Below are 212006 nucleotides of genomic sequence, written 5' to 3'. Positions count from 1 at the left end.
GATGGTGTTCTTTTTTTTTTTTTTTTTTTTTGCTATTACATTTTTTAAAAAGATTGACCATAAAGCTTCCTGAAATCTTTTTGGAAGATCACTGACTCCTTACACATAGCCACTGACCCTGGGCAAGTAATTTCTCAAGCAGGTTTTATATTCATCTTCCTTCAGAAGAGTAGATCCCTTCAGCCAAGAAGTTAACGTCCAGAGAATATAGGCATCACAAAAGGATTTATACAACCACTTAGAATTTTAAGACTTCTTAAAATATAGCTTTTTTTAGTTACATTTTACATAATATTTGAAGGGTACAGTTCAGTAACCTTTAGTATAGTACAGTTGTGCGATCATCGTCACAACCCAATTTTAGAACATTCCCATCACCCCCAAAAGAAATCTCATGTCCATTTGCAGTCACTCCCCATTCTCACCCCCAGCCTTAGGTAACCACTAAATGATTTCTTGTTTCTATAGATTTTCCCATTCTGGACATTTCATATAAATAGAGTTTTATAATATGTGGTATTTTATATTTGTCTTCTTTCACTTAGCCTATGTTTCTGAGATTGATCCATGTTGTAGCAGGTGTCAATACATCATTCCTTGTTATTACTGAGACTGTTCAGACTGCCACACGCTTTATTTATCCATTTACTAGTTGATTGGGTTGTGCCCACTTTTTGGTTATTATAAATAATGCTTCTCTGAACATTCCCATAGAAGTCTTCGTACAAAAATGTTTTCATTTCTCTTGGGATTAGATTTGCTGAGTCATATGGTAAATCTATGTTCAACATTTTCAGAAACTTCCAAACTGTTTTCCAAAGTGGTGCACCATCTTATACCCTCCGACTCTCAATGTGTGAGGGTTCCAGCTTCTCCATAATGCTTTTTTTTTTTTTTTTTTTTGATAACGTCCATTCTAGTTAATGTGAAGAGGTATCCTGTTTTGATTTGCATTTCCCTAATGATAGTGAACATCTTTTCACGTGCTTGTTGGATATCTTCTTTGGTAAAACATCTATTCAAATCATTTTAAATTTGGGTTATTCATCATATTATTGGTTTGTAATAATTGTTTGATATGTTCCAGATATAGGTCCTTATGGGACATATGATTTGCAGATTTTTCCCCCCCAGTCTGTGGCTTGTCTTTTCATTTTGTTTTAACAATGTCTTTTGAAAAAGTACTATTTAAAAAAATTTTTTTGAAGTCCAGTTTATCAACTTGGTCTTTGTTACTTGTGCTCTCGATATCATATCTAAGAAACCATTGCCTGACCCAAGGTCACAAAGATTTACATCTGCGTTTTTTTCTAAGAGTTTTAGAGTTTTAGCACTTACATTAGGTCTGTCTTTAGTTAATTTTTGTGTGTGATACCACGTAAGGGTCCACATTCATTCTTCTGCATGTGAATATTTATTTGGCCCAATATCATTTGTTGAAAAGGCTGTTTTTTTGGCATCCTTGTTGAAAATCAGTTGACCGTAAATGAAAAGGTTTATTTCTGGACTTCCAGTTATATTCAGTTAATCTCTATGTTTATCTTATGCCACACCATCTTACGCCATACTGTCTTGGTTACTATAACGTTGTGTTTAGTTTTAAAAATGGGAAGTGTGCATCCTCCAATTTTGTTCTTCTTTTTCAGAATCATTTTGGCTGTTGGGATAATTTGCATTTCCATATGAATTTTAGGATCATTTTGTTAATTTCTACATAAAAGCAAAACAAAACTACCTGTGATTTGGATTGGGATTACATAGAACTGTAGAACAACTTGAGGAGTATTGTTTTCTTAATGTTAAGTCTTTCAGTCTTAACACAGGATATATCTCCATTTATTTAGGTATTTCTTCAGCACTGCTTTGTGGTTTTTGTCGTATACCTCTTGAACTTGTTAAGTTTCTAAGTATTCTTTTTATTGCTACTATGGGTGAAAATAATAATTTCATTTCCAGATTGTTCATTGCCCCCCCATACACACACACACACACACACACACACACACACACACACACACACAGAGAGCGGATATATACACACACACACACACACACAATTGATTTTTATGTTTATCTCTCATCCTATGCTGAATTCAGTTTATAGTTCTATTGTTTTTGTAGGCTGCATAGGATTTTCTACAAATAAAATAGTTTTCCATGAATAAAAACAGTTTTACTTCTTCCTTTACACTCTAGGTACCTTTCATTTCTTTTTCTTGCTTAATTGCACTGGCTAGACCTTCCAGTACAGTGTTGAATAGTGGTGATGAGAATGGACATCCTTGTCCTATTTTTGACATTTTTATCTTAGCTGGAAATTACTCCTTCTTTCACCATTAAGTATGGTGTTACAGGTTTTTCATTAATGCCCTTTTTCCATTGGAGGAAGTTCTCTTTTATTTCTGGTTTGTGGAGAGAGTTCTTGTCATGAATGGGTGTTTTATTTTGTCAGATGCTGTTTATTGAGATGATTGTATGGTTTTGTACTTTATTGTAATATGGTATATTACATTAATTGATTTGGGGGTGTTAAATCAATCTTATATTCCTGGGATAAGTCCTAGTTGATCACTGGGTGTGTTCCTTTTTATGTGTTGCTGCATTCGTTTGCAGTTATTTTGTTGAGGACCTTTGCTTCCATGTTACATGAAGGATATTGCTCTTGTAGTTTTATTTCTTTTGATGTCATTTTCAGGATAATGCTGGCCTCATAGAGTGAGTTTGGAAATTTCCCTCTTCTCTGTTTTCTCAGAGATTGTGAAGGATTGTGTGTGTGTGTGTGTATTTTTAACCAAATTGCTTTTCATGTTTGATAGAATTCAGTAGTGAAACCAGCTAGGCATGAGTGAGTTCTCTTTTTGGGAATATTTTAAGTTACTAATCCAGTCTTTTTGCTTCTTGCAGGTCTATTTGGACTTCATTTCCGTGTGTGCGTGTGTGCAGCTTTTTAAAAAAATTATTTAAATGGGTTTTTGGGGAGCAGGTGGTGTTTGGTTACATGAATAAGTTCTTTAGTGGTGATTTCTGAGATTTTGGTACACCCATCACCCGAGCAGTGTACACTGTACCCAATGTGTACTATTTTATCCCTCACCGCCCTCCCACCCTTTCCCCTGAGTCTCCAAAGTTCACTGTATCATTCTTATGCCTTTGCGTCCTCATAGCTTAGCTCCCACTTAAGACTGAGAACACAACAATGTTTGGTTTTCCACTCCTGAGTTACTTCACTTAGAATAATGGGCTCCAGTTCCATCCAGGTTGCTGCAAATGCCGTTATTTCATTCCTTTTTGTGACTGAGTAGTATCCATACACATACATGCATACATACATACACACTACATTTTCTTTATCCACACATTGACTAATGGGCATTTGGGCTGGTTCCATATTTTTGCATTTGTGAATTGTGCTGCTATAAGCTTTTCCTCTGGGTAGATACCCAGGAGTGGGACTCCTGGATCCAATGGTAGATCTACTTTTAGTTCTTTAAGAAATCTCCACACTGTTTTCCATAGTGGTTGTTCTAGTTTACATTCCCACCAACAGTGTAAAGATGTTACCTTTTCACCACCTCCACACCAACATCTATATTTTTTTTATTTTTTTATTGCCATTCTTGCAGGAGTAAGGTGGTATCTCACTGTGATTTTGATTTGCATTTCTCTGATCATTAGTGATGTGGAGCATTTTTATGTAGGTTTTTTGGCCATTTGTGTATCTTCTTTTAAGAATTGTCTATTCATGTCCTTAGCCCACTTTTTGATGGGATTTGTTTTTTTTTTTTTTTTTCTTGCTGATTTGTTTGAGTTCCTTGTAGATTCTGGATTAGTCCTTTGTCGGATATATAGATTGCAAAGATTTTTTCCCACTCTGTGAGTTGTCTGTTTACTCTGCTGATTATTTCTTTTGCTGTGTAGAAGCTTTTTAGTTTGATTAAGTCCCATCTGTTTACCTTTGTTTCTGTTGTATTTGCTTTTGTGTTCTTAGTCATAAAGTTATTTGTCTTAGCTGATGTCCCAAAGGGTTTTTCCAATGTTACTGTCTAGAATTTTTATGGTTTCAGGTCTTAGATTTAAATCTCTGATCCACCTTGAGTTGATCTTTGTATAAGGTGAGAGATGAGGATTCAGTCTCATTCTTCTACATGTGCCTTGCCAATTATCCCAGCAGGATTTGTTGAATAGGGTATCCTTTCCCCACTTTATATTTCTGTTTGCTTTGTCAAAGATCAGTTGACTGTAACTAAGTATTTGGCTTTATTTCTGGATTCTCTATATTCTGTTTCATTGGTCTGTATGCTTGCTTTCATACCAGTAGTACCATAATGTTTGGGTGGCTATGGCCTTACGTTTTAAAGTCAGGGAATGTAATGCCTCCAGATTTGTTCTTACTCTCGCTTTGGCTATACAGACTCTTTCTTGGTTCCATATGAATTTTAGGATTTTTTTTTTCTAGTTCTGTGAAGAATGATGGTGGTATTTTGATGTGAATTGCATTGAATTTGTAGATTGCTTTTGGTAGTATAGTTATTTTCACAATATTGATTCTGCCTATCCATGAGCCGGGGATTTGTTTCCAGTTGTTTGTGCCATCTGCGATTGCTTTCAGCAGTGTCTTGTACTTTTCCTTTTAGAGGTCTTTCACCTCCTTGGTTCAGTGGGTATTTTTGTTTGTTTTTGTTTTTGTTTTTTGCAGCTATTGTAAAGAGGTTGAGTTCTTGATTTGATTCTCAGCTTGGTCACTGTTGGTGTATGGTAGGGCTACTGATTTGCGTACAATTAATTTTGTATCCAGAAACTTTGCTGAATTCATTTACCAGTTCTAGGAGCTTTTTGGAGGAGTCTTTGGGGTTTTCTAAGTATACCTTCATCATCAGCAAACAGCAGTAGTTTGACTTCCTCTTTACCAACTTGGATGCCCTTTATATCTTTCTCTTTTCTGATTGCTCTGGCTAGAACTTCAGTACTGTATTGAACAGAAGTGGTGAAAGTGGGCATCCTTGTCTTGTTCCAGTTCTCAGGGGGAATGCCTTCAGCTTTTCTCCCTTCAGTATAATGTTGGCTGTGGGTTTGTCATAGGTGGTTTTTATTACCTCAAGGTACGTCCCTTCTGTGCCAGTTTTGCTGAGAGTTTTAATCATAAAGGGATGGTGCATTTTGTCACTTTTTCTATTGAGATGATCATGTGGTTTTTGTTTTTAATTCTGTTTATGTGGTGTATCACATTTATTGGCTTGTGGGTGTTAAACCATCCCTGCTTTCTTGCATGAAACCCACTTGATCATGGTGGATTATATTTTTAATAAAGATTCATGTTGAATTCAGTTAGCTTGTTTTTTGTTAAACATGTTTGCATCTATGTTCATCAGGGATATATTGGTGTCTAGTTTTTTTTTTTTTTTTTTCTTATGTCCTTTCCTGCTGTTGGTATTAGGGTGATAATGGCTTCATAGAATGATTTAGGGAGGATTCCCTCTTTTTCTATCTTTTGGAATAGTGTCGATAGGATTGGTACCAATTCTTTTTTGAATGTCTGAAAGAATTCAGCTGTGTATCTGTCTGGTGCTGGACTTTTTTTGTATTGACAATTCTTTTATTACTATTTCAGTCTCACTGCTTGTTATTAGTCTGTTCAGAGTTTCTGTTTCTCCTGATTTAATCTAGGAGAGTTGTAGATTTCCAGGAATTTATCCGTCTCTAGATTTTTCTAGTTTATGTGTGTAAAGGTGTTCATAGTAGCCTTGAATGATCTTTTGTATTTCTGTGGTATCAGTTGTAATTGTAAGGGTAAACTGAGGCTGGAGCCGAACCGGGAATGAAGACACAAGGCAAATGGCAGTGAGAATAGCCTTTATTAGGACTCACAGGCGAGGTTCCTCGGTCCAAAGGTGTGGGCCGAGGAAGTCGCGCTGAGGGAGAAGGGGAGGGGCTTTTTATAGCCCGAGAGGTAGGGAAGCTGGTTGTGCAAACAGGGCCTGGGGGGTCTTGAAACTACTAGGGCAGGAGTTGAGTAAGGGTCATGAGGAAGGGGTCTTTGGAAACTGTTAACCGAAACTGCTGTTTACAAACTCGTGGAATGCAGGTGAGCTGCAGGTCATGGGGGAGTGTGGTTGCCCAGCCGGAATCTCTGACGTATGCAAGTCTGCGGGTGTGTACAAGGGTGAAGGGAGTCTTTAACAAAAGGTCTGCTATGCCGGGTAACGCCGCCATGTTGGGTCTAGATTCCTGCCTAACAGTAATATCTCCCATTTCATTTCTAATTGAGCTTATTTGGATCTTCTCTTTTCCTATTTTCCTTAGTTTTGCAATTGGTCTATCAATTTTATTTGCCTTTTCAAAAACCAGCTTTTTATTTCATTTATCTTTTGTATTTTTTTGTTTGTGTCAATTTGGTTTACTTTTGCTCTGATCTTGGTCATTTCTTTTCTTCTACTGTGTTTGGGTTTGGTTTGTTCTTGTTTCTCCAGCTCCTTGAGGTCTGACCTTAGCTTTTCTGTTTGTGCTCTTTCAGACTTCTTGATGTAGGTATTTAATGCTATGAACTTTCCTCTTAGCACCACCTTTTCGGTTTTGATAGGTTGTGTCGCTATTATTGTTCAGTTCAGAGAATTTTTAAATTTCTATCTCGATTTCATTGTTGACCCAGTGATCATTCAGGAGCAGGTTGTTTAATTTCAATGTATTTGCATGTTTTTGAGGGTTCCTTTTTGAGTTCATTTCCAATTTTATTCCACTGTGGTCTGAGAGAGTACTTGCTATAATTTTGATTTTCTTAAATTCTTTGAGACTTGTTTTATGGCCTATCATGTAGTCTGTCTTGGAGAATGTTCCATGTGCTGATTGAATAGAGCAGTTGTTGGGTATCTAGAATATTCTGTAAATAACTGTGAAGTCCATTTGTACTAGGGTACAGTTTAAGTCCATTGTTTGTTGACTTTCTGTCTTGATGACCTGTCTAGTACTATCAGTGGGGTATTGAAGTTCCCTCTAGTATTGTGTTGCTGTCTATTTTTTAGGTCTAGTAGGTAATTGTTTTATAAATTTGGGAGCTCGAGTGTTAGGTGCATATATATTTAGAATTGTGATATTTTCCTGTTGGTTTAGTCCTTTTATCATTATATAATGTCTCTCTTTGTCCTTTTTTGTCCCTTTTTTTTTTTTTCTTTTTTAAGACAGAGTTTCACTCTTGTTGCCCAGGCTGGAGTGCAGTGGTGTGATCTCAGCTCACCACAACCTCTGCCTCCCAGGTTCAGGCTATTCTCCTGCCTCAGCCTCCTGTCTCTTTGTCTTTTTTAACTGCTGTTGCTTTAAAGTTTGTTTTGTCTGATATAAGAATAGCTACTCCTACTTGCTTTTGGTGTCCATTTGCATGGAATGTCTTTTTTCACCCCTTTACCTTAAGTTTGTATGAGTCTTTATGTGTGAGGTGGGTCTCTTGAAGACAGCAGAACCTTGGTTGGTGAATTTTTAGCCATTCTGCCATTATGTATCTTTTTTTTTTTTTTTTCTTTGTTTTTTGTTTGTTTGTTTGTTTTTTATTATACTTTAAGTTCTAGGGTACATGTGCATAACGTGCAGGTTTGTTACATATGTATACTTATGCCATGTTGGTGTGCTGCACCCATCAACTCGTCAGCACCCATCAATTCATCATTTATATCTTGTATAACTCCCCAATGCAAGCCCTCCCTCCTCCCCCCTCCCCCCTCCCCATGATAGGCCCCAGTGCGTGATGTTCCCCTTCCCGAGTCCAAGTGATCTCATTGTTCATTTCCCACCTATGAGTGAGAACATGCGGTGTTTGGTTTTCTCTTCTTGTGATAGTTTGCTAAGAATGATGGTTTCCAGCTGCATCCATGTCCCTACAAAGGACGCAAACTCATCCTTTTTTATGGCTGCATAGTATTCCATGGTGTATATGTGCCACATTTTCTTAATCCAGTCTGTCACAGATGGACATTTGGGTTGATTCCAAGTCTTTGCTATTGTGAATAGTGCCGCAATAAACATACGTGTACATGTGTCTTTGTAGTAGAATAATTTATAATCCTTTGGGTATATACCTAGTAGTGGGATGGCTGGGTCATATGGTACATCTAGTTCTAGATCCTTGAGGAATTGCCATACTGTTTTCCATAATGGTTGAACTAGTTTACAATCCCACCAACAGTGTAAAAGTGTTCCTATTTCTCCACATCCTCTCCAACACCTGTTGTTTCCTGACTTCTTAATGATTGTCATTCTAACTGGTGTGAGATGGTATCTCATTGTGGTTTTGATTTGCATTTCTCTGATGGCGAGTGATGATGAGCATTTTTTCATGTGTCTGTTGGCTGTATGAATATCTTCTTTTGAGAAATGTCTGTTCATATCCTTTGCCCACTTTTTGATGGGGTTGTTTGTTTTTTTCTCGTATATTTGTTTGAGTTCTTTGTAGATTCTGGATATTAGCCCTTTGTCAGATGAGTAGGTTGCAAAAATTTTCTCCCATTCTGTAGGTTGCCTGTTCACTCTGATGGTAGTTTCTTTTGCTGTGCAAAAGCTCTTTAGTTTAATTAGATCCCATTTGTCAATTCTTGCTTTTGCTGCCGTTGCTTTTGGTGTTTTAGACATGAAGTCCTTGCCCATGCCTATGTCCTGAATGGTACTACCTAGATTTTCTTCTAGGGTTTTTATGGTATTAGGTCTAACGTTTAAGTCTCTAATCCATCTTGAATTAATCTTCGTATAAGGGGTAAGGAAAGGATCCAGTTTCAGCTTTCTACTTATGGCTAGCCAATTTTCCCAGCACCATTTATTAAATAGGGAATCCTTTCCCCATTTCTTGTTTCTCTCAGGTTTGTCAAAGATCAGATGGCTGTAGATGTGTGGTATTATTTCTGAGGACTCTGTTCTGTTCCATTGATCTATATCTCTGTTTTGGTACCAGTACCATGCTGTTTTGGTGACTGTAGCCTTGTAGTATAGTTTGAAGTCAGGTAGCGTGACGCCTCCAGCTTTGTCCTTTTGACTTAGGATTGTCTTGGCAATGCGGGCCCTTTTTTGGTTCCATATGAACTTTAAAGCAGTTTTTTCCAATTCTGTGAAGAAACTCATTGGTAGCTTGATGGGGATGGCATTGAATCTATAAATAACCTTGGGGAGTATGGCCATTTTCACGATATTGATTCTTCCTATCCATGAGCATGGTATGTTCTTCCATTTGTTTGTGTCCTCTTTGATTTCACTGAGCAGTGGTTTGTAGTTCTCCTTGAAGAGGTCCTTTACATCCCTTGTAAGCTGGATTCCTAGGTATTTTATTCTCTTTGAAGCAATTGTGAATGGAAGTTCATTCCTGATTTGGCTCTCTGCTTGTCTGTTACTGGTGTATAAGAATGCTTGTGATTTTTGCACATTAATTTTGTATCCTGAGACTTTGCTGAAGTTGCTTATCAGCTTAAGGAGATTTTGGGCTGAGACGATGGGGTTTTCTAAATATACAATCATGTCATCTGCAAACAGGGACAATTTGACTTCTTCTTTTCCTAACTGGATATCCTTGATTTCTTTCTCTTGCCTGATTGCCCTAGCCAGAACTTCCAACACTATGTTGAATAGGAGTGGTGAGAGAGGGCATCCCTGTCTTGTGCCAGTTTTCAAAGGGAATTTTTCCAGTTTTTGCCCATTCAGTATGATATTAGCTGTGGGTTTGTCATAAATAGCTCTTATTATTTTGAGGTACGTTCCATCAATACCGAATTTATTGAGCGTTTTTAGCATGAAGGGCTGTTGAATTTTGTCAAAAGCCTTTTCTGCATCTATTGAGACAATCATGTGGTTCTTGTCTTTGGTTCTGTTTATATGCTGGATTACGTTTATTGATTTGCGAACGTTGAACCAGCCTTGCATCCCAGGGATGAAGGCCACTTGATCATGGTGGATAAGCTTTTTGATGTGCTGCTGAATCCGGTTTGCCAGTATTTTATTGAGGATTTTTGCATCAATGTTCATCAGGGATATTGGTCTAAAATTCTCTTTTTTTGATGTGTCTCTGCCAGGCTTTGGTATCAGGATGATGTTGGCCTCATAAAATGAGTTAGGGAGGATTCCCTCTTTTTCTATTGATTGGAATAGTTTCAGAAGGAATGGTACCAGCTCCTCCTTATACCTCTGGTAGAATTCAGCTGTGAATCCATCTGGTCCTGGACTTTTTTTGGTGGGTAGGCTATTAATTGTTGCCTCAATTTCAGAGCCTGCTATTGGTCTATTCAGGGATTCAACTTCTTCCTGCTTTATTAGCCTTGGGAGAGTGTAAGTGTCCAGGAATTTATCCATTTCTTCTAGATTTTCTAGTTGATTTGCGTAGAGGCGTTTATAGTATTCTCTGATGGTAGTTTGTATTTCTGTGGGGTCAGTGGTGATATCCCCTTTATCATTTTTTATTGCATCTATTTGATTCCTCTCTCTTTTCTTCTTTATTAGCCTTGCTAGCGGTCTGTCAATTTTGTTGATCTTTTCAAAAAACCAACTCCTGGATTCATTGATTTTTTTGGAGGGTTTTTTGTGTCTCTATCTCCTTCAGTTCGGCTCTGATCTTAGTTATTTCTTGCCTTCTGCTAGCTTTTGAATGTGTTTGCTCTTGCCTCTCTAGTTCTTTTAATTGTGATGTTAGAGTGTCAATTTTAGATCTTTCCTGCTTTCTCTTGTGGGCATTTAGTGCTATAAATTTCCCTCTACACACTGCTTTAAATGTGTCCCAGAGATTCTGGTATGTTGTATCTTTGTTCTCATTGGTTTCAAAGAACATCTTTATTTCCGCTTTCATTTCGTTATGTACCCAGTAGTCATTCAGGAGCAGGTTGTTCAGTTTCCATGTAGTTGATTGGTTTTGATTGAGTTTCTTCGTCCTGAGTTCTAGTTTGATTGCACTGTGGTCTGAGAGACAGTTTGTTATAATTTCTGTTCTTGTACATTTGCTGAGGAGTGCTTTACTTCCAATTATGTGGTCAATTTTGGAATAAGTGCGATGTGGTGCTGAGAAGAATGTATATTCTGTTGATTTGGGGTGGAGAGTTCTATAGATGTCTATTAGGTCCGCTTGGTGCAGAGATGAGTTCAATTCCTGGATATCCTTGTTAACTTTCTGTCTCGTTGATCTGTCTAATGTTGACAGCGGAGTGTTGAAGTCTCCCATTATTATTGTATGGGAGTCTAAGTCTCTTTGTAAGTCTCTAAGGACTTGCTTTATGAATCTGGGTGCTCCTGTATTGGGTGCATATATATTTAGGAGAGTTAGCTCTTCCTGTTGAATTGATCCCTTTACCATTATGTAATGGCCTTCTTTGTCTCTTTTGATCTTTGATGGTTTAAAGTCTGTTTTATCAGAGACAAGGATTGCAACCCCTGCTTTTTTTTGTTCTCCATTTGCTTGGTAGATCTTCCTCCATCCCTTTATTTTGAGCCTATGTATGTCTCTGCATGTGAGATGGGTCTCCTGAATACAGCAGACTGATGGGTCTTGACTCTTTATCCAGTTTGCCAGTCTGTGTCTTTTAATTGGAGCATTTAGTCCATGAACATTTAAGGTTAATATTGTTATGTGTGAACTTGATCCTGCCATTATGATATTAACTGGTTATTTTGCTCGTTAGTCGATGCAGTTTCTTCCTAGCCTCGATGGTCTTTACATTTTGGCATGTTTTTGTGATGGCTGGTACCGGTTGTTCCTTTCCATGTTTAGGGCTTCCTTCAGGGTCTCTTGTAAGGCAGGCCTGGTGGTGACAAAATCTCTAAGCATTTGCTTATCTGTAAAGGATTTTATTTCTCCTTCACTTATGAAACTTAGTTTGGCTGGATATGAAATTCTGGGTTTAAAATTCTTTTCTTTAAGAACGTTGAATATTGGCCCCCACTCTCTTCTGGCTTGTAGAGTTTCTGCCGAGAGATCTGCTGTTAGTCTGATGGGCTTCCCTTTGTGGGTAACCCGACCTTTCTCTCTGGCTGCCCTTAAGATTTTTTCTTTCATTTCAACTTTGGTGAATCTGGCAATGATGTGTCTTGGAGTTGCTCTTCTGGAGGAGTATCTTTGTGGCGTTCTCTGTATTTCCTGAATTTGAATGTTGTCCTGCCCTACTAGGTTGGGGAAGTTCTCCTGGATGATATCCTGAAGAGTGTTTTCCAACTTGGTTCCATTTTCCCCCTCACTTTCAGGCACCCCAATCAGACGTAGATTTGGTCTTTTTACGTAATCCCATACTTCTTGCAGGCTTTGCTCATTTCTTTTTCTTCTTTTTTCTTTTGGTTTCTCTTCTCGCTTCATTTCATTCATTTGATCTTCAATCGCTGATACTCTTTCTTCCAGTTGATCGAGTCGGTTACTGAAGCTTGTGCATTTGTCACGTATTTCTCGTGTCATGGTTTTCATCTCTGTCATTTCATTTATGATCTTCTCTGCATTAATTAGTCTAGCTGTCAATTCTTCCACTCTTTTTTCAAGATTTTTAGTTTCTTTGCGCTGGGTACGTAATTCCTCCTTTAGCTCTGAGAAGTTTGATGGACTGAAGCCTTCTTCTCTCCTCTCGTCCAAGTCATTCTCTGACCAGCTTTGATCCGTTGCTGGCGATGGGCTGCGCTCCTTCGCAGGGGGAGATGCGCTCTTATTTTTTGAATTTCCAGCTTTTCTGCCCTGCTTCTTCCCCATCTTTGTGGTTTTATCTGTCTCTGGTCTTTGATGGTGGTGACGTACTGATGGGGTTTTGGTATAGGTGTCCTTCCTGTTTGATAGTTTTCCTTCTGACAGTCAGAAGGACTGTCTGTTGGTCTGTTGGAGATTGCTTGAGGTCCACTTCAGACCCTGTTTGCCTGGGTATCAGCAGCAGAGGTTGCCGAAGATAGAATATTGCTGAACAGCGAGTATACCTGTCTGATTCTTCCTTTGGAAGTTTCCTCTCAGGGGTGTACTCCACCCTGTGAGGTGTGGGGTGTCAGACTGCCCCTAGTGGGGGATTTCTCCCAGCTAGGCTACTCAGGGGTCAGAGACACACCTGAGCAGGCAGTCTGTCCGTTCTCAGATCTCAACCTCCGTGTTGGGAGATCCACGGCTCTCCCCAAAGCTGTCAGACAGAGTCGTTCGCGTCTGCACCGGCTCCCACTACTTCCCCTGTTGGTCTTCAGCTGTGCGCTGTCCCCAGAGGTGGAGACTACAGAGACAGGCAGGCTTCCTTGAGCTGCTGTGAGCTCCACCCAGTTCGAGCTTCCCAGCGGCTTTGTTTACCTACTTAAGCCTCAGCAATGGCGGGCGCCCCTCCCCCAGCCTCACTGCTGCCTTGCGGATAGATCGTGGCAGACTGCTGTGTTAGCAGTGAGGGAGGCTTCATGGGCGTGGGACCCTCCCGGCCAGGATTGGGATATATTCTCCTGGTGTGCCTGTATGCTTACAGCGCAGTATTGGGGTGGGAGTTACCCGATTTTCCAGGTGTTGTGTGTCTCAGTTCCCCTGGCTAGGAAAACGGATCCCCTTCCCCCTTGCGCTTCCAGGTGAGGCGATGCCTCGCCCTGCTTCAGCTCTCGCTGGTCAGGCTGCAGCAGCTGACCAGCACCGATTGTCCGGCACTCCCTAGTGAGATGACCCCAGTACCTCAGTTGAAAATGCAGAAATCACCGGTCTTCTGTGTCGCTCGCGCTGGGAGTTGGAGACTGGAGCTGTTCCTATTCGGCCATCTTGCTCCGCCCCCCCATTATGTATCTTTTACTGGAGCATTTAGGCCATTTACATTCAATGTTAATATTGACCTTAGAGGTACTATTCTATTCATTGTGCTAGTTGCTGCCTGAATACCTTTTTTTTTTCCCCATTGTTTTATAGGTCCTGTGAGATTCCTGCTTTAAAGAGGTTCTGTTTTGATGTGGTTCCAGGATTTGTTGCAAGATTTAGAGCTATTTTTAGCAGTTCCTGTAGTACTGGCTTGGTAGTGGTGAATTCTCTCAGCATTTGTTTGTCTGAAAAAGACTGTATCTTTCCTTCATACATGATGCTTAGTTTTGCTGGATACAAAATTCTTGGCTGATAATTGTTTTGTTTAAGGAGGCTAAAGATAATACCCCAGTCCCATCTAGCTTGTAGGGTTTCTGCTGAGAAATCTGTTAATCTCATAGGTTTTGCTTTATAGGTTACCTGATGCTTTTGCCTCACAGCTCTTAAGAGTCTTTCCTTCATCTCAACATTAAACGGACGACTATGTTCCTAGGCAATGATCTTCTTGTGATAAATTTCCCAGGTGTTCTCTGAGCTTCTTTATTTGGATGTCTGGATCTGTAGCAAGGCTCAGGAAGTTTTCCTTGATTATTCCCTCAAATATGTTTTTCAAACTTTTAGATTTCTTCTTTAGGAACACCAGTTATTCTTAGGTTTGATCATTTAACATAATCCCAAACTTCTTGGAGGCTTTGGGCTTTGTTCATTGTTTTTAATTTTTTGTTTCTTTGTCTTTGTCAGACTGGGTGAATTGGAAAGCCTTGTCTTCAAGCTCTGATATTCTTCCTTCTGCTTGTTCAGTTCTATTGTTGATACTTTCCAGTGCATTTTGCAATTCTCTAAATGTGTCCTTCATTTCCAGAAGTTGTGATTGTTTTTTATTTAGGCTATTTCACTGGAGATTTTTCCATTCATATCCTGTATCATTTTATTTCTTTAAGTTGGACTTCACCTTTCTCTGGTTCCTCCTTGATTTAATAGTTGACTTTCTGAAATTTTTTTCTGGCAATTCAGAGATTTTATCTTGATTTGGATTCATTGCTAGTGAGCTTGTGTGATCTTTTGAGGGTGTTAAAGAACCTTGTTTTGTCATATTACCAGAATTGGTTTTCTAGTTCCTTCTCAATTGAATAGACTATGTCAGAGGGAAGATCTAGTACTCAAGAGCTGCTGTTCAGATTCCTTTGTCCCACGGGGTGCTCCGTTGATGCAGTGGTCTCCCCTTTCCCTGAGGAATGGGGCTTCCTGAGGGCTGAACTGTAGTGATTGTTATTTCTCTTCTGGATCTAGCCATCCAGTGGAGCTCCCGGGCTCTGGGCTGGTCCTGGGGAGTGTCTGCAAAGAGTCTTGTGATGTAATCTGTCTTCATGTCTCAGCCATGGATACCAGCACCTGCTCTAGTGGAGGCAGCAGGGAGATGAAGTGGACTCTGTGAGGGTCCTTGGTTTTATTTTTGTTAAGTGAGCTGGTTTTATGTTCGTTGGCCTCCAGCCAGGAGGTGGTGCTTTCAAAAGCGTGTCAGCTGTGGTGGTATGGGGCTGATGAGGCAGTGGGCAGGGCCTTAGAGCTCCCAAGACATTATGTTCTTTGTTTTCAGCTACCAGGGCAGGTAGAGAAAGATCATCAGATGGAGGCAGGGTTAAGCGAGTCTGAGCTCAGCCTCTCCTTGGGCAGGACTTGGTGTGGCTGCTATGGGGGACGGGGGTGTGGTTTCCAGGCCAATGAAGTTATGTTCCGGGGGGATTGTGGCTGCCTCTGCTGTGTCACACAGGTCACCCAGGAAGCGAGGGAAAGCCGGCAGTCACAGGCCTCACCCAGCTCCCAAAAGGGTGGTCTCATTCCCACCATGTCCCCAACAGAAGCAGGGAGTTTACTTCCAGGCAGCCAGTGAACCGGCCGAGAACTTGCCCCAGGCTACAAGGCTCCCCACGAAGAAAGCTAGCACTCACAGTTCCGCCGCCGCCCACAGAGCCTGCAGTGGCAATCCGGTCTCCTTCAGAGGGTCTGTGGATTCTCTTCGCTTTCCTGGTACGTGTAGTTCTTGGAGCAAAAGTTGATGATGTGGGTCTCCACACACTGCTCTGTCCATCCGAGTGGGAGCTGCACGTTAGTCCTGCCTCGCATCTGCCCTTTGCCCTCTCCAGACTCTCTCCTCTAGTTAGTTTCAGTAATTTAAGTCTGTAGGAATTTGTCCATTTTAGCTGAGTTGTCTGATTTGCTGACATACAGTTGTTCATGGTATTCCCTAATAATACTTTTAATTTTTCTAAGGCTGGTAGTGATGTCGGCTTTTATTTGTGTTTTCTCTTTTTCTTGGCTAATATTCAATTTTGTTAGCCTTTTCAAAGAATCAACTTCTGATTTCATTAGTACTCTCTTGTTTTGCTGGTTTCCCTTTTTTTTTTCCATACTCATCTTTATTCTTTCCTTCCTTCTGCATGCTTTGGGTTTAATTTATTCATCTTTTTAAAAGTTTCTTGAGACAGAATGTGGTCAAGACAAAAATGATGGTAAAAATAATCTTTCAGACCATTTTTTAAAATAGTTTGTAAATAGAGCTTATATCTGAAACACATTCTAAAGGTGGGTTCTCAATATGAAAAAAAAAAGTAATAATATAAAATCAAGGAGTAGCTTTTTTCCCCCCTTCTACATATCAGCCTCAGTCTGCTGGGATTATATTCCTTAGCACAGGGTTGGCGGCCCTTTCCAGGAAAGGGCCAGAGAGTGAATATTTTTGGTCTTGTGGTCCATACAGTCTTGGTCACAACAACTCAGCTCTGCTGTTGTGGCACAAAAGCAGCCATAGATCATGTGCAGGTGAATAGAAGTGGCTGTGCCCAGCAAAACTTTATTTACAAAGCAAGCTGCAGGCCAGGGTGGGCTGTAGCCAGAATCAGCCAACCCCTGCTCTAGAACACTAAACAAAATTAAGAAACAGTATATTCTTCTTAGTCTAGCAGAGTTTATATAAAAGAGTATCCTCTTTCAGAAGCAGTCCCCTCTGGGAGCTGGATGTATAATGCTACCTTGTTTTCTGTACTGCAGTAAAAAGGTGGAATATACTCTGCTCAGGTGTGGTGGCTGTGAGATAACAAGACTGGTTTCCTGGGCTTATACAGGATACTGAAGGCAGCTCTAAAGCAGGACTTTCAAAGGCATGTTGTGTTGTGACACCAGAAATGAGGTGTCATCTCCCAGGGCACAGCAGCCATTAAGATCCATGGACATTCCTTTATGTTTACAGACTCTGTTTAGGTTTTAAAAGCTTTCACAAAAGTCCAAAATGGCCAAGAGGAGTTTCAGCTTGCTGTTGAAGACTGTATTTCTACCTATGGCAGTATGAGTCTGTCCTTTGAAGCTTGCTCTTTTTTTTTCTGTTAAAAGGAAGATCAGCATATTTTCCCGGAAGGGATCAGTTTGTTATTGTCCATGTGCTGAAGCAGGTAACTTGTTAGTGTGGTGTCTGAGGTCATTGCGAGTCACTGATTTAACGTTGTGATGGAAATTCCCATGACATGTACTACTTGAAATGTTTATCATCATCCATCCCTGTAACCTAATAGCCTCGCACATTCCCAGCCTCCCCTGAATTAGCAGAAGGGTCACAGGCTTTCCACTCTGAGGCGAGTCCTCTGGTACCCGGCTCCAGTGTTCTGGCATGTTGTCAAGTCACTTTTTCTCTTCTTGAGACAGCTGTTGTCAGCCATAGGAGCAGTTGTTTTCATATATCATTAGGTGGTTTGTTCTTAGTCTGTTGGAATCATTCCTGTTGCAGAGTGACTTACTGCAGACACGTGCAACTTCGGTGGTTTTCTACCCACCATGCATTCTCATGTCATCTCTCTTCCTCAGAGTCGATGGGGTTCCTTTGTCACACAACTCCAGGATCTACTGTTTCTATTGCATTTTATTTATTCTTTACTCATAATCTTCCTCAATTGCCTCTGCTTCCACTTCAGAGTTAATTACTGTAAAAATTTTTTTTTGTTTTGGGCTGAAATCAGCTTCATCATGTTGCTTATTCATGCTCTCTATACTTGACTATTCCTGTGCGTATTTGAATATTGCTGTCTCCCCTCACTGTAAGTCATTCATCTCTGCTTCCCAAGTTCCTTCTGTAATCGTTTTCTAAAACTGCCTTGGCTTTCCCCGGCCTTGTTTCAGTTTGTCACTACCTTTTTAGAGAATGTCAGAACCGACGCTTACTATAGGTGTTCTGACAGTAGCAAGAGCACTGCATTCTGTGCCATGGATTTATACTAATCTTAATGCAACAAAACAGACATCCCTGCCTTCATGGACTATATAGTCTGTAATCAGGGAGACAGACCTTGAATAGGTAGTTAAATGTGAGACATGCCCCCACTCCAGCCCCACCCCCAGCCCTTTTCTCTCATCCTGGTGAGAGGTGATGGGGGATTGGCCTAGAGAGGGAAGTTCAGGGAAAGGCTCTGAGGAATGCAGTCATAAGGAAGGAGAAAAACAGTGAAGCCTGGGGAGAGGGGCAGGGAGAGCATGGCATCATGGTAAAGCTGGAAGAGGCAGGGGGCAGGGGGACGCACTGGTGCAAAGGGCTAGAATGACCCAGACCAGGCAAGGGAGGTAGCAGGGGTCCACTGCAGGGCTGTCCCACTTTTCCCTAAAGATACTGGGTGAGGCAGTGTAGAGATGTGCGTTTTTCCAAGTTAAAGTTTCAGTCAATTTTATTTCATACAATCCAGTAAGCTGTGCTGTCTAGTGGTATCCACACATACTTTATTAGTTTTATCTTTGTTCAACCCACCAACAAAAATTTGGAAAGATTGCTACACACGACAGAGCGACAGTACCCTAGGTTGACATGACAGCCCATATTATCAGTTCTCTGTTTCACATTGAAAAGTTACCATTCATTCAATCCAAACATCCACCGAATCCACACATTCTCTCAAAGACCAGCATGGTTCTGTCTAATACCTTGCTATAATTCCAAGTCATTCGTTCTCATAACTTATTTGAAAAGGCACATTTGGTCAGTCTGATGTCATTCTTAGGGCATCTTTGCTCTCTCCTAGCCATTGCTACCTGCTTTTATGTACCTAAAAGTCATCCATTTAATGATCTGTTCCTGAATGTGGCTGCAAAGCAGTCTGTAAAACCCACTCACCTTCCCTCCTTAAATTGCCTCCCTCCAGGTCTGTTTCCTCAAAGATCATCCCTTAGTGGTTCACAATAATCATGAACCCTGGGGACAACTGATACGGGCTGAGAGGTAAGAATTCATTGTTTACTTAGAGCAACTCGTTCCCTGAGCTGAACCGTGTGTCTTCCACCCTTGCCCATGGTTCGATATCTTTCCTTGACAGAACAAGCAAAAGAGCGGCTGCTCCGTCTCCTGTGAACATCTGTTGACTGTGGGCAGCCTGGGCCAGGCTTGCTGTTATTTGCCTCAGATGCGAGTAAGGAAGCTCCAGTTGTAGCCTTGGCTCAGCCCAGGCCATGCCCTTGTTACCCGGAAGCTGGCTCTGCAGCGTTGTGACTTAGACACTTTACAAGTCTGAGCCATCCTGTACTAGTTCATCAACTTTCCTTCCTCGTCATCTGCAAAGATCCAGAGAGAATGGCATTCCGAAATTCCATGGATGACTTTTCTGAATTTCCTAGAATGTTTGGCAAAGATCTGGCTAAAACTAGTACTATGGAATAGAAAAGGAAAAGTGACATTTGTATCATTTATTTTGGAAATGCAAAGGAATTATTATGCAGCAATCTTAACTTTGTGGACGTACCACTCACCTCCCTTAAAATTCAACAGAACCAGAGGTGCCAGAAATGTCAAAAATAACTAGTCATTCCAACGTGTAAAACAAGACTGCCTTGTTTAAAAAACAAAAAATTAAAGGTAAAAATTGTATGACTCTTACCCAGTGAAAAGCTTTACTAACACAGCCCTGGGTGCTATTTCCAGATACTGAAAAGATCTAAGTAGGTGCCTAAGAACTGCTTTTTAACCCATTCACAACCTTCATATTAAACTAGGATGCGGCTGCAGGAGCTGAGGAAGCGCTGGGTGGGAACCTGGATGTCCTTTCCCAGAGAACAGCTATTTCACTGGTAACTCTGAAACTTCAAAGTATTGACTGTGCAAAGTACTCAAGTTTCTTTTGGCCTAATTATTCTTAAGAAAGGTGGTTCCTTTTTAGAAAAGGGAAGCAGAAGCTAATTGACATTCCATTACTCAGGACTCTAGTAAGTGCCCCCTTCGTGCAGTCACTATTCACTGAGGTCCCTGCTGGGGGGCAGGGCAGAGCCATGAGCTCAGGAGCCCATCCCTGTGCTCAGAGATGGGACTCCAATGAGGAGACACACTATGTAGGTGCAATTTCTGATTTCTTAGTTTTTGACCAAAATAGCAGTAATTTCAAACAGTTGAATGCCGTGATCGCTACTGTGCCAGTTGGTGACGAATGCTGTGAATGGTATTGAATGTCCTGGACCAAGAGGAACGGCAACATGTCCTTAGTCCTCAGCCTAAGAAGTCCATCAAGTCCTTCTCTCAAGTTGTACGTCTGTTGTTTTCAAAAGCCATTGTGACAGGTCTAAACCCTGGAGTATGTGGTTGATGTTTAAATGTACTTGACATTCTGGAAACACTCAACCTAAGCCCTGGATGCAGGAGGCGGGGACACCGAGGATGTGAATTACAGTGCCTGGATGTGCTAATGCCTAGAGAGGCGTCAGGCCCCGTGCTGGCTTAGGGGATTCTGTGATGACTGCGCCCTGGGCCTTCCTTACGGGCTCCGGGTTTGGAGTGCAGAGGGATTGGCGTTTGTAAAGATTGCTTGCTTACCCTTTGTCTAGCATGCACGTTCAGGATGTAACCTCAGCTTCATTCATACTGGCCAAAAAAAAAATAATTCTCAACATTGTTTTCAATTAAATTCCTGAAGATATTTGTAGGGAAACACCCTTCTGAGATGCAACCAATTTCTTGTCCACACAGCTACCATATCCTTATATAGATGGGGAAAAATCCAGACAAGCGGGAATTTCAGCACCCGGCTTGAAGCCCCTTAATGGTCCCTTGGCAGAGGCAAAGAATGAGCCCAGAGCCTGAAATTCAAGATGCTGGTCTCTTCTGAACACACTGTGGAGCAACGCAGTGCACCTGCAGATGCAGCACTCAGCAGCCTGGAATGCCAGCTCACGTGCCCTCACCTAGAAACGCCTTCTCGACTGAACGGCTGCTCGCTCTCAGCAGCACCTGTCAGCATAGCTCAGTTGCTTCTGCCCCCTGCGCCGAGGTATGACTAGGACCAGAAGAGTCAGAAAGCATGGTGGAGTCAGAAAGCATGGCAGAGCTAGCACACTGTGAGCATGTTGTGCGTGGGCTTGCTTACTATTTCCTTCTCTGTAAACATCACTTAGGAGCTACGTCAATTAAGGCATCATAAGACACAGGTGTGATGGAGGCATTATGAGGAGACTACTCCACAGGACCTTGGAGAGTTGCATTTTGCAGGGGCTTTCCTTGAAGCTCAGGGGGAAGGAAGCAGTGGCCTCCTGGTCAGCTACAGACACAGGCAGGTTAGGGCCTGTCTTGCTTTCATGTTCTTTTAAACACAAATGGCAGGTCACAAATATTCTTCTAAATATTCCTCCGTACCGCCTAGGGCCCCTCAAGAGACATGCAAACCAAAGTATTTGTTTTTATTTTCACTTTAACCTAGTAAGTATGTGAAAAGTCTGGACCATTGCTTTAGAGAAGGCTGGATTAAATCTCTTGTTCTGAGCAGGAGTAGGGACCCTAGAGAACCTTCACTGGATACCTTTCGTCACACTTTGGTCAATAGTTACGAATAAGTTGTAAAGCCTATGCGAAGCCCATTCTGTTTTGCTTGGGGACCAGCCAGCCCACTCCTCCACTCCAGTGGGGTCTTCTTTTTGTCTTTCACATCAACTATTACAAGTTTTGGCTGGACAATTAATGGCATTTACATCACTGTCCCACATATGGATATATTAGAAAAACCCTAATGTTTTAACTTTTTTTTAATCATCAGCTACTTTTACAAGGCTTTGCGTGCATTTGTTTAGGGAATACAGCAGTCAAGAGATACTCCAGTACTATTGTGTGATCATGTGAAAAAAGTTGGTTTTCTCTCTGTCAAAGTCAACAGGGTGGTAGACTAACTCACAGAGTGCCTTACTTCTTCCTCCCGATTAATCATGTTCACTTTACAGTGGCAGAATCAGTCCAGTCCCCCAGGCCTCAAGCTGCATCTTCCGAATGGTTGGTGTCTTTTAATCGAGTCCCCGTGGGCTGCGTTTCCTGGAAGAAGTCCATTAAATTCCCTGCCTCTGTAAGCTGCAGGAGTTGCCTAGGATATGGCCCGTCATGTCTGGGGATGACCCTGCATCGCTCTCCAGATTTCACTCAAGGTTCGTATTTTTCTCTGCCACCTTGAATTACAGAACAGAACAGGCGCTCAGTAGTGTGGTAAGCTTTAAGCCAAAATGAGATGGAAAGGTGGAAAAGACAGGAAGCGTAGCTCTTAGTCCATGGAGCTCTACTTAGGGGACAAAAAGATGGCTTAAGCTCCATGGGTTTTCACCTCGTAGAAAAACTAACACCCTGGGGACCAAAGCAGTTCTTTGGTGAGGAGATGGTGACCTCCGTGTGACCTGAACATGGGGGAAGATACCAGAGGAGGAGTGATGAGCTTCTGTCCAGGAGTACCCGTGGTTGTCTATGTCATTAAGGGTGCAGGGTGGAAGGAAACCAGGTTCCCAGGCCGCATAACAACATTGTTCTTCGTGGACAGGTCAGATGACTGATGAGAAAGAGGTCCAGATCTCTCCCCAGCATGCCACATTCTCTTTCGGCTCTAAGGCAATTCAAAACTTAGCGTTCACTTAGTTATTTCCTAAGAGAATTCTGCCTGCATTCCTCCAGCCTGGCACCCAAGGCCCTAGCAGGCAGCCTGTTTGCTTGCTTGTGCTTTGTGTGATACCAGAGCCAACTCAGAAGAAAATTGAATGTCTGTGGGCCCTTGGATCTACGTTTTCAGAACTTAGATTACCTCTGTGTTGAATGGAAGAATGACAATGAGAAAAATAACACATTTTTGGTACGGCAGGCAAATTTCTGAGCATTTTTGAGAAGTAGCAACACAGAGGCAGCTTTCTTGTCTTTTGTCCTTGGCTTAGTGCTTTAGGATTCTTAAAGTGCCTCTTTTACCCTTGACACACCCCAAGAGGTAGATATCATCACCCCCATTTTACAGATGGGGAAATTAAGTCAGCAAGGAAAAGTGTCACCCAAATCCTACAGCCAGTGAGCTGCAGAGTTCAGGTGAACAGCGTAACTCAGCATCATGGACCCCTCCAAGAGATGGGCCCGATAATCCAGGCACAGGCCCACAAGGGCGTGTTCACACACACACAATGCTATACACCATGCACACCTCCACTTCTCCAAGGGCCCCTCTTGCCTAAGGTCATGTCCTGGGCTTTTGCCCACAGATCTCTGCCCACACAGATGTCTGCACACGGTGCTTCATGTCCCTGTGCGGGATGGGCAGATGTGCTGGGTGCTCCTATCAACCCTGCCTGCAGGGCCACCAGCTAGTTAACTCAGGCCCTGGGCTCTGCAGTAAGTTCTTCGCACAAGTCAGCCAGGATTTGTTTTCTTTTTCACTTTTGCAGATTCAAATTCATTTGTATCAACAATGCATTATTGTCCTGTAAGCAGAGGGAACGTCTCTAGAGCTGTCTCGTAACTCCTTGGCTTATCTAGTTTGGTTGTGCTTGGTAAACACTTAATGACTAAATGAGCAAATAGCCAAAAACATGACTGCGTAGACTAGGCCTTATAATGTTTTGTCAGTTTTTGTATGGAGCAGTTCATTCCTTCTCATGTTACCATGGCAACACAGGCAGTTTTTCTCAGCAACTTGAAGCTGCACACCAGGAGAAAGACGTATCCTGCCTAACTCATGCTCCAAATACCCATCGGTCCAAGTGCCTTTGGTGTTTTGGCCTAAGATGACTTAATAGCTAGTATTTAATTGTTCTGCAAAAATAGCACTGCTTTTAGTTTCTTCTTCTTTTGCATTTTTGGGACCCGTTGGCTGACAGCAGTCTGCAAAGGCCACTGGAGATGCCAGCGGGCAGAACTCTTCCATGGAGTAAAATGGGAGCAGACAGGAGCCCAGAAGAAAGGCAGAAGCCTGGGGGATTTTTGTACGTGGGATGTCGGCTCCGATTTGACTGTGATCAGAGCAGGACCTGGCTCCTTGAGGGCTGCAGACAAGCTCTACATGCTGGGAAGGGGCGAGGCATTTTATAAAGTGAACCTGCCTTTTATTAGGGGTGACTTTGGCTGTCACTGCTGAGAGGAACAGTCGATGCAAACTCATCTCACAAATCGCTACAGAGTGCCCAGGCTGTATGTTCATGACGTTTATGTTCAATTTCAAGATCAGTTTCTTCAGGGAGTTGGGCACATCTTCAAGACTTAGGCTGGGAGACTGCACTGCAGAGACCTAGCGAACCTCTCCCTTGCTGTGTGCCAGGGACACGGTTGGTCTCCACGCACGTGCTTGCCATCTCTGCCCTCACAAATGCTCATGGGCACCTGGACCTGTGTCTCCTGCAAGGAGCTGTGCTAGCCGCCCGCCCCTCTCAACTGCCCACACCTCCGCGGCTGCTGCCTCCTGTGGGCAGGATCTGAAACACCAAAGCCATGGGCAAGGGTAGGATGGAGGGGCAGCGGTCTATGTAAACATACACCACAGATGACCCAGACAAGCACTTTAATTTTTTTTTTTTTTTTTGGAGGCATAATTTAGTCATCTCACCTAAAGCACTTTTCACTTTATCTCTGGCAACCAAGGGTTACAGAAAACTCAGCACCAAAGGATGAAAGGGGAACTTGTCCCCTTCGGTCCCCAGCCCTGCCCTCCCCTGCAGCCTAAAATACCCTTTCCATGATCACAGAACAAAGTTCACACTCACCACACAGCCATTCTCACACACACTCGCACAAAAAGAAAACCAAAGCCCACTAAAGCACATGGGGGAAAAAAGATTACAAAACATCTTCCTCCCCATCCGGCCTTCAGACCAGACTCCCTGGCTGGAGAGGCCGTGACTTCCGCCGTGCCCAGCAGGGCTCACCCAGCCTTTGTCACCATGTCCCACTGAGGAGGATACGCAGAGGCCACCAGTTCCCCAAAGTTCCCTTCGGATGGTGACACCTCCCTGAGTCAGTCATTCTGTTTCTGCTTGCTGTCAGAGTTGCCGTAGGCAGAGCCCTTGTCAATTTCCGTCACACCAATCATCCATCGAACTCCCATGGAGGCTGCAGAGACAAGGAGAACAGATTTAGGAGTAGCCCGAACAGACTACAGGCCCATTTGCCCACAGAGCATGTGAGAAGGCCCGTGGCCACAAATCACAAGCACCAGCTGGGAGCTGGCGGGTTTGAGGTGACATCATCCTCCCAGCTTTACAGTCATCCTTGAGTGTGGACGTCTGTGTGACGTGAAGAAAAAGCAAGGCTGCTCTGGTGGGGGTTTTCCTCCTGGACCCTGAAGGTGAACGATCTGGCAAGCCATGCACAGCTGTCCACGGGGACTCGGAGAAATCCCGGGCTTCCTCTGCTGGCTCCCAGGTAAAGAGGAGTCTCTTGTGAATGAGGGGCAGGAACTTAACAGGGCATGTTCGGCGAAGTTTTATAAAGAACAGACCAGGAGCCTGGAAGATGCAAGAGCTCGAGTACCAAGTGCCCAACGAGTTTCAGCACTGCTTTTGGTACAAGTGTTACAGCAGTGAGAAAACCCCCGCCCTTCCCTCTGATGGCAGGATTTGCCAGCACCAGAGAATGGGCAGGACCCTCGTGGGAGCCCAGTTTCATATAGGAAGCTGGAAAGCAAGGCCCAATGCTCAGAAGTTGCAATTTCAACTACTTCCTCTGGAGAGGGCAGATTTGGTGAGGTCCTTGGGTGCAGGGCCCAAGACTTAATCATTTGATGTGCTCAGCACTGGGCATGGGGCTTGGAAAACAGTCCGTTTATAGTAAATGTTTAAGAATGGATAGACAAATAAGTGAATGAAATCCCCCAAATCATGATGCACAGGGTTACCTAGCATTAGCATCGTGGTCGATTAACTGGGACATGGATGGAAGAGCCTGGGATGGGCGAATCCAGCCCAGCCAGCATGAGGCACGCATCTCCCATGGGTCATTTACAAATGGGAGGACTCCTGCATGGAGTGTGACAGTAGCAGTGAGTGTGGAATTCTTGTAGAGCAGAAAAAAATCAGTAAAACGTGGACCCTGTGGCCTTCGAAGAGGACTAAGACACAAACACAAAGTCCTTCAGGGCAGAATGCAGTCAGGCGCAGGCTCAGGGTGATGGGGCGGGGCAGTCAGCTCCTCAGATGCTCCTGGAGACGTCCTGTGTCCACACTGCACCCTGGGCAGTGCTCAGGCTTCTTTTTTTGGTGCTCGCTACACACCTGGGTGGCCCTGTCTGCAGCCTTCATCCTGAAGGGGCCTTCTCCAAGAGGACACGGGTCTGTGTGTGCCTTGCCGTTGCCTGCTATTGAAGCAGAAGGGCTGAGCTTGCCCCCGCCCTACCAGGGACCCCTGGCCAGCCTGAGCAGCATGGTGGGGGATGGGGCTGCCCCCATGCCTGCCTTAAGGAGATGAGGTGCTTTCTTCTCCATCCTTTTACTTCTTTTCCTTACAAGGTGTGGGTGTTAATATTTTAATTTTTAACATTAAAATGCATCTTAATTTTTCAAAAGCCTAGTAGGGTCTGTTTGAGGCACAGGAGCCAGCTTGTTTACTGCAACCACATGCTCTAGAATTGGTTGGGTCAGTCGGAATGAATGAGATAAGTTTATGTGCTGTGACCTGTTTTGGTGGTTATGGTTGGGTCGGTCGGAATGAATGAGATAGGTTTATGTGCTGTGACCTGTTTTGGTGGTTATGGTTGGGTCGGTCGGAATGAAAGAGATAGGCTTATGTGCTGTGACCTGTTTTGGTGGTTATGGTTGGGTCGGTCAGAATGAAAGAGATAGGTTTATGTGCTGTGACCTGTTTTGGTGGTTATGGTTGGGTCGGTCGGAATGAATGAGATAGGTTTATGTGCTGTGACCTGTTTTGGTGGTTATGGTTGGGTCGGTCGGAATGAAAGAGATAGGCTTATGTGCTGTGACCTGTTTTGGTGGTTATGGTTGGGTCGGTCGGAATGAAAGAGATAGGCTTATGTGCTGTGACCTGTTTTGGTGGTTATGGTTGGGTCGGTCGGAATGAAAGAGATAGGCTTATGTGCTGTGACCTGTTTTGGTGGTTATGGTTGGGTCGGTCGGAATGAAAGAGATAGGTTTATGTGCTGTGACCTGTTTTGGTGGTTATGGCTGGGTCGGTCGGAATGAAAGAGATAGGTTTATGTGCTGTGACCTGTTTTGGTGGTTATGGTTCATTAGGTGAAAAGGCGCGTTGAAGAAACTCCACTGACAGGAATTTACATATGCTTGAGACTGGAAAAAGCATGTGCACCAAATTGTCATTAACGATTATCTGGGAAGCAGGCTCAATGGGAATTTTGTCCTGACACACTTTCAATTTTCTGCGCTTGCATATTGCTTGGGCCTTTTATACTGAGCATACCGCAGCTTTGTGTTTCACAGAAAATAACTGAGACCTGTCCATCTGAAAGAAGCACGCGATCTCTGTGTGCTTGGACAATGTGCCATCTCTCCCAGGCTCTCCAAAGCCTCAGAGAGGATGCCAGGCTTGGGGAGATGGGGCCTTTCACAGGGAAACCCCAAAGTCTTCCTTGGCTCCAGGAAGCATGGGCCTGCTGTTCACAGGGCAGGAAGCAGGCACGACAGGCTGCCCCACCACAGAGGCAAGGAGCAGGGTGCACAGAGGCTTGGTGCCAAGAAGCAGCAGTAGCCCGAGAATCCTGGTCACCTGGGGCCAGCGCAGATCTGTGAAAAGCTCTGTCAGCAAGCGTCTCCACTCAGTGTCATCCACCTGCAGCAAAGGAGAAGCCACAGGCGCCCCCAGGGCTTCGAAGGCAGGGAGCTGCCTATACGTCCCCACTGGCCTCCAGCACAGGGCTTTCTTCAGAAACAGGAAATGATGCCAGCGAGCAGAGCTGTCTGCAGGGGACGGGGAGGGAGCACTCACAGCTGTCGCGGAGTGGAAGTGGCAGCTGCATCACCACCCAAGAGGGAACGTGTGGAATCCAGCCCCTGGTGGGAGGCTGGACCATCCAGGCTGTGGAGTGGGTCCTGGGCCTGGTATTCAAGGGCCTCGTACTCATCCTGAAGTCTAATTTTTCCCTGTGATTTGCAAGCTGAGCCTGCTCCTCATCCATGGCACACCTGCCTACACAGATGGCCTTGGTCCCAGCCCTGATGCCACCTCTCCCAGGGTGGTGCTGTTAGCACCCACCAGCCCCTTGCCCTCCACTCACCCACGAAGAAGACAAGGATGAAGCTGGCCAGCGTCAGGGAAGACCCGCTCCTGATCATGCTGACCAAGAACTGGAAGAAAGGGTAGAGCACCAGCGAGGCCCAAAACAGCCAGTTCACGAGGGTCCAGGGCCGCCGGGGGGGCACCATGGGCGTCTCTGGGAAGGTGCCTGTCCTGTAGTACTCCTCCTGAAAGGCATCCTGGGGGACAGGAAAGAGGACTGGGCTCAGTGGCAGGTCCCTCCCGAGGCCCCGCTTCCAAGGGAATCGCAGAGATACACGGGTGCCACGGGGGCTCGGACAGAACTGGGGTCTGTGGCTCCTTCCAGAAAGCACTTTGTAGGCAGCTGCTGTCTTCTCAATGCTGCATCTGGCCGCCCCTCCCACAGGGGCACTGGGAGTGGCAGGGCCGCTGCAGCTGTCCCTGACTGCAGGGCATGGAGCATGAGGCCTGGCCTCAGGCCAGCCTGGGCTGGGGCTGGGATCCACCCTCTGTGGGTAGGCGCCTTCATCCCTGAGCCAGGCCTGTCTGTCTGATGGGGCAGCAGTGCCTTCCACGACAGGTCGGCTGCTGCCCGAAGCTGCCCACAGGGGACACTCCGTGGAGACCTGGCTCGCAGTCAGGAGGAGCTCGCCACACAGCCCGGTCCGGCACATGCCCATGCCCTGCCTTCCTGGCCTCCACAGCCCGTTCACCTCGGCTCCTGCGGGACAGCCCACCCACACCTACCACCCTGTTGGCCACTGGAGGGCTCTGAGGGCCGTGATTCAAGGCATCATGAATGACGAAAGCTTGAGGGCTGCTGGGTATGGCTCTTGGAGGTGACAGCAAACTCAGGACTGGGTGTCCAGGGTGACTCTTCTAAGTGACTGTCAGACCGTGGAAAAGGTAAACAGGCTCATGTCCTCCCACTAAGCAGATTCTTAGTGGGAACCACGCACTCATCCACGTCCACCCCCAGGGTGTGTGTGTCACGAACAGCTTGCAGAGCAGCTACTCCAGAGCCCTCATGGCGCTCCTTGCGGTCCCTGGGTGAGAACAGGGGACTCACGGCCCCACGTAAATGCACTGCAAAAGAACACGGTGGCCCTTCCCTGGGTGTCTCATGTCACAGAGCTCCCGCTCAGGGACTGGGGCTCAGCCACAAGGAGCTGCTGGATATAAGGGAGGGACCCAGGAACCCAACAGTCAACAGGAGTGCTCAAGCAGCTGGGAGCTGGGCTGAGCCAGGACCTGGGGGGAACAAGGGGCTGTGGCACCAGGATTCCCACTGGCCCATCTAAGGGCAGGTCCTGGCCGTGAGGCGGGGGCCAGGGCAGGAGCCACCTCCAGGCAGCAGAGCTGAGCCAGGCAGCCACAGGGAGTTGCCCGGGTTGTATTGTGGGCGGCTGCCTCAGCTATTGTAAAAGCTGCACATGGCTGATAGCATGCACGCCACACAAAAACAGGTGTGGGTCATGGTGAGGCCCAGTTTGTGTCCCATAAACTAGCCTAGTAACGTCCCAGTTCTCTAAGGAGTCGAATTTTCTGAAAAATGAGCTTCCATATAATTGAAACTTACACTACCTTAAATGCTGAATATTTTCCTTTAACAATTTGAGATAGAAAAGTCTAAAGTATCTCATACTTTTCTTCTTTTCCATTCAGGGTGTACTGAATCATAGGCTCTCTTGGCCTCTCAGAGTCACTTTTCATACTAGTCCACACACTAATTAGGCCATTTTGGAAGGAGAATCCCCAACTCCTTCCCTGGGCAGTTCAGGTGCCTCTGCTCTGCCCTTGGCCCCCTGCAGCCCATTAACAAGCCTGGTCTGAAGTGTCACTTGTTGCATGACTCTGCTCTTGGACATCGGCCAAGGGAAGCCGTGGGGGCTCTCAGGGGAAGTCACATCATCAAGCAGTTGAAGAACAATCGACGTGTGTGCCAAGCACTCCCACCCTCAAGCAGTGAGAGCGATCAGAGGGTGGAGGAGACAAGGAGGTGAGCACCATGACAGTCAGGAGCACGGGCAATGCCCAGAGAGGTGGCATCCGACTCTGCCAGGGTAGGAAGCAGCACTCGCCTGCCCACCAGAATGGGGTGATTTTCTTATCCCAGGTTGGGGCCACAGGGCACCTGATAACTAGACAAGGTGGGTGATATTTTGTGCCTTGTTTAAAAAAAAAAAAACAGCTTTCTTAAGGTGACATTTACATGCCATAGAACTCACCCATTTTTAAAAATTGGCAAATGTGGCTTTTGAAATTATTTTCCTTAACAGTCTTTTTAGTACTTTTTTTATAGTAATATCACAAAGGGGAACTCACCTTTTCTGTCTTGTTTCCAGAAAGACATTTGCTAGGCCAAGATTTTTTTATTTGCACCTCTTGCAAGAAGGAAAAAGCACTCCCTTTTCTAGGAGCTGCAGAACTCAGAACTTCCCATTCACTTTATGGTTTTATTTTTTGAGACAGAGTCTCACTCTGTCGCACAGGCTGGAGTGCAATGGCACAATCTCCTCTCACTGCAACCTCCACCTCCCAGGTTCAAGTGATTCTCCCGCCTCAGCCTCCTGAGCACCTGGTATTACAGGCACCTGCCATCATGCCCAGCTAATTTTTGTAGAGATGGGGTTTTACCATGTTGGCCAGGCTGGTCTTGAACTCCTGACCTCAGGTGATCCTCCCGTCTCAGCCTCCCAAAGTGTTGGGATTATAGGTGTGAGCCACCGCACCCAGCCCGATTCACTTTAAAGTTTTGTCTGTGGTTTAAAACACTAACTCTCACCCCCTCCCCTCACTTATGGCCCCTGACATTGCCGCAAGACCTCCCATAGACTGTCGCGGAGAGAACAGCACGGCCAGCTCTGGCCAGACTCCAGGCTCCGGCAGTAGAATGTCCATGGCCGATCTTGGTCATGGATCCATTTTGTAATAAAATTTGCCCCACAGGGAAAGGACTCATGTTTTTTGTTTCTGTGTGTTACCGTATGGCATACTATAAAGTTGGAACTAGGAAATGTAGTCACTGAACGAAGGAGAGTTGGTTTGTTTCCAGAAAGAAGCATCAGCCCACAAGCTACGAGATCCTATTGAGAGGCGGCGGATCCCCGAACAAACACCCGCTGCAGCCCGCGACAAAGGCACTTGGGAGGAGGCGTGCGGAGGAGACTCCACACAGCACACCCGCTCAGCTTTCCCAGGCACTCAGCTCAGCAAAGAAATTGTGTCTTAGGGCAGAATTAAGGAGAAGAAAGGAGGGAGAAAAGGACAGGGGCAAGAACAGGAAAGAACAAAGAATAGAAGAGAAAGTTGGGGAACAGAAAGGAAGAAGTAGTTCCTCTTAGTCAGCAAGTCTGGGTGGAGAGAGGCTCTGTGAGGAGCACTCGCAAACCTTGACCTCAGCGTGCAGACATCACCCGAGTGCAGGGCCAGGACTTGCAAAGGACTTACCATGGGGGCGAAGCCTTGAGGCTCCCTGCTGCCCTTCTAAGGAGCAGTACCCTTATGGTTTAAATAAAAAAACAATTGGCCGGGGACGGTGGCTCAAGCCTGTAATCCCAGCACTTTGGGAGGCCGAGACGGGCGGATCACGAGGTCAGGAGATCGAGACCATCCTGGCTAACACGGTGAAACCCCGTCTCTACTAAAAAATACAAAAACTAGCCGGGCGAGGTGGCAGCGCCTGTAGTCCCAGCTACTCGGAGGCTGAGGCGGGAGAATGGCGGGAACCCGGGAGGCGGAGCTTGCAGTGAGCTGAGATCCGGCCACTGCACTCCAGCCTGGGTGACAGAGCCACACTCCGTCTCAAAAAAAATAAATAAATAAAAATAAAAAAAATTAAAAAATAAAAAAAACAATTGCCAGTCCTAAAAATGGTTCTTGCCCTTGAAGGTGAGGAGCAGGAGACCACAGTGTTTTCCACGGGCCACCATGCCTGCACCCCGAGCTCTGCACCCACCCAGAGCTGCTTCCGACCTTGGCCTCCACAAGACAGCTCTGAATGTAGCTTTTTTTTCACTTATTTCTCTTTAGAGATAGGGTCTTACTCTGTTGCCCAGGCTGGAGTGCAGTGGCGCAATCATAGCTCACAGTAACCTTGAACTTCTAGGCTCAAGTGATCCTCCCACTTCAGCTTCCCCAGTAGCTGGAACTACAGGTGTGGACCACTAGGCGCAGCTAACTTGTAAACTTTTTTTGTAGACAGGGGTTCTCATTACATTGCCCAGACTGGTCACAAACCTGGGCGACCTCTGGCCACAAGTGATCCTCCAGCCTCAGCCTCCCAAAGTGCTTACTCCCAAAGGGATTACTGGCAAGAGCCACTGTGCCCAGCCTCACCTATTTCTTAATGTGCACCATTAATGGCCAATTTATAGTCCCTTCTGCAAGTGTCAAATTACAACCTGAAGAAGTACTTTTAAGTTAGAAATGAAAAGTTAGAATCTGTTCGCCCCATACAATTAAGAAACCATGATGGCTATTGTGACCTCCCTGGAAAAAAGGGGTTCTGAGGTTGTAGGTTCAGCCTGAGAGCGAGTTCATTTGGGAACTGCTTTTTCCACAGAAGATCACACAAGGTCATGAATGGTTTCTCAAAGCCTTCAAACAATAGGAGTCCCAAATGCTGACAAGCAAGAAATATTGTGCATTTTTCATAAAGCTAAATCAGGTCAACTCAAAGGATGGCCCTGTTTTCAGAGATGATGCCTTTCCCATATTAAATAATTGTGTCACTGGTAGGTGGCGAGTTTCTCTTATGCTTGGAAGGACCAGAATGTTGGCACACCTCTATTGGCTGCCTGCCATCCCCTCCCATTTTGCAGAAACTTTACCTGTCCATGAAATTGAAAAGTCGGAGAACTACTGCCCTAAAATCCCAAGGTCAAAATCAACAGAATTGTCTTTTGACATACACCACACTTCTGACTGAAAGGGTGATCATTAAAATGAAATTCTACTTTGACAAGCTTGGTGGGGCACCCAGATTTGGGGCAAGTAAAGCTTTAGATCTAGGCTCCTAGCAAAATAGGCTGATACAGAAAGGAATTGTCCCTTGACGTCTATTCACCACTCTGCTTGGAGGAACCACGCACCACTTCCCCTTACTGCTCAGCGATCTTCTCGGAAAGGAAAAGGGCCAGCCTCCCAGGTTCGCTCACAGACACATACTGCTTAGAGAACTCGGCGTCGTCCCAGCCCTGCACGGATAGAGAAAGGGCCTGGGCTCCAGCACCTGGCTTTGATCGGTGAGCTGGAAAACTGGGTAAATCACTTCATCCTTCGGACCTTAACTTCCTCATCAGTAGTGTAAGAGCTTTGGAGTAGATGATCATTTTGAGAACCCTTCCAAGTTGAACACTATCATTTAAATGTAAACATAGTTTAGAGGAAAACACCGTAAGAAACTAACAAGGAGATGTGCCTCTTGGTTTACATGATGACCACAGTTCTGCCTGAACACAGGAGAGGAAGGGCCCATTGAGAAAAATCTCCTTTGCCTTGATGGATTTGAGGGCCCACATTTATTGTAGATTTGTTTGTGTGGCTCTTTACAAAAGAGGCTCATTTTCTAAACCTTTTCTTAGCATACTCTTCTTTCTGCTAAAAGTAACATTTTAGGCTGGGTGCGGTGGCTCACACCTGTAATCCCAGCACTTTGGGAGGCCAAGGCGGGCGGATTACAAGGTCAGGAGATCAAGACCATCCTGGTTAACACGGTGAAACCCCGTCTCTACTAAAAATACAAAAAATCAGCTGGGCATGGTGGTGGCGCCTGTAGTCCCAGCTACTCAGAAGGCTGAGGCAGGAGAATGGCGTGAACCCGGGAGGTGGAGCTTGCAGTGAGCCGAGATCGCACCACTGTACTCCAGCCTGGGTGACAAAGCGAGACTCTGTCTCAAAAAAAAAATATATTTGGCTACGTTCTTTATTTCCAAGAGAGGGTCAGCTCCGGACTCATGAATAACCGGCTCTGTGACGTCTCACCCACCGGAGAAAGGCCTGCTGCCACACAGCCGCACGGCGCACCCACAGCTGCAACACGAACGGACCCCCGGCACCCAGTGCACTGACCTTCTCCTGGTAGAGCTTGTGCAGCCAGGCCGAGCACCTGTCATCGTCTTCAGGGATGTCTTCCAGTGGGATCCTCCTGCAAAGGCAGAGAGCAGCTAGCAGGGAGGAGGTGACGCCCGCCCCGCAACATACACTTTCCAGTAACGGTGCTGCCATTTTTTGTTTGTATCTAGGTAGCCTAAATAATGTGGAAGTGAAGAGAGTAATGCAAGTGATAGAAAGAAGGGGCGTTCCACATCCACACTGGAGAAACACAGGCCAAAATGCAATTATGATCCATGAAGGAAAAACCCAGGGTCCAATTCAATGACATAGACAGATGCTGTTAGAACAGGGGACACTTGCCTCATTCCATCTTCCCTCCCAACTCACAAAAAGGCCCCCAAAACCTGATTATTTGCCTCTTGCAAAGAGGACAACACTGCCTCAGTTTCCACATGAGACAATCCAATATACACAGAAGTGATGCATCAGAGACAAGATCCTAGTAATTTCTTCTTAGTCAAGTAACCAACTTACTGGTAATGGCAGATTATCTCCCATCAAATGATTCCTGTGGCCTCTTGGTTAGCCTTGAGGCAGACTTTTTCTGCAAAAGTTTTGACAAGTCAGTGATGTGGATGGTGGTGAATTAAATTATTCCCAGATGCAAGTAGCCAGGGCATCTTCCCCAGGCTCCATGGCTCAGACAGGGGTCCAGAGTCACTGTACACCAGTGATAGCTCAGAGACTTGGGTGGCTGTAGGGACTGGTGCTGGCAAGGGCTTGCTACTCGATCATTTACAAAGAGCCTATACTGAACACGGGGAGGAGTCACTCTGCCATCTTTGCCGTTCCTACTTGTTCTCAGGTTGTTGGCTCTTGTGATTGCAAGGGACGTTCATTTATACTCAATTTTGTCCATGTCAAAGTCTGCATCTAGCTTGATTTCCCAGGTTATTTCACTCCCTTCTATTGCCTAAGAATATCTTAGTAAGAAGATTTTAGAGCTTATCTATCACACTAGAGTCTGTTAAGAGAATAAACGATGGGATTCCATCTTAAAACAGATTATAGTGAGCAACTTCCTTTTCAAGGCAGTATTGTATAGAGGTAAGTTTTTCACATAATTAGAACTTACCCCATAAGCTCCTCCGGAAATATCCTTTCACCTTTTCTGTTCCTGCGCACACTGTACTTCTGTGAATCCTCTACTTCTTTGCTCTTTGATCTACTCTGCTTTGGAAATGAGATCTCTCAAGTCTGCATAATATTTCTTTATTTGGATAGTGGGAATGTAGTGAGTTTTGCCCTTTTCAGCAACTTGACATTACCGCCCTTGATGTTTCAGTGCTTTGTACTGACGTATGTTCAGAAAAATGCCTCCATCATTTTTAATGGGCAGCTACGACAAAAAGATGTGTGTTGAACAGCATCAATGCTAACCTTCCTCTGGGGTCAAGTGTGTCATCTGGCTTCAGTGAGTGAACGTGCCAGTATCATTTTGGTGCTGATTCTCACACGTGCTTTGGAGAGCTGCAGCTACCTGAGAGGTGAAATAATCTTCTACATTGTCTTGGGGTTTTCCCAAATAACTGAGTCCAGCTGACCACTGAGTGGAGCTCCTGCCAGCTGTCAGCGAACACGGGGAATAAAACCTCACTTTACTCCTAGGAGAAGGTCTGAAGGTCTCCTTCAGGCAGGTAGGTGATTCTCCTGCCTTCATATGCCACAGAACTGAGTCACAGGGCAGACTCTCGCCTGCACCATCAGATAAGAAGTCAGTGATGATGTCAATGCTGTCCTATTTTGATGGGAAAGCCAGAGTCATTTTTAGATCAGAAGCTACTTAACTTTGGCCGCCAGTCCACCAAAACATCTCCCAGGAAAGCTGGGACATTTGGTGTGGCCTGGTGGGAATGTAGGGCCCTGGATTTTCATGGGGCTGTTTGTAATGTGGCTTCCATAAGGTCTTGAATCAGAAGGTTATATGCCCCTGGATTAGTTCTCCATTAGTGGGCATTTCAGATTCTCTTGATTAGCATTCAGAGAAGGTGACCCACAGCACAACAAACCAGTCCGGTCCCTGACCCCCGTCACTCTGGGTTTTAATACGTGAATTGCCATTGTGTTTAGTATCTGCTGCACCTTCCAATTCTGTTTCCCACCGAAACAGAGGTGTTCGGCTCATTCTATAGGCAGGGAAGGAGAACTAGTTTGACTAATATGTTCTAGAAGTATCTTCAATAAAATCACTAATAGCCTGGAACATAACACATAAGTAAGACACTACAAAAGACTTCTGCATTTGTGTCTAGACCGCCTTATATAAACACACATCTGTGTGTATTCCATATAGCAGACCCACCGCTCAAGAAAAGTGTCAATAACACATTCTCTTCACACCAACACCAAAATAATTATAAAATATGGCCTTCCATTTGTTCAACCTGAGCTCTCTGAAACGGAAGAGTTGATTACAGAGGATCCAGAAAGAGCTGGGATGGAAGGAGACTTCAGCAAATCATTCTCAACAGTAGGATGTGTCAAGTTCAATGCAAAACAGACTGCAAAGAAGTCAGTGTGACCCAGGGATCCCTGGAAGAAAGTCTCTAGGTCATTTGTGATGTGTTTACTTTGAAACAGGCACTGTCTTTTCTGGAAAGGAAACCGTTCAACTTACCTAACATACAAATCTGCATGGTATTTCTTTCCATTGAGGACTCCCAGCAGTGTTGGATTTTCATTATTTCTGAAATTGAGTGTACAGTCATATACAGCTGAAACTATAAAAAATAAAACAAATACAAAGCAGTATATAGCGTGTGAACCCAATTTTGTGCTGTAGATACACACATTGGAAGACAATAATCAAATGGCTAACTGCTTATCTAGAAATAGAGTGGTCGGATTTCTTTTTTTTTTCTATATGGTCCACATGTTCTACACTGAATATGTATTATCTTTTGTAATCATAAAATCCCACTAGAACTCAGTAATAGAAAACAGGGTCATTGCTGAAGTCAGATCACTTTTTCTATTTATTTATTTTGGAGATGGAGTCTCACTCTGTCACCCAGGCTGGAGTGCAGTGGTGCAATCTCGGCTCACTATAATCTCTGCCTCCTGGGTTCAAACAATTCTCCTGCCTCAGCCTCCCAAGTAGCTGGGGTTACAGGCACCACCACTACGCTCAGCTAATTTTTAGTAGAGACAGGGTTTCACCATGTTGGTCAGACTGGTCTTGAACTCCTGACCTCAAGTGATCCGCCTGCCTCAGCCTCCCAAAGTGCTGGGATCACAGTGAGCCACTGTGCCCAGCTCAGACTGAGCCACTGTGCCTAGCCCAGATCACTTTTAAAGCAGTACTGCAAAGTCAGGTCTAGGGGTGCCACAACGATGACTTGTAACTTTCTAATGTGCCCAGCCTATCATTTCAGTCAAGAAACACCGGAATTTAAACAAGTGTGGATGATAAGAAAAATTATTCCAAAGGAAACTAAGGAAGTGTCTCAGTTACAGCAGCATAACCATTCTGTGAGCATTATTTTCCCCTAGAAAAATAAGATAGCTACAAATTGTCCTAGGATACTGATGAGAAACTCCTTAAGGAATTGGATCATACTCAGTTGAAGCTTCTTGGATCAAAGGATGGAAGAATATAGGAAGGAACGAGTGAGGGAACAGAGGAGATACATGCACAGTGGAAACTGGCCACTTGCTGAAGTGTAAAAGCACCAGACGGTAGGAGCAACAGGTGGGAACCCCGGCGGCTGCCACCTTTTCCCACCGGTGGGATCTTCTCTTGGGCAGCTGGGGCTAGGTCTTGTCCTGGAGAAGGGAGCCTCTGTCACACAGCTGCTGAGATGACAGAGGCCAGGCACTTACTGCAGGGCCCAGCACATGGTTTGTGTTCAATAAAGGATGAGCCAGATACTTCACTGGGAGCTTTACATACGTGCAAATATTAATAAAAGGAGTGGGAGAATGGCAGGAAGGAGGAAAGGCACTTGGTCTGATTGGGAATATGCAGAACCAAGATTCAAAAACAATAAATCACCATCTGTTTTCTTCTACCTGCTGCCTGACCACCGTGCGGGGTCTGCAGGTCCACTGTCTGTGCCACCGGGCAGGGGTCCTCCTGATGGCCTGCAGGAGAGCCTGGGAGCAGCGCCCAGAGTGCCCGAGACCACTCGTCCCCGCCTTGGGGCTGAAGGCGGGACTGTTCTCCTGAGCCCTCCTGAGGAGCAGCTGCCTGGTCAGGGCTGCTGGGAGAGAACCTGGATGCTTATCACATTTCTCAGGCATTTTAAAGCATCAACGGGTATCTGTAGGAACAGCCGTTCAGGCTGTGTGGACCATGACTGTAGTGTCCTAGGGCTTCCCAGTAAGAAGGGGCCACAGAGCTCACACAGTTCGGCGGTTTTGATACCTCCTTTCCTCTGACCCGCTCACACAGGGGCCCACGAAGACAACAGAAGAGGCTGACTCTGGTTAAGCAAAGGTGGGGAGAACCCACGGGTTCCCCAAAGAGCCACCTAAAAATCAGTGACTTGTACAACTATCTCATTTTTCAAAGCAAAACCTCAAAAAAAGCATCTTGAAAGGAGAGCCAGCCTGATTCTAACTGCAAGGTGCGTCGGAAGGAGTGAGAGCAGCGGCTGCCGGCCCCCGCCAGCCAGGAGCAAATCCCAGCTCGCCAGGTACTGGCTGAGTCACACTGCACCCGCTCCTTAACTTCTCTGAGTCCCAATGTCCTTCTCTGTGAACTGAAAGCAAAAAGAAAAAGGAATCTCCCTTCCTGAGTCCTGTGAGGACATCCTACATGTACGGTGCGTACAGGGCCTGGCATGTCAGATGCGCCCGAGACTGGCGGTGGCTATTATTGGAGAGAGCCTTGTTAACTCCGTGATGAACAGGACAGAGCTGGACGGCATTGCGAGGCAAAACCTAGGCAAAGCTCAGTCAGGGAGCCGTGCTGGTCCAACCCAGAGGGGATGGATCAGGATGGGGACACGTAGCCCTGCAAGCTGGGCAACCCCACCAGGGGCAGAAGGTGAGACGTGCAGTGGGAGGCAGAGGGCCCCAAACAACAGCAGCCTTTGATCAAATGTTTATCATAGGCCAGGTGGGATGCTGAGCTCTTTATCCAGCTTTTCTCATTTAATCCTCTTTGCAACCCTAACAGATTTTGCAGAACTCAGAGCAAACTTAGGACCAGAGAGGTAAGGTCACTTGCCCAGAGTCACAGAGGTCAGCAGAGGAAACAGGATTCAGTGAGCCCTCCTGATCAGGGAGCCCCCAGGGTCTTGACACTGCTGGACAGTGCAGAGTGCAGCAGCCTGGGAGGTAGAGCAGGGGTCGAGCAATGGAAGCATCCTTGGCCCTGGGGCCCAGGGTTGGTGTGGGAGCAGGGACTGCAGGGGGCAGGGTAATTCTGACCCTTGGGCTGAGCCCAGAGCAAAAGACACATGTAGGCAGCTGGTGCCCCTCTGTGCCACCGACCTTCTAAGAGGCTGGGCAGAGGGGAAGGAGCCTCGGAGGCGGCTGGCCTGGTGGGCCCTCAGTTCTGCAGGCCCGAATTTGCTGCCGAGACTCCAGAGCCTGCTTTTCTCTCTTCTCTCTGGGAGTAAGAGCTGCTGCCAGGATGTTGTGGGGATTGAAGGTGACACTGTGTGTGGCGTGCACGGCACTGTGCCAATAGAGGTCATCAAGGAACACTGGTGACCAGGAGAAGGGGGATGAGGAAGCAAGGGAAGAATGTGGGGAAGAAGAAACTGGTTAACAGGGCTAAGGGCAGAGCAGGCACACAGAGGGGAGAGGGGGCCAGGGGCACAGCCCGCCTGGCCTGGGTTCCTGCAGCCCAGAAGAAAGCCGGGCTGGCGCTGGCCTGGGTATGCGGGGGTATGTGAAACAGGCAGCAGAGGCCAGCAGAGAGTGCGGCCCGGGGCCTTAAACCACCGCTTCAGCCAGTGGGTCACACCTGGGGACTTTTAGAGGTACCGATTCACCAACACTGTTGCTCCAGAGGTCCTATTCGGGGGCCAGTCAGGGCTGGAGAAACCAAGGGGCCCCGATGCAGCCCCGGGGAGGAATTTGGGGCCCCCCGCCCTTTGCCTCAGAAGGAGGAGAGGAGACAAGAGGATAAGGCTGAGGAAGGCAGCAGCATGGGGCCAAGAGCTGCATTCAGCTGGGCTCTAGCTCCCTCCAGGAAGAAGCCAGCTTCACCTGAAGTGCTTTGCCTGAGAAGGAGCACAGGAAGCTGCCCCCGGGGCCTGCAGCCCAGGGAAAGGGCCAAGGGACTGCGGGGGTGTGGGGAGGCCGGCTGTGCAGAAGGAGACAGAGGGTGTTTCTAACTGGAGACAGAAGGGTCAAAAAGAAGACAAAAGCATGACAAGAGGCCAGAGGCAAGTTGTTGCTATTTCCTTCTTATCAATGGCCATTTAGGGTTCCAGACTCCGAGGTCAGCTGCGATAGACCACAAGGTCAGAGTTCAGCTGATGCCAATGGGTGGGCAAGAAATGACCCTAAACCCAACTGTGCTGTCTTGGGCCTGCAGGCCTGGACCCAGGTTACCCCATGGACCATCCAGGCACCCAGCACATTTGCACAGCAGAGGGCAGTGCTGGCCCGGGCACCCCAGGAAAAGCAGGCACAGGCCCACCCCAGGTGCCAGCCAGGGGTGCAGGGGCCATTTGTCCTTGGTTCCCAGTCCCAGAGACCAGACTTGAGCAGCCACTGCGAGCTCCGAGCCTCAAGTCAGCCGGGAAGTGCTGGCAGGAAGCAAGCTCTGCCCATCCGGAGCTGGGGCTTGTCTTCCTCGCTGCCGTGGGGAGGCCCAGGACCACACACTCTTCCTTACCTACATTTCTCAAGCTCCTCACGGTGATGGCGAAGCCCTTGGTTCGTGGTAACAGGTGGTGCTTGAGGCGGGGGAGCCCCTTGGCCCGGGCCACCTGCATGCTGATCTCATGCTTCTTCTCCGTGAAGCGCGTGCCCTCACAGTGGATCAGGAACTGAAGGAAGGAGGCAGGAGTCACACACAGCCCCACAGTCACACGTGGCCCCGGGGTCACACACAGTCCTGGGGTCACACACAGTCCTGGGATCACACACAACCCCTAGTTCACAGACGGCCCCACAGTCACACACGGCGACACGATCGCACAAGTCCGTTAGGTCACACACAGCCCTGGGGTCACACACAGCCTGGGGTCACACACAGCCCTACGGTCACACACAGCCCTGGGGTCACACACGGCCCTACGGTCACACACAGCCCTACAGTCACACCCAGCCCTGGGGTCATATATATGTGGCCCCATGGTCACACATGGCCCCATGGTCACATATAGCCCTGGGGTCACACACGGCCCCACAGTCACGTGTCCTGTGGAAGTCACACGGGGGTCCCATGGTCACAGTCCTACAGGAGCCCTTGGGACACAGCTGCTCTGGTGCCTACGTACAAAATATTTCTCAGGGTAGTCCCGGAGGTGCTGCAAACTGGTAGCAACTGTCTTGCGATCCTGCTCCCACTTGCGCGAACAGAAGACCATCTCGGTGAAGTACCACATCCAGCCGATAATTGGAACGTAGGCCAGCTCTTTCTTGGCCAGGACCTTGGAGCCCTGAAACAGAGGAGGGAGCCCAGGTGCCCATGAAGGAGACGTCAGAGCCACCTCCTGGGGCTGTTGGAGACTGAAGTAGAAAAAGAGGAGGGGACATTCACACCAGATGCCTCGGGCCAGTCCCAGAACACATGTTGTCGAGGCCATGGACCCTGATGCCCTCCCCACCCTTCAGCTAGAGGTCCAGATTGTGCTCACCCTGCCAGCGTGGGGGCAGGAGGCAAGGGGACCGTGGTTCTCAGCGCGGACGGCAGGAGTCAAGAAGGCAGCAGCAAGCAGTCATGGATATTCAGGGTCCTGACAATGCTCCCACCACCATCCAAAGGGTTTCTAGGTGATCACCACCATGCCCTCACTAAGCCTACTGTGCAGCTGTGTGACACTAATTTATGTACCTCTTTTCTGCGGATCTCATTGAGTTTTGTGATATTACAAAATATAGTAATTCTTGATCGCGGAAAATGTCAAATGCTAGAAAATGTAGCATTCCTGGGCGTGAGGTTACATCCTTCTTGAATAGTTGTTGGCCAAAGATTCATTTGAATCCGATTTTTCCGAGACAGCTCGGCCTACTCTGCTGAGCTCTGCAGTTGAGGCAAACAGGAGTCTCCGCTCATAGAGCAGGCTGCGGAGCCCAGTGGGATCTCCGGGCACAGCTGGTCCAAGCTGGAAGTAAAACCCAGACCAGGAGATGTGCTCGGTGCCCTCCACACCCGCTGCCAGCATGTCCTTGAGGCTGAGACGGGGCAGAAGCACCTGCCAGAGACCTTCTTGAGGCTGACGCAGGTGCATGAGCGAGGCCCCAACAGGTCCCCTCTGGGGATTCTCAGGGCAGTCCTGGGTCCCCAGGGCTTGATGTGGCCCTCCCTAGCCAGGCGTCCACTACATCAGACCCCTACACTGAGGAAGACCAGGGCTTCAGTGGGGTGGACGGGGTAGCGGAGACACAAAAACAGCTTTTTATCTGATGGATGTTTATCTTTTCATCTTAATTTTGGAACTGGCCAAGATGCTCCTTGACCAATGGGTCGATGACTGAGCCCAGGATGTGAGCTGTCAGCGCAGCCTGAAACCTGGGATGCACACAGCGCGGAGAGCCCCGGCTTCAACACAGCCCTCTCTCCTCTACTCCCCATTACACCCATGCCTCTCCACAGCTCCAGCTCAGCACGGGGTCAGTAAGCCGTGTCCCCCAACCTACTGGCAGAACAGAAAAAGGTCTAAACAGCCAGCTGCTACCCTACTTTAAAAAAACAAGACGGCCGGGCGCGGTGGCTCAAGCCTGTAATCCCAGCACTTTGGGAGGCCGAGACGGGCGGATCACGAGGTCAGGAGATCGAGACCATCCTGGCTAACATGATGAAACCCTGTCTCTACTAAAAAAATACAAAAAATTAGCCAGGCGAGGTGGCAGGCGCCTGTAGTCCCAGCTACTCGGGAGGCTGAGGCGGGAGAATGGCATGAACCCGGGAGGCGGAGCTTGCAGTGAGCTGAGATCTGGCCACTGCACTCCAGCCTGGGCGACAGAGCGGGACTCCGTCTCAAAAAAAAAAAAAAAAAAAAAAAAAAAAAAAAACAAGACACTTCTTCCCTCACTTGGAGTAGAAAAGGCAGATACCTTGCAAGTTTAGCATCTCCATTTTCTGATGGAGTTGGTTTTTCACACAAGTCCAACATGCAGATTCTGTCCAAGAGAACTTAGCCATAAAATCGGACTCCGGGACCATCCCCGTGGGTGGGTGAACTCACCGGTACGGGTGTGAGGGCTTACTGTGTGCTGTGCCCATGATATTTTTTTTTTTTTGAGACGGAGTCTCGCTCTGTCGCCCAGGCTGGAGTGCAGTGGCCGGATCTCAGCTCACTGCAAGCTACACCTCCCGGGTCTACGCCATTCTCCTGCCTCAGCCTCCCGAGTAGCTGGGACCACAGGCACCCGCCACCTCGCCCAGCAAGTTTTTTGTATTATTTTTAGTAGAGACGGGGTTTCACTGTGTTCGCCAGGATGGTCTTCATCTCCTGACCTCGTGATCCACCCGTCTCGGCCTCCCAAAATGCTGGGATTACAGGCTTGAGCCACTGCGCCCGGCCCATGATATTTTTTAAAATTAAATTTACCTGAACTCATTCCAAACATGCGACAATCTGATGGAGCTGTGAACGACGATTGGTTCCGCAGCCAGGAGGGGGCCGCAGACTAAAGCAGCAGCTGTTGGCCCTGGGAAGGTGCGTGGTCCCTTGCAGCCAATCATGGCTTCTGCCGGGGAAAAGCACTCTCAGGGGTATTTCCTGTCCACAGTGCTATAGTGGGTCCTAGTGGTTGGCCTCAGACGACCTGCTGCTAAATGGAAACGATAACTTTGACAGTGATGCGGGTATCTAGACCCACAGGTGGTCACCTGGGACGGGAGTCGCTATTTCCATCCCTATTAGATCACCAAAAGCTGTTTAGATGCCCCACAGTAGATGCGTCCCATGGGTTATGGTGTGTACCATATCTTGTACAACACTACAGAGGAGTCAGCAAGCAGCTGCCCTCGGGACAAGCTGGCTCCTCTGCTGCTTCTGTAAGTGACGTCCTGTGGCCACACAGCCTCTTGGTCATGTGCCTCTTGTCTGCAGCTGCCTTCACGCTACACACAGGAGTGTTTTGTGACAGACACGCTATGATCCATAAGGCCTAAACTATTCATTCTCTGGCCCATTCCAGATAACATTTGCCAACCCCTGATTTAGAGCCACTAAAACTTGTTTTCTATGAGTGTGTAATGGCTAGGCAATCGTTTATGGTAAAATACTAAATTTTTAAAAGATCTGGAACAAAGGTGAGTCTACAGCATGATTATAACTTTATGAAAAAAAGTAAAGCAGAGAAAAATAACAGTAGTTGTTGCTGGACAGTCATTTGTAAGTGATTTTGACTTTGTTAGATTTTCCAGTTTTTTATTATAAACATATTTCACAGTACTCCTGTAACAATGTCATTTCTAAGAGGGCGTTGGCATCAGCGTGCTCTCACCATCTGTTTGGGAACATAACTGAGGCACTGGGTCAGACACAGTTCTGGCTTTTTTGTTGTTTTGTTTGTTGGTTTTCTTTTTAGACGGAGTTTTGCTCTTGTCACCCAGGCTGGAGTGCAATGGTACAGTCTTGGCTCACTGCAACCTCAGCCTCCTGGTTTCAAGTGATTCTCCTGTCTCAGCTTCCTGGGTAGCTGGGATTACAGGTGCCTGCCACCACACCTGGCTACTTTTAGTATTTTTTTGTAGAGACGGGGTTTTACCATGTTGGCCAGGCTAGTCTCTAACTCCTGACCTCAGGTGATCCGCCTGCCTCGGCCTCCTACAGTGCTGGGATTACAAGTGTTTTTGATGATCAAAAGGAACAGAAGAGAAATAACTTTCTTTATACTGACTTAATCCATCCTTCAGCCTTAAAATTTTGGATATTATCAATATACCTAGTTTTGATGTTAATTATGTTTGGTAAGAAACATGTTAAAATATTAAGGTAGAAGCTTTTACTTCTTCAAACTGAAGAAATGTCACTCAATACCCTTTCCCTGGCAGGGCTGCATGAAAGAAAAGCTCTGGAATGAGACAGTCCTGTTTCTAACCAGGCTCTACCATGACCCGGCTGTGTGACTGTGCTCAAGACACCCAACCTTCCTGAGCTTCTGTTTCCCCTCTGTGTGATGAGGAAGACAACACATATCCCCTGGTGTCCCTGTAAAGACTGAAGGATATATGGAAACATCTACAAAAGCACAGAGTTCAGACTCTGAACTCTGACATGGGCGTTGACTAACTCGTAGCTATTATATTCATCACAGAGCAAGCAGTGTCTGAACACCTCTTTATTCAACCCATTTTCTAAGCCATGCTGTAGCATCATAGTAACAATAGATTACATTTATTTAAGCACAACTGAATAGTCCCTGTGCACAGAGAGTTGCCCAAGTTAACTCACTTATGACAAACAGACTAGAAACTACTATTAAGACATACAGACAGTTCCCCAGGCAAAAGGTGCAATATGCTCTAACTGTCATGGCTTTCCCAGGCCACTCAGAGGCTTCCATGTGTGATGCCAACAGCTTTCAGAGAGAGTGTACAAGAAAATATACCAATTTCACCAATGCTGGATTTATTTCGGAGGCCAACCTGAAAGGATTTACTGATGAGTTAGATTTATCAACAGATCTGTCTAGACACAAGCATATTTAGACAATCTAAAATTTTCAGATGGAGTAACCCACTATGGAGAGAGACAGTGAAAAGGAGAGTTGTCTTAGGGTAGCTGCTTGGGGCTAATCTACTTGGCCCATCCTGAGGACCCCCACAGCTCGGGGACGCAGCCAGCCCCAGGACCTGGTCTGCAACTCTGGCAAGTGGGCCAGCCCTTGCAGAGACCCTGGGCATTGGGAAGAGCTGATGCAGAGAGGGCCTGAGACCTGGTACTCCGACCCTGACTTTCAGAAGCTCCACAGACTCTGGGGTGAAAACGGATCAGAATGAGGCCATTCTAGTTAAGATTTTCTCCAAAATGGCTATTCACTAAGGCTTCAGATGAAGATTCCAAACCCCGGTGCTGCATGCAGTATGGCTGGGAGCAGCAGGGTGTCCTGCTCCTGTACAGCCTCCACCCCCACTAACACCAGCAAGGAACCCCTCAGGGGCTGAGGCTCTGTGGCCAGCTTTGTTTGCAAACGTCCAGTCATTGCTGAAGGTTTCCCAGTAGGGTTACCAGTTAGTCAAATGAGCCAAGGTCATTTATTTCTACCAAATATATAAAATGAGGTCTCTTAAGCGGAACTTTGAAAACAGGTGAGATGTTCCTTAACAATAAAGCAGGCTAAACAGCCTGCCTTTGAGTCCTTTGACTGTTTTCTTGACTACCAGCTGGAGACACTGTAGCAAATGTTTCAGTTCCCTGGAGCCCCAGACAAGCCATCCAGCCCTATAGCTCCAGAGTCCTCATGAGTCCCACATAGCACAGCCTCCATTCTAATGTATGGTGCATAAGCTCATCGAATTGGAATCTTCAACCCAAGGCTGCTCTGTCTGTGCAAAGGTATTGATTAAGAAGCCCCCTGTGCCAGGCACTCTGCAGGTGCTGAGAACACAATGCTGGTTAGGATTACCTGTGGCCTTGAGGTGCCCAGAGTCTAGAGGGAAGGGAGAAACTTTCAGTTACTGTGTTCCATTTCTGCCACTAAACTCTGCCAGTAAGTTGTTGTACAGACCCCTTCTGACAAGAAGGTATGCGCAAGAGAGGATGGTATGGGCCTGGAATCTCCGAAACCTGTCCCAAGTTATAGCAAAATGCAGAAAAGATTGGAGCTCAAAATAATGAACCAGTTTCTGTGCACGCATGCATGTATGTGTGTATGTTCATCAAAAGGTGAGAGACTCCATTTTTTTTTTTTTTTTTGACATGAAGTTTCACTCTTTTAGCCCAGGCTGGAGTACAATGGTGCGATCTCAGCTCACTACAATCTCTGCCTCCCTCAAGCGATTCTCCTGCCTCAGCCTCCCAAGTGGCTGGGATTATAGGCGGCCACCACCATGCCTGGCTTGGTTAATTTTTTGTATTTTTAGTAGAGCCATGGGGTTTCACCATGTTGGCTAGTCTGCCCTCGAACTCCTGACCTTCAGGTGATCCACCCACCTTGGCCTCCCAAAGTGCTGGGATTACAGGTGTGAGCCACCATACCCAGCCTTTTTTTTTTTTTTTCTGAGATGGAGTCTTGCTCTGTTGCCCAGGCTGGAGTGCAGTGGTGCAATCTCGGCTCACTGCAACCTCCACCTCCTGGGTTCAAGCGATTCTCCCGCCTCAGCCTCGGGAGTAGCTGGGATTACAGGCGCCCACCACCACACCCAGCTAATTTGTTTGTTTGTTTTGTATTTTTAGTAGAGACAAGGTTTCATCATGTTGGCCAGGCTGGTCTCGAACTCCTGACCTCAGGTGATCCACCCACCTTGGCCTCCCAGAGTGCTGGGATTATAGACTCCATTCTTGCCAACTGCGGTAGCACAAGTGTGCCTGGCCTTGCTCACACTGCATTCCTTTCTCTTGCTTTCTGCCTTCTCTGATGCTGAGAGGAAAATGGTGTAGACCTTACACTGCCAGAAAATTCTCAAGAGAGTCTCAAAACAAAACGAACGCTGTTCCAGTTAGTCACAGCCGCAGGGGAAGTGCGCACAGCAAACACGAAATGAAAGCGCTCTCTAAGAATTCACCTCAGGCTGGAATTAGAGACTTATCCTCTATCCACGTGGGGAAGAGTACACGGGGCTCTTGCACTCCTGATTGGCCTCCTCCAGCCAACCTCCCCCCGTTTACCAGGCCCCAAACTATTCTGGGTTTGACAGGCATGCAGATGTGCAGAGAGAAGAGGACCATTCGGAGGACGAACATGGAGGCTTGAACCAGCAGGATACTGATCACTCCTGGCTCTGCTTTGAGGGGCCATGGGCACGGCTGTCAGGACACAAAGATGGGAGAGGAGCTCCCTGCACAAAGCCCTCGTCCACCCTGCCTGGACACAGGTCCTCATGGCCCCTTCCCAGTTTCTCTTCTGAACGGGCAGCCCAGCCCTTGTGGGATGGCATTAGCCCTGCAGATGGGAAGACAGAGCAGAAGCAGTACAGGGGCAGGTGGGAAAACAGGATGTCCCCAGGACAGAACGTAATAGGAGCGATTGGCTTTGCCTAGCACTCTGTAGCCAATAGGTGCTTGCTGAACAGTTGCAGGAAGCACAGGCGGACGGGGCATCAGAGGGCCCTATGCATACAGCAGGTGGGAGTGAGAAAGAGGGGCGGTTCATGGGATGATACTGAGTCGGTGTACAGCAGACAGCACAGGCTGCGACCGTTTACTGAGGCTGCGCACAGAGGAGGAAGAAGCCCCATGCTTTAAGCAACCCTGACTTTATGATTGGTGGAATCAGACTCTGGCTTGTTAAAAGACACTGCCAGAGGATCCTGGTCAACAGAGAAGAAGACCCCGGTGTGTCCATCGTGGGACTGGACTTTTACAGGCGAGCATGCGCTTCCACCTCCAGGATGGTAGTCGGTATGAACCCACGGTGCAGCCATAGTCCCGTGAGCTGCGCACTACTTGCCCTGGCCAGTGCTTCACCTGGCTACCTCAGTCATCACCATTATCAGGTTCCTCATCCATGTGATTCCAGATCCCAGCACACCTGCCAAACCAGTGAATGGTAAGAGGCAGAGGGTGGCATCCCTGCCCACTCCTGCTGCCTGCACAGCTGAGGATGAACTCACATGATGGTGGGAAGCACAGGGCATCTGCCATACACTCAGGTGATGCCAGCGGTGAGGAGGGTGCAAGACCACCCTACAGAGCTGACAAAACCATGGCGGTGTGCGTATCTGCCGAAAACACCCCTCCATATGTGGAAACTTCTAACTTCTCTTCAGCCAAAGGGCACTTGACAAGCGCATGTGTAGGAAGCTGGGGTAAAGGTGAGTGAAACAATGCTGTGCTGCATGAACATGGTCTCCTGGAGAAACCACACACAATCAACACTCGCTGGACACGGATTTTGAAGGTATATCAACTGCTATCGTTGTCATCATCGAAAATCCTTCTGTTTAAAGAGGCAGTACAGGGCTTTATGGGCACCCTCACACACAGGCCCTCTGCCTAGGAGAGATAAAGCCACTCTCCCCCTCTCACCTTTCTCTGTGCAAAGAAATGCAATGCTGCTATTTTTCATTTGTTTTATTTATTGACTTATGTTTATAGAGATGGGGATCTCACTATGCTGCCCAGGCTGGTCTCGAACTTCTGGCTTAAGTCATCCTCCCATCTTGGCCTTCCAAACCACTGGAATTACAGGCATAGGCCACTGTGCCAGGCCAGAAATGCAACATTTCAATCTGTGTTCAGGCCCAGCTGTATTACATGTTTACTAAGAGGGCAAGGGAAGGTCTTAGACCAAACGTCATGTCACCGTGGGGTGGGCAGCCGCCGAGGGGCCCTGTGATCCCGGCCTCCTGGCATCCACGCCCCTGTGCCCCCCACCCCACATCCCTGAGGCATGGGCTGTGCTTACTGATCCACTTCCAACAAACAGTCTGGATAGAAGGGATGGCAGGTCTCTCCCGGGCCCCGGTTACAGAAGCTTCATGGCTGCTGCCCGGGTGCCCACTCACTCTCTCTTGCAAGGCTCACCCTCAGGGGTGCAGCTGCCATGTTCCGGGAAGCCGTGTGTTTTAAAACAAGCCTGTGTGGCGAGGGATAGAGGCCGGACAACAAACCCGTGAGCGCGCTTGGAGGCAGATCACAGACAGGCCCCTCCTGAGAGGCGCTGCCAGGTCCCCTGCTCAGCTGCACCTGGATTCCCGACCACACAGGCAGGGGATCTTTATGACACACTTGTTGTTTTAAGCCGCTGTGTTTTGGGTCTCATCACGCTGCCATGGATAACTAACCCACATGGCTTCTTTAAGCATCTGAAGACAAATATCTCAGTTGGCCTGGCAGATAAATATTGCTAATATAATAATAGCTACCGCTCATGGCCTGCTTGCCAGGGCCTGGCGCTGCCCAGAGACTGAACGATCATGCTCTTATGTAACCAGCCGGGGCCTGCTAAGGGAAAACAATAAGCAAACGGGGACGTAAAGCCTCAGGAACCTGACCTGCGCTTGCACACCACGGTTTGTCAGGCACCTTCGTGACCTGTGCCCCAGCTGACTGCGTGTCACTCTCATCTCCAGGGAGGAAAGGTTCAGCGTGTGACTCCAAGATCAACCAAAGCCTTCAGAGCCCTGGCACATGCCAGGAAGCGCCGGCTCCCAGGAGAACCAGAGCCTCTGGGGACAGGCACTGCAGTGAGCAGTGGCCACATGGGATCTTGACTACATTTAAAAGGTTGAAAGCCTCTTTGTTAAAAAGACAATTCCGTTACTTTCCCCCAAAAGAACAATTTTACATTTTAAAATGCCACTTTCACGAATTTCTGCAAATTTCATTGACTTCAATTTAAACTCATTTCCTCTTGGGCTATGGTAGGTGAGGATGAAATATGCCTGGCCAGGAACCTTCTTCTGTTCCTTTCTTCTTTAAAAAGCAAATTCCACAGACTCCAGAAGGATCTCAACATCATGTATTATTTAAGAAAAAACAGAGAGATGAATGAGGTTTTTCTTTTTTCTTTTTTTTCTGAAGGTCATTGAAGACAAAAGACGCTGCTGAACAATGATTATAACGCAATGCTGTTCCTACCCCTTCCAGGGTGGCAGAGATGACAACCAGCCATCTAACCCACCATCACGTGTCCACCTGGGCCACAGCTCTCCAGTAGCTGGAAAAGGTGTTCCCTGTGATGTGGGGAGGGGGTTCCCTGGGAGGGTACAGGCTGGCAACTCCCATCCGCCCTGGCCAGCGCCTGCCATGTGCCTGCCCCACTCTGTCCTCTCCTGGTGCCTGCTCTGTGTAGCACCTTGCTTTGTGAGAATGTGCACAGCAATGGCACTGGCTGTTTCTGTGGTGTTTGGAGAAGAGAGGACTCAGGGCTTAAGGAAGCATTTTAGCAAGAATCCAGAAACCCCAAGGCCCCCACTGAGCAAGGCTCCCAAACTTCCAGCGAGAACAGAAGAGGCATTGCCCTGGCCCCAGGCTCCCAGACCTGCCTATTTCACCTGTAAGTGGAGCCCCCAAAGACTCTAATCCTAAGCATAGTTTCCACCATCAGTGGCAGGGCGCAGACCCCCTGACACACAGCATTAGTTGTTTGGGTGTTGATAGTAATGAGTGAAGTCCTATAAATACAGTATCACTGACGAAATGAAGGGTGGAAAGGTGTGGTCCCCAGGCTGCAGGTGGGATGGGCGCGCTGTTGACTTGCTTTCCGGCATCAGCGCTTCCACCCTTATGCCCAGAGTTGTAAAGTGATCACGGATTCAGAAGCCTTTGGGAGTAAAACCCTAAATGGTGCTGAGATTCAATTCCCACTCCATGAAAGTCTCTTCCTGTCTCTGGGCTATGTCCCCTCTCTGGGCCTGGGTCCCTCCCTGCATGTGTTGTGGGGCTCACCTTCTCCCTCATCTGTGCCTGTCCCTGTGCCTGCTAGTGCTGGGCATCTGGGTGCTGCTCAGCATCTCTGCGCATGGCCCTGCTCTGCCAGCTCCTGCAACGCCATCCCCAACCCCAGGAAGGTGCGGGTGACTCACCCCCCTCAGAATGAGGTCTTCGCACATCACAAGCCAGGAAGGTGTTAAAAACCTGGTCCTGACTGCAGCTGGCCTCGGTCGTTTTAGGATGGTCAGGGCCCTGTTTCTGGAGCAGGTCTTAGGCCCCAGGGCCCCTACTTTTGTGCCCCCAACATCTTCCAGGGGAAAGAGCAGAAGCTTTGAAAGCAGACGTAGGAGCTATTGTCCTCAGGCCAATCACTCAGCCAAACTGAGGCTCTGGGGATTTATTTATAAAATGTGGATAATAATATCCTAAGAATAAGAAATTACAGAAATAAAGTGAACAGCACATGGAGTGAGCTCGTGGGCGTAACACCACCAAGGGGCAAGCAGCAATTGGAAGGCACCCCCAAGTTCAACAGGCTTTCTGTCGTACCTCAGAGACTCCTGGTCCACGAATTATGAATGTTTCCACATTCTAAGCATGAACACTACCAGAAGGTACTTACAAAGCCTGGAAGATCACCAGCTGCCTCTAAACTACCGTTTGAATTCTAGGAAACGCTGGCATCTCAGAAAGCCTAGCTGTAAAGCTGGTAAGACAGGTGACCTGACAGTCAAGACACACCGGCACCCCATACCCTTCCTCCCGGGCGGGAGAAGAACCCTGCCATTCACCCCTGGGATCCATGACGGGGTTAGGACCATGACATTCTAAGGGGTGATCTCTCGTCAGAGAGAATAAATCCACAGAGCTGTAACTCAGATCTCTGCCCAAGTTCTCAGAGAATGGTAGTTACTAGAATGCTTGCTCTTGTTCCTAGAAATATATTTGCGCGCGCACGCACACGCACACACACACACACACACACACACGTGTACACACAAGCAGATATCAAGTTAGCCCTGGGAGAATAAATAGGAAAACAAAAGGAGAAGCAGTGGCCAGGAGGCTCTCTTCATCTACCTCCAGGAACCAGACCCACTGAACCTTCTAGTCCACTGTGTCCTCCATGGCCTCATAGCCCCTATATCGAATCTTCTATATTCTAAACACCACGATTTTGTCTTCAGGGGATACCAAAAAACAAGATGATTCAGCAGCCCCCTTATCTATCTACAGGGCATTGTTCCCAGGTGCAAAACCTTATCTCCAAGTTCTGGAGCAAACTCTTAGGACCTCTCCTGGCCCCGGACCAATGGACACGGTGATTCCTACTGGAATAGCTGAGAGCCGCAGATGGCTTTGATACAGCTACGTGACACAGGCTCAACCGCTACACGCTGCAGTGTGTTACAGATGACAAAAGCCAACTGAAGAGACCCTGTTCCAAAGGCACGCAAGCTACGTGCAAGAAGTCAAACTAGTCGGGGAAAAAAACAGAATTTCAGAATAATTCTGAATTTTGCAGTTCACTCCCTCACTTAGGGACTCAAAGTTCTTAAGCCTTCAAGGATCAAAATGCAGAGGTGATGTCTGCCTGTTAGCCAAGGAGGCAGCAGAGCATGGAATGAAGAATTATGGATGGGAGTGAAATCCAAATCTAATTACAGTTGTGTGGCTCTGAGCCGAATACTAAGCTCTATATGACTTAGTTTTTAAAAAATGGAGTGTGGCACATCATCTATTCATGTTGCTGTAAGGATTAAATAAATCAATCGCATGTAAAATGGCTGGCAGGTAGCAATTGTCGAGTACCTCCTATGATTGCCCATAAGAAGCTGTTAAGCCTGACTCCAAGCAAGAATAAAAAGCAGTTTATTAGGACCATTTCATCAAGTAGAAACTCTGTTGATTCTTCTGCAAGTTCTGAATGACAAGGAGCAAAAGGACAAGTGGTGGGGCTGAACCACAGAAATGTGTGAAGCAGGGATGAATGTACTTCCGACTTACCCCTAAGAGCCCAAAGCGTTCGGACAGGCTCCAGCCACAGAGAAAGTCAATTTCAAACTTGTGGTTGAGAACCACGATGGCATTTTCCTTCCCATACTTGGGGTAGGCGCGCGGGTCCGTGAAGATGGTGCATTCCGTGCCCGACCACCACTCCAGCAGCATCACCAGCTCTGGAACAAACCACAACAGACAGACGTTTACTACACACAGCCTTGTCCTGGGAGCCCTACTGAAAGCAGGGCTCTGCCCTCCCAGCTAGGGGAGAAAGCAACTTCTAGGGGCAAAGTTCTGGATCACTGCAGCACAGACCTTGGTCCTTGAAAGGGTTCAGAGTGGAAGGAAAAACGAGAAAGACTTCACAGCATTCTCCAGGGAAGAAGAGGAGGATGCCTGGAGAAGGTAAATGACTTACATTCCTTGATTCAGTACCTTGGGGGAAAATAAATCAGAAAGCCAGAATCCGTCAAGAATTCACACCCTTGTGTTTATAGAACTCTGAAAGGCAGCGTGAGATGAGGCACAGAATTCTTAATATCCTGGAAAATCACTAACTGGGAAACTCCATCAAAGAATATTAAATACCCAACTTTCCTCTCCCATTTCTGACACTTGAGGGCAGGGAAAGAATGGAGAACGGTAGATCCAGCCGCAGGAGTCCCACCTGCAGGGCAGAGGGAGTGAGAGTCAGCCCACGACTGGTCTGAAGAGAACCATCAAAATAGTCTTTGTAGGTGCTTGTGAAAAGAAACAGATTCTGTTTTCAGGCAATGACGACCACTTGCAGTTTCTTCTTCAGTGATGCCTCCCATCCCAGGGACCTATTCTCAATCTGGCAGGCTCAGGAAAAGCCTCTATGGTAGAAATTTTCCAGAAAAACAGCTGAATGTGGGTGACGGACTTCGAAATGGGCTCTTACAGTTGATGATGTTCAGTAGGGGGTGGGCGCCTGAGTGCTCTGCGAGGGTTGTGCCTCCCCCGTTTTTTTTTTTTTTTTTTTTTTTTTTTTTGAGACGGGGTCTTGCTCTGTCACCCAGGCTGGAGTGTGGTAGTGTGATCACAGGTCACTGCAGCCTCAACCTCCCAGGCTCAAGTGATCCTCCTACCTCAGCCTCCTGAGTAGCTGGGACTACAGGTGTGCTCCACCAGGCCCAGCTAATTTTGTTTTGTATTTTTTGTAGAGATGCAGTTTTGCCATGCTGCCTACTGGGTAGACTCCTGGGTTTCAAGCAATCCTCCCACCTCAGCCTCCCAAAGTGCTGGGATTACAGGCGTGAGCCACCGTGCTGGGCCATGTGCCCCCCTTTTTTAATCACCAGTTGGTGAAACATACATGCAGCAGAGGACCCATTCCCTCCCCACCCCATCCCTACCCTACAGGCAGGTGCATTTGGCCTTCACTCCAACGGTAAGCCTAGTATCGTAGCTCAAGTGGCTGTCATTGGAAACTTTTCTCCTCCAGGTTGGAGGCTAGAGGCTTGATGGGGAACACTAGAGCCCTCTAGAAGGCATCACAGTTCAGTTTTTATGCAGTGAGCGCTGTGGGACTTCAGACAAATTCACCTCATAACACCACAGCGTCTCAATCTTTGGAATGGGGTTGCCCCAAAGCGTTTTGTGAGCATAAAGCGCATAACACATAGTGTGCTCAGTGTACAGCACATTGTAAGTTCCCAGCAAACTGAAGCTATCAGTCTCCTTAAAAATGAATAAAACTACTCCCCTTCCTTCTCCAGAAGTGAACAATAAAAAGTGTCTACCTATTTATAGGAACTGAGAAAATATCAAGCTCCCATTCAGTTGTTCCACCAGGCCACGGCATTGGTGGAGCCAGAAGCACAAGTCAAGGAATAGTGACGCGTCCTGGGAGTTGGTTGTGGGGGCAGGAGTGGGGAGGGGGGCTAGGGTAACAATATGCAGCCGGGCAGGGCAGCCTGACAAAGGGACGGAGGGACAATTTGTTACCATGGGGTACAAAGATGGCTGTAGTGCTGGGCTGAGTTTTTCTAAGCGCAAGGATGGGAAGGATCAATCTATTCCATTACTGGCCAAGGAGCACAGACAAACGCCAAAGCACAACTCCACAGGGAGTCAGGGAGACAAAGCTGATGCTTCCAAGAGACTCCCATTTCCTGTGTCACAGGCCAAATGCCTCTCTGTGGTTCCTGCCCAAGGCCACTCTCACTGCCCCCTACCCCACTCACATGTTCCCCAGCACCCTCCATAGCCCTACCACAGCTGTAACTACAGCATGAGGCTATCTCCTCTACTACAGAGCACAGGCACCACGAGACAGTAACTGTACCGTTTGGTCCACCCCGACCTTAGCCTCGACTCCAAGACTCAGCAAGTGCCTGGCACACGGATGCTTTCGACAAATGCCACGTGATTACCTAATGTGCGCAAGCACTCTGCGAGGTTCAGGAGATGAGCAAACATTCAGATCAGATCCTGGCCCCCCTCCAGCCTACTGCCCAGGGAAAAGACAGGTACACAACCGCAGAACAACGTGACAGGGAAAGGAGAAAGGCCTGCTAATAGGATGGCTGCTGAATATTGTCCTCATGGATTTGGGAGTCAGACATATCCGGGCTCCGATCCTGGTGGAGCCACTTACTACTCGTGAGACCTCGGGCATGCTTCTCAGTGTCCCCCTTCTCTGTAAAATAGGGACAGGTAAACGCGTTAGAGAGGCTGTGGATATTAAATAACAGCATGGACTCAAGGCACCTAGCACGACATTGGGCATAGTAGGTAATCCATAAATGGACAGCTTTTTAATTACTATTATATGCATGATAATTTTATCACACACAAAGGCTCTGTGACCCCTGAAGGGGACAGGAAGGGTGGGGAAGAGACAGAGGCAGATGGAGAGAAACCCAGAGAAAGAGCATCACAGAGATTTCCGGGTTACCAGAGTAAAGAGTTATGATTTATGATTTCATTCTAAAGGCAATATAAAAACCACTGGAGCACACACACCAACATCCAATTTAAATAGACACACACTAACATCCAATTTGCATTTGAAAAAAAATCACTCTGACTGAAACAGGAACAGACTGGAATAGGGAGGCGAGCTAGGGAGTGACTACATCAGCACAGTGAGACGGGACGGTGCTGGCACCAGGTGGGGGAAGACCAAATTTCCCACTCATCTCAGTGGGCTGTTCACTAGACAACTAAACTCTGAACCTCATTGGATAGAAGAGTTTTATTTCCCTTCTTTCTTTTTTCCTTTCTTTTTTTTTTTGAGCTGGTGTGTCACTCTGTCACCCAGGCTTGAGTGCAGTGGCCCAATCATGCATAGCTCACCGCAGCCTCAACCTCCTGGGCTCAAGCAATCCTTCCACCTTGGCCTCCCAAAGTGCTGGGATTACAGGCATGAGCCACCACGCCTGGCCCCTGTATTTTTTTTTTTTAATCAAATGATTTCACTTTTTTTTTAATTCACAGAAACACATTTATACAGTCACATTGTAAAATGATTCAAACAACCCAGAAGTATGTACAAGAAAATATAAAATTCCTCTAAATAGCTTTGGGATGTGTTGATTAAGCTGGCCTGGACTACATTTCCCAGACCTCCCTTTCTTGTATATTTCTGGTTAGGGGGCATAAGAGACACTCTTGGGAGGTTTGGAAGGTGGAAAGGAAATAGCACCGTTCTGTAGGTCATGCATGTTTTTGCTGATCTGCTGATTCATGTCTTCAGTGCAAAGCAGCAGCTAGGCCTGCTACTTCTCCTCCTTCCCCTGGATCCCCCACCAGCTTCTCTGAATCCCAGGCCAGGTGCTTGTGTTTTGCTCTGTGATGAAGTTCCCAGCTTCTGCAGGACATCCACACCATCAATGCCAGATGCAAAAGAACTCATGCAAGTTTTAGCCCATTCTCATAGCAGCCCCTTCTCGTGCTGAAGAGCCCTACAGGAACTGCTTCCATTTGAGGTGGGATGTCTGTCACTCAAATTAGACGCCTCTTTTTACCATCATGCATCAAATGCCAGGGCTTTCTAACTGCTCAGGGCTCAGGGCATGCAGCATTTCAAGCACGTTCAGCCTGTCCTTCCACTTTCACCATCAGTTCAGTAGCTGCAGATCTTGGAATTCTCTGCCTCGTTCTCTTCGCACAAGATTCTGTCCCTGTACGCTCACTCCATGGAAAGGGCAGTGTCACTTTCTTTCAAAGGACATATTATTTAGAACCTCCAATTTAACTTAGAAAGTTACCAGTGGGCACCTGGGCAATCCATCCTGACCAGGCGCTATCAGCAGGTGCTGCACAGCAGAGAGGACTGTAAGAAAGCAGGACTTTCTGTTGTTTAGTTAAGGGAAAATCACTTGTTGAGAGTTTCAGGTGGCAATCCTGCAACTAGCATTACAATGCCAGGAGCCCTACCTGGGTAAATCTAAGAGAAGCAAAGATAAGGTATTTGCTCTTTGTCTTAGTCCATTTTATGCTGCTGTAACAGAATAGTTGAGACTGGGTAATTTATAAAGAACAGAGATTTATTTCTTATAGTTCTGGAGGCTGGGAAGTCCAAGGTCAAGAGGGCTGCATCTGGCATGGTCCTTCTTGCTGTGTCATCCCATAGGGGAAGGCAGAAGGCAGAAGGGCAAGCAAGCATGTACTCAAGTGAGAGAAATAAGGGAAAGGAACTGAACTCATCCTCTTAGCAGGAACCCACTCTCTGAATAACTGATCCACTCCTGCAATAACGGCATTAACAAGGGCAAAGCCCTCATGACCTAACCACCTCTTAAACGCCCCTCATCTCAACATTGTTTCATTGGGAATTAAGTTTCTGGCTGGGCATGGTGGCTCACTCCTGTAATCCCAGCACTTTGGAAGGCCAAGGTGGGCGGATCACAAGGTCAGAAGATCGAGACCATCTTGGTTAACACAGTGAAACCCCATCTCTATTAAAAAAAAAAAAAAAAAAAAAAAAAATTAGCCAGGCGTGGTGGCAGTCGCCTTTAGTCCCAGCTACTCAGGAGGCTGAGGCAGGAGAATGACGTGAACCCGGGAGGCAGAGCTTGCAGTGAGCCAAGATCACGCCATTGCACTCCAGCCTGGGCGACACAGCAAGACTCTGTCTCAAAAACAAAAAATAAAAAAAATAAAAATAATAAAAAAGTTTCCAACACATGAACTCTGGGGAACACATTCAGAACACAGCAACCCTGAAACATTTACCTTCTTGTCTAGGCATCCAAACTAACACACATTAAAGAACCAGAAAAAGCAACCAAGGCTTTAACTTAATAAGAATTGGAGCCATTTGGTAGTTAATTGAAACATAGTATATCTGGGAATGAAAACAATGCATCAAATCACAATGAAAGCAGGAGAAGAGGAAAGAGGGAAGGGCTTATGACCTCCTACAGAAAAGCCCAGAAACTGTAAATGACATGCACTAAGAGGAACCCTCTGTGGGAGAAGTGCAAGGAGGAAGGACATGGTCAGCAGAGATCCCAGGATCTGGAGATTCTGAGTCTTGCCCTTTAGGGTGAGTGAAATGCATGGCCCAACCACGGACACATCCACTCAGGGCAGTGACCTCCACACCTGCCAAGCACAGGGGGCACCCCATCCAGATCTGAGGTACACACAGACTGTGGGACTCACTGCAGTGTGTAGAGGGCATCCCAAGGTGCACACACTGCAGGGAATCCCAGGGAGCCAGGGCCACCAAGGAAGCCTGTCCCTAGCCAGGACAGCCACCTGGGAAAGGCCAGCTGGACAGAAAGGCCACAGGACAGAAAGGGAAGCCTGCCACCCGCAGACATGCAGCCAGGGCTTCTTCAATATCATATGGCAATTTTTGAAACTTTTGTCATATTTTTATTATTTTTATTATTTTTTATTATTATTATACTTTAAGTTCTAGGGTACATGTGCACAACATGCAGGTTTGTTACATATGTATAGATGTGCCATGTTGGTGTGCTGCACCCATCAACTCATCATTTACATTAGGTGTATCTCCTAACGCTATCCCTCCCCGCTCCCCACTCCCCCTACCCTGACAGGCCCTGATGTGTGATGTTCCCCACCCTGTGTCCAAGTGATCTCATTGTTCAATTCCCACCTATGAGTGAGAACATGAGGTGTTTGGTTTTCTGTCCTTGCGATAGTTTGCTCAGAATGATGGTTTACAGCTTCAGCCACATACCTACAAAGGAGATGAACTCATCCTTTTTCATGGCTGCGTAGTATTCCATGGTGTATATGTGCCACATTTTCTTAATCCAGTCTGTCACTGATGGACATTTGGGTTGGTTCCAAGTCTTTGCTATTGTGAATAGTGCTGCAATAAATATATGTGTGCATGTGTCTTTATAGCAGCATGATTTTTAATCCTTTGGGTATATACCCAGTAATGGGATGGCTGGGTCAAATGGTATTCTAGTTCTAGATCCTTGAGGAATTGCCACACTGTCTTCCACAATGGTTGAACTAGTTTACAGTCCCACCAACAGTGTAAAAGTGTTCCTATTTCTCCACATCCTCTCCAGCACCTGTTGTTTCCTGACTTTTTAATGATCGCCATTCTAAGTGGTGTGAGATGGTATCGCATTGTGGTTTTGATTTGCATTTCTCTGATGGCCAGTGGTGTTGAGCATTTTTTCATGTGTCTGTTGGCTGCATAAATGTTTTCTTTTGAGAAGTGTGTATTCATATCTTTTGCCCACTTTTTGATGTGGTTATTTGATTTTTTTCTTGTATATTTGTCTAAATTCTTTGTAGATTCTGGATATTAGCCCTTTGTCAGATGGGTAGATTGTAAAATTTTTCTCCTATTCTGCAGGTTGCCTGTTTACTCTGATGGTAGTTTCTTTTGCTGTGCAGAAGTTCTTTAGTTTAATTAGATCCCATTTGTCAATTTTGGCTTTTGTTGCCATTGCTTTTGGTGTTTTAGTCATGAAGTCCTTGCCCATGCCTATGTCCTGAATGGTATTGCCTAGGTTTTCTTCTAGGGTTTTTATGGTTTTAAGTCTAACATTTAAGTCTTTAATCCATCTTGAATTAATTTTTGTATAAGGTGTAAGGAAGGGATCCAGTTTCACCTTTCTACATATGGCTAGCCAGTTTTCCCAGCACCATTTATTCAATAGGGAATCCTTTCCCCATTCCTTGTTTTTGTCAGGTTTGTCAAAGATCAGATGATTGTAGATGTGTGGTATTATTTCTGAGGGCTCTGTTCTGTTCCATTGGTCTATATCTCTGTTTTGGTACCAGTACCATGCTGTTTTGGTTACTGTAGCCTTGTAGTATAGTTTGAAGTCAGCCTCCAGCTTTGTTCTTTTGGCTTAGGATTGTCTTGGCAATTTGGGTTCTTTTTTGGTTCCATATGAACTTTAAAGTAGGTTTTTCCAATTCTGTGAAGAAAGTCACTGGTAGCTTGATGAGGATGGCATTTAATCTATAAATTACCTTGGGCAGTATGGCCATTTTCATGGTATTGATGCTTCCTATCCATGAGCATGGTATGTTCTTCCATTTGTTTGTGTCCTCTTTTATTTTGTTGAGCAGAAGTTTGTAGTTCTCCTTGAAGAGGTCCCTTATAAGTTGGATTCCTAGGTATTTCATTCTCTTTGAAGCAATTGCTCACTCATGATTTGGGAGTTCCCTCATGATTTGGCTCTCTGTTTGTCTGTTATTGGTGTAAAGGAATGCTTGTGATTTTCGCACATTGATTTTGTATCCTGAGACTTTGCTGAAGTTGCTTATCAGCTTAAGGAGATTTCGGGCTGAGATGATGGGGTTTTCTAAATATACAATCATGTCATCTGCAAAGAGGGACAATTTGACTTCCTCTTTTCCTAACTGAATACGCTTTATTTCTTTCTCTTGCCTGATTGCCCTGGCCAGAACTTCCAACACTATGTTGAATAGGAGTGGTGAGAGACGGCATCCCTGTCTTGTGCCAGTTTTCAAAGGGAATGCTTCCAGTTTTTGACCATTATGATATTGGCTATGGGTTTGTCAAAAATAAATAACTCTTATTAGTTTGATATACATCCCATCAATACCTAGTTTATTGAGAGTTTTTAGCATGAATGCTGTTGACTTTTGTTGAAGGCCTTTTCTGCATCTATTGAGATAATCATGTGGTTCTTGTCTTTGGTTCTGCTTATATGCTGGATTACGTTTATTGATTTGCACATGTTGAACCAGTCTTGCATCCTACGGATGAAGCCAACTTGATCGTGGTGGATAAGCTTTTTGATTGCTGCTGGATTTGGTTTGCCAGTATTTTATTTAGGATTTTTGCATCGATATTCAAGGATATTGGTCTAAAATTCTCTTTTTTTGTTGTGTCTCTGCCAGGCTTTGGTATCACAGTGATGCTGGCCACATAAAATGAGTTAGGGAGGATTCTCTCTTTTTCTATTTATTGTAATCGTTTCAGAAGGAATGGTACCAGCTCCTCTTTGTACCTCTGGTAGAATTCGGCTGTGAATCTGTCTGGTCCTGGACTTTTTTTGGTTGGTAGACCATTAATTATTGCCTCAATTTCAGAGCCTGTTATTGGTCTATTCAGGGATTCATCTTCTTCCTGGTTTAGTCTTGGGAGGGTGTATGTGTCCAGGAATTTATTCATTTCTTCTAGATTTTCTAGTTTATTTGCATAGAGGTATTTATAGTATTCTCTGATGGTAGTTTGTATTTCTGTGGGATCAGTGGTGATATCCCCTTTATCATTTTTTATTGCGTCTGTTTGATTCTTCTCTCCTTCCTTCTTTATTAGTCTTGCTAGCAGTCTATCAATTTTGTTGATCTTTTCAAAAAAACCAGCTCTTGGATTCACTGATTTTTTGAAGAGCTTTTTGTGTCTCTATCTCCTTCAGTTCTGCTGTGATCTTAGTTATTTCTTGCCTTCTGCTAGCCTTTGAATGTGTTTGCTCTTGCTTCTCTAGTTCTTTTAATTGTGATGCTAGGGTGTCAGTTTTAGATCTTTCCTGCTTTCTCTTGTGGGCATTCAGTGCTATAAATTTCCCTCTACACACTGCTTCAAATGTGTCCAGAGATTCTGGTATGTTGTGTCTTTGTTCTCATTGGTTTCAAAGAATATCTTTATTTCTGTCTTCATTTTGTTATGTACCCAGTAGTCATTCAGGACTGGGTACATGGAAACTGAAAAACCTTCTTTTTACTCTTTTTTTCTCTGAACTTTTCTTCTCACTTCATTTCATTCATTTGATCTTCAATCACTGATACCCTTTCTTCCACTTGATCGAATCGGCTACTGAAGCTTGTGCATACGTCATGTAGTTCTTGTGCCATGGTTTTCAGCTCCATCATGTCATTTAAGGTCTTCTCTATGCTGTTTATTCCAGTCAGCCATTCGTCTAATCTTTTTTCAAGGTTTTTAGCTTCTTTGCGATGGGTTCGAACATCCTCCTTTAGCTCAGAGAAGTTTGTTATTGCCAATCATCTGAAGTCTTCTTCTCTCAACTCGTCAAAGTCATTCTCCGTCCAGTTTTGTTCCATTGCTGGTGAAGAGCTGTGTTCCTTTGGAGGAGAAGAGCTGCTCTGATTTTTAGAATTTTCAGCTTTTCTGCTCTGGTTTCTCCCCATCTTTGTGGTTTTACCTACTTTTGGTCTTTGATGATGGTGATGCAGATGGGGTTTGGTGTGGATGTCCTTTTTGTTAGTTAGTTTTCCTTCTAACAGTCAGGAGCCTCGGCTGCAGGTCTGTTGGAGTCTGCTGGAGGTCCCCTCCAGTCCCTGTTTGCCTGGGTATCACCAGTGCAGGCTGCAGAACAGCAAATGCTGCAGAACAGCAAATGTTGCTGCCTGATCCTTCCTCTGAAAGCTTCGTCTCAGAGGGGACCTGCCTGTAAGAGGTGTCAGATGGCCCCTACTGGGAGGTGTCTTCCAGTTAGGCTACTCAGGGGTCAGGGACCCACTTGAGGAGGCAGTGTGTCAATTCTCAGATCTCAAACTCCGTGCTGGGAGAACCACTACTCTCTTCAAAGCTGTCAGACAGGGACGTTTAAGTCTGCAGAAGTTTCTGCTGCCTTTTGTTCAGCTATGCCCTGCCCCAGAGGTGGAGTCTACAAAGGCAGGCAGGCCTCCTTGAGCTGTGGTGGGCTCCACCCAGTTCCAGCTTCCAGGCTGCTTTGTTTACCTAGTCAAGCCTCAGCAATGGTGGACGCCCCTCCCCCAGCCTCACTGCCACCTTGCAGTTGGATCTCAGACTGCTGTGCTCCCAGTGAGCAAGGCTCAGTGGGTGTGGGACCCTCTGAGCCAGGCACAGGATATAATCTCCTGGTGTGCCGTTTGCTAAGACCGTTGGAAAAGTGCAGTATTAGGGTGGGAGTGTCCCAATTTTCCAGGTACCATCTATTACGGCTTCCCTTGGCTAGGAAAGGGAATTCCCCGGCCCCTTGCACTTCCCAGGTGAGGTGATGCCCCGCCCTGCTTCGGCTCACACTTACATGGGCTGCACCCACTGTCTGACAAGCCCCAGTGAGATGAACCCGGTACCTCAGCTGGAAATGCAGAAATCACTCGTCTTCTGCATCACTCAGGCTGGCATCTGTAGACTGGAGCTGTTCCTATTCGGCCACCTTGCCATGGTTGATCACTTTTGTCATATTTTTAAAATTTCAGTTTGCCAAATTTTGCAGATGTTATTTTGACTGTGCTGCTCCCTGAGGGCTCAGTGAATGCTGTCTCTCTACAAAGCAGTCACACTCAGATTCTGCTCTTCCAGCCACATCTGGCTCCGACCAGTTGCTGCTGCCTGTTCTACAAACCCCACCTGGAAACCTCACAGAGCTGGTGCCCAGTTCCTCAGGGTGATGACTGGAGAGGGTGCAAAGCACAGTAGGTGACCTCTGCGAAGTCCCAAATCATTGCCTGCTATTTAACCACTGCCTGCTATTTAACCGCTGCCTGCTATTTAACCGCTGCCTGCTATTTAACCGCTGCCTGCTATTTAACCATTGCCTGCTATTTAACCACTGCCTGCTATTTAACCACTGCCTGCTATTTAACCATTGCCTGCTACTTCAGGGGCCAACTGAAGAACAAAACTCAGCGGGCCATAAAAAGGTATATTCAGAGGCACAGATTTGGTTTTATTACATTTGCTATTGTGCTGTTCAGCTTAAGAGGTTACTAATAGGAAAAAGAAGCAGATAGACAAAAAGAAAGTGACATTAAGGAAGAGAAGCCCTTGCTGTCCTATCTGTAAATATGGCAGAGGAAAATGATGGCATAATGTTTACTGAGTTCATTTCCAACATGCGTGGGTTGTAGCCCACGCCCCCAGAATTAGGACGTGGGTGGCTGGGAGCCGAATCCAGACACAAGGGCCCAGCACCACTCTCTAAGGTTGCTGAAGACACTAAAAGCCATGATTATACAAAAGACGATTGTGGTGCAGGGGGCTAGAGAAGGGAAATAGGAAGATCAGAGTATACGATCACACCTTGATCTCAGGCAGAGCTGTGGTCAGTTCCTTACCTAGGACATAAAGATTAAAATGCCCACCTCAAAGGTTTGGTGTGAAGAGCAGATGCTAAAATATTTAAAGCACTGAATATATGCCCTGCATCAGCCAGTACATTTTTCTTCTCCTGATTTCTACTACATTTGACCTTTGAACAACACGGGTTCATACTTCATTGGTCCACTTATACATAGATTTTCTTCTGCCTCTGCCACCCCTGAGACAGCAAGACCAACCCCTCTTCCTGGCCTCCTCAGCCTACTCAACATGAAGACAAGGATGAAAACCTCTATGATGATCCACTTCCACTTAGGAATAGTACATACATTTTCTCTTTTTGATGATTTGTTTAATCATGTTTTCTTTTCTCTAGCTTACTTTAGAAGAATACTGGATATAACACATATACAAAATATGTGTTAATCAACTGTTTGTTACTGGTAATAACCATCAGCTGTAGGCTATTAGTCCACTGTAGGCTATCAGTCAACTGTAGGCTATTAGTAGTTAAGTTTTAGGGAGCCAAAAGTTACATGTGGCTATTTGACTCCAAAACAAAATAAATAATTTAAAATCAGAGAAAGACAGGAAAGAAATTATGAAGCATGCCCTGAATCCACTTCTAGGCAGCCCTGAATCTGCTATTCCCAAAGCCCTCCTTGTTCTCAGCCTCTACTCCTCTCTAAGCAGTGGCAAGACCTGGCTGCATTCTGGTCAGGATTCCAGGGGTCCCTATCTCCCTGGAGACTCCAAAAATATTTCAAGCCTCCAGGCAAGCTCTTCCCTGATGCAGGTAGAGAGGGGTCTTAGGCTCCCCTTCCCCACCATTCCCCAAGGCTCTTGCTCCCTCCTTGCTCCACCAGGTGGGCCCAGCTCCTCTCTGGAGCCCATTCCAGAAATGCCATGGAGAATTCTACTAAAACAGGGAGGCAAAGACCCTGTAGGAAAGACCTCACAATCCAAACGCCGCTGATGGAAGCCCTGAGGAGTACAGAGTTCTTTGTTCAAGCCCACGCCAACAGTCAGAACCTCCCACAGCTGCAGGTATGGACGCTGTGTTACACTAGGAAATGGCCTTATGATCATTAGCTCTGTCCAACTTTAACAATTATATAATTACATAGGTGACTGCTATGAAATACAGTATGTATAATTATATATTTATAATAACCTTTTATCATTTAGCTTTTAACTGATAATAATTTAGGTTAAAAATTAAAGCCCTCATCCTTAGAAGCATCCAAAATGCCGAAGCGAAGCTACTCAGTTTCTGGCACCTGAATGTGGTGTCATTCTTCCCTGTAGCGGTGCTGGAGGGCAAGCTCTCTCCCCTGGCATCACAAGGGGGCTGGGAGACAGGACGGTGCCTTCACACTCACAACACCCTCACCTGGAGGTCGGTCGTCAAGTTACAAGGTACCCACCAGACCCTCTCTGTGCCTGATAAATAAAGCCAAAACAGACTTGGTTTTATTATATTTGCTATTGTGCTGTTCAGCTTAAGAGGTTACTAATAGGAAAAAGAAGTAGATACACAAAAAGAAAGGGGAGTTAAGGAAGAGAGGCCTCTGCTGTCCTAGCTGTAAAGATGGAGGAAGAAAATAATGGCACCCTCTCCAGCCATCATCCTGAGGAACCGGGCATCAGCTCTGTGAGAGGTCTAATTTTTATTAATAGAAATTAATAAAAACACAAAGTGAAACTATTAGCACAGAATAAACAGAAAGGCACCACCCAGCTCTAGCCCGAGAGTTCTAGATGCAGGTGTGAAGTGGGTCCCAGTAACGCCGTGAAGGGGAACAGTGCGCAACAGCCCAGTGCTTCTCTTGTGTCCTAGTGCTCAACGCAGTCTGGGATTGCTGAGGGAGACGGGCTGCCTGCTGCTCCATCACCTGCAGGTTCTATTGTGGCGCCAAACAGTCCCTTTGTGCACTAGGCAGCTAGCTCCAAGCTGTGCCACACTTACACTTCCTCCCTTGTCCCCACTCTGTCCCCTCTTCTAAGCCTCCCCATCCCTCCAGGCTCAGTTCACACCCATACTTCCAGGAAACCTCCCCTGGGCGTCAGGCCATGGAGACATGGTGGGGGTGGGGGCGGGCTTCCTAACTGCCCAACACTAAGTGAGCTTGGCTCCTGTGGACATTTGTTGGTATTTTATTTTTAACTTTTTTTTTTTTTTTTGAGACGGAGTCTCGCTCTGTCGCCTAGGCTGGAGTGCAGTGACGCAACCTCGGCTCACTGCAAGCTCTGCCTCCCGGGTTCACGCCATTCTCCTGCCTCAGCCTCCCGAGTAGCTGGGACTACAGGCACCCGCCACCGCGCCCGGCTAATTTTTTTTTGTATTTTTAGTAGAGACGGGGTTTCACCGTATTAGCCAGGATGATCTCAGTCTCCTGACCTTGTGATCTGCCCGCCTTGGCCTCCCAAAGTGCTGGGATTACAGGCGTGAGCCACCACACCGGGCCTATTTTTAACTTTTTAAGACAGTCTCGCTCTGGTGCCCAAGCTGGAGTGCAGTGGCACGATCACGGCTCACTGCAATCTCCGCAACCAGATTTCAGCACTTTCTGTGACACCAACTGGGAGCCCAGCTGTGCCTGCCCCATCCCAGAATCTCCCAAGCATCTACTCTTCCCACTCACATGTCCACACCAACAGATGGCGCTCAGGCTAGAAGCACAGGGTCCAAGAAGGTCAACCTATTGAAAGCCATCAGGATTATATTAGGGGGTGATTTTGCCCCCTAGGGGACAAAATCTGGTTCTTGGAGGGAGTATGGGGTGGACAAAAATCTTACTCTTTTATGTGTAAGGCACAGATATGTCCACAGCACATGAATGATAGTCCTTCTACAGTATTAAAGCATCATGGGAGATGATTAGGGGAAAAAAGTGTCTGAAAAGGCTCCTTAGAGGGGAAATAATGAAGACATTTGAGTAGCACTGCAACCCGTCTTTGAGCCAGACCTGTCTGCTCTGAACAGGCAGCAGGGCAAAGCAGATTCTTGATGACACCAGTGCTCAGCACAGCCCAGCCCCTTGCCCCAGCACGTCGGCCCAGCCTCTCACCCTATCCCCTCACCCCAGCCCTGCATCCCAGCCTCTCACCCTATCCCCCCGCAGCCTCTCACCCTATCCCCTCACCCCAGCCCTGTATCCCAGCCTCTCACCCTATCCCCTCACCCCAGCCCCTTGAGGTGCCCATTTCCATGCCACATGTGCCCCTGGCAGGGTGTGAAGGAACCACCTCGGCCTGGAGTGCTCTCTGGAGCTCACGGGTAAAGGACTGCTGCCACAGGCACTACGTCCAGTTGGGCGCAGCCTGGCTCTTGGAGCCTTCCAAACAGGGCAGGCAGCCAGCGGCTGGTACAATAAGGCCTGAGAGGTGGGCAGTGCTACTCCCTGCCCATGACACAGCCTCCAAAACCCAGGAGAGGGACACTGGGCACTGCTTTTGGGAGAGAGCCCTGACATCTGGAGATTACAGCACATGGACGCAGAGTGGACAACTTCAGGAGTGGATACAGCTTCCCACCCCATGGCGGAATAAAAAGCTCACAGGTGGAGCTTTCAGAAGAGGAAGCGCCAAGGGATGCCACTGGCTCGAGTGAGGATAACAAGAGGCAGGGAGAGGCCTGGCACTTCCCACCCTCAATGCACCTCAATGGGAGAAGAGGATGAGGAAGGGCCTAGAGCTTCCCCCTGCCCCCGCCACCACTGCCACTCTGGTGCCCTGACATTGAGATTTTAAACTCCCTTCCCACAGAGCAGCCCAAGATCATGAAGCCACAACACCATGTGTTTCTGATGACCCAGGCCTGAACCATTCATTTTCTTATCCATCAGGTGCTGATGTGCAGCCTGCTGACACCCAGCGCTGCACAAGAGCTTGGATGTGGCAGGGAAGCAAAACAATCCTAGTGGCCAACCAATAAACACACAGCCAGTCACATCACTATAGAAAGTGCTGTGAGAGGCCAGGTGCAGAGGCTCACAACTGTAATCTCAGCACTTTGGGAGTCCCAGGCAGGCAGAGCACTTGAGGCCAGGAGTTTGAGACCAGCCTGGTCAACATGGTGAAAACCTGTCTCTAATAAAAATACAAAAATTAGCTGGGCATGGTGGCGCATGCCTGTAATCCTAGCTACTCAGGAGGTTGAGGCAGCAGAATCGCTTGAACCCAGGAGGTGGAGGCTGCAGTGAGCTGAGATCCTGCCACTGCACTCCAGCCTGGGTGACAGAGAGAAACACTCTGAGAGAACGGAAGGGAAAGGAAAGGAAGGGAAGGGAGGGAAAGGGAAGGGAAGAGAGGAGAGGAGAAGGGAAGGGGAAGGGAAGGGAACGGAGGGGAAGGGAAGGGAATGAAGGAAAAGGGAAGGGAAGAGAGGAGAGGGGAAGGGAAGGGGAAGGGAAGGGAAGGGAAGGGAAGGGAAGGGAAGGGAAGGGAAGGGGAGGGAAGGGGAAGGGGAGGGAAGGGGAAGGGGAGGGAAGGGAGGGGAAGGGAAGGGAAGGGAAGGGAAGGGAGGGGGAGGGGAGGGGAGGGAAGGGGAGGGGAGGGGAGGGAAAGGGAGGGGAGCGGAGGGGAGGGAAAGGAGGGGAGCGGAGGGGAGGGGAAGGGAGGGGAGGGGAGGGGAAGGGAAGGGAAGGGAAGGGAAGGGAAGGGGAGGGGAAGGGAAGGGAGGGTAAGGGGAGGGGAGGACAGGAGAGGGAAGGGAAGGGAAGGGAGGGGAAGGGAAAGGAAGGGAAGGGAAGGGAGGGGAGGTGAAGGGAAGGGAAGAAGGGAAGGGAAGGGAGGGGAAGGGAGTGGAAGGGAAGGGAGGGGAAGGGAGGGGAAGGAAAGGGAAGGGAAGGGAGGGGAAGGGAAGGGAAGGGAGGGGAAGGAAGGGGAAGGGAGGGAAGGGAAGGGAGGGGAAGGGAGGGAGGAAGGGAAGGGAAGGAAGGAGAAGGGAGGGGAAGGGAGGGGAAGGGAGGGGAAGGGAAAGGAAGGGAGGGAAGGGAGGGGAAGGAAGGAGAAGGGAGGGGAAGGGAAGGGAGGGGAAGGGAGGGGAAGGAAGGGGAAGGGAGGGGAAGGGAAGGGAGGGGAAGTTGAGGGGGAAGGGAAGGGAAGGAAGGAGAAGGGAGGGGGAAGGGAAGGGAAGGGAGGGGAAGGGAAAGGAAGGGAAGGGAAGGGAGGGGAAGGGAAGGGAAGGGAGGATAGGGGAAGGGAAGGGAAAGGAAGGGAAGGGAGGGGAGGGGGGGAGGAGAGGGGAGGGGAGGAGAGGGGAAGGGAAGGGAAGGGACAGGAAGGGAAGGGAGGGGAAGGGAAGGGAGGGGAAGAGAGAGGAGGGAGGGGAAGGGAGGGGAAGGGAGGGGAGGGGAGGGGAGGCTGATCCTTTTGCAGGGTCTAGAAGGCCTCTCAGATGACCTGTATGCGAGGAGAGACCTAAGAGAGAGGGGAGCCAGCCTCGTGGCTCACTGGAGACATGGGAAAGCAGGGTGGGTTTCCACATTCAAGGACAGCAAGGAGGCCCGGAGGGTGGAGCTCAGTGGGCAAGGAGGAAGGGGAGGAGAGGGTGCCAAGGGGCCTCTGAAGGAGGTCTGGCTCTTACTCTTGGTGAGACAGGAAATCAATGGAAGTTTCGCGTGATGGATGACTTGATCCACCTGAAATATGGTCTACTAGAACCTGTGCCACAAAGGGATTGGTTTTGCCCATTGGTGTACATCCAGTGCCTGGAACTGGGGACACATTTCAGAGCATGACTTTGGCTGCTGTGTGGAGAACGAAGTGCAGCAAGATATGGGTGGAAGCCAGGTGTTAAAGCAGGCTACTGCAGTCAGCCCAGGAGGGGTGGTGGACTCAGTGGGCATGGTGGGAATGGTGAGAAAGGATCATATTTAGGAGGATATATGCTACAGGTAGAGCCAGTGGAACTTGTTGTTGGGTTCGACGTGGTGTAAGAGACAGAGGAGGATTCAGGAGTGAGGCTAAGGTTTTTGTCCTGAATAGCTGGGGAAGGACTTGTTGTTAACTGGATTGAGGAGCATAGGAGAGAGGCAGGTGTGTGGAGGGAGACAGAGGGGCAGGTGATGGAGGAGTCTGGCAGTTGGGTTTGAACACATCAGTCATCCTTGGCTTAGTGGTGGGTGCTGGCGACGTTCTGTGCAGCCCTGGCCTCCCCTGGCCCTGCCCCGGACCCCCTGTTCCCACTTGTCATCCTCTGGCCTCTCTGTCCCTGCTTCCTCCCAGGCTCTGTGGTCCAACTCTGTTCCTCTCCTACACCTGGCGGCACGTCTCCTCACAGCCCGTGCTCGGTCAGTCATCAGGGACAGTTTACCTGCCAGGTTTCCACCCATCTGGGCATTTGGCAAGACTAGCAATCTGACTACATCAAGCCTAGGAGCGATGAGAGCTTGGTATCCATAAACACTATCAGCCCTTAGATTTTGTTCTCTGAACACGGTACCTGTGGCATGTATAGTATTCCTGGGACAACTGTCAAAGCATCAAGCACCCATACGTAACTTCTAGTTCACAGGCAGGTCGAGAGGGAGGAGTAGGTTAAACATCCTCACGGTGAGCGCTCACACACCCAGAACACAGGAGGTTCTACCAGGCAGTGCTGGGCTTTTCACAAATTAAGGAAAAAAGAGGTTGGGTGGGGTGGGGTGGGGGTCTGTTCTAAATTAAGAGGAAGTTCAGAGACATAAAAACTAAATGCAAGCTATGGGCCCTATTTAAATCCCCATTTAAATACTCTAAATGCTAAGAAAGAGAGAGAGAAAGAGGAAGACAGCTTGGAAACAATTAGAGAAATCTGAATATAGGTGGTATTACATTATATTAAGAATACAATTAATTTATATTCTTTTGATAATGACATTGTGAATATGTTTTTAAGATGTCTTTTTTTTTTTTTTTTTTTTTTAAGACAGGGTCTCACTCCGTCACTCAGTCTGGCATGCAGTCGTGCAATCTCAGCTCACTGCAGGCTTGACCTCCTGGGCTCAGGTGATTCTCCTGCCTCCGCCTCCCAAAGTAGCTGGAGCTATAGGCCTCCCAAAGTGCTGGAATTCCAGGCCTGAGCCATCACACCTGGCCAAGATGTCTTGATTCTTTATAAAACACATCTCATGACCATGTAGGGTGCTATTTCATGACATACAATGTCTGGAATTCAATTTTTACATTTTCATCAATCAACTCGATACCTGCCAGTAGGATGAAATACTTAAAGTAAGATCTAGATTCTTTGACTTTGGAGAATCCTTATGCTGTTCTCTCCACTCTTACATAGATTTTACATTTTTCATAATAAAAATGTTCAAGAAACAAGTTGCCTCTTCCACAGAAAATATGTCCAGAAAGCAATGACTCATCACAGCAGAGGCATCACCCGAAACCTCTCAGTCCTGGCTTGGGCACCGCTACCTCTTCTCTAGGAGCAGCAGGGAGAGAGGCAACGACAAAAATGGCATAAAACTGTTCACTCCTAAAATGTAGACCAAGGCCATGCCTGGATTTTCTTTTTTTTTAATTTCTGAAAGAGATGAAGATTAAAATACAATCTGAAAATACTTTGCATTTCAATACCACTATATTTGAAGCGATTAAAAGATCTAAAATTCCCGAAGAGTAAAAGGAGTCCCTTTCTGCCCCTCCTTTGCTCACTGCATGGAGTAGTGAGAAATTCCTGAAATCTTCCATCTTCTCCTCACCCCGTTACCAAGGAAAGTCCCACTGCCTACTCTGGGCTAAGGGCAGTCAAGCTACTGAGGCTGGACCTTCGAGCCCCCAGCTACTTGGGAGGCTGACTGGCTATGGGCAGCTCCAACCCCCATGCCTCAGTCTCCTGATGGCTAACCTGGAACACTCATGCTTAAGATGTGTGAATCAGAGCCTGACTAACGTGACGATGAATCACATTTCTCAGCCTGCAAAGCTGGGGATCAGACTCTGGAACGAGGTACAGGCAGTCCATGGGAAACCCTGCCACCTCCCTACTGTCTCCCAGGGCTCCTCTATTTTCAGCCACACGATACATTTCCAAGAATTTCAACTTGGAGCAACTCGTGTTCCTGTGCACACCACCGACGGCCCCTGCAGTCCACCGCTCGCTGCCGTCACTGGTTCCGTCCGCCCACACTTCCCCTGTCCACCACCGCCTGTCCTCCCTTCCACCTCCGGTGCTGCCCTCCTTGCCCCTTGATGACCCTCTACCCGGTCTCTCTGCCTCCAAAGTCACCCACTCCACATGCCAGTCTCATGCCTTGCCGCCACTTCGTCCTGTTAGAAGCCTCTGCTGGCTCCACACCATCAACCAGATGACTGCAGGCTCCCCAGCAAGCCCAACTCCAGGCCACCCTCTCCTTCCTCCACTTTTCCCCACTGCACTTCCTGAGTTCAATCCCAGAGCAACTGCAACGCTGTTCCTGGAACTACCTAGAATTCTCTATACCTACCCCAAGCTCTGGGTTCTTGCTCAAGCTGTTCTCTTTGTCTTGGCCCAAAAGACCCTTCCTTTCTAAAGGATGTCCAGCCTTTTCTGTTTTCCAAGTTACAGTTCAAATAAGACCACCCACTGCCCCCTCACCTCCCTTAGGAGTAATTTCTCTCTCTTCAACTCTCCTAAATCCCCCATGAGGGACACAGCCTCAGACTCTGAAGTCAGACCTGAATTTGAATTCCCATTCCACGATTTACTAATAACATCGGCATATTTCTTAACCTTGCTGGCTTTCAGTTTTATCTGATATCACTCACAGAACTGCTGTGAACATCTAAGAAGAGAAGACGAAAGTCTGCAAAAGAACTGTGAGTGAGGATGACATTGTTGGTCACCCTGTTCTTGGAACCTCTCTCTCCGCCTTCCGTACTTTCTTTCTCACATTCTAGTTACAGGCACGTTTTGTCTTGTTCAGTATTCTTCTACCATAAAGTGTGCTTTTCCCAGCGGGAGGGTCTTGTCTTGTTCATTTCGTGGTTGTTGCTGCCCACAGCATGCAAGGCAGGATTTGCCCAACCATGGGTCTCAGCAAATATTGGAATTCGACCGTATGGGTGACAGCTGGAGTTGTGTAGCTAAGGAAAAATTCACCAGGATCCAAATCACAGCAAAAATCAGTTAAGGACAGTATGGTCCTAAAGCCCACTTAATTTTTTTTTTTTTTTTTTTTTTTTGAGACAGGGAGGGTCTCGCTCTCTCGCTCAGGCTGGATGGGGTGCAGTGGCGCAATCTCAGCTCACTGCAACCTCTACCTTCCGCATTCAAATTCTCCTGCCTCAGCCTCCCAAGTAGCTGGGATTACAGGTGCCCACCACCATGTCCAGCTATTTTTTTTGTATGTTTAGTAGAGACAGGGTTTCACCTGGCTGGTCTCAAACTCCTGACCTCAAGTGATCTGCCCAACTCAGCCTCCCGAAGTACTGGGATTACGGGTGTGAGCCACCGTGCCTGGCCCAACTTCTATTTTGAAAGCACCATTATAAAATAACTAACCTGTTTAGGAATATTTAAAGCAACTTGTAAAATCTACACAAGATAAATACCTGCTCTAAATTTTCATCTAATTAATGTCTTCCCTCACCTTTCCCTTATTGAAGTATAATTTGGCTTATTTTCATTATCCAAATTCATTACCCACAGAGCAGAGAAATACGTATACATTAAAATGCAGTTTTAATATGTATAAATATATATAATAAAATGCTATATATGTACATGCTAATTTTGAAACAGATAAATTAAGATGCTAAAATAGACACAATTACCAAAATAATTTTTACAGGCAGAAATGTGCTAGGGACTCTAAACCAGTAGTTTTTTAAAACACAATTTCTTCACATGATACATTGATTGCCTCCATATCTCAGCCTAGGAGGCCTCGGGATATTTAATTTTGTCTCTTATCTAGTAGAAAACCATATTTTTCAGTAGAGCAGCTTTTAATTATTAAGGATTATGTATAAATTGTGTATTTTTCTATCAGACTTGTGATAAATTAGGTCACCAGATAATTCTGAGATCCTCTCCTTACATCGGTTGTTTCAAGTGAAACTTACTAGTGTTTCCAACAACATAATATTCTGTCCCTATTAAGATGACCAGGTAAAATACAAGGTACCCAGTTATATTTGAATTTCAGACAAATTACACATTATTTTTTAGCATAAGTATGTCCCACGCAATAACTAAACGACATTATGAGGCATGCAGTATCTGGGACACATACTAAAAAATTGTGTTTATATGAAATTTAAATTGAGCTGGGTGTGCTGAATTTTTATTTGTTAAATCTGGTGATTCCAGTCCTTATGAACCCAGCCGTCACCATGGTAACAAGCACGGCCGTGGCTCCGGGAGGGCAGCTTGGGGAAGAACTGAACAGGGCACCTCTGGGTTGAGCAGCCAGCAGCCGTCGAATGGGGATTCCGTAAACATCATTCCCTAGAATCCCGAGAGCCACCTGGCTAGATCGGCATCGCCATCTCATTTCACCAATGGCAAATGGAAGAGAGATGGCTTTCCCAAGGTCATGTCCATTCTGGGAAGCAGAATTCCTGTGCCGGGGGCTGCTGTCCCTGATGCCGAGGGCTCAGTCCTCCTGCTTTGCTGGCCTTGTGCATGTGCAGAACACGTGTTTCTTAGAATCTTAATAATTTTCAATAAATCTGTGCCTCTTTTATATCCCCATCTTTAAAACATCCCTGCGAAATCATTTTGCCAGGGTTTTATCTACCAGGTGAGCTTTATCTAATCAAGCTATGAGGCTGGTGAGTGGGCACGCAATGGTGTTGCTAAACCCAGACTGCCTGGCAGCCCTGGGAAGACCAAGGCCAGGAATTAGGAGGCTTTTCCATCTGCGTACTGTCCTGCCTCCTCCCCATCTGGCTCTTGTGGTGAAGTCTAATGAGTGTGCCAAGACCAGCAGGGTGCCCAGAGGTCACAGCTCAGGTAATGGGTGGGGTCCAGGGAAGGGACACGAACAGGATGGAGGAGCAGGGAAGAGGAGGAAGGCATTGAGGAATTGGGTTGAAGAGAGAACCCACATGTATTGTACACATACCGTAGCCAGGCAGTGAGCGAGGCTCGTCACCTGCGGAACTCACTTACTTAGAACCTTAGTTGCCTGTCCGGACTATCCCTCCTCTGCACAGATTAAGAAGCTGAGGCTCTGAAAGTCTTAGCAACTTGCCTCAGGCCATTGAGAGGGTGCAGACTTACGTCTGTGCTGTGCGCCCGCACAGGGCAGATCCAGGCCAGCTGCGCATCTGTCTCCGGGCCCCTCTTCCACCTGTCTCCACCCGCCCCTTCCTCACCCACCGCCCTCCTAACCGCTCTCTCCTCCACCCGAAAAAGGGCTGAATGCCAACCTGAAATGCAGTTCTTTGAGTATTTGTTTTCATTTTCAAGAAAGCACTGAGTTTTGTGCAGGCCCAGGGTCTGTTGCCTCATCAGTTCTGAAATGCTCCGTTGATTCACATTTTAACACGCTGAAATCAGGGTGTGTCTCAGGATTGATGGCATCCCTTAGTTTAATTGGAGCATTTCTTTTCCTTTCTTAGAGATGCATAATAAATATGCACCTTACGATCAATGACTAGAGTCTATGAAACACAGGAATTAAAACAAAACAGGGTGACCTTAGGAAGCTGATGTCATTTAGATGAGCTGTATCTGAAATGCAGCCATGTATCTCAGAAGTGCCAGGGTCAGGGGAAGGGAGGGATGAATAACGAACACAGGGGATTTTTAGGGCAGTGACACTCTGCTGCAAGACATTGCCATCATGGGCACATGACATTATGCATGGTCAAAATAATGTATCAATATCGATATTGGTTCATCAATTGTCACAAAGGTTCCAGACTAATGGAAATGTTGGTGCTAGGGAAAAGACAGAGAGAGAGAGAGAGAGAGAGAGAGAGAGAGAGAGAATATGGAAACTATCTGTACTTTCTTCACAAATTTTCTGTAAACTTAAAAGTGGTCTTAAAAAATAGCCCATTAATTTTTTTAAAAGGCAGAGTGATTTGATCCTTTTATAGCTCTCTCATTAAAAAAGGTTAAAGAAAATACATAAAATACTATTTTATGTTTCTGATTCTCCCTCTACCTCCCAACTGGTTTTAGCTATCTGTGACCAATCAGTAGAGCGCTCACGGAAAGCTTTACCCAGAAGAAACCAAGAAAAAAAAACAAGAACCGATCCTTAGACCTTAAGATATTGATCAAAGGAGTAGAAAGATTCTCATTCCACCTTAACTTCTGAATATTCCAAATCTCGCTCTCTAATTATGCCAATAGAAAAGAAAGACAAGCAGTATGCCAAGACAGGTCTGAAGGAAAAAGGAACAACTTACATATGATCTAAAATATCCATCTTTAGAATAAAGGCAAGCAGAAATAAATTAATCATTAAAAAGTCAATTCTATGGTTCTTGGGTAGTAATTAGATGTATTTATCCAATAGACTGTAATCTAAGGTTATAACAATAGTCAGACTTTGTTCTTTCTTCCCAACAAATATATCCAGATGTTCAGAAGAAAAACGTTTTTTCCAGTCTGGATTTCCCATGAAGTCAGATTGGTTAGACCCATGCTAATCTTGGTTCACATCTCCCTGGTAACCCTGCATTGGTTTTTTAACTCCTTAAGAACATAACATGGAGAAGGCTAATCATTTGATTCCAAATACAGTAACATTCATTAAGTGCTTACTATGGGCCACACCTAGTGACAAATGTTTTACAAACATTATATATGTAACAAAGCAGTTAGCGTATACTTGACAGACGAGAACACCCAAAATGCAGAATTAACATAAACACCTAGGATCACAAAGCCAGCAGATATCACACCCAGACTCAGCTCAGGCCTGTCTCACTTCACATCCCACACTCTAACCCACTGTGCTGTGCTGCAAATTAGGAATAAGAAGTATGTAAAAGAGTTAAAATGTGGTACTTAGGAACTGAATGAAACCAGGAAAACTATACCATCGCCATACAAATTCAGTTTGAGAGATGTCATTCTGAAAGCTGACTCAGACCAAGGGGGCCAATCCCACCTGCCCCACCATGCCCCCAAAATTAGAATATCATGGGGAACCAAGTATCTGAGACACAAGGAAGGACACTGTCCACTTCCAGCAGCTCTGGAAGTGGGTGAAACTAGAACCAGACAGGACTAAAGATGTATACATATTTTTTCTACCTGTCATAGTCCTGTAGATGTTGATTAATTACATTAAAAGTACAAGGTTAAATTGCAGCTGTTTGACTTTTGTGGACTGACATTTAAAATACCAAAAACAAAGATTGTGTACGATACCAATTACATGAGTTGGGAGGCTGTCTCTACACCAATCCATGATGTAGATGCAGAAGAGAGTTACACATAATATGGACAAAACTAAACTTCAAGGAGGCCAATGTTGCCTCAACAAGCCAAGGCTGGTTTGATTTCCTGACTACAGTATTTTCTAGCTGACAGTCTTGAACAAGTGATTTAACTGTGTTTCTTTCAATGGTGCTTTCAATTCTAAATTCACCTTCCTCTCCTCTGGTAAAGACCAGAGTTGGGCAGTGTGTAGGGAAGTGTAACTGTTCTTGGATTTACAAGGATTGTCCTATTTCGTGCTTTCGGGTTTTTTTTGTTTTTTGTTTTTTGTCTCATGTTTCCAAGGTGCCTTTCTTCTCTCTTCCTTCTCCCCGTCTTTTGCAATAACCATTTTTTCCGTCTACTAGTTTAGAAGTTATCCTTTTTTTTTTTTTGGAGACAGAGACTTGCTCTGTTGCCCAAGCTGGAGTGCAGTGGTACAATCTCAGCTCACTGCAACCTCTGCCTCCCGGGTTTAAGCAATTCTCCTGCCTCAGCCTCCTGGGTAGCTAGGATTACAGGTGCCTGCCACCACACCCAGCTAATTTTTGTATTTTTAGTAGAAACACGGTTCCCCCATGTTGGCTAATCTGGTCGCAAACTCCTGACCTCAGGTGATCTGCCCGACTCAGGATCCCAAAGTGCTGGGATTACAGGTGTGAGCCACTGTGCCCGGCTGCAAGTCATGCATTTTTTAAATATCTCAATTTATCCTTCCTAGTGTCTTTTATGTTATTCTGGCCTAACGTTCTAATATTGTCCTTCTAATTTAACTCCACAAGACTTTCTGATTGTTTATACAGTGTTCATTTATATCTATCCACATATCACCTTTTTTTCTCTTCTTTCATTCTCATATCTCAGGCCATCCATCTGAGAGCTTTTTCCTTTTCCTGAATAATTATCTTTAGCATTTTCTTTAGTGAGGATATGATGGTGAAAAACACAATTACTGTTTATCTGAAAATGTGTTTATTTTGCCATTATTCTTGGAAGTTATTTTTGCTGGATGTAGAGTTCTAGACTTAGAACTTATTTTTCTTTCAGCACACATTAAAGATACGATTGCATCATCTTCTGGCTTCTGCTGCTGCTGGGAAGAAGTTAGACTTAGAGTGTCGCTCTTTGGAAGGTGGTCTGTCTTTTCTCTTCTGGTGACATTTAATGTCTTTTATATTTTGGTGTTCCACAGTTTCACTATGATGCATCTATGTGTGACTGCTTTTTTCTTTTATTTTCCATGGGTTTCATTGGGCTTCTTGAATCTTTGGATTAGTATTATTTGCCAGTTCTAGAAAATTCTGAGCCATTATCTCCTCAAATACTGTCTCTTTCTTCCCCCCATCCCCATTTTCTGGAAAGACATACTTAATCTCTTTCCTATGTTTGTTAAAAAATATTTTTTCATGTCTGTATCCCTGCTGCATTCTGGATATTTCCTTCTGTTGTGTCTTCCAGTTCACTAACAGTCTTTCCAGCTGTGTTTAAGCTGACATTAAACCTATATGGTGAGCTTTTCAATCCAGTAGTTTCTTATTTCTACAGGTTCCTTTGATTCATTTTAAAACCTCCTAGGTTAATTTTTACAGTTTATTGTTTCTGACAGGTGCCACATGCCCAGTCCAAGACTATCTGAAGCTAACATTATGGTTAGAGATTTCTAGAGCATCTGGGTGATTTGAATACACACTGCAAATCTGCAAGCAGGCTGCTCTTTGGTCACCACTTTTCAGAGACTTTTTATTATCTTCAGCTCAACTCAGACCAATACAAACTTCCTTGTTGGCCACTAGACCTGTGGGGTGATCAACCTTCCTTTTGGCTCATCTTTACATTGAGGTTACAGCCTTTCACGGTTCCAGTTTTATGAAGGAAGAATCCCTGTTAGACTCCAAGACAGACTGGGCTTTGACATCTGTGTTGACACTGCTGGAATGCTGACAATCAGATTTGCCTGACTTTGTGTATATCCTCAGCAACGCTGTGGTGCCCTGACTATCTGCACTGTCTTCCCTTAGATTTTGCCTGGTATGTCCTTACTATCTTGACAGCTCTTTGATACTTTTAAGAAGATTTAAAAATATATTTTATCCAATATTTTTAGAAGAAAGGTCAGGCAAAATAACCTAAGCTGCCATATTGTTGAAAATGGAAGTCAATTCTGATGAAGGTAGTTTACTTTTCTAAGCCATAATTTTCCTGTATGTAAAAGAAGGATACATGCAATCATTGTCTACAGCTGTGCTGTCCACTCCATTAGCCACCAGCCACATGAGGCTGCTGAACATGTGAAATGTGACTAGTCCAAACTGAGATATGCTGTAGGCATAAAATACACACTGGGTTTTGAAGATTTCCAACAAAAAAAGAGAATGTCAAATATCTCATTAATTTTTATAATGGATACATTTTGAAATGGTAATATTTTGAACAGATTATGTTAATCAGATATATTATTAAAATTAATTTCACCTATCTCTTAATGTGGCTACCAGAAAATTTAAAATTACATGTGTAGTTCTCATTGTAATTTGAACGCACGACACTAATCTAAAAGATAATGCTTCTTGGCAATGTTATAACAACGCTTTATGAGCCACTCCTGTTTCCTCTGTCAGCCAAACCTGGTCCCCATTCCTTTGCAGAGTAGTGTGTGTGTGTGTGAATGTGTGCATGCATGTGTGTATATGCATGTCTGTATATGTGCGTGTGTGCATGTGTCTATATGTGTATGTGTGCATGTGTGTATGTGCATGTGTATGTATGTGTGTTTGCATGTATATATATATGCATGCATATGTGTATGCATTTGTGTGTACATGTATGTGCATATGTATGTGTATATGTTTGCATGTGCTTGCATGTGCCCTCCACAAGACTGTTTCTTGACAGAGGAAACTTATTTTGTCCATCTTTAAGTTATCAGACTTGGTGCCTGTCACATTACAGGAGTTCCTTAACCACTTGAGAAATTAATGAATAAAATGGTTTCCACTGATGATCTGATACACTTAGCTTTTAAAGAGGAACAACTTCCTTACTTCTAGTTTCCCTTAGAAGGGATCCTTCCCTAGACAAATTCCTGCCTCCCTGCACCTTACTTGCCCCAGGAGATGTTTTGACTACCATCTTCCAAGTCCTTGCTTAATTTCTCAAATTGTTTAGAAATGTAACTGTGAAGAATAGTATTTATTGAGGACTTTCTGGGGATCTTGATATTAAGTAAAAAATTAAATACATTCTTCTTTTCTCCAAAAGAATATAATGCAATTTAATTTAATCACACCAGAAGCATAATTCAGAGCTTGAAGCAAATGTCTCATTTAACCAAAAACCAAGCTGAAGGATAATTCAAGATAAGAAACTGGCTCCTATTTTCAGGGTAAGAGTCCTGCTTTTCCTTTCCAGTGGCAGTCTTCCCAAAATAAGAGAAAAAAAGTAACTATTCAGAGCAGACAAGCACTGCAGGACAACCACTGCGCGGGTTATAAACACCTTTTAAATGAACATTCATTATATGGCGTGCCCTGCAAGGAATGCTCCTACCATTCCAAGATTTAAAGCCACCTAGAAATACAGCAACTTCACGATCATCAGAATGAGAAGTTTGTCCGTAGCCAGTCATCTTTAAAAGCCCAAAGTGTTTCCCAGTGCACACTTCATGTAACAGTTCACTCAGCATGTCCACGATGCCTGTAGTAAAAGCAAACATTGCAGAATTTCATCACGTGGTCAAAGCTGCAGAAGGAGGAAGAGACCTTGCATCAGGCTGTGTCATGCCTCGGTCACCTTTGACTATTCTGAAGAGGACAGAACTCTACGAAGGTCACTCTCTGTCTCTCAGATCCAAAACTACACATGCAGAGAACCTGGAGACACTTAGGGAGGCATGCCATGCCCTCGGGGCTCGTCACACAGGCATGGCTCTATGCTTCTCTCTGGGGCAGGTGTCAGGGCCAGCAGGCAGACTGATTGTCTAGCGGTAGCATTAGGGCAAGTCTTGAATGTGAATGTTCTCAAGGTCTGCTCCAATCCTATCTGTTCCCAAAGCTTCCTGACATTGTTCAGGCTCTCCCCACCGTGTGCAGAGGCAGCTCACACCCGCAAGGCTCTGTGATTCATGTGCTGGATATTCTAGAGCCCTTGAAGGTGCCAGGACTTTTGGACTTGCATAACTTCATGAGGCTTAATGACACCCAATCCCAAGCCAGAAAGATAACCCTGACCTCTTTCTAGGATGATGTGGTTTGCCGTCTGAAGGGCACTGTCTTTCTAGGAGAAAAGAAATAGGACCTAGTAAGTTAAGGCATCAGACACTGAGTGCTGATGCTTTACCAAATAACAGCAATGTTAAGAAAAAGCCAGGAACTGGAGAGACTGGGGGCTGGAGGGAAATCTGCAGAAAAGGTGTCCTGGAAACTATGAAAGTGTTTGAAAAGGAAAAAAGGCGGCAGTCAGGGCAAACCCAACAGATAAGTCGCATCAAATAACACCTAGTACCTGGGTTGGGGATGATTAAGTCAGCGAGGGGTAGGACCATGGTCCTACGCAGGGTCCCTAATAGGTCTGACGCAACGGAGTTAGGGTAAAGACTAGAGTTACGAATCACAGTTCAATCCAATGTGTTAAGAAGCAAGGAGAGGGTTCCGCACGGTGACTCAATGCCTGTAATCTCAGCATTTTGGGAGGCCGAGACAAGCAGATCGCTTGGGGTCAAGAGTTCGAGATCAGCCTGGCCAACATGGTGAAACCCTGTCTTTACCAAAAATATAAAAAATTAGCCGAGTGTGATGGTTTGCACCTGTAGTCCCAGCTACTCGGGAGGCTGAGGCAGGAGAATCTCTTGAACCTGGGAGGTAGAGATTGCAGTGACCCGAGATCGTGCCACTGCACTCCAGCCTGGGCAACAGAGCGAGACTATCTCAAAAAAAAAAAAAAAAAAGAGCAAGGAGAGGAAAAATTAGGGGAAGGAGTGGTCAACTGGATGGTCAAGAAAGTCACGTCAGGTCCTGCTCACTGAGCAAACACTTAGGCACTTACTGGGTGCCCGGAACTGCTTCAGGCACTGGGGAAGTCAGCTGTGAACATGAGGCAAAGTTGCTGTCCTCTTAGAACTCCGTGTCCAATGGAGGAGGTAGTAACAGAAGTTCACAAGAGGTGAGTGCTTCACAGGAAAATGACACCAACAACTTTCCCAAACTTGTTCCATGGAACGGATCCAGGAACACTTTAATTTGCCGATGCTAACAAGTGTTTTAGGAGATGGGTCATTTGGAAAAAAACGAGATAAACCAATGCTTTTCCCTTTGGCCTTCTCTGAACATTTAATGTGCTAATGGACAGTGAGTGCTTTCAAAGAGGGGCCAGGGCATGGAAGCCCAGACCTTGCACTGCTAGGGATGTTAAAGAACTAGCATTCCATAAAACAGTTTGGGAAATGCTGCTCTAAGTGATTATTGATGGAGTAAGTACACCTGCTTAGGTTTATTTCTTAAAATGTTATTCCATGTGGTCACGGTAAATATTTTCGACATCTAAACCTAGTCGGCCCCTCCTCTGGGAAATCTTCCACAGTGATAGCTGCCTCTTCTGACTCCCAAATGTTCCCAATGCACCCAACAGGCTCTCTCTCCTCCTACCTCAGCCCTGTAGGAATGTACTGACCGATGTACGCATTACTCCTGGGGCTGATGTTTTCCTCTCTGAACCACTCTGCCTCCTTGCCAGACATCTTTACATTCCCTGCAGCTCCTAACCTAGAGCCGTCATCTTGCAGGAGCCCCTAGAAGGACTGGACAGGTGGAATGGTGGGAGGCTAGAAGGAGAGCCTGGGAAGGAGACCACTGGTCCAGCCCCAGGGAGGTCACCCACAGAGGGCACCCAGGGGAGTTAAGTGCCTGCCGGAGTTCTGGAAATGAAATGACTTACCTGGACTCTAGAGGAAATGTCCTCATCAATAAATACCCACTGTTGATTGACTGAAATGTGGTCTCGGCCTCACTGTCAATAGCAATGAAAAGCTACACATAGGGTTTACCCAGACAATTCAGGCTGGCAACCTGTTGGTTCTATTTTAATAATTTCTCTTTTTGACACGATGCATTTTCTATTTCTGTTTCTCCCAGCTCTTCTTCAGTCTCTCATATGTCATTCTTCCCACTCTTCTGTTTTATATTCCCGTGACTATTCCATAATAAAGAACACATGTTTATTGTACTAACTAATATGCTTATTGAAGAGTTTTGTGTTTCCTCTTCTCAATATTAAAAGTGGATATGCAAAAGATATTTATATTCTTTCCTAAATAGAATAAAAACCTCTAAATTATACTTCTTGCTTGTACCTAAATATAATCTTCAAGTAATTTTTCATGCTTTGGCAAGTGGCTCTCAGCTGAGAGTGATTTAACAATCCCCTCTCCTCTGGGACATTCGTCAATGTCTGGAGACATTTTTCATTGTCACGATTTGAGAGGGGGATGCTACTAATTAAGGGTAGGAGCCCGAGATGCTGTTAAACATCCTACAATGCACAGAACAGTCCCATGACAAAGAACGATCCAGTCCCAAGTGTTACCACAGCTGAGGTTGAGAAATCTGTCTTATGGCCATGACAGTGAGAAAAATAAACCAGGTGGCAAATACTACCTTTAGGGCAGAATTTAGACACATAATTGCTCAGGCTGGGTTACATCCTGTTCCCACCTTGTGAGACTTTGGACATGCTATTTAACCTGCTGTGCCTCGGTTTCCTCATCTGTCATGGTTGTTATTAGGTTTAAATAAGCTCACATGTAGAAGGAACTTCACGGAGTGCTGGGAACACTACATGCAGTCTGACTGTCTTTTCCTTTATGCTGACGGAGTGCGTGAATGTTAATAGGGAAACTGACCTGGAGCTTACATGTTGTTTCGAGTAAAGACAAAATTACATAGCTTGTTAAGGGGTGAATATCTTGCTTATATTATCCAAGATTCTATATTTTAAACTCCAGAAACTCCTCAAATATATGCCAGAATTACTGCTGATATTGATTCCTTTTCTGAAGCCCTAAGATTTCCTTGTTGAAATTCATGATGCAGTAAGCCTTTGGGACAGATTACGTATATTAATTCTAAAGAACATCTGGATATAACAGAAATGCTTAATAACGCAGGTTTTAAAATGATTCTAGTTTGGTAATTATAGAGGAATTAAAAACACACACACATTAATTGGCCTCAGTCTTTTCTGCATAAATAGCACATTGCAACACTGTGCATCGGACTTGCAGAAACATACAAAAAAGCTTTTCTATAGGACTGCAAACGTTTTCAGCAGGCATTCGTTCACCATCTCAACACATCTTCTTGTCATGCCTACCCCCTCCTACAATTCTTTCAGTATTCAAAGCTCAGGCTAATGAGACCAACTTCAAGGGCTCAAACCACATGGCTGGTGTGATGGTCAGTTTTATGAGTCTACTGGCTAGAGTACAGACCCAGTTATCTAATCAAATACTAGGTGTTGCTGGGAAGGCATTTGGTAGATGTGGTCATACACACACACACACACACACACACACACACACATTGTTTCTTAAGGGAATGACTGATTCTGCTGCCCACACCGGCTCCTTGTTGATGACAATGGCAGACCAAGCTGCCTGGGGTTATGGCTGTGGGCATGTGATATGGTTTGGCTCTGTGTCCCCACCCAAATCTCATACTGTAATCCCCAATGTTGGGGAAGGGGCTGGTGGGAGGTGACTAGACCATGGGGTGGATTTCCCCCTTGCTCTTCTCGTGACAGCAAGTGAGTTATCATGAGATCTGGTTATTTAAAAGTGTGCACTATCTCCCTTTCACTCTCTCCTCCAGCCATGTAAAGATGTGTCTGCTTCCCCTTCGTCTTCCGCCATGACTGCAAGTTTCCTGAGGCCTCCCCAGCCATGCTTCCTGTACTGTGAGTCGATTAAATCCCTTTTCTTCATAAATTACCCAGTCTCAGGTAGTTCTTCACAGCAGTGTGAGAATAGACTAAAGCAGCTTGACATCAATGCTGTGTAAAGACTCTGCCTCCTGCCCCCCGAGAACACCGGCTTGTTCTCTAAAAGGCTCCCAGAGGCACCAACTCCCTCAACACTGCCAGGGCAACGGGGAAGGAGAAAGGGAAAGGAAGGGCACTAAGGAGGGCTTCTAAGGGCCTAACTTTGCATTGCGATGAATGTGGACAGAAGGGGGAAGGAAGAAATGAGGACAGACAGCAAAAGGAAAAACTAGAAATTCTGTGTTCATCCTTCAGCCAGGTCCCCATGAGAAAAACGTCAAATTGTACATGACTTCTATGAGAAAATCACAGCAGAATAATGCTAATGAGTGAACACTTACCTATTTATGACTCATGGAGAAAGCATTCGATAAGTGTTAACTAATATTTCACATTAAGGCCTGTGTGCCAGATACTATAGGAAGGGATGCACAGTAAATGATGGGGTGCGCTGTCTGAATTCAGAGTTTTATCTTAAATCGTATGCCATTTTATCTCCAAATAACCACAGTGCAATCTTAATTATCTATGAGAAGGCCTGCACTGTCTTTGGCTCCTTCTATTTCCACCCAGTATCTAACCAGAGCTGGTCTGGACCAGGGGAAAAACAGTGTGTGTGCTCGGGCATAACCAGAGGCAGCGTAATCTCATTTTTTGATTGCTCAGGATTACTCTGGAGAGAATTATCAGCACCTCTTCTTTTCTTCAATAATCATATTTACTACATTGACGAGGGACACCATAGGTCCCTCCTCTGCTCTTTGTAAAGAATCGGGGACAAACAAGTGACATATTGGAATTCAAATGAGGCTCCATCTGTTCCTGGAGCCATACAGTCCATGTGTTACACTGCCCTCGCAGGATGGCTCTTGTCTCTTGAGAAGGTTATTCTATTTGGCCACAATTTCTGATCCATCCAAACTCATAAACACAGAGACCTTCTATTGCCTCATTTTAGAATGGCAGATCCCAATCACACTTTGCATTTTGGCTGGAGCTAAAACAACACGCTTCAGCCTGGGGTCACTGCAAAGCTGGGCCAGCCTGTGATCCTTTCCATCAGAACAACAGGGAGAACTGCAGCTTCCTGCAAATGCATCATTTTGCTCTCTAGCCTGCCACCACAATTACAGCTCAGCCAAGGAAGTCATCATGAGCCACACAGTGTTGCAAAGGAAACCTTGTCCCATTGATCAACTCAGGTTCCTCTGCAATATTGATCCTCCAGGTCCTTTCTGGAGAAAATGAGCTGGCAGGGGAGTGGGGATTGGAGGCTGTTCAAGAGAGACTTAATTCTGCACATACTCAGATAAGGTGAAGGTTAAGAATCCATTAATGAAAAATGACAATTTTCTCTGGGACTGGATTAATGAGCTCTACAGTCCCAAGAGGGAGGTTAAAGTACCAGAAAAAAAGGAAATTACAGGAACCGATTTATCTTTTTTTTCAGTCTTATTTTTATTCAAAGAGCACTTCAGGTTAAAAATAGAACCTAGAAGTAAGAAAGTCATTTGTAAAAACCAGGAGAAATGATTTTGTTTCTTTAATTAGTTACTTCTGGTTTTCAAGGCTGTCATCCAAATTTCCCCACCATGAACTCTACCTGCGATGTACCAGGAACTCCACTGCAATACAGAGCCTCTGTCTTCTGCAGCAGGGCTTCTCAACTCTAACAAGTTGCATCACTACAATTTGTTACAATGCAGATTCCTAGATCTGAAGGGAGGGGCCTGAGATTCCCCATTTGTAGCAACTCCAAGGTGATGCTGAGGCTGACTTGAAAAGATAGGGGTAGGTAAATTACTGTGGCCCAACTAGGGCCAGGTCCTGCTCTCAGCTCTTTAGATACATTGGCTCTCTTCATTCTCTAACTAGTGCAAGAGGAAGAGGAAGTCCCATTTCACAGACAATTAACTATACTTTGACAACCATTCACCTGTAATTCTTTTCCCATTTCCAATGTTCTTGGATATGCCAATGTTCACATTAGATGTGTGAACTTTGATATGCCAAGTAGGATGCCAGTAAGAAAGATGCTTACTAAATGCCAGGATAAGCTATTTTAGACTTATCAACGTGTTCCTCCTCCAGAAAGTCTACCTGAGCCAGGAACCTGGACAAGGTGGCTGTCATATATACACCCAATACACACTCCTGCATGCCTATATGTCAGGCTGTAGGTACTGGTTATCTATTCCTCATAACCAAAATATGATGGCTCAAAATGACAAAAACACTTATTATCTCCAACAGTTTCTGAAGGTGGAGAATTCAGGACTGACATGGCTGAGCGGTTCTGGCTTGGGGTCTCTTGGAATGTTGCAGTCAAGATGTCAGTTGCGCTTGCCTGAGGCTGGCAAGGTGGTGCTGGCTATTGGCTGTAGATCTCAGTTCCTCTTCTCATGGGCCCATCTGAGGGATGCTTGAATGTCATGGTGGTTGGCTTCCTCTGGGATGACAGAGGACAGAGAAAAAGAGAGAGGAAACCAGGCAGAAGCTATGGCCTCACCTCGAAAGTTACAAAGCACCATTTATGTCACTTAGTTGAAGAGAAGAGAGTCACTAGCCTGCACTTAAGAGTTAGGGAAATGGGGTTTCACTTTTTTCAGGGAAGATTGTCAAAGACATATTTAAAAATTATCATCTACAGCAGACTGTATTTTCCAAAGATGGCTACAACAATATTGTATATCCCCCAGGCTCTTCTAGAACATAAGTCATTCCCCCATCAAGAGGTAAAATGGAATTTCCCCTTTCTTGATCTAAGAGGGCTACTAACTTGCTTGTAACCAGGATAATGTGGCAGAAAAAATGCATGACTCTCAAGGCCATGTCATAATCTTATGACCCGTGAATGGGGACACTGACTTTTGGAGTCCTAAACTACGAGCTAAGAAATGCTACTCCCTTGAAGCTGTCTGCCAGGGGGAAGCCTGGGCTACATGGACAGGCTGCTCCAGTTGACAGCTCCAGTTGAGGTCCCAGCCAACAGCCAACATCAACCCCTGGGTCTGTGAGTAAAGACACCAGCCCTTGATTTCTATCCCCTACTCTGGAGTCTCCCCACTGGGAACCAGGCATCCTGGAGAAGAGCCTAGCTGTTCCCACTGGGCTCTGTTCAGAATCCTGACCCAGTGAATCCACTGGCACAATGAAATGGTTATTTTAAGCCTGTAAGTCATGGGGTCATTTGTTACTCAGCATTTAATAACTGGAATATATCCTGCATTTATCATTGTCTGTTGTAGTCTCTCTCTCCCATTAGGTTGTCAGATTGTAAGTCTTCTAGGGCCTAGGGCTATGTCTTACTCATTGCTATAAAGCCAGCACCCAGCATAATGCTTAGTATGTAACCCGTACTCAACAAGTGTTCACTAAATGAATAATGAATCAATAAAAGTGCTTGGAATTTTGCGGGAGTTTTCTTTTTCTTTTCTTTTTTTTGTGGGGAGGGGAGACTCTTGTCCCTCAGGCTGGAGTGCAATGGCGTGATCTCAGTTCACTGCAGCCTCCACCTCCTGGGTTCAAGCTATTTTCCTGCCTCAGCCTCCCGAGAAGCTGGGATTACAGGCGCCTGCCACCAAGCCCAGCTAATTTTTGTATTTTTGTATTTTTATAGAGACAGGGGTTTCACCATGTTGACCAGGCTGGTCTCAAACTCCTGGCCTCAAGTGATCTGCCCGCCTCAACCTCTCAAAGTGCTGGGATTACAGGCGTGAGCCACAGCGCCCAGCTGGGAGAGTTTTCTTTGTCTAGAATTTATGAGACCCCACTGGTTTGAAGTCCTCCAGCTGAGTTATCACCATCTACCTGTCCAGATCAGTATTACATGTCATGTCTCCACCCCTTGTAGAGTTTTTGTTTGTTGGCTGGTTTTAGTTTCCCCCTGCCCTGTGTTTAACCTTCTAAATTCACATTGAAAGCATTCAATCAGGGACTCTTTATGATGCTACACAAAGACTTGCATACCATTAACATAAATAAACAGTAGTAATAATCATAAAAATGGTTGTGACCTTGAAGCCGAAGACACTCATCATTAATGCTGATTCTAGGTTGTTAAATGTTTAAAAACAATTTCAGACTCTTGAGTTGACTTGACCTTCTCAAGACTAAACACAAACTCAGGAATGTGTGTTTTAAAAAACTTAAATTTTTCTCAGTTGCATTTGGAGAAGATGAATGTATCTAAACTTCTCATTAGTAAATGTACATAAAAGGGATTTGTGTGTTTATTAATAATTTTGTCTTTCTATATAAAGGTAGAGTATAGGTTAAACATGTCTGAAATTTGAGGAGATGATCTCTAAGTTGGTATGAATACATTTTCAATCACTGCATTCTGAAAATGTCTTTCAAACTGAACCACTGCCTTATTATTTTACTGGATTTAACAGTGATGCATGTCTCCAATTTAATACTCACATAACCAATGTTATCACCAGCTCCAACTTTAAAGGTAAATACTTCAGTTACTACTTAGTCCCGCTTCCAAAATTCTCCCTTTCCAGCTATATTTATCCTTCAGCTGAAGACAATTATCTAGAAACAGCACTGGATTCTTATTATCTCATGATGAAGTTTAACTCTCCCAAATTTTACAAATGTTAATTAAATCTTAAAAGGCAAACAAAATATCAGTCAAAATTGATGTACGGTTGTTTGTCATCAGCAGCTGTTAAAAAAAAAAAAGTCCCCCAAATTCACAGAATATGAGTGCTACAGTGCCAAGCAGAGAGGATACAGACCATGACGGGGCTGATCAAAGAGGCAGGAGCTTTTCCCCCAGAAAGAAACACATATATTCAGTGAAGCAAAGCTTTGAATAGTTCTTTATTCCCTTTTGTAATGATTACAGAGTCAGCTATAAGAATAATTTCAACTGTGGTTAAGAAAAAAGAGTCACCTCCAAATTAGAATGATCAGCAATTTTTACAATAAACCGGGTATGAACAACGACATGACGGTGTTGATGAAAAGGCACTGGACAGAAACCAGGAAGGAAGCCGGCCTCAGCCCTCACCACTGGGGACTGGACAGAGGAGTCTGAATGTCGATCTGCGGGCACTTTGTGCTGGAAGGGACGTTTGGGAAGCACAGCAACGCCCGCCAGTTTGCTCAGAGTCAAAACACATCACGATTCTCTGGCACGACTGAACCTAAAATGCGTATCTTCTACCTCTCGTCCACCTGATCTCCCTCCTGGCTGCCCCACTAGACAGTGGGCATGCACATCCCACTGACCAGAGGGCCTTGTGCCAAGCCACTCTCCAGGCATGGTCAAAGAAACTCAAGCAGGGGAGCCAAATGGTGAGAACCAACCCAAAGAGAACATGGGGCAGTTGTAAGGCTCCTTTCTCCTCTATGTCCTGTGCTGGAGGTTAGAGTGTTCCTTTCCTGCACTGCTGCTGAAAAATAACTCAGGCACTACCAAGAATGACCAAGAGGGACACTCAAAGGTCAAAAGCCTGAAAGAGCAGCTCTCCCCAGCCAGAGAGAGCAGAGGCACATTTACAGCACATCTCATGGGGAAACTTAAAATCCACTTACTTGGTTTCTACTCAAGATGTCGCCAATTACCATGGAACATCAACTAGATAAATACCTAGTTTTAAAGCAAGAAGCAATTGCACTTTCGGGTGGGGGGAGGGGGGTAAGCGGTAGACAATTTCCCACTGGAAGATCACAAAATATCAAAACACCAAGTTGAAGGGAAATCAATTCTAAGAAACAGATCAGAAGAAAAAAGCCACAGAAAGGGTTCTTGAAATTACAATAATAATAATAATAACAACAACAACAAACATGCCAACATAAAACCTTTTATTCTTTTTTGATCTTCTTTTCACAGTTGTTTCTTCTAAAACAGGAAATTAAAATAGTTCTTCCAGATTTCCAGTTCTGGGATAAGATTGAGTAGGCACACTTCTTCCTATTGCAAAAAGCACAACTAAAAACCCTGGACACTACATGTAAAACAAACATAAGAGACTCCGAAAGGTGGAGAGAAGAAGGCAGACCAGCTAGGGAACACCTCGGGATCTGAGGAACATCATGGTGGAGAACTCTTTGTACTCGTATGTTTTTTCATGCCAGTGGGATGTAGACAAAAAAAGCTCCAAGAAAAGCCAGCTCTCTCTAGCTAAAGGATCAGGAAAGTGGCAGCCTAGCAAGACCGAAAACCTCTAGACAGTAACTGCCCTACACCAATCGAACTCATGGAAAAACTGTGGCCCTACCCCAACCCCCATCAGCAAAGATTGGGGTGGAGGCTGTAATCTCACATCTTCTACCTGCTGGGTGACTGATGTCAGAGAAGGCTAAGAGGGGAGTTGGAACCTCCATCATCCTCCAGTGATAATGAGACCACCCTTTCCTCAATGTAACAAAGCACTCCTATCCCCTCCCAGCCAGCACAGCGTCCTGGAGGACCTGGTGGGAAATCTGAACTCCCACCTTTGCCCAGCAGTAATGAGATGCCCTTCTCCGATCCAGGTGTCACTGGAGGCAGAGTGGGGAACCTGGACTTCTACTCTTACCTGGCAATAACAAGGTGGCATCCCTTGACCCAGTGACACAATGGCAGAAAAAATCTGTTAAAACAAGTTTAAGTAAGACCCACAGTCTAATAACATAATTCCCCAAATGTCCAAGATACAACTGAAAAATCACTTGACATGCCAAGGACCAGGAAAATCACAACTTGAAAGAAAAAAAGACAATTGACACATGCCAACCCTGGGATGACACAGATATGGAAGACATTTAAGAAGAATTTTCAAACGGCCATCATAAAATTGTTTCAATAAGCCATTATAAAGACACTTGAAACAAATTTAAAAAAAAAATCTTGACAGACAAAAAAAGATTTTCGAAGAAAGAACCAAATGGAAAAAGTAATTGGTCAAAATAAGAAACTCAATGGATGAGCTCAGCAGAAGAGTGAAGGAGACAGAGGAAAGAACCAGTGAACTCACAGGCAGAACAATAGAAATTAGACCATCTGGACAACAGAGAAAATAGGCTGAAAAAAAGTCCTTTCAGTTATCTAATGGAATATTCCACGCAATTCCTGGTTTCCTTGAAAGTATAAAGCTACTGGCTAGGGCCTTTTTCCAATGCAGATAGGAATTTAAGAGTCTTGTGTTTCTACCAAATCTTTGTAGACAGTGTTATCTCTCTTTTGCGAAGAAGTGATTCCAGACAATCCTCTGGAAGTAAAATTGCTAAATGTCTTTAACTGCTTAAAAGTAGTAATGAAATCAGCCATTGAAGATATAAGAGTTCCTCTCACTCCTAACTGCTCTTTTTGTATCCGTCTTCTCTCCAGTGAGTGCCAGTGCCCTGCCTAACACAAAGGCAGGAGCCATGAGAAAACAAAACTCCTGGGTTACGTGATCAGTCTCTAGGCTTTTTTGGGTACCAATTGCCATGCAGTGCACTGAGCCATGCTGTAAAGATGCTATAAAGCTGGGTGAACACATTTAGTAAGAAGATAAAACAAGTATAGTGCAAGGAATGTATGCTTTCAACAAATACTGATCAGTGCCTGCAAGGTACAAAGCACTGCTCTCTACAGTTGGAGCCCTAGACTGAGATCCCTCCAATAGGCTCCACTTCCAATGAAGTAGCGACCTGCGGAGGCAGAGAGAGATGACAGTAAACAACCACCATAAAAAGTAAATGAGTTAGTATGTTAGAAAGTGATATTCCTTTGATAACAGATGGAAAGGTAGAATAGTAGAAGGGAAATGGGGATGGAGTGGAGGTTGAATATGGGGCAAAGAAGATGAATTCACTGAGAACAAGATACAGTGACCCAGTGTTGGGGAAAAGAAAGTCCTAGAGGAGGAATTGCAAGGGAGAGAGGGATTCTGAGCAGCAGGTTGAGTGGGTGGGGACAGGAGTGTGGCCCCAGCCAGGAGTGGAAAACAGCCTGAAGCTTGAGTAGGAGCCCAAGGCTTAGCAAGATGGATGCAGATCATTCAAGGCATGCCCTGAAGACCTTTATCTTAGGTATTCTTATGAGAGGTAGAATGATGAGAGCTCAGAGTGATGGTAATAACCCTTTCCCAGGCTTTATTAGTAATATTTCCCCCACCTCACAATCCTGTTAAGTCTTGTTCAAAACAAGGCTAGGCTGAGTTCCAATTCTAATAAGAAAAAAACTGAACTGTCAGAAAAAGAGATTTTCTGAAAAGCAAGTATATATTTTACATTTCAGTCTCCTTTTTTATATGAACGTTAGCTACCAAGACAAGCACTGTGTTACTAAAAGTAAGCTACTCAGTATTCCGAGACTCTCTCCAGATGTGCCCTCTGTGGAACTGCCCTAACAAGGGGCTCTTGTACATTTATCATCTTTCTGGCTTTGGCAAGACCTCCCTTTTGTTCCCACCTCGAGGGCTTCTTGTTCTTAACAGCTCAATGAAACTCACGTACACACTTATGTATACAAATGCACACACACAGCCTCCCCCCCCCCAACATCTGCAGGTTTAAGGGCTTTTTTTTTTTTTTTTTGTCCATGATGTTCACAAAGTTTAAAACAAAACCCAATAAAGCATAAGATAACCACTGTCTCCTTAGGTCAAATTTGAATTCACTTAAAACAACAATAACAAAAAAATGCTTGCAATGAACAACTTGGTTAAAAAAAGGTAACTATCATTCATTACTCAGATCTTCAAGATTCACAGCAACAGAAAAACAATTAAGAAAAAAGAAATGCAAAAGAAGTCTATGTGTTCAAAAGAAAACTATTTGGTGCTGATTTATTTAAATAAAAAATGCTTTCCCAAGTATTTACATAAGGCACAATAAAATTTGATTTGAAGTCTATCAATTCATAATTTGTAACAATTCAAGCAGAAGGCCAGGATGAAATGCACAGCTGCCTAACAGGAAAAAAATCATTAATAATCAGGTCAAACAATGTAACCAGAACTACCATTGGGGAACACAAGCAAACCCACACCAGAAAGAGTCCCCAGAATGGTAATCATGACCTTGTGTTAATTACTGGGGGGGAAAAACGCACATCAAACAGGAAAAGCTTTCAAGGAAACAAAAGTGTAAACCAAATCAAAGAAGCTGGGTTGCCCATAAATCAGCTTGAAACCTGGTGATAAGTAGGCAGATATCACTTTGGTGCCAGAATGAGGCATTCCTCATCAAAGTGGAACTTTGATGAATGACATGAGTTCTCCCACTCCAGCACCCTCTGGAGAAGAGCTGAGCAGAAAGCCACCATCAGGAATCCCAAAGGCTTGCCTGGAGGTGATGGCTGCTTTCTTCTCTACTGGCTTGAATTAATCCATGGGCACCTATCAATTTCACCAACAGCTGTGACACTGTACCTACCATGGGGCTGGATAAAAGGGCTTCATTACCACTCCTCTATGAGGAAAGCCTTGCCAAACCACTAGAAAATTTTTTGCAAATTTAGCTGTAAAATACGTTGATGGTTCTAACAAAGACAGAAAGAGAAGGGAACTTTTCTGTTCCCTTTGTTGCTGAATTTGATACTCTGTTCCACAGCCTTGGGCATAATGAGGAGTTGGGACCAGTAGAACAAGGGGACTCTGAAAGCACAGACCAGGAGAGACCCGAACTGAGCATATTCATAGCAAGACTCCATGTCAGACCCTAATGGGCTCCTTGAGGGTCAGAGAGGCAAAGCCTTGGATTTTCCCATGGAGATATAAGCCCCCAAAGAGCAGGGAATGGGTCCTTACTTGTCTGTCCAGCTTTCGGAACAGTATGCACCTTAAGCAGGTGTTCAACCAATGTTTATTGAATAAATGAAGTCAATCAAGGCATAAATAGATGATTGGTCAGAGACCAGGCAGGATGTGATGAAGAACAGAAATATCAGGAGGTGAAACAGGGTACGTGGTATGTTCACACCCCAGCAACATAGATAGCCAAGACCCCTGTGTTTTGTTTTGTTTTGTTTTGACTAAAATAGTTGCAACAGAGGTTACTTTTGGGTTTTTAATGAAGAGTATGGTTTAGACACTTAGGAATGTCTTTGTTTAAAAAAAAGTTTTTTTAAGTGCACTGTAAAAGAGTCTAATCTCATAACAATTCTCCCTTTTTGGAGACCCAGGATTCAGTGTGGGTTCTGTCCAGAGCTCAGAGATCCAGTTAAAAGATAGGAAGTCCCTATCTAAATAAAACTGGTCTCCTTATACAATCCTATGATAGATTTCTATAATTTTATGTTTGATTTGGCATCCATCTTTAATTTCCCTCTAGTACCACCAGACTTTTTCTCTCTGTACTTTATAATGTAAATTTTGCTATTTGATTTTCACGTTAGTTGCTTCCTTCAATATGCAAATTTAAGGCTATTTAGCTGACCACTGCCTAGGAGTGTGAAACAGATTATCAAGAATCTGAAAGTCTAAGATAGGAAAAAACGAAAAAGGTTTTTATGAATCTATAAGATGTACTCCTATTGGCATGCCTAATACGTCTATGTATTTATGTGTTGTGTATACAATGTTTCACTACTGAAAATATATAAAGGGCTCCAATTAATCAGTTTAAGAAAATTAAAGCACTTGAATCAAATACTTTATCAGGAAAAAGGAAGAGACTAGTCAAATGCTTTTTCAAGTTTATGTAACTTAAGTAATATGTTTAATAAATAAGCTAGCTTTAAAATTATTGGTAAAGTAGTATTAGAAATATCTTAAAAATTGCCAGCACCTATTTTTGTTTGCATTTATTAATTAAGCAATTTCATACTTATCCCTGCCAAAAACTATAAGGTGTCAAAAATTTGGCATAGGGGTTACAAAACTATAAACCCAGCCCAAATCAGAATGATCTTTCCTTGTGTAATCTTTAATAAATAAAACATTAATATTGGTTAAACAGAAATAGCTACATCTTAAATTTAGTAAGATTACCATAACTTATAATATTGTGGCTTTAGGCAGTCTAGCCCACAGGCAGTAAAATTTGTTGTCATCTTTGTTTCAAAACTAAACTATAAACTAGTTCCTCCAAAAGTTAATTTGGCCTATGCCCAGGAATGAGCAAGGACAGCTTGGACGTAAAAAGCAAGATGCAGTCAGTTAGGTCAAATCTTTTTCACTGTCTCAGTTATAATTTTGCAACAGTGGTTCCATAACTTTAAATGATGACTATCACAGTTTCCATAAATAATCTAGGTAAAGAAAATAAAATACTTAGGTAAATGTAAGAGAATAAATACTTGTAGACAAACTCATCATAATTTAGAATCTAAAGTTATACTAAATTAAATAATAGATATTTCATTATTTGGGTATTTACCAATAAAAATATATTTGCAGGGAAACATTATCTCTAAAAACAAAGGGTGCCCTTTTAAAAAAGAAGATGAACAATTTTTTGTCTAATTCAAAGCTTATTTAAAAGTCATGTATAAAACAAGGTAAAAGGAACGAGAAAATAAAATAGATACAAAGAAAGTTATAAAAATAAAGAGATTTCTTTCACAAGAAAGCTTAAAAAGAAATAATTTCATGTGAGAAAAAAATCTTGTATGGTAAATTTAGTCCTAGAGTAAAATGACTGGTTATTTAAGAAAGAGGGATGTTCAGGACAAACTAGAAAGTCCAAGCATGTCATGAATAGTCTATGTGAGTCACAAAAAGAGGATTTATTAAAAAATAAAAACTTTTATATGATCAAGTTGTCATACTAAGTTTGGTTTACTTAGGAAAAAACTGAAATTACTTTTTTTTCAATTAAGGTTATTATATCCGTGTATCTCTCTGTATGTACTTTTAAAGTACTTGTGACACTGAGTTACAGGGCTTTGAGTCCTGGGTCTAAAAAGGACACCAAATCCTACTACATTTTAAACACTGACAGCAATTAAAGCCCCATCATCAGGTCCCATAGAAGATGCCAATCAAAATAAACTACATTCCTGAGACACAGGGCCAGAGATTAAAGCCATTTCAACTCAAGGCCCAGAGACTATCGTGGAAGAGGTGAGTGCATGAGATTGTAAAGACCGATTCTGAAAGATAAAATAAGTTCAGTTTCTCTATAAACTAATCATTAATGTTGCAGGGCACACTGAAGCAAGACTAAAATATGGGCCCCTGTGTCAAATTAACAAAGTTTCCTTGAAGCATTAACTGACTCCTCAATAAACATTATAAAGGTTATAAAAGGCTTATGGAAGCTGTATCTTATGGTCAAGATTAAAATTTTATAGATTGCTTACAAAATTTTGAAAAACAAATTTAATTGACTTTGTGCTATTTTTATTAGGGCTTATTGTTTGGAACATTAAGTCTCCTCTCTTAAAGAATGAAGATGTTTGCCTTCTTTGAAAACTTTGAGTTATCACTTTGGTTAAATGAATGACCCTATTTGATGACATCAAAAGTATTAAACCTTTGATATTTGACAAACTTTCCAAAATCAAATTATACATTATGTCTTTTTCTTACCTAATTAATCCTTTAAGACATTAGATTCCCTAGAGTCCAAAAGTGACATAATTTGGCTTATTTGGTATAAAAATTATACAGGAAACATTGTCAAATATGAAATGATGTTTGGTTTTCTTTAGGTTGTATTTGTATAAATGTTATTGGTATGTGTTCCAAAATCAGGGTAAACTCCTGTAATTCTAATATGACTTAATGTACATTATCAGTAATAATTATAATTTTTATGTTAAATTGCTGTGTGCCACAAGGTAACAAATTTCCTTGTCAATTGTGTCTTTCCCTATGGCTACCTAAAACCTTTTGTCTTCTATGGACAATTGTCTTGTTTTGGTCCTCCTTAGAAGGTGGTTTTATAATCAGCTATAGAACTCTAACAGGGGTTCTTAAATGCAGGTTTCTGATAACTAACTTATAACAATACAGTTATTTGCATAAGTGTAGTAAGAATCAATTTTCACTTGTAACAGGCCACAGTCAGAGAAACTGTTTATTTTACCAAGACTTTGACTGAAATGGTGTGCTCTCCTTTAAGGAATCAAACTTGACTTATGAAGCCAATAAAAACCCCTTGGAAAAAAGTGGCCTCATACCTTTGTCTATGCAGGCCCTGCACAGGGTTCCTGACCTGTGGTAGGTAAACAGTGTCACTTTCTGACAGGTCCAGGAGCCTCAAGTTTATCTTGAAACCTCAAGAGGAGAGGATCACCCAACTCATAGGTATTTGATGGCACAAATCCATGGCTGGGCTTGGCTTTAAAAAAGTCTTATCTGAGATTCCTCCTATGGAACACAGTACCACCAAAGCCAATTTAAAAGCCTATGTAAAAATGATTATTCTTGCTGCACTGTATACAAATCATTAGGCCAAGTATAATAAAGCAAACCAGTCCTACCATGATTTCTCTTTAGTAAAAATGGGAAACGGAAGAGAGAATAATTATGTTTCAAAACTGTAGTACACCTGCTGTTAGATTCTAGTCTTATCTAATGTATTTCAATTTTTATTATTTTCTACAATTTGGACTGAATTCTAAGTTTTCTGGGCTACAAGTCTTAAAAATAATGTTTTCAATTTTTTGTTCCTTCCTTTTTTTCCCAATTTTTCCTAATTTGGAGTCACTGAAAACTAAGCTGTGCTTCTGTAAAGCCCTGTGAACTGAAGCCAGATAACTTAAACTTCAGAAGAAAATAACAGCAACCTATTGACATACATAAGCCACTTTCATACCTGCCTACTGATGTATGGGCTTCAGAGTAATGTGGCCTATATTGATTTTTCCAGGATTGTTCTTTTGCTTGCTGTTGTTTATCTTCCTTCCTCTATTTTCTCTTCATAGAACAACCTTATAAAAATGAGCTTTCCTAATAACTCAGAACCTACCCGTGTAGGAATAAGTCATCCTAGTAATGAGAGATTAGACAAAACCTGGGAACAGAGACTCATCTTCTTCTAAAATGCTTTCTCCAAAAAATTTTTTTTAATTTTGGGGAACGTGAAAGGAAAATATCTTAGGCCCCCAAAATCACTTAAAAAGAAAATTCAAGCTGGGAACTGCTTAGGGCAAACCTGCCACCCATTCTATTCAGTCATCCCTCTGCTCACTGAGATAAATGCCTGTCTGACTGCCTCCTTTGGAGAGGCTAATCAGAAACTCAAAAGAATGCAACCATTTATCTCTCACCTACCTGTGACCTGGAAGCCCTCTCCTTCCTTTGAGTTGTCCTGCCTTTCCAGACCAAACCAATGTTCATGTTACATACGTTGATTGATGTCTCATGTCTCCCTAAAATGTATAAAACCAAGCTGTACTTTGACCACCAAGGCACATGTTGTCGGGACCTCCTGAGGCTGTGTCACAGGCGCGCGTCCTCAACCTTGGCAAAATAAGCTTTCTAAATTTACTGAGGCCTGTCTCAAATTTTGGGGGTTTCAGAAGCCTATTGCTCCTAGGCTGCTCACCTGTACAGCATGTGACTGTACGGAATACTGTAGGGCACTATAACACAATGGTAAGTATTTGTGTATCTAAAATAAACATAGGGCTGGGCGCAGTGGCTCATGCCTGTAATCCCAGCCCTTTGGGAGGCCGCAGGCGGATCACTTGAGGTCAGGAGTTCGAGACCAGCCTGGCCAACATGGTGAAACTCCGTCTCTACTAAAAGATACAAAAAAATTAGCTGGGCATGGTGGCACACACCTGTAGTCCCAGCTACTTGGGAGGCTGAGGCCGGAGAATCGCTTGAACCCAGGAGGTGAAGGTTGCAGTGAGCTGAGATCGGGCCACTGCACTCCAGCCTGGGCGACAGAGGAAGACTCCATCTCTAAAAAATAAATAAACAAACAAACAAACAAACATAGAAAAGGTACAGCAAAAATACCGTATTACAATCTTAGCAAACACCATTGTAAATGTGGTCTACTGCCTGAAAAGTCATTATGGGGCACGTGACCATATTTCAAAACTATCTATGTTGACCTCCAAACCTGTTCTGCTGGCCTTCCTTAGATAAGACTGAGATAACGGCAACAGGCCCATCTGCAGTTTCAAAAAATCAGACCAGATCCAGCTTCGTACTAACAGTTTTTTCTTTGGTAAGACTACCAGCTACATTTTTTATGTGACATTTTAAATACTTATTTAAATATCCCATAGAGACTGTCTAGATGCTTCACATTTCTATAGGCTTGAGTACAATTTTAATACTACTACAAGAATCTTCACAATTTGGCAAGCTACATTAATGACCCTATTTAACTTATGATCCTACTCTTCCATAACTCAAACACCGCATGTGTTGTAATCTGTTGCCTAGTTAGCAAATGTCTCTGTAGAATTAGGCTTCCACATATCTGTGGGTTGAAAATGTTCACACATCCCAGCGGACATATTTGTGCTGAATCTCAAGGTTTTTGAAGCCATGGCTCATTCCTTCTCTGCCATTTCCCATACTCTTGGATTTGCAAAACACACGTGGGTACCCAGCAAACAGACTGCAGTGACTCACCCTGATCTCGTGCTCAGTGATCAGGTTCAGATACCTTGGTCCTTCAGCATGAGTGTGGTTCTCAGGTCTGTCTCTCTGGCACATGTTACAGGTAAAACCCATATTCTAAATTCGTAACAAGAAATTTTTGAACCTAAAACATTCTAGTATTTACATTCTGAAGCCTAGCACGTGCCTGAAACACTGAGATCTGTGCAATAGCTGAGGGGTATGCCCCCTTGGACCACACAGTAGAATAACCTCCCCTACCTCAAAAAAAAAAAAAACAAAAACAGAAAACACAAAAACACAAGATCCAAGTCTCCTGTTGATAGCTCAAACTCTAAAAGTCCCACCAGCCACCAATCCATTATAATTTCTGCTTTTTAGGTAGATATACACATTCTTTTATTCTGAATACAGCATTACCTTTCAAACGATACACCAAATTGAGTAGACAGTAAAGTTCATCTACGTTTGCAAGCAAAACTTTTTGCATGCACCCTGCCATGAAGGGCTATCAACCTTTCTCTGCCCCCAGACCTGGAAAGCTGTCCAGGCTCACACATACTTGCCTCTCTCAACTGCTCCATGTCCAGTTGACTAGGATTAAAGAAAACAAACACAAAATACCATTCAGCTAAAGCCAGATTTGCGAGGCTGCCAAGAGCACGCTTCCCTCCTGCCTTGACAAGGCTTCTTCATAGTCTGACAAAGGAGACTAACACTCTTAGACACAAATAGAAGTTGGAGATGTCTCTGTTTCAAAAAGGGTTCTGAACCCACATTGGGCTGGGTGGGAATAACTCAATGGTTATGACTGAAGCAAAGGGTCAATGCTTTCAGGGCTCTCAGAGTAAAGCCATGAAACAGAAGAGGCAACAGCAGCCCCAGTCTCTTCTGTCCTCAAGCAGATGTCTACAACAAGTGTGTCTCTTGTCCAGGATGGCAGACAACCTCTGCAACTGACTTCTTCAATCTTCAGGCTCACTCTTCTTAGGACAGTGAAACGCTTCCGGGCAATCGTTCTTTCCTCCTTCTTTCCCAGCTTCCTCCCTGTGCTCCACTGTGGAAGCCAAAATGCTGGGGCAGCATCAGCCCCGGTATCCCGGGCCCCACCCCAGCACTCTCTTAATTCAGATGATTTTCCCCAGTGTATTAGTCCGTTTTCACACTGCTGATAAAGACATACTCAAAACTGGAAACAAAGAAAAGTTCAAAAGGTTTAATTGGACTTACAGTTCCACATGGCTGGGGAGTTCTCAGAATCATGGTGGGAGATGAAAGGTTCTTCTTAGGTAGCCACCGCAAGAGAATATGAGGAAGAAACAAAAGCGGAAACCCCTGACAAACCCATCAGATCTCGTGAGACTATCGCGAGAATAGCACGAGAGAGACTGGCCCCCATGATTCAATGACCTCCTCTTACGTCCCTCCCACAACACATGGGAATTCTGGGAGATACAATTCAAGTTGAGATCTGGGTGGGCACACAGGCAAGCCATATCACCCAGTGCTGCCAGCTTCTGCCTTAATTTGACTTTCCCCTCACACGTGGCTTTGATTCACCTTTGCCCACCTGCTAATGCGGTTCTCATGTTGCACGTGTTCTTCACCATCAGGCTTTCGTGTCCTTGTCACAATTTCCTTTTAGGTGTTTTATCATTAGGGCTTGACTCAGCATTTCAGCAATGAAAGATGAGCGGACAGTGGAGAAGGCAAGCCAGGGGAGGGGCGGAGTGAGCACAGGCGTGGGGACGCGAAAGGACAGGGGAACACCGGAGAACTCGGTCATCCGCTTGGGAGCCAGGGAGGAGCTGAGCTGGAAAACCTAGCCTCGGGTCAGAACTGGGCTCCCGTCAATGCCTGGTACGTGGTAACAGAAGGTGCTCAATAGATGTCTACCAAGTTGAATCAAGGGGCATCTCACTGTTTGAGCGTGCTTTAAAAAGCCTTATGGTGTGCCAGATGGAGGACGCATTAGGAGAGGCTGTGGTGGAGACCTGTGTTAACAGACTGTCACAATGTTGCAGGCGATATCCGAGTCCAGAAGAGATGCTTCTCCCTGTGTGTCCCTGGGGGAGTCCATCAGGTGCATGGTAATCCAGTAGGAAGGCATTGGCATTATGCCTATGTTTTCTCTTACTAATCGTGTTCAGCTCTAGTTGGAGACATAGGTATATATAATCTGTTCCTTTCCATTTAAAGAAGTTGGCTACTGATGTAGAAATTGTACATGAATAATGTCAATTTATGAACACCATAATTACCCTGGTGAAAGAACTGGCTGGGAGGGGCATGGCATATTCAGAAATCCTCAAAGCCCTGGAATTGGATCAGGGAATCCAGCCAGAAACCTCCTCCCCTAACTCCACCTGCCCAGGCCACTGCCCTGGGACAGGCTTCACAGGCAGCACAGCTGGTGCCTCTGCTCCTGTGGGGCCCTGCGCATACCAGCTCTGGGTTTGTTCTTGTTTGGATAACACTCAGAGCTCACTGTCACTAGACTGTGATTGGGCTGAAGGACAGGGTCTCTTCCTCATCTCCCAACTCACCTGGTAGCATAGAGCATGTAATATGTGATGCCTGTAAAGACCAACTGAACACGCATGCATTCACCTGGAATGCCCTGTGATGGCTGGTGTCTGTGTCTGATGAGTTGGTGCCTTGTTCTTCTGGCAAGAGAATCACATGCCCTGGGGTGGGCATGCAACCTGCACAAGATGACTGTAGATCTCCACCCCCATCCACAGTGACGGTGCCAATGCTGCTGTGCTGGAAAATGTTTAACAACCAGCTCTTGTGTGGCGGGGAGGAAGCAGGTGGGATGAAAAAAAGCCCTGATTTACAGTTCTGCTGATTTCTATGATGCAAATATTCCCACAAAGGTCAATGTCAAGCTATCTATATGAAATCAATGAAGAAGAAGTTGGGAAGAGATTACCAAGTTACCAGAACTCCCTTTTAAAACATGCACAACTCCATCTGCCGGCATGATGGTCTGACTAAGTGGGGAAATCACAGCAAGAATACCTTCACTTTACATTTGTCTAGCACTTTACAATTTATTTCCCTCATCTTACAATAAAAAAACCAAGCCCAAGTAAGTTGACTGAGTCACCAAGGTGGTTAGGCCACTGTTCAGAAGCCAAGACTCCAGGCTTCAAGTGTGTGTTACCATAACACCAGGGCAGGATCCTCTGCTCCACGGCCCTAGCACAGTATGTCCACATTGAATATACCCAAAAATAGCCACATGAAAGCTACAAAGGCAGCCATAAGGATGCTAGAAAATAACTGCTCTCCTCCACACTTTCCATATCATGTAACCATATACTCTGAGGCAGAAGAGGTGAAAAAACACTGCATCTACCAAACAGTATGATAAAACACTGTATCTACCAAAGAGTTTCTAGGATTTTTCCTTCAAAACAGACCGTGGAATTGGAGAATACTTTTAATGTAATATTTCCCCTCCTTTCAGGAGAACCAGAATAGGACCAGAGAAGGGAGGTCTCAAAATGCTTGACAATGCCTTAGATCCCATCTGGGCCCAAGATAAACTGAAATAGAGAAAAATATAAAAATACTTTTTGCCATTAGGATTCCCTTGCTTTAGAGCTTGTTTTCATAAAACCTATTTCCCCCTTACTTTAAGGGTGCTATTTACATTTTTTTTTTTATTTTTTTTTTTGAGACGGAGTCTCTCTCTGTTGCCCAGGCTGGAGTGCAGTGGCGCAATCTCGGCTCACTGCAAGCTCCACCTCCCAGGTTTATGCCATTCTCCTGACTCAGCCTCCCGAGTAGCTGGGACTACAGGCGCCCGCCACCTCGCCCGGCTAGTTTTTTGTATCTTTTAGTAGAGACAGGGTTTCACCGTGTTAGCCAGGATGGTCTTGATCTCCTGACCTTGTGATCGGCCCATCTCGGCCTCCCAAAGTGCTGGGATTACAGGCTTGAGCCACTGCGCCTGACCGTGCTATTTAAATTCTATCTCCAGTATGGTGAAACCAAAACCCATAGGCTAAGGCAGTAGTAGTCTTCCAATGTTTTTGATTCCTTTAAAAAAAAAAAATTAAATATGCACCATTAGCATATACAACTCTTATACATGTAAAATTTGTATTTTATATAATTTTTAAAATATATTAAATGTCCTATCTGGACATCTATGATATGATACAATATGATGGTGCGATATGAGATGAGATAAAAGGAACATAAATAGAAGCTCTCAGGTTTGTTTTTTCTATATACCCCAATGGCTTGCCTTGTTTACCTCCTGGAAATACCGACTGCGCTGTGAAGACCACACACGATCGCCTTATAAAGTTACAAGACACCGAAGTCAAACTTACAACCTAATTTGAAAGCCGTAACTTAAGTCACAAGTGAAATTTAATGCTTCCAAAAACAAATGGGCACCTTGTCTGAAAATTAATTTATTTATAAACCATATGAATAGCTAAGACAACTTGACTTAAGCCAAGCATCCACTCATACAATTCAGTATCACATGTGTATTCCTAAACTTGCTGTTTCTTTAGGGCCACCTGTGTGAAATTTAGAGTGACTAAATTCCCTATTTAAAATATAAGGTCATTTCTTGTACCAGGGACACAGATTCACAGTGAGAGAGAGAGAGAGAGAGAGAGAGAGAGAGAGAGAGAGAGAGAGAGAGAGAGAGAGAGAGAGAGGAGAGAGGAGAGACAGGCAGATAGATACATTTAAAATAGAAATGGATCGTTACTCAAAATATGTAAGGCATGCTATCACCGTTACATTATTCCTGTTAAACACTTAGAACTCCAGTGTCCTTATTTATCAGTCTCCATTGAATCAGCTTCATGAGACCGTTTCATTTGGATATTTAATATGCTTCCCATCACCAGGTATGCTGGCCACACAGCCTTCACTATTACCAGATGACCTGAGCTAATAACACACTAATGTCATCATCAGACCTCACTCCCAATGCCTCCTTCTTTCTCCTAAATAAACAAAAATGTGTTGGCATGAAGGGTTCATTTTGGAATAAGCATCATATGGAAACGTTTAGCCAAGTAAAAGCCCAAATCTAAATAAAATCATTTCACTAGGAATTGGGCCAGAGTGTAACAGTGACTATGAGGAGAAAACATTACATCTAAACTGAGCTGGAGAGGCAGATAGACAGCTTCCTCGATACTTCAGATTAAAAACCCTAGAAGTACGTGGTACAACAGAATGGATGATCTTGGTGAGATGACTTCATTTTATAGTTCCTCATGCAGAGCAAGTGGAGGTACCAAAGATTTGTTGTCTTTTTTGGCCAGAGAGGCTGCCAATAAGACAGAACCGAATATTGCAAAATGGGTAGGCAATGCCCCCACGTGATTTGTGACGGGTGTCCCTCTCCTATCTCCCTTCTGCCTTTCTCTATGTTTGAAGGACAGAGTTTCATTCTATCTTTCCTATGCAGACTGCCCCAGTGGTTGTGCAAAGCCATTCTGAAGACTCAGACGGCGTATTTATATTTCTTATTTTATTTGCATTTTTGAGACAGAGTCTTGCTCTGTCACCCAGGCTGGAGTGCAGTGGTGCGATCTCAGCTCACTGCAGTCTCTGCCTCCCGGGTTCAAGCGATTCTCCTGCCTCAGTCTCCCGAGTAGCTGGGACTACAGGCGCCCGCCACCACGCCCAGCTAATTTTTTTTTATTTTTAGTAGAGACGGGGTTTTACCATGTTGGTCAGGCTGGTCTCAAACTCCGGACCTCAGGTGATCTACCGGCCTCAGCCTCCCAAAGTGCTGGATTACAAGCATGAGCCACCGCACCTGGCCCCGAACAGCGTATTTAAAGAGATGACACAAAAGCCGGATGAACGTGCTGAGCAAGGAACACATGGTGAAGGAAACGTGTGAGGCTTTCCCTCCGGTCAGCAGAAAATCCACCCGTTGGGGCTGGGTTTCCAGCATGGCAACCACTGGCTGGACCTGAGTGGGGCAGCTGCCCCCAGGTGAGGCTCCTACACAGTTTATATACAGTTTATCACCTTCCTCCACGTCCAGTGTCACCAGCCCTACTTTACTCCTTTGAGTTCCTGGAATTAAGAGGTGGGAAAAAGGATTTCTTGGCCTGGTCCATGGATAAAATCAAGGTATTTTATTGCATAATCTCTCATTTCCTATCTTATCAATAAAATAAAGGGGGGGGTGGGAGACATAGAAAGGAGGAAAAGGGAGAGGAGAGAGAAATAGAGACCATATTAATGTGTCATTTACCAGGAAATTGGACTTCACCGCCACAGTAGAAGGAAAGACTTAGAACACAGACTGGATTCATTTCCTGAGGCTGCCAAAGGACCACAGACTGGGGAATTTAAGTAACAGAAATTGATTGTCTGAGTTTTGGATTCCAGGAACCTCAGATCGGGGTGTTAGTAGGGTTGGTTCCTTCTGAGCATGTGAGGGAGGATCTGTGTCACGGCTCTCTCCCAGCTGCTGGGAGCCAGGTGTTCCTTGGCTTGCAGGGGCCATTGTCCTCGTATCTTCACATCGTCTTCCTCTCTGCATGTCTTTCTCTGTGTCCACATTTCTCCTTTTTATAAAGACACAGGCTTGTGGGATTAGGGCCTACCTTCATGGCCTCATCTTAGCTTGATCACGTATGAAGACTCTGTTTCCAAACAAGTTCACATTCACAAGCACTGGGCTTTGAACATCTTGGAGGGATATAATTCAGTCGTGACACCAAGCACGCAGTTCTTTCCTCTCAGTTCCTTTTCATGAATGACTGCAATATTTGGGACGAGGGTTGATTATGCTCTGCTCAGGTCCTGTAAGGCACAGCCTGAAACACCTTCCTTGTCATCCCTGGTCCCAGGTCCTCTGCCACACCCAGCCTGGAAGAGGCACTCAATCCATCCATCAATCAATAAAAGGTGCTGATGAATTTCACCACACTTGATTTCACAATGGGCTCACTTTATATTTTCCTTTTCTACTCATTCCAGAAGCTGTTCCTTATTTTGTCCTTTTTTGGTGTTTGGGTTTCATTTTGTATTTTTTCCAGTTTATAAAATACAAGATCATTGTGTAAAACATAAGACATCCAGATAATAAGACAATTTTCTAAAATCATCTCTACTTCCTAAAAATAGCACTCTGAGAAGTTTACTTCCAGTCTATATTTATAAAATTGGTATTCGAATGTACCAACAGTTTTGTATTATGCTATTTTTACTTAATAATATTTAGTAAATGTTATCACTAAGTAATATGTACTTAGTAATAAAAAAAAGTAAGTAAATGTTATTACTTAATAATATTTAGTAAATGGTTCAAGGGAATAATGACCCAGCTGGGCATCTTTCTATAAAAGATTATGCATGGACAGACTTTTTTTTTTTCAAATTCAAATTAATAGTTTCTTAAGGTACATTTTGAACAATTGCTCAGGTCGAGACAAAAATAAATCTTGAAGTAAACCGATGGTCACAATGATTGAAATTTCTGAGGGATGGATACTTGGAGCCCATCTAGTGACAGAGGGTCACCGGCTGCAAGTCGCTGCTAGGCGCCACTGTATGCATGCCCACTCTCCTGCAGGTGTCTGTGGATGCTTCCTCTGGCCTCATTCATTTGCACAGCCTCATGACACAGCAAGGTCATGATGACATTTGATAGGTTCATCTCCTTTGGGTGCCTGGCTGCCTGAATAAACCCATTTAGCCACTTGGTGATGCCAGCATATGCTTCTTCCACCTACTGAACCACCTTTCCTCTTGCCAATCACAATTCCTCTCATTCCTCAGCACCTGGCTCGTGATGCTGCTTCACGGGGACGTTGCTGTGCCCTGCACAGGATGGCTGGGCTGTCCTGTTCCCTGCACACCCTGTGTACCTCCAGTCTAGCCGTCAACTCACTGCTCTACCATGCTGGGTCTATGAGCCTCCTTCACTAGACTGGGTCCCTACCGAGGACAGCAGCTGCACCCCTCTCATCTCTGTTCTCCAGGTGCTGACCCCAGTGCCTGGCCCCCTGGGCTGAGCTCGGGATGTTTGTTAAAGAATGCCTGCTGGGCGGCGACAGGCATTCTGCGGTGAATTAGCATGCACAGGTTTGATCCTAGCAGATGTCTGCTTAACATCATCCTTGGGTGTTAAAATAAAAACTTGCATAGCATTTGACATTTGCTTATTTCAAAGTGTGGTAGAAAAAAATGGATTTTGGAATCTCAGCTCTCTTCTTCACTGTCCAGCCTTAGGCAAGTCATCCAACCGCTAGGCCTCAGTTAACAGGGGAATTGCCTGTTCGCAGAGTGGTGGTGTTAGTAAATGAGGTAATGGCTAGGAAAAGTTTAGCACAATGCTAATACATAGTCAACACATGACAAATGTAGCAAGTGTAACGACTGCTGCTGAAAATAGCTGCCCATTAATGACTGTGCTTCTCTTTTTATTCCATAGCCTCGTGGAGTGACACCTCAGAAGTCACAGGTTTGAGAGCACATCACTTACTACACTGACCAGCTGGACACATGGCCTCACCTCCAGAGCTTGGCTCCTCAAATGCACGGCAGGGCTGGGTTGTGCTAAAGTGAAAGGCTCTTCACTCAAAGACTTCCTGGTCCCAATCTCTGCCCCACCACTTCCTGTGTGGCCCTGGGCAAGTCACTTAAACTCTCTGTGCCTAACTACTCAAAACAGTTCCTGAAACAGTAAGTGCTCAATAAATACTAGCTGGCTAATAAAAAGGCAGAATCAGGAAGTGTTGCTCCTCTTAGCTTGCACAGATTGCGATTCTTTCATTTTTCTCCCGTCTATCATTCCAGTATCATGTACATTCAGATACTTAAATTCTTTAACTTGATAAAGAATTTTAAGTGATATCTAAATTAAAGCAATTTCTGGATTGCTTCTGCTACATTCCATTTGGCATGCTGCCTTGCTAGCCTCATATGGTCTTTTGTTGTTGTTTGTTTGTTTGTTGTACTATCCACAAAGCTTTACCAAGAGAGGAGAAAACAGAACAAGGTCCATTTATGCCCAAACATGGGATGGATGGATGGTTCTGTCCTGTTAATGCTGATTAGTATAACATGTGGCAGGTAGCACTCGTTTTGTAAGAGATTGTAAGATCTTTAGAAAACCAGACTGCAGCCGGGCGTAGTGGCTCACTCCTGTAATCCCAGCACTTTGGGAGGTCGAGGTGGGAGGACTACTTGAGGTCAGGGGTTCAAGACCAGCCTGGGCAACATGGTGAAACCCTGCCTACTAAAAATATAAAAATTAGCCGGGCACGGTTATCCACCCTGACTCTTTCGGATTACCTCCTGCACCCTGACTCCTTCCGATTACCTACTCCAGCCTGATTCATTTGGATTACCTGCTCCACCCTGACTCATTCCAATTACCTACTCCACCTTGACTCCTTCGGATTACCTACTCTGTCATAACCATTTTTCCCGCCAAAGCACTCACCCCTGTCACTCTCTTTAAATTAGCCAATGGGAATTGGGTTAGCCTGTGCAGTCTAACCCTAGCCAATAGGGGAAGGACAGAGCAGCAGGGGCCATGTGCTTCAGGGATGAGAACCCCTTCCTCTCCCTTGTCCAAGTGTGCACTCACCATTGCTCCATCTATAAGGGCGCACCCTTCTATAGAAGTAACTTGCCTTGCTGAGAATTAAAAAGAAAATTTTATATTCGAGTGCTATTTCTTTTGCAGCACCGAAACTTTATTTATAACAATTCCCCGTCACTTCCCGAGGTCTCCCAGGAGATACACCCCTTAGAACTAGAAAAGAAAACAAGGAAGGTTGCTCTTCGTCCGTTTCTGGAAGCACCCCCACTAGCCCGTCACTGCTGGAGGCGGAGGGATCTCGTGATGTCAAGCCGTCAGGGTGTGCGACTCCAGGTGAAGGCAGGCTGTGTTTGCCTGTTTCAGCTGTGCAGCGTGGACACACTTCAGAAGTGAAAGGTACCCGCAGGTGACAGGGTAAAAAGAGGGAAAGGCTGTCCCAACAGATAAAACTCCTGGAACCCTTGCTCAGTCCGGGGGCCAGGGTTTTGCCTTTGGGTTAGAACCTCACACCCGCAGGCAGAAGGAGGCCTGGGCGGGTCTGAGAGGCTTGGGTCTTTTAAATTCCTTTCCATCTGACTTGACTCACCAAAGCCACTGTTGTGCAGCTACTTTGAAGGGCAAGATCACCAGTTTTAGGATCATGTCCACCCACAGCCAGTTATCTGGGAAGGTGATCACCATCTGGGAACTGATACAGATGACTCTTTGGACCTTCAAAGAGGGGACCCAAATTTGAGGCTGTGACCTCCCAGCAGAGGTAGCCAGTAGGTCCTGCCCAACCCTACATTTTGACAGGCTCGAAGGCAGTGATATGAAGGGTTAGGACAGGGGCCACTCAGGGACACTCCCTTTCTGACATCTTAGAGATGAGTAACTACTGGGACAAATGAAGGAGTCAAAACCTGTTTGGAACTCAAAGAGTGAAAACTCCGCTTAGACTGAAATGAGAAAAAGCAGCCCTGTCATTAATCAGGCGGGGAGGAGAGGCACAGAGGAAGCAGGCTGCAGAGTTAGCAGAACAAACTGCTTCTCTCAAGGTCATGCAGTGGTTGGAAAAGCCACAGCGATGCTCTCTTTGGGGGATCAACAGCTTTCTTACCCACGACGCCACAGACTTCCCTTGTATTTTCATTTGTGGGGTTGGGGGGTGGCCCACACCCAGTTGTTGCCTGGCCAAGTTGACAAACATCAGGAAGCTGCCGCCCTCCATCTTTTTTCACTTCTCGGAGAGTCAGAAAGGCAGCCAGGCAGCGCTGGAGAGCTAGGTTCACTTGGTATAAACTTTTAACACATAGAATGAAAGCAGATGATCGCACATGGATGCGGCCAGGATTGCCCTCAGTTACCATAGCGGAGGCTCCTGAGAGGTCACCTTGCCTTCCCTGTGCTGCCGGCCAGGAGGGTCTGCAGCTGGTAGGAGTGTCCCCAGCCTGCTGATAGTGGATTAATATACAGCCATGACAGCAAAATGAAAGTGCTGGCCCAGCACCCACAGCATCATCCTGAGGCCATCAGAATGACAGATGACCTCCCTCGGGGGAGCTCCTAGGCAAAGCAGGGAAGAAGAAGGAAGAAGGAAGAGAAGAAGGAAAGCTTGTTTTGTTTTACAACTTAATAATCCAGCGTGCAAAAAGTACTTTGTCCATAAGGAGGAGGAAATCCAAATTCAGGCCTCACCTAGCAGGTCGCCTGGCAGTCATACACCCGGAGACAGTTTCCAGTGCTGGCAGAATAGCGAATCAGTCTGCTAGTGTCTGGGATTAGAATGGCATACACAGGAAAGCACACAAAACCAACAGCTCGCGCACCTTTCAGGGCAGAGATTCAGAAACACCAGCCTCTAGTAGGTCTCATGTTATGACTCATGTGCCAAAGACTGCTCTGTTCCACTAGTTTGTCTTGTTAGGTTTTCAAACCTACCTGGTGACACCTTGGTCAATAAGTACATGAACAGACTCAAAATTGAGGCACCCTTGCCCAGAGGAGGGACTAAAAAGCACAAGTCCCCAGCCCAGATGGAAGACCTGACTGCCTTTTCGCCCCAAGGCTCTGGCTGGGCGGAATATCTGCTTCCTCTCAGGAAAGCAGTGTTGAGATCTCTCATTCTCCGTGGTCGTCAATTTCAGACAGGTTCCACTAATTACATGACTTGCTCTGCACTTTCTCCAGCAACTCGGAGCTCCCAGTCCTCTTGCATGCACAGCCCTTCCTGCCACTGTTCCTGATTGTTACCAGGCCCTGATCCCACCTTCCAGATAGGAGCAGACCAACTTCTGCCAGGCCTCCTGGTCACTGCCAAATCCCTTCTAGAGTAGCAAATCTGAAGTGACTTAGACACCCTGAAGTATGTTACAAATGTTTATTATTATGCCGGGGAGACACAGATACCATTTTCACCACTACACGCAGTAGTGTTGTGTGAGGTAATACGGAGCTTACTCTCCTTTTGTGAACCTTCTACAAATACAGTGGCAAACACTCATCAAGTGTGCGGTGCGGTGGGGGTGGTGAAAAGGAAGTAAACAACTTCCCAAGAGGAAAATCAAAAATTCTAAACCCTTTATTAGAAAACGATTGGAAGGCCGGGCGCGGTGGCTCAAGCCTGTAATCCCAGCACTTTGGGAGGCCAAGACGGGCGGATCACGAGGTCAGGAGATCGAGACCATCCTGGCTAACACGGTGAAACCTCGTCTCTACTAAAAAATACAAAAAACTAGCCGGGCGAGGTGGCGGGTGCCTGCAGTCCCAGCTACTCGGGAGGCTGAGGCAGGAGAATGGCGTAAACCCGGGAGGCGGAGCTTGCAGTGAGCTGAGATCCGGCCACTGCACTCCAGCCCAGGAGACAGAGCGAGACTCCGTCTCAAAAAAAAAAAAAAAAAAAAAAAAAAAAAGAAAACGATTGGAAGCCTGGTCAACTCTTCCATCCCTTTACTTCAAATGTAGCTGAGTGTTTTGAAGTTACCTGTCCAAGTAACGAACCAATAGGAAGATCAAGACACCCTTGCCAAGGCCCCCACTCTTCCTCCTTCCATGGACACAAATTCCAATTTCCATCCTAAATGTGATGTACTTTAAGGAATTTCTAAAGCACTTTCAGACAGAGCATCTCATTCTGCATTTTGAAGCAGCCATTGTGATTGGCCCCGTTATTTGGACTCAGAGAGTTTATGTGGCTCACCGAAGGCGATGGATGGAGCCTGTAGCAGGGGGGGCAGAATGTGTAATTTTGCAGGCTGGCACTCCAAATTCTCACTTCCTTCTTGCCACCATGTGGCCTTGCCCATTAAAGGAAGATGTGTAGCTGTGCATCCAACAGCCGTTTAAAACCGTAAGCGTCATAGTCCAGGAATATTCAGTGGCAGGCTCCAGCTCATAAAGCCTGTTCACAGCAACACTGAATTTGGAAGCAAGGCACCAGGCCTGGGGGTGCGGGGTGGGGATGGTCAACACTGAATTTGGAAGCACAGCACCAGGCCTGGGGGTGCGGGGTGGGGATGGTCAACACTGAATTTGGAAGCAAGGCACCAGGCCTGTGGGTGCGGGGTGGGGATGGTCAACACTGAATTTGGAAGCAAGGCACCAGGCCTGGGGGTGCGGGGTGGGGATGGTCAACACTGAATTTGGAAGCAAGGCACCAGGCCTGGGGGTGCGGGGTGGGGATGGTCAACACTGAATTTGGAAGCACAGCACCAGGGCTGGGGGTGCGGGGTGGGGATGGTCAACACTGAATTTGGAAGCACAGCACCAGGGCTGGGGGTGCGGGGTGGGGATGGTCAACACTGAATTTGGAAGCACAGCACCAGGGCTGGGGGCTGTAGAATGAGGCTGGTGTCCACTGTGTTTCATTTCACTGGCCCTTTCCAGGACAATTAGGTCATCGGCAATCCTTCCCACCCCCTGCCTTTTTTTTTTTTTTTTAACCCTGACATTAATAGATTCTTCTAATCTTTCTGTTTTGTTTTGAAATCCACAATGTCAGAAAGGAAAAAAAAAGCCAGTCTTGGCCACCTTTCCCTAGAGATTAAATGGCACATCCTGCTTAGTGGAAAGGCAATGAAATTCTACCCTTCACCCCTCTTCTTCTAACTTTCTTCCTTCTTTTTACCTTAAAGAAGCCGGCTCCATCCTCCCTTCCTCCTTCAGCATGCCAAGCCAGCCTGACTTGGCCTTTCCTTTCTACAAATCTAGGCAAAAATAAGACAAAGCGACCCTCTAAAAATCATCCATCGAGATTATATTACTTTGAACTTGGTATTCATGAGGTTGGTTGCTGCCAGTAGAATAAAATTCTCTGCTCGGTGTCTCGGTGTGTCCTGCTGTTACCCAGGCTGTCTTTACTGCTTGTTTTGTCTCTATTTGTCTTTTACATCAGCATGGCCTTTTGCATGAGAGCTTTACCACACCAGGGCTGGTAACCACTTTGAACTTACTTGTTAACACACCAAGCTCTTAACAAATATTTAATGAGATAAGAGACAAAGACATAGCTCTGCTAGACGAAAGCGAACACAGAGATGGAAGGGCTCCGTGTCTCAAGGAAACGTTTTTTTCTGCCTTTTCCTTAGAAAATCAGCTGCAAATGATGAATGCTCATGACTGTCTAAGCTCAGAGTGACTCATGCACCAGAAGACACAATTAAAGGCATGAACAGTTTCTATCTTAAGTCAGAGGGAAGCAGAGGAGAGTTACAGCACAGACGCTGCAGAGTCATCTCTTAGCTAAGCTGCTGAATTCACCACGAACTGTCTCCTCCTCTGGCTGATCAGTGGCCCAGCAAGGTTTCCTAAACACTCTTTTTACATGGCCTTGGTTACTGTGAAATAATTGACAGATGAAGTCTGTCAATTATCTAGAGCAAGGAAAAGGAAGCAGGAAGAGAACAGCCCTGCTAACACGTATGGGGATACCAGAAACGGATAATCCTGGCGAAGATTCTCTCAAACCTGGGGATAGCTTGCCCGGGCTTATCGCCATGAGGTGCCCATGAACCACCCAGGATCATCACCCTCACTTTCTACGGTATTCTCTTTTCCCAGCAGCCAGGACTGCTCCTCTAGAGGGAGAAATCTTCCCTTCCCGCTTCAGATTTTTAAAAAATGCTTCTACTATTGCTTGGCCCAAAGCCCTAGGAAGCCTTCCTCCAGGGACATAGGCAAAGGTCATTGCTGGGGTGCACCTGAATGGAGGTGCTTCCTCTGGGGAAGAAGGCACAGAGCATCACTGGGTATACCTGGATGGAGGTGCTTCTAGGTCCTTCAGTGAAATTAGACTGCTCACCCTTCATTGCACCCACATTGAGATGCCAGTTATCTTAGATGGTTAATTCTTGAGTTTCATTTGGAGTTTGTTCTAAATAATTTGTGATGGATAAAAATCTGCCTTGCTTTCTGAATTTGTTGCCCATCTTAATTTCCACCAGAAACAGATATGCTAACGCATCCTGGGAAAAATATCTCCACAATCCTGCCATAAACTTAGCATATCTTTACCATCAATCAAAAGAAAAATATGGTGCTCTCGTGGACTCTGATTCCAAATCCTGTTTCTTATTTCTTAACTCCAAACGAGAAGCTCAACTCTTAACCATCCACTTGAAATTTGGGTAGGGGTTATCACAGTACAAACATACAGGATTTCACATTGCAAACTAACAGATTTTGGAATCTCCATAGGTGCATGCGAGTCACGTAAATGCAGGTTTCAATGAAAAGCGTAATCAGTATTGCTTTGTTAAGTTTAAATTCTGCTTAAATAGAGACCAACTGCTAGAGGGTAAAAAGACATTTAAAATTATAAACATCTTTTAAATCTCAGTTGACTATCTCCTTTCCCTTGATTACAAAAGCTCGTCTCTCTTCAAACAGCTACAGTTCCTGTTCAAATCATCTCCTACTGTCTCTGCACTGTTTGGACAAGTTTTTCCTTTTTCTATACCACCGTAGAAGCATACATACTAGGAGACCATTGCTGAGTGACGTCTATGACAAGGAAAAGTACATTGCGTCGTATTGGATTGAATTGGTGGTTGTACCCAACAGGCCACAGACAAATAGACTAAAGTTGCTGTTTTACAATGATAACTCAATCTTAGGATCTTATGAAGACTTTCAAGACATATTTCTGTAAAGCATTATAATACAAGACATGGAAGGTCTTGCACTCAAACTATATCTGAAATAGTATCAGGTATATCTGCAAGTTCTGAGTTGGTGAAAAAAGTCATAAATAAGGATATGTCTGTGACTTTTTTTCCTTACAAGTTAGTATTCTGAAGTTTAACAACTAAGACTGGATCAGTGGTAATCCACTTGGATAATTATACATAGCTTGAATTGTTTTGATTCAAATTCAAATTTGATCATTTTATTTAAATGGTATCAAAAATATATCAATAATTTTGGACTCTTGACATAATCTTAGATAGCTGATATTTCTTAGTAGCCAAACTTTTTAAAAGCTCATATTTTAAAATATATTCATACCTACATATATCATTATTAATATCACCCTGCATTCTCTACTTTTGAGAATAGGTATAGGCTTAAGGCTAATCCACACCAACAGCAAAATGCATTTCTAGATGTCCCAATATACTCATTCATCTTTTCAATTGTTGAAACTCAGGCCAGTCAAATTGGTCATGTTTGAAATGGCCTAGCATAATCAAACATACAGACACATACACACACACAAATGAGTGTACTTAAAAGTGGAGAAATAGGAGTAGGGTTGTGGATTGTATCAATGTCAGTTTTCTGGTTGGAATATGCTATTTCAGTTGTGCAAGATGCTCCCATAGGGAGAAACTGGCCAAGGAGTGTACAGGATTTCTCAGTATTATTTGTTACAACTTTATGTGAATCCATTATCTTAAAGGAAAAAGCTGAAGAAAAAGGCAAGGAAGAAAACAATATAGTATACTGCCACTCGTTTTTTAAAAAATATATGTATGTATATGTATCTATCTATATAGACATATACACAGATGCACATGCATTTACAAGTATAAGAGCTATATGTATGCTATTTCTATAAGGATAACTAAGAAAGAATTAATACTGATTGGTTCTGAGGATAACTAAAGAAACTAATAGAATGCATATTTACTTTTCGTCGTATACCTGTCTGTGGCTGTTGAATTTTGAACTACTGGCATTATTCATTCAAAAAATAATTTTGGGGGATTGAGAACAAAATAGCCATTTCAAACCTAAAACAAACAAAAGCAAAACAAAAAAACAGCTCAGCACACAATGAAAGCCTAGTGAATCCATATCAAGAGCCGTAATTCTGATACACACCCACAATAAAGACGAAAATATAGAATCTTAAGTATCTTACGGCTTGAGATGCAATAGGACAGTCTGCAGTTGATCTTCCGGAAAAGCTGCTTGTTAATTGGCCAGAGGAGGAGAGTGAAGAGCTGAACGGTGTTGATGATTAGCCCCGAGGCAATAAAGACATAGCAGAAGACCAAGTGGCACAGGAACTGAGACTTCAGCAGTCCCGCGAGGTCCATGATGTGTGGACGCTCTTATTCAGAAATAAATAAATACCCACAGTCAAAGATTTCCAGAAGGAAGAAAGATCCAGGACTCAGGAAGGCGTCTAAAACACAAACAAATAGGAAACGTTAGCAAAAACACAACGTGCTTTGAGAGTCAGAAAAAAAAGTGCTCTGAAAAGAAAAATATACACTTGAGGTTAAACTCATTGTGCGTTAGTTGATTTATCTTTATTTTGCCAACATTGATGTAGTGCTTACTTCCTCTCGAGCATAGTCTAAGCCCTTTAACAATAATCCTTCCTTTCATTCTCCCAATATCCTCTGAGGTTGGTACTTCCATTACACGTGAGGAAATTGAGGCCTGGAAGGTGGAGCCACTCCGCCAGGGTTCACCACTTCCCAGCTGGGCAGTAGCTGAGCCAGCCATGGAGCCCTGGGTACCACTTGAGTGATGGCTGCCCACAGGACAGGCCACAAATCCGGCTTCCCCTCCTGCTGCCATCGCGGCCTGAGCCCCATTCTCTCACCCCCAGCCCCATGCCATCTCCCTTCTCTCATTTGCCTCCTCCAGATCCCCGCTCACCCCTCACTTCCAGCAGGACTGCCCTGAAGTCAAGCCTGCCCTGGACAAGGACGAGGACATACCCAGAGTGGGTGCCACCCCTCAAGCACCCAGGACTAGGGAAGCATTTACTTGAAAACCACCACTGTTTCTCCAGCACATGAGAGCCATCATTGGCACAGGGTGGGAGCTTAATTTTTAAAAATATTTGTAGAATGATTTAGTGAAGGTAGACAAGGGCTCAATTTTGAGGATATCAGTAAATACAAATAACTATGAAGGTAAGAAAACTACCCCCACCACACCCTGGTCACACACACACAGACACACACACACACACACACCACACACACACACACACATCCTTAAGGGTTCTGAAATCAGAAAGAAACTCAACACACACATACAGTTAGACTCACAGTCCTCTAATCAGTCTCCAGCTCAAAACAGAATAATGAAATGACTTTACAGTTTGGGAAATAAACGGTTTCCTTTGAGGAAAAGGGCAGGAGTTTCAAATACTCTGATGAAAAGGAAAGCTGAGAGCAGCGGACTCGCTTGTCCTGGAAGCAGAAGAGCCTTGCAGATGACCCCAGGAAGACGTCTAATGTTACAACAAACTTTCTAACAATAATAGTGGAGAGGACCTAAAATTGTTACAATCTTTATTAATAATGAACAATCTGTATACAGATGGTCCTCGACTTATGCTTCCACTGAAAATTCTCAGCTTTACGATGGTGTAAAAGCAATATCCATTCAGATAAATTTTAATTCGAGGTCATACAACTCTTCTGTTTTTCACTTTCAGTATAGTATTCAATAAATTACATGGGCTATTCAGCACTTTATTATAAATCAGGCTTTGTGTAAGATGATTTGGCCTAACCGTAGGCTGACGTACATGTGCTGAGCACGTTTAAGGCAAGCTAGGCTAAACAATGATGTTTGACAGGTGAGGTGTATGCAATGCCTTTTTGACCTACAATATTTTCAATTTGCAAAGGATTTATCGGGATGTAATCCCATCATAAATTTAGGGGCATCTGTAAGAATTTCACACATATGATCTCATTTTAAGGCTCCTATGAATCCCACAAGATGAGTATTCTTATCATCCCATTTTTCAGAATAAGAAACTGAAGCAATGGTGAGGTTGGGCAATTGCCTATGCTTGCCACAATCGGTAGCTGATCTTGGGGGTCAGTTTTAACTCTGAATTCTTTCTCCTGCATGTGTCAGGAGTGTTTTGCTCCTGAGATGTGAGGCAGGAGCTCTCTTGGGCTCAGAACTCCCCTTTACAGAGCAGCCCAGAAATTACCCCAAGGGCAGAAGACAGCACAGCTTTTAGTGCGGTCACTCCTGGGCCATGCAGGTTGGCTCTGAGGACGGTTTCAGGCATACGGAGAGTCACAGGAGGCATGTTTGCACTTACTGGAACTATCTGAAATTCAGGCCGCATTCTTGCAAGATTCCTATACATTTCTGATAGAAGGGAAATGGGAAGAAGCTTTTGGCCTGATTTCTCTGAAATCATCTTAGCTCCACTGAGACATCCCATTCTCTAGGCCCCAGAAGCTCCACTCTCTGGCACACATCCAGGCCCTGCAGGGTCTGAATCATCACATCTCTGGCCTTTGCAGACAGCACTTCCACAGACATTTCCAGGCTGGAAAGCTCCGTACTGAGTTTCAACACTCCCAGGCTCCCATTGAGGAATAGGCGTTAAGCTGGCAGCCCCTGCTCAGTGCACTTGACTTTGGGAGCCACATAAATAGGATGGGTTTACATGGGTTTGCAGTTTGGCAGCAGTAACAGTTTGATGTTGAATATTCATGCAATTTGCCCATTGTCCCCGGATTAGCCACTAATAGCATCAAGACAATCCGGTCAGGCCAAGCTCAAGTTTTCACTAGGTTTCTGGGGTCTAGTGTTTGTAAATTACTTGACAAATCCATTGCTTTGCCAATTCTACACTAAGAAAAGGAAGCCAGCTGACATCGGAAATGCAGGGGATTAAACACTGCCTTCCTCAGTGTCCAGTTTAATATTAGGGCATTAGGAAGAAAAATTAAGAATTCTTTTTTTCCTTATAAGATTTCAAGGTAAACTGAAATTTTACCATATGCCCTCCAGTAAAACCCTCACTAGTAATGCATGAAGCAGACTCTCACATGGCATTGGTGAAGTGTAAAGAGGAACCCCAAGCAGAGGAGCCTAAAGAGAAATCAGACAAGGCTTGGTGTGTTTGGGGTCTTAAGTTTCAGCTCCACTTCTGTCCTCAAGGCCCATTTCCTAGCCTGGTGTGTGGTCGTTGCATGTGAGCTTGAGAGTTCAATTGCCCGAGAGTGTGGCTCTGCTCTCTCTCTTCTTGGTTGTGTACTGGAACCCTGTTTTGGGCACATTAACTATTCTGCACCTCAGTTTTTCTATCAGTAAAAAGGGACAACAGAGTCTGGCTGGGCACGGGGGCTCACGCCTGTAATCCCAGCACTTTGGGAGGCCGAGGCGGGTGGATCACGAGGTCAGGAGATCGAGACCATCCTGGCTAACACGGTGAAACCCCGTCTCTACTAAAAATAGAAAAAATTAGCCGGCCGTGGTGGCAGGAGCCTGTAGTCCCAGCTACTCAGGAGGCTGAGGCAGGAGAGTGGCGTGAACCCGGGAGGCGGAGCTTGCAGTGAGCAGAGATCGCGCCACTGCACTCCAGCCCGGGCGACAGAGTGAGACTCCGTCTCAGAAAAAAGCGACAACAGAGTCTAATCAAAATCCCAGAGAGGCTATTGCTTTTTCATTTTGTGAAACTTACGCGGATTCTCAAATTTATATGCAAACGCCAAAACAAGAATAGTCAAGGCATCCTCTGAAGAAGAACCAGAAGTGCTGTGAGGTGTTAAGTAATTTAACTGACTTTAGAATGAGGGCTGAGTATTAAAAGAAACATGGCTGAATTATGTCGGGGCGTGTCTGGAGGGCAAATGTGTGACATAGGTCTTAAGTTCGTTCCAGATAGAGGTTTTGGGGACCCATCTGGATTAGTCCATTCTCACACTGCTATAAAGAAATACCTGAGACTGGACAATTTGTAAAGAAAAGAGGTTTAATTGGTTTATGGTTCTGCAGGCTGTTCAGGAAGCACAGCGGCTTCTGCTTCTGGGGAGGCCTCAGGAAGCTTTTACTCATGGCGGAAGGCAAAGGGGGAGTGGGCATCTTACATGGCAGGAGGAAGAGCGAGAGAGAGAGATGGGGGAGGTGCCACACACTTTTAAACAACCAGATCTCAAGAGAACTCACTCATTATACAGTACCAAGGGGAGACGATGTTAAACCATTCATGAGAACTCCACCCCGGTGATCCAATCACCTCCCACCAGGTCCCACCTACAGCGCTGGGGATTACAAATTCAACGTGAGATTTGGGCTGGGACACAGATACAAACCATATCAGCGTCTTTCCCATCCTGAATAAAACAGCACTTTGTCTTCTAATGTGGCAATTAGCCAAGTTCATGTCATGCTGAGGAAAGATGGTATAAATATCTGGCCAGCGATGAAAATAGCTGGAGAGAAACATTTCAAAACTACTTTGCCTATTTCCCTTTTAGCTTTGGAAGTACCTACAATGTGACGGAAAGACACTTTTCAGCAAATCCACTTCAGTAGCTTATTATACGAGGCAAGGATACGACAAAGAACTTATGCTGTTTCTGAGCATATCAGAGCGGTACTCATGGAGTTTCTGGATCAACAGAGAACTAGGAAACTGCTGCTATGCCATATTTCTGTGAAAAAAAAAAGAAGATGCTTCTTACTATCAAGGCCAAAAATGATGAATTCATGTGCTTGACAAAGCAAAGATGATGTATTGCCTTTTTCTGGGTTTTGGTACTTATGAAATGAAACAGCAGGTGTTTTCCCATCAGTGAGCTCAGAAGCAGTGTTTAAGCTTTACTTTTTCCTGAGATTCACCCCATGACCTTGAAAGACCCTAGGGATGGGAGTGCAGGAGGCCAAATCCTACTGGGAATTCACTTTCAACAAGTTCACACAATGAAATCTGGCTACAGAAGCCGGCACAGTTACCTCTGGGGGCAGACAAATGACCCGATGAGGGCTTAAAGCAAACATTAAAAGTCAGCAGGAGGCCGGGAGCAGAGGCTCACACCTGTAATCCTAGCACTTTGGGAGGCCAAGGTAGGCAGATCACTTGAGGTCAGGAGTTCAAAACGAGCCTGGCCAACATGGTAAAACCCCATCTCCACTAAAAATACAAAAAAAAAAAAAAAAAAAAGCTGGACTGTGGTGGTGGGTGCCTGTAATCCCAGCTACTCAGGAGGCTGAGGCAGGAGAATCACTTAAACCTAGGGAGGCTGGCAGGGCATGGTGGCTCACGCCTGTAATCCCAGCATTTTGGGAGGCCGAGGTGGGCGGATCACGAGGTCAGGAGATCGAGACCATCCTGGCTAACATGGTGAAATCCTGTCTCTACTAAAAATACAAAAAACTAGCCGGGCGTGGTGGCGGGTGCCTGTAGTCCCAGCTACTCAGGAGGCTGAGGCAGAAGAATGGCATGAACCTGGGAGGTGGAGCTTGCAGTGAGCCGAGATCATGCCACTGCACTCCAGCCTGGGCAACAGAGCGAGACTCCATCTCAAAAAAAAAAAAAACCTGGGTGGCAGAGGTTGCAGTGAGCCAAGATGGTGCCACTGCAACTCCAGCTTGGGTGACAGAGTGAGACTCCATCTCAAACAAAAATAAATAAATAAAAGGCAGGGGGAGGCTTCTCTCCAGATAATGAGTCCCAGACAAACTACAACCTAGGAAACTAAGGCAACATGCAAAAATTGTGGAAACACAAAGACATTTTTTAAATCATAGAGAATAGGAAAAATGCCAGGAAACCCTATCTGGATACATTATTGGAATTTTCCAGAAGGCAGCACCTGACCCATGAGCTCAATATACATCACCTGAAAATGACTGCACCAGCATTTAAAACACAGACGAAAAGCAGTTGTCACTAGGAATCATAACAGATTCAAGGAGACATAATCTAATCCAAATTACCTTTATTTCCCAGGCCACTGGTAGATTAGTAGATACTGAATTTAGCCAATCATTTGGCAAAGTCTCTGGCAGTCCTCAAGGGCACATATTGAAAAAGTGTTGGCTATGAGTCTGTGTGAAAGGAGCTCATGGCTGTTTGAGAAAGTAGGTAACCAGTCATTAACATTAGCACGGCTTCTTACTAAATACCAGAAGGAGTCTCCTTCAGCACCACTTGGATATAAAAACTGAGTCATTCATATAAGGATGGGAGAGACAAAGGGGGTTAAATACCCAGGGGATGTTGACTATAAGCCAACAGTGTACCAAAGTGGGTAAGTCAACTGGTATAGACCTTTAGAGAATATTAGAATACACTGAGTGGGAAAAGTTCACAAAGAAGTATAATTCTTAACTGTAAAATAATAATGTGTGCATATATGTCATTCATACCTACCTCTATTACTATATCTATAACTATCTATTAATAGTGGCTAAATGTTGGCAGAAGGATTATGGCTGATTTCCTTTTCTTCTCTGTGTTTTATCATCCTTTTTTACGATGAGAATGAAATCCACCCCATTCGAGGCACAGAACTGGACAGATTCCATTTCCCAGCCCCCGTGAAGGTTAGGTGTGGACGGATGATGGGCATATGCCACAAAGGTGAGATACTTGCAAGTCTCTGAGGGAGAAAAGGTACACTGCTTGCCAACTTGAGGAAGGACCACAGGGTTGACATGCTCTATTAAAGTGAGCAGAAAGGTGATCATCCAAAGCACCAGACAAGAGAAATTCTGAAATGTGCAGGCAACGCGAGACCACCTGGAAACCAAGCACTGATGTGTGTGTGCGTGTGTCTGTAGTGTGTGAGACGGGGGTCGGGGGGGCAATGCAGCATAGTTGTTGGAGCTTCTGCTGTGGAGAGGGCACTGAGAGTCAGGCAGTCTGGCTACAAATCCAGGCTTGGCCACTTTACAGCTATGGAAGTTGATTAACTTACTTGGCCCTCATTTTCCTCACGTGTAAAATCAGAACAATAAACTTCAGCATGAGGTGGTTGTAAGGATCAAGTATAGTAAAGCATTTGAAACACTTGCCAGGATGCCTGCAACAGGGAGCACCCAAGTAATGGGAGATTTTTCTATCATTTGCAAGAAGGCAAAGAAGGAGCATCTAGGATAGATGACTTCGTCTCCCTGGGAAAGCCAATGAGATGATTAACTCAGTTTTCCTTCTCTACATATCTAGATCAAGACATTGTCTTTAATTTACCTGTAATGTGTTAAAGCATCCTCCCCTAGATGTTTTCATTCTAACCTATACTTTTTTGCTAGTGACTCAGAAATGGGAAATAATGCAGTCACAAACACTCACGTGTACTTCACCTTCCTTAAATATGTAATCTTCCCAAAGCGTGGGATGGAGATGAGGTGATAGGGTTTGGCTGTGTCTCCACCCAAATCTTACCTTGAATTGTAGTTCCCATAATCTCCACGTGTTGTGGGAGGGACCCAGTGGGAGGTAACTTAATCATGGGAGTGGTTACCCTGATGCTGTTCTCGTGATAGTGAGTTCTCATAAGACCTGATGGTTTTTTTTTAGGGACTTTTCACCTTTTTGCTTGGCACTTCTCCTTCCTGTCATCATGTGAAGGAGGTTGCATTTGCTTCCCCTTCTGCCATGATTGTAAGTTTCCTGAGGCCTCTCCAGCCCTGCAGAACTGTGAGTCAATTAAACCTCTTTCCTTTATCAATTACCCAGTCTCTAGTATGTCTTTATTAGCTATGTGAGAATGGACTAATCAAGACACATAAAAATATGTTAAAGTGCAAACGAGACAAATTCTCTCGCTCTAGCACCAAATTTCTCAGGTACCATTTCTACCATGAAGTTCTACAGACACAGACAGCCAGGCATATACATACTCCAGCACAGCGTTTGGTCGACGGGACTCCTGAAGTGAGTTATGTATGGTGTAAGGCAGATGGTACCATATGGTGCCCAGCCTATGTTGGTGAAAACATAAGCAAATGAAAGAAAACTCAGAATTTCCCCATGAAAGAATCCAAACCGCATCCTTCTCTAAATACAGAGAGCTGTCAGTTTAATGCATTACATTAGGCAACAAGATAACCTTAGTTAAGACTTCATATTCTGTCTTATTCAAAATTCTGAAGCTATGAAATAAGCATGAACTTCAGTCAAACTCAGGAAGACAAGCTAACCCTGAAATGGGATTAACTCTGCCACAAGCTGGATTTAAAAGGTGTTTATGTGTTTGTTCTTAATATATATTCACATTGCAGCACTCAACCAGGTCAGAGTTGTAGAAAAGGCTCCAAAGAAATCAGTCCAAGAAGAACTGCTGAAATAATGCTCCTGCCCAATTTAGCATCATCATTAAAATCTAAACACCTTATTGAAGCTCTTTTGACCTCAAAATCCAGAACATACAAAAAAAGATCAAAGAAATGAATGCAAATTATTTTATACCACTTTTTACATTCCAAACTAGGTTTTTTGTTTTTAATGATAATACTCCATTCTACAGAGATGAGATAGAATGGGACTCCTAGCCTCAGTGTGAGTACAAATCCATCTTTTTAGTAAGCAATTTCACACACATATAAGGACCTTAAACAGCTTCATACCACTTAATAGTAAACAATTTCTGACTATCTTAAGGACAAAATTAACTTTCAGAAAATTCCCCATGTATAAAGACACTCAACCACTACGGTTTCCAACACCAAAAATTAGAAACAATTTGTATTTCCGACATAAGGAAACAAAAAACTGAATTATGGAAGATCCACCAAATGGAATAGGTGAAGTGTCACTAAAATAGGTTTGTAGTAAAATGAATACATTTTCATTATGATATTAAGTGACAGACAGGATACAAAATCATGTGGAAAAAATAATCACAACTCTAAAAAACCGGAAGAAAAGAAAGCCTTACCAAAACACTAACAGCAGTTATCTTTGTGTACACACTCACTCACACACACACACACACACACACACACACACAAGTCTCTCCACCTGGAAGCCTGGGCTGGGTTCAAAACTACAGCTTCAGCATCTTGAGCCTTAGGAAGAAACTGACAAGGTGCACTCCAATCTCCCTTCCAAGCCAAACACATGGATGCCCTCCCAAGGCAAGTCTTCCTCAACAGTGATTAAGGGATCCAGCTCTGCCGCTCTTCCCCAACTCCCATCTACAGAGAAGATTCCCAAGTGGCCCAGGTTAACCAGATGAATAAAAGAAAATAAAAACTTCAGGGATTGGCAAAGACAGCAGCACAGTTAAAGTGCGGACAGCTAGCAGATTCTGTTTCTGAACCAATATTTTGGTCTCCAGGACACAGAATCCCCACGGACTGCGGTGCCCACAGAGGAGAGGGGAGTGGATGCAGTCCCAGGAGAAATGAGGGAGCTGGTGTCCAGCACACACTACATTCAGATCGCCAGCACTCCTTCAGGTCGGATGAATGTGGCCAGAGTTTCCACGAGGCAACTAACTTGTGCAGGCCTGAGGAAGGTGCTCAGTTCTCACTCCTGGCAAACAAGGCTGGGTTCAGTTTTGACTCCCTTGGAGTTCGGTTGGCCTAATTCCTAAAACAAAACAGGAGAGAAAGTATTCTAGACTGGATTTAACTGTCTTTGGGACGAGCTCTAAGTAAAATAGTCCTCAATTAAAAAAATCATCACCATTGGCCAGGTACGGTGGCTCACACCTGTAATCCCAGCACTTTGGGAGGCCAAGGTGGGTGGATCATGAGGTCAGGAGTTCAAGAACAGCCTGGCCAACGTGGTGAAACCCCCGTCTCTACTAAAAATACAAAACTTAGCTGGGTGTGGTGGCGGGCACCTGTAATCCCAGCTACTTGGGAGGCTGAGGCAGGAGAATTGCTTGAACCCAGTAGGTGGAGGTTGCAGTGAGCCGAGATCACGCCATTGGACTCCAGCCTGGGCAACAAGAGCAAAACTCTGTCTCAAAAAAAAAAAAAAAAAAATTATCATCATCTGATGGTATGGCAGAAGCCTATACAAAATTCACGTATTTTAAAATTTCATAGAATAGTCCTTTGTCCAGTACATGATGTCTGTTAAAACAAACCACACTCTGAAGAAACCGTAAATCACATTATGTCCTCTAATAAATAACCTTTAGTCCCTCTTCAAAGCCCCACTGTTGCATGATGAAAACTCAGGTCTATGGAAAAGTGATGCTTCTAAGTTTATGTTTAATAGTTGGTTCTGAGTAGCTTGTGAGAGAAAAACAAATTGACAAGAGCTTTTATACCTAGTCCACAGAAAGCTAGACTCAAGCACACACAGATGGAAAACCTCAGTAACTTACTCTGTCATGAGAAGAAATAAGGCAGAAGGAAATTAAACTAAGTATTCTCTAAGGCTTTCTGTAGCTTTAACTGCTATGAGATGAAAATGTTTTTGTTTTTGTTTGTTTTCGAGATGGAGTCTCCCTCTGTTGCCCAGGCTGCAGTGCAGTAGCGTGCTCTCGGCTCACTGCAACCTCTGCCTCCTGGGTTCAAGCAATTCACCTGCCTCAGTCTCCCAAGTAGCTGGGCCTACAGGCGCATACTATCATGCTTGACTAATTTTTGTAATTTTGGTAGAGATGGGGCTTCACCATGTTGGCCAGGCTGGTCTCAAACTCCTGACCTCAAGTGATCTGCCTGCCTCGGCCTCCCAAAGTGCTGTGATTTCAGGCGTGAGTCACAGCACCTGGCCGAAAATGTTTACAGTTAAACATCACAGGGCTTCTGAATTATAACCAGTGCTGCAGCATCCGTATAAAAACGTTTAGCATATATTATCCCATTAGTTCTCACAAAAACCCACTATGGAAGGTATTGCCATTCTCATATTATAGATGCAAAAACCACGGTTTAGTTAGAGGAGGTGAAGTGTAAAGGGCTAATGGTGAGTAACTGTGGGGGTCCGGCCTGGGCCAATCTCATGCTTTTAACCACTCTTAATGCTTCCTATAAGACAAGAAGCCCAACATGCTAGACTTCATGAACTTCAGCCTTCCGGGACACCTGGGATTTCAGTCCATGGTCTTGTTTCTGACTGTTGGAGTGGTCGTGAGTATTTAAGTGACTTCCCTTTCAGCCTGGGGAGCCTCAGTGGTACCTTTTCTCCAAGTAGAAGGCCACAACCTCCAAACCCCAACCAGCTCGCCCACAGCCTCGGGGGGCTGAAGGGTGCAGACCTCAGAGTAGGTACACATTCTGAAGGTGCCAGCTGGCTAGATGCATTTCCAACAACCGAGGGTGTGTGAGCTATTTTAAATGATGCTCAGCAGAGGCATATTTTAAAATTATGCTCAGTCTGTGAAAGTCTCCAAAAAATTTTATCAATTCCTAATGAAAAATCCAATATGATAAAACCCCAAACTGAAATGAAATGAGAAAAATTAATCTTCCAAACAGAGAAAACATCCACAAAATTATATTCTGGTTAATAAGGAAACCTTGGCCGGGTGCGGTGGCTCACACCTGTCATCCCAGCACTTTGGAAGGCCGAGGTGGGTGGATCACCTGAGGTCAGGAGATCGAGGCCAGCCTGGACACCATGGTGAAACTCCGTCTCTACTAAGAACACAAAAATTAGCTGGGTGTGGGGGCACGTGCCTGTAATCCCAGCTACTCGGGAGGCTGAGGCAGGAGAATTGATTGAACCCAGGAGGTGGAGGTTGCAGTGAGTGGAGATTGCACCACTGCACTCCAGCCTGGGCGACAGAGCCAGACTCTGTCTCAAAAAAATTTTTTTTAATTAAAAAAAAATAATGAAACCTTTTCAAACATGGAAAGAAGGCAGGATGCATGTTGAAATTGTCAGTTTCATCATCGTCATTGCTGCCACGTGGCTGTGGCTGTCAGCTCAATACTAAGCCTGTGAGGGCTGGAACGACACAGGAGCTGGGGACACTGAAGGGGTAGCTCTCCCCTTGGGGTTACCAAAGTGGGGAAATGGCCCAAGACCCGGCCCTGGGCCAGCAGAAGCAGGCGTGAGGTGGCTGGCATCCCCAGCCGGCACTAAAAACAAAAAGAGAGAGCTTTATTCAGCACCTAAACCACCTCCCACTCTATCCCCACCGTCACCAAGGCAACGTGGTCAGCACTGGCAGCTCACATCAGAGCCTCGGCCATCCTGCGCACATGGCCCACCACAAGGCTGGGTGGCCAGAGCCTGCAGGAGAGGCCCTGTTTCCTAGTTGTTCAATCTTGGGTCAGTAGCTTATGCTCTCTGAGCCTCCAGGTCTGCATCTGCTAACGGAGGTAAAATTCCCTGCCTCCCACCATGCTGTGACAATTACATACAGGAATGCACAGAAAGCACCCAGCACAATGGCTGCATGAAGAACCCTCAGTGGAAGTCCCTGCCTCCCTCCTGGGCTGACCAGTCTTCCTCCTCCCTTGACCCCTTCTCCCTGGCCCCCAACCATCACCAGCTTTTCTTACTCACTTCTCCACTGTGGCTCTCACGATCCATTTGTGTATTTCAGTAAGATTTTCCTCAGGTGGACATTTTTATCCTGACATCCACTCATCTCCAGGGTGACCCTGAGCTGAAGTGACTCCTAAGACCCTCAAAGCCCACTCACAAGTTTTAATGAAATGATTACGTCCTTATTCCCAGCCCAGAGGAAGAGAGTTCAAAGTCATTGATTTTGAGGCTGTCTTCCTAAGAACAGGTTAACTGTCAATTCCCTACATAAATCTCATTGAAGAAATGAGTTGCATATTCGATGTAGGCCTTGTTTCCACCGTGTGGAAGGGAAATAAAAACTGGTATTGAGAAGACCAAGATCCTCATCACTTTGGTGCTCTTCGAATGTACCTGTGTTTTCCTGATCTCAAACAGACTTACAGCGAGGAGCTGAGGACAGGATTCTAACAAATACAGAAAACGCAAAGAACAGGTAGGTAACAGTGCTTCTGCCTCCTGCAAAGAAGCAGGAAGTCTTCCAGGCAGGGGTGAGGATGGGGCTGACACCAGCGCAGACAGCACGTTCATGTGTCACCAGCAAATCATGGCACCAAAGAAGACTTTTTAATAAAATCTGATCTTTAATATTTCAAAATACAATAAAAACAATAATAAAAAGCTTTTCAAGCTAAGGTTTATGGTGAAATTTACAATGTTGGCAGTTTCCTTAAGCTTATTTTATCATTTAGTATTTTCATGTTTAATAACCATTGGGAAAAGGGTTACAAGCATAATCTTTTCAGTATTTCAGCACTCTACAACCTTTAAGCTGGCTCCATTATGGCTCAACAAACTCACATTTTGATGCTGTGTGAGCCAGGAAACCATGGGGATAATAATACTGAACCACCAGAGATAGCGAACCGCGTTCTCTGACATCTCCGATCCAGTAAAGCCGATAAGGTTGCACACATCTCTCCCTTTGGTCTGGCCTAGCCCACCTACTCTGTCTGGGTCAACTGCTCTAGTAAGAGTGATGCCTTCCAACACTTAGCCTCACTGTCTTTGGCCCCCTGAGCAAAGCTCCTAATCAGTGAAGGTCACCAACCACAGACAGATGGGCCAAAACCCCAGGCCTGGGGAGTCCCAATGTCAGAGACAGGCTATCTCAGAAAACCAAGGAGATGCGAAGTGATAGCAACCAGAGCCAAAGGCCATGTAGCAAAAGCACGTGGGCATGAGAACTCTCCTGCAAATGCTAACTTAATTTCACACACATGCCTACTAGCAAGCGGTGCACCAACTGGCAACTAATTTTGCACTGGCCTATGCAAACCAGGGTAGAAACCTCCTTGGGAACCTAGAAATTGGTGGAATAAATGCAGCAGGGGAGGTACCCAGTATTTAGAGTCAGGGGACCTGAGTGTGATTCTCGATCATCGATCCTCATCACGTCACCTCTGCGTGTTCAGCTTCCTCCTTTGTCAATACGACATACTGACATACTCGCCGGACCCACAGGGGTGGTGGGAGATTGCAGGAGGTGATGGATGTGGAAGCCTTCTGCAGGGCAGATGCTTAGGCATCAGATATCAGTCCCAATTTTATGGTTGAGAAAAATGGGAAATGGAGCCACTTGTGCATGTGCCTTTAACCACAGTGCTTCCGATTCATGGAAACTAACATGGTCTTAAGCACCCTAGAGGGCTTACCAGGAGTAGAGCTCAGAGGAGGCACTCTGCTGCCTCTATTGTGGCCACAGGAGCTCACTTTTAGTGGGGTGGTTCAGCGAGGGACGGCTCAGGGGAGCAGTTTAGGGGGATATAAGCAAGTGGCCGTTCATTTTCTTCTGCATTTCAGAGACCAGAAAGCAGGCTCTTTTCTCTTCCATGGGCAACTTCCCTCTCCTCGCTGTCCATGAAGTGCCCTCGATCCTTGAGTTCTTGGAGATCCTGTCATTGCCAATCCTAGTTTCTGGTAAGGAGTGCGATGAAAGCGGGAAAATCAATATGGCTGGATTTTAAATCTCTCATTTCTTTGATTTTTCATAAAGGATGCCAAATGAACCCAGGCACCTTCCCCAACTTGATTCATGCATAATGGACCTGAAGAGAGACTTATTAGAAAACAAATGCACTTAAATGCTTTTCTGACATGAATCATTTATTGAAGACAGAATTGCTGGCTTCGAGTGCCCAAAATAAGTTGACTTGCCGTATCCTTGTTTCTAGATAGCTCTGAAAAATGGCCACAAGAATATTGAAGTACTTGGATATGAAGGATGCTTTTGAGGGCATTACAGACTGGCTATTCCTCGAAAAGTTTCATTAGCAGCAGCAGTGATCAAACATGTCTCAGCGCCTTCTCTCTCTTTTCTTACTTCAGTCATCAAGCTCAGGAGGAAAAGATGCTTGGAGAAGTGGTGAGATTCTTTCCAATTTTTAAGCAGAATCCAGGACAGAGTTGTTTAATTCATGCATACATTCATTCGTCCATTGAAAAGTATATTCATTCATTAGGTTCCCATCCAAGGAGCTACCCGTTCATTCATTCAGTTTAAAATTCATTGATTCATATGTAAGTTCTAGCTGCATACTAACATTGCATTAGACTTCTGAGCACAGGCACAGGGGATTCTTTTTTTTTTTTTTTTTTTTTTTTTTTTTTGAGATGGAGTTTCGCTCTTGTTGCCTAGGCAGGAGTGCAATGGCATGATCTCGGCGCACCGCAACCTCTGCTGCTGGGTTCAAGCGATTCTCCTGCCTCAGCCTCCGGAGTAGCTGGGATTACAGGCGTGCACCACCACATCCAGCTAATTTTGTATTTTCAGTAGAGATGGTGTTTCTCCATGTTGGTCAGGCTGGTCTTGAACTCCCGACCTCAGGTGATCCACATGCCTTGGCCTCCCAAAGTGCTGGGATTACAGGTGTGAGGCACCCCACCGTTCTAGCATAGGGGATTCTTACAGAGCCCCTTGCTAGGTTTTGAGTGGTAAGTACCATGCCCAATAAACTAAAGTGCTTACTGAGTAATACATCCTGGGCCTGGATGACTTCTACCCCTTCCACTTCTTACAGAACAGATAAATACTGATTCCGTCTGAGTCTCTAGATGACCTAACATAATTTAATTTTCATAATGGTAACACTGAATTGTCAAAGACAACGCAAAAGTAAGAGCATAAATGGATAAAGTCCAGGGTTTCTTTCCCATTACATGAAGCACAGGGCAGATGACACACCAAGTTACTCTCCCTGCAAAATCCACGTAGATGAACCCACAAGATTGCTCTCCATACCATTACATGCTGTAAGCAGCAGAGTCCTCTTCCTACCAGCACTGAAACTGCATGAGGCGTTATGTTAAACTGACATGAAATTACTCAAATAAAAGCAAATTACCTGCGGAATCCCCTGTAGAGGAGGAACTCAGATGTCGGTTGAGGAACACAGAGTTGACTTTTTTTTAAACAAAGAATCTTCTGTTAAAACACAAATCCAGTGAAACTAAAGGAAATTATACTTGCTGTGTCAATCACTTAGGCAAAGCCAGGAATTTCTGGAAAGGTAAAGTCACTCCATTATAACAGTAATTCATTATACAAAGTGTGTACAACTCTAAAATGTAGACATTTTACCACCTAGAACAGCTATTGACAACATTTTGGTTTATTTTCTTCTTTTCTTTGTGAATGCACAAAGCTTTCCCCTCCCCTTTTCTAGATAAAACCATTTCAGAGGCTTTTTTTATTTTTAAATACACAGTAGTTGAACTCCTTCATGTTAAAAACTCTCAATAAAATAGGTATTGAAGGAACATTACTTAAAACAATAAGAGCCATCTATGACAAACCCACAGCCAACACATCATACTGACTGGGCAAAAGCCGGAAGCATTCCCCTTGAAAACTGGCACAAAACAAGGATGCCCTCTCTCACCACTCCTATTCAACATAGTATTAGAAGTCCTGGCCGGGCATAGTGGCTCACACTTGTAATAACAAACTTTGGGAGGCTGAGGCAGGTGAATCACTTGATGTCAGGAGTTCGAGACCAGCCTGGCCAACATGGTGAAACCCCATCTCTACTAAAATACAAAAATTAGTCACGTGTGGTGGCACACGCCTGTAATCCCAGCTACTCAGGAGGCTGAGGCAGGAGAATCGCTTGAACCCAGGAGGCGGAGGTTGCAGTGAACCGAGATCGTGCCATTGCATTCCAGCCTGAGCGACAGAGTAAGACTCCGTCTCAAAAAAAAAAAAAAAAAAAAAAAAAAAAATGTCCTGGCCACAGCAATTAGGCAAGAGAAAGAAATAAGGGGCATCCAAATAGGAAGACTGGAAGTCAAACTATCCCTGTTTATAGATGACAGGATCCTATAGCTAGAAAACCCCAGTCTCAGCCCAAAAGCTCCTCAAGCTGATAAACAACTTCAGCAAAGTCTCAGGACACAAAATCAATGTACAAAATTCAGTAGCATTCCTATACGCCAACAATAGACAAGCCAAGGACAAAATCAGCAACAAACTCCCACTCCCAACTGCCACAAAAAAGGAATAAAATACCTAGGAATACAGCTAACCAGGGAGGTGAAAGATCGCTACAAGGAGAACTACAAAACACTGCTCAAAGAAATCGGAGATGACACAAACAAATGAAGAAACATTCCATACTTGTGGATAGGAAGAATCAATATCGTTAAAGTGTGCATACTGCCCAAAGTAATTTACAGACTCAATGTTATTCCTGTTAAACTACCAATGACATTCTTCACAGTACTATTAATAGGAAAAAAACTATGTTAAAATTCATGTGGAACCAAAAAAGAGCCTGAATAGCCAAGGCAATCGTAAGCAAACAGAACAAAGCTGGACGCATCACACTATCTGATTTCAAACTATACTACAGGGCTACAGTAACCAAACAAGCATGGTACTAGAACACAAACAGACACATAGACCAATGGAACAGAATAGAGAGCCCAGAAATAAGGCCACACACCTACAACTATCTGATCTTCAACAAAGATGGCAAAAACAAGCAATAGGGAAAGGACTCCCTATTAAAAAAATAGTGCTGGAATAACTGGCTAGCCATATGCAGAAGATTTGAAACTGGACACCTTCCTTATGCCATATACAAAAATTAACCCGAGATGGACTGAATGAAGACTTAGGCGTAAAATCCAAAACTATAAAAACCCTGGAAGAGTCTGGGAGCAGTGGCTCACGCCTATAATCTCAACACTTTGGGAGGCCGAGGTGGGTGGATCACGAGGTCAGGAGTTCGAGACCAGCCTGGCCAACGTGGTGAAACCCCATCTCTACTAAAAATACAAAAAGTTAGCCGGGCTTGGTGGTGCATGCCTGTAATCCCAGCTACTCAGGAGGCTGAGGCAGGAGAATTGCTTGAACCCAGGAAACGGAGGTTGCATTGAGCCGAGAATGTGCCATTGTACTCCAGCTTGGGCAACAGAGCAAGACTCCATCTCAAAAAATAAAAAAAATAATAATAATAAAATAAAAACCCTGGAAGATGACCTAAGCAATACCATTCTGGACATAGGAATGGGCAAAGATTTCATGACGAACACACCAAAAGCAATTGCAATGAAAGCAAAAATTGACAAATGGGATGTAATTAAACTAAAGAGCGTCTGCACAGCAAAGGAAACTATCAACGGAGTGAACAGACAACCTACAGAATGGGAGGATATATTTGCAAACTATGCATCTGACAAAGGCCTAAAATCCAGCATCCCTAAGGAACTTAAATTTACAAGAAAAAACACACAAAACCATTAAAAAGTGGGCAAAGGACATGAACAGACACTTTTGAGAAGACATACATGAGGCCAACAAACATATGAAAACAGCCTCAACATCATGATCATTAGAGAAATGCAAATCAAAACCACAGTGAGGGAGCATCTCACACCAGTCAGAATGGCTATTATTTAAGTCAAAACATAACAGATGCTGGTGAGGTTGCGGAGAAAAAGGAACACATACACCATTGGTGGGAGTGTAAGTTAGTTCAACCATTGTGGAAAACAGTGTGGCAATTCCTCAAAGACCTAAAAACAGAAATACCATTCGACCCAGCAATCCCATTACTGGTTATACACCCAAAGGAATATAAATCGTTCTCTCATAAAGACACATGCACGCTTATGTTCACTGCAGTACTATTGCAGATATTCACAACAGCAAAGACGTGAAATCAACCTCAATGCCCATCCATAGTAGACTGAATAAAGGAAATGTGGTACATAGATAACGTGGAATATTATGGAGCTATAAAAAATGAGATCATGGCCTCTGCAGCAGCATGGATGGAGCTGGGGACCACAATCCTTAGCAAACTAACACAGAGACAGAAAACCAAACATCGCATGTTTTCACTTACAAGTGGGAATTAAATGATGAGAACACATGGACGCATCGAGGGGAACAACACACACTGAGGCCTATCAGAGGGTGGAGGGTGGGAATAGGGAGAGGATCAGGAAAAATAACTAACAGGTACTAGGTTTAATACCTGGGGACATAACAGTCTGTACAAGAAGCCCCCAGGACACAAGTTTACCTATATAACAAACCTGCACCTGTACCCCTGAACTTAAAATAAAAGTTAAAAATAAATATACACTAGTCAAGATTTATTTTAAATCTGTTTTATATGCTCTTTTGTAGCCTTTAATGTGAGCTCATATTCAGTTGCCATATTAGAATATAAATATCCTTCTTGCAGTTATGCTAGACATATCATAATTATTACCTAAATGCCTCATTATTATATTTAGGCTTCTTTGTGTTTTTTCAAGAATAAATAGTGTAATGTTTAACAATTCTGGGTGCAACTTTTTTTTTTTATTTTTGGTTTATTTCTTTGCAATATATTCCCAGAAACAACATTTCTGCATTCCAGAAACAAACATTTTAAGGTACCTGGCGAATACTGACAAATTGCTTGTGTTGTCAAATATTGCCAAAATATTTGTAGCTGTTTATATTCTTACTAGCAATATATATAAATACCCACTTTGCTACATGTTTGTCAGCAATAAGAATTCTCGTTTAAAAACAATGAGAAACAAAATTAAATCTTTATACAGTCTCACATTAACCTGCATTTCTGAATGGCCATGAAGCTGCATGTTTTAAAATATTTATTAAATGCTGTTTCCCCTTCATGACTTTTTTATTTATTGCACCTTTATCCCTTGCATATTGCTTTCTTAAATAGAATAACATCTCGCCTATTCCATTTAGAGTGACCAAACTTTTCAGTTTGTTTATTTTTATTTTTAGCTTATTGGAGGTTTAAATAATGATGAAGTAAGAACTGTAATTTCTTTCATAATGTTTAAACTTAGGACTTCCTTCTACCCTTATTTCTTATCCTGCAGGAAACTGATAAATGTTCACTCATTTTGTCTAGTTTTGCTATAGTTAATTTTGTTTTTAGCTACTTGATCCACCTTACATTTATTTTTGGTTACAGTCCTCTGTGAAGATTTAAATGGATTTATTTCCAAATAGTAACCAGTTGTATCTAAGACATTCGTTGAGAGATCCTTCCCTACCTCATTGATTCATATGCAGTCTCTCCTACATTGAATACCAATAAACAGAGATGAAATGAACTAAAGGGGTCAATTCTCTAACTGTTCCTTTTATAGATGAGAAAGCTGACAGCTAGAGTATTAAGTGACCTGCCTGTCACTCAGCCAGTCAGGACAAAGGAGGGCTCCACCAAGCTTGTGTGCCCCCAGCTCTTTCCTCGGCCAAGGCCTCTCCACCTGATCTCCTCTTCCTCTCCCAGAGGCTGCACAAGGTTACCTGTATTACAGACCAGCCATTCCAGTCACTGGTTAAAGACCCACAGGGAGGAAGGAAGCTGTGCCTGAGAGCTCCTGTAAGTTCATTTGTGCCAACGTATTCCCAGGTGGGAATGAGGGGAGCCAGGTGGATGCCAAGCCCACTTCCCAGGCCTTACGTTTCCCATTCAAACACGGGAGACGTGCTCTTGATACACATAAGGGCACTGATATTTTACAAATCTACCTTTAGGGCGGTTTCTGCAGGAGGAACAAAAGCAGAGACAGGGAGCAGCAGTTTAGATTCTTTTAAAGGGATACATTACCTGTTAGAGATTAGGGAATGGAAGGCCTACGACGGTAGGGAGTTGTAATTATCTTCTTAAACCATTTATGCCAGAGATTGTAATTTTTTGACTTTTTTTGCACAAGTGAAAAATCAGACCTTGGCAATGACCTTGAGCAGTAGGATATAAATAATTCCCACATGCTTAGCGTTCCAGTAATGGAACACTAGGCACAGTGGGTTAATGGTTATAACTGAAATGCCAGAACTGGAATGTGTGCAGCAGTAGAGGGCGTGACGAGGCCTCTAGAGGTCCTGAGACCACTTTCCTTTGACAAAACTATAGCCTCTGACATGGGGTTGTGGGCGGCAGTCAGTGACTCGTTTCTTGCAGTGGTAATGGGAGAGTCCTCTCTCCAACCCAGACATTTGCTTGATTCATGGTTATTTGGGGTAAAAGTAAATAAATGTTTCACGTTGTGAATTCCCAAACTTTGGGGAATTCCTTCATAAACTAGATGAATTCTGTGTCTTGAATTCTGCTTCTGCTTTTAGGTTATGAGCTCCATCAGGGTCAAATATATTATAAATGCATTAGAAAAAATGTGAACAATTATAAATGAATAAATAGAAAATAATTATAAAATCTGAAAAGGAAGATTCAGCAATTTTGCTTCTTCTAGAAATTCTTCGAAAATACAACTGGACGGGCACAGAGGCTCACACCTATAGTCCTAGCACTTTGGGAGGCCGAGGCGGGAGTATCACTTGGGCCCAGGAGTTGGAGAGCGGCCTTGTCAACACGGTGAAACCCTGTCTCTACAAAAAATACAAAAATAGCTGGTTGTGGTGGTGCACATCTGTGGTCCCAGTCACTCAGGAGGCTGAGGTGGATCACCTGAGCCTGGGAGGTTGAGGCTGAAGTAAGCCAAGATCATGCCACTGCATTCCAGCCTGGGTGACACAGTGAGACTCTGTTTCAAAAATAAATAAAATACAATTAAGTCAGAACAGAACGACTTAGGAGGGTCAGGAAAAACAATGAGGAAGTGTATTTAGTGACACAAAGAAGTTTACAATACAGAGTCAACCAAAATGTATATGAGTCCGGTCACGGTGGCTCACATCTGTAATCCCAGCATTTTGGGAGGCCAAGGCAGGCGGATCACGAGGTCAGAAGATCAAGACCATCCTGACCAACGTGAAACCCCGTCTCTACTAAAAATACAAAAATTAGCTGGGCGTGGTGGCAGGAACCTGTAATCCCAGCTACTTGGGAGGCTGAGGCAGGAGAATTGCTTGAACCTGGGAGGCAGAGGTTGCAGTGAACCGAGATCGCGCCACTGCACTACAGCCCGGGTAACAGAGTGAGACTGTGACTCAAAAAAAAAGAAAAAAAAATAATGAATATGATATGATCTGACTTTTAAAAGGCAGAAAAATTGTGTACCTCTCTACTTAAATTAAAAAAAAACACAAATATTTTATTTGTAATATAAATAAATATATTGCACCCCCAAGGTTGAAATTCATGTGTTTCCTTCTATGTTTTTATTCTTTTACTGTATTAACATGTTTTCATAAACAATATGTAATTGATGTTTGAATCCTTTTGTGAGCTCCTTTCTACATTCAACACTGCTATTCTGAAACGTTACATATCTAGTTTTAGTTATTTTAAGTACAAAGGAATATTCTTTTGGATGACTACCCCAAAATTAACCTATTCCCATACTGACGGATATTCAGGTTATTCCCAATTCGTTTTCAGTGCTATAGACAATGCAGTAATGAACATTGGACTTGGAACTGCTGCCTCATTCTGACATGCACACCTCTGATTTTACTATATATTAGCAAATTGCTTTTTAAAATGGTTGGACAATTAACAGTTCAGGTGGATGTTTGGGGTTAGTGAGATAATAGGAAATACTCATTTTCTTCTTTATGCTTCTCTGTATTTTCTAATTATTCTACCAAGAGTATTAACCACTTGGTTAATAAACTTTTTTAAAAAAAACTTTTCTACTGCATTTTTTAAGATCACATGAGTGTGTTAACATATGTCACTTGATATTGAAAAAGCTGTGACTTATTAGTGGACCCATTGTACAGCTAAGAAAATAGAGGCTCAGGGAAGTCATATGGCTTATTTTCTTTGGTCACTAACCTGCTCGGGTCCCTACCTTCTCTGATCCTCAGCTTCTTCCTGTCATTCACATCAGCCTAACTGATAACACTATTGAGGGCATAAAATAAGATGATGAATTAGAAATAGTAAAAAATATTAAGTGATTCATATACGTATATACATTTAGATGCAACTCGCTCAGCTAATATTTATAGAGCATCTACCGCGTGGCCCTGGTGATCTTTTCTCATGGCCATGTTCTTTATGTCCTTTCACTCCTCTGCTTACAGTAAGAAATAACTAAGTATTGGGAAATCGAGGAGAAAATGCCTTCTTACAAGCCCTCCAGCTTCCATTCCACTCAGTCCTTCTCATGGAAAGCAGCATGCGTTAGCAAACCTTAGATTTACTGAGGCTACTTACAACTTCCTCTGTTAATCCTTGGTTCTAAGCGTAACATTCATTTAATTCTCAAAGATCTGTAAATACTGACTCAATTTAGAGAACAAAAATGGATTCAATACTAAAAGCCATTGCGTTTGGGTTTCACATCATTGTCTTCACAGGACTTCCTGGTTTCTAAGAAAGCAAATCCTGGCAAGGCTGGAGAGCTCCAGAAATCCAGTGCCTGGGCTCACAAAAGCCAGCCCTGACTTCACTAAGAAAAAGCCTCAAACTGCCGAACACACCCAGCAAGCTGTTCTCATCATTCCGAGGCCATTGCAGAGCCAGATACGGTTACGCAGCCTTCTGAAGCAAAGATACACTAAGTCTAGACAGGCCCTGGTTCCCTGTGATAAACTCCAGATCATCACCACCACAGGGCCCTGCTCCCAGATACTTCATCTTTCCCTGTAATACCTCACACATACACTTCTCCTTCATTAGCTCTGTGATAATAACTTGACGTAGGTCCAAAGAGCAAAGGAACTTGGATTTGAAAGTCCGAGACCGCTCTGCAAAATACCATTGCTTCTTTCACTTCAGAAAAGATTTTGGGAAGTGAATGAAACACATCCAGCTGTAGTTCTTCTGATGTTAGAGTTACTATATGACCCAGAAACTCTACTCCTAGGAATCTACTAAGGAGAAACGAAAACATACATCCACACAAAATCTTGTACACCCACGTTCACGGCAGCATTGCTCTCGATAGCCAAAGGCCGAAACAGCCCCAGTGTTCATCAACTGATGCGTGGATAAATACAATACAGTATATCCATAAAATGGAATATTCTCCAGCCACAAGAAAGAATGAATTAATTACTGCCACATGCTACAACATGGATGAACCTCAAAAACATGTTAAATAAAAGAAAGCCATCACAAAACACCACATACGATACGATTTGGTTTATATGAAAGGTTCAGACTAGGCCAATGTGTGGAGACAGAGAGTGAACTTGCGATTGTCTAGGGCTGGAGCGGGCAGGACTGGGGAGTGACTGCTGATATGTACAGTTTCTCTTTGAGGTGCTAAAAATGCTCTCAAAGTAGATAGTGGTGATGGTTGCACAACCATGAATGTACAAAAAGCCATTGCATTGCACACTTTCAGCAGGTGAATTTTACGGTATGTAATTATATCTCAATAAAGCTGTATGTAAAAACAAAGAAAAAAAACGGGCCCCACAGAAGACAAAACATAAGCACAGTCAGCCTTCAGTCCACACAGTCATGTCAACACAAAGAATGACATGCTGTTTAGATGAAGGAAATGAGCCACAGAAAGTAATCGGGGAGTTTCAGCCTGCAGGAAAAAGCCACTCCACCCTCACCCAGGCAGAGCAAGGTGTCCAGGAGAGGCCCGTTGGCAGGATGTTACTGCCCACCGCAGCACTTGCAAGAAGTAAAACAGACCCCCCCCCTCAACTGGAATGATCTCTGAGACTGGTCCATAAGTAGGACTGGCCCTTACCCTGGATCCTGAGTATAGGCAACGGGCAAAGCTGGAAGGATACGAAGACCTGGCTAGCACCCTAAGTTTCCCAGGCAAGAGGAAATCAACCCCAAGCACACATGGTGACGGCAGCGATCGCCACCATCTAGAAGAATTAGGCTTTGTGTCTAAGATGGGGGAAAAGTCTTCAGTGGATCAAATATTTTCTTCTCCTTCCTGTGAGGCTGCTTGGAAAAGCTGAGATTAAAAGCTCTGCTAATGTTCCTCACCACCAGCACTGCTCTCTGCCGTGTATCATGGATGAACATGTTTGCTGTGTTCACATGAAATGTGGGGAGAAGTTTCAGGGTTGAAATACGTGACAGACATGACACTCACGCTATGAAACCATCTTCCTCTGATAGCCACAGAGCGGAGGTGACACGTCCTCCCTGGAGCAGGCTTGGGAGGCAGAGACGGCGTCTGGTGGCTCCCCCATTCCCTGCAGCCTGTACTCAGTCGACACTGACAAAGAGAGTTCGAAAAGAAATCTGGTGGATTGCCAAAAGCGTCATTAATTAATGAAATCAGTGGGAAGATAAATAATTGAAGGGAAAGAAATGGGTTCATCAGTTTGGCAACACTGAAATTTTCATGCATTCTGCCTAGGAGACGAATAAGTCCACAAGACAGGCATTAAGAATGGATGTGCCCTTTTCTCTAGTTTTAGGTCTGGGAGACTCTCCGCTTTCCCAAAAGTCAGCCTTTGACATCACGATGGAGACGCCTGTTGCGCTCTTCCTGCAGACCAGCCACCTTCGCCAGTGGGCGTGGAGGCGGCTGTCTTCACTTTTCCTCTAAGTCCTCACTAAGAATTTTCCTGTGCCCTAAATGGGATGTTGGAGATGGGGGTAAAGTGACAATGAAAATAGCACTTGTTTCTAACATGACCTTTGGATCAGGATAAAAGTAGTAAACTTAAAATTAGATGAATGCTAAAATATTCCAAATATCCATCACCCGGTGAATGAAGAAATAAGAGATGGTACAGCCACAGGACGGAAGACTACTAACAAGAAGGAACCAACCCCGGCTCCATGCATGCCATGGGTGGACCTCAAACATTATGCTAAATGAACAGAGCCAGACACAGAACAATACATAGTGAATTATCCCACTGATAGGCAATACCTAGCAAAGGCCAAATTACAGACACAGAAACTGGATCACTCCCTGTCTGGGCTACAGACACATGTGAGGATGGATCCCATGGGCATGAGGAGACTTTTGGGATGAGAGAGGCGTCCTAAGCTGGATTTTGGTGATGGTTACGCAACACCAAATTTACCAAAACTCATTGAACTATACATTTAAAATGGGTGAATTTATGGTATGTAAATTATATCTCAGTAACGCCATTAAAAAAATTAAATAAAGACAGAAATTTTTAAAACTGCTGAAATCCAACATCAAAAAAATGATCAAAGGGTTCCTGAAATATAAGAAGTCAATTTAAATTAATTTTCTTCATGGAAATTCAAAAGGAATGTGGGCAAGAAGGAGAAAGAGATGTGAAATAGAAAAAAGGAAAAGACAGCCTTAGTCCCACTTTCTATTTCATATGGAAGTAAATACAAGCTTATTCTGTTGTTCCATTAGCTATGAACCCACCTGGTCCCAATTCCCAGGTCACAATCATATACACAAGGATGTGGTGATGTAGTCTGTCAAATGTTTACTTTACAGTATCACCCTTGCTTTGGCACTTTCTCAACTAACTCACCCAGTAATGGTACCAATGAAATCAGTGAGGTTAACTCAACATGATTTAGTTTTGGTACACACATGCTGGCTCCATGGGATCATTTATTACTTCCTACGTTAAAACACTTAGGAAAAAACTCTTGCATGCTAGAATGGAAATTCTGGTATTTACACTTCCCAACTTTGGAAAACAGGGAATTTTACTTATTTTCGGTCTTATGATACTTTTTTTCCCCCCATGAGACCTCAAAGACTGAGAGTGGCAGTTCAGAGAGGAAAACTCTGCGTTCATTCTCTTCCCTAAAAAGTGACTTCCCTTGGCTGCAGTAACTGAAATGACTCAAAACGACTGCACTCCCATCTTCAGGCTGTTCTGTCCTTTCCCATTTGAAAACAAATTTCCCGCAAACGGGTTGGCAGATTCTCCAAATATCTGAGAGTATCCAACAAGCATTTTTAGACTTGTTTTGTACAAAGTTATCTTCTCTGGATCCGTAAACTTTTCCACCTCTTGGTGGAAATTTTCAAATGTATGTTTATGTTCATGTCTTGAATCATAAGACAAGCAAAATACAGAAAGAAAAAACACAACGAAAATGGACACGAGAGCAATCACCTCTCACAGTCCTGGAAAACAGGAGAGTTCTCTTAATTGGGGCAACTTCAGCCTTGGACTTCACCACCTACATATGTTGGGAGATGGTTTTTACTTCTCCTCCCCACTCCACTCCCCCCTAAAAAAACATAGAAACACCACCCACAGAGAGTCATTATTCAAGCTAGGTTGTAGCAAGACTCGTTTGAAAGTTTAATCACATGGCTAGATGTGAAAGACTTGGGGACTATTTTACCACAAGCATTTAATTTTTTTTTTTTTTTTTTTTTTTTTTTTTTTTTTTTTTTTTTGAGAATGAGTCTCACTCTATCGCCCAGGCTGGAGTGCAGTGGCGCAATCTAGGCTCACTGCAACCTCCACCTCCCAAGTTCAAGCGATTCTCACGCCTCAGCCTTCCAAGTAGCTGGGATTACAGGCACCCGCCACCAGGCCCAGCTAATTTTTTATATTTTTAGCAGAGACAGGGTTTCACCATGGAGGCAAGGCTGGTCTCACACTCCTGACCTCAAGTGATCCTCAAGCCTCGGCCTCCCAAAGTGCTGGGATTACAGGCATGAGCCACCACACTCGGCCTTAAATTTTTTTCAACTGGCAAAAAAAAAAAACTGTACATATTTATAGTGTACAACATAATGTTACAATGTATGTTTACATTGTGAAATGATTAAATGAAGCTGGCTAATGTATCGATCACTTCCCATACTTATTTTTCTTACAATGAGAAAGTTTAAAATCTCTTCTTTTAGCCATGTTTAAATACACATTATTCTCAGTTATAGTCGCAATGCTGTATAACAGATCTCTGCACCCCTGAAGCTTTGACAGCACCAACCATCCTTTCTATATTGAGATAGTCCCAATATGACCTTGGCTGTCCGTAGTGCGTATGCTTTGAGTTGCTGAGGATCATGGACTTTTGTAGAGACACCCGATCTTTTGCAGGGCAGTCTGGAGTTGGTTGAGTCTAGAGTTAGTGAGTTTTCACACATGTGCCACACTACCAGCACGTGTGAAAACTCACTAACTCTATACTCAATGCAGGAAAGGTTGCATCATTTGCCAGGCCTGGTCAAAATGAGAATGTGGGGTTCCTTTTTCAAAAACTATCAAGAATTTCAACAAGGGAGAACAGAGCCTTACCCCGGAAGTGTGGGGTCCCAGGTCACCGCACAGTTCATGTGCCCAGGAGGACTCTCTGGCTCCGTGGCACCTTGACCCTACCACAGGGCAACTCCTCAAATATGACCAACTCAGGAAGAGAGTTAAGAACTGCCGAAATTAATGAAAATCTCCCGGTCAGGGGTTCACTTTACAACGTCAGCACCTAGCTCGATGGTATCTATGCACAGGCTGCACCCCCAGGGCCGAGTCGTGAGCTCACCATTGAGTCACACCCTGGTTCTTGCCTCTCTTCTCAGACCCATCCAGGAGCTGCACAGGAAGAAACTTCCATTTGCCTAGCACGATAAATGTTTGGGGCTGGGGAGTCTCTGGAAGTGAACTGCATGCCACTGTAACAAGCCAAGAACCGCATGTGGGGACAGGGCTTTAACAGAAACACAGTGGGATCCAGCAGCCTCTGACTGCTTCAGGCTTCAGTGAACTGCTAGGATGACAGACGGGCCATTACTCCCACTGCACACGGGAGTTTCCACTTTTTCTTATCCCTTTCCATAGGCGATGCCTTTCATTCCTGCAGACAGCGTTTATGAAAGAACCAGCCTGGGGAATGAACACTGACCAGTCCCAAGGAGCTTGTCAAACTGCAGGAAAGCAAGATAAGAAATGCAAATTGTAGAGTCCAAGACTAACTGCTACTCTCCTGGAATGTGCAGCATGGTTTGAAAATAAAAAGCCAGGCCCGGCGCAGTGGCTCACACCTGTAATCCCAGCACTTCGGGAGGCTGAGGCAGGCAGATCACTTTAGGTCAGGAGTTTGAGGTCAGCCTGGCCAACATGGTGAAACCCTATCTCTACTACAAATACGAAAATTAGCCGGGTGTGGTGGCACACATCTGTAGTCCTAGCTACTCGGGAGGCTGAGGCAGGAGAATCGCTTGAACCTGGGAGGTGGAGGTTGCAGTGAGCCAAGATTGCACCACCGTACTCCAGCCGGGGCCACAAAAGGAGACTACATCTCAAAAAAAAAAAAAAACAGGATTCAGCCTGGGCAACATGGCAAAACCCCCTCTCTACACAAAATACAAACATAGCTGGGTGTGGTGGTTATGTACCCGTAGTCCCAGCTACTTGGGGAGGGCTGAGGCAGGAGGGTCACTTGAGCCAGGGAGGTCAAGTTTGAAGTGAACTGTGTTTGAGCCACTGCACTCCAGCCTGGGTGACAAAGTGAGAAACTGTCTCAAAAAAAAAAAAAAAAAAAAAAAAAAGTCAGTGTTAGGACACCTGATTTCATCAGGCAAGGCCATGAGGAGGTCAGGAAATCTCCTTCGAGGAGTGCACACTGCACACTGAACCACGTCTTTGCCTTCTAGATTTCCTAGAATTTCCTGAGCAGGGCTCACTCTGGTGCTCCAAGCTCGTGTATTCCATTCCACCTGCCTGATGCCCTTCCCTCCCCCTTTTCTCCCACTGTTGACTTGCCAAACATGTTTATCCTTCCAAACCCTGCTTAAGCCAGCTCCTTCTCCTCCCTGCCTCCCGTTGAACAGTCAGGTGCATCTTTCCCTGTTCCTCACAGGCCCTTCTCTATTGGCCATGGAGCTCACTGTCACAGAATGTAGCCACTACTCACTGCACGAGTCCATGAGACAAATGACAGAAAAGACCCGGCACAGTCCTGGGCCACATGGCATTAACAAGGGCTATTTCCTTTCATGTGTGTATCTGCCGTCCCACGAAGCAGGCTCCCTGAGGAGCTAAGTGTCTTTCACCATCATATCCACAGCTCCCAGCGCGGACCTGGCATAAGAGGTGGTTAATAAATATCCATAGAATGAATGAACTGAATGGTCAGTCACATCCACCACACTGCTCCAGGAAAACGCCCAGGTCACGGCTAACTCATGATGGGACCTGTCAGAGGGATGTAGCTGCTACCCTGTGACCGGGTAAGGCACCATCATCAACAAAGCCGAAGGAGGGATATTTTACCTTCCACAAATCCAGCTCATCATGTAGTGTTTGTAAACTACATTTGACACGGGACAAGTCAGTAACTGAGCTCTACGTCTTTTCTAGGAATACATGTTTGTAAGGGGGTTTCATCTGCCTGGGTTTGCCCTCTTTATTCCTCTTCTCTTTCTTTATGAGTGGACCTCCGGCTTCTCACTACATTTGCCTGGCAAAGAGCTGCGAATGCTGCGTGTCCAGAGAGGCTGGAGAGTGAACAGGCATTGACCTTCACCCCTGGGTAGGGGCTCCTGGGCCAGAGACCGAGTTTGCCTGCATGAGCTGTGCAGCCCTGCAGACTGCTGACCCCCAGGCTCCCCATCTGTGAAATGGAGATAAGAAGAGTTCAAGTCAAGGGCTTGTGGTGAGGATTATCCGTAGACCTTTGCCTGGTACATCATCTTAAATGTCGCTGTGCTCATCATTATTGTCATTGTGCCATCACCACAGCCTGGGTCCTGGCTCTGCGTTTCTTTTTGTCAAAGTCACCCTCTTCTTGCTAGCCACCCTCCTTCTATCCTGAGGTTCCAGTCCTCTCAGCGCAGAATCACTTATAGAACTTAAAGAAAAAAAAATGAACCTGAATTGGTTGGTCCAAGGTAGGGCCCAGGGAGGCCTTTTTTTTTTTTTTTTTTTTTTTTTTTTTGAGGCGGAGTCTCGCTCTGTCGCCCAGGCTGGAGTGCAGTGGCCGGATCTCAGCTCACTGCAAGCTCCGCCTCCCGGGTTTACGCCATTCTCCTGCCTCAGCCTCCCGAGTAGCTGGGACTACAGGCGCCCGCCACCTCGCCCGGCTAGTTTTTTTGTATTTTTTAGTAGAGACGGGGTTTCACCGTGTTAGCCAGGATGGTCTCGATTTCCTGAGCTCGTGATCCGACCGTCTCGGCCTCCCAAAGTGCTGGGATTACAGGCTTGAGCCACACTGCGCCCGGCCCAGGCAGGCCTTTTAAAAATGCTTCCTAGGTAATCCTCATGTGCAGGCAATGTTGAGAACATGGGTTAGACTCTGCCACCAGGACCTGAAAAGCATGATGGAGCTGCAGCCATGGTGGCCAGCTGCCGTGTCTGTCCCCGCCACACAGGGGCTGCTGCCCACTGCTGTGTGTCAGCTCCCCAAATCCCAAATCCCAAATTCTTCCACAGCTGGCTCTATACTAGCTCATTCTTTTTTTTTTTTTTTTTTTCCCCCCCCCCCTCCTCATTATTCTCTCATAGCAAATAAAACTTGGTTTGCTTGTCCCTGGGCAAAGTCCCCAGCCCAGAGTTCCTCCTTCCACATCTTATTGTAAAAACACAGATTTACTGGGGCTGTTAGGGGCTGAGTTCTCCTCTTCTGACCCACTGCAAGCTCTACCCGGCTTCTTCCTTCACTCAGAAGGTTTGGGTCTGATTCTTCTTCAGTCCCACGGGGGAGTGAGACCCTCACAGTGAGGGGCACCCTTTGGGTAGCTTCTTGGGATCTGAACTGGCAAATTTCACATGCCTCTTTTGTTTCGAGTTCAAAAGATAACTCCAGTGGAAAAAAAAACCTCTAGGAGAACACGAGGATAACATCATAAACAGAGCTGATGAAAGATGCCAGCAAGCCGTGAGAGCTGAGGCGGCCAGTCCTTGTCTCCAGGGAATGACAGAGGAAGAGAGGCCAGAAGGAGCAGAGCAAGCCCTGGGCTATTCCAGAGAAAGCAAGGGAAGGCCCAACAAGGTGAGTGACCAGAGGCAGAAGAGACAGACCCAAGCCACCCTCCTCCACCCATCAGACCATCAGAAGAGACAGAGAAGGAAAAAGAGCAAAGGCAGGTATATTCTCAGGGGTGGGGGGTGTTACTCACACCTCCCTGCCCCACCCCTCCCCACCACCAAGATTCCCAGCCACCACTGGGGGATGGGGGGGAGGGGCAGGAACGGGGCAGAACTCTAAAACTGCCGTCCTTCCCAGATAGACTCCCTTAGAGAACACTCAGCTCTGTTTCCTTCTCAAAAGTCCCCACAGGTTTCCCTTCAGCAGGGAGCCTGTGCGGGTCTGGAGCTGTCTCCTCAAGGTATCCAGGCAGTCGACTGTGGAAGTCCGCTTCATCTTAAAATTCACATAAATGTTGTGTATATCATGGTATATTCATGTTTAATTTTTAAAAAAATTCTTTTCCCTTGGCTGTTTCGGCAACACAGATGCCTGAGTGAGACGGCTGGGTCCCTCCTATGCTCTGGACACTCCCTGTTCACCACAAAGCGGCCCCCGCAGACGGCGCCTCGGCTAAGACCTTTGCATCCACCCTGGACGTCTCGCTGGCCGGGTCAGGAAACAGGGCCGCACTCACATGGACAGAGGATGGGCCAGGCCAACTCACACCAAGAGGAGGAGGCCTGGTCTTGGTGAGTCCGAGGTCCCACGGAGGGTACGGAGGGGGCCGTGCTGGGGGCCAAGCCCAGCTGCGTCCCAGTCCCGCTCCGCCAACGCTGCGCGCTGCACAGCCCCTGAGTCCGAGGTCCCATGGAGGGTACGGAGGGGGCCAAGCTCAGCTGCGTCCCAGCCCCGCTCCGCCAATGCTGCGCGCTGCACAGTCCCTGAGTCCGAGGTCCCATGGAGGGTACGGAGGGGGCCGTGCTGGGGGCCAAGCCCAGCTGCGTCCCAGCCCCGCTCCGCCAACGCTGCGCGCTGCACAGCCCGAGTCCGAGGTCCCACGGAGGGTACGGAGGGGGCCAAGCTCAGCTGCGTCCCAGCCCTGCTCCGCCAACGCTGCACCGCACAGCCCCCGAGAGCCCCCAGTCTAGTGGCTCATAGGGAGGGTCCGAAGGAGGCAGGAACCAGTTCCAGGGTCTCATACATGGAAAGTTCCCTCATCTGGAGGCTGTAAATCCTCCCTCTGTCCAGACAGACTGAACATTTTTAGGAAACGGCAGCTGAAGGCGGGCTGGCGGTCATAGGGCACAGCCAGGTCGTGACCTTGCAAGCGCCTGCTTAAGGAAGGTGCATTTTCCCTGGTGAGGAAAGCTATACGGGAGCTGCTGAAGACCAGGCTCTCTTTAAAAAGACAAACAACAGGCTGGGCATGGTAGCTCACGCCAGTAATCCCAGCCTGGCCAACATGGTGAAACTCTGTCTCTATTGAAAATACAAAAAATTAGCTGGGTTTGGTGGCGGGCACCCATAATCCCAGCTACTAGGGAGGCTCAGGCGGGAGAATTGCTTGAATCCGGGAGGCAGAGGATGCAGTGAGCCAAGATCGTGCCACTGTACTCTGGCCTGGGCAACAGAGCGAGACTCTGTCTCGAAAAACAAAACCAAACAAGAAAAAGACAGCAGTTCAGCCACTGGGGAAGACAGAAGGAATGGAAAGCAGGAGATAAGTCCTAATGTGCAAAAATTGGAATGAATATAAATAATTAAAAGAATTAGGCACATTTTAAATATCTCTCTGCTCCTCTCCCCCGACCTCCTCTCAAACTTGAACCCTATTATTCCTCTAGAGATGGAGGTCAAATGAGGATTTTAGTAACACCACAACATTTCATTATATCATTTGGTCTTAAGTAACTTCCAGATTTCCACATGATTTGGAGGCCGCTTTATGGTGAACAAGGGGTGTACAGAGCATAGGAGGGACCCAGCCGTCTCACTCAGATGGGAAGTCTTTTCACCCTAAAAGAAAATTCAGGAAAATTTCAGGAAAGGCAAGAATATGAAATGCATGTCCATGTGATTCTATTACAATATTTAGAGAGTAAAATCACGGTGTGCTCCGGTATTGCTAGCTCTGGGGCTTTGGGAGAGTTAGTTAACCTCTCTGTGCCTCAGTTTCAAGTTAGATTAGAGAAAATAATTGGCAACCCACAGGGCTGGGGGCAAGCTGAAATGAGATCCTATGCAAAGCAGACAGCTTCCAGTAAGTGCTGCGTAGCACATGTTGATTACAAAGTACATAAATGATTATATTATAAGGTGTAATATGATAAGTGACCATTTGGGAAGAATATCATTGGAAAGTGACCTTTTTTCCCCCTGTATTTACTATCTCAGGGCGTCAAAGACACCGTCCATACAACAAGTTACCAAACCCTGCGGGCTCTCAGACCTGTGCCTTGTCTGCGCCTCCCCTCCCAGAGCTGCAGGACCCTCAGCCTCTGCTTCCTGCTGCGCCAGCCCACCTCGTTCCTCTATTGTCTAGGAAAACTCCAGCCTCCTGCCCTGGCCCGCCTCGCCCACTGGCCCACTCTGGTCTGTGGCACTCCCTGAGAAGCGTGCACACTGGGACCAATACTCCCCGCTTCCAGACCAAAGGCGGGGGCTGTTCTTCTCTAGGAAGTATTTCAGGAAGCCCAGACTGGGCAGGGGTGGCGAGGCGTTCCCCTGGTGTGCCCGTATCCCCGCCCTGCGAGTCTTATCCATTGTGTGGGAACCCCTCACTGAGGTTTCTCTCGCCCTCTGGGCAGCAGGCTCCTCAAAGGCACTCGCAGGGTCGGCTTCCTGTGTGTATTCCCATGGGCTGAATATAGGGGTTCCCTAAGAAACGCTGAAAGGGGATTCTGGAGTTGGGTGGGGAGCTGGAATAACTGGCCCCACTTCTGTCGACCTTTGAGAGCCTGAAAGTGAGAAAGGAGAAGGGAGATGGGAAGACAAAAGGGAGGGACACAGCAGTTATGGAACACTCAGGGTCCCCCAGGACTAGTTATGGGACCCCCTAGAGTCCCCCAGGGCTGGGGAGCTGAAACCTAACTTCAGGCAGGGCAGGGTGCTGGTCCTGGGAAAGAAGTAAAGGTGGCCCCTCCTGTAAGTGAGAAGCACCAGGGATGGAAAGGGAAAGGCTTGAAATACCAGCAACTGTGGGGATGGATGCTAGGAGGCAAATTAATACTAGTGAGAACTGGGTGCTGGATTACTACTCACTGCTGGACTGGGTGCTGGATTACTACTCACTGCTGGACTGGGTGCTGGATTCCTACTCACTGCTGGACTGGGTGCTGGATTACTACTCACTGCTGGACTGGGTGCTGGATTCCTACTCACTGCTGGACTGGGTGCTGGATTCCTACTCACTGCTGGACTGGGTGCTGGATTACTACTCACTGCTGGACTGGGTGCTGGATTCCTACTCACTGCTGGACTGGGTGCTGGATTACTACTCACTGCTGGACTGGGTGCTGGATTAGTACCCACTACTGGACTGGGTGCTGGATTACTACTCACTGCTGGACTGGGTGCTGGATTAGTACCCACTGCTGGGCTGGGTGCTGGATTACTACCCACTGCTGGACTGGGTGCTGGATTACTACCCACTGCTGGACTGGGTGCTGGATTAGTACCCACTGCTGGACTGGGTGCTGGATTACTACCCACTGCTGGATTGGGTGCTGGATTAGTACCCACTGCTGGACTGGGTGCTGGATTACTACCCACTGCTGGACTGGGTGCTGGATTACTACCCACTGCTGGACTGGGTGCTGGATTACTACTCACTGCTGGACTGGGTGCTGGATTACTACCCAATGCTGGACTGGGTGCTGGATTAGTACCCAATGCTGGACTGGGTGCTGGATTACTACTCACTGCTGGAATGGGTGCTGGATTACTACCCACTGCTGGGCTGGGTGCTGGATTACTACCCACTGCTGGGCTGGGTGCTGGATTAGTACCCACTGCTGGACTGGGTGCTGGATTAGTACCCACTGCTGGACTGGGTGCTGGATTACTACCCACTGCTGGACTGGGTGCTGGATTACTACTGCAGTGGCGCAGTGCTCACTGTGATGGTCAAGGAAACAGCAATGAAATCCCCAGGTGGGAGCAGGTTTGTGAGTACCTCTCTGGATTCTTCTTGAGATATGTTAATCTGTTCACTCCAAAGAGGTTTGGGAAAGGAGGCTCCCTAAACTGGTGGGTGGGGAGGGGAACGAGGAGGGCCTGTCTGCACAGATCTGGGTGTGGAAGGGGTCCTATCAGATCATCGAGCTCGCCCAGTTCCTCAATGCACCGAGCTGCCTTGGTGCCAGCATGACCCCCACGCAGACTTATCAGGGCAGAAAGCACTAAATATTTGAATACATTACGGCCATGTGTCTACTTTTAAGTTGGTTTACGATTATTTTTCAATTCCCATGTAAAGTATTTCTTCATTTAAATTAATGAATTGCCACTTTTGTTCGGACCCTATTAGTCCTCAGAAATGGGTTTGCCTTGATTGGACCAACCCGATTCCTGAGTGTATCTGACAGGGCTGGGAATTCCCCCTCAAGCAGTGGTTCTCAGTTGTGGGCAAGTTTGTTCCTCTAGGGGATTTTTGGCTGTCACAAGTAGGAGTGGGGTGACTCCTCCTGGCATGTTAGAGGCCAGGAATGCGGCTAAGCATCCCATTCTGCACAGGTTGGCCTCTTCCACAACAAAGGATTACTGGGCCCAAAATCTCAACATGGAGATTGAGAAACACCTCACCCTCAAGGAATGTCACCCTTGAGGCTCTGGCCAGGAGGCCAGCGATGAGGCAACCCTGATCACCTGACTTCTTGTGCCCATCTCTCCTCTAGGCCACAACACACATTCAGTGCTAGGTACTCTGCTCTCTGTTACAAATGGTGCGATTACACCTGCATGCCATCAATGAGCATCAGTGCAGTTATGAAGAGAGGACTGTAATCATTGTCATGGAATGTAATCATCTAGAAAAAGTGACTGTTTTATGAAGGATGAATGGGGTGATGGGAGAACGTCAGGAAAGCAGAGGCTGGAGGCAGATGCTAGAAATGGACTCACAGGCATAGAAATGGTTCCTATGCAGGCTACCCACACAAGAGGCCGAAGAATCTGCTCACCATCCTCCTTGCAACCTGCCCTTCCCCCAACAGAAAAGAGACAAGAAAAGAAATGAGCCTGATGACTTACTCCTGGGAGGCAGGACACAGTCTGAGATGATTGCATTGATTGTCTGCTGATGGCTGCAGTATCCTGGGAAGAAGATGTGCTTGCATGGACAGATAAGTTCTTTAAAATTTCATCCATCTCGGTTAACCTCTACCCACAGAAGACTGACAGCTCACGAGGAGCCCATGGAGATGGGCAAGAGACCAAATTTCACTCCAGGATCAATTCACGTCTCCCATTCTCATTTCAGAGTTCATCTAAGATAAGCACTGGCAGAGTCTTTGCAGATAATAATTTTCCTTCAAACTCAGTGGTGGATTTGTGGAAAGTCCACTGAAGAACAGAAAGCCTCTGACTCCATCCACCTACCGGCTTGGGAACTCTGAGAGCAGCCACCACAGGTATCCTCGAGAGTAGCTGCTCAGTCAAGTTCAATCCCTGGTTAAACATTGGTTTTAAGAAGAGTTCATCTTTAATTTAATGTATGTACTGCATTGTCACTCAGATGGTTTTAATCACAAGGCCCTTTCCCTTCTCCCACCATCTCTGACTAAACCACAATAAAAACAACACTCCCTGAAAACTATAGTAGCTTGTCGTATAAAGTACTGCTGTTAGTTTTTCTCCAAGTTCTAAAACACTACCTTTTCTTGCAGTAATTTTGCTGCTCTTAACAACTAGGATGAAAGGCATGCAAAGGTCTACACAGCAGAGATTTGTTCATTACTTGAAAAATATTAGCTGGGAGCCGGGCACAGTGGCTCACACCTGTAATCCTAGCACTTTGGGAGGCTGAGCTGGGCAGATTGCTTGAGGTCAGGAGTTTGAGACCAGACTGGCCAACATAGAGAAACCCCGTCTCTACTAAAAATACAAAAAAAAAAAAAAAAAAAAAAAATAGCCAGGTGTGGTGGCACACCCCTATAGTCCTAGCTACTCAGGAGGCTGAGGCAGGCTTGAACCCAGGAGGCGGAGGTTGCAGTGACCCGAGACTGCGCCACCACACTCCAGCCTGGGCAACAAGAACAAAACTCTGTCTCAAAAAAAGAAAAGAAAAGAAAAGAAAAATATTAGCTAGGCATGGTAGTACACACCTGTAGTCCCAGCTACGTGGGAAGCTGAAGCGGGAAGATTGCTTGAGCCCAGGAATTCAAGGCCAGCTTAAGCAACAAAGTGAGACTGGCCTCTTAAAAGAAAGACCAGTCTCACTTTTAACATTTTAAACAAAACTAAAAAATAAACTTACTACACATCTGTTATGTGCCAGGCTCTGCACTGGGCATGGGAGACAGACTGGAATATGCCGTGGCAAGGTATGAATGTGCAGGGGAAAGCAGAGCCCAGATGATCTGAGTTCCCATCTCAGCTCTGCTCCTCCTTATGATCTAACTGAGTTGCTTAATCTCCCTCATCCTTACTTTCTCTCTCTGTAAAATGGAGCATGATGAGCGTGTTCACATGCTCATTTTGTTATGAGGCTAAAATGAGTTAATAAATGTGAAGTCCATGTACTGGCACATAGGAAGCCCTCAATCAAGGCAGGCTGTTATCATTCTCGCATATCCTGTAGGTCAGCCAGTCACCTCAGTGTCTCTAATGACCCCTGCAGGTTACCTGGCATATCCTAGACTGAGGTATCATCTCCTACAGGAATGTTTTATTCTTCTATAAAAAAACACAATGGGGGCCAGGCGCATTGGCTCACGCTTGTAATCCCAGCACTTTGGGAGGCCGAGGTGGGCGGGTCATGAGGTCAGGAGATCAAGACCATCCTGGCTAACACGGTGAAACCCCGTCTCTACTAAAAATACAAAAAATTAGCCAGGTTTGGTGGCGGCACCTGCAGTCCCAGCTACTCGGGAGGCTGAGGCAGGAGAATGGCGTGAACCCGGGAGGCGGATGTTGCAGTGAGCTGAGATCCGGCCACTGCACTCCAGCCTGGGCAACAGAGCGAGACTCCGTCTCAAAAAAAAAAAAAAAAAAAAAAAAACCACAGTGGAATACATGTGCAGAATGTGCAGGTTTGTTACATAGGTATGTGTGTGCCCTGGTGGTTTGCTGCACCTACCTACTGACCCATCCTCTAAGTTCCCTCCCCTCGCCCCACCCTCCAACAGGCCCTGGTGTGTGTTGGTCCCCTCTCCTTACAGGAATTTTAGTGTCTGGCTTCAAAGTACCATAAAGTTCAAAATGCACCTCTCATCTTGGAGGATCCTACACAGAAATGACCATGAAGCAGTTGTGATGTTTAACCTGAGCAGAGATGCCTGTGCCAACCAGAGTTATTGGGAACAGCGTCATGCTGATATTATCTGAGTTTAAAATAACCAAGAAAAAGAAGAACTTGCTAAATGTTTTCTCCCAAGGTCAGCCAAGCAGAGGGGTGTGGTTTTCCAGAGGAACTTTGTCATGTTGCCCATAGAATTTCCAGGCTGACGGTGGAACTTAAGCGGGGGGAAACAATTCTAGTAAGAAGAGTTTCATGAGAAAGTGCTGCAACGAGGTCTCAACGCTCCTCGTGTTGAGTCTCTAGAGCCTCCGCTAGTTTCTGGATGCACTGCTGTTACAATATAAGACTGAAAGGTGTAGGGGGTTGAAACCCACTTGTTTTTATCAGAACAAGACACAGACTTGCAGTATATTATGAGAAATCAGCTCCAAAGGACATGAGGATATTCAGTAAACTAATGGGTATGTAATTGGACACAGGTAGTTTTTCTTTTTTAAAATGCTATACTTTGAGTCAATGTGGGGGCAGCTATTGTCACCTGGAAATCTATGAGTAATTCACTATGAAAGGGAATCTTGAGAGAGTCTCTCTCTCAGCTTCTTTCAGAAAGAGAATACACAAGCCTTCTCTTCCTCTGTGTCTCCTGTATTAGAAATTCCACTCTTCCCATTTAGTTAACTAACAAATGTTTACCATCCTTATGCTCAACCAGCATGGAAGATACAAAAAATATATAAAATGGACAACAGTCAACAGCTAACCACTTGATCCCTCTCTGCCCAGCACAGTTTATGCTGTGTGTGAACAATTTATAAAACTGTTCAATGAAAGAAGCATCCTGTTTCATTAGCCAATAAATGCTTCTATTAGAATACCCCAGGGCAGGCGCGGTGGCTCACGCCTGTAGTCCCAGCTGCTGGAGGAGGGGAGCTGAGGCAGGAGGACTGCTTGAGCTTAGGAGTTAGAGGTTGTAGTGAGCCATGATGGCACCACTGCACTCCAGCCTGGGTGACAGAGCGAGACCCTGCCCACCCCCCCAAAAAAGTCATACCCCCATGGTTTAGGGGGCTGTTTCCACATTGTCTTCCTGATAGATCCTAAGCTCCTTTAAGGAAAAACCAGTTTCCCATTTATTGCTATGTCTATAATATATAGTGCCTGAGACATGATAGTCAACACTATTTGTTGAATAAATGAAGGGATGGATGGGTGGATGGAGGACAGATGGATGTATCATGTATGTGTGAATGGATGAAGGAATGGTGACTGAAAGGTAGGACTTACGATCAAGGGAAGAAGTAGAGCAAATTAGATTGGAGAAACAAGTTAAGACAAATAATGAAACCGATGGGAAATTTTTGTGAATCAAGAGAGAGCCAAGGAAAAGAAGACAGGTTAGATGGATTGTTCCATGATAATGTTAAAAAAAAATTATACTCCTTTTAAAATATTTCCTCTTATTCAGTCATTAGAAGAAAATGGATATCAGCCAGTCATGGGGTTTCCCTTGGAAACTCTTTAGACATTTGACAACTATAACTATTTAAACTGTATCTTGTTTTGCTCACAGTTGCATCTGTGGGACCTGACACATATTAAACACATAATAAACATCTGTTGAAAGAAAGAGTTCGTGCTTTAAGCTTCCTCTTTCCTACAGCCAGGCAGCAATTGCAGACCCAAGCCCATGCATGAAGCCAGATTTCAGAGTTCCAGCACTTCCTTTCCAAACTGATTCGCACACAAAGAATAATGAATTTGAGTTGCCCAAGCTCTAGGAAATGTTACATGATTATTATGATTATATTTCAAAATATGAGGGATGAAAGGCGTTTCTCCAAAGATTTAGATGTCAAACACCTTTCAGAAATGTGAATGTGGGCCAGGCGCGGTGGCTCACGCCCGTAATCCCAGCACTCTGGGAGGCCACGGTGGATGGATCAACTGAGGTCAGGAGTTTGAGACCAGCCTGGCCAATATAGTGACATTCTGTCTCTACTAAAAATACAATAAAAATAAAAAATAAATCAGCTGGGCGTGGTACCTCCTGCCTGTGATCCCAGCTACTCGGGAGGCTGAGGCAGGAGAATCGCTTGAACCCAGGACGGGGAGGTTGTGGTGAGCCAAGATCACGCCATTGCACTCCAGCCTGGGCAACAGAGCAAGAATTCATCTCAAAAAAAAAAAAGAAATGTGAATGCAGCTTTGTCCCATAACCATTGGACCTCCTTTCCAGAATAAAAGAGACTGCACAACATGTGTGACATTTACCAAACCCTCGTTTGAGTATCCAATAATTTAAAACAACGGCAATGGCAGGAATTATGAAGATGACATTCTGGGTAAGTTCCTGGCTCCCTCCTCCCCAGTTTCGTACCTGTTTACAGTCTAGTGTAAGTCTGGCCTTTTGTTATTAAGATGAAGCTAAAAAAATATTGGATTAGGAAGAATTTTGCCTTCTGTTCAGTCTTTCTTCTAACAGTCTTTTTCTGATTAAGAAAAACTCATCCCCAAATCTACATCTACTTACGCTTTCAACCAGCACAGAGTATACCTGCTCTACTTCTATAATAAAGACTGACCTCTCCCTTCTTGGAGTTAAGAACCCTGAACCATGATCCATTTCTTACTACCCATCTTTGCTATCTAGGACATCCTCTCCTTCTTCCCTTGAACCATCTGCCTCCTCTCCTATAAAGCTTCAGCAGCAGGATCAAGACTCTCCCACTAGTGTTCTTCTCATACTAACTGCATCTCCTTGACTGGCTGTTGCTTCCCCCTTCCTTCCAGATGTGTGCTTATCTCTTCACCACCCCTGTTTGGTGGATTTTAAACTTGAGAGCACAGACAACAACTGCTGCCTTCTTCACCAATTCCACAGCAGAGCCTCGCAGACAGTGAAATCCCAATACAGTGACGACTGACTCACCCTCTGGGTGTCACCTCTGTCAGCCTCTTCCATGGGACCCCTACATTTACTTTCTACTCATAGCTCCACTTAGCTTCCCCAGGCCAAAGCTGCTAACTGTTTGAACCTCCACTCAGCATCTGAATATCAGAAAGTGTTTTGTTTGTGCATTCGGTTTGGGTTTTTTGTTGTTTCTGTTTTGGCTATGCTTCCGAGGAAGTCTTGCTCTTTTTCCTTCGAATTCTATTCCATTAGGCTTTTTTGCTGTGAAACTGCTGAGTCTGGAAACTCAAGAGAACTGACATGGCAGACTTTGACTTACATGCTGTCAATCTGCTTTGGAAGGTCATGTGGCAAATCTGCCCTTGAGGACCATTTTCAGGCAGGAAAAACAGTAATTGAAGCCTGGCTGTGCTTTTCAGAATTCTTTGCAAACATCAAACACTCACAATGGAACCGTTTCTCTGTGTACTAACGTGCTTTTCAAAATGAGTGTCATATTCTTTTTAGTAATACTTTTCCATGTTTTATGCCCTTTAAATAGTTCTCGTCTTTAACTCCATGTAGCTCTAGTTTGTTTTATGCCATATGCTATTTTGCCCCATTTTCAGGTAACTTTTCTACCTGAATTACTTAGGACCTCTGGATTTACAGCAGATGTTATAAGACATAGATGATAGCATATTTAGATAAGGATCACAGCAAACAGAACCTAATTGAAACCACCCGTTCTTCCTGCTTCCAGGGTTGCTCGAGGTTTATAAGTAATGATTTTGGCTTTAGCAGCCAGAAGGTATGATGAGGGCTAAGTGACCTTCACACATGTTTATCCTAAATTATAGATAATTTTAAGAGTCAAGAATGGGATTACTACTTATCTGTTTTATAAAGGCTAATTATTTGGGATGCCCGTCAGAAGAATGGTATCCCTTATCAAACACTTCCTTAGACGTACCGAATAAAAGCATCAGTTTAGCCGGTACCTGTTAAGAGGCCTATTGGGACTATGTCTTTCTAAGAGATGTGTTATTTTATTCTAATTATAATTAACTTTGCTTATTACTAAGTAGATAATAATTTTCTCATTTCATATTTTTTCTCAATATCAATTTTTCTCCCCAGAGAACATTCAGAAGATGTAGTCCTTTTAATGTAGAACTCGAGATGTGCCTGTTCTCCCTGCCCGCCTCCCATGTCCCTAAACACACACACACACACACACACACACAAACACACACAAACACACACCTTCTCCCTTCTCTCAAGATACTTTTTTTCCAACTGAGAGTGGTTGACTAATCACAGATGAGTTAATCCTTCCACAGTTTTGAAAAAGTCTAGCAACCCTCACCTTGAAGAGAGTGAATAGCGTGGCTAACCCACCTAAAAACAATGCACGAAAATGAAAAACGGAGAATCCTGCCGGGCAGTTAATTTGTTACTCATACTTGTTGAACTTAAGATTTGGAGCTAAAGAAGTGCAGACGAGAGCAAAGACCCGTCTTTTAAATATTTAGGCTTTTAGGCAAACCTGGGCAGGCAATATCACATTTATCAGTGCGAATTCTCCAATGCTCTCTAAAACTTTATTTCAATGATCTCACCTCCTGTAAGGAATTAATTCCCCCTTAGCTTGACCACAGGATCAATATCATATCTTGAGAAGTGTTTAGGTTTTCTAAAAAAAGACCAGACACTGAAGACTTACATAAACATCAAAGCATTCCTTTTTTAATTCCTCGATATGATGGAGAAATTCATAGGCCGAAAATTAGGTAAATAGAGAGGTAATTACCAATGCCTGTTTCCTTGACAACTCCCCTCCCCCACTCCTCCTGTGATAGGGAAAAACCAAAATGAAAATGAGGAGGGGTAGCCACAAGCCAGCCTGGATTTTAGCAAACCAAAGCAAGAAGCAGAGCAGAAAGCTGCAAACTAGACACGAAATACAAATAAATCAATGTATATCAGGGCTGCATATTGTGTAGTATTTTTGTGGTTGCCATAGAAACGTCAGCGACGGAAGAACATGTTGCATGACACAAAAGAGAGCAATATGTAATAGGAACATTCCCCCCACCACCACCCCCCGCCCAGCTTCGTCTATGGCAGAGAAAATGCTTTAGCCCCGGGAGGGGGCTGGGTGGGTGGGTAAATGAAGCCAGGAACAGCAGCTTGAAATCACAGCCCAGAAAGGGACGCTCACCCGGCCCAGCACAAAGCGAGGGTCCTTTTGTACCAGCAGAGCCTCTCTTCGCCTCCCTCCAGGCGCCCCCTGCACCTTTCCCCCGCCTGCCTGGCACTCCCCCTCCCCCGAAACCTACCCCTTCTAGAGGTTCTAAGGAAATCCAGCCCAGGAGAGAAAATATGATAGGAAGAGGAATGCAAACATCAGCCACACCCAGCGGGAAAGGTGCCTGCGAACGGCACCAGGAGCACATACCTCCTTCCTGGCAGCCTTTGGCACATGGACTTAGAAACCAGAAGCTGAGACGGAGCCGGCTGGGTTCAGAAATTGCCACTAGTTTATAAGAGCTGTAAGTCAGCCAACACTGGAAAGAAAAAGCGAGACTCCACCCATGGGGTGGACCCTTCAGGAAGAAAAAAAAAAAAAAGTGGTCCTCAGCTGACGTCTCTCCCCACCCATGTCACTTCCTTTTAAAGCTACAAGTTAGCAGTTGCCGAGAGGGAAGAGCGAGCTGGTGTAATATGAGTCACTCCCTTCCCCTTCCAATTAGTGTAAGGCAGTGCTTCAGTTGGCTTCACTTTTGAAATCTGGCTCGGGAAGCTGCCAGAATAAAATAAAATAAAATAAATCAAAGCCCCCCTGGAAGTGGCCTTGCTTTCTCTCGCCTTTCTCCCAAATCCTGTTGCATCCCTGCGCCCTAAAGGCTCCTCCAACCTCAACCCAGACTCTAGCTCCGTCTGTGTTGCAACCTGGAAATTGTCCTCAGTTGGCTCATTTTTAATTCAGCAAGCATAGGATCAATATGCCCACCCTCAAAACTCTCCTCTCACCTCTCCTCGCTCCGCCGTGCTGGAAGGAGATTGCGTTGCACTCAGAAGAGTCTAAAACCATCTTGAACAAAATAAGCCTCAGCACTCAAGAGATTGAGATGTTAAGAACTGGGATGAAAGAAGCTTGGAGGTCGATTGATGTATTTTCTGCTTTCAAACCCTGGCACTATGGCTGATTACCATTACACAGACGTGCACAGCCATGCACACACACACCGTCGCATGCTCACATGCACGTGGCATTTACGCAGGTGTATTACAGAGGGTCTGGGTAGATCTTTATGGTAAAATAGTGTCGTCACAGTTTTAAAAAGGGTGGGCTGTTGAGAGTCCAGAAATGCTAGGTTCTAGACAATTATTTCAATTTCAAAATACTGAAGGTGTATTCATTTCAAATGTCCACTATTACAGCCATTGTCAAAATAATATTTAACTATTTACTTGGCTCCTGTGTTAACCCTGTTCTTTAGATGTTTACAATCTATAAAGGAAAAATACATGTGCTCACAAATAGCTCGAGCACATTGCAGAATTACTAAGAGCTATGCAAGTGTCAAAACCAGTGTGTCATGAAGACAGAATAGAAAGTGCTTTTTTGATTGCGATGGGGAAAGACATTGATCATTCAGGAAACAGGGTTTGGAGTGGGTCCTATGGGAGGTGGCATTTTTCTTGTCTGTCATGAGAAAGAAGGAGAGTGAATCTGAACGGGGTGGAAGAGAAAGGACATATGTGAAGCAAAAAAAAGGATCAGAACAGAAACCCATTTGTGGCAATAATTTGTTTTAATATCCATGTGAAAATAAATTTGACCACAGAGTAATGCTTATAAAAGATGTTTATAAAAAGTTCCTTGTAGTCATCATCTCTCATAACTTTTTTTTTTTTTTTTTTTTTTGAGACGGAGTCTTGCTCTGTCGCCCGGGCTGGAGTGCAGTGGCAGGATCTCAGCTCACTGCAAGCTCCGCCTCCCGGGTTCACGCCATTCTCCTGCCTCAGCCTCCCGAGTAGCTGGGACCACAGGCGCCCGCCACCTCGCCCGGCTAGTTTTTTTGTATTTTTAGTAGAGAGGGGGTTTCACCATGTTAGCCAGGATGGTCTCGATCTCCTGACCTCGTGATCCGCCGGTCTCGGCCTCCCAAAGTGCTGGGATTACAGGCTTGAGCCACCACGCCCGGCCTCTCATAACTTTTCAAACTATGTTTTACCACACATGTGCTTCTAGGTTTGGTGGAAACTTGAGTTTTTCAAAGGATTTTTCAAGTAGAGTTACACTTTTTCACAGTTGAATTCTGAATGGTAATTTATTTCAAAACCTACAAATTGCATAAATTCCTGCTAATATTATAAGTACAGTCAGTGATTTCAGTGGAAATGATAGGAAATTTAAAATCTGGACAATTGTAACTTTTATCCTGATCTCAGTACTTTAACATCCTCATTCCATTATTACAATTATTATTGTGCTTGTTATCACTAACACTTTCCTGTCTAGACAATGTTACTCAGCCTCAATTATCTCAGATACAGCTGAGAAATATGGGAGAAAAAATTTACTCTTTCTAAAAATTTAGCATAGAAATACAAAATTCATGGATTAAATCCTATGCTTTGTTTTTTTTGTTGTTGTTGTTTTTTTGTTTTTCTTTTTTTTTTTTTTTTTTTTTTTTTGAGACAGAGTCTTGCTCTGTTGCCCAGGCTGGAGTGCAATGATGTGATCTCAGCTCACTGCAACCTCCACTTCCTGTGTTCAAACAGTTCTGGTGACGCAGCCTCCCAAGTAGCTGGGATTACAGGCATGCACCACCACACCCAGCTAATTTTTTGTATTTTTAGTTGAGATGAGGTTTCACCATGTTGGCCAGGCTGGTCTCTAACTCCTGACCTCAGGAGATCCGCCTCTGCCTCCCAAAGTGCTGTGATTACAGGCAGGAGCCATCACGCCCAGCCCTATGCACACTATTGAGTGCCATTTAGAGTCTATCCTTATATACCCTTATTTAGCTATTTCTATCTATACAAGGAATCGTGAATATTTCCAGGTCACAACCTAACAACTCAGTTCAATGAATGTTTATTGAGCATCCATGCTAGTTGCTGAAGATACAAAAACACAGATAAGACATGGGCATTGCTCCAAAGTGCTCAAAGTCTTAGAAGGGAAAGCGAAACGTAAACAATTAAGACCCAGTGGAGGCAATGATTGACATTTGTACAAGGTTCAGAAGTGATTCGAGGATGGGAAAAGGAGAGGGAGGATACATCCACATAGTTTCTCAGGTAACAGTGGACTCTAAAAGGGGTGGGGGTGGACAGTATACTCATCAGTGAGATGGTAAGAAATAAATACTGGTAGTTGGAGAGAGAAGAAATAAATTGAAAAGGAGTTACAAATCATAAACTGGTAACTTAAAAAAGATATGTAAATGGTCAGTAAACAAAGACGCAACCTTACATTAAAAATACAAGTCACAAAGTAAGGATGTTATTTCTTTGCCTAGTCACTTGTCCAACACTCAAAAAGCTAGAATGTGCAGTGGAGAGAATGCCATGGGTTCTTCTGCTGGTGATGGCAAATTGATAGAATTTCTGGAATTCAATTAAACAAGATTTTTCATGAGCCTTTAAAATGTTCATACCCCTTAATCCAATAATTCGACTCAGAATAATTTATACCAAGGACATAAGCAGAGATAAATTCAAAGATTTGGGAACATGTATATTCATCAGAGCCATTTATAAGAGTAAAGTCTGGAAACCATCTGAGTGTTTGAAGCAGCAGGTTAGCTATGGAAATGATGTAACATTCATATGATGAAACACCCTACAAAAATTTAAAATTCTATTTTTGAAAGACCTAGGGAAATTTATGGTATCCTAAGTGTAAAGGGAACTAAGCTATATATAAAGTATGGTCCCCTTTTCATGATTCTGTAAGTCTATATTACAGTGTGTGTAGTGGGTTGAATAAATGTCCCCCACAAATTCATGTTCACCCAGAACCTCACAATATGAATTTATTTGGAAACAGAATCTTTGCAGATGTTAATCAGCTGAGATGAAGTCATTCTGGATTAGGATGGGCTATAGATAATACCTGGTGTCCTTATAAAAAGAGGAGAGGATAGAGAAAGACACACACATAGAATAAGACCATGTGATGGCAGAGGCAGAGACAGGAATGATGTGTCTACAAGCCAAAGGTTGCTGGCAAACACCAGAAACCAGGAGAGATGCATGAAACAGGCTCTCTGAGAGCCTCCAGAAGGACCCAACCCTGCTGATGCCTTAATTTTAGATTCCTGGTCTCCTGAACCGTAAAAGAACAAATTTCTGTTGTTTTAAGTCACACAGTTTGTGGTAATTTGTGATAGCAGCTCTGGGAAACTTAATGCAGTGTGATAAAAGATCATGAAACTATTAATAATCATTACTTCTGGAGAGTGAGATTGAGGATGATTTTTATCTGCTTCTTTATATGTGATTGCACTTTGGAGAACTTTCTACGATGGATGAACATGTGTGACTTTTACAGTAATAAGATTAGGACTCAAATCCAAATAACCCAGCGTTTCTGAAACTGTTTCTGCAGTTTAGAACAGACATAAAAAATAATCAGTGATGCTTATGACATGTTGAGTCCTGAGGAGTAACAGATTCTCAAAGCCTACTGACAGGCAGAATTCTGCATATCTCAGAAACTTCTTTAAACCTAAGTTTTGGTATTTAAAATGATGGATATCGCTTATCTGAAATGTGAACTTACACACTATGTATAACTGTTGTGCTAGATAGTGGAGTCACTAATGGCATTGTTTCAAATTGCCCATTCTGTTAGCACACTGTTATTACACATTAACAATATTTTTGCTTTATTTCCATTTGCCTTGTTTTGTGAACATTGATACAATATCCACACAAACCTATATACTGAGTTTAAAAATGTTCTCAAGTTATAAAATATGCAGATACAGATTTGCAACTATGACTACCTCATTATGTGCTACACTGGAAATTGTGGCTGCTTAGAGGAGACAAAAGAAAATTGTAAATGCTAAAGTTAATTTGATATTTGGGATCTATAATCTTATATTTAATAGTTATATATGTCAAACATCCAATCAAGTTTTTAAAATGTCATATGTTTTTATGACCAACAAACTCTTAAGGCTCTCGTTATTATTACAATCATTTCAAGTACAATCAAAGACGTGTAACATTAATATGATTGGGGAAAGTGCAGAGGAACTAAGAAAAATTTCCTCCTTTACCAACAATGGTTATGACCTAAGTCATTCCCATAAGATGGGTGCATTTACAGAACCTTCTGTTCTATTGATTAGATCTCAATGAATCTTAATACTGAATTTTATGCTAAAAATTGTTCTTGATATTTACTTAGCTTTTTACTCTTAGAGACATCTTCAGGTCAATTCAGCCTGGCTGAGATGACCCCAAAAACTACCCTGTCCTGAATGCAGGCAATGAGCAACTTGAAATCATAGCATGCAGAAGCAAATCTACCACAACAGAATGAACTGAATTCAAATCAATTAATGCATAATTGATTGGCAGCAAATTGAAAAGGATACCAGTTTCATGATCCAATTTTAAAAGACAAGGTAATAAGTTGCCAATACTGAAACCTAGCACTTGTATTCTTCATAGCCAAGTGACAAGACAGCACATTAGTTCAAGCAGTATTTAACTTGGGATGATTCTTCCTGTCATTGCATGGTATGTGATTTTTTTAAGAACAATTTTCATAAGCATGCATTACTTTTACAAACAGAAAAGTAAAGCTATATTTGTACCAGCCTGGGCAACATGGCAAAACCCTGTCTTTACAAAAAAACACAAAAATTAGCCAACCATGGTGGTACATGCCTATAGTCCCAGCTACTTGGGGGACTGAGGCAGGAGGATCACCTAAGTCCTGGAGGTCGAGGCTGCAGTGAGCTGTGTTCATGCCACTGCACTCCAGCCTGGGTGACAAAGGAAGACCCTGTTTCAAAAAAAGAAAAAGTTATATTTGTTTTCTAAAATAAATATTTATTGTTACCCATTGTTGACATAATGCTTTTCTTTATTTGGTAGCTGTTATAGCTTACAGCATGATGGCATCTTGGAGGGTGGCCTAATTGGAGTGTGATCCTGAGCCAGCAGCATCAGTATCACCTGGAAGTTTGTTGGAAATGCAGAGTCTCGGGCCCCACCCCAGGCCTGGTGAATCACATACTGCATTTTAACAACATCCGCAGAAGATTCACTAAAGTTTGAGAAGTACTTGGGTCAATCCAAATCCCTTGTTTAACAGAGGATGCATCAGAGCCAGGGAGGCTGGGTTTGCTTGACCAGGGTGACACAAGTAACAGGAAGCAGCACTGAAGCAGACTCAGTGTTTAATGATTCTCACCTCAGAATTCTTTCTACTAAATTTCCTAGGATTTCAGATCCAAAGGCAAGGCTGAAACAAAAGTCTATCAACATGAAAGAGTAAAAAAAGAATTTCTACTTAAACTCATGATCATCCTGCGAAGTGTCATTAAAAGTCCATCTGTAGTACATGCATTTTGAGTTTATATAGAGAGAGTCCGTTTTACCCCCCCAAAATAGCACTGAAATTAGGCAACTATCAGACAAAAGTTGGCAGAAGTTATAGGAGATCTTTTCTCCATGATCGCTCATTTTATCTTGGTTTAAAGCCAAAGCTATGTCTAGTTCAATGAAACTTAGCTTCAAGATTGATTTGCAAGAGAGGCAGCAGAAAAGAAAAGGATCCCAGCTGGCCTCCGTGTCTCTGCTCTTGCCCCCTCCAGTCTGCTTCTCACCCACAGCCTTTGCAAAAGTGAGTTTTGCAAAACAAAAATGAGAACATGCCGCTCTCCTCTCTGAATTCGGGTACCCTGAGAGTCCCCCGTATTCTTTTAATAAATTCTAGCATTAAGCTAGCTTTGTCACTTGCAACAAAGAGTCCTAATTCTTAAGCTTTTGGAGACTCACCTTCCTTATACACAAAATTCATGGGTCTAGTTGTGATGTTCAAATGAGACAGAATGTGTGAAGCACCAGAAATAATGTAGAACCTCAAAAAATGACCACTCTTTCCTCCTCCCTTTACCCCATCTGTTAATATACAGATAACTTTCAGATCTAGATTTCCAGTTGGCATGTTTTTCCTAAACCTCAGACAGTTATCCAATAACCTGGTAAATATCTTCATTTATCTGTCCTAAAGGAAGCTCAAATTGAGCAAGTCCAAAAAACAAATCTTTTGGTCCCATTTGGCCAGTTCTCTGGAGTCTAATTTCCAAATTTTCTAGTTCCACACTTTGGTGCAACTGATGACTTTGAAGTTATCTTCTATTCTTCCCTGTTCCTCTTGCTTCTCTTCCCCCAACCAACCCTTAAAGCATCCTATTATTTCTCTTCCCTCACAGCCCCCAAAGCATCCTGTTAATGCTCTTCTCCAAGATATTTCTCCACAGTCCTCTCCTCTCCTCACCACTCCTCCTGGGTTAGTACAGGGCCCTTCTACTCTTGAATGACTTCAAAGAAACCTCTTCTACTTTTTATTTCAGCAAAAAAGTCAAATTCCTTAGAGTGACATGCAAGATGTTTCATGATCCGGCTCTCTCTCTCTCTCTCGTTTTATCTCTTATCTCTTTCCATACTGTCTGAGTCTGTTTTCTACTGCTATAACCGGTTACTACAGACTGGATCATTTATAAAGAACAGATGTTTACTTGGCTGACAGTTCTAGAGACTGAGAAGTCCAAGAGCATGGCATTGTATCTGGGAGAGTAAACCTGTGGCAGATGGCATCACATTGTGAGGAAGCATGCACAAGAGACAGAGAGAAAATGAAGACCAAACTTATCCTTTTATCAGTATCCCACTCCCGTGATAGCAAACCCACTCCCCTGAAAACAGCATTAATCCATTTGTGAGACCATAGCCCTCATGACCTAATCACTTCTTCAAGGTCCCACCTTCTAGTTCTGTTACCTTGCCAGTTAAATGTCAACATGAATTTTGTGGGAACGTTCAAATCACAGCACATACTTTTCCAAGAACCACCCTTACCTCACCCCTCATCAGCTGGCTAACCTCCCATAGCCTTTAAGACTAGCTTACCGGGGCCAGGCGCGGTGGCTCAAGCCTGTAATCCCAGCACTTTGGGAGGCCGAGACCGGCGGATCACGAGGTCAGGAGATCGAGACCATCCTGGCTAATACGGTGAAACCCTGTCTCTACTTAAAAATACAAAAAACTATCCGGGCGACGAGGCAGGCGCCTGTAGTCCCAGCTACTCGGGAGGCTGAGGCAGGAGAATGGCGTAAACCCGGGAGGCGGAGCTTGCAGTGAGCTGAGATCCGGCCACTGCACTCCAGCCTGGGTGGCAGAGCAAGAATCTGTCTCAAACAAACAAACAAACAAAAAAAAAAAAAAAAAAAGACTAGCTTACCATCCCCTCCAGGAAGCCATCAGCCCAGCTCCTGTCAAAGACAGGGTTACCTTGTATTAATCTCTTTTACTGCATTTCACACAATGGAATTTAACTGATTTTTATGTTTATTCCCTACTAGTTTGTGAGGGCAAGATACTTGTTTTCAAAGATCTGGAACAAGAGTCCAATAAATGCTAATTGAATGAGTGAACATTATCACTTGAGTCTTTTTTTTTTTTTTTTTTTTTTTTTTTTTTTGAGACAGGGCCTCTCTCTGCTGCCCAGGCTGGAGTGCAGTGGCACAATCATGGCTCACTGCCACCTTAATTTCCTCGGCTCAAGCAATCGTCCCTCCTCAGCCTCCTAAGTAGGTGGGACTACAAATATGAGCCAACATACCTAGCTAATTTTTAAATTGTTTTGTAGAGATGAAGTATCACCATGTTGTCCAGTCACGTCTTGAACTCCTGGGCTGAAGTGATCCTGCTGCCTTGGCCTCCCAAATGGCTGGGATTACAGGTGTGAGCCACTGCACCCCACTGTGTCACCTTTTACCAGGGGCAGTTGGGACATTCTGTTTCCACTCCTGTAACTCAAATGAGTTTCTCTTAGATATCACTTTTATTCTTGGTTTTTATATATTATACATACATTTAAGAAAAAGTTTTAAGTCTCCATAAAATCAACTTTCTCCTTTTTCTTTATCACATTCTTTTTTAGTCTTTCTTTATATGCATGCATACTTTATTTAGCTATAACCATAGTGGATATATAAAACTGTTACCATATTTTTACCTAGCACAACCTAAACACATTTACTTATCAGAATTGTCCTAATTATCTTCTTGATATTTTTCAAGTATTCTACCTACTTAGCATGTAGTATTTTTCTTAATTGCCCTCCTGTGGGATATTGTGCATGGCCAGTCTTCACCTACTGTGGCTCATTCTTCAGTGGCACTTGCTTCTATGTAATGCGCACTAAGAACTTTGTGTCAGATATATTTTTTTTCTGTTTTATAAATGAGGACCTGAAGCTCAGCTTTGTTTTGTCACTTCCTCCAGGTTAGCTAGTAAATATCAGAGGCTGGATTTCAAGTCCAGTGTGCCTAACTCAGAAGATCATATACTTTACCTCTATAGTATACCACCACGACAACACACACACTTTTCTTCTTTTGGCCAAATTTCTAAGATGAAGTCCCAGAAGAAGAGGGTTTTGTGACTAATTACGTGCACTACTGAATGTATCAATACTCATCACCACTTTGCTAATGCCTGAAAAATGTTTTGAAAATTTTACAATTTTGATGAATACCAATTTTAATTTTTGTACCTTACATGTGAAGTTTAAGGACTTTCTAAGTGTTAGTTTTATCTATCTTATTTCCTTCCTTCCTTCCTTCCTTCCGTCCTTCCTTCCGTCCTTCCTTCCTTCCTTCCTTCCCTCCCTCCCTCCATTCCTTCTTTCCCTCCTTCCTTCCTTTTCTTTCCTTCTTTCTTTCTTTTTCTTCTTTCTTGGAGACAGAGTCTTGCTCTGTCACCCGGGCAGGAGTGCAGTGGTGTGATCTTGGCTCACTGCAACCTCCACCTCCTAGCTTCAAGCAATTCTCCTGCCTCAGTCTCCCAAGCGGCTGGGATTACAGGTGCTCGCCACCACATCTGGCTAATTTTTGTATTTTGAGTAGAGATGGGGTTTCACCATGTTGGCCAGGCTGGTTGTGAACTCCTAACCTCAAGTGATCCACCCACCTTGGCCTCCCAAAGTGCTGGGATGACAGATGTGAGCCACAGCACCCAGCCACCAGCAAACATTTGAAAAGATGGTCAACGTCACTTGAACACATCCATCAGAAATGTTCAAATACAAAAGATGAAATATACCTGCTGTTGGCAGCAATGTGAAGCAATGGGAGTTCACACTGCTGGAGCCAAGGAAAGCAATGCAACTTGTATGGGAAAGTCACGGAACAGGTTCTCCTAAAGTGAAGATACGCATACCTGTGACCTGGAACTTACGCATTTAAGCACATACCATTAAAAACAGCACTGGGCCGGGCATTATGGCTGACGCCTGTCATCACAGCACTTTGGGAGGCCAAAGCGGGCAGATCACTTGAGGTCAAAAGTACAAGACCAGCCTGGTCAACATGGCAAAAACCCATCTCTACTAAAAATACAAAAAAATTAGCTCGGTATCGTGGCACACACCTGTAATCCCAGCCACATGGGAGGCTGAGGCAGAAGAATCACTTGAACCCAGATGGCAGAGGTTGTGGTAAGCTGAGATCATGCCACTGCACTCCAGCCTGGGTGACAGAGTGCAAACAACTGCAAACAAACTGATATTCATAAAAACTAGAACAAGTAAATAAATTGTGGCATACTTAAGCTATAAGATACCACTCAGCAATGAAAATGAATAAAACTCAGCTAAATGCAACAACATGAAAATATATCACAAATATAATTTGGACCCCATGAAGCCAGACACCAAAAATTACCACTCTATGATTCCAAGATAAGTTTAAAACTGGGGACAATGAGTCTATGTGTCAAGATAATGTTACAAGTCTTTGTTGTTACCTTTGGAGATGCAGGTGGGGTGGGGAGTGGGAGGGGTAGGAAGGGGGCTTCGGAGGTGCTGGTAATGTTCTCCTTCTTGTTTGGGGTCGTCATTACATGGCTGTGTGCACTTTAGGGAAATTCATTGATATGTGTACACTTATGGTCTGTGCCCTTTTTTGTATTCATGTGATTTCAATAAAAAAGCTAAAAAGAAAAAATATTCACTCCAATTTCTCCATCTGTTGTCCAAGAGAAAACTCTAGATCTCCCTCCAAAACAACAGATTTTAGTCTCTCCCAGTCCCATACTAATTTTAAAATATCTTTTTTCAGGTTACCCAGGAATGAAATGGATTCTAGCTTTGGTTTCTGAAAAGGGCTTCAGGAACACTGTCATAGGTAAGCCTGGCCTATGTGATATGATTGGCATACACTATAATAGTTTGCATTTGTTGAGACAACCTTTGCGATTATTCTGGTTTTTTTTTTCACCTGGGTCTGTTTTGACACCTTTCCTTATTATAACAATGTCATACAATTTAGTATTCTTTTTAACAGCAAAAAATATATTCTATCAAGCCTCTGCTACTTGATACTAACCCTTTGAAGATCGGCTTGATAAACATTGCCAAGAACTACTTACATAATTCAGTTTTATTCTGGAAAGAGGTCACATCCTATATGAATATAACTTGTCTAAAAGGAACACTGGCTGGAGCGTTGCTTTGAGATTACAGCCTGATCCTGTAGTATCTTTGTGGGAACAGTAAGGTATCTTGGCTGAGCAGAGGTTTCATACAGAAGCTCCTACTTGATTTCTAAACATTCACAACATTAAGTAACATTCATTAAGGCAAAAGCAAACTCTTAAGGAAAATGAGTTTCTTTCTTTGTCTTTTTTTTTTTTTTTTTTTTTGAGATGAAGGCTCACCGTAGTCTCAAACCCGAGTTCAAGCAATCCTCCCACCTCAGCCTCCCAAGTAGTTGGGACTACAGGCACGCGCCACCATGCCCAGCTAACCACACCTGGCTACTTTTTCTAGTTGTTGTTGTTGTTGTTTTGTTTTGTAGAGACAATATATTGCTATTTTTCCCAGGCTGGTCTCAAACTCCTGGGCTCAATCGATCCCCCCACCTTTACCTCCCAAAGTGCTAGAATTACAGGCATGAGCCACCACACCTGGCCTGAATTTCTTTTTTTTCCCTTGGGAAAATTGTTATATTGTTTTCTTAGAACTCAGCATCTAGGAAATGAGATGTTTGTCTAAGTGTATAAACTTAGTTAAAAAATAAGTTCTGAAGACCTAATGTACAGCATGGTGACTACAGTTAATAATGCATTCTATGCTTGAAATTTGCTGAGAGTAGATCTTACACATTCTCACCACAAAAATAGGAATTATGTGAGGTGATGGATGTATTAATTAAGTTGGTTTTGGTAAGCACTTTACAATGTATTCATATATCAAATTTTTATTTGTCAATTATGCCTCAATAAAGCTGAAAAACAACACAGAAACCCAGCAGCCGGCTTAAATCCCAAAGAATTAAATCCCAAAGAATGAGAGTCTCTGCAGTTTATTGTATACTCACCCTGTTCCCGGAAGAACAAATGAAAACATATGCTAAGTACATTGCATGCGTATTTCATTTGTTTTTGTGTTTCACAAAGCTATTCTTTGATATAGCATCCCTGTTTTAAGGAAGAGGAAACTGAGGCTCAGAGGGGCTGAGAACTTCCTTCAAGGGGAAGCAGAACTGGACCTAACTCCAGGACAGTTAGGCCCTAACCCTAAGAAGTTCTCAGAGAGGCCAAGGATTCCCACAAGGGTAAGTAGAGCTGGACCTAACACCAGGGAAGTTAGACTGTAAAGCCTGTTGCCTCGGGCACCATGTCCCCTTCCCTACTCCACCTTCTCACTAAGTAGATTTAGGGGTTTGTCTCCCTTGCATTTTCTTTTTTGTCCAGATGCACAAGTCATTTTAGCAAGCAATCTTGATAATTTCCTCTCTTATTTCATCCCCTAAAACATGACATTCCCAGGATCCTCTAGAACTCAAACTGACAACTTAAGAAAATACCTATAACGGTCAGGCACAGGGGCTCATGCCTGTAATCCCAGCACTTTGGGAATCTGAGGTGGGTGGATCACTTGAGGTCAGGAGTTCGAGACCAGCCTGGCCAACATAGCAAAACCCCATCTCTGCTAAAAATACAAAAAAATTAGCAGGGCGCGGTGCTGTGCACCTATAGTTCCAGCTACCTGGGAGGCTGAGGCAGGGGAATTGCTTGAACCTGGGAGGAGGTTGCAGTGAGCCGAGATCACAGCACTGCACTCCAGCCTGGCGGACAGAGCAAGACCCTGTCTCAAAAAAATAAATAAACAAAAAAGAAAGAACGAAAATACCTGCGGTGAGCCAAGTAACCATGCTTGTAGTCCCAGTCGCAGCAAGATTGATTTCAGTGTATTCTGTTGGTGCCTGTGGTTCCCCGTGGGTGCCGTGGCCTCTTACCTGTGAATATAGAGCCACAAATCCCAAGAAGAAGTAGCTGTGACACTGATGACTGGCCTAGAGAAGGCTTGTCTCTGGAAAGGCTGAGGTGGCTCAGTGGTGAGAAGTCACTCTTTCCTGGGGAGTCCCACCTAGCTGGAGGTACAGGGCAACCCCTCTTCCACTTGCATTTGACTGTGAGGCACTGAGGAGGCAGGTGGGGAGAAGAGTCAAAGGTTAAATTCTACAAACGATTTCAGCCAGTGCCCAGGAAGGAGCAGGTGTTTCCTGCAAGCAGCTTAGTTTGCACAAGCCTCATTCATCACTCATTCATTCATTCATTCCACACACATGTGCCTGCTGGGAGGCAGGCCCTCTTCTGGGAGCCTGGCATTCTTCAGGGAACCCAACAGACTCTGGGCATTGTGGAGCTTTCCTTTCTATTGAGAAGAGACTGAAAACAAAGGGCAATTATAATAAAAAAAATTGCCTAATAAGTTAGACATTGATATTTAGGGAAGAATGATAAAGTAGAGTTGGGGAGGAGTCCTGGGAGGTGAGCAGTTTGGAATGTGAATAGGTCGGTGATGAGGTCAGCGCCGGCCTCACTAAGGTGAGGTTTGAGCAGCGATTTGGGGGCAGGCAGGAGCTATCTCCATGATGCACACCTGAGCCAAGAGCATTCCGCGAGGAAGGAAGCAGCCAGGGCCACGGCTGTGCAGCAGAAGCATGCTGGCTGGTGGGAGCACCAGGAGGCTGCGGAAGAGGGAGTGGTCTGGAGGAAGAGAGGAGGAGTTAGGGTTCCAGAGACCACAGGGTCACAGGGGCTTTGCAGGATAGAGCAAGGACCTTGGGCTGTTATGCCAAGTAACATGGGGACCCACTGCAGGGCGATGGGCTGAAAAGTGACATGGCACGATACATGTTTTAAAAGAGTCACTCTGGCTGGCATGTTGAGAAAAAAACCATGTGAGGCACAAGACAATGCAGGGAAAGGAATGGGAGGTGGTTGCAGTGACCAGCAAGAGGCACTATTAGGGTAGCCCAGGAGGACCAAGGACCTCCTGGCAGATTGGACGTGGGGTGTGAGAAGAACAGAGTCAAGGCTGAGTGCAAGGCTCGTGGGTGCGCAGCTGCGGGGACAAGACTACCTGTGAGTATGGCAAGGAATTGGGGGAACAATGAGTGTTGTTTTTCACATGTTTGGGTTGAGACACCTTTTCATTACCCGAGTGGCGATGGGCCGGAGGCAGCAGGAGCCTGCTGTTCAGGAGAGAGATCTAGGCTAGAGATAAACATTTTTGGAGGAGTCACCATAGACGGTATCACCACGAAACTGTGTGAAATCATCATAGGCTTGGCCAATGAAACCCAGCATGCACAGTGACATTTGGACTCCAATAGTGAAGGCTCTTTAGCATAAGTATGTCTTGTGCAATTTTGACTTTTAACTAAGTAAATATTTGGGGCCATGCAATATTTGGGACATACTTCTGCCATAAAACTCTTTGTCGTTGATCTGAAATTCGATGTTACTATGAATAGGAGGGCTGGATTTTTATTTGCGGATGCTGGCAGTGATTTTTTGGGACAGAGAGCAGGCACGGCAGAGGTCTGAGGATGGAAACCTGGGCTCTGCAGCACTCAGAGGAGGGAGAAGAGTAGGAACAAATGAAGGAGTCTGAGTGATGAATGAGGCAGAGGAAATGATCCTAGAGTAGGGCGTCCTGGATCCCTGGGTCAGGGGTAAAGAGCGTTACAGAGGAGGCAGGGTTCTGCAGACGTCCAGTCAGACAGGAGTTAACTGTCCGATTTGGCAATGGGGAAACCATTGGCCACCCTGACAAGGCAGCTGCCTCCCAGTAGCCTGAGCGTTTTCCACACTGCTTAGGAACTTTGAGTTTCCGGCAGCAGGGGCCTGCAATGCTCTGAATTAGTTCATCCACACTCCATTGGTAAAAGCATTCAAGGTGACTTTCACCTTTGTGCTCACTGTAGAATCTCTCTTTTTTTTTAGATAGTCTCACTCTGTCACTCAGGCTGGAGTACAGTGGTGCGATCTCAGCTCACTGCAACCTCTGTCTCCTGAGTTCAAGCGATTCTCCTCCCTCAGCCTCCTGAGTAGCTGGGATTACAGGCACAAGCCACTACCCTGGCTAATTTTTGTATTTTTAGTAGAGATGGGGTTTCGTCATGTTGGCCAGGCTGGTCCTGAACTCCTGACCTCAGGTGATCCGCCCACCTTGGCCTCCCAAAGTGCTGAGATTACAGGCATGAGCCACTGTGTCCCACCTGAATCTTTCCAACTTGAAGAGGCCCTAGGGGAACACAATTAGTGGAGTTTTCAATGGATTCGCCACTAGCACCCTTCAGAAAAGGGCAGCCTTGCATATGGGTGAGGAATTGAGTAGATAAATGGTAACGTGCACTGATAAAAATAGGGAACTGGCTGCGTGCAGTGGCTCACACCTGCAATTTCAGCCCTTTGGGAGGCTGAGGTGGATACATCACTTGAGATCAGGAGTTCAAGGCTAGCCTGGCCAACATGGTGAAACCCCGTCTCTACTAAAAATACAAAAATTAGCTGGGTGTAATGGCACACGCCTGTAATCCCAGCTACACGGGAGGCTGAGGCAGGAGAATCGCTTGAACCCGGGAGGCAGAGGTTGCAGTGACCCAAGATCACGCCACTGCACTCCAGCCTGGGTGACAGAGCAAGACTTAAAAAAAAAAAAAAAAAATAGGAAACTGACTGATGATAAAACTGGAGGATTTTCCCACAGGGAGCAGCAGGAAGTGAGGCCCATCGAGAAACTGGAGTTGGAACAGCAGGGGAGCTGGAGGTGCCCACCACCTACAACACACTAGAGCCACCTTCCAAAGCTCAAATCCCACATATGTTTTTCTGGAAAAAGTAAGCATTGTTGGTACCACTTGAATCTTCTACATCTTTTAAAATATAGTTGTTTCCAGCCAGGCGCAGTGGCTCACGCCTGTAATCCCAGCACTTTGGGAGGCTGAGGTGGGCAGATCACTTGAGATCAGGAGTTCAAGACCAGCCTGGCCAACATAGCAAAACCCAGTGTCTACTAAACATACAAGAAAATTAGCTGGGCATGGTGGCATGCACCTGCAAATCCAGCTACTCGGGAGGCTGGGGCAGGAGAATCACTTGAACCCGGGAGGCAGAGGTTGCAGTGAGACAAGCTCCTGCCATTGCACTTCAGCCTGAGTGATGGAGTGAGACTCCGTCTCAAAAAAAAAAAAGAAAACTATTAGCCTGGGAGCACGTCTGTACACAACCTCAAATTATCTACTTGCCTTTAAAAAAAAAGTTTACTCTTACAACGTTGTGACTAACTATAGAACCCGTGTACTTAATCCATTTGGTTTTCATGAGTTATCCCCCTAAAAAACTCAATGACATAACTTTGAAAAATAATTTGCATAGAGCTCTATAAGCAAATTATTATATGACTATTTATGAAAGCCTTTTGTGTATTGCACATTTAATCAGAAAGGGATGTCTAGTTAACTGTGCTGCTGGTCCTTTAAAAAAATATTTGGTCAAACACAGTGGCTCTCTCCTGTAATCCCAGCACTTTCCGAGGCCAAGGCAGGAGCATCGCCTGAGCCCAGGAGTTTGACACCAGCCTGAGCAACATAGTGAGAGTCTGCCTCTACAAAATAAAATGTAATTCAAAATAATTATTATTGACTTAAACGGAAAATGTTACACATTTATAAATTGTTTGTGAAAACTTACTCTGGTACTGAAGTTAATGTGTCTAATGTATTCTTTCCAATGTTCTTTGATTTTTTTGGAAATAAGTATTATTTACTCCTTGTTATCTGCCTAGCAGTAAAGTGGTGAGGCCCTATTCCACAAATTTTGTGACTCAAACTTCGTTTCTATTAAAGCAGTGGCTATAAAACTTCAGAATATACTAGAATTCCCCAGAGGGCTTATTAAATCATAGAGTTTCTGACTCAGTAAGTTGGTGGGGGGAATTCTGAGAATTTACCTTTCTAAGTTCCCAGGTGATGTACCTGGAGAATAACTGTATTAGAGCATATTTATTAAAAAGTTCCCCACACAGGGCTGGGTGCCGTAGCTCGAGCCTGTAATCACAGTACTTTGGGAGGCCAAGACAGGAAGATCACTTGAGCCCAAGAGTTTGAGACCAGCCTGGGCAGCATAGGGAGACCCCATCTCTACAAAAATAAAAATAAAAATAACTAGTTGGGCATGGTGTTGCATGCCTGTGGTCCCAGCTACACAGGAGGCTGAGGCAGGGGGATCACTTAAACCAGGAGGTCAAGGCTACAGTGAGGCATGATTATGCCACTGACCTCCAGCATGGGTGACAGTAAGACCCTGTCTCAAAAAGAAAAAAAAAAAAAAATCCACACCCACGAAAAAAGTTCCCCATACAGAACCACGTAGGGGCCGTGAGGAACATCTGTCCCCATTTCCTGCTTTACGGATGAGAAAACCATGGTGCAGAATAATGAATAAATGTCACCATCGCTCCGGGGTCCATGTCCAAATCTCCCAGAATTCCATAGGAGCTCATTGCAATTTCCATCCACTGACATTTCCCTCATATCTGTTCCAGGCAGAGAGAACTAATTTTTTTTTTTAATCTCTCTTAGTCAAAAGGGAACCTATTTTTAAATTTGTTTAAATTATGCAAGTTTGTTCTTTCTTTTGATAATAGGCAGAAAGGAGTTTGAATCAGGGCTAGAAGAAAGAAATAGCCTTTGTAAATATCAAGGACTTTCACATTTCTGGCTATCCTTCTTTGAACTTGAACCTCAGCCTTGCTTCTCCATCTGAATTAGATAAGCCACACCTTTGATGCCCATGGTCCTTTGGGAAGTTCCTCCCCACAGACCCCTGAGGAGGTACCCTTAAAAAATCCTGGCCGCTCTCACACACAGCTGCTAATGTCTTGGCCTGTATGACTTGGTCCCTCTGATTAGAGGAAGGGGCTCACTCCTGTCACCAGGGAAGGCATTTGGCTGCTCCCTGAGCCCTCCCAGGATCACCCGAACTCTACAAACCTGCCCTAATCCCTGCTACCTGGCCCCCATCCAGGCACCCCTACTCAAGTCCTGGTGGCTCAGGGAACCCTGGGAGGTCTCCATGGACATGGGGCACTTATTTCCCCCATGCTTGGATATCCACCTATCTGGGGGGTTCTGCTGCCCCCAGTCAAGGTTGCACACAGGAGGCTGATGCAACAGGCAGCAGGTCTCCTCTGACACACTTGAAAGAGCCTTGACAAAAATTATAACTAAGGAAATTATGACAGTGAAAGTGATCAGACCTAATTGACTCCATCTTGTTTATAACCGTTAAGCTGCCCTGTTCATTCTTGGGCATAGGCCTAACTTTGGGAAGGAATTCAGTTCATGGCTTGACTTGAAACAAAATAGATAATGGCCTTTTCCTGAAAAGACCCCCTTTTTGTCTGGGGACCAGTCTGTCTTTGTAGGACAAACAAATTAGTTACAAGATGAGAAATTACGGTTTAGGGGTCATGTAACCTCTGGCTCCTAGAGTCTGAACCTCCCCAAATTGTTCTTGGGGATAACATCATTATTGTCAAGTCTAAGATCACTGCTTGAGATATTTTGTAGACCCTACACTGGCTGGATAAACTAACATCAGCCAGACCTGTAATCTGAACCAGCTCTGCCATCGCACCCAGGAACAGAAGACAGTAAGGAAAGCTCACTTCGATTCCATCTGCAACCTGACCAATCAGCACTCCCCACCTCCTAAGCTCCTACCCACCAAATTATCTTTAAAAACTCTCATCCTGGAATGCTCAGGGAGACTGATTTGCATATCAATAAAACTCTGGTCTCCTGCACAGCAGGCTCTGCGTGAATTACCTTCTCCATTACATTTCTCCTGTCTTGATACATCGGTTCTGGGCAGTGGGCAAGGTGAACTCATTTGGCAGTTACAATTTTGGGGGCTCATTTGGGATTGCCCCTGTCGCTCCCCATGGTTTGGTAGCTCCCCTCCAGTGATGGATCCAGAGGCCGGTCCAAGCAGGTGCCTAGTTCTCTTGAACTGGGGGCTGACTCTGGAACCGGCCTCTACTAGCGGGACACTGCTGACCCAATGAACATGGATTTAACTGTAACGGAAAAATAATTCTGGGGAAACATCCCATAACTGTAGCCTGTCACACGGTGTCTGTCTGTAGCCCCATTGCGGGTGTCTGTCTGTAGTTCACGGTGGGGTGTCTGATTTGGTGAATGTTCTAGATGCTGCCAACAGCCCCTTCCTTCTCCTGCTTTGTTGGCCTCTCTGGAGGTGCTGCTGACTCATGGTAGCCTCTCGGGGTGTCTGTCTGTAGCCCCATTATGGGGTATCTCATTGGATGCAGAATAGGAGACGTGTTTGAAGGAACACTCTTGGTTTGAGACTGAGTCTAGAATCTGTGTCGTGAAGGTCATCTTACCCTGTGCCTATGTGTGTTTTTATGTGCAGAGGGGAACCCTGAAGGAATTGCTGATGGACGTCCAGCAGGCCTAACTCAGGGAGGCTGTCTGTTCTGTGCTCCCTAAAGACGGCATTGGGTCACTGGCCGGAGGTTATCTCTCCTCCCTGTGAATGAATTGCAGACAAGGACCAACAGGAGAAAGTTTGAGCCTTGCCAGATCGATGTTGGGTGCTGAATGAAGTGACTAGTGTCTGTTTTGTTATGTGTATTTTGCCTGTTTTGTGTAGTATATTTATTTTAATGTATTTATTATGTATATTTTGTTGTGTGTACTGTGTTATGTGTCTTTTACTGGGATAGAAAATGTTAATTTGGTTCCCCACAGCCTGCTGGGCAGCATCTTGCAAAATTAAGAATTTTTGCCTAGGGTTCCATAAAACAGAAAAGGGTGAATTTTTTTTTTTTTTTTTTTTTTGTAAAGTGGCTTGACCTCTAGAACTAAGAAACAGGGAACAAGGTAATCAAAAGCCCCTTTGTTCTTCCGGAAGCTGCAGAGAAAGGGAACCTGGAAATCTAGTATGCTGGCAAAAAGGGTAAGAATGTCTTACTAGCCAATTTCTGGTATCCTTCTCTCTCTCTCTCTGCATGTGTATGTGTGTGTTTTTCAGTGTAAATGGTAAACATCACTGTTTGTCTCCTCTGGAAACGTTTGATTAATAGAAACAAAGGATTTGTGAGACTAGTCTTGGGGTATAACAAACCTGGTATACTCTGTGCTATGAGCTTGCCTTTCTGTGTTGTTCTGTAAAGAGGGTTATCACAAGATAAAATGTGAGCATAGAACCCCTAGAAGCCTGCTTTTCAAGTCAGCCTGGCAGGCTGGTCAGTTACAAACTTTACTGGGGATCCCTGAAATCAAAACTGGATGAAGTTTCTCTTTGTTTTATGTCCTTCAGAGCTTAACCATGTGACCATGTGGGATACCTTCGTCTCTGCCATCCAGAGGACTGGAATTTTGGGGTTACTGTCATAGTTAGCCCTAAAAATCATCTTGAACAGTTAAAAGCCTTTGCAAGCTTGAAATGGACTCCTCTAGGCTCCTTCTGGAGTGAACAACAAACCCCACTCATTTCTGTAGCTCAGTAGCCAAGGCTTTGTCTTCTGACAGGTGGCTCAGATTCAATTCTTGGCTTAGAGAATGAGTCCTTTCTATTTCGTCATTTGTGTAACTTTTTGCCATTTATTGATTCTTTTCCTGCCACGGGAAGCTTTTGATTTCCTGTCTTGAATTTTCCTTTCTCTGAACTACTTTTGGGAAGATGCTCAAAATGATTTTAATTTTAAAAAAGAAAACAAACGAAACTGCTTACTACCTCTTTGGGAGACCTTATGTGTCCCTGGTTAGGTAATAACCTTATTTAAAACTTACTAATTTCAGCCAGGCGCACTAACTCACGCCTGTAATCCCAGCACTTTGGGAGGCTGAGACGGGCGGATCACAAGGTCAGGAGTTCGAGACCAGCCTGACCAACATAGTGAAACCCCATTTCTACCAAAAATACAAAAATTAGCCAGGTGTGGTGGCTTATGCCTGTAATCCCAGCTACTCAGGAGGCTGAGGCAGAATCACTTGAGCCTGGGAGGCAGAGGTTGCAGTGAGCTGAGATTGTGCCACTGCATGCCAGCCTGGGCAACAGAGTGAGACTCTGTCTCAAAACAAAACAAAACAAAGTCTTACCAATTTCACATAAGAGGTTACCTATGGCAAAGTTCAAAAGCCAGAAATAGTGATTGTCTATCCTGACTAGAGTCTGATAATAAGAAATGTTTTAAAAAATTAAAAGAGCGCTATGGTTAAAATCAGCTTAATTAAAAACAGATATCCAAGCACTCGCTCTCTCTATTTTTTTAAAGGGCTTTCTCTCTCTCTCTCTCTCTCTCTCTCTTCTTGGATCTTGGTTAAGAAAAAGTTTTTATTTGTTTGTTTTTCTTCTCAGGCAACTGAATTATTTCTCCATTTTGCCCCCTTGCTATCCTTGATGCCCACATGAGAAAACTTAATTTCTAACAACTTCCATTCTGGAAAAAACAAAATACAAACAAAAAACCCCTCTGTTTTCCTCATGGAACCCTGTAAGTTGGAAGCAGATAAATTTCTCTCAAAATCTAAGGCTTTCGTTGGTTTGATATTATGTTACCTAACATTTTTTTTCTGTGACTTTTGGGAGCATCAGCGATTTCTTTACATTATGGCAGAAGTTTTAGCCTTGGTGTGTAATGGCATGTCCCTCTTTTTTAGGCTCTGGGATACAATATAAAAATGGGACCCTTAACTTTGGGGATTTGTTTCTTCCCTTCCAGCTCTGCCTACTCATTATCCCCTAAAAACTATAGGCTCTCCTGACCCTGTCCCTTGAAGGGCTCCACCCTGAAACCAGTAATCCAATTAAGAAACTTTAAAGAACTGGCAAATGAAAAAAATCTTACAACTACTGGATCTTCTGTCTGTATTTATATGTGTTGTGTATGTATTATTTACATAAAAGAGCTCTAATCAATTGACTTAAAGAAATACTTAAATATTTTGTCAGGAAAATTAAAACTAATGCCTTTTAGTTCACATGACTTTAACAATCTTTCAGAAATAAAGCCAGTTTTAAAGATTATTGGTAAAATAGAAACATCTTCAAAATTTAGATATTTGGTCTAAATTAGGTCAGATATTAAGTTTACTAAATGCTTTAAAGTCATAAACTGCTTCTTTGACTTTCAAAAATTGTTTATCTACCTTGAAGCCATTAAATTCCAGATAAGGCCTAGAGAAATGTAGAATTAACCATGCTCCCTAAATATACAAAAAAAAAAAGGTTATAATGAAAAGAGATTTTATATAAGAAAATATCTTGTCTGTAAATTCTTGTCCTAAAGTAAGTTCACTGGCTATTTAAAAAGAGAGATGTTTAGTGCAAGACAGAAAGTCTAAACATGTCATAGATGGTCTGTGTATGTTGTAAAAAGATTCATGAAAGGGAATTTATACAAGAAATGTTGTACAATTCAAAGGTTGTTAGGCCTCCTAAATGCTTCATAAAATACTTCGTAAAATGCCACTATGACTTTTACTGTACAACTTGCCTACTTTACAATGAAATAAGGCCTGGGACATGTGAAATTGACTGTGCCCCCTAACTATACTGGAAAGAGTCAGAGCTTCTGGTGTCCTGTGTCCACACCTGGTATATAATTATCACTTACTCAACAGGTTTTTTACCAAAAATGAAGTTGCTAAGAGTTAACAGTGTAACACTTATTTGAGACTAGTGAATAAACAGTTCTACACACAAGGTGTGTAAGGAAAGCAGAATGTACTTTTGGTATAAAAAAGATTATAAAAAGATCTGGGAATGTGGATTTCTTGCCTCAGTTTAGAGGCTTAAAGGATTGTTTTAAGCAGGGTAGGCAAAATCTAAAGGTTTGAACAAGTTATGGAAGGTTCACAAAAATTAGTTGTAAAAGATTCTGTGTGTGAACGTATTGACTAAAGTTAAACTGACGTTATTCAGTTCTCCCATAAATTGGACATTTGAATAAAAGCACAACAGAGTTTTCTTAGAACATTGTTTTGCAATAAAAAAAATTGTAAAAGGTTATAAAAGGCTTATACAAAGCTTATGGTCAAACTAAAACTGGAAAAATTTATAGGATTTTATCAAAAACTAGCTTTAGCATTAAAGATGCACTAATACATACATGACATTTGTTTCTTTCTTTTGAAAAAGATTTTTATGTAATATTGAGAGACACTGAAAGATTTTTGTTTGCCTTTTAAGTAAACTACAAAAATAAGGGGAGGGGAAGGAAGAGAGGAGAGAAAACTGGCCTCAAACTATATTCACTGGGTCTTGTTGCTTAGAAAGCCAAGTCTCCTCTCCATCAGAATAAAGGGTTTTTTTTCCCTTTTTAAAATTTTTGAGTTATCATTTTGGCTAAATAAATGACTTACAGTAACCTAGAATTCTATTTTGTAACATCCAGTGTTTTAAATCTTTATATTTAACCAACCTTCCAAAATCAAACTTAAGTTAAAAACAAGAAAAAAAAATTAGGTCCCCTAAAGTCCAAAAAAGACATATTTGACTTATTTAATGTATTAAAATCGTACAGGAAACATAAAATATAAAATGGTGTTTAATTTTCTTTGGTTTATGTGCATATAAATTTATTAGTGTGTGTATACATAATTATATAAGAGTCCTATAATTCTGATATGCCTCAGTATATGTCATCAGTAATAATTATAATTGTTATGTTAAATTATTGTGTGCCACAGAGGTAACAAATTTCCCTGTTAAGTGTGTCTTTGACCATGGCTTCCCTAAAACTTTTTTGTCATCCACAGAAAATTGTTGTCTTGATTTGGTCCTCTTTAAAAGTTGGTTTTAAAATCAACTATAAAACTCTGACAAGTGTTCTTAAGTACAAGTTTCTGATAACTTTAAAGATTATAACATTAGAGTAAAGGAAAAAAACCTTTCAGGACTCAGAGAACTAAAATATTAATGAATATCAAACAGAATGAGAATTAACTAAATGGACCGAACTAATAAAAAACTGAAGTAATCATTTTTAATTTTTTTTTGCTTAAAACATTGCTGACCCTTTTCATTTTTCAGATCAAAAGCAACTTTTCTTTTGAACTATTTCCAACTTTTAACAATTGAATAAAATATACTCCTGTGAAAATAATTTAGAACATACATTTTTTCTCTCTACCTAATTTCTCCACAATTTAAAAACTTTTGTGAGCATTCTTTACTTATGACAATATGGGTATTTACATAAGTACAATAAAAGTGTTTTATTTTACAACAGAACACAATTAGAGAAACTGGTTATTTCACCAAGACTCTGACTAGAATGACATACTTTCCTTTAAAGAATCAAACTTGACTTGTAGAACCAATAAAAAACCCCTTGAGAATACTGGCCTCACACCTTGTCCACACAGTCCCTATACAGTGTTCCTGACCTGTGATAAATAAAGAATGTCACTTTCTAACAGGCCCAGGTGCCCCATGTTATCTTGGGACCTCAAGAGAAGAGGAATTTACCCAACTCATAGGTACTTGAGGCTACAAACCCATGACAGGACTCGGCTTTAAAAAGTCTCATCTGAGATTCCTTATGGAACAGAGTTCCATCAAAGCAAAATTTAAAAGCCTATGTAAAAAACAACTATTCTTACTGCACTTTATACAAATAATCAGGCCAAGTATAATAAAATTAAAATTTATTTTACAAACAAGTCAATCCTATTATGATTTGTTTTTAATAAAAATAAGGATTGGAAAGAGAAAAATTATGTTCCAAAAACTATAGTACACCTGTTGTTGGGTGTATTTGAGTTTTTATTTTTATTTTTCTTCAATTTAGACTTAATCCTAAATTATTTATAGACTACAGGTCTCCAAACTAATATTTTCAAATATTTACTTTTAAAACTGAGAATTATACCCCTTATCCTATAACTCATTATTTACCTTACAGTACACTGTCCACTTAAATCTGTGCTAAAACTATAGATGGGAATACTAACACTTTTGTCATAAAAGCCTTGGAGGCTGGGTGTGGTGGCTCACATCTGTAATCCCAGCACTTTGGGAGGCTGAGGTGGGTGGATCACCTGAGGTCAAGAGTTCAAGACCAGCCTGACCAACATAGAGAAACCCTGTCTTTACTAAAAATAAAACATTAGCCAGGCATGTTGGTGCATGACTGTAATCCCAGCTACTCGGGAGGCTGAGGCAGGAGAATTGCTTGAACCAAGGAGGCGGAGGTTGCAGTGAGCCAAGATTGCACCATTGCACTCCAGCCTAAGCAACAAGAGCAAAACTCCATCTCACAAAACAAACAGACAAACAACAACAACAACAAAAACCCTTGGACTCCCAGCCCAGCCTATGCAAGTATGCTCAAAACACTCAGACAACTACAAAGTGCTTCTACCTGGAAGTTGACTCACCTGGGAGTCCACTCCTACTCCCACTATGCCCCCTGTCAGGAGGAAGAAGCCAGAGTGATTGATGGCCATTTCCCATCTGCATAGCCCACACCTTAAGAATAAGATGCTATGAAACTCAAAGGGAGGGATTGAAACTGCCTTTGCAAAAATTATATCTAAGGAAAGTATGACAGTGAAAGAGATCAGAATGAATCGACTCCATCTTGCTTCTAACCTTTAAGCTGTCCTTGTTCATTCCTGGGCATAGGCCAAACTAACTTTGGGAAGAAATTCAGTTCATGGTTTGACTCTGAAACAAAATTGATAATAGCCCTTTCCTGAAAAGACCCACTTCTTGTCTGGGGACTAGTTGGCCTTCGCAGGACTAACAAATTAGCTACAAGATTAGAAATTAAGTTTAGAGATCATGCAACCTCTGGTTTCAAGAGTCTGAACCTCCCCAAATTGCTCCTGGGGATAACATCACTATTGTAGAACCTAATATCAGCGCTTGAGATGTTTCATAGATCCTACACTGGACGGATCAGCTAATACCACCTAGACTGGTAATCTGACTCAATCAGTTCTGCCATCCCACCCAGGAACACAAGACAGCAAGAAAATCTCATTTCAACCCTGCTATGATTCCATCTCCAACCTGACCAACAGCACTCCCCACTTCCCAAGCTCCTACCTGGCAAATTATCTTAAAAAACTCCAATCCCTGAATGCTTGGGGAGACTAATTTGAGTAATAATAAAACTCGGGTCTCCCACACAGCTGGCTCTGCATAAATTACTCTTGCTCCATTATAATTATCCTGTCTTCATAAATCAGCTCTGTCTCGGCAGCTGGCAAGGTGAACACATTTTCTCCCCGGTCTAGAGAGAGAAAACAGGACCTTACATTATCACGAATTTTCTAAACTCTTTTACGACATAAACTCAGCTCTGGAAATCCTGTATCTCTTTCTCTTAAGCTCTTATCTTGGTTTATTTTGAAAGTCAGAAGCTAACCCAGCATGATTCACAATAGCCAAAATATGGAAACTACCCAAACGTCTATCAAGAGATGAACGGATAAACAAAATGTGGCATATTCATACAATTTCATGTTATTTGGAAATATAGGCGGGTGCCTGTAGTCCCAGCTACTCGGGAGGGTGAGGCAGGAGAATGGTGTGAACCTGGGAGGTGGAGGTTGCAGTGAGCTGAGATCGTGCCACTGCACTCCAGCCTGGGCGACAGAGCGAGACTCCGTCTCAACAACAACAACAAAAGAAATAAGTACTGATGCATGCTACGACATGGATAAATCATGAAAACGTCATGCTGCATGAAATCAGCAAGACACAAAAGGACAAATATTGTATGAATCCACTTATATGGGCCTAGAATAGGCAAATTCATAGAGACTATGCGATAGAGGTTACCAGGGGCTTGAGACAGTGGGTACAGGAAGTTATTATTTAATGGTGTTTTAGTTTACTATGGCTACTGTAACAAAATGCCAAAACCTGGCTGGCTTAAAAAAATAGTTAAATAAAAATAGTTAAAATGGTAAAATGCATTTTCTCAGAATTCTGGAGACCAGAAGTTCGACATCAAGATGCTAGCAAGATTGGATTTCTCTCTCCTTGGCTTGCGGATGGCTGTCTTCTCCCTGTGTCTTCACATGGTCTTTCCTCTGTGTCTGGCGTGGCTGTGTCCAGATCTCCTGGTTGATTTATTTATTTATTTATTTATTTATTCATTCATTCATTCATTCATTCATTCGTTTTTGAGACGGAGTCTTGCTCTGTCGCCCAGGCTGGAGTGAAGTGGTGCGATCTTGGCTCACTGTAACCTCCGCCTCCCAGGTTCAAGCAATTTTTCTGCCTCAGCTTCCCGACTAGCTGAGACTACAGGCATGTGCCACCACAATTTTTGTATTTTTAGTAGAGATGGGGTTTCACCATGTTGGCCAGGCTGGTCTTGAAGTCCTGACTCAAGTGATCCGCCCACCTCGGCCTCCCAAAGTGCTGGAATTACAGGCGTAAGCCACCGCGCCTGGCCCAAATCTTCTGTTATTATAAGGGTACCAGTCATGTGAAATTAAGGCCTACCCCAATGACCTTGTTTTGACCTACTTACCTCTTGGAAGACCATGTCTCCAAATACAATTACATTCTGTGGTACTGGGGTGTAGGACTTCAACATAAGAATTTTGGAGACACAGAGCAGCCAATAGCAAATGAGGACAGAGTTTCTCTCTGGGATCATGAAAAAGTTCTGGAAGGGAAGAGTCATGATTGTGCAACACTGTGAATGTACTTAATGCCACTGAATTGTACACTTAAAAATAGTTAAAATGATAAATTTTATGTTATATTTTGCAAAATTTTTTCCAAAGAAAAAAATCAAAAGTTAAGCAATGTCTCTTTTGGTCTCTTGATGTGTGGAAAGTCTTAGCTTCCTGGGCCAGAGGGATGTCCAAGGGTGAAGGGGGAACACAAAGCTATCTTTGGTATCTCAGTGTTGACGGCCGTCATGTGCAGAAGAGCAGACTGTGTCCTTGTCAAAGCCCACAGATGGGCCAGTGCAAGAACTACTGCCTGGGGTATCAGGCATGGAGAGGGCGGGCCTTCAAGTTTGGAAACAGCACATGCCTGACGCATGAAGCTGCACAGCCCGCTCCTGAAGCTATGGCCAGCAGGAAAAGACAGGAACCCTCGCATGCTCAGGCCAGGACTTAAGTGGCTGGATTCCAGTCCTGTAGTGCCAGCAACATATTTTATATGTTTTTTTATATTTTATATGTTCTTTATATTTTATATTTCATAACCTTTCCACCGGGCAAGTCCCTTCTCTAGGAACTGAGGACTAAACTCTGATTTTTTTTATCTTGCCCAAATTCCTATCTAAGGGGTCTGGGGAGTCATGCCTTACAAACTATAAATTCTCATCAGATGGATTTTATTTAAATCCATATACCATGACTTACTTTCCAAACTGATTCTGGCATTACAAGACAGTCAAAGAAAATAAATATTTTAGCCCAAAGCATGTTTCTTTGCCACAGCTTGAAATGGCCCCGCAAAACTGTCCTTTGTGGGGTAAAATTCGCATCTGTAAAGAATCTCTATTAGCATAGCTAGATCTTTTTCTTCCAGACCCTCCCAATCCTAACAAGATTAACTAAAAGTTTAGCACCTTTTAAAGGTCTGAACAGGAAACATCTGTCATCTGTTGACTCTAAGGGCAGCCACAGTAAGACTTCAAAAGAACCTTGGTCTCCACAATCTTAAACAATTTTTTTTTTTTTTTTTAGATGAAGTCTCACTCTGTTGCCCAGGCTGGAGTGCAGTGGTGCGATCTTGGCTCACTGTGACCTCCACCTCCCGGGTTCAAGCAATTCTCCTGTCTCAACCTCTGGTACTACAGGTGCCTGCCACCACACCTGGATAATTTTTTTGCATTTTAAGTAGAAGCGGGTTTTCACGATATTGGTCAGATTAGTCTCTAACTCCTGACCTCAGGTGATCCACCTGTCTCGGCCTCCCAAAGTGGTAGGATTATAGGCGTGACCCACTGCACCCGGCCAGTCTCCACAATCTTTTATCTTAACCTGAACATTCCCTTTCTATTCATTCCAGGTCTTCAACAAACTCATCCAATTGTCAACCAGAAAATGTTTAAATTGAGCTATAGCCTGGAAGGCCCCCACCCCCAACTTTGAGTTGTCCCATCTTTCTCAACCAAACCAATGTATTTCTTAAATGTATTTGATTGATGTCTCATGCCTCCCTATAATGTATAAAACCAAGCTGCGCCCCAACCACTTTGGACACATGTTCTCAGGACCTCCTGAGGGCTGTGGCATGGGCCACAGTCACTCATATTTGGCTCAGAATAAATCTCTTTAAATATTTTACAGAATTTGACCCTTTTTGTCAACAGAACTTTAGGTTTTCACCACCAAATGAAAGCATTGAACCAGATTATTTTTGTGCCTTCTCGAAACTCCAACATTCTAAGAGTCTACCTAAACCATTAGTGTTCTGACAAATGTTTGTTGAATGAGTCAATGTAAACAGAAGGATTTGTGCTCCCTTGAGAGAAACCTAGGGGAGGTCCCAGGTCCTTTTTAGGGCAGGGAGGAGCTGGATGAACCTGGGTCTCTGCTGCCCTTGCCAACAGGAGTTCTGGGAGTGCTCCCTTCCCCAGGAGGTCACAGAAAGCAAGCACGTCCAGTATGCCAGAGGATTCGAACTGAGAGAACTACTCTTTTCCTTTAAGAGTAACTGTTCATCTCAGGATAAAATGGGAAAGGAATGACCGAACCAACAAAGCATAAGAAAGAAGAACTCGGAGTCCAGGAAAATCCTGGTGAGTTAGGGTCAAGGAGACAGAACCATGGAGAGAGGGGCATGTCCTCAGGAAAGACCAGGTCTCTCGCTCCTCTGGACTCTGCCCTGGGTTCTGCAGCTGTAGGTCAGGCAGGTAGGTATCTGTGGGCGTTGTGGTGGTGCTCTTGTCTATTTGGCGGGATATGAATTGAAAAATGAAGACGTCATGTGGCTTTAGCTAAGAGGGAGGGAACAGAGATACAACCACTAAATCCCTTTCTTTTAATTTTGCTTAATTGCAATTTTTAAATAATTTTAAGACAGAGAGATTCTTGGTATTTGGAAAGCACTGAGATCTTAGGAAAGAAGATGCTGACCGCATTGTAAATACCCAACTTCCATTTTCTGGGATAATCCTATTTCTGAAAGAAAACTGGAAGTAGATATGGCATGTCAACTTTAAGTGCTATTATACACACAATTATAATATGTTCTTTTGGCTTCGGAACACTCACCTTGAAAAGGCGCAATTTGCAATCTCCTTGTGCCCAGAAGGCTCTGAAGAAGAAACACAAGTGAGACAGGTACACTTTGTGCCCATTGTGCACCGTGGCGGGTGAGAAGCTCCAGTAAAATCAATTTTCCCCTATCTGAACCTTTCATCTGGAAACAACGAAACAGTTTTCAGATTCCAATGACTTTGAAACATTTACATAATAGAGGACAGGCTTGACTCTTCTCCTAACTAGCATATTCAGAACATAATTGAACTTTTTTCTTGTTGACTCACTATGAATCATTACGAATCAAAACCATAAAATTTTAGTACTAAAAGGCTAGCTCCGATTTTTCGTATTCTAGATGCCCAAATGCTGGTGTGATTGGAATTGGGTCGGGGGAGCTGGTCTAGAACCCATGACTTCAATTCTTGTCCAAGCTCAGAAGGCCGTGTCCTGGGCCTGGTGCTCATGGCATGTTAACGGTGGCGGGGGGCGGGGGGTGCCTCTGCGGCTGTGGGCGCCACCCAGGCCAGCTGCCCACTGGAGAAATGGGCTTGGTCTCTTCCTGCTTCGCATACTTTGACATCGGCTCATTGTGGCTCTGTCTCTGCTCTCCTGGGTAGCTGGTGACCCTGTGCGGGGTGCAGCGCCTGTGCTGTCTGCTTCTGAAGGTAATTCTCCCCCATCAGGGTACTCCCTACACTCTACGGGCAGGGGCCTCCCAGGGCCTTTCCCCATGGAACCCCGTCCGCTCTCAGGCCTGCTGCCTTGGGGCCTGGGGCCTGGATGGCTTCCTTTCCTCTTAACAGCCCCCGTCTCCCACTCCTTCTGCTCCACTTACAGGACTGGCTGCCAGGTGGGCCGCTCAAACCACAGACATTGATTTCTCAGATCTGGAGGCTCGAGGTCCAAGAGCAAGGTGTCATCAGGGTTGGTGTCTCCGTGGCTTTGTTAGACAGCTGTCATCTCCCTGTGTCCACATGGTCTTCCCCCTGTACCTGTCTGTGTCCCAATCTCCTCCCCTTAAGGGGACACCAGTCATATTAGGGCCTAACCTAATGGCCTATTTGAACTCAATCAACTCTTTACAGACCCCATCTCCAAATACAGTAACGATATGTTACGACTTCAACATACAAATCTGCAGGGGTTACACTTCTGCCCAATATGGGCCCCTTTCACTTTTCAGCTTACCATAGATCACTCTGGGGAAACACACTTTTAAGGTTCCAGAATTGTATAAAATTCTTACAGCCAAGATCTCTGAATTATAATTTTAGTCTTACTTGCAGGATGGTAAACGGAATGAGGAAGGATGGATGGAGTCACTCACTGATTCCACAAGGATTTTTTCACACATCATTGCAACACAGGCAGTGACTGACGCCACCACCTTTGCCCTGGAGACTGGTTTCTGGGCCCTGCTGGTGCGGGAGGAACATTAAGCCCAGGTGGCTGCCTCTGGACTACAGAGCAGGAGGCGCAGGAAGAGCTGGGGTCAGGGACATCCAGGAACAGCAGCCCTGGAGCCAGAAAACGGGTGGAGGGTTCCTGGGTTGGCAGTATCACCGGCAGTTTTAACCCCTTTCTAGTCCTGTGCCCTTCCCCTTAAGTGACAGTGGGCTAAGAAAAGGCCACAGAAAATACACTGGTCACCTGGGTGCTAGGGAGTAATTAAAAACCAACTGAGGCTGGGTGCAGTGGCTCACGCCTGTAACTGCAGCACTTTGAGGAGGTCAACGTGGATGGATCATCTGAGGTCAGGAGTTCGAGACCAGCCTGGCCAACATGGTGAAACCCCGTCTCTACTAAAAATACAAAAATTAGCCAGATGTGGTGGCAGGCACCTGTAATCCCAGCTACTCAGGAGGCTGAGGCAGGAGAATCACTTGAAGCCAGGAGGCAGAGGTTGCAGTAAGCTGAGATTATGCCACTGTACTCCAGGCTGGGCAAAAAGATAGAAACTGTCTTGAAATAAAATAAAAACCAACTGAAAGCCAGGTGCAGGGGCTCATTCCTGTAATCCCAGCAGCTTGGGAGACTGAGGTGGGGGGATTGCTTGAGTCCAGGAGTTAGAGACCAGCTTGGGCAACACAGCAAGACCCCATCTCTAAAAAAAAAAAAAATTTTAATTAGCTAAGTGCATTGGCACATGACTGTAGTCCCAGCTACTTAGAAGGCTCACTTGAGCCCAGGAGTTTGCAGCTGAAGAGAGCTATGATCATGCTACTGCACTCCAGCCTGGGCAGCAAAGTGAGACCCTGTCACTAAAAGCAATAAAATTTAAAAAAAATACAACTGAGCAGCCGGGCGTGGTGGCTCACGCCTGTAATCCCAACACTTTGGGAGGCCGAGGTGGGCAGATCATGAGGTCAGGAGATCGAGACCATCCTGGCTAACACGGTGAAACCCTGTCTCTACTAAAAATACAAAAAAAAAAAAAAAAAAAAAATTAGCCAGGCGTGGTGGCGGGCGCCTGTAGTCCCAGCTACTTGGGAGGCTGAGGCAGGAGAATGGTGTAAACCAGGGAGGCGGCGCTTGCAGTGAGCTGAGATCACGCCACTGCACTCTAGTCTGGGAAACACAGCGAGACTCCGTCTCAAAAAAATAAAAGAATAAAAATAAAACTGAGCAAGTTGTTCTTCTCAACTATGTCTGAGGAGAACAAAAACTTCTTTGTAGGTACAGTGGATTCACAACTCGGCATCTGGTCCCACAAAACCAGACGTTCATCCAGCTGAGCCCAGGACTCCTGAGTGCCTGTCTCTCCATCCTTCCTGACACAGACCTCGGTGCCCGCAGCCTGTCCTCCTCAGTGTCAGGGAGCTCTGTCCGGGCCCTTCCCACATCCCACCCCGGACTGGCTGTGCAGGGAAAGCCACCCCTCAGCGTCTGCCCACTCTCTGAGCGCTGAACCCAAGCAGGGCACCCAGGCCACCCCTCCTCCTTTACTCATTTTCTTACTCATCTAAAAAGGAATAACTGAGAAGCTGGCGACCAACCCTGCAGGCTGGATGTGCTGCTTGAGAACTAAGAGCCCCCAAGAGATCAAAGATGCCAGAGAACGGGGAATAAATAGGCCCGGCGCGGTGGCTCAAGCCTGTAATCCCAGCACTTTGGGAGGCCAAGACAGGCGGATCACGAGGTCAGGAGATCGAGACCATCCTGGCCTACACGGTGAAACCCCGTCTCTACTAAAAAATACAAAAAACTAGCCGGGTGAGGTGGCGGGCGCCTGTAGTCCCAGCTACTCGGGAGACTGAGGCAAGAGAATGGCGTAAACCTGGGAGGCGGAGCTTACAGTGAGCTGAGATCCCGCCACTGCACTCCAGCCCGGGTGACAGAGCGAGACTCCGTCTCAAAAAAAAAAAAAAAAAAGAAAAGAAAAGAAAAGGGGAATAAATAGAGCAACCTTCCAGAAGACACATGAAGGATGCAAGAACACAGATGACAGAGGGGTTGGTTTTATCAGTGAAAAGAAATAATTCTGACTCAGCAAGAGAAGGAAAGGGGAAGGAGGAAATGGACGGTCTCAATTTACTTAGGATGTGGGCGTTAGCAAGAGGTCAAGTCCAATGATTTTTACAACTAAAAGGGACCTTGAGGACCACCTGACCCAGCTTTATCTGTAGCTAGGACTCAGAAAGAAAAACAGCATATTGCAAGTTATACTGAGGCCTCATTGGAGCTTTAGGGCATGCATTTGGGGTGGAGCAAATCTACCAAAACAGAATTCTTGGGTTGGACCTCCAGATGGTAGCACGGCTGAGGCTGGAGTTAGGTTGTCTGTGAGGGTCAAGGATGGGGGTATTGTCTAGGACTGCCAGCTGAGGTGGCCCATAGATCGAAGGCATTAGAGGGCCAAGGAATGGCTGGGCGCAGTGGCTCATGCCTGTAATCCCAGCACTTTAGGAGGCTGAGGTGGGCGGATCACAAGGTCAGGAGATCAAGACCATCCTGGCCAACATGATGAAACCCCGTCTCTACTAAAATTACAAAAACTAGTTGGGCATGGTGGCATGTGCCTATAGTTCCAGCTACTCGGGAGGCTGAGAGAGAATCTCTTGAACCAGGGAGGTGGAGGTTGCAGTGAGCCAAGATCACACCACTGCACTCCAGCCTGGTGACAGAGTAAGACTCTGTCTCAAAAAAATAAAAAAAAAAAAAATAAGAAGGCCAATGAACCCTGACGTTGAGGCACGTATTACTCAGCGATCTCTAGAGGGACAGAACTAAACTAATAGGATAGATGTATATATGAAGGGGAGTTTATTAAAGAGAATTAACTCACGATCACAAGGTGAAGTCCCACAGTAGGCCATCTATAAGCTGAGGGGCCAGGAAGCCAGTCAAGTCCTCAAACCTTATAAGCAGGGAAGCCGACAGCGCAGCCTTCAGTCTGTGGTCAAAGGTCTAAGAGTCCCTGGCAAACCACTGGTGTAAGTCCAAGAGTCCAAAAGCTGAAGAACTTGGAGTCTGATGTTCCAGGGCAGGAAGCATCCAGCACAGGAGAAAGATGGATGCCAGAAGACTCAGCCAGTCAGTTCCTTCTACCTTCTGCCTGCTTTATTCTAGCTGTGCTGGCAGCTGATTAGATGGTGCCCGTTTGGATTGAGGGTGGGTCTGCCTCTCCCAGTCCACTGACTCAAATGTTAATCTCCTTTGGCAACACCCTCGCAGGCACACCCAGGAACATTACTTTGCATCCTTCAATCCAATCAAATTGACACTCAGTATTAACCATCACAAGGTGTCAGAAAGGTCAACCTGAGTGTGAATATCACTACGTGTGATCTGGCTAGCTGGCGGCATCCCATGCCATCTTCCATGGCCTTCTGGAAAGCCCTTCTGAGCCAAGACAAAGCAGGGGGTCTGGTCCATCTTCTTTCTGATTTATATTTATAACCGTCCTTTCTGCTTTCCCCTTCACTAAATATCCATCCAAGTGCCGTTGGGACATCCGCATCTGTGGTGCACCTGCAGCACGAAGGCCTGGCACAGGCTGAGGTGAGGGACTCCCTATAGCACAGGCCCCTCTCCAGGCCTCCTTGGACTTGGCCAGGAGACCTTGTGATATGGCTCCGATGAGCGGAGGAACACCGAGTTCTTCATCTCACATCATTGCAAGAAACCACAGGTACACACAGGGAGTGGTTTTAAGGAGGGAGAGTTTAATAGGCAAGAAGGAAGGGAGAAGAAAGAAGGAAGAAGCTCCCCTGCTCAGAGACTGAGGGAGGTAGGCTCCAAAGCCTAGAGAGAAGATCCTGCATGCTAGGTACAAAGAGGCTGGAGGAGGCGGTGTCTGATTTGCATAGGGCTCAGGGGATTGGTTTGACCAGGCATGTCATTCATATAGGCCAGTGAAAAAAACTGGCCCTCCCACCCTAGCCTTTTAATATGCAAATGCAGGGCGCCATGATATTCTACACATGTGGGGATATGGAAGGGTAGCCTTGTTGCCAGGCTTATATGAGGGCAAGGAGAAGAGGGCAGGAATCACCATGTTTGAGTGGAACTAGTTTCTAATGGCTTGCATTTGCGTATCAAAGATTGCCTGCCCAGTTCTAAGAGCTGGGGCTTTCCTGTTAGTCAAGAACCATTTGGGCCAGGTGAGGTGGCACATGCCTGTAATCCCAGCACTATGGGAGGCCGAGACAGGTGGATCACCTGAGGTCAGTAGTTCGAGACCAGCCTGGCCAACATGGAGAAACCCTGTCTCTACTAAAAATACAAAAAATTAGCCGGGCTTTGGAATGAGTCAGGGTGGAGAATGAGCAGGTAATCGAAAAAGGTTGCTTTACGAGGAAGTTAAGTTTAAAAGTAGAAGACAAAGAGTTGAACATACTGACATCTTGATTATTTGAAGAGAAATTTAGAACTCATATCTAACAATCCCTGCTCTTGCCTTTCCTTACAGTTCTTTCTCTTCAAACTTTTTTAACATGTCTTGGCTTAGTTGTTCTGTTTGATTTTCCAAAAGAAGCTTCTCTGGATAAGGTGGAGGATAGTTAAGGGAGGTTTTAGTAAGTGCCGTTTTTATGAACCTCTGCACCAACCCACGGATGCATGGTGTGACACAGCACCCATTATGGCTGCGAGGGAAGTAAGAATTGAGGCCATTATCCTTTCCATTTACTAAACCACTTTTCTAGCCATCCTGTAAAGGGGTCATTTACCCCTGAGTTGCTGGCTAACTCACTGGACAGAGCAGTCAGACCCTGCAATGCCTTTGTTATACTTCCATCAGGGTGGTGTTGTTTGGGATGAAGGTACAACATTGAGTTTTAATCATGATGCAAACTCCTCCTCTTTCTGCTAATATCAAGTCTAAGGCTATCCTATTTTCCCAAGTCATCTGGCTAGTAACCCCTAATTGCTCAGCTATTCCTTTAACCGCATCTCTAGTGTAGTTAATAAATGGCTGTTGGTTGTAGTAGATGTAGTTTATCCAATCTACATTTTTATTAATTGTCACCCACCAAAATATTGACTCAAATTCTGCAGTTATTTGATTTCGGACTTTAAATTGATCTGGTATTCCTCGTGGGATTCCAATTGTATTTAAACAGACATGAGAGTTGAAAGACCAGTAAGGGGCTTGTCTTGCATTACGATGTCTTATTTTTCTTTCCTCTGGTTGATGAAGTGCCAGGGTGAAAGGGATAACCAATTGGACTAAAGCACAAGTGCCACTCCAGTTATTCAGCAGAGTGCCCAGTAAAGGTCCATCACAATACCACCACACATCCGCTCAGGGATGAACAAGGGCTGACTGATTGAGAAGCTCTTGAAAATTCTCAAGCTCTCTGCATCCCCTCAGGTCTCCAAGGAATGCTAAGTTTCCTCCCTGTTGTGAGAGATACGAAGTGAACTTAGTGTTGGGAGACAGAAGCTGGATGGCCCTCGGGGGCTGACCCACAGGGTGCCGGACTTTGGGATATAGCAGAGAGAGAGCATGACACAACTTGTTACTCCAGGCTGTAGAATCCTGGAAAAGAGCTACCATGCAGCCCATGCCTAGTCAACTGGAGGACCACCCTACTGAAAAGGGGACAATCTGGGCCTCTGGCCTGCCATGCACACAAGCATAACAATTGCTTTTGTTTAACGTTTGGACAGAATATTTGATCCTTTCCAACCAGGCATTTGCATCTTGGTATCCTGTTTTAATTGCCAACGTTTGTTTTAAGTCTTTAACTTCTACGATAGCTATCTTGGTCTTGTGCTTAGATGGAAGAGGAGCAATTATTCCACTCTGAGAGGTTTTGGAAGAAGGCGTAAAAGAAGGTGCAGGTGGCGGGGGATCAAAGAAATGCATTTTAAAGAATCCAATAGGGTCTATCCCTGAAACCTCAGCCCCCATACCATAAAACTGGCTTAAAGAAGGGAACTGGCTTGGAAAAGGGGAGGAACTTTGAGGATTCACGATAATAACCTGTATAGGATTGCACTAGTTTAGCTGAGTTAATGAGGGCTGTCCCTCTAGTAACACAAATGTACAGTTTTAGGAAATTACAAAAACCGCTTGGGGCAGTCCATCCTTGCTCTTTAGTGGTCCATAGAATGTTGGACCAACTATGGCATAAAGGCTCTACATCAGGATGGCAAGACTCCTGGTAGACACTGGGGTCTTTACCAAAATCTCCTCGGATTAAATGGTCCCAATTCACTAATGCCTAATCTGAGGAGAGTCAGGAGGGACAGAGGTACTTTTCTGAAGTAGAGAGCTGTCTTTGACTTGGCAAGTTCCCACAGGGTATAAAACAAGGCAAGCATCAAATGCAATCGTTTGAGGTGAAATTGACTTGCTTATGTTAATAACTAGATGCTCAGCAATAGAATGAGGAAGGAAGAAAGAGTAATAGAATAGATGAAAGAGAATTAAATTTTTCTTAGCTTTAGTTTGGTAGGGTTTTCCCCAGGGACTATGGCCCACAACTCTGGAGGGGGTGGCACTTTCTTGACTTGGGTGTGATGAGTCCATCCCCTTTCCACTGCAGGAACAGCAGTCTCAGTGGTTAGCAGCACAAGGTAAGGTCCTTCCCAGGCTGGCTCGAGTTTTCCTTCTTTCCAACCTTTGATGAGAATGTGATCCTCAGGCTGGTGCTGGTTTACCAGAAATTCTAGGACTGGTACCTGTGCTAAAAGACTTTTAGTTTTGAGGGAAAGGAAAGTGGAAGATAAACCAAGTATATAATTTCTAAGAAATTGATCTTTGGTTTTAAATGTGGGGACATCAGTAATGGACTTTATAGTCCTTGGCGCCTTCTTACTGAGAAATTTTCTTTAGGACCTATTTTTATTATTTTTTTAGACCAAAGAAAGTCAAACACCGTTTTATATTTGCCCATGCTTCCTGTCAGATATTTATATCAGATAAGCTAAATTTCACCTTTATATTAGTGTGTTATTAAAATTAAACTCAATTTTAATAAAATCTTATAGACGTGTTTATCCAATTTTTAATGTCTGACCATAAGGTAAGATTTGTATAGACTCTTTTGAAACTTTTATAATTTTTGTAAAGAGCAGGTTAGTGCTTTAAGAAAAATCTCTTGTGCTTTTATTTTAATGTCCAGTTCTCAGAGAAACTGGACATTAACTTTAGCTAATATGTTTACACATAGAATTTTCTTTTCAACTAACATTTCAAAACTTGGTTAAACCTTTAAAACAAACTATTTTTTTTAGCCATTTACATTCTTATATCTCCTTATAACCCTTTTACCAAAAGTATATTTTACTTTCCTTACACATCTTGCACATAAACTGTTTCTTCAATAGTTTTACATTCAGGAGGCCTAATTACTTTTCAATTATACAACATTTCTTGCATAAATTCCTTTTTATTACTTTTTTTCCAGAACTTTCACAGACAATTCTTCAACATACCTCAACTTTCTGACTTGTTGCAAACATCCCTTTCTCTAAACAACCAGTTCATTTATTCTAGGACAAGAATTTACCATATAACATTCCTTTTTACATAAATTCTCCCCCCTTCTTTGTTTTTTCTCAAAGATGATAACATTCTTTTCCAAAGCGAACTTCCTTCATGTCTGTGGACTAGACTGTCTAAGGCCACAAGATTAGAAGTTAGGATAATACATGTTACACTCTTAACTTTTAGCAAACTTTACTTCTGTTGAAAACCTTGTAAGTTTGGCATTTCAATTATTCTTTGCTATTAATAAGACCTTCTTCAGTCCATAGTAACTTAGAATTGGTATAAATGGTTCCTTCCTGATTCTGTAAGTACTTTAAGGCTTGGCTGAGTGCAAACAGCACTCGTGTTTGAGCAGAACAACTGTTAGGCAATTTTCCTAACTCTGCTTCTGCAAGAGTTTCCTTATCACTTACTGAATACCCATTGTGTCTTTTTCCTTCAATCCCCCGTGAGGAACCACCTATGGTCCTGCCCCGAAGGGAGTTCCTCCTAGGTCTGGTTGGACCTTTGTATGGTAATTGAGATTTAGGTCCCCTGTTAGGAAACCTGCTGGGTTAAGAGAATTTTCAGTGGTTAATGTTAAATCATCTTTTTCTAACAGAATAGCTCATACTTTAAGGTTCTTGAGTCAGTAAGCTATCTTTTGTTTTTTTTTGACTTAGGATAGTTCTGACCTGATGAGGTGTGTTCACAATGAAGTTTACTCTAAAAATTTTTCTACTTTCTTCTGTTAGCAAAGCAGTTGCCGCTACAGATTGAATGCATTTGGGTCATTCACAGGTTACTGGGTTAAGGATTTTTGATTAGGAAGGCTCCAGGTTGTCAGTCGCCTCAGTGCTTTTGGGTTACAACCTTGTTTACACTGACAACAAGGTGGTGGTATTGGAGTGTTATAGGGTCATGGAGAAGACCTTCAATTATTAATTATAGGTTTTAAATTTACCCTGGCTTTTAAAGGAATAGGGTACACTGTTTTCTCTTTACTACTCTCTCTCTTTCTGCCTCCCTCTTTGTCTCTGTCTCTTTCTCTCTCTCTGACTCTCTCTCTCTCTTTGACTCTCTGTCTTTTTCTCTGCCAGCCACTTATGCTGCTGTTCACCCCTCTCCTTCCCTTCCCCTAGGGGAGGGACTGGTGGGAGTGGAGCGACTCTCCCCCGCCCCCCCCCCCCAGAAGAAAGGAAAGGGGAATTCTGAATATTTTTCTTACTACAGGAGGTTTGTGTGAGGTTCAACACCCCGAAATTTGAGGAAGGCTGAACCCCTCAAACCAGGTGGTGTCTTGCCTTGCTGCTCTGGGAGGTTGACCTGTTCCCTCCCTTTCCCCCTCTGAAGGTCCCTTGCACACTTCCCACTCGTGTTGCCTCTCTGGCTGCTCCCCACAAGGGAGCATTAGGCCCCTCTTGGTGTTGGCCTGCCTGTATAAATCCCTGGCAGGATCCGCCCTAAGCCATATGAGGTAGCTACGGAACCGCGGAGGATACCCACTCACTCCCTCCAGCCTTAGGACTTGTCACCATCCACACGAACACCACCACAAGTACGGTCGTTTGCGATCATTCACACACACACACATTTAGCCCTCCAGAATGTTACCAACAAGGAAGTACTTTACCGGCTCCCATGGCTTCTCCTTCCTTGGTCTGTGCACAGTCATCGCCTCAGTGTGTGAGGCTCCTTTAAGCCAGGTTGTTGGCCAGTTTCTTTCCGCCTTGCTGAGATCTGGGGTTAATCCTCCAACTGGGTGGGTCCTGATTGCTCATCCCTGAGGCTGCCACAAGGGGGCGGGGCGAGCCTCCTCACAAGAGAGAACCAGAGACCGCCCTGGAGGGGAATAAAAATCACCCGGAGCCCCCAAATTGTTACAAATAAAGTTTCGGTGCTGCAAAAGAAATAGCACTCGAATAGAAATTTTTATTTTTAATTCTCAGCAAGGCAATGTACTTCTATAGAAAGGTGCACCCTTACAGATGGAGCAATGGTGAGTGCACACTTGGACCAGGGAGGGCAAGGGGTTCTTATCCCTGAGGCATATGGCCCCTGCTGCTGTGTCCTTCCCCTATTGGCTAGGGTTAGACCGCACAGGCTAAACTAATTCTGATTGGCTAATTTAAAGAGAGTGACAGGGTGAGTGGTTTGGTGGGAAAAATGGTTATGGCAGAGCAGGAAATCGGAATGAGTCAGGGTGGAGCAGGAAATCGGAATGAGTCAGGGTGGAGCAGGAAATCGGAATGAGTCAGGGTGGAACAGGTAATCGGAATGAGTCAGGGTGGAGTAGGTAATCGGAATGCATCAGGGTGGAACAGGTAGTCAGAATGAGTCAGGGTGAAGCAGGTAATTGGAATGAGTTAGGGTGAAGCAGGTAATCAGAATGAGTCAGCGTGGAGTTGGTAATAGGAATGAGTCAGGGTGAAGCAGGTAATCTGAATGAGTCAGGGTGGAGCAGGAAATCCGAATGAGTCAGGGTGGAGTAGATAATTAGAATGAGTTAGGGTGAACAGGTAATCCGAATGAGTCGGGGCAGGTAATCAGAATGAGTCAGGGTGGCACAGGTAATCGGAATGAGTCAGCATGGAGTAGGTAATCAGAATGAGTCAGGGTGGAGCAGGTAATAAGTCAGGGTGAGGTGGGTAATCGAAAAAGGTTGCTTTATGAGGAAGTTAAATTTAAAAGTAGAAGGCAAAGAATTGAACATACTGACATATTTATTCTTTGAAGATAAATTTAGAACTCATATCTAACACAGGCATGAGCCACCGCACCCGGCCCGTATCTGCTATCTTTAAAGAGAGACATATACACATTATATATTTATATATGATGATGGCCCCATAAAATAATAATGGAGCTGAAAAATTTCTAAGGCCTATTGATATCTTAGCTGTCCTAACATCACAATGCAGCACTGTAAACAAATCCACTGTGGGGCCAATCATATAAAAATCCAGCACATACAATTACATACCATACATAATGCTGGGTAATGATAATAAATGACAGTGTGTCTGGTGTAGGTATTACTAGCCTATACTTTTTATCATTATTTTAGAGTGTATGCCTTCTCTTTATAGAAAAAAAGTTAACTGTAAAACAGTCTCAGAGAGGTCCTTCAGGAGGTATCCAGAAGACGGACTGTGATCACAGGAGATGCATCTTCACGGGTGGCCTTGCCCCTGAACACCTCCCAGGGGGACCAGACATCAGAAGACAGTGATATTGGTGATCCTGACCCTGTGTGGTCTTAGGCTAATGTGTGTGTGTTTGTATCTTTGTTTCTAAGAAAAAGTTTTAAGAGTAAAAAAAAAAAAAAATTTAAATAGAAAAATGCTGATGGAATAAGGACATAAAGCAAGAAAATTTGTTACAGCTGTACAATGTGTTTGTGTTACAAGCTGTGCTATTACAAATGGGTCCAAAGGTTTTTTAAAAATGAAAAAGTTTTAAAGTAAAAAAGTTACAGTAAGGTAAGATCAATTTATTATTGAAGAAAGACATTTTTAAATGAATTTAGTCTAGCCTAAGTGAACAGTGTTGTGTGGAAAGTCACGTCCTCGGGCTTCACACTCACTCTCCACTCACTCACTGACTCAGAGCAACTGCCAGTCTCGCAGGCTCCACAGTCATAGTAAGTGCCAAACACAGGTGTACCAATTTTTGTCTTTTATACTGTATACTGGATTTTGCTGTACCTTTCTTTTTTTCTTTTTTTTTTTTTTCTTTGAGATGGAGTTTTGCTCTTGTCACCCAGGTTGGAGTGCAGTGGCATGATCTTGGTTTACTGCAACCACCTCCTGGGTTCAAGCAATTCTCCTGCCTCAGCCTCCTTAGTAGCTGGGATTACAGGTGCCCACCACCACAACCCAGCTAGTTTTTGTATTTTTAGTAGAGATGGGGTTTTGCCATGTTGGCCAGGCTGGTCTCAAACTCCTGACCTCAGGTGATTCACTCACCTTGGCCTCCCAAAGTGTTGGGATTACAGGCATGAGCCACCGCTCCTAGCCCTTGCTGCACCCTGTCTATGTTTAGATGCACAAAAGCCATTGTGTTACAATTATCTACATTATTCAGTAAAGTCCCATGCTGTACAGGTTGGTAGCCTGAAGGAAATAGGTGCATCATGGGCTATACCATCTAGGTTTGTGTAAGTGCACTTTATGATGTTTGCACAACAAAGTTGTCTAAGAATGCATTTCTTTCTTTCTTTTTTTTTTTTTTTTCTTTTTTTGAGATAGAGTCTTGCTCTGTTGCCCAGGCTGGAGTGCAGTGGCGTGATCTTGGCTCACTGCAACCTCCCTCCTCCGAGTTCATGCGATTCTCCTGCCTCAGCCTCCCCAGTAGCTGGGATTATAGGAGTGCACCACCATGTCTGGCTAATTTTTGTATTTTTAGTAGAGACGGAGTTTCACCATGTTGGCCAGGCTGGTCTTGAACTTCTGACCTCAGGTGATCTGCCCTCCTCAGCCTCCCAAAGTGCTGGGATTACAGGTGTGAGCCACTGTGCCTGGCCCTAACAATGGATTTCTCAAAACATGTCCTCATTGTTAAAAGAGGCATGACCTTATGTACACAGTATATACACATTATACATGTGTGTATATGTGTATATATACATATGTGTGTGTGTATATGTATATATAGTGGCAATGATCATGCTGTCAGGTTCTACAAAATCCTCTTTGTACCTGAACACTGCTGATCCGACGAATGTGACCACAGTGGAATCTGTATGTGTACATATACACACACATATGTATACACTTTTTGCTAAACTGTTTGATAACATAGACATCATGATACTTTACCCCTAAATATATATCTCTCAAGAATAATGACATTCTCCTACTCAATTACAATATAATTATACTCTTTGGGAATTATACATTGCTTCAATAGTAGGATCTAACACAATGTCTTCTACAGCTCGTTTTTTTCCAGAGATGATGTAATTTTTAACTTTGATTCTGCTCTCTTGCCCCCCTCTGATTAACCTGCTCCACTCAGGATCTACCAAGAGATGTCACACATAAGGCCCCAAATAACTAAGGGAATTGAATGAATGAAGGGATGGATGCATACATGTGAAAATCCTTTCTGATGTGTCTCCAGGACCTGGAAAGGCGCATGACCCCGTGTGGGAATTCAGTGACCTTCAAGCCCTTCTCATTGGTCTAGACAGAAACCTTACACCTGGCAGGATATGCATTTTGCAGCTGAGGCTTTTTTTGAGTAGTTTGGTGATATTTAAGTTCCTGGTGATTAGGGAAACCGTCAGGAGCTTGGCAAACCTATTCGAAAGTGCAACATATTAAAATTCCTGTTAATCATAGATCTTAAAAGCTCTGGGCTATAACACTTCGTTAAAGTACCAAAAATGCAAAGCGGTTATTATGAGAAAACAAAGCTGGGGAAGTAGGTGGCATTGCACTGTAGGAGTCCACATTCAGCAACAAAAGAGGGCACAGGCTCTGCTGTGGTCACATTCATTGCATCAGCAGTGTTTGGTACAAAGAGGCTTCTGTGAAACCTGACGGCACGATCATTGCGCAGGGCACACCATTGAACGAAGGCAGACTTTCCCCTTCTATGAAAGGATAATTTTCTTCTCATATTTGACACCAATTAGCTCTAGCAGAGAATTCTATTTAAAGCAATCCCTTGAAATTAGACCACGTATGCCAAGGGCGGGGCTGTGTATTCGGCCCTCTCTTCCTAGCAGCTCTAGCGATGTGCCCTAAGTATGGGAGGAGAGCATTGAAAAAGTTAGACATAAAAGAGATATATTTAATAATCATGACTACTTAGTATCACAACTTAGAAGAAATAGTTGGATTTCAATCTCTTTTCCCAATCCGACAGTTCGTTATTTTCCTTTTTTCTTCCAAAATTTCATACACATCCCAAGTTTTAGCATAATGATATCAGCAGCAAGTTGTTAAATAAGTTCTGTGGGCTCATCAAAGCAGTTATCTTCAAGTGTTCTATGAAACAGCATTGGTTTAGTGCTGATTGCATTATAAACTTGAAGAGCACTGCACTTTAGAAACTCCAGCTTACGAAGAATTTTCTGCTTTTCATTTTGGCCTCCTTTTCTACTAACCAATGTGTGTGAAAACCTATAATGTGGCTCTTCAGGTTAGAGGGTGAGTTTTTTAACACTTCCCTGGCTCTCAACACTATCCCTCTCCATCTCCAGCCTTTGAGTTCTGTCTAGCACTCACCATAGGATATGTCCTGCTGAAAGCCTCATTGTTCCACATCTGGAGAAGATCAGTTGCTGTGCACAGCTGCATGGGAAGTGGATCCAGTCCCCAGCTGGATCTAGGAACAAATTGGTCCCTAGCAGCTTGACAGCCGCTCATTGTCTAGTCAAGGGGGTTGCTTTCTTTTCCTGGAAAATGTCTTCCGGGGTACATTTGATAGGAAGTTTTCACTGCTTATAAAGTTAGGGGGAAGGAGACCGGCAGCTCAGGGCAGAGGTACCACAGTTACCAAGTTCTATTTGTTTTGCAAACTCTAAGTTTTCTTTGTTATGTGTTTCCTTTGTCCCCATGAATCTTGTGGACATCTCTTAGTCTACATTCACGGTATTTTCTCCTGAACAATGGTTCTTCAAATATTACCCAAAATGAAGGAGGGAAGGATCATTTTTAAAAATCCCAAGTAGTTCTATTTTATTTGTACAAGTGAATAATTTCCTACAGGATAAAATAAAAGACATTGATAATAAGAATACTAGCATCTATTGTTTAAGAAGTGAGGTCACTATTACAATAGTGGAATTTAAGGACATGTTTTGGTTATTTTATAAATTGCATTATTCTATCCTGTATCTTTTAAATTGAGTAATAGATTTCTTAAAGGAAGCGATAAGATATTAGAACAATCATCATATTTGATAAATACAATGACAACCAGTAAAACTGCCAGCTTCTTGGATGAAAAAAGCATTATATTATTCCCACTGTGAAGGGAGGATAGTGACATTAGATAAGAGTTAGGGAAGTGAAATTGTGGGCAAAATCAACCTGTGTCTTTATGAAACTTTGTCTTTATGAAACATTGTCTTGGATGACGTTTCACCTAGTCACCAATGCCTTCCAATGACGCCACCTGTTTGCTTTCATGCACCTGTGGGAAGCCAGAATGTTTGATGCTGGCACATTTTTTACAGTTTGAAGTAAAACCACTGACCGAACTTGATGGATTGAATGAGGAAATAATCCCTGTAGGATAATCTTCTCCACCTGGTAGTGATGCATTCACTTTGAGGCTAACGATGCAAGTGAAAAAAAAAAAAAAATCTTAGTTTGACAACTCCTGTCCCTAAACAAAGTACTGTGCAGAGAAGCAGTTAAGATCCCGAATCCTGGACTCCAACAAAGTAGGGTTAGATTACTTTCTAGCTGGGCAAACTTTAGTAAGTTAACTTCTTCAAGAATCTGTTTCTTCCTATGCTAGATGAAGTCAACTCTTTCAGAGGGCTGAAAGAGAAAAGCGAAATGAGATCATACGTATGAAATGCTTAGCATGGTGCCTGGCACATAAGTATAAATAAATAATAAACAATTGCAATTAGTATTATTAACTCTAATCAGATATTGTTGTTTTAAACAAGGGAGTCACTCAAAAAGGTGTATGTAGACTTCTCTGTAAGAAAAAATATATATATGTTTACATACACATACACACACATATACATATACATATGTGTATGTGTGTGTATATATATATACACACGGCTAGGGTGTGTGTGTGTGTATATATATGTATGTGTATATATATATATACACACACGGCTAGGTCTTAATGCCTCTTTCCTCAAATCAAGGCAAAAATCTGTTTCCTTGTTCAGTTACTTCTATTTAGTTTGGGAACTAGGCCTTCCAGTCCATGCATTTGTATTTAATTCTATTCCCGGCCTGCTTAAATTAGAATGAACCTCAAAGATAGAAGACCAAGACATACAGGTACTTGTATACCTATATACAACAAGGTATATAGGTATTTATTTTCATATTGAGAAAAAAAATCTAGTTTTTACCCATACATTCATTCAAGACACATTTATTAAACACCAAATGGGTAACAAGAATGAACGTATTATTAACAATTTTTCTCTCAGAAAGATATTTCCTATGTTCTATATTTCTTATCTGTAGATTCTCTTTTAATGTTTGTTTGCATCTTGCAAATTTCCATGTTACTTTCTGGCTTAACTACCTCAGGCTGGATATGGGAGATGATTTTATAGAGCGTTAAAACTTTTTCTTTTTTTTTTCTTTTTTGATACAGACCCTTACTCTGTTGCCCAGACTGGAGTGCAGCGGCACAATCTCAGTTCACCACAACCTCTGCCTCCTGGGTTCAAGCGATTCTCCTGCCTCAGCCTCCTGAGTAGCTGGAATTACAAGTACATGCCACCATGCCCAGCTAATTTTTGGATTTTTAGTAGAGATGAGGTTTCACTATGTTGGCCAGGCTGTTCTTGAACTCCTGACCTCAGGTGATCCACCTGCCTTGGTCTCCCAAAGTGCTGGGATTACAGGTTGAGCCACTGCACCTGGCCAAATTTCTTAAATATATGTATAATATATAAAAACCAAGGATAAAAGTGATGCCTACAAATAAACTCATTTGAGTTACAGGAGTAGAAACGGAGTGCTCCAAATGTCCCTGGTAAAATGTGATGCACCCAGGCACAGTGGCTCACATCTGTAATCTCAGCACATTGGGAGACCAAGGTGGGTGAATCACTTGAGCCCAGGAGTTTGAGACCAGCCTGGGCAACATGGTGAAACCCCCATATCTACAAAAAATTTTAACAAAATTAGCCAGGCTTGGGGATGCACGTTTGTCCTGGCTACTCAGGAGGCTGTGGTGGGAGGATTGCTTGAGCCCAGGAGGTCAAGGCTGCAGTGAGCCATGGTGGTGCCACTGCACTCCAGCCTGGGTGACAGAGTGAGACCCTGTCTCTGAAAAAATGAAAATAAAAGTAAATAAATAAAACAAAATGTAAAAGCCTACCTCATATTTGAAAACAAAGTCTATATCACTATACTAATTTCATGTCAAGTCAAAATTACAGAATACCCAATGTTTGTGAACATTTTTAAAATGTTTTTAGAGGGACAAAAATGCTAGCACTCATTCTATTTGTGAGCATCATCTTTTTTGAGGTGGAAAATCTAGAATGTTTCACATCTAACCTAGAGAATCTGAAATGCCCACTAATGGAGAACAGTCCAGTG

The 212006-nt window shown here is 44.5% G+C and overlaps 1 protein-coding gene across 3 annotated transcripts; it reads right to left on the bottom strand.

Annotated features, from left to right (window-relative positions):
- Positions 1-18470: 18470 nt before the first annotated feature.
- Positions 18471-163660, bottom strand: AGPAT4 (1-acylglycerol-3-phosphate O-acyltransferase 4). Of its 3 annotated transcripts, XM_010373153.2 has the most exons (9): positions 163438-163660; positions 119144-119410; positions 53933-54102; positions 41714-41875; positions 41107-41260; positions 36928-37030; positions 34266-34341; positions 28213-28411; positions 18471-25079 (listed from the first exon to the last, which is right to left on the bottom strand). In XM_010373153.2, exons 2-9 carry the CDS (start codon positions 119319-119321, stop codon positions 24985-24987), a joined length of 1137 nt encoding a protein of 378 aa, XP_010371455.1. In that variant the 5' UTR covers positions 119322-119410; positions 163438-163660; the 3' UTR covers positions 18471-24984. The 3 variants fall into 3 exon arrangements, with proteins under 3 accessions (XP_010371455.1, XP_030784739.1, XP_030784740.1); XM_030928879.1 differs by lacking the exon at positions 18471-25079 and having other exon boundaries at positions 27813-28411; XM_030928880.1 differs by lacking the exons at positions 18471-25079; positions 163438-163660 and adding an exon at positions 123312-123515 and having other exon boundaries at positions 27813-28411.
- Positions 163661-212006: the final 48346 nt, after the last annotated feature.

The sequence above is a fragment of the Rhinopithecus roxellana genome, chromosome 4 (assembly GCF_007565055.1).
Source record: "Rhinopithecus roxellana isolate Shanxi Qingling chromosome 4, ASM756505v1, whole genome shotgun sequence".
In the NCBI taxonomy this organism is placed as follows: Eukaryota; Metazoa; Chordata; class Mammalia; order Primates; family Cercopithecidae; genus Rhinopithecus; species Rhinopithecus roxellana.
This window is presented reverse-complemented; position numbering and strand designations above follow the sequence as displayed.

Coding starts and splice junctions, on each gene's coding strand:
- AGPAT4 (XM_030928879.1), bottom strand. CDS start 119,321: ATGGACCTCGCGGGACTGCTGAAGTCTCAGTTCCTGTGCCACTTGGTC. Junction 41,261..41,713: donor ACTACCCTGAGAAATATTTT/GTACGTAGGCAC, acceptor TCCTTCCTTCAG/TTCCTGATCCACTGTGAGGG. Junction 34,342..36,927: donor CATGCAGATTTGTATGTTAG/GTAAGTTGAACG, acceptor CTGCCTTTGCAG/GAGGATCCCACTGGAAGACA.